Here is a 270,723-nt window from a genome sequence, read left to right on the forward strand (position 1 = left end):
TTGTTAATGTACATATTTGACATGTTGTAAATACGTTGATACTGAAAAAATGAGTAAAATGTTGAGAGACAACATGTTTGTTTTCCATAAAAATATCCAATCATGCAGTACAATGTCCACATGTAGTGACTAGGGTTAGGGTTAGGGTGCTGTACAGCATTATTAAACTCTTTTATGGTAATGTTTCGATTCTCATAGAACTTAGTTATAGTTAGTGAAAGCTCACAGTCTGGTTTTATATAGACAACAAGGTTATTTACATCTTTCCCTAAATTTAACCAGTGCTTTTGTTGCCTAAACCTATCCACACACAGGTTTACAGATGTGAATCTGGTCCCTGGTGTGATGGTCATTTGCACACTCACTGTCCACCCCAACCACCTCCAAGGGACCACACTGCTGGAGGCAATTAAATTTCTTACAAAATGTATTTGTTGTTGCAGTTTAGTTGAATAGAACAGTAATTTCTAGGAGACTAGACCCAGGTTGAATGGTTAATTCATGTAAGAACTGATTAGATATATGTTAAATGTTTTTTATAGAAACATAAAACCCTTTGAGAAAATATTTTAAGAGAGTTTAGGTCTAGAAAAGCTTAAATCTAAGGGCTCTGGTTACACAGGAAGTGACCTCATCACTCCAAAAGAGTGTTCAAGAAAAGTATATATAAGTACGAGGGGAGGAGTATCCTTATGTTGGCTCCAGACTCAACCCAAAACTAGCAGAAAATAAAATATACAAAGAAGGAAAAACTTTGCTCCCTCCCAGACCAGCGCTGAATATCTGTAGGGAACGAGGGTCTTAATCAGGGTCAAAACCAGCCTGATCCAAAGCTCCACAAAAGCCAGAATATCTCAGTGAGCCCACCTGTCGGCCGACCACACAGCAGACTCAAAGGTCCACTGATAGTTCAGGAGATTAAAGCCTGTCTATCTGTGTCTGGGGAGACTCTTAAGGGTGTGGGGGGGTCATCAGAAAAGGAAGGAGGAGGAGGCTTTCGAGGGTTGAAGGGTGAGCAAACCAGCAAGTGGGAGGTTAACCATCATGCTAGAGATGGGATGGATGGAGGCTCTGGGGGGAGGGAGGGAGGGAGGGTTGCAACTTCCACCCGGTGACTGGCTGACTGATGGAAAAAAAAAAAAAGAAAGTCCCCCATGACCCCCACTCTGTTGCCCCCCAGCCGAGGAGAGCCGGACGGGACTAAAGCCCCCCATTGTTGTCCCCTCACACAGGATCACCAAGGCCCCAGCAGTGAGAGAGGAACGGGGGGTTGGAGAAAGGATGGGGCTGGTGTGGGAGGGGGTGAGTATGGTGTGTGTGTGTGTGTGTGTGTGTGTGTGTGAGTGTGTGGGGTGGGGGTGGGGGGTCGGCCCGCCAGCTCAAACACAATCGTGTGATAGGACTTGGCCCTATCTAATCAAGGGCAGGAGGTCACTTCCGAACAACTGGGCAATAAAAGATTATTTCCAGCCACATAACAGAGGAGCCGTTGGAGGGGGGAGGGGGGAAGAAGGGGAGAGAGAGAGAGAAAGAGAAAGAGGGAGGGAGGGAGTGAGAGAGAGCAGAGGGGGGAAGGGTGGCTGTCTGTGAGGAGAGGAAGTGAATTGAAAAAAGCCAGCAGACGGGAACCATCTGTCTGGATGCATAGTCTAATCTCAAAAAAAGAGGGAATGAAGGGGGAGGAAAGGGAGGATAAAGAAAGAGCAAGCTTCCTCTTCATCCTTGCAAACAAGCACACACTCAAATCTACACTTAGCTGTCAGTTTATTAGGAACACCTAACTAAAACTGATGCAGTTTAATCCAACAGTCCTGCAATAAGCCCTCTATTCATGAAGGAAACTGTATTTCTTTATACAGAGTGGTGTTTATGTTGTTTAGCCTCACTGATTTGAATGGGGGTGGACTAAATAAGAGAAACGCCTGCCCGTAATACAGTGCAGTTCAACAACACCACAATCTGCGTCTTGCAAAATGATAACACAGTTAAATCTACACTTCTACACCGTTTGAACAAAAATGGAACATTATAACCTTCATGAAGGAGGATTTAATTGAGGACTGTTGTAGTAGACTGCATCAGTTTTAGCTAAGTGTGCCAAGTAAAATGAATGCATCTATCAATCCATCTATCTATATCTTTCTATCTATTTAAGGTACATGTGTGATGCTTTTTTGTCCTTGGTTGAGAAATCAAAGGGGAAAACAGGACAAAAGTGGTTGTAGGGGGCCTGGAATGCAGCAAACACACAAAACTGTCCCCTGGGGCCGTTAAAAGAGGAACAAGGACATGATCTTGTCAGAGTTAGGCTATGAGAGAAAAAGTTAAAGCAGCTCCAAGTTAACAGGAGACACTACTGTTTGTATCAGAGATATTCTTCTGGACTTTCCTTTTAACTTAAATAGGGGATAGGCTCTGGTTTTTGTCATGCTGAAATATACCCTACTACTGACTATAGTCTTTTGATATCTGTTGAACCACTCTGAGCATATTTGGAGATCAAATCTAACGACTCTTGACAACTGGCTGTTTCCAGCAACAGTCTCCAATAAGAGCAACACTGAGACAAACACCCCGCTGATTTAATTAGCGAGCAGAATACGAAATCACAAGCCGGCCTATTGGGGCCTGTGAGAGCTGGCAAAGGCTTTTGCACTAACTTTGCAGAAAGGAAGTGACACTTTGAATACTGATGAGTCAATCGTGCTGATGAAACAGGCGCCATTGATCAAGAGCAAATCTTGTCTGTAGTCGAAATAACGCCTGGCCATTAATTACAAAAGAGGCCCAATGAATGATTTCCAAGGGTCGTGTGTTGTATTGATCCGTCGGCCTCCTCCTCCTTATCATCATCATCGTCATCCCCTCCAACTGGTCTTTGTCCATAAAATGGCAGACAAAGACAAGAGACAGGAAGGGGGCTTGGAGAAGAATGTGGTATCAGATAGCTAGTAACACCGTAACACATAGCAGGTTAGGAGGAGGAGGGGGGGGTGTGAAAGTTTTACACTGAAGTTCCTGTTGGTGGGTGGGTGTGTGTACCCAGGAGCAAATGCTTAAGAGGCTCAAGCTCCAATGAAACACCTCCATCTTGAATAGCCCTCGACACCTGATAAAACACTGGGTCATCCCTGCAGGCCCTTTATGGCTCCTAAGGAGGAAAGAGGCCGCTAAATGACTGTCTGTCTCTTGACACGCGGCTCATCTGACAAACACAGCAGCGAGTGGCTTCTAAATGTTTTTTTCTCCAGCATCAGATACAAAAAGTACTGACAAAAGCATAAAATGCGTATATTCTCTCTTATCTGCCTTGTCAGGTGGGTTCTTTTGGTGGTTTTTTTGCCCAGGTTTTTGTTTCTGAGATCTCTGTGTCCATTTGTTTGTGCTTCTCATAGCACTGAAAATTACATTTAAATATTTAATAACAACTTGCACATTGAGAAACAATGTCTTGGTTTCTTTGGATAACCCACACAGCTCAGTGTCAACAGTTTTCACGGGCGAATAGTCCGCATGACAACTGTTGACAGTGAGGTGTACGGATTATGTATCATAACCGGGACATGGTTTCTGCAAGATGCTTGATGTTTTTTCAGTGTAATTTGTCAATGACACAAGCACCACAACATGAAATTCCTTTCACTCCCATTGTTTCAGAGTGGAGAAAGATATCTCAAACTTTGGCATCTACATGCCAGGTAGAATTAGAGATAAATAAGAAAATACCTTTCCTCATGTCTCAACCGATCCTTGAAATAATAAATAAAAATTTCCCCTGCTACTAAACTGCAGATTCATTTGTATTTGGAAGGAATCGGCTCATCTTTCAGGACATCCCTCCATGAGATCACCAAGATCTGCTGTCTACACAAACTAGCTTTGTAGCAGTGTAGGAGTCAGATGGGGGAACACTAGTTCGAATCGTGTTTACTTTCTTCAGTGGATGGCTATTTGGACCTCTCTGAGAGCCACAAAATCTGTTGGCCTTTTCTGTTGTCAAGCCAAAAACAGTCTTTATAATATCATCTCTGTTAGGTGAAAATATCACATCTCCGAGTTGAGGGGATTTTCATGTTTTAAGTTAAATTGAAGGATTACATGTTCCTCTGTGGGTTGAGAAAATTCTCCAAGCCAAACCCCTTTCAAAAACCTGTTATATAAACTCTGAGACGCTCGGTGGTTGAGGCAAACACAAGGCTGTTTACATGTTGGATGCACAAGGTTTTCACCAGACAACACAATATACTGTATTTTTCTGATATTTTAGACATAGTGAGTTATAACAGTGACTTTATCAGGACCTGAGGTGAAATGTTTTATGGCTGTCTAATATTTTTTTAATGTCATTTTAATCCTGTGGAGGCCAGTGTGGATGTTGGAATCGTTTCTTAACACATCAGCTCTCACATGTTGTTCCAGCACACCAAATCCAAATATCTGAGGAGATAACTTCCATAAACTTTGGTCATCGCGCTGAAGTCCAAAAAAGCCGCCTTCCTCTCCAAAATCCACCACCCCCACATTTCCACTGATTGCTAATTTCTATTTATATGCCATGAGGGGAAATAATGAAAACCAGATGAGGAGGCGGAGGAAAGCTGAAGCAGGCCTTTTGGTGATGAATGCTGTGGAGGAGGATGACTGTTTATAGAGTATCCTGCTCCACCACGGCCCTGCCGGCAGCAGTGCCCTGGCTAAGAAAAGGACTGCCCCGGTAGGATGTGTGGGTTGGAGGTTCCACCATGACTCACTTGGTAGTCATGCGTGTTTGCACTTGTATGGTCCCAAAAAACCCAAAGCTGCAGCAAAGGGACCCGCCAAGCCTGACAACTCCAAATAGCATTACGTGGGTGTGTGGAGGAGCTAAATTTACTCTGAAACAAGTGCAAAGAGGAAGAGGAGGGGGGAGGTTGTGACCATTTATACCATTGAATTACTTAATACTGACTCAGATTTCACTATTCTTTTTTTTTTTAACAGTGGAGTGGTAGTCCCGTGATGAGTAAAAAGTGACGCAGTTGCACAGCAGTTCACGTGGCAGGGTGAGTGAAAAGTGAAAGAAACTATTCAGAGGCCTTAAAATGATATTTTAGACACCTCTGCCGATTAGATCAGAGATTAAAGAGTCATGTTGAGGACTTTACAGAGCCAAGTTCTGGAAATGGTGGGAGTAGGATCTGTTTCCTTATTTGGCTTAGGCTGGAAAATACCAAGTAAACACTGTCTTCCTGTTCACCGGCTCCTGAATACAGTTTATATGTCTCCCCCCCCCCCCCCCCCCCCAACCCTCACCTCCCCTTCTATCCATACAGGGGAACTAAAGTGAAACCTGAAAAAAAGAGGCCTCCTATTGTTTGCTATCATCCAGGAGCCAGGAGCAAATGGGGCTCAAATTGCAGCTCTGAAAGGTAACAGGAAATTGACAAATCGCTAATCCACTCTTAACTATTCGGGGCAACAAAAGGTACATTCCACCAAAAAGAGAAAGAAAAGCACATTAAGTACAGAAAGCCCATTTGGAGGGATGGTTGATTTAATGCAAACTGCCAACAAACTGGATGCATGCTAGTCAGTCTCAGCTTAGCCTGGTCAGCTAAATGACAGAAGCAAAAAGATAGCTCCTTTATGCTCATGTTTACCATTAGCTCATTATCTGTGGAGCATTTATCTGTGACTCCTGAACACCGCTGCAGCTTCAACTGTGGGACTGTAGCTTATGGTTCATATTCCTGTTTAGCAAAACTCTGAATCCAAAGATCCCAGGCCTGTTGCACACAGCACCTGAGGGCACCACCGTCACATGCAGCTGATTATTGACACGGTTGTGTTGTTTTCTTGCCAACGCTGCAGCTTTCCAAACCTAAGCTGGAGTATATTTTTTCCTTTGTCCCACAGAATTTCCCGGTCACAGTTTGTGTTTCCCCAACTGTTGGCATTTCTGGCTGACCAACCAACGTTCAAAGTGATGATCTCATCCCCTGGGGGCCCAGAGGTGGAGGGGTGGTGGGGGTCAGCGGACTTCCCAAGTGATAAATTCACTGACAAAAAGAGGCGGCCAAACAGTGGGCCTGTGGGACCTGGTGGGGGCTGGATTTGCCCCATGTCGTTGCCTTTAGTGCAGGAACCACGCCATAAAAGCCCAGCATTGATAGCCCCAGTTTATTATCTTTGAACAGGTGGCCCCGGCTACTCGTAATGGTTGCTCTCATTTCTCAAGGCACACACTGTTGGGCTCTGCAATATGGAGACCATTTGGGAGTTTGGGAACATCCCGATCTAGCCGCGTTAAAGCCCAGGGAATAAACTATAGTGCATAGTTTTGTGATGACCTGTTGGCTGGTGAGTGGAGTCAGGGGGGGATTTAGAAGGAGAGTTACTTCCTGTGAGCATAACTCATGGAAACGTGGAGGCTCTGTTGATGCTAGCAGCTTTGGGGCTAATCGTGTCAATGACCTGTATTGTTTAGCTTTCAAGGTTACCGAGGAGAATCGCAGCAAAGAAGCCCTCCAAGAATGTAAACAGTCCCATTTCGAGCTACAAGCTGTTTCTACTCACTGCTGAAAATTTTTACCAGGAATTCCACACCCAGCATGGACACACACACACACACATGCATGCATGCAGCATACACACATGGAAAACCAGCGATTTGCTGTTCGCCAATGAACTCAAAACTCAAGAAAGCAAGACCTTCCCCAAAAGAATCAGCCATCAGTCACATCTTTCACTCCTCAGACCAGTTACTGTTCAACAGCGGCTCAATCAAGACACCAGACAGCGCTATGTTTTCATTAATTAATATATTTTCTGCATTAAAGTTAACATAGTTTTCTTTTGTGCCACCCTTTAATTTTTCAGTAAGTATTTGATATTTTGTTATATTCAGACATGAGTAAATTTAAGACTGTCTCTTGCAATAAATATCATAAAATAATAGAGCTTCACATAATAAATATTTTTTACAACAAAAAAATGTTTTAACAGACATTTTTCTTTTAAAAAATAGCCAGAATTCCTCTTATGGATTTTGAGCAATACAATTTACACAAAATGAAGAAAAAAAAAACAAAACAAAACATGGGAGAATGCCACAGAATGTGTATGAAGAGTTCAGATGGGTGGAGGGAGAGAAACATATCCAAGTGGGAGAGAATACTATGAGATGGATGTGCTTTCGTTAATGCAACATGAGCATAGGAACCACGGATTTAGTGTGGTAGCAACCAATAATTCAAACATACCTGCTCGCTATGAATATCAGGTAACAGCTACATAATTGCCCTATAGAAGATCGTCCTTCACAGATTTGGTGAGAGGCAGCTTCCCACTGGGCGCTCACACCCAGAGGAAGCTGCCTACCTAAAAACGGAAGAAAAACTTGTTTGTTTTTTTTTCATATATATATATATATATATATATATATATATATATATATATATATATATATATTGTTAATGAGGAGCTGAGGATAGACATAGAAACAGTTTAAGGCAAACACTGGTCTGTAAAAACATGGTCCTGATCCAGAGAAAATAAAAAATAAAAAATAATTGAGTGGTTTTCATTACTCCTTTGCTTAGCTCCTTAGGGTTCCGCAGTGAGGAGGGGAGGCGGGTGGGAGGTGCTTAGAGAATGTTTGATAAACATTAATTTGTGACTATCATCATCATTATCATTGTCATCATAAGATCCACATCAAGAGTCTCCCGCGCACACGCAGTCACAAACACACAGGGGTCGATCAGGAAGGTTTCTCCTGGCTCTGTGGGTCCCAGCTCTCCAGTTTGCAATAGACAGTGTTGGAGTTCTTGCAGCGACAGCCGGGCCTGTTGACCCGGTCGTAGCAGCTCTGGCACGCCTTCAGACACCCCTTGACAGGCGGGTAGCATAGCAGACAGGGGAAGAGTACCGACATTAATCCCATGCACAGGAAACGAGAGCAGCAGTGGGAACGGGACAGCGAGCAGGGGTGGTCAGCGCAGGAGTCCCCCTCATCGTCATTGGAGCAGTGGTAGAAGATGCCCTTAACCAGGCACATGCACGTACCGTGCTCCAGCGCGCTCTCGGCAGAGCACAGGCACTGGCCGTTACATGCCAGACATGAGGGCAGGCTCCTGGGAGCCGTGCAGTCACTGCACTTGCACTTCCCGCAGCGCTCACAGATGAACTGGTGCCCAGCAGCGGCCACCACCCCGTTGCCACTGCCAGAAAAGTCTGATTTCCCTTTGCCCTGGGGCTTGAGTGGAGCCTCTAGTGGAGGCTGGTGGAAGTGAGGTCCCTGCTGGGGCTGTAATAGGGCTTTGGGCTTGGGCTGAGTCCGTACGGGCCGCTCCGCCCGGTGGTGGTGCTGTAAGTTCATGCCGGGCCTGGTGGGGGGTGAGCGCGCCAAGAGTCCCTGCTCAGAGGAGGCGCTGCTGTTGCTCCCTGAGCTGGCAGCACTTCCTGTGCTGGTGGAGCGGCTGAGCCCCGGTGCCCGGGACCCGCCATACTGCTGTCCCCCAGCCACAACCACCACGCCGCCCCCAACATGATGGTGGTGGCCTGATGGCCGGTGTTCATAATTGTTGTTCACATTGACGAGGATGACCTCGTGAGTCCTCTCCTGCTTGTCCTGGGGCCTGGGGGCCATGCGGGGCGCAGGGGGCCTCCGTACCACTGAGGGCCCCTCGGTGTACTCGTTGCTGGAGCGGATGGCCTTGATTTGGTCCAGGGAGAGAATGGCAGCATGCTGGAGCTCCCGCTCGTAATCCGACCTCTGCCGGCTCTCCAGGGAAGGCTGCTGGATCACCACTAATGAACCGCCGGGGCCATGTTGACTTTGGAGCTCCATCTGGGGGGATCACCACTTCCGACATTCACCGTAGACTTGGCATGCATCGGAAAACCTGCCAGAGGGGGGAAGAGAGGCCGGGGAGAGACAAAGGAGAGGCGGGGAGGGAGGGGACATCATCAGAGAGAGCCAAAACATGGCATAACTGCCAAACACACACTGTCCTGATGGGAGAGGGGCGAACATGACTCCCAGGCAATTTCATTTCAAAACCAGTGAAACCCAAACACTATCACATCATCATCGTTATTTCTAAACCATAACATAATTATTTTGTAACAGCAAAATTGTCAACTTTCAACATGAATTATCGCTTTCAGTGAAATCATCACTCTCATACTTGAGCTGTATGTAAAGTTAATCCGGACTCCCTGTTTTCATCTTGTCAACATGACAATATGTCACTTTTGATCCGGTTAAGTGAGGCAACCCGGGAAAAAGTTGACTATTAACAAGACTTTTTGTACCTTCCTCCCCAATACGCACACATCTAAACTTCAGCAGGCCCTACAAATACTTCCCCTCCTCATTTACATTTGTATGACTAGTTAACATTTAAATGCACCGCGGCGACGAAATGAGGACACGATCCAAGGGAACTAAATGAGCTGCCTCACTTAGTATTCTATTACTACACCAAAAAGGATTTCAGGGAAATGGGGACAAAAGTAGAGCCAAAAAAAAAAAAAAAAAAAAAAAAAAACTAAGGTCAGACTAAGTTCCGACAAAATACAGACTTGTTGAGAAACCGAACAGAGCGCTTTAAAGTTATCGGAATAAAACTTCACCTCACAGCTCAGCAGCAAGATGCAGTTTTTTTTTTTCAAGTTTATTATTTGAAGCCAGTCATTTGTCTAATGAAGGCCTATGTGTTTATGCCGTAAACACCATCAGGAATTTAGGTTTGAGCCTTCGGGGATGTTATGAAGCAACGCCGACCTGCACGGAGCCAAAAACCTCCACAAGTCTGCAAAAACATAAAGCCCCCGCGAAACACACGTCAAAGCTCTCAGGGAGAAACACCACAGTCAGAGACAAGGCGATCGATTTTCTTTTTTTTTTTTTTTTTTTTTTGCAAACAAAACAAACTCTTCTTATTTGGAACAGCCTGAGCGTCAAAGGGCGCACCACAACTAGGATTATCCGCACGGAGCGCGTTCAAAGGGAGAGGACTTGGTGCGCAGTAATAAAAGTAGGATCCTGTAAAACCCACAGAGCCGGAGATCAAGAGACATTAGGAGACGCGTCCAAATAGACGGGGAAAAACTTATGAATGAAAACAACCGCCGTGGGGGGAGGGGTGTTTGTTACAGAGGAGCCGCAGAGGGACACAAGGCATTGGAAATCTATCAACTTCCATCAACTGATCGCGACGGATTTTTTTTTTTTTTTTTTCACAACCCGCTGCGGGTGCTTTCAGGTGCCAAACACGTAGAAAACGAGACGGAACGTCTTAGGTTTTGTGCACCAGCGTGACAGAAACATTTATTTCGCTACAGCGGCACGTACCCGGTCGCTGCGTACGCTACTATCGGACAACAAATGCCGCAAACGCAACATAAAATGCGTAAAACAAGTGTAAAATAGTGGAGAAGATGCGTACCTATATGCAACCATCCATAACGTCGAATCCATCAACCAGATAGCTACCAAATCTCCATCCAAAAGGAAGGGGCAATGTCCACACGTAGACTATGAGGTCTGATGCATAACATTCACAGCCTGTTAATCCAAGTGCGAGTGTATCCCTTTGCGTTATTCCCTTTTCTTGGTCGGTGTACAGAAAAGTTCAGCGTGGGTTACGCATGCATTCGTCCCAGGACAAAACACAGTAAATCCACGGTGTAGCTCTGATGGAGGAGGGAGGGAGGGAGGGAAGGCACCCGGAGAACTGCTGCGTACTTGGGAGGCCGATCTTTAGGCAAGACAACCCAGCTATGGAAGTCCCGTATGGATTGTTGTAAAATAAAAACAGAGCAAAAATAAAAGGAATAAAATCAAAGACGATTGAGCTTATATCCAAGAGTTTCTCCTCTTCGTGCTTCTGCAGAGGGCTGACTTTGAGTTGCGGCTGTTACTTATTGTTGCGGGGAATATGCGCTCTTGTGCAAAAAAAAAAAAAAGAAGCGTCGTCGGGTCGCAGGCGGCGGTGCGCTCTCTCCAGCTCTGCGGGCCTGTTCAGCACTGAATGAATGGGAACGCAGGGCTCAGTGTTTGCTCGACAAGCCAACTCCCATTGGCCATTCACTCCACTGAAAAAGGATACATCGCATCCGCTCCTGATTCATTGGGCAGATGTAGAAGGCCGGGCAATAGAGATGTGTGCACTAGTTAAGGTGGAACGGCTTTTTTCTTTTTTTATGTCGCGTTGGCTCGACGAGGGGGCCCAAGGAAGAAAAAACACTACTAGTTTCCGTTCTTGTGGGTTATGAATAATGATGTGAATAATGTTTAATGTGACTAAAAGTTACCTAATGTAATAATCACGCCATTTAGGCTATTTATATTCTTGCTCATTTATGGTAGAGAGACCACACATAGTTAGAAGAGAAAAATAAAAGCCCAGCTCACTTTAATTTTTTTTTTTTTTAATGTATTTTTTTCTCTGCTTGTGAAATAGAAACAGAGATGCCATATTGGTCCCTATGAAAAGCTATTATAAGCATTAAAAGCATATTTCTACAGAGACTTTGATCTTCTGTTGATCACAGAAACTATGATATATGTTTAATATGAAGGTTCACAAAGAAGTAGAAAGAAGTAGGTCATACCCAATAAAATGAAAAACTTGAGGCTTTGTGATGGGAAATGAAGGCTTCTAAACCTACATGCACTAAATATGCTTAAAGGAGGAATTCAGAGTATTAACGTCATTGAATCCCAGATGACAAAAGTTTTGTTGACAAAAGAAAAAAAAAAAATGTGACATTCACCTGAGATTGATTAAATGTGGTTTTCAAAAGAGACTTTAAAGAGACCTTAACAGGATCAGGTCTTTTGATACATGTTAATAATCTCTGTAGTTAGCGCTGAATAACTGACAGTCAAGAATGTTCACTTACTATTAAAATCTTTAAAGTTAACTTGGACTCTATTATAAGAGTCCCACTGGTGCTGAAGCCCCACGCTGGAACACAGTGTCCACACAGACAACCGTGATTTCAGACAATTCAGGGAAGAAACATCAACAGGATGTCTTCCCCCCCTCTGGAATGTTCCCATTACGCATTTACGCATGTCATCAGAGGAAATAAAATGTGTGGAGATGAGTCTGCAGCGTGCATAACTCTCTGATATGGACACTTTCTCATCATTGCATGATTTCATGGGTAGAATTTTTTGGATGGGGAGGGAGGTGGAGGTGGAGGTAGAGGAGGAGGATGGGGGTGGGGGGGTGTCCCAGACCACCTTAAGAAAAACGCAGCCCTGCAGCCAGGGGAAAGACTCCCCCCTCCTCACTCCTGCCACCCCCCACCCTCCCCTCCCCTCTGTTCCTGACTGTCTGGTTTGATTGGTGTCGCGGATGCGCTACATCCGGATCCATGAGAAAAGGAAGTTCAATACAAAGTCAATTTATCCTATTCAAATGGAAAAATCAATAGATGAATGACCCCCAGTGCCATTTCGGGTCAGCAAATGCTTCAAAAAGGATGCGAGAAAAGCCTCGGCAGAGTTAACGGACTGTTAAAGTGACTTTGTGGCGCAGTAACGATGAAGTTTTTTTTTTTTTTTTTTTTAAAGCTGGATGTTAAAACTCAGCTTCTTGGTGATAAAGCCAATCCTGGTAGACCGACAGATGGCCGCCTGGATCCCTGCTCTTAGTGGTCGGAAGTGCGGACGGAAATCTCACGATTACAGCAATTAGCTGATTTTCCATGGATGGATGTGATGAATATACCAGCCGCGGCTGTTTTTCTCCCCGTGGATATAGAGCAGCTCCCCAAACTAGGAGTTTAGTAACCATCACAGGTCCTTAAAGGGGGGTCGTCAGGTCCCCACTTACAAACCTAATTCCTCTATTTAATTCCATAGAAACATAATATTCTGATTGGGGGGTTCATTCTCGCCAAGTGCAGTATAATCAGTTGTAAAACTTTTTACAGACTTATGGTTTATTGCAATCTTTTCAAATATGATTCTGAAGTCCAATCTTTCTCTCTGAAAACATTTAAAAGCCTGGGATTTGATTGTGCAAAATCCCATATGGAGCATATGGAAGAGCCACAAATATTTTAACTTACAAAAATCACAAAGTGGCAGTGAAAACATGCAGAAAAGGTTTGATTCTGTTTGGATATGCAGGTGAAAACTGAGTTTAAACAGATGAATGCATGGGAAGAATTGAATTCCAGTCAAAAGCTGTTGCCAGCTGACTTCACTTTTGCACTGAAAAAAAAAAATGAATTACATGGTCGTGACGGAGATGTCTGTATTTTTCAGACTTTTGAATTCTGCTGTAAGCACAGTATCAGACATGTTTTAAATATCACAAGCGTTTATCAGCTTATTCATGACTTTTCTTTATGTTCTTTTGCAATGAAAAAGACAACCAAAGACAATGCGTTTCATACATTTTAATATTTTATATCATCAAACATGACACTTCACCTCCTTTCTCAAAACCAAAATAATTAAACATTAAACATTGTCATGCTGAGCTGCCAAGTATTTTGAAACTGCAGTTTCAAGAACAACTGCGATTCTAACAGGACTTTTTGGGAAACTAAATTCTTCTATTTGGCATGATAGTGTGTGGACTCAAAACCACATTTTTACCACATTTGTTTTCTAATAGCTATTAAAAAAAAACTTGAACAATTGTTGCATAACTTGGCACAGCAGCTACCAAAGAGAAATCCTTCCTTTTTGCCAAAATCAGCATCTACCATTATTCAGCTGGGCGCTGTGACAGTTTCTTATCATGTTGGAAACTTGTCCAGCAGACTGGGCCAGTTTAAAAAAACCTATATTTTCAAAATGATAATAAAATTACAAAGAAAAAAAGTTCCTTAGTTTTGGATGTGTCCATAGCAGTGTGGTCAGAAGAAGCACAGGCCGCTGTGCTGCTGCTGATAGCTGATATACGACTGGATGAGAGAGTCGGGGATCCGGGGCTTCACTGTGTTCAGGGCACTTTCAAAGTGTCTGGCCTCAATGTGCTGAGCTTTGATGTCCTCTTGTAGGGCCAGGAGGGCAGCCTCTCTGCATACTGCTGTTATCTGGGACAGGAAACAGACACAGATATTCAGCTGTCAGGCAGAGCGGTCCATCCAGCCAACACCACTGAGTCACGTGAGCGGCCGCAGTCAGAGGCTGATCGACTTCATGATAGACCGCTGAGGGCAGATGTGTTATGGCAATAAAGCAGTGCTTTGTTTATCTCAATCTGAGAAATATCTTTATCTTCCAAACATCAAAAGTCAGGCAAGGCAGAGAGACAAACACAAACCCAACTGTATAACTGTCCCAAAGAGACCAACAACTGTCTGTCCCACAGTTTCAGTGCAGAGGGAACAAGTCAGCACGTGATCCTCTCTGGAAGTGAAAACATTTTAAACGGAATCTGATTCTGATTAATCCCATGTACACTGCAGTGCAACTTAAATATTGAATATATTAAATCCCTTAGAAGCCTTCATTATATCCCTTTGGCCATGTAAAGATAGCAGACAGTGACACATGATTCAAAAGGTTTTGATGAATGGCAAGAGCAATTCAAAATGGATTGTAAGAGGAAGATATCAGAGGACTGCTGCATGCTTTGGAGAAGACAATCAGCTAAATGACTGATGTACAACATGTGATTATTGGAATTATACAAAAATGTCAAGTGCATCATATAAAAAATACACGCAACAAGAGATTAAGGAGGTCTTAAAAATGATAAGCACCATATAAAATGTAATAGTAAAATAATAGGCTGTTTACAAACTGGAAGGAAATAACTAACTCAACAATACTGGAGAAGATTTAGTTGGAATTTAGTTTTGTAAACATTTATCACAGGCTCTGGAGACTAAATATATAGTTTAGTTTAGAAAGTAATCAAACCAACAAAGGACTTACATAATTTAAACTGGGTACATTGTTACAAAATCAACTAACTGAATTACTGAGTGAGTTTTGGGATTCATAATGTTTGCCTCCTCCAACAATCTGCTATATAACACTATATATGCAGAATAACTGTGGTTCCCTGGCTGTGCCCTGTAAAATTTAACTTAACTAATAGGATTATTTCTGCCTCCAGAGCAGCAGCTCTTTTAATGAGAGATGTCTGTTTAACCAACATTTCTGATCTGCCATGTCTAAAGTGTAAATACAGTAGTCCTCCTGCAGCCTCTCTACTACAGGACTGATGGAATTATGCAACAGCTGACACGGAGGAGTGCTGCAGGTGACCTTCTGGGAGAGATTCTGCACACGCCAGAGGAGTGACTCACTTCCGAGTCGGTGGTGATGGCTGATGAAGGCCAGGCGCCTTTCCCAGCAGTGCCACCCTCCTCCCTTTCTAGAAGCACAGCTTTGTTCTGAGCCAGGGCAGCTTACACAACTGCCTCCAACAAGAGCTGCGCAGGAAACTATTCGCCTGTACAACCACTGATAACGTCTGGTGGGAGGTTAGTGGGACATGCAGTCATGTGATGCAGCAGGACTGTGGAATATTGCACAGTGAAAGTATGCAAATAGAGTAATGTGGGTCTGAGGAGATTGTTCACTGGCCCGAAGCGTTGATGGTCACCGCCCTTCCCTCTGCAGCTGCACAGTGTGGCATGCTGTGTGACATGCAAGCTGACACTAAATATTCACATGCACAGCATGCAGCAGAACAGTTTACAGCTATTGTGTATGTTACACTGTCCCTTTACACTGGTTGTGAGGTCCTGCTGTTTTGCTGTGAGACTAAATCACTGCTCCTTGTTAACAAAAGCATGAACAATGTTTCAATTACGTCAGGGCTAATTATTTTCCAGCATTTATTTGAAAGAAATAGAATTTCCATGGACCACCTTATTATGTTAAGAACAGGGTCTGCTTGACCTAGCTGTTGTTTTATTGTTTAAGAGTGTGACTTGCCATCTGGCTAATGTTAGCCTTAGATAATCTTCATCCTGCCCCCATCACAAGTCCACTATTTACTACTTTTTCTAAAGTTTTCTTACAAGGACAGACATTTAACTGAAATTTTGTTGCGATAATGTGAGGAAAACTTGGTGGGTTGGAAGGGGAGCAAGACTGTAACAGTATTTGCTAGCTAATTTAGCTATCTAGAAAATGTTAGCAAGCAAGCATAGCCAGGCTAATACATTACTGCTTCAAAAAATGAGATTAAAAAGTAGGTTTCGTGACAAAATTGACTTTGGATTTACGCTGAGGATTAAGTGTGATGGACAAGGAGTTAGTAGGTTTTGGTCATTAAGGCTCAGTATCAAAGTGTTCGCCCCTACAGCAACAACAGTGCAAAGCAATAAGAAGTGAAAGTACAGTGAAGCTATTAAGTTTCCTCACTGAGGTCAGCTGAAGGTGAGAAAAACACAAGGAACTCCACCGAGTTATTAAATATCTATATTGTCTAAATGTACTAATTGTGTAAGTGTTCATTAGTCAGTTTTCTTGACTTAAATTCAGAGGGTCAAAACTCTGTGAAGCTAAAAGTCTAGATGCAGAGTTTATCATTCAAAATATCCCCACATTTAAATGTAACTATCAACAACATGACATCATCCTAAGCAGACACACTGCATAGACTTTGTGGCGACAGGAAGGGCTACAGCAGAGGTTGTCAACTGTCAAAGCACATGACAGTCGTGGCTTTTCTCAAGACTGCAGAGTAAAATGAGGGGAGATGGCTGTTTGAATGTGCTCTGGCCCAACTAGCATGCACGACTTGGGACAGGTGCTTTGCAGATGTCAGGATGTGAGGCCTATCCCCCCTCCCCTCCTCCTTCTTCTTCTGTTTCAAGCCAGTGAGCAACATGATTTAGGCAGGGTAAACACATGGGGCCGGGTTAATTTTGTATAAGGGTTTCCCATCATTCAAGTCATTTAGGCCTGTCAGTAATAATGATGCAAAACAATGAGGCCATGGATCCCGGTTCCCTGTTTACAAACAGAGTTTGAGGGCGAGCAAGCAAGGAAAGGAGTTAGTGAGAGAGCGCGCGAGGGATGCCACATGTTGAACAATGTGATTTAGTGTTGTTTCCAAGCAACATCCATAAACAGGAACAGACAAACGCTACGGCACAATCAGACTGTAATTTCTTATTTACGTTGAAACTTGACTTACAGGATAGGTTAGCCTTCTTGTGCCTCAATCTCATGATTCAACGGTTAATAATTATATTGCTGTTTATTTCCACAACACCCCTTGGGTTTATTAAAAAAAAAAAAAAAAAAAGGAGGGGGGGGGTGGGGGGGGTGGGGGGTCCAGAACTGCTCTGAAGTACACAAACGACATACGCACACACACAGGCCCCCACATTCATGGTTGCTGAGTTTATGAGCTGGTCTGTGAAGGCGATCAACAAGCCAGTGTTTCCTGCTGTGTGTTTGCCCGTACAGGCCTTGAAAAAAAACATAAAGCCACAAAGGCAAACAGGGCGAGCGAAAGAGCCAGTTTGTTTGTTAACGTGAAGGCATTCCTAGACCGGAGCCAAAAGTCCAGCACTGACCCCCCTCCAGCACCACCTTGATACCCCTCAACAACCCCCCCTCAAAAAAAGAGACCTACAAGCCCTTAAATACGGGTGCTCCGCACTTCTGAGGAGGAAAAAAAAGGAGGCAGGCGATAGCTGCAAATGCCCAGAAATGCAATTTGTGTGTGTGGGGTGGGGGGTGGGGGGTGGGGGTCGGTGGCGAAAGAGTGCTGAATTGTGGCAGGCTAAATAAATTATAGATCTCTCTCCTTTTTTAATTTTATTGCAATGCAGACTTTATTTTTCATTCCCTTCATAAATTATGTCAGCAATCACTTAAATATATGGAGAGGGCTGTGCTGATGCATTGCAGTGGCTGCTCTCTGGTGATGTGGGCGAGCTCAGAGTTCCTGTAGGTGGCACGTAGCCAGTCGTAAAGGCAAAGCAAACGAGAGAAAAAAAACAACAAAAAAAAACAGCAATCATCAAGAACCTCTCAGTTTGGAGAGGGGCTAAAACTTGCTGACTCAAGATGACCCAAAAATCGGTCTGATACTGAGTCAAAGAGGGAGGTTTTGATGACAAAGCAAAAACTGTACAGTAAGCTCTTCCAGTGCAGCTGGTTCAGGTTAAACAGTAATGCCTGTGACAAACTTCTACAGCAGTCACTGAATCATGGTCTTCAGTCAGTTCATCTGCTCATTCAGCAGATGTTTGCTGATGATACAAACATTCTTGGTGACACCAAACTCCCAATATTGTAAATCTTCATGGGTCCACCCAGTTCCTAATATCTGATACAAAACCCGGGACCCGAGTCATGCCGGGTCTAAATTATACTCAGTCTAATCGGGTCTGATAGGATCCTGTGGGATGTGTTGTGTGTCCAAATGTCAACTATCAATAGATTCCGGTCAACGCTCGATCAGCTGCAGATCATGTGGTGCACTGTAAATGGTAAATGGACTTGCACTTACATAGCTCAAAGCACTTCACAATGGCAGCCACATATTAACCCATTCACGCACACATTCACTGTACCCATGACACATTGGACACAATTTGGGGTCCAGTAACAAAATGCGGACTGGACCTTCAGATTAGTGGATGACCCCTTCTACTTCCTGGTCCAAAGCCGTCCCAGTCATGGTTAGAGACAAATGTGGTTTTTGAGGTGAGACCAAGAGCGTCAACTGAAGGTCACGAAAAAAAGACATATTGTTACTCTTTTTGACAGCGGCTGTTTGTTATTGGTGGAGTATATGTGTCACTTTTCTCCCTCAAGGGTTCCTTTGGATTGGTTCCAAAATCTTGAACCCGTAAAACCTGTGATTCACACATTCGCAACTGAGAGTTCCCTCTTACAACCAGTCCTCTACTGGTGGGTACTGAGATGTTCTAATGGTGAAGCAGGGAGCATATGCTTTGCTCAAAGGCACACCAAAAAATAGGGTGGTGCTTGAAGCAAAGTAATATCAAAAAAGTTTATAGCTGTTCTTAATAGTCACGCTTATAGGCACAGTGAAAAGCTCTTGGAGAGAGGAGCAAGGTGCCATATTCATTGCTTCATCGACGCGCCTTTTCTTCCCACAGGACATTCATGATGTTGCACTCATATACACAAACAAAAGGTGAGAGGAGGTGTGAAAAGAATGGACTACAAAAAAAAAAGGAGAAACCCAAAGGAAGAGCAACAGAGGACACAGAGAATAGTAGAAAAGCAATATGGAGAAATGGATATATAATGTTGAGTAAATAAAACATATAAAGTATTGTTAAAATACAACGTGCACAAAGTTTAAGGTTCATTATATTTCCTTATGTCCAGCTTAAATCCCCTTTGTATACTCCACCGCCACCACCAGCAGAAATGCCGGGAATCTTTGTGTCAGTCATTCCACCTTAATAAAATGTCCATGGAGCCTCTTAAACCGCAGAGCTTTTAAATGGGTCGCTGGAAAAGTGATAGATACTCAATTGGAGCGCCCACCACATCCTTGTTTCCACATATTCCTCTAATGACAAGTTTCCCCTGGTGGTTCTCAAACCCCTCTGAAAACCAAGCCGCACATGCACGAACATACAAACACATACACATGTTCTTAAACACCAAAACGTACCCGAGGACATATATAAGTCTTGTTGAAAAAAGTTAATCATCACTCTGCTTACTTGCTGTCAATAAGAGTCTGAAGCAGTGGTGAGAGTGGTGAGGAAGAGGGGGGTCTGACTATCATAAAGACATGTTTGGTTGAGACTGGCACATTAACCTCTGCTGACTGTTAATCATTTCATACAGACAGGAAAAGTAATTTAGATCTCCAATCGATCTTCGAGTGCACTAAAGATTTACCTCTCCCAAAAGAAACAGCAAGAAAGTGATCCGAGGCCAACCGTCTTAGGAAAGTTTGATTTCATTGTGGAACTTGTTCAGAACTATTTAACACAAGGTTAAATTAATTTCCAACATCACCCTCAGGGGGTAAACACGTGCAGAGTCTAACTGTTTAGAGTCCTAGAAGACAACTGACAACAGAACCACATTAAAGTTTCTCTAGGGCTGTTTAAGTGTAAGAATGGAAACACAAGTAAAATAGCAAACCAAACGTTAAATTTATGCCACTGATATCAATGCTGAAGTGGGCAGCACTTTATAATAAGACAAGTGTCTGGAAGTTGTAACCACTGACTTTATTCACGGTAATAAATCACTTATTATTGCTTCATGTATTGTTATGAGCCATTGATAGGAACTTTTCAGTTGCAAGGTTTTGACCATTTACCTTCTGGAAAACAGCTGCAGGGCAACTTACTAACATTTACATCTGGACACTTAATGGATTATCTATTTTAAAATTCTTTATTAAAAACTTACTAATTCCTGTGATTTCATATTACCTATTAAGAGCTCATTAGAGAGTAAAAACTCATGATTATTAATGACTTCATAAACATTCTTAACCCTTTATTAAGGCTTTATAAATCTTACTAATGGGTATTTATTTGTGGATTATTAACAGCAGACTATCATTGTTAAAAAGGTTTTTACAAAGTTATAATAAATGAATTATTGCAAATTTTAAGCATTAGTAAAAATGATTTATTAACAATTAGTAAAGCCATTAGCTACAACTTATAAACCCTTTTTATAAACCTTCTAATTAACATGTTCTATTAGAAGGTGGTATCAGGCTTTGTATTAGTAACTGATTGAATTTAGATTTGAATTCTAGTTCTGTGACAGAGGAAGGCAAAGGATTTCAGTTGGTGCAGTCTTTTTAATGGGGTTATGACATGAGGACGGGCACGTGCAGGGCTCAGGGCTGCAGGCCCTCGCTCCCCCCTGGACTCACAGCAATTAGAGTGCCACAACATGAAACTCTGGATACAACAGTGGCCTTTATGCTCTATTGGTCACTGAACTGCACTTCCCAGCGTAGCTGCAGCTACACCCTATATCATGCCATTTTCAGTGCACACAGCTATATCATGTTGGATATACAGTAAATAGTGTATGTGGAGTGATATACTGCAGCATGTCCAGCGCTGTATGTGAGGTCCTGTTGTCCTTGTAAGATAAGACAATACGAAGCTTTTAATGACCCCAGAGAGGAAATTAGGCCGTTGTAGCAGCGAAATGGTAACAAGATACAGCAAAGAATAACAGAGTATAAATAAGAACATAGCTAAGTGGAGGCTGCATAAACACACCTGACACTTTTTAGCACCAGAACATGGCAAGTAAAAATATATGAGTGAAATAACAAGTCATGAGTATCAACATTTAGATGGAGATGCAAAATAGCGACACTAATAATGTCAAGCATTGTTGCAGTCATGGAAAAGAACTGGAACTGAAAATGAGCAGCATAAAAAGAGACTTATAATACCTGAGAAATCAAAGGTCAACAAAGTGATAACAAATATCGTATGTAGAATGTGAAAATATGTGCTTGTATTCAAACTAACAGGTCTACACAAGGTGTGTGTACAGGTGCATTGTAAACAAGAACACACAACTTGTGCCATGTGCCAAGTCGTCAAAAATAAATCGAAATTAAACAAAAAAATTCATGTTCATGTTCAGATATGAATGTAACAAACACATCTGAGCACACTGATTTACATGCCTCCCACATGTCTGTGGCTGAATAACTATGCAATTCCAGATTTTTCCCATCAGAATGTCCCTGGAGAAGGTGAGACAGGGCGCGTGCCATGAGACAACCTGTTCAGCGCGACGAAAATAAACCCTTCTGGAGAGGTGGAGGGGGTGAAAAAAAAAGCCAAAAAAAAAAAAAAAAAAAAAAAAGCTTGCGACTGCTGGCAGTACATACCAGCGTTCTCAGGTCAAATCTGTCTGGTGTACTTTTCGCTTCCTACTTCAACAAAGGCGCTCAGTGAGTGTATCAGACGCCCTTAATGAAGGGCTTGTTAGCTGGGCTACCGGCAGCAGATCCACTAGACCCGGACTGTGTGTTTACTATCAATCCACCCTTGTCTCTACAGCGGGCTACATCCAGTCCTCCCCACCTCCCTCCTGCCTCACCCCCTCCCTCACACACAAACGGCCACATTTACAGGAGCGAGCCCCAAATGCCCCCCCGCCCCCCCACAAAACCTCTCCTCTATCAATCCACAAGCCCTACACACATACTTTACAGTGCACACACACACACACACACACACACACACACACACACACACACACACACACACACACACACACACACACAGAGTCTCAACACACTGCACTTGCTCGTATAATATATAATACACTAAACAGGCATGTGCACACACACACACGCACACACACACACACACACACACACGTAACACGCTACACTCACAGTTACACACAAATATGGTGCACACACTCACAACATACAGTACATCTACGTGCAGGCTGCATGCAAACATGTCCAATCGGTCATGGTGAAGTCTTATACAAAGCAACATGTATGTCTGCTATATGAACAGTTAAACACAGTAACAGCTTCTCCTCTTTTTTATGATTTACTTATTAATCATAACTTCAAATAAGAGGATACAACGTGCCACAAGTGCAAATTATAACCAGTCAGTCCAGTCAAGAATGAACTGTTTATGGAAGTTATTGTATTATTGCTGAAAAATCTTGACACAAAAAAGAATTGTTGAGTGAAAAGTTGTGAATCAGGCCAGACCGCAATATCATTACTGATTAATCTACAACTGTTTTCTCGATTAATCAAGAATTAATTATTCAACTTGATTAAGTCATGAATGAAAGATCAGAATGTTCATCAGCGTCCCAGAGTGAGGTTTTCAAGGTTAAAGCAACTAAATTCTTTAATTTCTGTCTGAGCAACAGACTTTCAGTTTACAATGATGTAAAACAGAGAAAAACTGTAAATCCTCATAATATCAAACCATAAACAATATTAACTGGTTATCAAAATAGTTGCAGAATGATTTTATTGGCTCCACTGTGCAGAAAAAGGAAAGAAGTATAAAAACAATAGATCGCATGTAGTTGAACCTGATGCTTTGACAAACATATAACAACAGGTTTTCAGGTGGAAACTAATGGACATACGGTATAAAACAAAATTACAACAGTAACATTTTAGATTCCACAAGTTTGACTGAATATACAGATGCAGACACATACACTGTTGGACAGCTGATGTCTAATGTCAGAGATATTGGCTCTGAGTGGAGTGCTCTTATGCAAATGGAAAATATTAATTCCCTCCTCAAAAATTGCCCCCAACCACACCACAGTATCACCACCGCTACCCTAACCCCGTCACTGGAAGAAAAAAGAAAAAAAAAAAAAAAGCCATGCTGCATCCAATTTTCAGAGAGGAAATTAAATAATATATAAATCAAACGACGTCGGGGGTGCAGAGCCCAAACACTCGACCAGAAATAAAATGTTTCATCCTCCAAAAAGGCAAAGAGGAAGTGTCTGCAGTGACATGCCTGCGCCAAGAGAAACAAGGCCTGACCACAGCTCCATGTGAAACCTATTTAAGATTACAAGGCGAGAGAGAGAGAGAGAGAGCAAGAGAGAGAGAGAGAGGGAGAGGGAGAGAGGGTTAAAGAGAGAGAGAGGTGAGGTTAAGCATGGAGAGAAGAGAGTCACGTGGGGAGAAAGGGGGTGAACGGAAATATGGCACATGATCATAAATAGAGTGGAGCATATGTGTGTGTGTGTGTGTGTGTGTGGCTGTGGATGAATGTGCTCTAAGCAGAGGCATTTAGACTCCATAGAAAACTCTGATGATGAAAGTGAGATCGCGTGGGCTTCTCCGCACCACATTACACCTGAGACAATACAGACTCGGGGAAGATGCTACACACGAGTATTCCAAATGATCTACACCTTTGCTTTATTATAATGTTGAGTCACAGTGCTGTCTATTTATTCCACCTCTTAGCCGAAATGAAATAAACCTCCCTCAAAGATGTTCACTCCCAGTAACCAGACAAGTTAGTTACGACAAAGAGTTAAGATATAATTTAAAAGGTACAACTGTAGGTGCACACAAGTGTGAGGTGTTAACTGCTGTCATAAGGTTGGAAAGACGGATTCATGTCCGAAAAGGAAATGTTTCTTTATAATTTACACAAGGAGTGCATCGCTGATCATCACTGAAAATGATTATCTTCACGATGAATCTATAATAACATATCTGGTATCTATATATAAAGAGATAAGATATCTGTCTAAAGGAAATGCTTTTATTGTAAGACAGATCTAATCTGTGAACCTGTGAAGTATGCAGGTTGCTGTGCACAGTCAAATGTTGTGACAGTAGAGGCTCAGTGTGAGGCATGTTTTCTCGCCACACAGGAAATGTTTGCTATGAACGTGGAGGATGCTCTGATGTTGCATGACTCACTGCTGGGCATAATGTAGGTAAAGTAAGTGATTTTCAGGATGGAAACCTCCCACAAGAGCTACCTAATAACTTCCATGGCACGTGATTTACTGTTATCGTCTTAGGCCCATTACCCACCTCATGTTTTGGAAAGACCTGTGTGGGATCGCACCTGTGTTGGGGCTACACAGTGTTAAGATTGTCTGTGTGTGTGTGTGTGTAGGGGAGTATAACTGGGCCTCGCCTTTAAGGGCATATTTGTCCTCGCCCCTTAATCAGACGAATGAAAGCTCCACATTCTCCCTGGACTTGGGAAGGCAGGGATGGCATATTTACCAAACACACCCACACCGAAGTGACCTGGAGACTCAGAATGTACGTGTGTGTGTATGTGTGTGTGCATAAGTGATGTATGTGCATTTAGTAATGTCAAGGTAGGTAAAACTCCACCTGTGTGATGTGCTCCACTGAAATGTTCTCTTTCCTGTTTCCTCCATCTTTCATAGAACACACAGTACCTGCATACATGCAGTGAATGTTCACGTGTTAGTGAAGCGAGTACAAACTCCATTAACAAACCCCAGTTACACTCTGCCGACCAACATCTGACATGTTGATGTCAGATGGTCAGAACTGAGACACTGGAGGTTGTAAGCTCAGGATTGCCTCCACCTACTGTGGACTCCAGATACACCAGACATTTTTACCGTCGTAGACTTTCAATGAAGAATGTTCATTTGACATTTCTTTATGATAAAACACCACAAAATGATCCAGGCTGAGCTGCACAGAGTTATATTCTTACTTTATGATGATTTTTAGAGCATTGCAAGCAAGAGCTGTAAGTTGCAAATGCCAAATGTGCATGACTTACTTCAAGTGAGACAAAGTTACTTTTGCTGAACAGCGGCCACTGTGGCCACAAGTGGTAATTACAAGGTCATTATGCAATAATTTGCCTTCATTACCCATGATTCTCTTGAGTCATATTTTTCTGTGACATGGAAAAATGTGGTGTAACAGGTGCACAAGTACAGAGGAGTCATAAAGTCAGTGAAGTTCAGAAATGTCAGTTACACCGCATCTACATTAGCCGCCATAAAGCACTGGTCATACTAGACCAAGTGAGGCTATAGCTACAAAACCCCTATGTATATTCACTGAAAAGCTGTATTTTATTTACTATATGAATTCATCTCTTTATTCATAAGAGAAAAATGTCATTAGTTCTTTCAAAAATTATACAGTGTGGGTTTTAAATGGTATATAATAATTTATTCTATAAACTTCACACACAGTCTCCGTCTAGCGTGAAAGAAAGTTTTTTTTACATTCGAGAGTCAAACTGTCGACATTTCAATTCAGCCTTTCATAAGTGTAGACGAAGAAATATATAATTGACACTGACTTAATGGAGTATCCTGTGTTTTTACTTCTTGGCTCCGCTGTCACTCTCCATTTTTATTAGCTACTTTCAGGTTGTTCTGCAGTTCTCTCTCTCTCTCTCTCTCTCTCTCCACAGTTTGATGTCTTTCTCTTCACCCCCTTTCTCTCTCTTACTCTGTCCCGTCCTACCTTTCAACTCTTCCTTTCTCGCTCCATTTCTTTCTTTTTTGGCTTTTCCGACCCACCTTCTGTCTTCTTGCACAGCCAAGGGAAACAGCACAGCTAGTGCGCTTGTGGACTCATATTTCCAAGGAAAAATTCAATTTGTGCTCACCATGTACTCGCACATAAACCACAGTGGAGGCTATATATTTATAAAAAGTTAAATTAGGGCAGATTGGAGCCATTTCCCTCTCGGCGATCACTGGCCTTTTGCGTGTCACCACAGCTCGCTGGCTGAAGCGGGAGAGGGAAATGATTTCTTTTTTAACCTTTATTTAACCTGCAGTGTCGACTAAGAACAACATATTCACAATGACAAGAGGCAAAAGGCTCGCTGGAGAGGAAGTGAGGCGAGGTGTTTCACAGTCACACAGCCTTACAGAGGCGTGAAAGGCTTTTTCCTCACAGCCTTTGTTCAGCTGTTTGACTATGTTTTCCATGTCGACTATGTTTTTCTGAGTGGCAGTGTGACCGCTTCTGTGGTCAGCCGCATAGAAAATAAATAAAAAAAACACACACATGCACATACAGACACACACACACACACACACACACACACACACAGAAGGCTAGGGGTTAAACCATATTTTGGAAAATCACTGCAAGCTTCAGACCTCATCAGACATACATTCCACCAAAGCTGACATGTTTATTCGATGATGATTACTGATCTTTTTTTTTTTTTCTTCTAGAGTCCTGGACTGATGGCGTACATCAGCGTTCATACATTGTGTAATGTCACTATTATTCAACCAGCAACACGTTTTGTTGATGCATTTTTTTGTGCCTGTGTCCTTGGTGATAAAAATCTATGCAACAACAAATACCAGGTCATAAATCAGACAGACGACACACAGAGCCAGAGGAGGAACAGCCACAACCACAACAGGTGTTAAGAGGAAACTATTTGTCTTCCTGTGAGGGTGGTTTTGCTCAGTGTGTGTGTGTGTGTGTGTGTGTGTGCGTCATGGTGGTGTGTGTGTGTGTCATTAAACAAAGCCTTATTTGTGATTGAACTCTTTTAATCGTCGAAAACAAGCTTCTGCAAATCCAGCATCTGCTCAGGCTTTTAAAATATGGGGTTTACTAAAAAGTAAAAAAAAAACAAAAAAAAAAAAAACTTAACATCTTTACAAAACAATCTTTAACTGATGCAAAAATGCACCACAGCTTTATCAAGTTACAACTCAACATGTTGACTTTGTTGACAGGCAGCTGCAGAGTGGCTCAGTAATCTAGGAAACAGGGGGAATATCAAGCATCACAGGCAGCACATTGACGTCAAGACGGACTGTTGATCTGATGATTTCTACGTCCTGCACTGGAACAGGCTTGCTCATGCCAGTGTGAAAAAGAAAAAAACAATTGCACCAGTGAGTTTGAATGGCTGTCAGCCAAGCGTCTCAGACACCTGGGCTCGGACCAAAAAATCTCTCCCCCTGTTGGAGGGAAAAGACCCACCACTACGGAGGTCGCTGTTGGTCAAAGGCATCTGTGACAGAACACAGAGATATTCTGATACAGTTGAAGGCTGCAGCTTCAAGTTTTATTAAAATGCCTCAACAACCACCCCTCGCCCCCTCCCCTTCTTCGGAGATGGATGTTACGACATTGTGAAATCTGGAGGGAGGGCACCCAGAAGGGTTGGCACTGCCTGTCAGTTGTCGTCACCTCTGCGTGCTCTGCATCTAAACAGCGACTTCCAGCTCTGTCTGTTCTGGGTTCATGCACAGAAAACCTGATTTGTCAACAACTTGTCAAGATCCGCCAAGTGCTCTTTGCTGTGGTGTTTTTATGCTGCACTTCCTGGAGGTCACCTGTCAATCAAACACCGCAGGGAGGTCTGTCACATCCACTATTGATGGAGCTTGAGTTTCTGGAAGTTGTGTGCTCAGTGATTGTCATTACTTGTTTGAATGACTCAGTTTCTTTCCTGTTCAACATATCAGGCCTGCATGTCTGATGATGTTTCCAGGGAAAGAAGACCTGACAGCTAACAAAAAAACGTTCTTCAATATCATTAAAACCAGATGGTAACAAAATAAAAATTAACTTTTAATTAACATATCCGATGATTACTTGTTCGTGAGGCATTTCTAAGCTCCTTGCGCATTTTAGTTTCTAAGTGCGAATGAAATCCAAATATTTGTCAAGGAGCCATTTTTCTGTTAGCCTGGTAATCAAACTGAATCACTGTTTTGCTTTATTTCATGATTCCAGTCCATGTTTGCTGTCTATTGTGCTGGGAGGGGCTTATTTTGCCCCAGTTGATCAGTAAGGACTGATGTAACCCTAACACTGATGCCATTTTCAGTCAACAGTGAAGTTGACTTAAAACGACCTGTAGATGTACAGAAGATAATGTCCTCATTTTTTTGTCATTAAAAACAACAAACAATTGTTGCTCCAGATGTCACAAGAAGACTAATGTGATCAACACAGGTGTGTGTGTGTGAATATAACTAGGAAAACATGGAGAAGAAAACATTGATTGCTGTTTTATTTTTGTTATCTGGGCCTAGGTTTTTGTTGTAGTTGAACAATAAAGCACTATTTGAAGTTTTGTGACATAACTTGTACATACAAGGTTTTGGGATACGGAAAGGCTTTCTGCAAGATCACGACTTTTGTATTTCTTTATTGGATTCCGCTGTTGTCTATACAGTTAAAGACTATTAAAAATAAGATTCACACTGACAGCAGGTTAAAAAGTCATAAGCTGTTTCCCAATTCAGGGGCCGCATCCTTTGGAGGCTGCATTTCAGGACTGATCGAATCACAGCGATGGGACGAGGCTGTCCCATTTCAAAGGCTCCTTCAAATGTGGCTGAGAAATGTGGCCATCTTTTCACATGGGTGGATCCTTCGTGGCCCCACCTATCCTAAGATCCATTGCACGCTAGAAAATACATAATATATATTGAAAATAATATGGCAGCAAACAACACTGACAGAAAAACGTCACATGTTGTCGAGGTTGCTCAGTGACAGGGGCCACGCTTTGCGACACAACGGTAAGGACAGGCACAGCTGATGACACAAAGTGAAAATCCTCCACATACCAGACCATCTCATTTCAGTTCGACCTTCGCGGTCTAAGACGGCTACAAAGGGCCACACCTTTATAGAAGGATGCCGGTGGTTATTTTGTGCTCATTTTTAATATAAAAATTAATGTTAAAAACAGCATGAACCCTCGGGTTGGAATGAAATCTCTTGATATCTAAAATTAAAAAAAAGTGCTGTATTGAAACCTGAGAGGGCTTCAGCTTTTCAGCAAGGCTACAAACAAGGCCTGGAACTGACTCGATGCTTGTGACAGGCTGCAATAAATCCTCCAGGTCTTTTCCTGTCAGGGCTTGATCATATACAGAAAAAAAAGAAAGAAGTGCAGCAGCATCACACCTTCCTTCAGGTGCAAGTTAAGCCCATCTTCTTCGTGACAACACTGCGATTACAGTATCAAATGTTGCTTCTGTTTGGAGGAGTGATGGCAGAGGTGAGGAGGGAGAGCCGGCAGCAATTTTCTGGGAGTGTGAGGTGTGTGTGTGTGTGTGTGTGTGTGTGTGTGTTTGTGTGTTTGTGTGTGTGGGTGAAGGGTTTAGTTGGAAGGCGAGGGTTGGGAAACCAGATGTCACTCCGGGCAGGTAGGAAGACAGGTGATTTTAACAAGCTTCTCACTCCAAGCTGACAACAACTGTGTCCTCCTGTGTGACCCCCTCCTCCCCTCCATCTCCTCCTCCTCCTCCCCGACCCTGCCTCCTTCTCCTCTCAAACAAGTCTGAAATCCCAGGAATGTAATTAAAGTCAAAGCTTCAGGTAGTCAGACTGCCAAGGCTGAGGACCGAAACATTCTCAGTGTGCCTCCACAGCCATGTACAGTATCTGTAAACACCCAGGTAATCGACCCCTCTGTAACCAAAGAGGAAAAGAAATGGTAAGGTGTTAATGCTAACGTTGGCTATGTAGCAATAGTAAAACTTGCTCTTTTAAACATCTTTAAATGACACACAGTTCAGTTTGTCTCTTGTGCTATGTCTTTTGCCTGCTACATTCTGAGGGACTAGAGATGTGTGGCTTATGCCAGTAACTATTTGCAAATGCTGTGTCCCACCTACAGACCACAGGTTTTCATGCCTCCGCGGGTTGTCTGTCTGTTTGTCCCATTCTCATGGACACAGTATCTCAGTAACGCTATGACGGAACATCTTCAAATTTGGCACAAACATTCACTTGGACTTGGAATGATGAACTGATTAGGTTTTGGTGGTCAAAGGTGAAAGGTCAAGGCCACGGTGACCTCACAAAACACGATATTGGCCTTGTGAATGCATAGTTTTTGAGAACTCCTCAAGGAAATCCCTTCAAACTTGGCACAAAAGTCCACTTGGACTAAAAGACAAACTGATTAGACTTTGGTGGTCAAAGGTTGAAGGTGAAGGCCACTGTGACCTCACAAAACATGGTTTTGGCCTCTTGAATGTAACACCTTGAGGGAATTTCATCAAATTTGGTACAAACATTCACTTGGACTCAAAGATGAACTGATAAGATTTTGGTGGTCAAAGGTCAAGGTCATATTTGAACAAATTTTAGCCATTACTTAAGACTTCACACAGTGATTATGACAAAATTTCACACAAATGGTCATTATTTTAAGTGGCTCAGGATAAACAGGGATGTAATCTGAAACTCGTCTGAGTCGCGGAGGCATACAACCACAAGGCGGTAATTCTAGTTTAAAATTTCAAGAGGACGCTGTGGACCTACAAGTTACCGTGCAGCAACAGCAATGTTGTGGCAAAGTTACAGGCAAAGTTGCAGGTTTGTGATCACAAAGAAGCTTTTAGCTTTGATTGTTTAGCCAAACATTTCGAAATTTTTATCCTGCCTTGTTCATCATGCAGCAGACGGTCCTCGATCACCTGCAACTTGTCAACAAAGTCATGTGACCAGTTGCAGGCCATCAACCTGCACAAAAAATTCAGTCTGCTCTGGAGTATTACAGCACTGTCAGTCAGTCATTTCTTATCACACAATGAGCTTGATTAAAACTTTATACAGGGAAACAGGTCATGGTTGCATCTGATACAACTGGAGCACAGCAAGCACATGCTGGATTTGAACTGAGTCGGCTATGTATAAGGAGTTGAGGCTGCCCTGACCAAATGTGTTTAAGCTTCATGGTGACACCACCTGGAGTTGACGGAAAATTTGGCACGCAACTGCAAAGCCTCCTTACGACCAGGCAACAGGTACAGAGAAGATGGGGGATGCAATCTAAGGAAGTGCGAACAGTAAGGGAGCAAGTCAGTGACAGTGCACTGTATATGATATGAAAACTGAAACTGCACACTGCATAGTGGCCTCCAGCTTCAATAAGCATCTTGCTGTTGATTTACGAGCCCTCCTCGCCCTCCCCCCCTTCATCCAGCATGCTCCCTGGAAGCGTGGGCCTGACGCACGGCTGACCAATGTTCGTCGGCTGTGGCTCACCCAGCTGCCTACTGCATTACCAGTTAGCACGCCAAGTCAAATATCATGGCTCAGTGCTCTGTCACACAGACAGAGAGGTCCAGCTACTCTCAATGTCCACACCAAGGCAAAGGCAATACCACTCATTCCTCCCAGTTATATAAGCTCTTAACTCTGCCAGAGGATGTGTGGTACAGTAGCTCATGATACTGACTGCAAAATCTAAAAATATACACTGTATATCTCTAATATACAGATATATGATTGTGTAATTCTACCTGCCTGTCTGTCATTGCCTTGGTATCAAAATTTGCATAAAAAGCATCAAAATCTGCCAGTAACATTTATGTGTCAAACCTAAAATCAAGACATTTGGTCAAACATGTTTCTGCTCCACAACTGGTGTCTGACCATAAGTTACTGGGAACAAAAAGGCAATAATAACTTTCTATAAGTGATATTCCCACCTTCATATCTATTATCATCATAGTGTACATTGTACCTTAACAGTCCATTTATGATTTTGAATAATCTTTTGGGATTTTATTGTTTTGTTATATTGTTGATTTATACAGCAGATTTTTACATATACAGGACATGTGCATACTCAGTGGTGGGCCTATTGTTTTATGCATATGTTTTTTTTTAAATCTCATCTGAAAATGAATTGTCTTTTGTTTAACAAATGGGTGAAAATCTGATTTAAAAGTTGATAATTTGGAAAATCTCGGTGAAAAGATTGAAAAAAAAACTTAATTTCCACCACAACCCGCTGAGGACTAGTGGCAGATTGTCTAATTTCTTTTTACTCTCTATTGCAGGAAAGATTTTCTCAATGGTCAACAAGATGATCTTGTTGTCTGTAAACTGTGGTGATCGGTGGCTTCCTGCTACAGGAAACACAAACACTTTTGGATTTGTGCAGCAATAACAACTAGGTGAAAAAAAGGGATCTGGGTATTTTTTCAATAAAAATTGGTTAAAAAAGAAAAGAAAAAAGAAAATGATGAGCCTTTCAACTTCAACTCTGTATCTTCTTGTACCTCGATATTAAAACCTTTCGGCGAAGAGCAAGTTAAAGAAGAGCAGGTCAGGATATGACCAGTCAGCAGTCATATGCAGTGTGTTTGGACATTCATATGTTTATTTACTTGTTGATTTGCTGCATTTGTCCCTTGGTGCTCTTCTCTTGTAAACACAGCATTATCTTCAGTACTGTGCTGCTCTCTTATCTGTATCCTGTTTTCCCTCAAACTTCCCCTCAGCGATCAGGGGAGTTTAAGGTTTCATCTAATCTAATTTGATCTATAGCGTTGGTATGTAAAATATAATACGCACACAGGTGAGACTCGGCTTTTTTCCCCCCTATGAGCTCTTATCAGCATGACTGTGGCATGTCTTTGAATTTTTGTGGGGTTTCAAGAACTCAATGGCAAGTGACTGCAAACCTCCATTCCACAGATGAGACACTACACCAGAAACCCCGATGTCAAATACAACACCTGATAGCGGGGGGATTGGTTTCTCTCTGCATACCTCCTCCAGGTGTACGCCTGCTTTAGGCTGCTTTTTGGGTGGGGGCTGCCTAGTCAGGAATCAAGGAGAGAGCGTGTACTTTCAGGATATGAACAGGCCCTATAGATAACCTCAACCTGCCCTCGAGAAGATGATAATGTCAAAAGAAAAGATGGAAACAGCTCAACACCTTGCTGTCCGGAGCAGACTCTGATTTAAGAACTGATAAACAGCTTTCAGAGATCGCTGAAAGAATGGTTGGGTGTGTGCATCTGCAAGTATGTTTAGAAATGTTAAAGGACCTGAAGACTTGGTATGTCTCTACAGGATTAAATGTTTGTGAATAAATGTGGTATAATCAATGTGTAAGTAAAAAAAAAAAAAAACAGGTTGGATTGACAGTAGTACGTCTCAGGCAACACAAACAGTCTGAGGATGGAACTAACAAATAGCTTCCTGATCATTTAATTGGTGCTTTGCTGATTAACAGATTAATTGTTAAATCTACACAGAATAGGAACAAAATGACCATCACAACTTTCCAGATCGCTAGGTCTTCATCTCATGTCTCTCTTCATCTCTTACCCCAACCGAGGTCACAAGGAACTTGGGTGTCAGGTTTGATGACAAGCTATCCTTCTCTGACCATGTTGCATCTGTGTCCCAGTTGTGCCGCTTTGCACTATACAACATCCAAAAAAAATCAGGCCTTAACTGACTCAATACACCACCCAGCTCTTGGTCCAGGCCATGGTTGTCTCTCGCCTTGACACTATACCCTTGCAATACCCTTCTGGTGGGCCTCCCTTACAGTCTAACATTAGTTGTTTACTTCTGGTGATTGTATTTATGCTTCAAAAATCATAAAGTGGTGTTCAGTTGGGAAGATTATCGTGCTGAGCAAAAAATGTAAGTATCATAAACTTTTGTTTGTCACAGCCAGTGGAAAAAACCCATTGGCTTTTTGTCGAGGGAACTGTGGCGATGCAAAAAGTTGTTTTTGACATAGAACAAAGAGTGTGTACAGTGAAGTGCAGGAGAAAATGACCTGACTTGCCGCTCATTTTAATTATGGCTGCTTGTTAGTTGGTGGGGCATCATGCTGCTGCCAGAGTTGGTCTTATTATCCTGGAGTCTCAACCGACTGGGTCTGACTAAAAACCTCATCTATGCATGTCCGGTTCAGGCAGGTCTTGCGCAAGTGTGTTTTGGATCACTAACACTTACCCACAAATCCAAACTCGTAAGAACAATCAGACAAAAATCTAAGAAATCTCTCATGTGAAAAGATCCAGTATTGTTCCATCTTTTCCAGATAATAGTGGTTTCACGTAAGAGCCCATTGTTTATAGTGAGAGACAAATTTAAAAAGTCAGTTTTTGGGTCCTTTGAGGAAGTTTCTGCATCTAGAACAAAACAACCTTGGTTCCTGCGTCGTCTCACATGACAACACATGACATACTCATGTGTACACAGCAGGACTGACAAACATGTCACACAAAAAGCATGACTGGGACAACAATAAAATCTGTGTTTTCATAGCCCGCCAAGGCACGTTTGCATCTGAATCGTTTGTAAATGGCTGTTTTCTGAGCCTGTCAGAAGACCACAATGACATTTCTATCATGCTCATAATCCTCAAAGTCTAAATATACCGTGGAGATTTACATTCAAGGGAAAAAGATACAGTACGCATCTTATGGGAATGTTTTTTTCTTTCTGTCGAATGGTGTATGAACTATGAGTCGCATTGAAGGTCACAGACAAACAAGATTTCTCTGACATAGACAAGACAGAGATAGAGAGAGCCAGACCCAGTACAGAAAATTCTTATACTCTGCAGGGTAACACAGTAAATATTAGAAAAATCTAAACCCTCCCCAACATAAAGTGGGTAGATGAGTTTGTGTGACCAAAAGTTGGAGTATTCCTTTCAAACCTGTGGACTATTTCTTAGAATTTCTTAGTCATTTGTGTCTTGCAGGATAGTAGCAGTTTCTCTGCTCAAGACAATGTGAATCACACGGCAGACGATTGCAGTGAGACAAATCTGTCACACAAAGAAGTGTTTGTGCGATTCCTCCCAGTCCACTGGGAGATCACGAGGGCGCTCTGTGACACAGCACAGACACGACACAGACATCATGGAAAAGCACAGTAACATTTCTCAGCAATGCAGGGATACAGTCACAGGTTCATTTTATTTGGAGGGGGGTCAGTTGTAGTCAGAAGGTAAAGGTGTAGGCTTGTGAATGCAGGGTTGACAATTTGAACCCTTGGTCTACACACTTTTTGCATTGGACATTCCCAGATAAGAAAGTCTGAAGAGTTGACTGCATGGTTGTCAAACTAATATCCCTAAATCTGCTGTGAGGAAACAAAATGTATTTTCAACGATCAGGCCAAAGCTTAAAACTTTGCCAAATAAAAATAGCACTGCAAATATCTTCTCATAAAAACACTGATTATAGTTGCAATCAAGTTGGACGTGGGGCTGAGCGCCGCACAAGTATCAAGAGAAATTACACTTGGCTGAAGAAACATCTTATCTTTACTTTGTGTGTTGCGTTTACAAGTTTGTTGGTTTGCAGTGGCCCATTGTCATGCTACTTTCAATAAATCTTTTGCTTATCCCAGTGAAAAAGCAAAAGCAAAACCAAGTGTTTACACTCAGTACTAATGTGGACCTGATGATAAAACAGGCAGAGCCCTTCGCTGTTGATTTCTGGCAGCTACACTGAGTGAAACTTGAATTTTGAATGAAGATCTTAGTTCATTCTTTTTATGAGTGAGACTAGTTCCAGAAAGAGGTCACATACTCATCTTTAATGTCATTAATCTCTCTGTCATTCTAGGGAAACAAGTATCTGACTTGCATATTTTATGGCTCTGTGACAGTCACAACTGATTCCATGTTATAAATTACTCAAATAAAACCGTAACCCACCTCAGCTCCAGAATATTTATTCGTCTGAGTCACGAGGTCATCGAGAGACACATTTTGGGCTACAGGCATGTTACGGAACTGCAGGGAAAATATTTCCCAACGGGTTGGAGCATCTGGAAGAGGCACGTAGACGATTCGGTCGAGGCGACCTGGACGCATCAGAGCCTGTGGGATGGAAAGAAGTTTGATTTACTATCATATTTCACAAACTGTCACACACACAAGTCTGTGAAGTTAAGCCTCAACACATCAATACAGATCATCAGTGAAATGTTCTTTGACTCGCTGTGGGTAACACATCCAAAATTCAATGGAGTTATAATTCCTTGTACATTTTTTTGCACATGGTCACTTTGGTCACAAAAATACTGTCGGGACACCATGACTCTGACCTTTGACCTCCTCACTGCTTGCTCGTTATGGTGAAGATTTAGGAACCAATGCTTACTCCACGCCAGCACTGAGTGTATTCCTCTTCAGACAGAACTGTGAACCAAATGCCTTAAATGCAAACTGTGAAATTTTAGTTTTCCACTTCTTGCAGTCAGTGTGGAGACAATGTTGACATTATCTGATAAACCCTCCACTTCCTACAGATCACATCTCCATGACCCCAAAACAAGTCCTTGAGTACCCAAAGCTGCCGCTGTCTCGCTTGTCAGACGTCATTAAGTGGCAGGCGCCTCTCAACGCAGACAAGCAGACGGACAGACAAATATGCCCCGTCTCCATTTGCTTTCCTCAGCCAGGCCTGTGACTAGCTGGGTTATGGTACAGTGTTGTTTGGTTTGGGTTGCGTATCTGTTCGACCAGCCAGCTGGTTGAAGAACAGCGGGATTTGAAAATAGCGAAATGCATTTCACTTTATGTGAATTAGCCTTTTCCTTGTTGTTTATCTTCCCAGACTCAGTGAGGCCTGGTTGTAAAGACAGTGGAGTCCCTGGCTTTGGGCCAGACAGGCCACAGCGGGGCTAAACCCTGGACAGCGGAGACGAGGCAGGAGACACACGCAGACGCAAGCCATGCAGGAGGTCACGTCAGGAGAGATCAGTGAAGGTTGGAGGGACTGGACTAGCAGCCTTTGAACTCTTACACGGTCATCACACTGCTATTCCTGCTACTCTACATTCACAACGTAGCCTTCAAGCCTGACAGCCTCCTCATGTCATTTTTAACATAGACTGCACATAGACTGAGAACATTTGCAGTACGTGTTCCTGTTTGCTTGATGGGGAGAACAGGACAGTTTGCAGAGGGTAGTTTGGATAAATGATGCGCTGAAACAGCCTGAGTTCTTGGGTTACATTTTTATAATGTTGATCATTTTGATTTTAAAGTTATTTATCAAGCAGAAATGTCAGAAAATGTGCTGCTCTGTTTAATACCTTAGTTAATGTGAATCTCTTTGGATCGTTAGTCAGACAAAAGCAATTTAATGATGTGAACTTGGGCTCCTGAAAATATTGATAGTGATGACATTTTCTACTGTTTTATGGCGTTTTATTGACCAAATCATTAACTGAATGATGTGGAAAAAAATGATCAACACTGGAAAAGCGGTTGCCAAGGATAAGAATGAACTCTAAATGTCAACCTTTAAGCCAACATGGATGAAAAGTCTTTTTAAAAAAAAAAATCGGAACATCTACAATTCAATGACAATTGAGCAACAACCAAGTGATGTAATCAAGAGCTCCAGCCACTAAATGGACCTTGATGGGGTTATATGTCAACTGCTGCCTCCAAGGTCAAGAATGAACTTTGAAACCAAAACCATGATGAAAAAATTTTTTAGTTGCATTCCTACAACAAGTGTGCTATGACAGAAACCATCAAACTGCCTTTGCCATGTTACAATTTAAGTCCATCTGCTTGCAAAGTGTGCCGGATGCAGTTTTAAGAGTTTAGTTTTATGGTTTTCTTCATTTTCCCTCTGCATAACTAATTCCCATTTACTGAGACGATGGACAGTTTTCCTGCCTTTTATCTGTTGCTTTTTTGTGTTCCTGTGTATGTGTATGGAATATTAGAGGATGGAAACTGGAGACAAACATTAGTAGCTACCCTTAGGTAACCACAACAGAGCCATGGCTGACAAAGGAGCAATGGATCATGAGAGGAAATGTTCTTGTTTTTCAGGTCTCTGGATTCTTCCACTCATTTGAGGAGAGGGTCTGGCTGTGGGTGACAAACCGTCGGCATAAAATGGATAGAAAGGAATAACGTCACTGAGATTCAATGCAAGGAAATGATGGCTTTTGGGGAGCCCTGCTGGGAGATGGATGGATCAGAGATTTGAGGACTCCAGCATTAAATTAAAGTCATAAGGGCTTCAGAGTTGGGAAACTTGATAAGATGCGTCTGGCAAAACAACTATAAAACCACACGTGGGAGTTTGTTGTCACGAGTCTTCCCACAGGTTAGTGGGTAATGTAGGTTTGTGTGTGTGCAGGGAGTGAGACGGGTGCAGTGGGGATTGCAGTCTGTGGTTGTTTGTCACAACAGGTTGAGCCAGTCGCGGCAGTGCGTATTGCACTATGCAGAGGACGTGCCAGGGACACTTCCTGAGTTGCTCTCCCTGGAAGTATCTGGCGGCTGTGTGCCAACACAAACCTGCTGACCCCTAGCTACATAACTCGCACACACAGACACTCCCATGCACGCTGACAAACAAACACAAGTACAGGAGCATGCACGTGAGCACACACTAAAGCACGATTCCGGTAAACACTCTTTTAATTTGAGATCAATTTTTTTTCTAGTGCAAAGAGGCCGCCTGCTACTTTATCAGCCGTTAATTCTCTCTGCACGCATAATGGAGAAGTGCTCGTGGCTTCCAGGCGCTCAGGCTCCAAGGGTTCCAAGGCGCTCCCAAAAAGCAGAGCGGACCCTCAGCTTTGAGACTGCTAAACTCATCTGACTGCCCTGGAGGGAAAGAAAGGCTTTTTTTTCTTTCCTCTCAGCAAGAGCAGGGGGCCCATCCATCACTTAACAAGATACACTTCCTGTTCTCAAGGATCCGGGAGTGGGGGTAGGAGAGTAGGAGCAGGAGGAGGAGGAGGAGGAGGAGGAGGAGGGGGAAGGAGAGGAGGAGGAGGAGGAGGAGGTGAGGGGGCACCCCGAAAGACAAATACTTGGCTTGGCATGTTGGGCAAGCGTTGACGGGCTCTTTTCGTAACGGCATCATTCCACCTGAAGTCTTGGCTCAACTGGCAGAAGGCAAGAGAAGAAAGAGGGAGGGAAGGAGAAAATAGAGGAAAGAAGGAAAAACCACCAGGCTGAGGGGACCCAGACAAGCCACTTGAAAAGACTACAGGACCAAAACCCTACAAACAAACACAGATAAGTGGTGCGGGAGACAGCAAACTGCCATTGACATAGAGCAGTTGGATAAATTCTGTTGTTCTAACACGAGTCTGCATGACGGATCACATCCACCTTGTTGAACCACTGACATGATAGGCATCATTACACATGAGCCATTAGTAATTAGAAATGCCCCCAGGTAAGAAATACCAACTAGCTTTAAGTCAACATTGAAGCATTTATACACCACTGAAGTTGGGTCAATGTGCAACGTGGGCTACAATGGAAAGCAGAAATCCGGCACGGTGCGACAGTGAGAGTTTTGAAAAAGAAACAGGGCCTACACTGGATCAGTCAAGCTGATCAAAACACACACAGAGAAAACAGAGAGAAAGACAAGAAAAAAAAAAACCTCATCCGCTCTCTGTGCGCCAAGTTTCACTGCCGATAACAACAGTAATCATTCCAGGCATTGCAATCCTCCTCAAGAAGTGATTACCCCCTAATGACAGACGACTTCCTATCTGTGAAGGCCGGTACCTCTCCCTAACCAGTGAGGAATGCTGGGAATCTTCTCCTTGGAGCGTTTGTTGCTGAGCACATTCTTGGCCAGCTTCAATCTGACCTGCTCTGAGCTACGTCTACAAACTGTTTACAAACGGACGCCCCCGCAATTCAGGTGTCTTATTCTTAGATGCCAGCTCAGACATGGCGTGGCTTAAAATCAAGATCAGATCAGCTTCGCTGCTCATGCTCCCTTCAGATCAAACGAAAAATTAAAGGAAACACTGAGTTCATGATACTGAACATGATGACTAAGTTCCTCCCTGCACATCTGGTGAAATCTCTTTCTTCAGAAACCAACATTTTTTTATTTTTGTTGGTGCTTTTTCCAATGTGCAGGATGATAGCAAGCTTGTCTGGGTGAGTAAGTGGCTTGCCTGAGGAGACATGAGTTGACTTTGTTCCGTGCCCGAAGGCATTCGCTGTATGTGGTTTCCTAACCTGTCAGTCTGCAATCCTCAGAGGCCTTGGTGAGTCATACTGACTCGGAGATGGGCCACCCTGGATTTATGCCGAACACACACCAAACAAAAAAATGTGGAGAGCCTGATGGGAACCAAAGGCTCACAGAGAGGTCAGAGAGGTCTCATGCTGAAGTTCAGATGTGGGGAAATCAAAACTGGGTACTGAATAAATGCTGGTGAGTGTTGGCTATTGTCAGGTTAAGGGCAATCTTTAAGGTCTCACAGTTCCACTGAAAGACTAGTTTGCTGGTAAATCAGTGAAAGTAGGTGCTAGAATTTGGGATGTGGCCACCAATGGGCGACAAGGTTGTACCCTGAAACATAGTCCATCTTCTTTATGGTTAAGCTCAGTTTCAAAGTTGAAAGTCCAGCTGTTTTCAGACTTGGTCTATCAGGACTCAGGTTTGTTTCTTCCCTGGTTTGGGAGAGAGTTTCTGAACCTTACATGGATTGAGCAACATGCATCTATGGCAAGGCTGAGTGGCATCTATGCCATTTTAGTTTTTGCAATGATTAATCTTATTCAAGTGTTTTTTTTTTTTTATTACTGATTCACAGTGCTGTACTGGTACATGAAGCTATTGGCTCCAGAAGCATTTTGGAGGCAAAACCTTGCACCATTACTTTGAGTAAACTGCAGCCTGGATTTGACATCAGCCTCACACCAAACTCTTGGAGAGAAAGGCCCTGTTTTAGAATAAGCTCTCAAACTGTGTGAAAACCCCCTTGAGTTTGATTTTACCCCTCTGCTGTATGTCAAAGTACAAAAAAGGTTATCAGCTCTGTTCTGTTTTTCAGCTCCTTCAAATCCCACGTATTGACTTGTAAGGAAAGCAGATTTATTCTATCTCCCGAAGAGTTCTGCACACCACATCTTTCTAAAAAGATGACATAATTTTGGACGAGGCTGCGCTGTCTTCAGAGGGACATCTGACCTGCTTTATATCAGTCCTGATTTTGATGTCGGAGAGGATCAGAAGAGGAACAGAGTGGGGAGAAAGTAAAGTAAATCAGAGAGAGAGGGGAGGGGACAGGAGAGCTGAGAGAGAGGGATAAGAATGACAGGGGAGGGAGAGAGTGAGCGAGCAAGAGAACAACAGAAAGCGAGAGAGCGAGCAGAATTGGCAACCAGTCAAAAACATGTGAGGCTTTCACTCTGGATTTTGCCCTTGAGTCAAACTTGCATCCGGCAGGCGAGGCCACCGTGTCCAAGAACCAAAGAACTCTGGCGCTGTTAACCCCCTACTGTCCCACATACTCTGCACAGCCAGGAGTAGGTCAAGATTTGTAGTTTCAAAATGAGGTATAAACCACTTCAGCAGGTAATGTTTTCCTGTAGAAATGACTTTTTTGGCATTGTTAAGCAACCCATTTGGGAAAAAAAAGAAACCATTGCAAATTATTTATTAAGTGTTTTCCCACGCATATGAGGAATACAATGCTGAATTTCTCTTTTAACAAATACATGTAGCTTTGTAGCTTTGGACAAACATCTTCAAACTGATTTTAATCTTTTGTTTATACTTTGGTTTAATCTTTTACATAAACTAAAGGGCTTTATTGCAAAATGTACTGAATGCACCCCACTAAACACAGTAGGAATGCCTTTACAAGAGGGTAATTCGGCTTTATTATGACATTTATTTCAAACCTGAATAGTGTTTCTCTCCTTTTCACGCTTTTTTGTGATACTGCTCTGTTCCTAGATCTTAGCAATTACTTAGTGAGTATAAAAGGTAAATGGACTGCACTTTGCGCTTCTCTTGTCTTATTGACCACCTAATGAGCTTTACAATGGAAGTCACATTCACCCATTCACACGGTGCTTTCTTCTACACATATAGCACTTGTACCATACACACACACACTCATACACTGATGGAACAACCATCAGCGGCAGTTTGGGGTTCAGTATCTTGCCCAACGACACTCTGACACGTGGATCAAACCACCGACCTTCTGGATGACCTGCTCCACCTCTGGAACCACAGCAGTATAATGTCCTCATAACTTATAGGAATGGTTGTTGAAAATAAGGCCTAAGTTGTAATAAAGCAGAATTTTCCTTTAACGTATAACCGCTGTAAATTTACACATTTTATTTTTTAGTATGTGTTGCCCCTGCAGGAGTCAGACTCCAAAACTGGAAAGACCACAGGTGTGTGTGTGTGTGTGCGAGAGAGAGAGAGAGAGAGAGAGAGAGGGTATATGTGCATGGTGTTGCTGAACATAGGGTCATTACAGAATTACATGTCACACCTCTTTTACCTTTTATGGTGTGTGTGTGAGGGTCAAGATCATATGGAGACCAGGTGAAGGGGCTGAGTCGAGGGGAGGTAGGAGGGAGAAGAAGTAGCAGCAGCTGTGTTGCTCTCCTTTTGGGTCTGAGGTGGAGGGTGAAGTGGGGGGGGGGGGGGGGGGGGGGGGGGGGGTTGCTCACAGCCCACAGCTGCCTTGGGGGCCACAATAAAGTCCCTGAATCTGTCAAAACAACCCCAACTGGCTGGCGCTCACACCTCCATGAAAATAAAAATGGCCACTGCCAAAAAAACAGTTGTATTTTGATAGGAATAGGTGGGCAAAGTGTGTGTGTGTGTGTGTGTGTGTGTGTGTGTGTGTGTGTGTGTGTGTATGTGTGGGAAGGGTCGCCCACTAGGAAAAAGAAAAAAAAAAAAAGGTGAAGAAAAGCAGAGGAAATTAGACCGAGGCCATGTTGAAATGTCGACTCATTGGAGCCCAAAATAAAAAAGCACTAAAGCGGCTGCCATAAAATACATGTATGTTTGCTTTACAAAGAGGCGTTTCCTGTGAGCTGTCCGCAGTTCGCAGTTTAATTCTACGGGGCCTTGCGTTCGGTGTAAACTCACCAGGTCTGGTTTCCATAATCTGCCCCAGAGCCTGTGGGCACCCTCCCTCCAAACTCCCAGATCGAGTCGCTGCTTTGGACAAAAATCAGCAGAAACGGACCAGTGACCGATGTTTTCCCTGCAACAGTCCTGATTTTTTTTTCTCTGTCTCTCCCCACACTCAGAGCTTTCAGTGCCACTATCACCCTCATTACTGTACTTTAACAGGGCCAGCAAGCACAGTCCAATGACAACAAGCAAATCTAATCTGTCTGTGTATGTGTGTGTGTGTGTGTGTGTGTGTGTGTGTGTGTGTGTGAGAGAGAGAGAGAGTGAGTGTGTGGACCTCACAGGAAATGAAAAGTGACTTCACTGCTGCGTATGCTGACAGATTATTATTTGCTATCAGAGCAGGGGCGTCCCTCTTAATCTCGAAGAATCTCTTAAAGACTCATCTCTTCTGAGAGCGCCTGCTCCTCTCCTCACACCTCTAACAACCCAACAAGCACTTACTATGTACTTTCGGTGCACTTCTTTACCTGATCTCCTTGCACTCATCAAATAGAGGTAGTACTCAGCACTGACACCAAGGCCTCCTATGGCACTGAAGCTTTAGTGATGTCCCTCACTTGTAAGTTGCTTTAGATAAAAGCGTCTGTCAAATGAGGCCTTAAGGACAGTAAATATTGTCTGTCTCAGCAAGTGATTATCACACAGCGCTGACTGGTTCAATTCTTGACAGTGGAGAGTGACTTCCTAAATGCCCCCCCCCCCCCCCCCCCCCCACCACCCCCACCACCCCCCTCACCACCAAAATACATGTATGTAAAAATTGATATGCGTGCATACACATAGTCTCTGTTGAAACACACACACACACACACACACACACACACACACACACACACACACACGCACACGCACACGCACACACACGCGCACACACACACACACACACACACACACACACACACACCCCCGAGACAGACTGCAGGTGCCAGGCCCACCTCGGGGTCCCTGCCGGGCTCTCGTTAGGCCTGGTGCCATTCAGGCGGCTCCTAACACGCAACCCTGAGTGCTTTGTGTTTCTCTGACAGCCCTTGTCGTCCTCTTCATGTAGCAGTGGAATAAAAAAAAAAAGGGAGAAAAGGAGAAAAGAGGAGGACTTCAGGGATTATTGCTCAGAAGAATTTGACAGAGCCACAAGGCTGAGATTCACCTCACACTTTTTCAAGGACTATAACCACTGCTTTTGCATATTTTAGCCCTTTTGCTACAAATTATATAACATTATTCATAACAATACTGCTGAACACTCACCAAGGCTCAAGACAGCCTTTGGCTTTCATTCATTTCAAAATAAAATCCCCTTGTAGAGACTCAAAACATGCTGGAGACAAGAGAGTACATCACAATGAAAATCGTGACAGTTCAAGACTCCTTAATTTAATGTTCCACTGTTGTTAATTAACTTGAAAAGAATGGAAACTCATGTGTTTACACAGAGTTGGATAAAATATCAACCATTTGTATGAATTTTTGTCATAATTGCTGTACGAAGTCTTGAGTAATGACTAAAAAGCATCACCGTGACCTTGACCTTTGACCTATGACCACCAAAGTCGAATTAGTTCATCCTTGAGTCCAGGGGCCAGGTGCATAAATGATGCGTACACACAAAAACTATGCATACGCCATTTCCTGCATATGAACTGGTATTCATAAACGCAGAATGTTTGGTGAAACTGCGCATCTCGAGCATTCTTTTGACCATGTGCACATATGGTTTTTTACAGCAAGCCAAGTTAGACACAGTGAAGTGAAAATGTAGAATAAAGAGGAGACACAGAGTTTAACATAAAACAAAAGAGACAACTTCGTGGAGCTCGAATTCACTATTATCATTGAAAGTTTTATAAGAATTTGACGATTCAGAAATGAAAATATTTGTGTTTGTGTGCTCAATATTTCCTTTAGCATTGTTTAATGCTACATTATTTATTGTAAGGCCTACTGTAAACTGTTCATACTATTTTAATATTTAATCACAATTCGAGACTGTAATCAAACAATCGGTGAAATTGAAATCGGTCTTTCTTTTCTGTGCCATGCCTGACAACTTGTGGTTCAGACAGTGCTTTTGTCTGCAAATTGATGGATTAAGGGAGTGTCTTCATCCATTTATGGCTTATTGTGGTAGTGGAAATATGACTTGTGCATGTGCACCCAATTTCTCATTTAATGAGATTTATAAAACGGAATCATGCCTTTATACTTCTGACGAAAAGAATCTGTATGCATATTTATGCTTTTGTGTGTACACATAGATTTCATCATGAATCTACACAGAGTTTTATACATCTGGCCCGAGGTGAACGTAACATTTGAAGAAATTCCCTCAAGGCGTTACGGAGATATTGCGTTCACAAGGCCTAAACTGTGTTTTGTGAGGTCACCATGACCTTACCTTTTGACCTTTGACCACCAAAATCTAATCAGTTCATCCTTGAGTCCAACCGAATGTTTGTGCCAAATTTGAAGAAGTTACATCAAGGCATTTCTGAGATATACTGAGTGTCCATGACAATGGGATGTATGTATATACGTACGTACAGCCTTAACCCTAACCTGAAAACAATATGCCTTTGACCTGGAGGCATAGAAATGGTTGGTAGTAATGTTGTGCAATTTGCCTAGGGGCAAAAACAAGTAAAAGAAAGATCTTTAAACTGTGCAGTGTTGTCAAAAAAAAAAAGTAAGTGAAGGATCCATCCCTCACTTCTCACTTCTGGATGCACAGGAATTAACAATGCTCATTAACATGCTCACATTTTCATATGGTGACCTTCAGGAGATGTAAGTGAAGGAATGATACACTTCTCTACCCAACCAGTATCTTAATGTGTTCACAGGAATTCACCTTTGTGTATTTTTTTTTTTTTTGCCATTCAAGAAACATCTGTGCCACATGTGACAGTGTGGAGGGCCAGATGGCCAAATATGTTTTGTCTCCTGTAAACAACAAACTCCTTGCTGCTGAGTGATCAAAGATAACGTACTCCTTTTTGAATACAAAACACACACACACACACACACACACACACACATACTTGCATGTCTATCTTTGTGAGGACACTAATTGACATAATGCATTCCCTAGACTCTAACCCTAGCCATCGCAACTGAATGCTTACTTCTAACCCTAACCCCCTCTTAACTCTCAAACAGCCCTTTGAAGGTATGTCAGAAAGTGAGGATGGGCCAAAATGTCCTCACTCTGCTCGGGAAACACTTTTTTTGGTTCTCACTATGTAGCATTTTCAAGTACACCCAGATGCTGCTGCCCCTCTTCCAAATGTTTTGAGGACAGCGCCTTCGCTCAATTTTGCAGAATATGTTCAAAGACTCCTTTCAAAGCTTTGTTGACATTTGTTAGCAATGCTTTTCTGTTGAAAAAAGAATCTGTTTAAATGTTATTTCTCAGGGCATCTTTGCATCACATGTTCTGAAAGACTGATCCAACTTTGAGTTATGTGAGGCCTAAATATCAAAGTTCAAATACAGATCGTGTCTCTCATCATGGCAGGGCGCCATCAAACTCAACACCAGCTTCACCTTCACCACCATCACCGTTATCACCGACTCCATCACCATCATCATCATCATCATCATCATCATCACAAGGCCCAGGTCAATGTTGGTCTTTTCAACCTGTTTGCAACTCCCCCATGCTTATACCAAAGGTATGCCATCTTTCTCCTTCTCTCTCACACACACACACACACACACACACACACACACGCTGCCACTCACAGATACTCACCAGAGAGACAAACATAAACAGGCGCGTTGCTGAGTGACAGAGCCGACTCGGCCGGATCAGTTTCCACTTCCGTGAAATCTAAACATTAGCTTGTTTACCCTCATCCTGAGCTGCGACTGAGCCTGGGTGAGAGAGGAGAGTGTGTGTCTCAACATGTAGGTGTGTGGGTGTGTGTGTGTCCAGAGAGACAGAAAATAGGGGACATGTTAGTAGAGTGAGACAATACCCCGACAGAGACAGGACAGGACAGACGGTGCTCTGCTTCCTCTCCCTCTCACCTGCCTAATCCCACCATCGTGATGTCAGACATGACATCTTTCGCACAGCTGTCAGCAGAGTCCTGCTGTATAGTATAGTGCTGAAAGTATCTGGTGATTGATTAGCTGATCAACAGGAAATTGCCAACAATTTTGATAATTGATTATCAAAAAACATTTGGAGTGTAGAGTTTTTTTTTTTTTTTTTTTAATGTGACGATTAAGTGCATTTCTATCTTATATTTCAGCTGGGCAGAAAAAGCAAGGTGAACACATTGAGCTCTGGGAAATCGTGTTGTGTGTTTTCCTCTATTTTTAACATTTTACAGGCTAAATGATTAATTGGCAATCGAATTAAAAGATAGAGACATTAAATGAGGATGAAATAATCTTCAGTTACAGCCTTACAAGTAAGAATTAATAACTTGGCATCGTGGTTAGGCTGCTGCAAGTAGCTGGTGGCTCCAGTCAGGATCCATTTTATTTGCAAAGTACCAAAACTTTGGTGGAAAGTGCTTACATTCGTAGAAACTATAAAATATGACACAGGAAGTCCATTTTTAGTAATAGATCCATCCATCTTTAAGGCTTATTAGACGCCAAAACACTGAACAGCGGTTTATAATGTTATGAGGAAGGATTTTGCAACTTGGAAAAGTTATTATGGAAGCAATAATTTGATCTTTTGATTGGCCAGCACAGAGCACTGCTGGAAGTTCTAGCAAAAGTTGATCCAGGTTAAATTTGATGCCCTTTGCATCAGTACCACGACTACATTAATGTTGCTGTTTTGTTTGAGGCAATACTTCAGTAGACCAACACAAAAGGATTAGATGTAGCTACTGAGAAACTCATGACAGACTGAAAAGCTTCTATATGGACCTAGATATGTACGGTTTCAGTCCAGTGAGCTTTATTCAGTTGCACAATGTTTACATACATGAAGCCTCACTGTGGCCCGAACATGAAATTCCAAGAGTGTTTCATGACTTTAGGCGTGTATGACCTCATCTTTGTCTCACTGAAAACAACAATGCTAAAATGACTTTCTTCCGTTCGACTCTTTAAGCGTTAAACTGTGCCAGGGAAAGTTAGAAATGTTCAAACTTGGAAAACTAGGGTAATAACTACACTCTAAAGCTTGGTCAACAAAATCGGTAAAGAGACGTCTTTACATAAGAGTTGTAGCAGCTAAATGAAGTTACTGTGTTAAAATAACAGCTTTTGATCATTGCTCTGATTTGAATTTATTCATAATTGATTTATTTATATTTTCTCTGGCCTTCTAACTTGTCAAGCTCTTCTCTGAGCTCTAAATTTTACTCCTACAGGGAAGATAAATGTTTGATTTAGCTCAGCTTCTACTACATTTGGGCTGTTTGGAGAAAAAAACAGCTGGAAACCTGCACCTAATATAAAAATAAATTCTAGTATATTTTTGTGAGGCGACTAAATTGTAAAATTCCCAAAACTTCAGTGGCTTTCCCAAAATGTCTGACTCTAGAAACCTTGAATACAGCTCAGCCATATCTGCCTTTTTGTCCTACTGCACAGCACTGCACACGTACAACGTGAGCTGCATGCTAAATGTAATCTACAACATCAGAGCAATTAGCCACCTACTGCAGGAGATAACAAGACAGGGAAAGAGGGGGGTTGGGAGGAAGAGGGGGGGAAAAAAAAAAATCCCCCACCCAGCATGTGAAAACCTGTGTCAGATTTCGCCACAGACAAGGTCACCCTCTCTTGGTCTCGCCTCAATGCCCTGGCTTGGTAACCGGATCCAGCGCGGGACGGTGACAAACCTGTTTTTGTCACAGCGGAGGTGCCCACTTGGTTTACATGCCCATTGTGTTTACAACACCTCCACATATTTATTTATTTTCCATTGTTTTCTTTTCCTGTGAACCTTTAATTTACCTGTGGAAGGATTCAGCGGGTTGTGTGTAAGTACGCGCAGCTGTGAACACCAAAAAAAAAAAAAAAAAAAAAAAAAAAAAGGCTTGTCCCAATTCCAGAGGCAAAGCATCATCATTGATGTTATGCTGCACAGCCAAGTTAACACTTGGTATGTTTGTAATTGTGCTGCCTATGAAACTGCACTGTAATCCCTTCCAGCTGCCTCCCTCACTCACCCATCCACCCTCCTCTTCCTCCTCCTCTCTCCCCTTTCAGAGAAACTGTAGCTGCAGCTCTGAGTATGTTTTCCATGGGCCCTGGTGGATTCATCCTGTTGACAGTGCCAAGCCTTTTATGCATTGAAAACACAGTATTCCCTTTCAGGTGGAGAGACGATGGAAGGGAGAAGGGGAGCTGGGTTGTGTGAGGTGGAGGTGGTGGAGGGGGAAGAGCTAAGGACGGTCCCCACAACAGACTTCAAACTTCAAAATCTTGGTCCTCATCTCTTCACAGAAAAAAAAAAAAGAGAGTGAGAGACAGACAGTGAGAAGGGAGGGGATCAAGAAAAGAAGGAGGGGAGGCAGGAGTGGAGAGGGGAGGAGGGAAGAAGAAAAAACAACAACGGCACAAAGGAGTGCGTAATTAAGACAGGAAATGGGAGAAGAGAGGAGGGCTCTGGGGGCTTTCAGAAAGAGGCTGGCTGGGGTCGCTTTTCCAGAGAGCAGAGGAGTGGGGCTGATACCCGAGCTGTCTGAATGGAAATCAGATAATCTGTTAACACAAGGCATGGCCCAGATCCTGCCTGCAGACTGACATGGATAGGCCAGTTCCTGTTCCAATCCGCTGCGGTGGCACAAAGTGTTGCCAAGGCAACCAGCTGTTCCAGCCAAACTTTGCCTCTTTCTCTGAGCCGGCGGCAAAAAAACGACAGGTGGGGCTGCGAGGTGGGCAGAAGCAGCATGGAGGCGCTTGTGAAAACACAAAGCTACCTCGGTGCTGACACGACACAGGGGTAGGAACCTAACACCGGCCGCCGTGCAAACAAAACGCTGCTGAACTCTGGCTGTGACCAATGAGATGGTCTCATGTTTTAAAAGGTTCTTCTAGTAAACTAAAAAAGTTAATGAGCATACCCTTATTAGACAATTTTCCCACTTACCTCTAGTGGTATATTATATGCATGGTTGCATATTTGTTTTTAATATTTCCACTGTCAGCCCAACACATTAGAGGAGAATTAAATTTAGTTTGCATCGCGCACAGCACTTAAAACAACAGTGTCCAGAAACAGTGAGTACTGTGGAATTTTTAAATATCATTTTTGAAATTATAATATGTAACTCTTCCACATTAAAACATCTAAAAACAACTAGACCTATGATATATATCTTTTTGAGTTGCATACTCACATTATCCTGAATGTTTCCAGCAATTCTAAAACCGAGAGAAATTTATGATTTTAATCATAGTAATGGTCCATTTCATTTGGTCGCCTGACAATGACATCATATCCCCTATGCATATGTCAGCGTTGTGGTTGCCTGCCAGAAGTGTCAAAATTGACTTTTTATCCAGTTTTAAGCCACATTTTTAAGATACACTTTTTACACCTTGGTCGTTTTCAACTATGAAGCATTTCTGTCATCGGAGGTCTGGATATTAAGTTATCAGAGTAAAAAGCCAATAAAATGTGAGACAGCTCAGGTCCCAGGCACTCAGAGACGTCCTGTGTTTGCCAAAGAGCATTGGGAAATCACAGATTTTTAATGCAAAACTGCTTTATTCAGTGTTTCTACCGGTTTTAATCCCCTGGTCTGTTTGTTATGGAGGGGAGGAGACCTCTGTGGATGATTCGGCTGATGGTAAAAACCTCCTGAACGTCTGGTTCGTAATTTATCAGGGAAACAATTGGTTAGCAGCAGTCTGAGCTCTCAAATCTTCCCTGATGTCTCATGTCTGCAGTACAGCGTCGGTCAAACACTGACTTTCAAAGTGAAACTGCTTTATTCAGAGTTCTTAATGGTAATAATCACCAGGTCTGTTTGTTTTGGAGAGGAGAAGACCTCTGCGGATAATTTGGCTCCCAGTAAAAACCTCCTGAACAACTGACAGTGAAGGAATCCAAACTGGGAGAATGTTACGGCAATGGTGGTGAAGACAACAACTCCCATGATCCCACGCTATTTCATGATGTCACTCAATGCTGTTACTGTTTTGATTGACAGACCCCTAGTGGCGGATGTCACATATTGTGCATCAAATGGTTTGAGCACCTCAGATAGAAACATAATTTCTTTTCAGCTCCACTGTATTGTGTTGTGAAGCAGGAGTCTTGCACATGAATATTTTGAAACCTAGTAAATTTGGGTGCAGCTGACTCTTTAACTAGCGATTCGGTGTTGGTGCCAGTAATAGATTTATTACGTGGATCAGGCATTGGTCATAACGTGACTGGTCCACATAAACACAATATGCAGATTATAAAAATTAATTGTTTCTGCTACCACTTACATCTCTTTAGTCAAGGCACGCAGCCAGCTCAGATTTTAGTTCCACAGCAGCACTTGACCTCATGTTAACTTACATAAAAAATATTTTTAATGAGCAATTCACAGTGAATATGCAAAGTTTTGAATGTAGAAAAAAAGACATCACTGGCATAAGGTAGGTTGTCAGTATCAGTAAACCGAGTTGAGGTATTAAATCAGTATCAGGGGAAGAGTAGGCTTGGTGCGTTCCTGTCTTTGACCACTAAACCAATGGAAAACAAGTTGGCTTTCTGCCGTGCAAAATGATCAACTGCTGCCCTGATCAATGCAAGCTGCTACTGTTGCTAACTAGCCATATTATCACATCTGGCTAAGTGATCACATTTTTAGCACGTCTTCTATAATTTAACTCACACCCGTTCTACATTTACACAGCCTGAAACACTAAAAACTCCCTCAGCCAAACTCAACAATCTCCCTTTTCCATGCTTCCCCAAATAGTAGATTTTACAACTATATGCTCATTTACATTTTTGTGTGCTTTGTCACAGTATCATTTGCTGCAGCTCTAAAGAAAAAGGGCCAAAGCCGACTAATCTACCTAACAGTGGTGTTGGTCCCAATGAGGTGTTAGGATCAAACTCTCCCCACAGTACCATAAAAGTGTTATTTACAATGGCCTGAACAACTTTATAGATTCCCCTGGAGGTGAACAGGAGGCCACAGCCTTAAATCAAGGCTGGTTAAAGGTAGCTATTTCAAACCCTTTTTCAATTTAAGCTGCGTTCGTATTTTAAGAGTGGCGATATAACAACAAGAAGGAACAAATCTCTGGCAATAAAGCCCCCGCTACTTGACCCATGTTGTTTCCCAGCCTCCTCTCTGATTATCAAATAGCTGAACTGGAGAACATGAAGGAAAAAATTTAAATGAAAAAAAAAAAAAAAAAATCTCATACAGGACCTCCACCTCTGCTCCCACTTCAAGAGCAAGGCGGTGCAACATGCAGCGGCGTACCGCAGCTCAAACTTCCCCTTCCTCTTGAGGGGAAGCCATTTTATTGTGTTCCACTGAGATAATTGCCAATCCTTTAAATGAAAGGGTTTTCTCAGTGCTCTGGTAATTACTAGATACGCAGCAAGGGTCTGGTGAAGGGAGGGGGGTGAGGGGGGGGGTTGCAGAGAGAAAAAAAAGAGAAGAAAACATGACAGGCAGGTATTAAAATTCAATGGGTGGGGCAGGAAGGAAGTCGAGAGAGGGATGTGTTGAAACAGAGAGAAGGAGGGAGGGCTGTAAGGAGGGAGGGAGGGAGGCATGCTGTGCTGCTGTAGCCTCCGTTTGGGGTTGAGGAAGGACATGTTTATGGTCTGAGGGTTGGGCCTTTTTTTTTTTTTTTTTTGATCCGGTACAGCAATCCTGTGCCAAGCACCAAGGACACATCTGCTCCTGGGCAATCCTTTGCCTTGGAAAGGTGATTTATGTGGTGATCACTAACCTCTTTCCCTAAATCACTGATCTTTTTTTAGGAACTTCCCATCAGATATGGGGCAGCTGAGCCCAAGCTGAATAATTCTTTCAGACAGCGCAAATTACACACTGTGCTTCCTACTCTGGTGCGTTGAGGAATGTCTCTCAGTGATGATGGAGAGATTGAAAACCAAAGCAAACTGTAACTACACATGCAGTTATACACCTCAAAAGGCTTCTGGAGACACTGGCACAGTTTCACAGCACAGCCCTATGAATCACCTCAGGTAAACACACAGGCCAGCGGAATAATTGCGGGTTGCTGTTGTTAGGATCACACACTTATTAACTATTGCTGCTTCACATCTTGCTGGAAATAGATAAAGCCAGGCTTTGGTGTCTGGGTTCACATGGCAGCGCAGATCAACAACAAACATTGATTAAAAAATGTTGAGTATACAGCAATCTGAAAAAGACCAAAGAAAAAAAAAACAAAAAAAAACAAAACAAAAAAAAAAAAAAGACAATGCATCCATTAGCACGTTTTTCCTGCTAAGGCCTGTTTTCCAATGTGATGCACTGCATGTTATAATGCTATAAAAAGAGGTATGACAAGTATCAGAACAGGTGAAAAAAACTGTAGGAAAATGCAATCAGACAACTGATAGCCCAACTCAACCAAACAATCCTCACATTTATCTATAAAAAAGGGTTTGTGCACTTGTCTTGAAGATCTTTGCATCTTTAATTAGATTATTCTAGCTATTCTAGCTGCATCCAAATTGTTACACTTTTTTTTCTCACATTTCAAATGGTTATGTACTCCTTCTCAAAAGCTTGATGGAGTCAACAGACTACTGGTCAATTCTGCAAAACCCTAGTTTTGATCCAAAGCCAAAGTTTTTTAAATGATTAATTTCCATAACATCTGCACATAGGAACTATGGTACGGTGAAGATTTGGTTATTTTGTAATGATAAGCACTACCAAACACAACAGAAACAAGTTGAGCTATGCATGAAATGACCTTCACCAAATTAATACATTCCACATCTGACTAAATATCACTATAATCAATGTTGGAAAACTGCCCTTGGGCCCCATAACACCAGGGGTTCCAAAAAATAGGGAGACCATTAACATGGTCATGGCTGGTCCTGCATTATTAGCTCATGTTGTGGCCGTGTCTCGTAGAGACGAGGTCATCTCTAAAATGCACATCAGCCATTGTGCAGTTCGTACCGTTGTTCAAGTTAATGTAGCTCCTATAGCATAGTGCAGTTGTCCTGTAGTGTTGACAGGTATGTCTGTCTATCTGGGATCTTTTTACATGCCATCGGGTATCATTTACTTTCCCCTGTGGTCCCTGACCCTGGAGAATGGCCCTTCAGATGCCCAAAGAGGCCCTGGGCTTGTCAAAGGATTGCCTGTTGAGGTCCTGCTGGCCTGCTGGAAAAAGGTGTGCTTTTAGCTTGTTATGTGACACGGAGAGGAGACAGGCCACAGGAAGGTGCGGGGAGGAGTGTGGGGTGGGTGAGGGGGGTTAAGGCGCACAACAATGGACCTTCTCAAGTCGGGAGGGCCCATCAGTTAAGTGTGTTTTCCTGCAATTTGAGAAAGTGGAATCTGGTCAAATTGGTGTCCTCTTGAGTTCCGATTGCATGAGTTATGTGACTGCGGGAGGGAGGGAGGGAGAGCGGGGCAGGAGGAGGTGAGATTGGGGGTGTGTTCGAGGGGGCTGGTACTGCCTTAATTGATACTTTTGGAAAGAGGAGCGAAACCCTCAGAAGTGCTGAACAGCGGCATTCCAGGTCAGACTGGCTGTCTCCATGGCGACGGTCGGGGTGGGGGGACCACGAGCTACACCATTCGCGCCTGAGATTGGATGCTGGAAATGGATACAGAGTGACAGGTCAGCGCCACGAGCCACATAACACACTGCAACCACAAGGTCACCGGACTGAAGCAGCTAAAGCATCCTACACTCGGGCAAGGAGATTCGATTGGGAGGGGGGGGGGGGTGTATTCACAGGGTCAAGGGCCAACACAGCATCACGGCCATGGATATACCGCATATACTGAAAGCCAACACGGTGAACAGTTATAGTTAATCAATGCGACAGTGCTTGCAGTTGGCTCAGACAACTGATAGTCCAACTCAATCAAACATTCCTCACAATTATCTAAGGAAAAAGTGCTCGTGCACTTGTCTGCAAGGTCTTGCATCTTTAATGGGATTATTCTAGCTATAAACAATATTGGTTGAATGTGTATTGCAGTTTTTTTCCCCTCACATTTCAAAAAAGCTATGTTCTATAATCTTTATGAAAAGCTTGATGGAGTCAAAAAAGAAAAAAAAATGAAGGTATGAAGTTTGAAAGCATTCAGATTCAATTCGTATATACCATTGATACTGAATCCAGATTTAAAGTGCTAACCCTAGCCCCCTTCACAGTTGTTCACCTGCAGCGAAAACGCTGGAATCCAGTGTAACAGACAAACACAAATCCAATGACCCCAAGGCCCTGGATTCAGTGACATTTAAGCATCACATATTGTGATATTGCCATGTGCCAACTTTAGACTATATTTCATAAAATTATTGTGCAGCTGTGTGAGTTTAGACATGTAACAGACATGTAACACTTGAGAAGTTTGTTGTTGATATTCTTATTGCAAAAATGTTGTATTGGTATTGGTACCAAAACCAAGTGATGGTATCATGGCTAGAATATATATATAAAAAAAAAGAACAATACCAGGCACTGGTACCAAGTAAGACCTTAAATATGAACACAGCCAATATTTCATGTCCTGCAGTCTAATACAATGGAACAAGATAACACTTGTTCAAGCTGGGAACTACAACACTGTACAATGAGTAGCACCAGAGCCTGTTGAGGACTATTGCAACATGATGTATGAACGTTTTGTAGGCTTATGTGGGCTGGGCACCTCCAGCATATGATGCCGACATAAAATCAATCAATCAAACAGAGCTGACCATTGACAGCAGGCATTTAGAGATGTCAAGGTAATAACTGCATTATCCGCAGTCCTATCTATTCAGTCAAGTCAGCAACGCCCTGTTTGCAGAGACATATATCCTTCCTTTTACAAGGGGATATTATTTTACAGTCTCCTGACCTTGGGTACATGGAGTGAAACACAACACTGCCCACCAGTCTATTTCTGTATTTGTCTTACAGTAAGCCGCTGGTAATTGAATCATGCTATCCAGGACTGCTAGACATGAACGGTGCTGCCGACGCATTCAGACTTAGTCACAGTGGTTAAGAGCAAAGCATAATCTTGCGGCTACCGTGTTTAGGTCGTGTGACTCCAATTATGTTTGTTTTTCCTTCACTTTGTTTTTATTACTTGAACTGTGAGGCTTTATGTGTTGAGTTAAGCTCTCCGACACTGGAAATCAGGTGATCCGTATTGAAACTTTGTTCTTAGATGTTTTTGCATCTCATTCATAAAAAAAAGCTCTTTGAGTTTGGCTCTTTATACTCATAATCCAAAAGGATAAACTATTTATAGACCTTTAATAGCAACACAAGTGAATTGCGCCTTTAAAAAATACCACAGAAATGACACAGAGAAAGTCTATTTTAGCAAGTGCTTTTAGAATCAAGGTAAATTTTTCATGCGTTTAGTGCGTAGTGTCTTTCAACATTTTGCACTCAAGAGGTACGACGTTGAACAGTGTAAGATGACACATTGTGAATATTCATGTGTCTAAAACAAAAGAAATGACAATGACTTTCACCTGTTCTGTTGTTTTCATTCATGGCCAGGGTGTTGAAGTTGTCCAAACATCTGACCCAAACTCTGATGCGGTTTGTGGAAAGGCCCACCAACATATGTACTTTTACCAGAAGCCAAGAAGTTTTAATTGTTGACACCTCTTTTATGATAATGTTTTACTCTTGTTTTTTGTTTGTTCTTTTTTAACCTTTTTCATTTATCTGTGGGTTTGGGTCGCTTACCCTGAAGAACAGATAAAGGGTTGGAATGTATGCTGAGATTGTGCAGGACTACTCTTGAGGAATTCTCGGTATTGTATGGAGCTAGCGTCATGAAAAAGGCCCAGTTAGTCCTGGCTGACCGTGGTCACCACCTGTTCAGTGAACTTGCTCCCACCTGAGATATATTATGTTTGGATGGACGACTAGACTCACAGACTCAAAAACATTTGTCCCCGCTACCATTGGTTTTTTGAACAGTCTTATGGAACTCTTTGAGTTTTGCATAAATAGTTTGAGTGTAGGTTGGTGTGTGTGATTATTGTATTTACTGTTATATATAAATATATATATATATATATTTATACTATTTATTTATGGCTGGCTTTGCAAAAAAAATTGCCCCTGAGGGATAATAAAGATTACCTTGAACCTTGAACCTACCAACTGAGAGGAGCAATGTTTTTCAGTTCATCTGTGCATCGAGCTGATGCAAAACAAGTTGGTGAATAAAGCAAAGCTCGTCTATCTTGACTTCTGTCATGTTGGTAAGAAACTAACCACACCTCTGTTGTGTAACAACTCCGGATCTAGGTGATTCCCTTTGGCAAGAAAACAACAACCCTCAGTTTCTAAAGATAGATAAACTGGTCTTTTCGCATGCTGTCAACTGCTTAATCTCAAAACTAACAAACCACAAACTGAAAGTCACTGGCTTTCCAACAACAAGCCTCTGCTCCTCCACCTAAGGTCAGGTTTAGTGCTACTAATTCACCTAAGTGTGTTTTCAAAACAGTTTAATGATCAGCCCAACTGTTCTGCATAGAAAATGAAAGTGTTCATTCAGGAGGAACGATAATATGTTAATGGCAAATGAAATTAGACGGAGGAAGATATGTTATGTCTTCTCTTTGTTTGTCTGCTTGCTGGTTAGCAGTTTTCCTCAAGAACCTACACAAAAATTCCCATTTAAATTTGTTTGGGGGTAAACAACCAACTGGATGCAGATTTGGTAGGTGCCATTTTGGAGGCCACATGAGAACTCCCAAGATGGACAATACCATTCACCTATTACTCCAATTACCCAGCATTACTGCTACAATTCTACTTAAGACTGGTGAGAATGGTGCTGCAGCAGTGCATCAATCACAAAAAAGTAGAACTTCATTGCTGGCTACCATCTGCTTGCAATTTTGTGTAAAATCCTTTCTAAGAGCAAAAGTCTTGTGAGATAAGCATCTTTTGGGCAAAACTTTCTCAGATGAGGGTCCCCGGTCTAATTTAAGTCCATTATCTATATTTATGTCCTCTGTAGTGTAGTTAAGCAGTTTGTGAAAGACCTGTTTGGTAATAGCATTTACAGTAATACATAAACTTTGAGCTGACTTGACTTGGGGGGTCCTCAGGATGTGAAGGACTGAAAAGCCGGCACTATCACTCAGTCGGTGTGCGTTCAGGTTTAGCAGGCTGTTGCAGTCCGGGTTGTGATTAGGGCTTTGATAAGGCATTGTTGATGGGCTGTGGAAAAGCGTTTTATCACTGGAGCATAATAGCGTGCATAAAAGCCATGAACCTGCGCTGAATAAATATGAGGCTGCACACACCCATTCAAAGACAAATGTGCATGCACACATGCACACACACACACACACACACACACACACACACACACCTCATGTTTCGCAGCACCTTTCCTGAAGATTATCTCTGTGAAAGAATGGCGGGATCTAGGGGCTTTTTCCCCTCCCTGCCTCTCTGTCTTTCTCTCTCTCTGTCTTTCTGTGTGTGTGTGTGTGTGTGTTGTGTATGCATGCCCCCCCCCTTCCTATCTCTTTCCACCTTTCTCTTGGCATACTCCTTCCTCTGTGTCTCTCTGTTTCGCCCTCCATGCCTGAGTGCAAGGTGAGGATCACAAAAGGAACACCTGGCAAACATGGATGTGGTCCTTCTCGTCTTATTGTCACACACCACCACCCCGCCACCCCCCACCCTACCTTCCTCCCCACTCCTCCTCCTTCCTCCCCCTGTTGACTCCCTTTTCAGAGAGGCGCTTGCAAGAATGGCAAACAAGGCTTTCAGCGGAGCGGAGGAAGAGGAGGTGCGCCCCCACCACCTCCCTCCGCCACTCACTCCCTCCATCCCTCCCCCCCTCTCTAGCTTGCCTTTCACACGCCAGGAAGTGCTATTCAGACCAGGAGCTGCATGTACATGTCCCTCTCAACCAGTAACACCTCACTTCTATCTCCTTCTCTCTCTGTGGGTGAGAGCACGTATATATATGTGTATACGTGTGTGTGCGTGCGTGTTTGTGTGGGTGTGTTTGTGTGACTGCGTGTATGTAAAGGATAAGAGAAAAAAACAGAGGAATGGGAAAGGCAGAAGCAAAAAAAAGGGAAGTGAGTATGGAAATACTAACTGAAGATTGTAGTTTCAACCATCCAGATAAAAAAAAAACAAAACAAAGGAATTCAGAACCATGTGGCCTGTGTGGACCTTTCCCAATGTTCAACTTTAAACTATTTTGGAAATTTACAAGAATACATTTCATGTCCTTTGGGGTCACAACTTGCTCAGCACAAGCAGAGGCAAGAAAACTTTCCATTGAGATAAATTCAATTTAAAAACAACACAAAAGATTGAATTATGAGGCTTTCACTTCTATCTCTGTTCTGGCCTGACAGTTTAATGGCTTAACAAACAGAGGAACCTTCACCTTGAATTAACTGTATACAGCCACTGGCTGTATGTTGAGGCTGAGACTCCACATATCTTATTATGACTGTCATATATCTGATAACAAAAAAACTTGAAAACCCCACACAAGGATCAACTTTACCCTTTACATTTTTTAAATACTGGTGGTGTTTAGACTGGGGTGCACATAACCTTGGGATTTATCACACTCTGTACAGGGTCATGCAAAATTTGGATTAAATAAACTAATAAGAAACAGAAGATCTCGCTTCCATCCTGCGCTTGCCCTGATACTGTGGACGTTTTAACCTTCATGGAAAGCCTTCATGGTTTCAGCAATTGGTTAAGACATCAGTTTAGTCAGGCCTACATCTTGTTATGGCTTTCAGTCACAACAGTGATAAAACATGAGAGGCACTTTGGCCCATGTACAAGGTCCTTATTGTTTGATTTTAAAACAAGTCCTAATCAAGCATTCGGGTGCACTCACAGATTTGGGTTCTTGGTCTGCTGTTGGGTCTTTTAAAATAAATGCTGGTGAAGCGAACATGTGACTTTTTGCAAAATACTGGTAACTCAGTGATGATGCAGTAACTCAACGTGACGTTCGCTTGGCTGCTCATGTTTTCACATAGGAAATATTTTTGCCTGACGTTACCAAAACATGCAGACATTAATTTTTAGCAGGCCTGGAAACATTTTGTTTTTAGTTTGTACATCTTAAAAATTCACAAGACACTTATGCTTTTAATCTAAAAACATTTTTTAAACCAAAACCATTAACTACCTGAGGCTGGATGTGACTGTGACTTGACTGCTGTAATCAAAGATTTCTCAGTTGTCTGGCTGTAATTTTTCAGCCATAATGAAACAGGAATTAAATGATTTGTTTGAAGACAGATTTGTCTTTTTAATCTGTTTTCTGTAAACAACAGTCTGAACATTCAACAAGAAACCAGATGTGGTGACTAAGCGTGAAGTGGGAACACAGAGGTTAAGACTGGGGTACACTCAAAACGAACTAGTTTTGAAGTGTCATCCGATTACACTTAAAGACAAAGGCATTTATAGCTTTTCCGAATGGCCAAACTCAAAGGGGGGGCTGAAAACCTCCCGCAAGAACAGCAAGACGCAACAAATCAAACAGACGGGGATAATGGGTCAAACTAGGTATTCATGATGTTGCACTAGGTTATACACATGAAAAATTACAGGAGTAGAGCTTGTGAGAAAACTTCAGATCCTGTCTTCTTTCCTACCTTAATCCACCTGGCCAGTCACTGGGTCAAGTGGGCATGCTTGTCAGATTGTCAGGTTTGGAAAGTTATAAAAATGTTGGGCACAATCTGGTAATTGATAAAATATCGTGTATTAGTGAATAATTTTGGGTTTAAAAAAAGCAATTTTCAGATATTGTCATGGGCTTCTGGGAAATTTGTCATTTTATAAAACAGTTGATAAATCGTTAATGAAAATAAGCATTAGATACAGGCTTATAACATCGTACCCCACTGTCACCTCACTGTGCTTGATCTTTTCAAAGAATTCATACATTTTGAGTGGAATGCTGACATTATTTACTCAGTGTGTTAGTTTAACTGATTAAAAATTTCAAAGCCGCGATGACAAACTACAGCTGAGACAGGGTGATAAGCCATCAAGAGGGCAGCCCCTCGTCTGACTCTTTCTCCTGTCCTACCACCTCCTGTAAAAACCTATTAATAAAAGAAAAAAAAAACATGACAAAACACTTGAGTAAAGTGTCCTTTGTTCTAGAGCTTTCAAAGAGAAAGGAATCAGGGCCTGAACATCATCAGCACAGTGAGCAGTGCTCGAAATGATTAAGCTCCTTTCACACTTCAGTACAGGTACCGGTATGTTATGGGTTTCATTAAAAAAAAAAGACCTTTCCATTCTCCCGAGAGTCTTTGTTCGGGTCAGGATGTTGTCGTAAGTCCATTCCCCTCTCTAACCAGAGATATTAAAGCTATCACAGTGATGCATCAGCAGCAGACAACCTGCATGAGCCGAGGACAGGGCCATGCAGGCCAACTGTGTGTGAGTGTGTCAGGCAAGGGGAGTGGTTTCTGTATTATGATGGATAGTGCATGTATGTGTGGGTCCATATATCTTCTCACTGAAGTGCACACATGTACCTGGCAGAGACGTAAGGAGGTTCGACTGCTTTCAGACACAACAGTGGTGAATTTTACTTTGGTGGTTTTTAGTCTGTCTTTCGCCCACAGACGAGAAATGGCTTTCCCCCACGCTGTGTTGGACTTTATTCTTGTCATATTTTGCATCTAAGTTTTAGCTTGTACTCATTAGTATGTAGATGGATGACACATTAACCTGGAACTTAATGAATAAGTGGAAAAACAACAACATTCATACAGGCAAAGAGGGGTCACTGAACAGTCTGATGAGTGTGAAAATGATGTGAAACATATGTTGTGGCCTTCGCAGTCAGCAGATCTCCACTCAGCTGAACATCTATGGGAAATTTTGGAGTGGAGTGTTCGACAGTCCTCTTCATCACCATCAGAGGAACAGGATTCATTCCACCAGTAGAGTTACATAGATTTAGAGAGTCTATGACAAGGAGCCCTGAGACTGCCTGCTGGTGGCTCTACATCTTACAGGGACACTGAAGTTTTTTGTTTTTTTTAAACTTCAGTTTGTTGTCACACATCTCTATAAGTGTAATATGTTGGCTTATTGAGCTATTTCAGGTGAAAGATGAAGCTGAATATCATATGAGAATATATTGCAAATGATCATGTGGTTTATATTGAAAGGATTCACTTGTGTGTGTTGTGCAGTCATGTCAATGAAGGAAAAGTTTTTGTATTTGAGCCAAGCTGTGCGCCTTGAATTGTTGTCGACAGTCTTGTATCGTCAACAGTACTGACCCAGTACTGATGCATCAGAGTCTGGTTTGTGCTTTATCACTGTCAGATCCAATCAGCGATGTCCTCTGTTCTCTTTCATTATTCAGTTCATGTTTTTATTTACATTTACATTGGTGTAAAAACGTATGCGAGAAAAATATCTTGAAAAAACAAAAGTCAAGAAGGTTGAGTCTTTATATCATATCTGTACATTTCAACCCTGAGGCGCAATAAAGACAGAACTTCTACTGTACTACTGTTTTTTAATGGCATAGTGGTAATAATTTCACAAGTGCATCAACATTCATCATATAAAACCACAAGCTGGCTGCATGATTAAAGGAAAATTACAGTATTGTGTCCATTCTGACTATGGGTGATGCTACATTTTACACTCACTATCTCTGTTGTTGAGATTCAGTAAACACTACTCCAGTAAAACCGTGTCGATCAGGGTAATAAAAAATCTTAAATCTACAAAATTTAAGGAAATTGTTTATTTGTGAAGCTTTAGAAAAGTTTTGCTGCTCATCCTGGTTCCTGTTTTTGCACCTAAGTCAGCGTTTCTTGATTTTTTACAGCACAAATGGTGAGTGCAAAGTTAGTGTTACCCATAGTCAGAATGGAAACAGTTATGAGAAGAAGACCGAAGCAGAAAAATAACAGAATTATTCGTTTGATCCCTAATCCCCATTGTGACTGTGTCTGGTTTTCTGCTCTCAGTCTGTTCACTCAGGGACCTGTCAGTGTCACTGCTTTGGTTTCCAACAGAGGCTGATAAAAGTCAGGAGTAACTTAATTTGATTTAACTGCAAATATCTGATTCCACTATAAAATTCATGTCAACCCATAGCATGCACGCACACACGCACACACACACACACACACACACACACACACACACACGAACAGACCAAACACAATAATGCCTGCGACACAGTGTGACAACTAGAGCCGCCCAGGCGTCCCCTCGGCAATCCAACTTCCTGTTTACACAGGAAGTAAACTGCTGCTTGGAAAGTCAAGCAAATAGGGAGAGAGACAAAGAGCAGGAGGCTGAGCCTGAAGATGGGCTGTGTGTGTGTGTGTGTGTGTATAATATGTGAGCATTCATATGTGAGTGCATGCTTGCTTCAGGAAGACTGTGACAGTTTTACTGCGCTGTCAAGTATTTATAACCTACAACCTTTTCAGAGCCCCTAACTCAGGACCTAGGCCTGCCTCTCTCTGTCTGAGGCCCTCACCACAGCGGGCCCCCGCTGCACTGTAACTCCACAGCACTTCAAGCCCTGTAAATCTCTCAGTAAGAGGACTACGATCTATGTGTATGTGTGTATGAGTTTCCAACTCCTGCTATGACAACAGACGAACCATCACAGTCTTAAGAGCGGCTATTTGCCTGTCAGACTTAATCTTGGCTCGCAGTTCGACTGGAGGTGGCTTTTACTGTCTGTCAAGAAGAGAGAAAGAAAAAAAAAAGAAAAAAGGACCGGAGTAGATATTTCAAGGGTGGAAAGTGGTGCATACCATAAATAGCTTGACGTTCACAGCTAGGAATCCCATTTTCAGTGGGAGGCATGATTTTTTTTTTTTTTTCTTTTTCTTTTTTCCTTTTTGGTTTGTGTGCGGAAATGACTATTTATGTACCAAACACTGTAATGTGTAATTTGGGAGATTTTGTTTCAAGCCTTGCGTTCTTGCAATTGAGATAATATAATACTTACTGTGTTATATCCTGTGGGTTGTCTAGTTTCACTGACACCCTAAAACACACCATCTCCCTCTTTTTTAACCCTCTCTCCTTCCTTCCCCGAAGACCACAATGTGCTGAAAGTGCCTCTGTTATCATCATCTAACAAATCACTAGCTCTCATGAAAGCATTTCTGCTCTGTAGTTTCACCAAAGTGAACATATTTCCTGCGACAGTCTGTCACCTCAAAGTGCCTGTTCGATTTTAATATCTCCATTTACACTGACTGCGCAATTTCAACTCTTGCTGTGCATGGAGGAAACTGTATTTCTCCAGCAGAATATCCTGACTAAGAGGATTTCATTAAAATGACTACTATGTGCTGTTTAAGACATTTTCTCCTGTATCTATGTAGCAGACTTGAAGTTGACATATCCCCTGTATCGCCCCCGTCCACACGCAGGTCCCTGAGCAAAATAACTTATTGCTTTTTTTTTGTCGTTCTATGGCAAAAAAAGCTCTCCGTCAAAGGTGTGCGCTGTGTAAAGAGGAGCACGCAAACTGCTTTTCCACTTATCTTCTGGATCTCGGTGCTTCTCAGAGGGACTGCACACAGTAATTCATCCACATTGACAGCCATATGGTATACTGCTCTGCTCCACAAACACTCTTAAAACGCCGAGTTACCAACCAGGGAAAAAGAGCAAAAAGAAAACACATATCCTGACAGGGCCTCTTTCCTGCTATCTCAATAAGAATGCAAACATATTCAGACATGCTGGCAACAAAACACACATCAATATTAAATCTCTGACTGAAATACGGCCTCTCAAATGTTTCCCCCCCGAAAAACTGAAAGTGGTCCATGCATCTATAATTTGACCATACATCTATAATTTGTACCTATCGCGTAACATTTGTTTATCTAACCATTGGTTCCAACTGTGTTTGGGCATATAGGGACGGTAATTGCACCGTTGGTTAAGTGACTGTTTCAGGGAAATGGAGCGGCATGTGCCGCCACTGACGGCGGCGGAATGCAGAGTACATATTTGCCAGTTGAAATAACTGTAATATAGTAAAGGGGGGGTCAGCTAAGTCAGTCAATCAAATTACTGAGTTTAGTCAGAGAGAGGACAGACAAGAGAAGTACGGCTTTAGTTCAATCTGGATGGCATGCAGTCTTAGCGGTTTGTATGGCGAATTGCACTGTGTGATTCTGGACGGCTTGTGCAGAGAGGACCACGTTTCACTGAGGAACTATCAAATATACAGAGCTTTAGCCTGCACTGAAATCTTTTAAAACCAGTAAATCTTTCTGTCAACGATCTAGCCACATTAAGGCTGATTTTCAATCTTCCTTTGTCTGTACTGAGAAAAGCTCTCCTTATGAAATCATTATTGTCTCACCTATAACTGAGTCCTAAAAACCTGTTTTCTTAAAAGAAAAGTGGCAAAATCTGCCAGTGAGTAATGATGCTTACACTCACACTATAAGTGAAGTAAATAAGTAAAAGAAATCTTTTACTATAAAGCAGGATAGGAAAGACGGAAGTTATTATATACTGCAAAAAAAAAAAAGTCCTTCAAATCTCAAAAACATCAGTGCAGCAAGAATATTCCTTTCTAATGTAAAACAACTTATTTCATGTAGTTTCTAAAAACAAGTTTTTCTCCTTTTTATATTATGATACTCATTCAAAAAAAATACTGCACCGTTATTTTAATAAAGTGATGTATTTATGATTTAATTATGTGATTAAGAAATGGCTTAATACGGAGATTGTAAGCAGTGTAGAATATGGGATGTATGGCAGGTTAACAAGTTTCATCTGAGTTTCATATAAGGTTTTATTGGCCAGTGTATAACATACTATAAGTTAATGTGCTGCACAGTTCTGTTAGTTGTAACAATGTCAACAAGTGATTTCTGCACATTTACATTTCCTGGCACTCTGAGCGATTCTGAGTTGACTTCTGCAACCAGAGTTTTCACATGCCTGGCAGATTCAATGGTTTTTACCTCGGGGTCATGGGAGTGTCATATGTCAAACTAAGTGCTTCCTGAGGTTAGCCATGTGCACACACCAAGTCAGTGTCACCTGTAAATCACACTTGACTAAATGCCAAAATGCATTCCACTGCAATCTGAGGGGAGGAGATGGGAATACAGACCCATGACATTATATTACTGTATATTTCACTCATATACCTGAGTCTCTTCAGTCCCAGGATCGCACACTTCACAATCAACCGGGAGATTTGGTTCCACAGAGATGTGACAAGAGAAGCAACAACCACTTTTTTCCATCTTCATGGTGAAAATGTAGTTGGAAAAACGTCTGAAACACAAAGATTGTTCACACTCGTGGAACATCTCGATAAAAGGAAACTACCATAGCCAAACCTGTCAGGAAATTAACTATAACATATGTGGTTAGAGTTGATCATAAACATGCCTAATTAAGAGTGCTACTTGCAGATCAGGATTTCCTGTCCTGAGGCTACGGCGTTGACAGTCTGCACTAGTCAACCTATAGTTTGAACCACAAATACGTGCACCACGTCACAAGAAGCAAATCCAACCAATAATGGCATACTCAAAACGGCAAGGCTAAATCAGTCATGGATATCCACTTTGGGAAAAAAGAAACAAAAAAATAAAACTTCACATCATTTTTTCAACATATTTTGGCACATTTGATTTAGTCATTGTCACCAAAAAGTAACAGGGATGCATTTAAAATGTAAGCATGTCAAATGCTTTAGGTTTTAAGTTCTTCCATTTGCAGTCTGAAGTAGTAAAACTACATTAATTTTTTTTGTTATAACTTTAAATGGACTTACAGTATGTGTCCAAAGTGAGCTCTGAGATCTTACAGGATGTTAATAATTGCATTAGTGTATATTCATTCATTCATTACCCATACTGCCTATCCTTGTAGGCCTGTGGAGGGGGCTGGGCGAGGGCGGGTACATCCTGGAAAGGTTATTAGTGTATGAAGATTTGATGAATCAAAACTGACTAGGGATCGAAATACACCCCTGAATGTTACAAAAAAGCACATCAAAAGTTGATTTATTTCACATAAATGGAAGTATCCTTAGAGATACATGACCCAAAACACTGTTCAGGACAACTTTTTTTTCTAAACAATAACATATTTAATGCACCTCAAATCAATAGATTATATTTTTTACTTAGTGTAAAAGTTTAAACGAATGCCTTTAACTTTTTTCTGCTTTTTGCATCCAGTGAGCATCAGTTCCTCAAATGCTCCAATGAACTACCTTGACCGTAAAAAATCCCGCCTCAATTTGTAGGAAGTGTCAAATCAAGCGTACATCTCTTAATAGGTCTGGACCGATTTTGTCAGTAGAAACAAATTGGAGTGACTTTCACAGAGCCAGCCGAGCGTTGTGCGCATCATCATTTTCATTGTGCTAGGGAATTTTAATTATTCATTTATTTGTTGGTCCTCCACTTGCATCCCCCATCTCTATACCCCCCATTTTTATAACACCCCCCAAGCCCCCAATCACAGATATGCAGCTCTTTTGCTGGCAGTGCACTGGCATGGACACGGGGGACAGGAATTGCTGTGCAGTTGCAGGGCCCGATCCCCGAGCCCACAGAGTCCTAATTGGTGCCCCCACCCACCACCAGCACTACCCCCCAAAAAACCCCAACCCCCTCCTCCCCATCTCCACCATGGTGTTTATCCACTAATTGGGCCACTTCCTGAGACAGAGGCCAAACAGGGAAGGGAGGAATGCATGGCAAAAGGCCACTCAGACAAGCTAGCGTCAGGGTTGGGGGGTGAGGGTGTGGGGTGTACAGAGATAGACAGGGGCACAAGATAGAAAATAAAACAGAGAGACAGATGCTTTCTTTATCTCTTTTTTCTTTTCGGGGGGGGGGGGGGGCCCTGTTCATGAAATAACATTGCATATTCCACAAGAGCACTTCCCGGTACAGATGAGCAGCTCATGCAGCTTGTGACGTGCGTGAGTGGCGCGCACAATAAAGTGTAATGCATGCAAGCCTTTGCATTTTGACCGCCACCCCTGCGCTCCCTCGACAAATTGCCGGTTTTAATGCGGAGAAAACGCGTATAAGTCATTGGACTGACAAATGGGAGGGTTCATGCTCGTTTTTATCCTGGCTGACCATCTATGCGCTCGGTTCCGTTTGATGTGTTGGCCCTTTGAAGTCAGTCTTCAGGGTCTATTGGTGTTTTCCTGGGGTTAGAAGTTGAGCCCCCACAGCATTTAGGACTTTTCAGGCCAGTTAAGGGATGCCAGACGAGTATCCCACAGTCCCATGACACTAGTGCATTTGTTTGTGTACTATATATGGGAGAGTGTGTGCCAGAGTCACCGCAGTGGACTCCGTTTTCCAGAATAGAAAGAAAAGAAGAAATAATTTCCCTGAGATAAAAAAAAAAAAACTGTGGAAAACTTTGTCTAAGATGACATGAGATATGAGGTGTAGGTTCATCTACACGAGTAAAGGTTGAAAAAATATTCAATTACACAGACTTGATTAATACAATACTTTACATGAACTCAAGTATAGGGTGAGTTGGAATCCCGCCTCTTGCAAAAGCCTTCTTTCATAAGACCTGCAAGCCACAGTTCTACCATAAAATCCGATAATATTGCATGCACTGTATAGTACACATAGAAAAAGATTTTGATAGGAAAAACTGTGATCACACAGTTCTCAGCAGAGAAATAGCCTTCCTGATAGTGCTTAGCCCGGAAAAAGGTCACATGGTGGCCATTTGGACAGGGAAGACTAAAATGCAGCTGGACTGGTGAGAATGACTCTGAATAAACAGACCAGGCCAAACGGGGGTGGGGAGTAGGGGGTTTGTCGAGACAGACACAAACCCTTTCCTGTTGTCCTAAATAGCAACAACCAAGGGAGCGCTATCTCCACCAAACTTCCTGCCCTATCAGCTCCTGTGGAGTCTGAGAACAGGGGCAGCTGGGCTGGTCAGAGAGAGAAGACTGTGCTCGGGCATTGAAGATCACTGACAAGCTGTTGCATAGTGATGGAGGGATGCTTACTTTGGTGACACGGATATGAGGCTTGAATTAGGACAATTTCTTTACAGCATATTATCACTTGAATTCCATCAAACTCATGAACGAGACACGTGCAACGAATTTCTCACAGCATAAAGTACGGAACATGGTATGGCAGATGTATCAGCTCAAGCCCTGTCTTTCATGCACACTCTCTTTTTAAGGACTAATTCCTCTACCAATTTCAAAGACACATTCCTTCAAAATGATATAATATTCATCTAAGAAAGTGAGTCTAAGATTAGAGGGGGGGGGGGGGGGGGGGGGGGCACAGACAGGATTCCATTTTTGGGTTGTTTTCAAGCTCATACTTTACTTCAAGTAAGAAGTGAAATCTTGATGTGGTGATTTAAAAAAAAAAAATAGATTGTGTAGATAGTGAAACAAAGAGAAGCCATTATTAGCCAAACTGCAGGAGGTGTGTGACGTTCGGCTGCTGTCCCCAGTCTATTGGCAGATGTGATCCTACAGTCTGCAGGTGGCGTGCAACAGCCCGGGTCCTGGCCAATGGCACTCCAAAACAGGATGTCTGAAACTCCCCAGGCTTGGGACTTCCTCTCCCGGAGCGCCACGGCCCAGAGTTCAGCCAGCTCCCAGCCCGGAGGAACGCATTACAGATCTGGCACGTGAAACAGTCTGCTGCTCACAACTGAACACCACCCCCCCTCCTTTTCTCTGGCCCTATCCCCTCTTTAACAATTTAAAACTACAGAAATAGTCCCCCTGGTGCTTTTCCAGAGGAAAGAGCTCTTTTTCTACTTGCTCGGTTTTGCGTCAGTGAGGGCATCGAAAGTGCACCCTCCACGCTGTTAATGAAACTGGGTCCTGGCAGCCAACGTGCCAAATTAAATCCAGTGTGCCTTTCCAAAATAGCGGAAAAAAAAAAAAAAAAAAAAGAGCGATCCAACCTTGACATGAACCACAAATGACTGTAAAGTTAACAAAGAGGATGTGTGTATCTTTTATTGCTGAACAGAACAGACAGAGCTCCCCAAACACAAACCCACTGATGATTCACATTTATCTACATCACAAAGTGTTCTGGGTCACAAGAAGATACAGTGCACATTGGGTTTTATGATCAAACCATGTGGTCACAACTTCCTGTTTGTTAAAAAGATAGGCCATACCTTGCAATATCACTGGGCTTGTAAACTGCAAATATTTGGCACAGGTTTGAAAGACATAAATACCCCTCCCCCTCCTAAAGTTCTGATAGCACTTCTCTGAAGCGGTTTAAGACCTTGCAGCTGTGGAGGCTGTGTTCACTAGCATGAGCTGTGTTAATACCATCAGCAAAGATAGATGAAAGATAAATTTGCCTTTGAAGGAGTGGATGAAGCCGGTAGGGGGGGATTCAAGAATAAAAGTGGCCACATTAGAGCGAAGCAGCATTCTGCTGGGGGCTAAAGGGCAGGCTGGGAGGGTTAGCAGTATCCTCTGGCCCTTTCCAGGCAGGGAAAGCTTCTCGAATTATCCCCCTCCGTACCACCCACCCACCAATTTGGATCACAGTGACTTCATTAAGATGGCGCGCTGTTTTGCCAATGTGGTTCCAATCGGGCCCAAACTGTACATAAACCCCGCAGGAAATGCAGCTGGGTGACAGACTGTCCAAAAATAAAGAGAGAGGCAGAGCAATGAGGAGTTACGGGTGTGTATGTGGGGTGAGGGGCTGAGGAAAATAAAACACATGTGAGGCGATGCTCAAGGGGTGGGGGGCATGATTAACGATGCCGACACTTTGAAGACAGGAAGACACCTGGCGACCATCTTGTCTCTGTGGGCCCTGGGCAGACGGTAATGCTTTAGTGTGTAGGAATTAGGCCCTATGCATCTCCCAGCTTTAGCACGGAACCGCTGGCCAGATGGGGACAAAGGCATGGGGGGAGGACTCAAGGAATGAGACATGACTGCTGGCTCTACCCATTGCAGTGGGGTCCCCGTTGACTTGGCAGCATGCTTAGAGAATGATGGATAGAACGCTAGTCTGTGAGCTAGTTCACTTCCCTTATTGACTATGATTGTGTTAAATCCCTCCCATACGGCTGCGCTTGGGAAGACTAATGAAGTGACTGAGCTATGTGTATTTTCCAGAAAGGATACTGTACACTTCCTGCCTTTGCCAATCCACAAACAGCCATTGTTTTATAGTGCCTTGCAAACAATAAACATCAGGCGCCTAAAAAGTCTCCTGTCTGCATGACCTTAAATATACAAGCGTAAAAACCCCCCACTGGTGCATGACATGCTGACAGCTAGTATGAGTTTTCTGGTAAACATCCTTAACAGCCCTATCGCTTCAGGAAAACATAAATAGGATGTTTAAGTATCATTAACGGAACTATTTCCCATCTGTGAACTAGTGCCTTCCCCTGAGCTTTCGAGTTCAAACTTTACAGGATACATACAATGATTTCCTCCCATTTTTCCCATGAAACTGAAAAAAAAAGACCCCCGAAAACTATATTTGTCAAATCCCCCCTACCAATAAACACATTGTAAAATGTCAGCTTCCCAAGCCAAAGATGGCAATAACAAAGCTTTGACAGGAAAAGTGGCGACACAAGGGTACATTTGGAGCTGAGAATGTCCTGGGGGCTTCAGCCAGCAGTCGATCACGGTTTAGGTTAGAGCTATTAGACCAAACAGGCGAGTGGATGTGGGGGTGGGGGGGGGGTTGTTCCTGTGGCAGCAGCGTCGAGTGTCTCTTCCTAAGGTCGGCTTTGTAAGTAATTGGTCTGGTAGTTAGCCACAGTTAAGCATCTCCTCAGCGGACCCTGAGGGAAAAACCACGAGCAACGTTGTCATTACCAGACTCCCTTTGAAGAAGCCAAAGATTGAGTTTGACCATTTGTTACGCTCTTTATGATGTTTCTGGAGAAGCCCAGTATTGCTGCTGGTGACAAACCCCTAATAATGAGTGCTCTGGCCTGTTTGATGGATGCCTGGGGTGTCGGACTTTGACATGGAGCTGTTTTGCAGAGCATGTGTCTCTTTGGCCTGATTACAATTACCTCATATCACTTGAAACACATCTTATATATAATCTACCAAAACAGTGATCAGAAAACATATATGAGCCTTCACAAAAACCCTAACAAATTACATGAGCTCCACGTAACAGTAACATCATGGAAAAAAGAAAGATAAAACCCTTCAAAAACTTGCTTGGAAACTGACTGACTGGTATATAAAGGCCGACTTTATGTGACTCAGGAAGGCTAAAGCAAATGTCCCTCTTAATTAAACAGGACAAACGGAACTCAGAGATAAACTCAGTGGGGAAAAAAAAACCTTCCAATATGTTAAACTGTACAGCTCAAGTTACATGAGATCCTTCAAAATTATAGCTTTTGAAATTAGCTTGAATGATTATTTTATTCCTTCCTGGCATTCAGTGGGAATTCTACAGTATTCTATGTTCTTCTAAATTCTTCAGTATCTATGTTCTTAAATAATGATACACCTGCATAAAACATCATACATTTAGCTTTAAGGCATAAGACTGGTTATATGATTGAAAGGATGCACTGGTATTGGTGAACTGGTTCGAACAGAGCTGCTGTCTACCTATTCAGGGACTGCAGTAAGTATAAGTAAGTAAAGTATCTACTAGCCAAATCTGCTACAAAGAACCTCCTCTCATTGCTTGAGATTTACACAGGATTTTTGTGTAGGGGCTCTGACTAATTCATTTTAAACCAATAAAGCTTCAACACCCTGAAAATGAATTATGCTACAATAAAATGTCTACACACATGCTTACATAAACATTAACATTGGCAAGTGGCTGCCTCATGTCCTTAAGAAAGAACAAGTAGTCCATGTACATGTGTCATGACCCGGTCTCTATAAATATACACATGGTGGGCCAATGCCCACAAAACATGCCACAAGAAAGAATGGTCCTTTGCAGCGGGTGCAGCGGAGAAGGCAGCAGGCCTGAAGCTCTGCTTCAAGCAGGTCTCAAATCAGCGCTTGTGGAGAGCAAAACATATGTTAGCTATGTTATGGTTAGAATTAGCATCCCTGGTTTTCAACGGATGTGGGTTTGATCCCGTTGGCCTCCAGGCTCAATCAAGTCAATCTAAAATTAGTGAGCTGCCTCTTTTTTTCCGGAAGACAGATAATTCCCTCTTGATTGTGAAGAAGGAAAAACATTGGAGAAAGCAAACATGGTGAGGAACTTGGAGAGAGTGGGCGAGTCCAGAGTATGGATAGAACACAGCTATGGTGTCACTGAAAATAGTGACAGGTGCAGTGGCCAGCAGTTGCCAATAAACACATTCATGCTAAAAATACACTGAGGACAAGAATGGGAAAGCTTTGTGTCAGCTTTTAAAGCTGGAAGTATATGTAGTCATAAACATAGCTATGGCCACAGTTTGTATTATGTGACTGAGTTGTGTTGTCCTTTGTTAGACAAAATCAAGTTAATAAACATTTTGGGGAGGAGTGGCTGCTAATACCAACAGCAAAATAAAAAAATAAAAAATTGAAGTTTTCAATTAAAAATCCACACCTCAAAAACATGGTAGGAATGAACTACCAGCAGTGTTGGTTCCATTAGGATAAGGCTGTGCTGCAGGGAGACAGCTGCCAAAAACTGATGTTGAACTGGGCAACTCGTCAATGGGCTACTGTGACTATGACCAAGGGAAAAGGACATAGTCACCTCTGCATCTACAGCCTTAAACAGTACCCCTGCATGAACAATGTGGCAAAACCCACACTGGCCTGAAAAGACACATAAGGCTTTCTGCCCACTAATTACAGAAAGGCTCAGAGACCATTGGCTGTGACTGTTTCGACATGCAAATCACATCAGACTTAAGGACAGTTGGCTCCCTTTGACACAACTGTAATATGTGGCCCGTTCGCTTGCTTGTTAAGGCTGAGACAAATTTTCAAAGACAAATCAATAAAATAAAATACAAACAAAAATAAATACAAACCATAAACTTATGAGTAAGCAAAGATTTTGTGTTTTACAGGTTAAAAAGATTTAAAGTTGTTTTCAATGTACAGGTTGCATATAACTGCTGCTTCAACAGCATTTCAATGACTATATTTCAACGTGTAGTTTGAACCTGCTTAGTAATTGAAGCAGTCAGTGAGTAAAGTTTGGATATTGCTGAACAATCATATTATGAAGAGCTAGAATTAGATCTGAATATCACGCAGACAAGGAAAACAAAAAAGGAAAAACACTGCAGCCTTGGCTGCTGATGTCACCGGATTCTCAAGTGCTTTTTTCTCTCTCTCAAAAAAAAAAGGAAAACTGACACAAGAAATATGTTTTGCTGTGTTATCCTGTTTTGTACATTTCCTGAAATCCAAGGTGTAGGGTACAGGAAAAATCCAGTTCGAGAGGGAAGGTCAGACTTCAGCGTTCGAGGTCTGGAAAAACCATTAGGCGGAATGGAAGGGAAGAGACAAGGTCTAAGTTATTTCCTCTCTTTTTTCTCTTCTCTCCATCATTTGAGAAAAGGGTCGGGGTGGAGGGGGCCTTTATCCACCTTGGAGTGTCGCAGCGGTCACTGCTGGGAAGGAAGCAATGACAAGAGGATTCAGGACACATGTGTGTATTGCCACAGAGCGAGGTAACTGCTCATGCATCTGGTGCCCCAGGGTCACAGGGTCACGCATAAAGTGTCTGTCTGTCGGTGTGTTTTGGTGTTTCCTTGCTTTAACTTCTTGTGCCTCCCAAAAACAACACATTTCAAACATTGGAATAAAGCCAGCTAACAAAATTAATACAACTAGAGGAAATGCAATTAACTCCCAAAATAGATCTTTTCAAGTGTGTGTGTGTGTGTGTGTGGCTATCGTGAGTGTTCGTGTACAGTGGTTACACAACATCTTGAGGTGAAAAGTTGCCAAGAGGTGTTAGGTAATCACCTGTAAAACAATGAGCAAGAAATAGAATCAGGAAGTTGAGATTTATATAAAACAGGCAAGGGCCTGCTTCTTTTTCAAAGTCTCTCCTGATAAGATTTCATGGCACACTGACTTTATTTTTTCTCTGCGGAATAAATACTAAAACCTTTCAGTATCTTCATGAGGGAAACAATGTCCACAGAGTTGCTTTAATCACATAGCAAAATTGCCAGAGAAATATTTGAATACTTTTGTGATTCTTTGGGTCACTTTGTTATCCATTTCTGGGAGGGCTGCCCGGCCACAAAAAAAAAAAAAAAAAAAAAATGCGCGTCGTGTATTCTCATTTTACAATAAGTGCACTAAGATAAGTGCTCTGAAGTCACATGAACACCATTACTTTGGAAGCGTTTGGCGTATACAGGTCCCCGGCCTTTTGTGAGCCCACTGTTCAGAGCAACCCTGTGGCTTTCCTCAGGTGCTCAACGTTTCCCTGCAGCTTTCCAAAGCAAGCGTATTGGTTAACCACCCAAACCACTCGAGCATAATGCAATCTCCGATTCACAACACACAAAATGTATTGGCAGCAATCCACGGAACCTAATCCAGGAAGGGGAAACATTTCTGCAAACAGACTCTTGTTGAAAACGTCTAATGAATGGTTTCTCGTCTATTCTGAATGATGTGGACTCTCCAGGAGTTTTCCAAATTTCCCCCGGTTTTGCTTTTTTGTTTTCCTCATTCCAAACTACCAACATGGGAGAGGAGCAGACACACAGTGCTGCCTCTGTGCACAAGCGCTTTCCAAACACAGAAGGCAGCTGTCCTGGAATGTGCACTGGCATAAGAGCTGCTCTGAAATTATGGCCCTGGCCATTGCTAAAGAAAATAAAATTGATGCAATCTGTAGAGCATGCAGCTTTTAATTAGTGGCTTCCGTCTTCCTAATTGGTTTCTCTCCGTTTCCCTCCGCCTTAATTCGGGATTGGACCAATTGGCCATGCTGCATTTAGTGTGCTTTGTTTGTCTTGAGAGAAACCGTACACCGTAATCAAGGCACGAAATGAACGTTTTCAAGGGCAGCAAAGGCAAATCAGTGCACAGAACAGTCAACCTCAATCTTTTTTTAGTGTTCCCGTTGTGTTTTTTAATTTAAAGGAAATAAATGTGTGCAGATTGTGGTATCAATCAGAGGAAAAGCCTTGTGATGTGTTGTAAACACGAGTTGTTCCGAGAATGTGGAAGAATGAGGACACAATTTGGGTTCAGGGCTTGAACTCTGTACTTACATTCTTTGTGTTTGGCATATCGTTTTCACAAGAGTATGATGGCAGAACATGCTTAAATTCCTTGATTTCCAACATTACTAGCAGCCACAGTACTAAGGTCAAAGGTCAGACCCATAGACACTAAAGGTCCCATATTTTACACATTTCTGGTGTTTTATTTGAAGTTTGGATATCCATGAGAAAATATATTTGTTGTTTTAAGGACCAAAAACCATCTCAATGTAGTTTTATATCTCCTCTCTCAGGCTTCTCTCTTGAGCTCTAGTAACATTAGGTCCGTGAGCTAATCAGAACAGAGGCTCTGACCCTCTCTTCTGATTGGCTGACTGTTCTCTGAGTGAGAACAGTAACAATATAGCAGATTTTCAAGTAAATGCTCAGAGAAACCAAATCCAAGGTTGGATGGTGGGTCAAGGTGGGCTGAGCTTTGGGCATGGCTGAGAACTGTGACTGCTTTGTTGTGACATCACAAAGTTACAGAAAACCTGACGGCTCGATTTAAGGCTCAGTTACTGAATACAAGCTGTATGCATTTCTCTGTGGACTGAGCGCTTTGATACTTTCATTGTATTAATATAGAACCTAAACCTGCTTTATAATCAAAAAGTCATGGACATCTCACTTTATACAGTATGGCACCTTTAAAAATACTGGTTTTTAAGTGATCATGTAGAAAGCTTATACCTCTATCATGTCCTTAAACAACTTTGTGCATATGCAGCACATGTGTTTAACACCACTGAGAAAATAAATAAAGCCCCATTCATGAGCAAGTCTGGATTTTGCCTATGCAATAAGAGTTCTTCATAATGGCCTGTGGAAAGTGCATTATCTGAACGCAAATGTTTACCCATGACCTAACAACAGAGTCATGTTTATTGCACGCAACAAAAGCTAACTGTGAGTGAAAACACACAGGAGATCACAAAGCTAAAGCTTACTGTGGTATGTTTATAGCCGGGTATGTGGTCTGTTAGTGGTTTTGTGTCAGAGCGCTGACGAGTAAACACTCCCATTTAGCTTTTCATTCAAGGTGTGTGAGCATGGTATAGGATGCAGGTAAGCCAACGACAGGCATCTGTCAGCTGTCGTATGTGTTAACTTGTCTTTGAGTAAAAAAAAAAACATAGCAACGAAAGCGCTGGAAAGCAGCTCAAAAATAGTTGAAACAGACAAGAGAGGTTGCAAAACATGCTTGGTTTGATAACACCAATGAAATCTTTTCCCAAATAACTACTGCTGGACTTTGAGTATGCTGGAGAGATAAGTGTGGGAAAGGAAAAGAAAAAAAATACAGCATCAGAAAGCAAGGACAGAGGAAAAAGAGATAAAAGCAGGGAAAAGAGAGCAACTGGTCGGCTGCTGACGGCTTACAGCACAAGCTTTCAGGAGCAATCATTCGAGGTCAGGGACAGGTCTGGTTGCCTGGCACTACTGGATTCTCACTCACACACACAAACAAACACACACACACACACACACACATTCCCAGTGTCATCCTCTCTCATGTTTACAGCCAATAAACACATTTCCTTGTTACTGGGGCAACTTGGAGAAATTCACTCCTGCATAGAAATCACATTCTCCACACAGCGGTGCAGAGGCCAGGCCTGAACTGCAAGGAGTGGTAAAACTTAGGCTGATGCACTACATCAAATTACTGAAATGGCTGGATGGTAACATATTGGTTTTGGACTTCTGGCATTTTAAAAGGAACTTTACTTAACAGACCTATTTTAAGCCTCAAGGGACACTGTTGCCCGTATTGTGTGGCTAGAATATTCCTTTTCTGCATTATATATGAATAATGTAGGTTGCTGGAAATGTCAACATAATCAACTGTTGCACTGACTTTTGCAAATACTCTAACATACTAACCTTACTCTATCTTACTTTTTCACCTGTGCCGACTGGCTGCCATTTGCATGCAGTGTAATCAATGTATGCTTTGACTTAAAGTAACATCAGCCTGGAACCTAAAACTTAAGCAAGGTTTGTTAAAAATATTGTTATGACGAAATTCAGGTCTTAACAGATGAATGCAACGCCTCCTGTACTCATTTGTCCAGTAACACTGACCGGAAGGATCCAAATTCTTATTTGACTGATGGTTTAGGAAATCTGTGTTTGTTTCATTGTGTGATTGTGTGCACGGATCTCCCCAGAGCTGGAACAGACAACAAACATGTGACTCCATTTCTGGAGAGCAAAACAACATAGCAAGCGTGTAGCTGGGCTCTATTAAGTATTTGAGGGCGTAACATAATTCCATGCAACATTTAATGGTGAAACAAGACACAGATCACCCATGGATGTAAGTTGTGCCTGAATTATGAGGGGCAGAAAATAAGAGAGGCGGAGAAGGAGGAAAGATTGTGGGGGGGGGGTCAGCCGGATAAGTAATAAAGACGATGGAGATATGAGAAATGAGAAATAGGAACAGGAGGAGGGAGATATGATGAAAAAGGAGTCCAAGAAAGAGCAGACAGAGTTGAGAGTTCCTTCATCCTGCTTTCTGTCTGTGACCAGTAGGTTTAATGCTCAAATGTCCCTCTCTCTCTCTCTCTCTCTCTCTCTGTCTGTTTACAATTACCGTGCCGCGAATGAATCTTCCACGAATGACCGCTCAACTGGCAGCCCTGACTAGTCAGGAACAAGGGAGCTATTAGTGGAGGAACTGAGGAAGGAAGGAAGAGGGGAAAGCCAAAGGGAAGGCAGTCCAGCTCAGAGGCCCACGGAGGGAGAGGAGGGGAAGGGAAGGAGGGAGGGAGCAAGAGGGAAGGCTTAGAGGAGAAGAGAGGGAGGGAGGTTGGGGAGCAGTGCAGAGAGATCAGTGGAGTTATACAGCAAAGAGCAGGAGGGCTCAGTCACATCTCCCTGAGGCGATCTGTTCAGCAGAAGCAAAGATCCTAGAGGAGGAGGAAGAGGAGGAGGAGGTGGAAGAGACTGCAGCATCCCCTCATTCCACCCCCCCCTCCCCACCCCCCACCAGCAAGAAGAGGAGATGAAAGAGATTAGTTCTGGGGTCTGGCCCAGCGGACAGTGGACCAGGCAACCTCTGAAATTCCTTCATTTCTCAGGCAACAGGATTTAGGATGGGACCTCCCCATGGCCCTTTGACACAAGAAATACATGAGAGCATTTTGTGGGTGTGACACACTCTCAACCCCCTCCATCCCCCATCTGACCCAAGTCAAGGTTTTTTCAGGCATGAGAGCGCTTCTGGGGACATCCTGACAGCCATAAATTACTTTAACTTCAGAGATGACAAGCTAAAAAAAAAAAAAAAAAGAAGTGTTGGTGCCCCTTTTTTTGCAACACCTTCACACACACAAACCCGAACACAGTCCCAACCCTCCAAACCAGCCGCCTTTCACACGGTCATTCATCAAGCAGAGCCTGCGAAAGAGGAAATGAAGTGACACTGCGCCGTCATCCTCTTTCCAAGGCATTTGCCAAGTCCTTGCAACAGGGCCACAGGGCCTCGAAGACCTCAGACAGTTTCTGTCTCTCTTTATTTTTTGCATCTCTACCTGACTGCAGGGTTTGTGCTGTAACTATCAACTGATTAAATTCAAGTTGTCAATGGAGACAGGCCAGTCCAAACATCTATGAGTACAAATGGATTAGTTAATGATATTTTTTTATTTGATTTGTACTCAAATCAACAGATAAGAGGTCAGCAACAACACAGCTGTAGACTTCCATTCAAATACAAACAGGCCTCTTTGTATTGTTTCAAAAAAGAATCATTTAAAATTGGGCAACGCTGCATATCCTCGCACAACCTCTATGCAAAACAAGACTATTTTGTCATGTGCACTTGCCATGAATACAGTCCCCATGGTCACAATGTTAGGGTTGCACGCGGATGTCTGCATGGGAGTCTGCACGAATGTGGGCGGATGGCGACACACTGACCAAAGAGAACACTCAAGGACATGGAAAGCAGGAATTGGCCTTTAGACCTACAACAATCACATCGCAATCACAACCTAGCAACGTGCTGAAATGATCTGACAACTACAAGATTAACAAGAACGTCAATCATCTTTATAATTGGTTAAAAGTAAGCCATTGAGCAAAATGCCAAACATTAATTATCTTCTTCCAGGTTCTGGACTGTTGACCAAACAAAGCAAGCAATTTGAGGATGTCACCTTTGGGGATATTCTGAGGAATATATGAGGGGAGAAATTGGGAAAATTATCAAAAGATTAGTCAATAATCATTAATTGCAGCCCTAATCCTAATGTTGACTATTCCTCTTCAACCAAAAGCAGAGGAAGATCTTATAAGGAATCCACTTAACCACAAGCTTAACCAACAGTGATATACTGTATACATACAGCTCGGGTACATGGAAACTCAACTCCTGCTCTGACAGGCAAATGGTCCTCTTCACAGAAGGGCCTGGTGGGATTGATTTCATTTCAGCTACAATGGGTAACTTAAATCTTGATGAAGATGACAGAAACCGGCAGAGGATGTACATTGGGATAGCGTTACTCCCCCGGCCTGACCAGTGCGTCTCTGAAATGACTGCAGAAAATAATAGCCCATTTGTTTAGCCATTCTCCAAACATAGCACTGGACCTCGGTGAGGTGAACAAAAAAGGGAGCACAAACCTGCTTTTTATCACAGGAAAAAAAAGGAGACACACTGTCGCTCCTTTTGCAACATTAACTGAACCCCCTCCTCCCTTCAACTCCCATTTCAAATCCCCCCAAAACTTACACCTTATCCACTTGTAAGCAGCTCTTAATGTGGTGTTGGGATCCCCGGAGCAGAGAGCCGGGCTCAGGGGGCTTCAGCAGGGGATATTTGGAACATACAAAGGGAGTATTATTTGTTGTATCCCCCCCAGTTGGCCCCCTACCAGCTTCTATTCTGAATGTGGGTCTGACTGTATCCTGATGGTGGCGAATGATGACTCCTTCCTACCCTCTGGTTTTTAAACAGCCTGGAAAAAGACCAGGCAGGCTGGCTAATGTCCTGTCATGTGGCACATACAGTTTATTTACCTATTCAGCCTGTTAACTAACATCTAAATTTAATACCTGTGGTGAAAATGAATTTCAAAGATGAAATCACACGGATGTCAGCATTTTCTATAACAGCATTAGGTTTTAGGTACTGGTGAGACATGAAGGCCGGTTTGAGCAATAGGTCCATGAGTTTCAAGGCCTATCAGACGTTAAGCTAACGTTAAGCTTTAAGTTAAACAGTGAGATGAGAGACTGTGTCAATACAAGACAGTTAATGACGATGAGTCGATCATGTTTTCTGAATCATGTCGATGGATAGAACCAAACAGCTACTTAGCTAGTGGGCTAGCTAGCTAATTAGCATTGACGCACAATACTGTTTTGCTATATTTAACTGCTAGCTACAGCGTCTGACATTGTTCAGGTTAACTGAGGGTCTTACCAAAAAAAACTTTGTGTAGAGGTTGTAGCAGTGACACAACACAGACACTACTATGTCACTGTGACACATCTGTTGTCAGAAGTTTTTAGTTTCACTTGTCTGCAGTGACATCCAGTCTTTTTCAGGGAGGCACGCTGTACCTCCATGTACCAAAGTTGTACTGGTTTAAATGTGCAGGCTAGTTTGATTGGGGATGACTGTGCACGTATTGTGCTCATTAGGGGTGAATATGCGTAAAAATCCGCAGTCATGCTGAATGTAGTCTTTGTTACATTTATGCTCATGAATTGGTAACAATGCTCACCATCATTTAGTGTAACCACCTCCATTAATACAGCAAAAACATTGACTGAGACACAAAAAAAGGACAAAAAATAAACAAAAAATACAGAAAAAGACAATTAAGAAACAACCAAGACACGAAGAGATACAAAAAAGAGGAAAATATTCCTGCTCTCCAGCGCTATTGCAGGAGGGGGGTTAGGAGCAGCATTTATGAGAATAAACGAGATTTCCTGAACTGAGAGCATTCCAAGGGCGCCGGTGGTCTCGGCTTGCCAAGAGGCAAGACGACACATGCTGGAGATGTCTGCCAGGTAGCAGAGCACAAAGAGCCCTCATTTCCTCCCTATCCCTCCCTCACTCCATCCACCCCAACACACGCACCCACACACACACGCACACACACCTTCCTCCACCATCCTCATGTCTTTCTCTCTCTTGCTCACCAAAACACAGGAGTAGCTGACAGAAGTACAGAGTGTCTATTGATTTATAAATGGCAAGTCTTACGCTTCTTCTGGTCACCTCAACATAAAGAGCAGTTTGTCAGGAAAGGGGAAAAAAGTACATGTAGCTTGACAACAAGCTGTTGTAACATTAAAAACACAAGCAGTTTCTTCCTATCAGAATAGACATTTCTTTAATGTTAGAGAAAGCTCTTCTTTAACTTTCTTCCACCGAGTTAAATCTTTTTAAGTCTAGATAACCACAGTTAGTCTGATCGTGCAGGTTTTTTTTGTTGGCGTCCGGTCGGATTGGAGGCTTTTTGCGGTGTATTCTGGGATGTGCACATGTGTAAGCTGATACTAATACAGCCCTTGAAGTTTGATACTTGCCTGGGGATCCTGCTCCCCCAATGCTCACAAACACATACGCAAAAGCACACAGCTTTCCAGAGCTCATCCATCCCTAGGTGGTATCCCATTACGCGCTTGCAAAGACACACACATACACACACACACTTTTTGTTTTCTCTTGCCACTGTAGCTTCACTAAGCCACAAGCCAAAACTCTCACTCAGCCTTCTCATTACTGCATCTTAGAAAGATAACCAGGACAGGAAATACTTTGAGTAGTCCCAAAACAGGACGGTGAGCGAAGAGAATAATACCAAAACAAGCTATTGGCTAGTATTGAAAGCTCAATTTAGAACAGCGTGCTCTGGATGAAAACTGTTATGACGTTAAATTTAGCAAGAAGAACAAGAACACAGCATTGAAGCAGAGAGACACCAATAACGTTGGGGGTAATATCAGCGGCTCAGCTCGGCTTCAGCAGGACGCCCTGTACTGTGGCAGCGGGGCCCTATTCAGAACTGTGCAGTCAGGAAAAAACAGTGAATAAGCTCTAATCCTTTAAGACAGCACCAATAGAGATTCCATCATGCTTGGCTCGTCACGAGAGGAGAGCAAAGCTTGGGAGATGATAACGTCAGGCCAGCACAAAATAAAATATGGCCTGTTTTGACTGGCTGGCTTATAGCTGCTCTTTTAGCTAAGGGTTGTTTCCTGTTGAGTGGAGGCACAGCTCAGGTGGAGGTTTCTGCCAAAGAAAAGGCAAAACAAAAGGTGTTCACGGAGTGAAACTCTGAGGATCCGCTGATGCCCTCGTGTGAGGCCACATGACAAAGACTGAAATATTTGGAGTGTTTAATGGAGGCTTTCCTGGTCTAAGTCATAATGTACAGTCTTTATGGAAGAAGGATTTAAGAGGTGTTCATATGAGCAAACACACACAAACACAGGAACAGTGAACATTAGATGCACGCGTTTTTTTTTTTTGCTTTAGGTTACCGTGGAGTCATATAGTGTTAGCACTGGTGTTTTCAATTAGCTGATTAATCAATGAGTTGACCTACAGAAAAATTATTCCGCGAGAATTTTTTTAATGCATGAAAAGTTTTTGAATTACACATTAGAGTTAAACAGCTGCAATTCCATGACAACTGAGTAACCTTGACCTGCTGAAGAAGATATGCTGGATATGCTTGAAAGCTATAGCACAGCTGCTGAATGGGGGTCAAGGTGAGATTGTTTTGTCAACCAGTGTTTTCAATGTCAATAATAAACTTTGAAATTCAAGATTTATCATTCATATCAATAACTTATCAAGCCAAAGTGAAAAACATCTCTTGATTCCAGCTTCTCAAATGTGAGGATTTGCAGCGGTTTCTGTTTCATATGTTTGTAAATTGAATATCTTTTGGTTTTGGACTGTTTCTCTGACAAAACAAGCAATTTGAAGACTTCACTCGGAAACTTGGAAACTTGCAATTGGCATTTTTCACTGATTTCTGACATTTAATAAACCAAGAGAATAAACAGAGAGATTAAATAACCTTGAAAATAACGACTACCACATCAAATGTTGCAGTGAATTTCAATCAAATCAAAGTGTATCAAATTTGATTTAATTGTCTTTAAAATGATTAATGACTTCGACACTTTCTCAGTAGTCATGAGACGGGAAACCCCACCATTCTGGTTCAGCAGGCAGGTGATAACAAAAGCATAAATCATTTGCAAAACACCACTGATTAAGATCTGGGATACCAGCATGCAAGCATAGTCACATATACACACACACACACACACATACACACACACACACACACACACACACACACAGGCGCACACACACATGGAGGCACTGATGTGAGCTGTGAATGCAAAAGAGAGAGAAGGGAGAAAAAAAAAAAGAAAATCAAAGCCACTCTTAGCTAATGCCCGAATATTTACCAAGTGCCCACTAATTACAGTCTGGAGGAATTCAAGTGTGATTACAATTAGCAACGTCCAGACTGGCTAGGAAAACACTGGCAGATGTTCAGGCTGCTCAAACCGGCCTGATGTCAGGTATTTACTTTGTATCAGTCCTGCTAAAGCCCAGTAGGCCACAGAGGGACTTCATGAATTAATTCACCTTTCATTAACATGTACTCCATGTCCATGTTAGTGAGAACGACATGGGGCCAGATGTGCTGCAGTCGTGTGCGCGGAAGTGGATGTAGTAGTTTTGATCCACTTGGAAGATATACATGGAGAATTTTGTTGATCCACTGACTCTGCAAAAACAAAGCATGGCCCACACTTCTGAACAGTGACTGTAAAAAAAAAAAAAAGTCACATGTTGCACAATTACAACGCTAGTTTGTGTTACTGGAAGCATGTTAGGACACAAGACCACAAGACTGCGAGGGCTCATAAAATAAGAGCTCACAAGACCTCGTGCTTATCCTCAAGTGTCAGTGTCATTCATCATGCTGCACAGCTACATCTCAGTGTATGACTAAAACACTGGAGAGAACAAGCAAATTACTGCTAAATTGAGTCAACATGAAAATGTGGAGCTGCTATACAGTACAAGCAGCACAAAGTATCAGAATCCAGTAGCACAGACGATTAAATAATACAACATGTACAGTTCCTCGGGACATAACTCAGCTTTTCAGCCTGTTTTTATGTGGTAAAACTTTATTTAGTGTGACAAATTTCCTGCTGTTGCCAACCACAAAAATGGCTACATCAGTGATTTAGCCCTAACTTCTCTCTAAATTCCTTTTATCACTATGAATGCAAACATGTCCTCAGTAGGAACTGAACCTTTTATGGCAGTTTCTTACTTTTTCCACTAAACAACATAGAGGGAGGTTTGTACATTTTTTTTAATAAGAACTTGTTAAATTTCCAATCTGTCAGTACTGCATATGATCATCAGAGGAACTGACCCATGTCAAGTTTGGCACCATCTCCTGTTCAGAAGCCACACTACAGTGCAAGAGGCTGATTTTCAGAGGGCACAGCCTGTACACATGAAAAAGGGAGAAAAGGCTGATACACAACATCAGAGTGTGGAGGAGATAAGACATTGTAGATGGTAGAGTCACACTGTTGGAAGATGGGACAAAAAAAAAATTAAAAAAAAAACTTAATGGTAACATTTATTTACATCCTTAAAATCATGTCGAGATAGTAAATAAAAACCATGTTGACGTTCTGACCCAGGAGTACAAAGTCGTCATTTCTGCATTATTACATAGGTAATCAGTGCTCATGGGTCGGCCCACACCCATCCTCAAACTCTTCATTCTGATCTCAACTACACATCTGTTAAGTTTTGTGACTGTACCTTACACGGTGGTGACGCTATCGTAGACAAAATCTGTTGACAGACAGACAGATGGTCATACAGACAGACGGACAGAGAAACACCTGGCAAATTACTCAAAACTGCATCTGTGGGAGTCACAGTTCCTGCTACAGTAAGTGTCTCCAGGACCCAGTTTTGCTGTGTTGACACACACACACACACACACACACAAACAAAGGTCTTCAGATATGTTTTGCAGTTTTGTGCCCAGATTTGGAAATAATTAGACCAAAGCTAACTTCAGTCTTTTCTGGCAGACAGTCGCACCAGGAAGGAAGGTGTTACAACCATTTATTTGTTGTCATTCTTCCAGCGTGGTAACATGCCCGCGGAGCTGTTAGCTGACTCAAACAGCACTCTGGCACAATTTCACCCACAACAAGGTGAGTAAAACAGGCAGATAAGATTTGGAAGTGGGTGGGCCACTGTGCTTAGACCTGTCGGGGCAGTGATAGTTCAATAACATTTATATTTATAAAATACCAATATTAAAAGCACTGAGGTGCTGAAGGAGACATGATCTTGTGTTCACAAACATATGTGAATCCCAAGGGAAAATCGTCCATAACTCTCAATGCAATGCATGGTTTACTGATTTAGTTGTTGAGAACAATTGATGTGACTTCTGCTGTAGCATCAAGCACCAATGAAAATAAGCAGTGATGAAACGATCCATTGTTTCGCAGATTAGTGAATTAACAGAAAAGAAACTGACAACAATTTGCTGATAATCCTAAACATTTCACTATTTTCTGATATTTTAGACAAAATGATCAATCAAAAAAGATTAATTGCTACCCTTCACTCATCTTTTCTCCTTGGAATTACATATCAGATGTTATACATGACATGATGTGTCCAAAGTGGTGGAGAAAATACTTTATTGTCACTGCCTTATGCACAATGGAGCCAGGTAACTGCTCCTAAGTCTCTTGCAGACATCCAGTCTTTTCTACCAGTTCTAATTCTTCTGCCTCTGTTTTGTTTAGGCCCCTTGATCTAATAAGAGCCCAGTTGGCAATTTCTGATCCCAAACAAAGACCCATCTGCTACCAATCTTCTCCACTGTAAGAAGCCCTGCCTCCTGATAGTATGCATGAAGCTCGGTGCACATTAGGGTAAAGGAATAGATCATTCTGTGAATCAACAAACCAGCGCTAACTTTCCTGTGGAACAAGCCACCTAGGGATTCACAATAACAAACTGGAAAAGGGAAAAAAAAAAAGTTCAAAATGTGACTTTAGACAAACTGCAAACGGTAAAACGCATGCCGTGTTTGAGCGAGTGTGAGTGTTTGAGTGTACAATCAAATAGATGGACAGCTGCTCGACAAACAGAGTGACAGGGGGTACTTCCTACTGAACAGGCTGGATAAATATTCCTGGTGGTGCTAATCAATCACCACAGCCAGGTCATGGCAGGTCAGAGGTGTGCCTGGGTGATTGGTGCAATACAAAGGAAAGAGGAAGTGTAAGAAGTTCTTTTTTTTTTTTTTAAAGGTGGAGGGGCTCAGTAGGAGGTGTGTGTGTGTGTGTGTGTGTGTGGTGGTGGTGGTGGGGGGTGGGGGTTTGGTCACATGTCATCATGCAGAGGAATGAGCTGACCTACTTACACTGGTCACTGCCCCTTTGACATCAGTTGCATTAGAACTGGAAATCGCGAGTATTTGTTTGTGTCATTACATTTATCACTTGTGATACAAAGGCGAGAGGACGTACTTCATGTGCTTTGTGTGAAAACTAAGCCTGTTATCTTTTGTTATCCATTTGTTTCGATATGATTCAGCTGCATTAGTCGCATTGTGTGTGTATATGTTGTTGCAGACCTGGCCATGTTAGTCAGCGATGTAACTCAAAGGAAGTTAGAGGAGTTGTGTGTGCGTGCAAAAAGACAGGACGTCTTAGTTCTAAAAGTTCAGGATTACTACAAATTACTTTATACGCTGGAAAAAAACATTCCCAGAATTGTGTATTACACATTCATTTACACATAAAGAAACTAGTGTATTTTTAGTTACATAAAAAATAAATGTTATTAAATGTGCTATAATTGAGCAAAATTCCATATCACAATATTAATACTTTGTGATATATATATATATATATATATATATATATATATATATATATATATATGGCCTATATTATCTGCAATGCAGAAACATATTCTGTTTTTCAACTGTTAAGCTTTATACTTATTTTTCACATTTTTTCAAGAATGTTTTAATATTATATACAGTATTTATGGGAAAAATAATATAGGCTGTTATACATATAGCTATCATTTTTTCTAAACTACGAAAATATCAATACAAGCCAAAAAAACCTAGCGTCAGTCTGTATTATTCATTACATCAGATGAAACTCTTCATACATACAAAACAAATATCTAAATATCCAAGGGCTACAATCTGAATACATATTAATTTCATTCAACCATATCATTTATACTTTATTGAATTTTACTTCTTTAAGTTTTTTAAATGAAACTCACTCTGAGAAAGGTTCCCCGTGGAAAACTATTTGCCAACCCAAAACAACCCTTAGAGCCTTGGAGAAACAACTTGATAAAAAAAACTGAAATCTACACTATCCTGCAGCAGCAGTTGAAAGATGGACAGCAGGCCTGCTCCTTTCAAACTAAAGTTAATGCCACTTTCTCCCCTCTCTCCATCCCTCCCACTCTGTCCGTCAAACAGCTGAGGCCCCCAGAAGCCTCCTCTGCTCCATCAAGAGCCGACAATGACTTCATTGACACCCAAGCATCCCATTAATCTTCATTTGTCCCATCATATCCTGCTATTGGTATGGAAATGCCCGCCCATCTCCGGTGTGAGCTGACAGTCAATGTTGGTGGTGGCGAAGGGGCAGTAAAGGCGGGTATGAGTGGCTGGTGTGTCTGTGTGTGTGTGTGTGTGTGTGTGTGTTTGTTTCGGGTTGTTTAGTAAGGTTCAAGTCATTTGAATGAAGAACCTATGAGCTACATTGGGAACGGAAGCTGCCAAATGGACAGATCCCCCCCCCCCCCACACACACACACACACACACACACACAGTAGGGGTTATGGGCAGGACGAGGTAATCTGATTTCTCAGCTGCCCGGGAGACCACTTCCTGAGAGGGAGGCCAGCTTGTGGAAGGACGCCTGGGGTTTCCCATCTGTCCACCAAGGGGCTTGACCCCCTGCTTGCTGTTAATAGAGCTTCTTTCCCTCCCTCTTATTCTCTTGATGTATCTTTTTCCCTTTCAGATTTACACACACATACAAACCCACACTCAGGCTGTTTCTTAGCCACCATACTCCCAATAGAGGTTGAAATGAAACGACAACCAGTTGCAGAGGTGGAGGAAGATGCTGTCATTCCCACACCACTGTGATGGATCAATTCTCACCAAGCAGGATAGAAATGGGGCAGGGGGTGGAGTGCTTGGGGAGGTGGGCAAACATTTTTATGTGGAGGATTTCTCTGAGGAGTATCTCTAAGTGCTGATGGATTTGCAGTGAGCAGTTACCAGTTCACATAAAACAGTCGTGCTGACTCTTTCGTGCTCTTTTTTTAGTTGAAGGAAGAACAGACAATGACGTTTGGATGGAATAGCTGAAAGAGACGGGGTACAGCAAATGTAGGGAGCTGAATACATGAGGAAAATATGTAAATATCACCAAGAGAAAAACTAAAGTTGACAAATTTTCTTAACAATTTGACCTCATGTCAGCAATCACTCCATAAGTTTGCGTGTTGTTTTTATTCTATTTGAATGATGGATATGCTGTTTTAGAATGAAACACTTCCTTACAGCATTAGTAGTAGGTATTTTTGAGTGACTGAGTTGAGGAGGCGACCCAACCAAAAAAAAAACAAAAAAAAAAAAAAACAAATTGGAAGAAAGACAGAGACAGACTGCGGCCTGAGCAGGAGCTTAACGAGTGCGACGACGTTCTCCTTTCCTGTGTCCTTTCTGACAAGGCACAGGCTCCGTCTTTGATCAGCACTCAGGAAATTTCATTAGAACGGAGATGGGAGGATAAGAGACCAAAGAAAGCTTTTGTGGATGGGAAGAGGAAGAGAGGGAGATAAAAGGGGTAGAAAAATAGAAAATAAAGGGGCACAGAGGAGTAAAGAGACTGATAATAAGAGCTCCCTTTTCTCAAATTGTCATGGAGGGGAAGAGGAAAGGAAGAAGAGTCAAATGTTTTATTTCCACCTACAGTGTGTTTTCAGTTGATTGTTACTCTGTTGTAGGTGGGGATTGGTGTGACTTGAGCCTTATTAATGCTCACAACCTGTAGCTTGGACCGGAAAAGGAGATGAAGAGCAGCACTGAATAACAGGTATTCTTACTTTTATTCTTCATAAGCTACTTGCTCCCAATACCAGAGGCCCCTGATACTGATTATTAAATTGATAAGTTTAAAATATTGATATGATATGAATGAAAGTTCAACTGAATTTTACATGGCAAAAGCAAAACTCAATGCCAGCTAAAAACAACTACTACTACTAATGCTCCCTGAATGTTCTGTGCATTGCTCTTTGCTAATAAACTAGCCAAAGAGACTAAAGCCATGATAACCACTCTGTGACATTTTAATTTCACACAGCAGCACTTTGAGCTAAATGCTAATGACCACACGATAACTTGCTCAAAATGGTTTAAATGGCATTGCTAATATGATGATGCTAACACTGCCATGTTCACCAACCTTTGCTCATAGACACTCAACACAAAGTACAGGGGGATGTCATTAGTTTTGAAAGGTAACAGGTCATAAACCATAGTACTGAGCAATTTGAAATTTTACCAAATGACGGAATTGCAGAAAAAGTCAGTAGAATAAATCACCTAGGAGGCATGAAAATCTATACAAAATGTTGTGCCACTATATCAAGTAGATGTTGATAGGATTCACTGGATGAGTGACAACTTTGACATGGTGGTGGGTCTTTATGAGAAGTCATCAAAAATCATAAGGGTTCATTGTCTGAGCACCAATAGTATCTGTGCTAAAGTTCTCAAGTCCACCCAATAGCCGACATGATGTTAGTTCTTCAGAGTCATTTCTTTTTCAGCCATGATGAATCACACATTTGAACAGTAAGTTATTTTGCACTATTTAGCCAAACAAACAAAAAAAACTGAATAAACGTTTCAGGGTAGACTAAATCACTCCAAGCTGGTTTCTTACCGAAAGCCTAAGATGGTTTAAAAATTCCTCTAGCATCAAATTCAGCTGCAGTAAAACAACAGAGTGACAGCGTCCAAACAGACAGGAGAGAGTCCGAGAAGATAGACCGGAGCAAGTGACCTTTAACCTTATCAATCATGTACAACAGAGGAAGGGAGGGAGAGGAGGAGACAAGGGAGACACACACACAACATCTCCCCACCCTTATCAATCACGGACCAAAGAGGAGGAAGGAGAGATAAAGACAAACAGCCGGCGTCTGTTTACCTTATCGATCATGTCCGGCCGGTTGGTGGCGGCCAGCACAGTGACGTCCCGGAGCTGCTCGATGCCGTCCATCTCTGTCAGGAGCTGAGCCAGGACCCGGTCGCCTACACCGCCGGAGCCCGAGGAGCTGAAGGGGTGAAAGAGAGCATAAGATAGATGAAATGAGAGGATGGAAAGAGAGAGAAACAGGGATGAGATTGATGTGTGGAACGGATGATTGAATCTAAGGATGGATGATGGAGAGGGAAAGGAGTATATCTGAATTAGACAGACTGGGAGAAAAGAAAATTACGGATGGTGAAAAGTGATGAATTACGGACAGATAATGGACAGATGGGAGGAAGGACATTGTGCACCGGAGGAAAAAGGTGGAGAATGAAGAAATACGTACAGAAAAGAAAACAAATGGAAATATGTATATAATGGAGATGAATATATGATGGATGAATGAGTGGGTGAATCATACAGATATATAGCAGCTTGCAACCTGCTGCTCTCAGGAGTCCAATACAACACATGGCTCAACACCTTTCTCATTCGTCAACGATATTTGCAGTATTACATAATGATGAACACTGTCCAGTTCTCAAATACCTGTAAGGAACTTTTGCATAGTTTCAGTGACACTGTGTTAGCAGGTTCTTTCATTAGCCCAATTCTTCCTCTTCTTAAGAAAAAAGCCTTGGCAGCAAAAGTTGAGCTTTCCTGCCAATGAACATCCTTCTGAACAGAACTCAAAACAAGACAGCAGAAAACAGGACATCGATATCTAATAAAGAAGTCCTTCTTCAGAGATTAACAAACGCCACCTTGTTTGAAATGTAGTGCCTCTGTTTTGCCAATCTGGCAGAGTTTGGAAATGTTAGTTCATCTCTCCCAGATTTCATCAAATTCATCATTTCACATGATGTGGAACAGTTGATCAGGAGTTCAGTATTAGAAGTTTCAAACAAAAATCTTCTGTAGTCTTTGTTAAAGGGGATACTTTTACGTCTTTTACCATCCACCCGTCCCAGCAAGAAATGTGGTTTCTTGCTGGGACGGGTGGATGGGTGATTGTCGCTTGACAAGAGCTTCTGCCATCGTTGCGTTAACAAGAGGTTATAACGCTCTGAGCAGTGCTACGTCCTCAGGGCAGACTGGAGGCTACAATGAGTGGCTATCGGAAAGCGACGAGATGGGCTGGGAGAGCTGGTTAGCATGCTAACTTCAGCAGAGTAGAAAGAAAACACGTGATAGAGACAAGAGTTAACGTTGGTGTTGCTTTCCACCGCTGGAGACAGTTCTTGGCGAGTTTGATGCTGAAATCGCAACATTTCCTCTAGACTGGTACGTAGAGTACGTTTCACCTTGTTGCAGTGTATTCCAGGTGCAACACAGCTAATTCAATCTCTGACCACTCCCAGTAGTGATCCTGCGTGTGGTAAGAGGTCAAATAGGCTTGAAATCTTCCACCAGAAGGGGCAGCAAAACACTCTATTTACACAAAATGTACACACTATTTAGCCTTTTGGTGTTAAGTGTAACCCTAACCTCTATAAAATGCGTTTGTCATTATAAACAGTAACTACTTGTGTTGCCAAATCAGCTAGGACTGGCAGCATTCCCATCAATCCCATTTACTTTATAATGATATATATTTTTTTTTTTAATGAGACATCCCTAATTAGTGTGTGAGAGGTGAGACAACAAATAAAATTGAGACATCCCCATTTGCCAAATCATGGTCCACTGTTGTTGCTATAACAGCAGACAGAAACAAGAACACAGGAGACAAAACAATTTAAGTTACATCAGAGGTAATATGGAAATAAATGCCATAATCATGTGCTCGGGTACAGCTGGCATTATTCAATATCTTTGCTATTGTTACCAATCCCATGAAAAGACATAAAAGCCAGTCACAAAGTTAAAGCATCATTATGAAGCGTCACTGAGCACTGACGAGCACTGTAGTTGTCAGCAAACGTAACGCAAACAAGAGAAATGGAGCTTTTGTTGATGACTACTTTGAGACATGCGTAAATACACATTTGATGTTCTCGTGTTTATTTGCTGCAGCAGGATATTATATGAGAGACTGACTCCAACTATAGGTTCATGGTAATGAAAGGACATGTCACACAGTGCAACAGTGCGGCTCAATGATGTGCTTTTAATAGTTTTTGGAAACAACTGCGCTCCACGACACAGAAGACTAAGATGTAACAGGCCTTGACTACACCAGGGACACTTTTTGCAGGATTTGTTGACAAGAAGAAAAATCTAATATGGAATATCACCAGCTCAGTCCTTTAAGAAACTCATCACTGTGTTAGACACTGCACTACAAGGTGGTTATTTTCCATAGCGCAGTGCAGACAGCCACCCTTCCCAGCTCGTACACACACACAGTCTCTGTTGACAGGGCCAGCGGAAGTGCCAGACGTCATTAGCAGAGACAAGGCTGCAGAGGAACACAAAGGAGCTCTGTCACTGAGATATGAAGGGAGAGGAGGAGGAGAGGGGTGGATAGAGAGATAGAGAGAGAGAGAGAGAGAGAGAGAGAGAGAGAGAGAGAGAAAGTTTGGGTAAGGAGAGATAGTGGAGAGAAATGGAAGGAGGGAAGAGGACAAAGTGGTGAAGGGGCATGAGAGGGAGAATATTAGGTGAGGAAGAATGAAGGGGTGAGAAAAAGTGTGGATGAAAGGAGATGAAAGGAGGGAGGATGTGAGGAAAGAAAGAGGCGGATAAGGGTGAGAGAAAAGGAGAGGAGTGACAGAGACAATGAGCAAGGGAGGAGATGTATAAAGAAATGCAGAGAGAAAGTATTTCTTCCTTTCATTAAACATTTCACTCTTTCATTTATTGTTCTTTTCAAATCTAATTATCCTTCTGTTTTTCCACTTATTGTTACGATCTTTTCCTTGCCAGGTTCTCTGTCAGGGCCTCAGTCAATCCTGAACAGGGCAGAAATTCTTCCTCTGATCAGAAAACAATTCCTTTTCTCTCTTCTCATCAATCAGTCTCTGCCTCTGTCTCAAGTTCTTGTTTGTGTTCGTCTCCCCTGCTCTCCAGCTCGTCCTGACTTCTTTCTGTCTTCTCCATTTCATTCCACCAGTCTGGACTCATGGCAGGTAGGCTGACAGATTTACAGGTGCTTCTCATCTCCTGCCTCGGGAGGAAAAAACACACTCATACACTGCACAGCCGAGGCCGTCTGCTTGTGTCAACAGTTTTGAATTCTTGCTGGTATGAGTGAGCCACTTCATTGATTAAACATGGCAGGAAGTGAAGACCAATAAATATCCTTTATAGATCAGCGCTAAGTGCATTTATTTTTTTAAATGGCGAGTGGCCTCGAGGCACAGGTCCAGCCCCGCGTTCATCACAGCGAGCTGACAAACTCTCATGCTGGGTGGGGAATCGGAGCTCAGAGTGCATTCGCAAAATTGAACATCAAGAAATAAGGGGGGGCTCAATCATACTGTAAAAGTAGAGGGATGTTGACAGTTTTACTGATTGATGAAGACAAGTTGAAATACAGTTGTATTCTGTTCTTGATGGAAATGAGTCGAGACTGCACTGAACACCCAAGTCCAGTTTCTCTGGGAAATGCATACTCTAAACTGCTGTCAGCTGAATGGCCTGGCTTATACAGCTTGGTAGCTTGGAGGAGTGAAGTAAATGAGACATAAAAGTAGAAAAACAGTGACAAAATAAAGATGGTGGAAAAGAGAAGCTGTGCTCATTTCCAGTTACAAAACATCCCATCTTTGAAAAGACGCTGGAACTGAGACTAAGAACTGGAAAGTTGGTACATGACGCATAAACTTACCAGCAATTCAATTTAATTCTAAAAATATGCAATCCATTTAAATCGATTATTATTTTTCTTTCTCAATATAATTTGATTCTGGAAACATGATTTCATTACTATTAGCTGATGCCAAGTACTCATTACAGAAACTATTGTAAACTTATTCTCCTACAAGTGAAAAATGATATACAGTACAGGTCAAAAGTTTCGCTTTCGTCTGCGTCCAAACTTTTGACTGGTACTGTATTTGTATTGGGGCTGAACATTAATTGAAATATTATATATATTGCGGCCAAGTGCAATATCCAAATCACAGGAGCTGCAATTTTTTTAAATAAAGGTAAAATGTGTCACAACAGACCCTTAAATTAAGCATTGTGGTGTAACTGAAATGCCCTGGCCTTCAAATCATAATCTCCACACGCAAAGGAACAGGCTTGATTGGTACAAGACCCAACAAAAATCACATCATCATAGTTTCTATTTTTTTTTTTTCAGTGAAAATAAAATACAAAAATGGCCACTCCAACTGAAATCGCGACTGATATCATCATTGCAATATGATTTTTTTTTGCATATTGTTCTGCCCTAATATATATTATATATTGGATATACTGGATACTGAGGGATTCACAATGTCTTTGTTACTTGGAGGAGAAACCAAATATTTTCAGATTTAATGGATGTTGGTGATTCTAGTGAGAAAAGATGAAGTGGAGTAGTAGGGATAAGTTAATAATTTATATATCCAGTACTTTTTTGTAAAACACAAACTGTTTTGCAGGGTCAGAGGCACTTTAACAAAAACAGAGACGTCTAAATATGCTGTGTAGCGATTCAGGATTCTGACTGAGGGCCCACACAGAAAAGATATAAAGACGGGCCACTGGCCTTTCTGTGCTCCTTCCTACAACATTTAGTTTCATCAACTGGTTTACCAGGAAGCAAGCTGCATATTTGGCCTTCCCCATCTGCCGTGGAAGGGCACAATGAAGTGTTTGTGTGCCTCCGATCTGTGTCCTCTGTCCGCCCCCCCGTCCTCTTTCCTTTAAGCCACAGATGTTCCCAGTGCCATCCCACTGAAGCGCCTGCAGACAAGACTGAGTTCTGTGTTCTCCGGCAGTGAAAAGCCGCAAAAGTCCAAGAGGACACCATAGGAACCGAGTGGCAGGCTTTGATAGTGCAGTCATGCAGACTTTCTGGGATGTTTGCTCCGTTCATTCATAAGTGAATCTTTGTGAGACGTGTGGGGACGGCCGGTAAATTAAAGCAGACCGCAGCGATGACTGTGCATTTGTCATCGCTGGACAATGAATGACCACAGCGCTGAAAATAGTAAACACTGGACAGTAGCAGCGGTGAACAGTAAACAATTACCCAAGGAACTATGAGGGAGGAAATGCATGTTTATCACGTGGGAAGGGACTTATCTTCGACATTTTCTTTTTTTTTCATAATTCCAGGCCTGTTTCTATGGCATAAAGGTAAAAAAAAGAACATGGCGTACCTTCCTCTTTCACTGGCAAGAGCATCGATCTCATCAAAGAAGACGATGGAGGGAGCGACGGCCCTCGCCTTCCGAAACACCTGCAGGCAGCGTCAGCAACAATAGAGGAGAGGAAAACAGGACAAATCTTTAACAGGACCAATGAATCATTCTCAGCCAAAAGTGCACACAAACATACACAGGAAATACAGCATTCATTTATGTCATACACTGCATCTCAGGTCATCCGTTCATTATGTCAACAACTAAAAATATTCAGGGCACTACAATTTTAACTCGGCAGTTTGGCGAGAATAAAGTCACCACGAAAGAATGTCACTTTGCAGAACTGTCTGTTAACATGAGAACGGTTTTAACAGACTATTGTGAACCATGTTATTGTGATAATCACGGTAAGGGAAGTTTAATGCACCCACCTCTCTCACGGCTCTTTCAGACTCTCCAACATATTTGCTCAGTAATTCTGGCCCCTGGAAGAAAAGTTTGAAAAGTATTAAAGTGTTAACATTTGGGTTATAATTTCACATGCTGACAAAATGTTTAGCTACTGCATTATAGTTCAGATGCACAACGCTATGTTTTGTCTCACCGCAGAACCAATCGGTGATGTAAAGAAAAAAAGTACACTCAATTTATCAGATCCATAGAGGTCGAGTTTAAAGTATTTGATTTTGATCATCGATAACAATCTCCATCATCGTCAGGGCTCTCATGACTTATCATGGTCCTGATTTGTGAAGTATCACCTTTGTAAATGGTTTAAACTGTGAACTAACAACGTGAGAGAGGAAGAAGAAGCAACTGCTGCTGCTCTGAACCGGTGATAACGCAGTGTGAGAATGTCAAGGAGGACCGCAGGATGTGTGTGTGTGTGCGTGTGTGTGTGTGTGTTGTGTAATTGCACAGTAGTGCTTCAGTGTTCACTGTAAATTGTGCACTGGTCTATGTTTGCGTGTAACATCTGTGGTTCACCTTGGACATTGAGACATTTCCCACAGTGTGACTGTATGATCACAACATCACCATGATTGCTACTACTGCTGTCCCCAACAACACTACCAGTGCCGCTACTACCACTGCTGTTAGAGTCTAAGTACTGCTGCTATTTCTACACTGCAAACTATATTTCATCTTTGGTCTATTCTCAGAAGCAAAGTGCCAGGTTTAATGAAAACTAAGCATGGGATTAAGTTTTTTTTTTTTTTGTTTGTTTGTTTTTTTGTTTTTTTTAAACTTCTCAAGGTTTCTGCAAAGTCTTGTTACCCAAACAACCCAAAACACTCTGTCCCATGTAAATGTCCACAAGTGATTTACTGTATTTCCACTTTTCAGAGTTTTATCCCCAGCTCACAAACTCCTCCAGCCTAAGTAGAACTGGACTGCAATTCAACAGTGTTTGCAAACAAATCACATTTTATCTTATTGGGAGAATAACACCAGTCCTACTACTATTACTACATCTTATACCACTGACATAACTTTTACTGTTACTGCTACAAACTCAATGTCCATCCTGAGCTACTTAAATTTGAAAACACATCCAAAAAAATATTTTGCTTTTTGAAAATGGTTTCCAGAATCAATCAAATCAAAAAGGATTTCCACTCAGTGTGGACAATAAAAACCAAGCTCTTCATAATGATCACATCTATTGAACAGATGTGATCAGGTGCTGTGTAGTAGTAAAGTTAAGAGGACAACTTTCTGTCACTGTCATCACTGATTTTTAAATGACATTCGAGCTGATCATACAACACAGGTGTAGTTATTAATTGTTTGTGAGCATAATGGGGGATTTATTGTTCAACGGTTATTAGGTAGCTTTTATAAGTCTCGATCAAATCATTATTTTATGTGTCTGATAGTAGAAATTTTAACTGTCATTGACATAAACCGTGAGTTCAGCTGTAAAATGAGTTGTGATTGTGCTGTTTTCTGACCATAAGGAGAGGAAGAAGGGATTGAGCCATTTTCCAGTTGTTTAGACATTTCAGTGTGGACAGGAAACTTTTCAAAAGCGCCATGAAGACACTGTGCTGTGCGTTGTCTTCATGGGCAAACTGCATCTTTCAGATTTAGCCCGTGTCTACTATTTGCACTACTACCATCGCTAACTTTACTCCTATTACTGCTATTACTACTAACTGAAGCTCCTATATACTCTTCTTCTTTTAACTTCTTAATCTTTCTCTCCTTCTTCTCTCCCTCGCTCAGAAACAGATAAACATCCACTCAACCCTCAGAAGAACTTCCTCCCCAGCAATCCACCCTTTCAACACGTCCGGGCTGACGGAGGAGACGACACTTAACTCGCAGCCCTTTTGTCTCCTGCAGTAAGTGTGGAGCTTGACTCATTAATCCCAGGTTCCTTCTCTCTGCGGCAGAGTCAAAGGTTGGACATGGTGAGCTTGAAAACCATTGACACTGTAGAGATACGAGCCGTGTGTGTGTGTGTGTGTGTGTGTGTGTGTGTGCATATCCATCTGCGGATGTAAGTGTGTTTCAGTGGCTGCAGTGGGAGGAAACTGAAATTGACAAGATGATAATAGGGCTTTTTCACACAGAGGAAACAGGCTGAGCTTTAAAGTATCCACATTTAAATCTGGATAACATATCTATGTCAAAGCAACCGCCGCACTGGAAAAACCTGATACTGTTATTGCAGATGCTGGAGAGTGGCTTTCAGCCGGAGGGACAGGATGTTTTGTACCCTTTTCATAGAGCAGATACTCTTCCTGATGATTGCAAACCTGCTGCTCAAGATCGCCGTACAACTCTTTTCTATCACCTTTGTATCAAACACAATACATAATTCAACAACACTAACGTGAATGTGGAAACAATTTCAGCTACTGTACATTTGTGAAATATAAAGTAAGAGGATGCTATTGAAGGGGGTTATGTAGTAAACAATGTAATTTGATCAAAACAAGTTAATTTGATTGTGAACCCCTCTGAGATCTAATATCAAATTCTCTAATGTTCAAGTATTTATCCAAAAATATGTGAGGTTTTTTCATCATATTAACAGAAATGCTCAGTAAATTTGTATTAACTGGAAAATGAAATTACAGTTGCACAGTCTGAAGCGGTTATGGAATACAGTAAAGTCTCGAAGAGTTAAGTCATCAAAGTTGAAGAAAATAAGTCTGTTAGCCATTTACGACAACATGAGCTACTTTGTTGTTTTTAGCAGTAAGATGTTGCTGTTTGCAAGGTGACAAAGCTAAATTCAAAAACAGGTATTTGCTGATGGCTTAATGCCCTTGGTTGAGAGCTTCTGTCGAAGCCTACGACTCACATGGCAACTGTTTTTTTCAAAATATCCACTGATCAACAATTCAACAAGCTGATCAATCAATCTCCGTCAACCGGGCCTTGATGGGTGGGTGCGAGGGCGACAGTGGGGGTGGCGGAGAGAATTGGGGTGATGAATGAGAGGGGACAAACACAGGGTCGAAGGTCAGACAAAGAAGCTCTCTGCAGAGGAAGCTGGGCAGTCAGACCGCCTTCAGGTCATCAAGGAAACATCTTTCAACCCAGTCCGGTATCCTAGGAATCGCGTTCCTCATGGACGAATCGAATCCAGTGGCAACGTTCAGAGGCAAGGCAGGAAGTGGTGAGCATGAAATGTAGCAAGGCAGAAAGTGAGGGTGTGAAGGTCAGGGCGGCGGATTGGCATGGAACGAGTCCAGTTTTTAATTCACCATAGCCAGAATCTTTCCATAACATAGAAAGTAATCTGAGCATTTCGTCTTCTACTGTCCTTATAGGAAGAAATATGTCCTTAATCAAAACAACTTTTTGGCTACAGGTTATTAGTAAGAAAAAAAATGGCAGTTCAAATTGCACAACTGGAGGACTTGACTCTAAGATGATACTGAATCAACACATCATCAATCATCAGACTAATGGCATCGCTTCTAAAATCTTGCTCAAAACATCTTGGCTATCAGTAAATCTGCAATAACTTTTGAGCAAGTTCTTGGATAAGCTCCATTCTCTTATTCTGGTTTTTGTTCACTGAGTCATATGCAGTGCGTTTTGCCAGATCATTCAACCCAGAATATGATATGAAGAGCTACACCTGCAGCACATTATTTGTTCATATTTACGTATAAAGGTTGAGGAAAAACAACACCCTGTTCCCTTTTACCCTCTTTGATTTGAACTCATCATCCACTGATGCAAAGATCCAAATAATTACTCAAATTCTTGTCTAGACAAAGAAAACAAACCATACCACTCTGATGAAATGGAATTATGACTCAATGATGAAAACTCACTTTAATAGCTAGAAAGTTGAGCCCACTTTCATTAGCCAGGGCCTTGGCTATCATGGTCTTGGAGCAGCCTGGGGGACCATAGAGCAGGACTCCTCTAGGTGGTTGGATGCCCATGCGTGTGAAGGCCTCAGGGTGCCTCAGAGGCCACTCCACGGCCTGCTTCAGTTTCAGCTTCACCTCCTCCATCCCACCGACATCCGACCAGCGGACCTGGAAAGAGAAGAAAAGGTAAAATCAGGGAATTTTGGTTTCTTAATAAGTTGGGAGGACAGCTGTTTTTTTTTTTATTTACATTTATATTGCTGTACTGTGGTAAGCTAAAGGATGCATGTAAAATACACAAGATGAAATTTTTTCCAAATACTCAGACAAATCACATCAAACATCTCATAAACCTTGGCAGTTTTATATAAACGCAGCATAAGGCTTTGGCATGTAGTATTCAGAGTTTTAACCTAAGGGGCTTTTTAAGGCTGATTTTACATACATGTGTTTGACTCAAGCTGCAGAACACAAGTTGTTTTTAAGCAAACACAGAAAATGGCAAGTATTTCTGTAAGGCATTTATTATGCTTTGAGAAAGCAATTTGACCAGAGAGTTCAGAGAAATAATAACAAATAATAGTTATTTGAGTTAGTAGTTAGTAGTAGGAGTAGCACCAGAAGAAGGAGAAGAGGAAGAGCCAAAGAAAGTAGTGATAGAACAGAAGAAGTGGTAAAACAAGTAGAAGTGGTGTCGGAAAAAGAAGCAGCAGTGGATTAAGTAAAAGACGACACAGAAGAAGAAGAAAAAGAACATATTATTAGTAGAAGATTTAGAAGAAGAAGAAGAATCATTTTAAGGTTGCAGGGGGGCTGGAGCCAATCCCAGCTGACATTGGGCGAGGGCGGGGTACACCCTGGACACGATGTCTATCACAGGGCTGGTATAGAGACAAAAAACCATTCACACTCACATTCACACCTCTTCTCTACCCAGAAGAGAACATGCAACTCCAGAAGGACAGGCCAGCAAGTCTGAACCCAGAACCTTCTTTCTTTGAGGTGACAGTGCTAACCCCTGCACCACTGTGCTGCCCAGTCAGATTAAATGAACTGCATCAGGTTCAGTGGTATTAATCAATCCCACAATAACTTGTGATGAAACAAAAGGCATCATATATATTATACAAGCTGGTAATAAGGAGTGTCTGCTCCAAGTCACTCCTGTTCTTCTGAAACATCATACAGTTGTAATCTGGGACATCTTAAACATGAACACATCGCCAACAATAAATGCAACAGGCCAAACAAACTCTGATTGCACACTGATGTCACTGATGTTCGGGTAAATTGCAGAGAACTGCAAGTTCTTCCAGACTGATGACGAAGGGTCGGGGTGGGAGAGGAGAGGAGTGAAATATAAAAGCATATTTGGAAGGAGATGGAGGAAGTGGGGGCTCGGGTTGAATCAGGGAGACTCTGGGCGGAGGGAGCAACAACAGAGGGAGTCAGCCAATAGCTATCTGTCTGACAGATGGAAGGAGGGAGGAAGGGAAGGAGGGGGGGTGGTCGGGCAGTGAACAACCGGAGGAGATAAAGCAGATAAGGAGGGGAAACTCTCATCCAAATCCCTCTTACTCATCCTTCCTGTCTCCTTCTTTGTTACCCAGCCTCTCCTCCCTCCCATCCTCACTTCTTCAGTTCTGATCCTTCCATACCTCTTTTCATCATCCTCTATAACTAACTTTATCTACCCTTATTCCTTCTCTTTCTCCCCATCTTTACTGTCTTACCTCAGTCTAATGCACCCCTGTTCTTTCTTCCCGCACTTGGCTCTATCTCTCTGATTACATTTACATGCACAAGAAACCAGGTTACCAGAGAAATGAGGTTATGCAGGAAGTTGTACCATATAGTCGCATGGTTACTGTAAAGTGTGTGTACATGCAGCAGGTCAATAATCAGATTTCTCTTCTCTCCTTCTAATCTCTTATTTTATTTTTCGGAACCTTATTACTTAATTACTTTAAACAAAACTCCACTAGTTTTTCCTGTTTACTGGCCCTGGGGAATAGGACATAGTTAAATAAAGTATTTTGTGTTTCCAGAAGGAGGTGCACAAAGTCTGATAAATTGCCTCAAGTGATGTCACTTGAGTCAGCACTGGCTGGGGCTGAAGTTGGAAAAGGAATAGAAATCTGAGGAGTTTGAAACATGTGAGTTTACTAGATTTCCGTAGCCCGCTCCTCATCTCTCCTTGAGGCAAGCAGCTCGACGCTACAATGGGCGCTAATAGCAAAGCCTGAATTTTCAACCAAACTGTCAGTGACTGAATTGCTTTGTGGGTAATGTAGGCATCACATTTTGCTTTTTGTTTTTAGTGATGTCTCAAGTCCTTGTCATGTACACATCATATCAGAGCTCATCATGTGCATACAACCAGGAAAAATGTCGCTGAAAACCAGGTTTCTCTAATGCCCAGATCAATTAAACCAGGTTTAGTGAATACAGGTTTTAATGCTGAAATGATTTGGTCATTAATTGATTGTTTGATCAAAGGAAAATAAATCACCATTAATATTGTTGATTGTTTAACTGTATAAGTTGTTTATTGAGTAAAAATGTGTAACGTCCTGGTTCCAGGTTATGAAATGTGAGGATTTGCTGGTTTGCTGTATCATTATAAACTGAATGTCTTTGGGTCCTGGACTGTTGATTGGATAAAAACAAAGCCATCTGAAGATGTCACTGTGAGCTCTGGGAACTTGTGATGCACACTCATGCTCATCATTTCCTGGCATTTTATAGGTTAAATTATCACTCTAGAAATAATCAACAGATCAATCAAATTAAACCTTAGTTGCAGCCCTATTCAGGGTACTTCAGAAACCAGGTTTCTTACAATAAGTGCATAAATGCACACTTCATCTTCATCCTACCCTCCATTTCCCCCATTTCTCTGTTTCTTATCTGTCTTATCTCCACCACACTCCCTTTTCTTTCTTTCCTCTCTCATTTGACCCTTTGACTATCATTCCATCTCTCGCTCTCTCCCTTAAACACTGCTGCTTACCTCTCTCTTCCCCTCTTTTTGACTTCCTTCTCTTGCTCTTTCTCCCTTTCACAAGCTCACCCTCCCCCACACCCTCCCTCCGCTCTCCATCCAGAGGTAACACATCCCAGGCCACCGGCGCCGTCTCCGGGGTACGAAGCACCTAATGGAAACCTGGCGTCTGGCCACATACTGTAAATACCGAACAATTTATGGACAGCGCCGAGCCAGAGAGAGGAAAGGACAGATGGAGGGGAGGGGAGGGGAGGAGAGGAAGAGAGAGAAAGAAAGAAGAGTGTTGCAGAGATGAGGAGATAGGCTGGAAGCAAACGAGCGGACCAGAACGCTCATTTGAAGGCCCAGAGAGGAATGAAATGAAATAAAGAGTGGAGTGAGATAAAAGCAACTGTAAAACAGGCTTATAGACGGAGAAATGGAGGAAACAGGTGAACAAGGGAAGATGGGTGAAGAGATAAATGAAGACACGTGGAAAAGCGAGTGGAATAGAGACAGAAGAGACACTGGACAAAAGGAGGTTTTGTGCCTGAACCCACGGAAGCAAGGATTTTATGGATAGTGACATTGACAAGTCATGGCCCACTCACTAGGAACTTTAAACCATACCACACGGTCTTCACCAAAAGAGTGACACCTCAGGACAATTGTCATGAGACTATAGATATGACATGAAGTAACTTACTGGATCTTCAGCTGAGATGACCTTGCCAATGGCTATATACATACTTAGGACAGGTTGAGCAGACTGTTTCCAAAAATGTATAATTAGTAATATTCAGATTTAACTTATACTTGAATTTCCATTCAGTTCCATGTGGCTGGTGCATTCAACAACACTCAACTAGTTGGCCACTGTAAGCTGTACAGTAGTTGGCTACTAATAGCTCAATGGGGCACTTCTGAACCACTGAACCCAAATGAAATATTGGAGCGCATGATTCCCTTTAGCAGCTTAATAGTCACCACTAATGTTTTGATGTGTACTGCGTCTTCTTCAGAGTCAGAAAGTGGTCGGCTATTGTTGTACTTTATGTTGCAAACATGGCCGGCATCCATGTAATTTCTATGTTTAAAACAGTTGCTGCTCAGCAGTGAACAATTCAGTCTCTGAAGGGAATCTGTTTAAGAACTTATAAGCTTTGGAAAATGTCCATCATTATGCAAACTTTACATTGTCTGTAATCAAATGGGTAAATGGGTGTAACAGGCTGTCACATGCTATGTATCAGGTCTACCACACTTCAATAAACATTTCTATGATTTGTGACATGACATTTTGTGTTTATGTGGTAGACGACGTAGCAGACAAATTCCTATCATTTCATGGTGTATCCCATCATATAGGCCAGTCAACAAACCCTACCCCTCAGGCATACAATGCTTAGAATGACATACAATCTAACCCTGCTATCTGAACCACATTTAGTGGATTAGGGGATTTAAAGGCCTCCAGCCTCTGAGTTTACTGACAACATCCTCCGACTTACCAGTCATCTGAATACAAATCAATCACTTCTTTCCATCAAGAAAGCAGATGTGCAATACAACACTGTAAACTCTTATCCCCCCCCCCCCATCTTTTTTTTTGCATTCTTTGTTCAAGTCTCTGTAGACTTAATGGAGTCATTGTAAGAAGTAACAATACAAAGCATCATTAATTGAAAGGTGCTTTTTTTGTCGCGAACGAAGCGTCTGTGGAATTAGAAGGCAATGTTTTGACTCACACTTCTCTGCACTGTGTTTTTCCCCCCTTATTGCCTCCCTTCCTTTTTGTACGAGACCCAGTTATTATCTTTTACTGTTGTTTTCTGAACTTTACAAGGGGCCTCTCAGGCTCTGGCCCTTTGATGGGGTTGAGAGGAGGGTGTGGGGGACTTCTCAGACAAAAAAAAAAAAAGAAACTCAAGGAAGACAAGGAGTAGGTTTAAAGGGAGGAATAAATGGGCTTGTTATACAGCTGCCAAATGATAATATTAAAGCCAGACTGAGTGGTGGAAGATGATTATTTAAAAAAAAAACAAAAAAAAAAAAACGCTAGCTTAAACGAGAAAGATGTCAAAAAGAGGATGAATCTCTTGTCACAAAACAAACAAAGGATTAAGAATGAATTCTGAATTTATTTACATGTAAATATAATGTAAATCGAGAGGCATGATCTGTAAAACTCAAATCTCTAGATACGTGATCTGAGAACGTTTCTGAGGAACTCGAGGCGTGTATTCATCCGGCACCACTGGAAGTTTCTTATATAAAATGGATTAGAAACAAATGTTTGCACTCATGTGGATATAATCAAGTCCGGGGCTCTGCGGCTGGCCTTTCAGCTGAGCTGTGCTAGGGGGATAAAAAAAAAAAATTCCAAACTCAAACTCACTCCTCTCTCTTGTTTCCAGGAACCGGCCACAAGGACTGAACATCTCTGGGTGAGCTCAGTGCGGAGTGTTGCAGAGAGGAAAGGGATGGTGGGGCAGGCGAGGCGGGCGGGGGTGAGGGGATAGGAAGGACGTTTCTTCTTCTTCTTCTCCTCCTTTTTCTCTTTTTTTGGTTGCTGGCAGGAACCGTCAGCGACCCGATCTGCTTTCAATTACCGGTGGAGGATGATGTTAGCCCTCTTCCTGTCCGTTATGTCTTGCACATGCAAACTCCAAAACATCCTGGAGTCTCACCACTGTCCTCTCACCCCCCACCCCCCACCCTCCTCGCTCCCTCCGTCTCCCTCAGTTTGCTGAGAGCAGAGTGATTCATCTTCATTGCAGCAGAGGGTAAAATGGCCACGGGGTCATTTCCACTCTTCCTCAGCCTGACCCCATCTTTTAAGAGCTGGTGATTTGGTGGTCATTGGTCCAAAGAGTAGTTAAGGGATTTTCTGAACATGCATTAAAAGGGGGAAAGGGGGAGGCATGGCTGCTGTAAATGAGCTTTTAGTTTGTCTTGTGGTGATAAGTGATGATAGTGTTTGGGTTATAAATTTGTTTTGTGCATTAAATGAAGCAAAGACTGTGTGATGTAAACCAGTCTGCTTCCTCTCAGGGCAATTGCAAGGTTGAATGCAGCTGAGACAAAACTAATGCTGGTTATAAACACAGGATCCAATACAGATTGTGTCATTAAAGATGATGCTATAAACCAGGCAGGCATGTGAGGGGAGGGTCTCGACAGTCCATGTGTCTCTTAATGATTTTTTTTTCCCCCTTGCATGAATTTTTTTTTCCCTGAGTGGTCTATGACATGTAGCTCTGAGCTCCAGTTGTAACCAAACCAAATGTTCTTACTTTTTTTTTCTTTTTTTATCTTTGATATCTTTTTCCTGTTTTCCTACAGCCTGGGGACCACTTCCAAACTGAAGCCCACTTGCTTTCCCAGGACATCTCTGTATTGGTCATTTGATGCTGGTCTTATTTGTGGTCCAGAATGCTGTTGCAAGAATCCTGAAAAAAGGCTTATGTAACACAAACCGTGATTTCTTAACATGGTCTTCCCATTAAATTCAGACATTTTATTAGTTTTTGCAGCTTTATATCACCAGTAGGTCTCTGAGGTCTTCTGATCACGGCCTGTACTTTGCTCCTCAAAACTTAAAAGTCAGCCTGTGTTTTTGGCTCTTGGAGTTCATTCTCTTTTATTGTAATTTCTTTATACTTTTCTGAGTTTCATTTCTTACGCTTTTTTCGTCTGTAAGTTTCTAATCTGTTGTCTTGTCCTGATGTTTCGTCTGGACCCCAGGAAGAGTAGCTGCTGTTCTGCATTGGCTAATGGGGATCCTAATGAAATCATAATGAACCCTAAATCATAATCTTTTATTGTGATCCTCTTAATGATGTCTCCTCTTGAAAGGTGTTAATAAACTTTTCTTGTTAACTTACTTCTTTTGACCAGCTGCATTTCTTTAACTCCTCTTGGCTGACTTAATAAAAAACACAGACAAACTTTGGCAAGACTGAGGAACTTTATCTGTCATTTTTCCAATTTTATGTCTTTCCTTTTGCTCCTTGAACACTAACTGCAGACAGCCCTTCATTCACATTTACGGCCTGTTTCCACTGCAGGAACCATTTCAGGAACTCAGGGAACCTTACCAGCATTTCAACCAGAGGAACCAGGACTAGATGTAGTTATTCTGACAGTTCCTGGTGCCAAATGCTTTGTCCTGGAGGTAGGACTGTATAATGGCCCTGGAACTATAGGGGCAGAGTTTGCAGTGCGGAACAACTCTGATTTTTCAAACAAACTTGCATGCTACCACGTGTGTACAGCTCCATTCATGTAATAAGAAAGCACAGAGGTTCCAACAATGTTAAACCAAGGAAAATGCATTTTGTAATGTTTACTGAGTTTAAAAACAAAGCTACGTAGCTGGCTTTCTGACTAGAATAGTAATAAAGAGTTTCCAATACCTTGGGAACATCGATAGCAACCTCCCTCATGGCGCTGGGCTTCACAACAGACATGGCCCACTGGAGGTCCGGCAGAGTGACCGTCACTGTCCCCACCAGCTGCTCGTCTGTTGGATGGTGGGAACCTCCTAGTGCTCGCCTTAGTGCATGCAAACCTGTAGAAACAGGGTTTACTCATGTTAGATCTCTCAGTGGATCAGAAGAAGAAAAAAATTACAAGGTTATGGCATACAAAGAAAAAAATTCTATATATACATATATCAATGAGCCATCAGACTTCACACAGGCTGGAACAAAGGTTCAGAAAGTGAATTACAAAAAAAAAAAAAAAAAAAACAACAGAACATGCCATGGTTTAAAAGAGATGGCAAGACATCATCAGTCTTAACCAAGTTTATAAAAACCAGGTTTCAGCTGTTCCATAAAAGAGATTCAGGCTCAGATGCTACAACAGAAAAGGTGAATCATATAGAAAACAAAAGACAGTGAGTTGAGCCATAATAAAGGATATAAAAGTGGTGTTTGTTTGCCTAAAGACGCTGGTGTCATTGTGGCTTGAGGGTTTTCATTCCAAACCCACATGCACTCAGTCCAACTTTGTACTCAAAACATTCAGGCTTGTACACGCTGTGATGATACACGCCCAGCGAATGCAAATCTCAAAATGAACACTAATTCCCCTTTTGACGGTGAAAATAATTGGGCCTGCATTATTCTGGAGAAAAGAGAGTAGGCCGAAGGGAAGGGAAGTGTAATTGAAGCGCTTAGAGTTTGAATACCTTCAGCTCTAGAGACTTCTACATTTGAACCAAAAGAAGACAGCAAAACAAACACTGACGTGTCAATATCAAGAATGAGCCTTTGTTGAGCCTTGCAAAAAGACTACACTGCAGACTGATCCGAAGGAGACACAGTCTGGGCAAAGGTGGTGAGGTGATGAATGAGTACGGAAATACAGTGCAACACACACATCTCAAGCAGAAGGCACAAAAAAGGTTTCATTGATTTACAGGAAAGGTTGTCAAACATGCAAGCTCTAAAAAGTTACAGAGTGTGAGAACTTGTACACCTTGGGTGGACGATAATCTCTGAATCATCTGAATCATCAGAGATGAGCATATTTGCTGGAGAAGCTGGAGCTAAAGGTCACACTTTGCAGAAACATGCGACATGTTACATTAGTTTGCTCTCGGATTCTGGGTCCATTTTGAGTGAATTCTGCAACTACAGCTGTGCTGCTTTCCCCATTAACAATGTAACAGTGTTACGACTGATGTATCCACCATAGTGTTGGTGGCAACATGTTCTTTCAGGAACCAGTGAGACATAATACAATCCAGGATGACTGGTCCTCACAGATTACATAAATTAGAAGGCTTATTAAAAATATTGCGGAGTCCTTCATAATATTACAAAGAGGGAATTTATAATACTCAAATAATTTGTCACAGCGGCGATAACTGGGTTTTGTCTCTTATTGATTGTGAAGCTAGTGGTAGAAATACACAGGTCATTTTTTTACACAGTAAAAAAGTAAGCCTTAATCATTATTCATCTTTGCTGTTTTTTCCCCACAGTGTGAAAGTGGATCTGAACACAGTCTAAGGCTCTACAACAGTGGGAGAAAAAACTGTGGCCTCTGGGCCAAATCCGACCTGTCCAACAAAAATATTCGGCCCCACAGTGATAATGTGCATCAAAACTTTTACATAAATCTACTGTAATAATGTATACAGAGGGCTTGTAAAAATCCCAATGTGGAAGTAGTCCAGACCTTGTAATAGCAAATAATAGTCAATAATTTGCATCTCAAGCAGGTGGCCGTCTAACACCAATAGCCTGCTAATAATAGGTAACAATAACATTAACAACAGAACTTCTATTCAACAATAAATGAAGAAGGCCACTGTCATTTCTGAGTAATTTTTTGTGAAATGGGTATTACATAAGCTGTAGCTCTGTTAGGCTTTATTTACTAATGGAATAATTACATCTGCACTCAAATGCAATCCTGCGTGAGTGAAATAACGCTAAAAACCAACATACAGTAGATGCCTTAATCACCACAGATATTGGAAAACTGTGTTGCACCCCCTTTAAAAATGGCTCAGGGTTGAACCTAATTGCTGACCACAGCTTGTTTCTCAGAACCAGCAGTAAGATCTGAATATTCTGATCATCACACAAATCTGTAAACATGACTCAGAGCATCAGTCCAGTGCGCAGGGAAACTGCTTTTCTGTTTGTAATTTCCCCCACACATTACTGAATATCTGAAAATCTTACAGGTAGGTCTGGTTGCAATATTGCCTGCAATCGTCACTAAATAGGCTGGGTAGAATGAGTGAGAAAGGAAAAAGAAAATGGAGCTGCAACACCTCAGAAAACGCCATGTGTACATCAGCTTACATCCAGCTGTGCAGATTTAACCCCTGCAGGTGGGAAGACAGGTCTTCTCTGAGTGAATTACATGCTAAATGTGGGCAATGATTAGTAGTTACAAAACCAGCCCACAACCACGTTTCCAAGCCTGGAGTTGGGTAACAGTACATTAGACATAAAACCAGTCCTGATGCACATGTGCACACACCACACAGACGCACACACATAAACTATTGGCTTCCTCTTCTGAGCTAAAGGAGGCGGAGATGTCGGGCGGGAGTTGGGGTGGCGAGGGCTGGAGGGGAACGGACGTGGTCCAGGGCTGGGGGCCAGGGAGCAGACGAGAGGGGATTTACAATCAGACAAGACTGCATCCTGTTTATATTTTCCAGGACCCGTCCGATTAGGCAAGGGACAGACAGACAAAGAGGAAAAGAAGAGGAGGAGAAGGAGAAACACAATTAATGCAAGCAGGTTCGCTTTCTGTGAGCACGCCAAGCTGAGGTCAATGTGTTCCCCAGTCCCGGCTCCCCGGTGTATGATGTCTTTCTTTCGCTCTTTCACTCTCTATCCCCATCCACCCACCCTCCTTCTCACTCTCGATCCCCAGAGGTCTAAACATCCCATCGTTCCACCTGGCTGCCGCTTCAACTCTTCATCTGCGTTAATGCTTCAGACCGGAGCTGCTTAGGCTGCACAAAAACATCTGGTCCGAGTGGAAGGGACGAGGCAAGACAGGACAGGATGTGGAAGGAAGCTGGGGTGAGGAGGGAGATGAGAAGCACCAGCCACAACGCCATCTGCACTAACCCCAAACCATCAGCTGCCTGCCCTATGAAGGTGGAGGCCGCAACCTCCTTCACTGCTGAGAATACGGTGGGAGAGGGAGGAAAACCTGAGAAAGATCCCCAAGTGTAGCTTGTTGGACTAAAAAGGGTAAAAACCTAAAACCACTTGCTCAAAAATACATGCAATTCAACAAAAAAAAAGGTTTTGCATGTTTAAGTATTGTAGGTCTTCTGCAAGATTTAGGTATGGTGCTTTTTTCAACATAAAACCTTTGCTTTTTTTGCTTTTTCCATAACAATTTTGTCAGAGACAATACATTTCTGCTAAAGTTTTATTTCAAGATTTTAATTCTCAGTCCAGCACCAAAAGTAAGATGATAGTTTATTGGAGTAAGCATAGACAGACAGTTTAAAGAGTCTGGTCAACAGTAAGGCTGAAAAATGCAGCTGACAAATGTTTAATAAATGTTTCACCACGAATCATCTGAATCTGTCTGAAGTGAATCTAGCACTCTGCCAGCAGTAATGAAAAGCCTTGCAGAGAAACGGCCTGACCAGGGGGGAAACGGGGTTCAGAAGCCGCAGAACTCTGAGTCCAGCCTGGACACCCAGAGGGCAGTGGAAACTTGATTCAACGATGTGACTTTAACATTTTGCCTTGGGGATTCTCTCTCTCCTGACTGCTCTTGGCTGACTCCAAGCACACATTTGGTTTAGTTATGAAAACATCCGATGGGAAGGGAGGAGGAAAAAAAAAAAAAAAAAAAAAAGAGGCAACACAACACAATTTAATCTGAACCTTATGTGGACTCATTTTCCTCTTTCTTTCTCTTTTTTGCACTTCGTCTTTGCAGAATGCTTCGAATTCACCAGAGATCTAGAGGGAATTGAGGGCCCCCTAAATGTACAAGAATGCACATTTGCAAAACATCACTCTAGTACCCAAACTAGGTATGGAAGAAGGGGAAGAGCTAATTTCACAGAGCTGAAGCTGACCAGGGAGAAGGGAGGAGATAGGTTATTTGTGGTTTTTCAACAGGGATGGTCTTAATTATGTGGGTCCACAACAGACCTTCCCCAAAATCAAGGCCTTCTCTTCAGGGGTCACCTCCGCTGACCCTGGATCCTTCTACTAAAGAATCAAACCTCTACATACAAAACATTATTCTCTAAGTTAGTTCAACTTACAGTGACACCACAAGTAATTTCTCTCAGCTTCTCTTTGAAGTGCTGGAGACAACAGGTCTGTGAGTCCGACTGTTTTCTGAGTGACAAATAAAAATAAAGCAGATTTCAGGTAAACGCTCAGAGAAACCAAATCTTGCAAGGTTGGATGGCGGGTCCAGGTGGGCAGGGCTTGGGGCACGGCTGAGAACGGTGACTGCTTTGTTGTGACATCACAATGTTACAGAAGTCCTGACGGCTTGTTTTAAGGTTTCAACAGTTTCTGAATACAGGCTGTGTGCATTTCTCTGTGGACTGAGCGCTTTGATACTTTCACAGTATTAATATAGAACCTAGACCTGCTTTATAATCAAAGAGACTGACATGGAAATCTCACTTTGTACAATATGGGACCTTTAACTTCCAGTGATGAGGTGAAAAAAAATAAGGGAGGAAGTGGGGGTTAAGTTCTGGTAGAAGACTTCAAAAGGTAAAACTCACAGAGCTCCACTGTCAAGACTCAGCAGCTCATCAGCCACAGATTCCAGGAAGGTGTGTCAAAAGAAGTCCATCAGCACCTTCACCTTTCAACATGGAGGAATCAGGACTGTGTTTTGTGCTATGTTGCACTGTGTAGCGCTGCATCAAACTCCCGTGAGCTCGAGCTGCAGCTCTCCAGCGGTGCTGTCCTCAGATGAATTGTGAAATGCTTCGCGCATTACACCATCACAAAACCACAGGAACGTTTTCATTACTCGCCGGGGCTTCCGGAACGCTCTTTGCACCTGTATTTACAATACCCAACATCTGTTCCCGGAGCTGAAACACCGCAATAATATGTGCTCTTAAAGTGCGCGCACACAAACACACAGAGATGACAAAGACAAATACACGTGCTCACACACTCCAAACATGCGGAAAATGTGTGCAGGCATACACACATACACATTCAGTACATGCTAGAGAACACATACACACACACAAAGGCACACACAGCTGTCACTGGGTAAAGGTAAATGCCGGGGTTAAGGAGTACAAGCAGCACATTTCCGGATTTTATAAACAGAGGCCTCAAATAAACTTCACATGCTGATCCGACTGATATTTATGTGACCCGTCCTGAAATTCCTGAAGTGTCTTTAAAAGGACAGATGAGTTGGGAAAAGCACTTTATAAGGCAAGGCTGCCGCTGTAAACATCAGTGAGCATTTAGCAGTGTTTGGCCCATTTAGTCTTGCACAGCACAATTTATGTCAAACACACAAAACACAGCTCATTTTTGCTGCCGTTTTTCCTCCTTGTTTCTACACAGCAGAGTAACCTCTAGTGCTTGTTTCCTGCGTCTGTCGGCCAGGAAGATCAATGGTTTGGGTTAAAAACCCTCAAGTACTGAGAATTTAGGTTTGGGGGATTTTCACTAAGCGTGTTCGCCAAATCACTTTGCACATTTTAGCAAGTAAATCATTTAGGCCGTTTAGTCTAAGTTGTAGAAGTGGATCCTGAATATCGAGCCTGATCTTTCTCAGTCAAATAACAGGCTAACCAAAAAGCTTTCAGCAGACACGATGCAGACTTGTGTGTTTATTATTCTACATAATCAATTTTACTGGCTCTTTTTGTTCCAGTGGGCTTCCCCTGTTTAGAGAGGCTTGTAAACAGTGTGTCCGGATGTGGCACAAACCAAACATGCACGCATCCGCGTACAAACTCGAACAAACATGAGCACTCACACACACAATTTGCACTGTTTAGACTGTGGAAATGAGTCATCTGCTAGCACCAGGATCAGTTTAACGCCAACAGGACGACAGAGAGACGCCCAGAGTCCGCGAGGCTCCACGAGACCACATGATAGCTTCCAATGCCACACAAAAACACCTAGAGGGATTCATTATGGAAAGCGGTTTTGTATAATCAGCGGTGAGCTGGGAGCACGGTCAACACAACGCTTGGAGAAATAAGATCAGAGGAAATCAGTGCCTACACTTCCATATACAGTACACAACATAGATCCACAGGCTCTGCTTTGTCTTTCTATGTTTTACACTGATATTACTCTGCAAATTCCAGCATAATTTAGCTTGTGACTGCAAAAGGAAACCTTGTCAACCTAACATTGTCCACTATTACTGCAGTGTGACTCTTCCCTTTCCCAGCATATTTTCATGTAAATGATTTTTAGAAGCCTGGAGAGGTAAAATTATCTTGTGTTTCATGAGAAAAAAAGTTTTATTAGTGGGCAATCAGACAGAATCATTTGTGAGCTGTTTTTCCTTCTGTCTTATCCTTTTAGACATCACATGACCCCTCAGATTTATATTGGGACCTCCTGAAGGGTCCCAGACCCCAGGCTGGGAACCGGTGGAACCACAGAGCCAACACAGATCTCTAGTGTTTCAAACTGCTATAGCTTTTTTTTTTCATTTATTCTTCTTTCTTATTATATTACTGTATTTTTGTGCTGGGATTTCTTTGTTTGTCGACAGTTTGATTTATTGTACAGACAAGCTGACTGGTAAAAGTTACCAGGGCACACGTTCTGTGAGGGGTTTATAAAATCAGCAAACCTAAACGTCCGGTCTTTCAACTCTTATACCAATTTTGAGTCCATTACACCCTATATTTATCACCAAATATCAAATGTTAAGTATAATAATGATTGAGTATTGTTTTTGTATATTGAACTGCTCTGTGCTATCTAACTCATATGTGGAGTCACAGTGCTGCAGTTCTGCACCTAACAAGCAATAAAACATGAGCCTTCTACAATGACTCTGTCCATGTCAGCCTATCTAGTAACAGTGTTCGAGCTGACACACATGTGACATAAAACCCAGGCAGAATGATGTGACGAGGAGCTACATCAGATACAACAGAAACGCTGCTGCTGGCGTGCAGGCTGCGCATTTCTGTGCTGCGACTAACACAGTCCAGTAGATGGTCTTAGTGTGTACATAAATCTGTCAGCCTGCAAGAAACGATGATGAAAGCCATGTCCACTTCAGGCACAGTGACTGAGACGGGAGACGTTGAGCGGAAAGGGGAGGAGTGAGTTTGATTGAAGGCCAGTATCCGCAACCGCAAAGAGACTGAAGGAGGGATGTGGTTGAACTGTTGTGAGCTGTTTGTGTGCTAAACTTGTAAAAGCCTACATCGGTCCAGCGACCAGCTTTGATACATTTTTACTTTGCTGTTAAAATTCATATCATTGAACCTGAATGTGAGTCAATTTCTCCACCCTCGCTGCTGACATTACCCTCACTGTTTACCTCCTCAGCAATATAACACTTGCCCACTAGAGGTCACCATTGAGGGTTACTGCAGTTCAGTGTTGAGCTGACCTTTCCTCCTGCAGCATGGAAACAGTGACAGTGGATGACATTAATGTGCTTTGTGCAGTGTAGAATTATGAGATACTACAAACAGCATACTTTTTTTACTTTTACTACTACCTGAGAAACTACTAACGACGAAAACATTTTTCCTATAAAATTAGGACAATTTTTATGATTTTTCTTAGATCTTGCAAAATACTGCAAAATTAAACAACTTCAGAACATTAAAAAGTATCAAAATGAAGCCGTTTTAAGATGGAAACATCAACTGCTCAAAGCACAAAGATACAGTTGTGTGACTGTGTGACATTCAACCACAAGCAGACATCACTGCTGCTGAGGATCACAAGCCAAACAGCGTGGAAACCACTGATCTATAGTAATCTACAGAATAAACAGAACAACCATTGTTATTCAAGTAGTTTGAGTCTGTGTGTTCCTGGCCTTCCTGTTAAGACATGTTAGACTGTGATTTGAAATACATTAAATTAATCATAAAACTATGAGCCATTATTTTGAATGTGAATGCAGGAAAATTACACAAATGTAAATGAGTGGAGAACTGAATGAAAGTGCATGCACAGGACACAGTGTGTCACTGGAATATTTGATGAGAATGAAAAAGTGTGAATCACATGCTGTGACCTTCTCAGTCACCAGACATCAACCCAGTGTAACACCTACAGAACGGGAGGTTTTAGTGTGAGAGTGGAGATTTACAGGAACAATGAATAATAAATACACTACAAACTACAAAGAGGTACACGCAGGTTAACACCAGCATCACTGTTGTCGTCAGCACTGGTCGCTAAAACCACCTAAAGCAACAAGTTAATGCTGAAAAGCAGGATTTAGCCACGTCCCATTCACAGCTGGTAAAAGGCCAAATTTAAGTGTGTTTAAAAAGCCAAAAGCTGAAGGAATAGAAGGCTTCAAATATCTGTTAGTGTCACCTGTAGGCAGGTAAAACAGCTGCACTGATGGAAGACAATTAAACGCAAAGTGTAGAGGGTGCTGGGACTCCAGTACATAGACCTCAGCAGCTCCACATGTCTCTAACTTGCAGGGCAAAAAGAGTTTCAGAGGCTTAGAGAGTCTGTGCTGTTCTGGGGGTTCATGGTGACCTAACATCTTATTAGAACATTTCATGATGTTTTTTTTCCCCCTTTAGTTTGGCACAGATCTAGGGAATAGACCAACCTATGGACAACAAACTCTGATTTTTATCATTTTATACTGGAGCCAGGGTTTTCTGACAGCTTATACCATGTTAATTAGGCTTTTTTTTTTTTTTTTTTTTTAACTTTGCACAAAGATATTTTGCAGGAGACAGTGCATACGTAAAGAATGTGTGTAATTCTATCTAAAATAGTCAGGCAAACATCACAGTGCCTTCTTAATACTCGGACTCATTCCTGTTTTCTCTCTCCAGGTTTAAAAATCCTTCCTTTCATTAAGGGATCACCGCGTTCAACCTGGATTCCCTCGGTCAGTGCGTATGATGTAAAGCGCAGATTTTCTAAATAATTTGGGTGCTCAGTGGAGGCTTAAAAGGGATTTGAGGTGACCTCGATGAAACAGATTCTAAGAGATCTGGTATGAGTGCGCTCTTGCATTACATTACATTCGAAGCTGGCCCGATCTGTGATCAAGTGTAATTAAGTGCTGATTATATAACACATCTGTCGTCAAGAAGTTGTTTCTGGGGCTCGGTGCAACTCAGACTGGACAAACAAAAACTTCCCTAATGACATCAAGATTTCCATCCATTCTTATGTGCACACAAACAGGGTCACAAAAAAAAGAAATGCACAGCCACTTGGCCTCGTCATCCTCCCCTCTGCCCCTCTCCAGAGATGAAGAATTGATTTAAATACTCTCTGATCTATAAGCAGGTTGGTATTGTACTAACAGGACAGGATGTGAAACTCCCACCACAATGTGCGTCTTGTGCATGCTGCCTCGTGTGTATGCGTGCATGTGTCTCTGCAGCTGTGCAAGGTGGGGAGCTTGAGCATGACCCTAGTGTGTTGCAGCCGTCGCAATACCGTCCCCCACATTTTTATTTTTCAGGAAGCGGTGCGTCGGAGCGTACGCTCCCGCAGCAGCTCATTGTTACCTGAGCAGCAGAAGGAAACAACTGCAGTTCCTACTCGATGTGTTTTTGTGCCTCTTCGGCTTTTGTTCCATTCAATGAAAGCAAAGGAGGAAAAAACACAGATCAACTTGTGGGTACATGTGTGAGTTGTGTGACTGCATGGGTCTGTTTGTGTGTACTCAAGCTACGTGTGGTGGTATGGGGGGGCCTGGTGAGGGTGGATCATGACCCGTAACGAAACGCTCACACACACACACACACAGGCAGGGAGTCAGCAACACACAGTCAGACTTCTATTTACATCTATTCATCTTTGCTTTACACCTTCTCTCAACAAAGGATCAAATGATTACGTGTATGTGAAACGGTGCCTGTAATGTCACAATTATCACCCGACGCTGCAGAGCTATGAAGCATTTCAAAGTCCCTCAGCTCATTATTTTGGCTTTAATGTTGTATTTCACTCTCACTGCTCTCATCAGTGATGCTTTCAGGAAAAACTCGACCGTGCAGACACAGACACAGTTAGCGACGAGCTGGTAAACATCATGGACACAAGCACACGATGCTGACTGTCTCAGTCCCAGGTGTAACAATTCATTATGTTTAAACTCTAATAAAACGGAAAGGCTGAGACTGTTTTTCATTTTCTGAAGTGATTTTACGCTGATCAACGAGTCAAATATGCTAATACATGCATTTCATTATTAATTCATTATAAAAAAGTAAACCAGAAGTGGAAGGGGGGATGGTTTTTATGGGGGCTTGGGGGGAGGGGTTGTTGTGAAACAGAATGCAGCATATGGGCACGATAATCATTTTACCTTGATTATCTTGTTTTCATAATTGCTGGAAGCCAACATCATAATAGAAAATAAAAGTAGATTACTCACCCAGCCCCACGACAGACTGTAATGATACATGTGGACGCCAGTAGATTTGACCCACACATTCTGAGCCTTTACAGCTGTGTTTGTGTTCTATTTCACTTCAGTTTGCATTTTATTTTCACTTTATTTCAAAGATTTTTCAGAAGCAAAGACAGAGCGAAGTCTGCCTTTGTAGCCTGTATTTATCTAGTGATTTGGGTTTGGAGATTTTTTTTTTTTTTTGGGGGGGGGGGGGGGGGAGTCAAACGGGGTTGGGGAGGTTGTTGTCTCCCTCTGGGGCGTGAGGAGGTTTCTCAGAAAACACTGCCAGTCACGTCTGGCCCTCTGCGGACAGTAAATCACGCTCTTCGCCAGAGTGCTTCCGCACAGCAGCCCTAGATCCCTCCTCAGCTGGAAATGCAATACGCCACGTACCCCAGGCGCTGGGACCACCCAAGAGGCACATGGGGTCACACACACACACACACACACAGACACCCAGAAAAACAAATGTGCATGTGCTCATACAATCACACACACACCCACAATCAAGTAGATGCAGATACACACATACATCAGCCAATATGTTAGTCCTCAGGATGTGAGGTGGATTGGTTTGAGGCAATAGGGGTGAGGGGGCAGAGGAATTTCACAACAAGTGGTGGTTTCTGTGGTTTCTCTCACTGGGATCCGAATACCACAGAAACTCCCAACTTCCTCTTTGGCAAATATCAAAGGATTGTTGACCCTGCGTGTTCAGAGGGGCTGCAGGAACGACGGACTCCAAGAAAACATCGAAAATAATTATTAAAAAGTAATTTAGGAAGAAATAAGGCAATAGGAATTGTGGTTTGGGCAAAGTCCTAGAGGCAGAGGTGAGGTCAAAGACAAAGAGGGAAAATAATATGAGGCCTAAAATGCTAATGCTCAATAACAAACTGTTATTCGTATGCCATTTGTTTGTTGGTTGAATGCCTGAGCCCGTGAGGCAAACCAAACTACTAAAAGATGGTGAGTGAACATTTTTCGGCAGGCTGCCATGTGCAACTTTATTTTCCCAAATGATGCTGGTTTCGGGGAAGTGCAGAGAGGCAGTGGATGCAAAGAGCAGCAGTGATGTTTCACAACTGCTCTGTGGAGTCGTGGATGTTTTTCTTGGTTTCAGTGGCGTTTTTTGTGACACAGATTTTTATGGCTTTATCACAACCTATAGCTGTGTTTCTCATAAAAATATTTGTCACAGTGATTAAATCCATTGCTGAAGACATGATGTATTCAGGGCACTTGTTACCGTTCCTTCAGAGGATATTGAGAAATGATGTAGGATGCAATATTTGATGCTCAAAATTCATGAAACTTAAAGTAATTTCTATAATAATCCACGTCATTGTATGTGATGGAGCCCAGAAGAGAGGGAAAATGAAGGAGAAGTTACGGTATGTGAAAAACACTGCAGACCATATTTAAACCCAGACCGCATGGTACCCACCCTCATCAATTTCAGATATCATCGGGTTTTTGTTTTTTTTTTTAATCCCGAGGCCTTTTGACAGTAGGACAGTGTTTACTCGCCTGCCTCTTTGCAAACAGCTGCGAGGTCTGCTCCTACGTATCCATGAGCGGCATCCGCCAGCTGCATCAGCTCCTCGCTGGTGGCGCTGCACGGCACCAAACTCAGCTGCTTCTGCAAAATGTCTGCACGCTCCGCTGCACCAGGAACTCCCACCTGCCAAAATGAAAACAGCAGAACACAATGTTTTATTTACAGGTCCAGTGACCGAGGTGGAACCGACACAGTGGCGTATGTCACAACTTGGTGTAGTGGGATCATTGTTCTCAATGATCGTAAACAGGAAATATATTAAAACATTTACATTTTTCACCACCGAGCTACCAACTGTTTCCACGCTGACTCACAGTCAACCAGCCGGAGTGAGCTGAATGAAAACTAGTGAGTGGGTTGTGAAAGGAGAATAACCGTTAACCTCTATGGTAGAAGACTGTCTTTCTAAGTATTTGGCCGTTTGCCATCCAATTCTGCTCACAGTGCCTGGTAGTACACACCTCCAGCTCCTTGTCAAAGCGTCCCGGTCGGCGCAGGGCGGGGTCGAGGGCATGGGGCCGGTTTGTGGCCCCCAGGACCAACAGCTGACCTGAGTGACCCTCCTGGAAGCAAAGGAAAGACGGCTGATTAGTTTAGTCCTGGTGAGTCTAGTTTGATGTAGCTTTGTGTTATTGTGCTGCTTTAATACAGATTCTGAAGTAACACAGTATTTAGAATAATATATATTAACCCTTTTCCTTTTTCTTACAGTTTTGCAGCTCATGAAACAAAGTATCTATCAGAGTGTCCATTAGATGAGAGGCTTTACCACAATGAACTTCCCATTCTTAATAACTGTTTGTCTTTTAATGGTAACTATTGGAGTTGAGTTGCTTGCCCAATGACACAGCTGTTGCAGCTCACCACTGTAAAAATAACAGATGAGTGATACGGACCGGTACAACCAGCGCTGCCAAATCTGCTGCACCAGGAATTACACGACATTAAAAAGTCTTGTATTAAATGTAAATTTATGGACATAGACTCGTGACTCTAGTGTTTCAAGTGCTTAAGAAGTTTGGTTATTTTTCAAAGGCTCAGAGAATTTTTGACCTGCATCAGATTCTACACTCGACTTGTTTCCTGTGGTGGTCCGCCTGCAAGACGAGAAATATTTTTTTCCACCTTTCAGGCAGAACTGAAACACAAATAAATTACAGTGCAAGTAAGAATGCTGTGGAGCAGGAAGCGCTTTCTCCACATTCCACAAACCAATCAGTGCTGATGACCTTGAATCCTCTGGTCTGGAGAACAGACAGGAGCAGGGTGCAGGCAGGGAGTTGGTGTATCTGTGTAATATCACCAAGCGAAATGAGAGCTTGCTGCCTGGGGACATGGAGTTGAACTTTGCTGATAAAGTTATAGCAAATTGGCAGGTCATGGCAACCTTAAGTGATTTCTTTCCCAGGCTCCCACTGGGCGCGTGAGTGTGGGGGGAAATCGTCTTTTTTCTCATCAGGCGCTCAAAGAGCGCTCGGTGGACGAACGAGACCCCGGAGATGCAGCCCACGGTGTGTGAAGGGCATCCAGCATGCAGAGATGGTTTCTGCATGACAGTCTGTGTTTCCAGTGAGGACACTTCTCGACAGAGCCTCGTTCTGCTGCAGTGAGACTCATTCTTAAGTCATGTGTGCCCTGAACAAGCAGCTGTCAGCCAGAGTAACACAGAGACAATCATTCTGATGCAAAAAACACTGCCGGTGATGAAGACGTGTAAGTGCTGTTTTAAAGCTGTGAGCTGAGGAGGAGACACTGAAGTGGCCATGGTCCCTTAGTACAGACTTTTAAAGATAATTTCAAACAGACCAGAGAACATGCAGGTTTAGATGGAGTAATAGGAAAACTTATACAAACATGGAGGAGAGATCAGATTACACAAAGAGGAGGGGGTTATATAGAGCAGCATATTAGGGAACAGTATCCATTGATAGTATTGTACATTAATTTACTAACTCAAAAGTAGACAGAGGGGTTTTGTGGGTTCAATCTAGGGCTGTTACAATATCAGATTTTCACTACATGAATACAGTGGCCAAAAGAAATCACGATAACGATATTATTGTGATAGAAATAAAATATCTTGGGAAAAAATAAATAAATAAATAACAATAATGTTATCAATCAAATTCATCTTAACTTTGCATTGTGTCTCTTTTTTGGCAAGGGAGAGGCTCAGAGCTTCTCTTCTGATTGGCTCACTGTCCTGTTGTTGCTATAGCTCCAGAGAGAAGCCCGGGAGAGGAGATGTCAAACTGCACTGAGGTGGTTTTCTTTAAACCACAAATATATCTTCTTATGGATTTCAGCACTTCAAATAAAACACTGGAGAAGTGTAGAATATGGGACCTTTGAAAGGTTATTGAAAAGGTAACCTGATTAACTGATAAACAAAACTAATGTCTGCGATATTATAATATGTGTATTATCAACATGATATCAGTATTGCATTTTTTAAATACCATGGTTATTGTAACTGGTGTATCGCAATAGAAAAATAAAAGTTTGTTTTGCAGTACCACTTGGAATAGAACTGAAGTACAGCAACACCTAATAGATTATATAAGGTGAGGGTGCAGGATTTCTGTCAGTGGAAACTTACTGAGCCGATCCCGTCCATCAGAGTGAGGAGAGACGCAACGACTCGTTTCTCCACCTCATTCTGCGCTCCCTCTCGCTTTGGACACAAAGCATCCAGCTCGTCAATAAAGATAATCGCAGGTTGCCTATCAAACCAAGACAGAATGTAAGACATGTTAAGCACAGTATTTGTCAAGGGGCCTCAATGAGAAATCAAATTTCATAAGTTCTGTCCTACTAAATGTGCTTGATGCTTGTATTTATTCAGTCACAGAGGACTGTAATATTTGAGTGACATTAGGATAGTGACATGATGCTAATCTATGTTTACGGTCAGCTGGATGAACTACAAAGTTTACCTCTGAGATGCTTCGGTAAATATTTGCCTCAGCCTCGCCTCCGTTTCACCATAGAATCTGCAGAACATGTAAAAAAAATTACATCGAATGAACCAAGTCTTCTGTTGATTCTGTGCGTGGTGCGAAGCACTGACTTACAGTTATCCATACAGAATAAAATTCAACCAAATATTTTCCACTGGGGCAGAAAAGTGATGCAAAGTTTACGAGCCGCACAGTATGATCGTACTTGCTCATGATCTCTGGGCCATTGATCACCGTCATGTGAGCGCAAACCTCATTGGCTATGGCTCGTCCAATCATAGTTTTCCCTGTGCCCGGGGGACCGTACAGAAGAACTCCTCGGGGGGGTTGTATCCCTGCATTGAAAACAGCTCACTATTAGATCTTTGAATGTTAAATTGAGTGCTAGCTCATCACCTTGAGACCATCATGGGCCTCTGGAAGCCAAATGGTGCTGTTCTAATGTCTGATGTGGAACGGCACTGAGCTACCTGACCCACCATAGTTAGAGAACAGCTCAGGGTGTTTCAGAGGCAGCTCAATGGTCTCTCTGATGACATCCAGCTGGCTGCTGAGCCCACCGATCATGCTGTACGTGACCTTTGACCTTTTTGCCTCTGCATCTGGATCCTGCTGTCCTGCTCTATCTCTGAAATTGACTGTAGTGGAACAGGCGAGGCAGTAGAAGGTGTCAGTACTCAGTGCACCACCAGGGGGAGGTGTAGGGATTTTCTCTGTCTGCTCTGATTTGAGTGGGCTCTCCAGACTGACAGCATCCTCCGCTGACCCTGCAGGAGGATCCTGGGAGTTGTAGGAGAGACTGCAGGGAGAAGGGGGCAAGGAGAGGGAAGCGAACTGGATCGGTCGATGTGGGGTACTAGCCGCAGGACCAGGCTCTCCAGGCGTGCCTGGTGTCCCGTCAACATTGCTGTCATCCACTGCGAGCATGCTGAGCTGCAGGGAGAGGTCGGCTGACGTGGAGTCCAGCACAGAGTTGATCACAGAGGACTCCTCAGTGTCAGGAACTAGTCCTGGGGGAGGAGCTGGTCTCTGGAGGGTGACACCATCCTCCCCTCTTATGGCTTCAACCCGGAGACTGCAAGACCGGCCAAAGTAGGTCAGGGAGAGGACATTTCCTGGCAGGACGATGTTCCCAACTGGCATAGGAGAAACCAAGAGTTATTCCAGCACAGGAAACGGGGCAGTTTGTTTAACAATAAAACAGTAAATGCAAAACAGTTCAAAACCAAATCGCAGTATTCCTCTCTTCCTTTGTACGGTAGAGTAGATGTACAGGTTGCCTACAAGTCTAAGTTGCATTAATAATAGTTAAACTGAAGAGAAAACAGACTCACATTTGCTGCAAGAAACAATGTAAACAAAGCAGCAGCTATAAAACATCATCAAACTGACTCACCCAAAGATCTCAAAAGGAAGTTCTTGAACTCATCCGTCTCTAGCGTGTCGTCTTTTGACCTGAATGAAAGTTGTATGTATGTCAGAATAAACTACACACATTTTGTATGATCTCTTCTATAGGACTGTCCTGCCTAAAACAGCAGCACCTCACAGAACAAAACACAGGTTACAATAATAATTAATATAATATGGGCTTATGATGACTTAGACGATGGTCAAGCATCACAAAATACAGACGATCAAATGGGCAGAGCAAAATAAACATCCCCTAACATGTGAAATAAAACAGATTCACAGTAGATTAAATGATCCATTAAATGGATGAATGAAATATACACATTACTTATTGACTATTGACATTTGAACTGTAGCTGCCACGTACAGCCAGCAGATGGCAGCATTAACTTGAAATACAAAATAAATTAGCCACGACCTCTGAGCCACTGTGTCTCAAGGTTTTTTAAAGGATGTCAATTTAAAAATAGTTTAATTGCTTTAACAAGATATGTTGGCTGTGTGAAATTACAAGAAAAGTTTGTGATTTAACAAAAAAAAGTGACAAATTATTCCAACAACAGTTTCTCGCAAAAAAACTGTAAAGAAAAACAATGTAATGTGACTGTAATGTGACCTATTATGTATGATATAGAGTGTGGGCTTTCAGTCAGTAAGAACCAGATGATCTTTACCTGTTGCTTAAAACCACCTCTTCAGCCTGAAGCACAGGACCTGTTATCGGCTGCAGCATCACCTCGTCCCCTGACTTCACTCTCAGGTTGGTCTGGACATGTTTCTGAAGACCAACTTTTCCACCGGGAAAGGGGGAGACGGGCCATCCCAGACACACCTGTCAGAAGAAGAAGACAAATAATTATTAAAAAGCTTCAGCTGGAAATGATTTACAGGCATCTAAAAGGTCAGGAAAGTAACACATTGAGCACAGAAACCAGTCGTGAACTAAAGGTTTATGACACAAAACATTACTCGTTTAATATGTTAGACAGCGTAGCTTTAAAATGACAATACAACTGTTAATAACATGTGTGATATCCAAAGAGGAGAGGAGAGGAGAGGAGAGGAGAGGAGAGGAGAGGAGACCTCTTGTCCTGTGGGACTCGTCAGTAGGACCGGTCTCCCGATGCACACACTGGCTGACTTCATTGAATTGAGACTCAGTTGGGCTAAAGTTGATCTGCAGGTTTTGGGTGTTTTGTCATCAGCTGTGAGGAAAACAAACAAAAACACGATGTGAAATTAGGATATCAAGAAAGTGTTTTAGTCCTTGACTCAAGTAAAAGTGTTCAAATGACTCCAGTAAGTCCCATATTCAGATGCCACTTAAATGTACATAAGGATTAGGTGAAGAATGTACTTAGGTATCCAAAATTAAAGTACTTCTTCTGAGGAAAGATGATTTCTAAACTTGTAAAACTTGAAAAGTCCAGGTGGTATTCACCCAGGTCAAGCTATAGCAGCGCATCTCATTTTATGATCTTATCGTGTCTTTTGAATGAATTTTGGATTTTATTTTCTGTCCACCTGCCAAAACAAGACTATCTGCTCTCCCAGTTTTACAAACTAACCAGATTACAACAGTTCAAGGTTATCAAACCACTGTTCTGATGTTGGTAGAGAGAATCAAAAGCATTACAAGCCTCTGATTAGTGGTTGGTGTTAATCTTCCATACTGGAAAGGCTGACTAGTCAGCTACTGGATGTACTGGTTCATTACAGCGCCGTCTGTAAACAGTGGGAATATGACACGTGTCCATGATTTTGAGCTGAAGTTAAAGTGCTGACGTACAGCTTTGTTGACAAGTTTTCAAGTAATTAAAGAGCAGCCCGGTGGCCATATGAGCACTGACTAGTGGTTTGTTTGGTGTAATCATTCATCATGTTCATACCGGCCATTATGGAGATCACTTCCTAACATGCTTACAGTCCTCATTCTGTCCATGTTAAAGTACTAATTCCCTGTTTCAGTAGTCTGAGTTAGCAAAATAAAGCAGATATCTTCCAAAGTTACAGCCAGTGATGGAAATAGTGCACTTAAGTACAATTCTGAAGTATTTGCACTTTAAGTATTTACTCTGAGTATTTCTGAATATTACCAAACGGTCTGACTTTTGACAGCTCATGTAAAAAGATGTGTCCAGCTGAGGCCCCTTACCACATTTCAGTTTTCTATGAGCGGTCAACAGTTGCACCAAAGAGACATTTTGCCCTCTAACACTGGCAGATGGTTTCATTTAAATAAGCCTTTGGTACCCAAAGGTAAAATTAACCAAAGTTTCACAGAGATTCAAAGATTAGAGAAAACTCCAAAGTCTGACCCTTTTTTGACCCCAGAATTGGAACCACTGGACTAAACTAGCAGTGGTGTCGAACCAGCAGAAGTGCAGTAAAAGTATTTATCCTGCAGTAAAAAGTCCCATGTGATCTGACTCTATCTGACATCATCACATTGTTATTACTGATGCATCAGTGTGTAAGCAGTGTTTTACTGCTGCAGCTGCTTGAGGCAGAGCTGGGGTGTTTTTTACATGGTGGTATTGGCTCTCTGACTAAAGTAAAGAATCTGAATACTTCCTCCAACCAGTTATAGTATGTTGGGTATATTTCCTTACTGAGCTGCAGCGGGAAAAAAGAGGGAATTTCTTACTAAAAGGACTGTCACAGTCACTTTTAGCCTCAGTGTTTCATGTTTAATCCAATCTGCTTGTGTCCAGAGATAAAACAGCATCAGAGCATCCAAAAAAATTGCTGAGTGCAACAAGGACAGATCTTCCATATCCAAGCACATCCATAAGAGGCAAATGACTAGTATGTAAAGTCTTACCTTTCTCTATGAAATCAGTGACAGTGAATGAGCTGCTGTTTGAACTTCTGTTGCTCCCTCCGTCGTGTTGCAGGTTGGAGGAGTCATTTGAGCCCTCCTTCAGTACGGCCGAACCATCCCCGTCACTCGCTTTTTTCGATTTGCTTTTATTTTTCTTTGAAGACATTTTAATCGTGCAAATATTCTCCACGTGAAATTGCAAACATGTGTAAACACGGAGCAGTGTTGTAAACTTCCGGGTTGCAGTTTGGCCCCGCCTCCCTTTACCGTAAATCTCTGTCTGAAAGTTTACTGCAGGTGGTGACAATTTTGTATTAATTGCACTTTAAAAATTCCTGTGGTAGTTATTCAAGAAGATTTGATGACTGACAGTAAAAAAAAAAAAGATTCGTAAAATGTTAACTAAAAAAGCACGGAACAAATCTTTCTCTTAATTCTCTCGAAAAACAATACACAAAACTCCATTAAAAAATCATATCATTTTAAGTTTTCTTTGATACCGTGATGTTAAAACACATAATTAATTAAGATTTAAGGTATGGGAAATATTTTTAAGACGCAGTCTTTGATTCGGCATTCACGTAATACGCTTTTTCAGTGGTGGTCAATGGTTTATTTGGATTATTGGTCAGCGTTACTTCTGCCAGATGACATATTGAGGAAATCCAGAGCGAACAGTATTAATCTATTGTAAACGTTATTTGTAGCTGGTTATAATGGTTATTTGGTAGATTTTTTTCAGCCGAATTTAACAAAAGACCTTGGTGATACTTTTAAAGCTGAAGTTAGCCTGGCAAGTTACCGCGGCAGCAGTAACTAATTAAATTTTCAGATTTGTGAACGGAGTTTGTCACGGCATCACAGCAGACTTTACTTCTTATGGCTAGCCAATCCTCCATGAGCTATTTTACCGGATCATTACGGTATTTATGCAACTTCCAGGGCGGACTTTTACGTAACTGTTCTCCACTGTACGCACATGCCGGTTGGAAACTGGTCAAACTCTCCCTTTGAAACGGTTTTTAAAAAATATATATTTTAGCGTCGTAACATGGCTGGCCGCGGCTTTGTCTCCAGACTTTTACCGCTGGTGAGAGGAGGCTTCCGCAGCACAGCTGTCCGTGCGTTCTCATGCACAGCAGGTCGTTCCCAGTTACACAGCGTGGAGGGGACCGGTGGTGCCCTGACAGGGAAAGTGGACCGATTCGGTGGGGTCACAGTGAACCTGGCTGACATCGGTTTACCTGCGGACATCAGCGAAAGTTTATTTAGCAGATTACTGCAAGGTTTGCTGTTCTGGAGTCTGCTGTGTGTGGGGCAGGAGAGAAACAATGCATATGTCATTTACTCCCAACTCAACCAATCATTAACCTGCCCCTGTCACTGACCACAAGCAAAGATTTAGTGTGTGTGTGTGCATATGAGATTTCCCCTATAAGAGGCTCTGTCTCTCATAGACTAATAGATGCAGGGGTGCATTCATGGGAGTATGGCATGCATTGTTTCTCACTGTGTGGTATTGTGTGAATCTGCCTTAAATAGTTTGTGGTCTCTGCAGATGTCTAGAAAACGAAAATGGTTCATTCATTTAGTTAGATAATATTTGCAATAACAGGTTATGAATGCACAAATTAAGTGTCTTTTAAAATGACCAACAGTATATTATTTTGATGTAATACTGTCAACTGACCCCTCAAGCCAACGCCCTGGGAGCCAATCAGTGCAGAGAAACCCAGCACTCAGTGTCTGTGTCTCTAACATCAAGGCTACTTCCTCCAAACTGTGTCTGTTGTTTGTCATTCTCTCTCATGTTTGTAAATGTCCCATCATTGTAGAATCCAGTTAGGCAGAAATGTGATTTAAAACTATCTGTTGCTATTCATAATGTCACATCTTCCACATATTCCCTGTCTGTTTCTGTAGTTTACTGTTTAACAGAAGCGACTGCATCATGAAAACTTCACTTTTAAACATCTGACTCCACAGAGTCTTTGGTCCGGTGGAAGGCTGAGGGGAAGGTAGCAGTGTGGCTTCGAGTGCCCATCTCTCTGAGTCGATGTGCTGCCGCAGCTTCTACTCACGGCTTCACCTTCCACCACGCCAAGCACGACCATGCGGTCCTGGCCCTCTGGCTGGGGGAAGGGGAAAGCAGACTGCCGGGGTTTGCAACTCACCAAGTTGGAGTGGCAGGTAGAGATTTTCTAGCCTGAAAGTTCAGTTTTGACTTTGGAAATAATAGTTTGACAAAATGATCTTAACTTAATACCTTAATGGAGTTTCCACAGTTGTCACGGAGCTAACGAAGACTGTGAAATAGAGTTAAAAGCTCCAGAAAAAGGCTAGTAAATGGTTCTTCAGTTAAGATTATGTTGTCAAACCTATACAATTTCAATTCAGGATGTTGTAATATGTGCCGCACAGGTGTCTGCTCAAACATAACTGACTGCTTGTTGTTACTTCAATCCAAAATTTGTTGTAATAAGCAACAACCATTTAGATGTTTATTGGCTTTGTCAGCAGTCATGTTGTAACTGTTGAGAATTGCTTATTGTCCGAATCCTTCATATTAAAGAAGATGCAGTATAAACCACAAATCTTTACACTACATAAATTACATAATACTTTAAACTAGAATGGCACTCAGAAGAGCACATACCTCCACCAAGGCCAAACAATCCTACACATGTCCTTTAAATCCAGATTATAATTTGAATCTGCACCAAATTACACAAAGTCATCGATCTCAACAACATAAATATGTCTGGTTCTTTACATCAAGATCCAAACATGATTTATTTATTTAGTGTAAAAAAAAATGTCCTATCTCATAATGTGAAAAAAAAAAAAAAAAAAAAATCCTGGATCTGTCGCTTTAACTGGGTCTGCACCAAAATATAATGAGTTCTTTCCATGTCGCATTCCCTCCACTAAGTTTGGTGCAAAACAGTTCAGTACTTTTTGCGTCACCCTGCTGGCAATCAAACAAACAAACAAACAAAGAAGAAAATGTAACCTCTTTGGCGGAGGTAAGAATCCGCACCTATTGAGAAAATATCACAGTTTGAGCAAATACAGTGCGATTACATCAAAACCAAAAATATGAAAAATTAAACAACATTTAACAGTCAGTCATCAACAACAATAGAGCTGAAACAACTATTGGATTGATCTGTTGTTCAATGGATAACGGAGAACATTTATTAGCAAATATTTTGATAATTGCTTAAAGAGTCATTTCCATCAAAAACTGGTGTCATTCTCGCCCATGTGAGGATTTGCTGCTTTATTCTGTTTTATATTATTGTGAACTGAGTGTCTCCGGGGTTTGGACTATTGTTCGGACAAATCCAGACATGTGAAGACATCACTGTGGGCTCTGGGAAACTGGTGTTTTTCACTAAGTTAGATTTTTATTCATTGAGAAAATAATCGTCACATGAATCTATAATGAAAATAACGGTTAGTTATAGCCCTGAAAAACCTCTCGGTTCACTGCCATGTGAATATGTAGTTGCATCTGTCAGTGTCTAGAACATATAGGCTACTGTACTATGCTTAGTCTTATTTAAAATATTGAGTAACAGATCATATTACTTTATGTCCTGACTCCAGTGTGTATGCACAGTGATTTGAGCTGACTGGAGGCATTTATCAAGCCTTCCCTTCACCGTAGAGTCTCCAGGCTGAGTTTGGCAGAGCTTCATCTGGTCTGATTTAACTTCTGAATAACCGAGCTGACCACAAGCTCCCAAAAACACAAAATCACTACTGATATGGATGCAAAGTTTGCTTTCTCCCGGCAGTGATGAAAACAGGCGTCAGACTGCACCAGAGAGGGACTGCAATTATATATATATATATATATATATATATGTATATATGTAACAGAAGCTATAGGGGTGTTTTAGAAGATACAGATGTGTGTGTGTGTGTGTGTGTGTGTGTGTGTGTGTGTGTGTGTGTGTTTTAAGATAACATCTGTTGCCTATTTTAAATCATTTATAAGTGGTGATAAAATTAAAACCAAATTAAACTCTGACCTACATTATGTCAGTTCAAAAAAACAAAACAAAAAAAAATTGGCTTATTTTTCTTTCCTGTAAGTGTCAGGGGTTGTTTGTCTGTTGGGTTGTTATGTTCTGGTCCATTTCACTTGCGTAAATGGAAATTCACTCATCAGGATTGTGAATCTGGGGAGAGAGGCAACAAAAGGAGGAGCCGCTGCTTGCCTCCTGTGCTGTGTTCCTGGCTGTCCAGCAGAGGGCAGAGTGCTGTTTGTGCCTTTTTACCAAAGAGTGGATGCACTTGAAGCATGTCAGAACATGTCCAGAGCATCCTTCTGTGAGGAATGGGGACCAGAATTTCTCCTGCCAGAATGTTTCCCTCAACAGGGGAAACAATGATGAAACTAAGCCTAGGAATCTGAAATACGCAGCTGTTTAGATACTTGTTGTCCTTGGTTCTTCATGGTTTTGATAAGGATGGGAACAGCACCCACAGTCAGGGGACATAAGTGCAACTCAGTTAATTGGCCGTCAGATTTTCGTCGGATGACCTGCCGGATATTAACCTTTACTCCAGTAAAGTTCAGTTTAATCACTCATTGTTATAGTTTGGGTCAAAACACCAATAACTGAACTTAGTATGATATTCAACACATCATCACAGATACACAGCTATTCACTGCTAGAGATAAATTTATAATTGTGTACTGTTAGGCAAAGGAAATATGAGCTTGTGAGGCTTTTAAACTTTCTAACTTGAATCCAAATCATGTCAAAGGCAGAGTTCAAAATAATCTTAATTAACTGTTACATAAGTTACAGGTACGGTGTGTTTACAGTGGGATGTGAGACATAATTGAAAAACCAAACAAAACAAAAAGAATTCATGTAGTCTGTTTTCAATGACGCACAGAATCTTTTTCCTTGCTGTTGTTGAGAGGATCTGCTTCAAGCTTGTATTTCTTTGTCCCTTCCATACGTCATTTTAAGGCACCTCTACAATGATGGGGGTCATGACATATATGGAGACTTGTTCTGGAAGAATGCATCATTCTGGTACAACAAATGAGTATTAGATTCTCACGGCCATGACGCAACTGAGCGACAGTAAATTCAGTTTCTTTGTCCACGTCATTATAAAATTTCACAGTTTGCACTGCCAGTTATTCAGTCATGACAGGCCTTGGAATGGTTTTAGTGTTTACTGCAATCCCTGCCCTCATGTTAGCTAACACAACAATGATGCCACAAGTTACAATGACTATACCGGTTTTAATTTTGAGGAACACTGGTATTGGATCAGTTCTCACAATCAGCAGATACCCTGAGCTGAGGTATCAGAATCGGTATCTGGAGGGAGAAGGCTGGACTGTGTAGGGGGCAAGGCAATAACATAGGTAACAAAGTAACATGGAGGTCACAATGACTGTTCTTCATGCAGATAAACTGGGCTCAAGTCACCCATAGATGTAAACATCTGTCCTGCTGAAGTGTCCTCGAGTGTGATGCTGAAATCCTTCCCATCACCTGACCTTTGACCTCTCAGTAAAAGATTAATAATATAGAGGTCAAAGTAGTCATGAGAAATTATGAAAAAAATTGCTGTGTTGTCAGGAAAATATTACATGTTATCATTAGTTATTATTAGTTCCATTAATTCATACATAATATTTTGAAAACTGGGAATGTCGGCGCACCTTAGGTTGACAGAGTAATATCCAAGTAAATACACCGTGTCCACCCAACTACAGGCCGAATAAGCTGCACGTCACAAGAAATAAAGCCATGACAAGAAATAAAGAAAAGGAAATATGCTTTGGCTGATAAATACACAAATTAGCATCATTAGTGTGAATCACAAGAGTGTTTCATGGATCAATGCATCACATAGTGACTCATGGAAACTTTAATAATTGTGTTTTGGACTATGTTCAGTCTTCTCAGTAATGTCTCCCCACGTTACAGTACTGTGTGTAAAAACTAATCCAGCATCTTAGTCTTGTGCATTAACAGTCATTGATCATTATCCTGGATGTTACAATACAGCTCGAATTCATATTTTGTAAATAAATTTATAAAAAGAAGAAACATCAAACCTTTTTTCGTGGCCCAGAAGTCAACTGTAACCTGAGGCAATAACAGTTTTTTTTTTTTATTATTATAATTACAAAAACCACTCTGATGATTGTTCCTGGGCTTTTTGTCTCATAATTCCTATTCCCGTCTTTTCCCCTGCTCCTGTTGAGCATTTTGTTTCCTGGACTGAAGGCTACATAATGATAGCCTCCCTTAGCAGCAACCAGGCCTCCTCCTGGGAAGCGCCATATGGCACGGGGATTGGGGATGACATCAATTTCCACTTGGAAGTCCAAGTCAGGCTTTTAAGACAACCCATCCCTCTTTACACATCTGTGACATTCATTTAAGGAGGCCCGTCTCGCTCGGTCAGACGGAGCAACCGGAAAAGAAAGTGGCCCGTATTCCCTCCTCTTCGTCCTCCTCCTGAGCTGTTAACAGCAGCACATAGCTGCCTCTCTTAGTCACTACCTGCTGAAAAAAAAAACCCCACTAAAACAGGAGAGAAAAATGTTAAATGGTGGAGTGGGATGTCGACATCATTCACAAGCACAGTTGAGTCACTCAGAGTCTGTTTAGACTCAAGAAAGTAAAGAATTTTGCCATAACCTGACATGCCAGACATTGACGCATTTTGTTCTTGTGAACTCAGTTGATGTTTGTACGAGTCGATACATTACAATGCTGCGTTTTACAAACTGTTCAATATTTAGTCCCGATTGTGTTTTTGAAAAAGTAACAAGCTTGTCTGTATTTATTCTATATGTAGTGCTGACATTAAAGCGTCCATTATCAACATTTTTATATTATCCATGGATCACATGACTACCTGTCGGTGAAAAGTGTTTATCAAACCCACAGAATTATCACACAGATCTGCAGTCGCAGTCAGATCTAAGGACCCTTATACCGTCTTTCAGCTCATTGTTTTGGTAGTCCGGCCCACAACTTAACTGCTCTGGTCTTCCTCACTGCTCAAAACTAGCATTTAGCAAGTAAACATATGTGGAGCATTAAGCAGCTAAGGAGCCAGATATATTCCTCATGAATTGATGGTGAACAAAACAGAGCTTCAAGGAGAGTGAATATTGGACTTGCATTCATTGGGTGTTTAGAAGCACAATTCCAGATGGACTCTGATGTTGCTCTGTGTATGTCGGATGTGTAAATAGGCAATCTATTGCCTATGAGCTTATAGGTGATATTAGTGTTGTATATATGGCTTCATTTTACTGCCCCTAAGTGGCCAGAAAATCAGATGTTGCAGGTTTTAGGTGAAGTCTTTAGAATGCTTCAATCAAAATGCTTCTCAGATTGTCTAATAGCATCTGAAATTACAACAGCAGAACTGGAAACCTTCTGAAACAGATGTGCAGAGGTGTACTCGATGACTGTTTTTTTTTTTTTAATCCTTCACCCAAATACTTTTGTTACTTTACTTACACTATTAATGGCTTTGGGAGAGACTGTCCGACAGTGGGCACCAATATTCCCATTTGTACAAAGTATCCTCTGTCTGCTCCCTTTTTTCATGACAGGAGAATCAATTTTGTACAAAACAACTGAGGTCTTAAGTTTTATTTTTGGTATTTTTGGCTGTCACTCTCAAGTATAGCCACTTCTAACAGTTCAAGAAGAGGAATAAAGTTACATTTTATTTTAATTTTTCTTAATTTTAAGCAACAAGCTTAGCATGTCATTTAGTCATCAGATTTGTCTGCAGACTTGGTTAATCTTCAACATCAGAGACGTGTTAGAAAATATAAAATGGACTGGGCAGCTAAACAGGCTAAACTCCAGGGTTTTTCCTCAACACTGTGCAAGTTTTAAGTTGTGTCCAACCTAATAATTAACTCTGAACTACTCTGCCAACAGGTTTCCCTTTAAATTGTTCTCACAGTAACTCCTTCAGTGCAGAATGTAGATCAGATTACTTTATATAGTTGGGGAAAGTGCTTGCATAATATTTAAAGTGACCATTAGATTTTTTTGTTCTCCTCCTCTAGGTGCAGTAGTTGACGAGTCCAATGGAAAAGTTCTTGTTGTCCAAGACCGAAACAAGGTATGTGTCACACACTGATGCACAATGCACTCCAGTACATTCATTAAATATAATGGACTGTTTATGCCCTATAGAACAACTAAATGAAGCAAATACAAGATATTCGTATTTTCTTTGTGTTTTACTTTAGATTGATGCATAGTGTTGGTCATAACAGAATTGCTACTTGACCTCAGATAACCGTACGAAATTTCCAACAACCTGAACAACCATTCTGGTCGTTTGCTCCAACCCTCTGATACGGCCCATAGCAATGTCTCCTGATATAGTGCCCCTACTGCAGCAGTTGTACCAGACCTTGGTTGTCATCGTTACAATAATAAATGCACAAATTGTACCAAGAATGACGTACCTACCATCTTTGCCATAGTTACTGTAATAACAGACATGGCATGGTTAGGTTTAGGTAAAGATGGTGATTTGCGTTAAAATAAGTACTTCCTCAAGATTAGAAGTTCTTTGTTGTCGTGGTTACAATAATAACAATGTGGTTAGCTTTGTCAGAAGGTCATGGATAATAGAAACGACCTGAACTGCTACTTCAAACATCGCTCTCCTGTGTCATATTCCTGTGTTTTGTTTTGCTGTAAATACTACATCGCCACATTTTTCCCTCTGCTCCTGTCATAATTACTACGGCCATTACTACGGATGGGTCAAAATAACCTGCTAAACAAACAACCTATTACAGGACAGTCTCGAAATTTCAGAAATGATTGAATGAAAATTAAGGTATTATTTTTCAATCAGAACTTTAGCATATGAAAAAAGTAAGCAATAAGCACAGACCAGTGATTATGTGTACTGGCAGAACAACACGTTTCTAAAAAAAAAACAGGTAGTCCACCATTTGTCGTTAGGTGAACCGGAGAGCTGCTTCCTCCAGCCTCAGTTATGATGCTGCACTTGCTAAAAATGTCAGATTAGTTTTGTTTGTTTAGTGAGTTTTATGTTGCCTCTGTTGATCCAAACGTGGGTGGAAATCCTCTCAGCCCTTCAGCCCCCTCTCACATTTAGCATAGCTCCACACAACATTATGTGACCTCAAGCAAACATGGTGTTTACATGAGCTGAATGCACTCAAACAACTTTGTGAGTGTCTGTTTTTGTCGGCCCTCACAGAGCCTCGCTGTAGTACTTGAGTTGTTATTGGGTTCACTTACAACAGGCCTCTTTTAAAACCTTTCCACACAGATTTGTTTGTATTCTCAGTTGGCCAAAATGAGATTGAGACCAATTTGAAAAATGTGATTGCACAATGATGCAGCAATTTGGGAACCAATTATGTTTTTAGAAATACTAGCTAACTCAACTTGATATAAATGAGGCAGTAAGTAATGGCCCTGTCACATCAGCTGCTACAACATGACTTTGAACAGTATGCCCATTTACACACCATCACCGCCAACACAATACTGCAAAAGTAGCCAAAAGATAGTCGAATTGGCCGAACTGTAAAATCAGCTCCAAACAACAACGTTGTGAAAGACTGCATGAAAAGCATGTTAAAATGTAATCTTCCCCATTGTGAACTGAATATCTGTTGACTGAACAAAACAATTACTCTGAAGATGTAATTCTCAGGTTTTATAAATTGAACAATAACCAGAAAATGCTAAAGCTTAAATAAATCATCTCAATAATCAAATACCAAAGAGCCTGTTTGTTTAACGCAACACATGTGCCATCGTTCATTGTCAAAGAATCATAAACTGGTGCAAGACTGAAAACTCCAGAGGGGGAAAACATTTCAGAGTTCAAATATCTGCTAAGAGAAGAAATAATCTCTGCCTCAATAACAACAGAAACTATTATGAGCATTTTTGAACATTTCAAAACTTTCACAAAAAAAGCAAAACTATCTGCAGATACTGTTAGGGGCACATGAGAATATTTGGGGTAAATCAACCTCCAAAAAAGACTCAAATGTCACAAAAAAAATTGTATATAGTTGCATGAAGTGGTTTTTCAGACTATTCGACAAAACAATATTTTACGAAATCTTAATAGAAACACTTTTCAGCAGAGGATGTATTTCCTGAGGCAATTGAAGAAGTTCAACCTGCCAAGGACTATGATGGTGAACTTCTACACCTCCATCATTGAGTCCATCCTCACCTCCTCCATCACCATCTGGTACGCTGCTGCCACGGAGAGGGACAATAACAGACTGCAGCGTATCATCCACTCTGCTGAGAAGGTGATTGGCTGCAATCTTCCGTCCCTCCAGGACCTGTATGCCTCAAGGACTCTGAGGCGTGCAGGGAAGATTGTAGCTGACTCCTCCCACCCTGGACACAAACTCTTTGAGACACTCCCCTCTGGCAGGAGGCTGCGGTCCTTCAGGACCAAAACCTCTCGCCACAAAAATAGCTTCTTCCCATCTGCTATTAGCCTCATCAACAAGGCTAGAGAGCCCCACTGTTGCTGATCAATTGCACCAATCACCAGAAAAAATTCCTTGTATGTGAAAGCATACTTGGCAATAAAACTGATTCTGATTCTGATTCTGATTCTGATTTTTTGCATTCAAGTCGTGGCGCCTGCCTTATCAGGCCCCACGAAGCAGACTGCTGGAAATCCGTCGTCACATTTAACTGGAATGATATTTCATGAAGAGAAAACCCAGCTTTATTTGCATAACATAACTCAGTGGAAACACAGACCATTCACAGTTGTGTTTTGTCGACTTTTCTTAAAAGTCACTTCTATTTGCGCAAAACTGCAATGGAAACCTGGTAATAGTCTTCGCTCTCATTTTTCCAGTGGAAATAGCCCGAGTAGGGACACATGGTTACTGTACAATCTGGATCAGATGACAAATGTAGTTTACACTGTAATTGACAGAATTCAAGTGGACCTCTTTACTGGACATTCATTTTACACAACATGTAACTTGTCCCAGCCAGGAATCTGGAGAGCGTATAATGTATCTTGATGGCAGAGGGAAGCAGTTAGTGGCCTGGAAGTGTGGGGAGTGCTTTATCTCTTCCTATCCTCCTGCTCCTCCTCCTCCTCCTCCTCCTCCCCATCGAGCTGTTTACTGGAAATGGGCTTTATAACAGCCTGGCCCTTGGCAGTAGTGTGTCTCTGGCAGACTAAGCCAGTTCAGAGCTCACGAAGGGTTACGAACTTCCTGACAGGAAACCAGGACATTATCGCTCTCACATCAGTACAAAAGACAGCAAACACATCCCTGGTGGACTGAAGGTAATTTCATCCATCAGAGATGAATGATGTCATGGGTAAGAGTGTTTAATTTAATCATTGTCCGATGACATTTTCACATCTTCTCTCAGTGGATTTGGTGTGAACTGTTTGCGTAGGGAAGGCATGCTTCCACCAAGTTTGAGAGATTATTATTTTCACATTCAGCTCTGAAAGCTCCTGTGAGAATGAGACCTTTTACTCTGAAAAACCACACTGATTAGACTGATTAGAGTTACACAAAATCTCTTTATTTCTTCCTTCCTACCAGCACATTATAGAAACAGCTTCCAAAAATATAGCATTTTGTCAACAATACATGAAAATAAATGCTGTAGTGCATTTGTGTTCCCCGCAAAGAGAGGATTTGCAAAATTAGGAAAATCTAAGATGAAATGGCGTTTCAGAGAAAAGAGCGTAGCGTACAAAATTCGTTAAGTAACTACAAAAATATATATACAACACTGACTTCATAATTTAACGAGCAGCATACTGTTATTAAATATCAAGGATAAGTGGTGAAACAGTTTTTGGAAGACACACACTTCACCGCATCAAAAGTCTCCAGAGTGAGGCACTAAATATAAAACATAAAATGAAAGGATGCTCAGATCAGAACATTAAACAGCTCTCTGTGTGTATAATTATTAGTTCAGATACATAAGACAGTCCCTTTGTACACATGATCTACTACTGACTACTGAAAAACTACGGCCTTTAAGATATTGCCACTACGTTCATGAAACAAGTGACTTTAGAATGTTATACTGACATTTTCTGTGTGTTCATGTTGATATTACACTAAAACATTTACAGCAGTGCCATCTATCACTATATTGATGTTAAGTTTTAACTTTGCTCTTGAATTCAGACAAAGAATGCTTGGAAGTTCCCCGGTGGTTTGTCTGATCCAGGAGAAAATATCGGTGAGTGTCAAGCTCAACAGAGCAAAAAACTAATACAGTACATCTATAGTTAAATTCTCCTTCAGTTTTACTATTTTGATTAAAGATGATACAATTACATTCATTTGAACTTTACAAAATAAGGCACATGATATATACGCAAAGAGTCTCTCCCTATTCACCTTCTTTAACATTTTAAAAGCAGCTTTAGTATTATATACATGACCCAACCCAAAAAGCAGCGTCAAATGTTTGTCTTTACAAAAAATATATGTATTTTCCCTTCCCCACATCTAGACATCAGACTGCAAGGTGATTCTGACAAGGGAACTTCAGTGTGTTCCGTCTTGTTAGGATCTTCTAAATGCCTCCACATATTCTGTGTAAGTGTGTGTGTGTGTATATATACACATACCCACACATTTTAATCAATCTTTCTCAGGTGTCACTGCCGTACGTGAAGTCTTCGAGGAAACCGGCGTTCGCTCTGAGTTCAGATCTCTGCTCAGCATCCGGCAGCAGCACAACCACCCCGGTGCCTTCGGCATGTCGGACATGTACATCATCTGCCGACTCGGCCCGCTCACCTACGACATCAACTTCTGCACTCAGGAGTGCCTGCGCTGTGAGTGGCTGGACCTCGCCGAGCTGGCCAAGACAAACCACACCACGCCAATAACGTCTCGCGTAGCCAGGCTCCTGCTTCGCGGCCTTGAGCAGGGCTTCGACAAGATCGACCTCACCATGGAGGAGCTTCCTGCTGTCTACTCGGGGATGTTTTACCAGCTGTACCACAGACAGCTTCCACCAACACCAAAATCCTAGCGAGCCATCATCAAACTGATGGGGTTATAGTGTATCATGGCTAGCTATGTTGACACGTGGTCAGCCTTACTCATATTTAAAGTGTATTTATGACTGGAGTTAATATTTGCAGTGTTGTTTCACACACTGACTGTTACTGTTGAAGAAATATGGTGCAATAGGCTGTGAACTGAAGCACATTCACTTTGTGTTTTTTAAAGGGAACTATACAACTGTGGTACCTGGAGGACTGCACAGTCTTACAGTTTATTTAACACTTGTTGGAAGTCCACAGCTGATTTCATTTTTTAAAGGTACAGTTCTGAAATCAGCTGTCTTTTTGACTGGATAAAAATAATTTCACAATCAATGCTGAGATTGGCAAATTTTAGCTTGTTACCTAGTTTCATTAATTAATGCAATATAAATACTGGCAGCATTGCTAAATTAGCCTGCTGGCTAGTTTAAGAAAAAAAAAAAAAGAGGAAAGTATCATCTTCAAGGGATCTACCTTTCATCGATTTATCATCATTCACCAAAATTAGCTTGTATTTATACACTATGCTCCTGTGCAATGCAACGTTAAGACATTTTGCACAAATCTCAAATTATACAAGAACAATAGGGAAACATTTTATCAGAAAATGAAGAGAAGCATGGAAAACCTACCATAAAAGTGTGTCAAGATGTTAACTAGTGTAAAAAAAAAAGTAGAAAAAGATTGTCTGGGTTTTGATTTTAGTCTGTTCATTGTGTTTAGTTTTGTCAACCAAAATTTTGTGTTACAAGATCAAAAATTCTAAAATTGAGTTATTTTGTTCTGTTATTTTGTTTTGTATCACTTCTCTTATGTTCAGGTCACAATATCTTAGGATTTGACTTCATCTTCTTAATCCTACTTATTTGGGAGACGTCTTCGACAAAATACTCAGACTTACAAAGTCATTAAGTGAAGGGTAGGAAGCAGACCTGTGACCAGAAGGTTGCTGCTACGACTCCCTCAGTCAGAGAGGGAAGATCTTTGTGGATCAAATGAACAAATAATGCTGTGCTGCCATTCTGTTGAGGTGCACTTGAGCAAGGCACCTGGCTACAGTTGCGCTAGTGTAGCAGTTGGTTGGTTTTACTGGGAAGCAGCCAGATGTGAATGTGTGCCACGGTAGTAAAGCTGAATAAGAGTAGACATGCTCAAGATATAAAAAAAAAACTGTTAGGATGTAACAGTTGGAAAGGATCACAGCTATTTTCGGCAACACTCTGTCTTCATTGCCATCACATCTTCGTCTTTGTCGTTGCCTCTAAGACTTGATTCCCACATTAGCACTTGGCGGACATTGGAAGAAAGAGGATGGCCTTCTGACCCGGTCCAGTTTTGTTTCCAGACTTGTACTGGCCTGTCCGCTTCAGCGCCACATACATGTTTGGGTACTTCCTGGAGCGATAGGTGTTGTAGTTGTTGCTCTCGAGCCGCTCCAGGAAATGGCATTCATCTGTAGCCCGTCTCTGGAGAGAAAGACACAGAGGAATAACACATAAGTAAAGTTTAATCGGATATTCAGTGTACTGAATTTAATTCGGGTGTTCAGAAAACTGTAAAACTACTCTGTAATATGGGGTATGGCAGCACTGCTCCTTATTTGCAGTACTCCAACAAATGGAAACTGAGATTTTGTCAGTAAGTCTGTAAATGAAACATAGACCTTGTAGTGTTTTGTTCCAAAATGCTCATAATTCTCTGCTCATGTATCAGGGACATCTGGTTACTTGAAGTAGCCATTTCATCAAATTACTTTGTTTGGATGACATTTGATTTAATTTGTTTAATATATGTTGTTGGAAGAGGAGAAGCTGTAATTTTGACATTTTATGACATTAAATTACCACATAAATCACCCCAGAACTAAATGCCGCCTTTATTTTGAAAGAGACAGTTGATTTAGAAGAATTTCTGCTCAGTGTTTCACACTCATACAGTAAAGACTTTTTTTTTTTTTTATAAAGAAAATCATGTCAGACTGAGGTCATTATTACAGCTCTGGTCAGTTTTTGTCTTGGTTCAGCTTCCTTGAATCTTGATCAACCCAGAGAGTAATGAACTAAAACTTGATAAATCTGATGACATGAAACGACCAGACAACAGGTCAGAGAAATCAACAAATCAAGATGTGTAAATGAAATGATTTGGCTTTCGTGTCATTGACCACATCTTTTTTAGTGCTTACACAAGCTCCTCTCTTAATATTATCCTGTTGTAGAAAACGAAGAACGAAGAAAACATTAATTACATGTCTGGCCAAAATCTCACTGTCTCGCTGGGCGTTAACTGCCCTACACCCTGTTCCACAAGAGCCTTTTGTTTTAGTTTCTCCTTTTAGTCAAATGCGACTAGGAGGCTGTTTAGTCAGAAGACATTTTCTTCTAGTTTGCTATAAACACCCTGGGCTACTTTATTTAATTCACTATCCAAAAGCAGTAGCTTTCAAGAAACAATAATCCTACCTCAGTACTGAAAATATGCTACAGTAAGGATATCAGCAGTGGAGGTCAACTGAGCCTAAATAGAGCAGTAAATGGACTGCACTTGTATAGCACTTTTCTAGTCTCGACCACTCAAAGCACTTTACAGTACCTGTCACGTTCACCCATTCACTCACACATTCATATGTCTATAGAGCATCTTCGATTTTTTATTTTTTATTTTAAATGCCATATTTTACTTTTTTTACTTTTTCTGTGTTTTGTTTGTTTTGATATCCATATGAAGATATATTCATGAACCAAAACCATCTCAATGTAGTTTTGCATCTCTCTTGGGCTTGTCCCTGGACAACAGGTCAGTGAGCCAATCGGAAGAGAAGATTGCCAATAAAAATATAGCAGCTTGGGGCATGGCTGAGAGAGGTGACTGCTTTGTTGTGACATCACAAAGTTACAGAAGTCCTGATGGCTCATGTTAAGGCTCAGTTTCTGTATACAGGCTGTGTGCATTTCTCTGTTGACTGAGTGCTTTGATACTTTCACAATATTAATATAAAACCTAGACCTGCTTTATAATAAAAAATGATGTGGAAATCTCACTTAATACAATATATGACCTTTAAAAAAGGTATCAAAGGTACTGGGAAAGTATATTTTAAGTGCATTTTAAAGTGTTATTTTGTTAAAGGCTTAGGTCAGAATAAATACTGAAAATAAGTTTAAACTTGTTCAGATCTTATCGGTGGAACAGAAGTCTAAATCAACTCTTATGTGATTACATCAGTTTTATTAATAAAAATATCTCAATCAGATCTAATACATAACAGATGACTTCTGCCTCAGAATAATCCAGACTACAGACACATGCATTGAAGGTGCTATATTAGGGGAAATTATTTTTTTATTTATTTGGCAACAACAAATGCCATTCTTCATATCTAATAATATTCAACTTCTCTTTTTTTGACACTACACATGGTAATAAGAAGAGAGTGGGTGTGTCTTGTGGATTTTTTACATAACTTTCCACATACGAGTAACGAGCAACGCCTTGGGTGGCACCTCGCTGCTGTAGCTTCTCATGAGGAGGAAATGCTTCTTGCAAATTACATGGACTGTGGCCAAATCTTCACAACCACCAAACCACATCAGTTGCCAACACCTCACACTTCCACTGTTCCACTGTAGGCAACAACACTGTGGCAACAGGCCAGCGCTGGCACCCAGCTAGTGTTGGCTATCTCTCATTAACATTCAGGACTTTTGTTTTCCCTTTATTGGCCAATTATGTTCTTACACTCACAATCTGAATTTGACCTCTGTATTTCTCCACATTCATTCGATCAAACCTACAACTTTTCTGGCCGTAAGGTGCTATGGATGCCCTGGACAGCTGTCATGGCTGTCAATAGTACATACTGTAAAAAGTACTTCTTTCTTCGAAACCCAAGTTCATACACATTATGTCCATCAAAGTGTCTTTAACTTTGGTTGTCTCAGTTTTGAATTTTTCTTATGGTTCAACTAAACATTGAACAACTATAAACAGCAGCCAACATAAAGTCACTTTGTCTGCAGGTCGGTCAGATAATCTGTCATTTCCTGAAAACTTCCAAAGCTCTTAAAACCTTCTATAAATGTCCTGCTGCTGGACAGAAAGACACAATACATATTATCAGTAAAACCTTCCAACAGACAGGGTGCACTTTGCAGAACAGCAGATGCTGTGGGTCTCAATAATGAATTTTCTCTACCTTTTATTCTCTTACTGAGTACTTTCTGTCTCCTGCTGAAATCTTCATTCAGAAATGTCAAGCCTCTCCATTATTTCTGTTTTCTCCTGCTCTCAATACTCATTCACAAATTACCACATCTGGGCAAAAGATATTCATGCATTTCACAATCCAGTCTATAGTTGGATGCAGCTCCTTAAATATCTTTGTGATTCTCTTTTTGTCTCTCAGACCTAGTACTGCACAATTGTCTACTTTCCCCATCACCACCATGACAGGAGATTAAAAAAAAAAAAAAGTCACAATAAAAGCCTGCAAGTACTACAAGTCCCATCATTCACCCACTCACTTTTCTCCTCCTAAGGTCTCTGGACTGAAGGAATTGTTTTCACAAAGTCACATGTTCTTACACATATTTGTGTCTATGCCAGTCCAGACTGTAGGGGCATGTGGTCCAAAATCAAGGGTTAGGGTTAAGTCATGTAACATATTGTGATTTGGATATTCATCACTTAAAGCAAGACTTGTCAATATTGCCATGATGAGTATCACAATGTTGTTGTCTGCAGCAGCTTGGCCGAGCCAGCATTAACGCAGAAGACAAGACTTTAGGATGGAAAGAAAGACAAATGGTCGAACTGATTAGGTTTGGGAGAGACGCCTCAGTTGGAGCCAAACTCTGTTCAAAACAAATAGAAGTGTAGATACAAAATAGTTTTGTCTCTCTGAATCTCATGCATACTGAATATATCTACAATAACCTAAGCGTCAACCTAATTCTTTCCCTGCGAGGGAGGATTTCTTGTCAGGTGGCTGATAAATATTTAGTTTCCAAAACACAGCAGCCTGAACGTTGCATGTGACAGAGCGCTGAGACTTCTGCCAACTGGAAGACATTTAGGTGTGCAACACAGATTTGTAAGAAGCCCTGCTGGTTACAAAAAAACACTTTCAGGAAATGATATTGTATAATTTTACAGGAATGCCTTTAAATTAATCTCAACACCCAGTGCAGAACAGAAACTATGTAGGTTTTGTTAATTGAAACATGAGAATCCAGCTCACTCACCGCTCCAAACAGTCGTCCGTCTCTGTTCATTGCCAGATAGCGGTTAGCACAAACCCCTTTGATCACCACCTCCCCCACTGAGGTCGCTTGGAGTTGAAGTTTTACTGAGGAAAAAGAAAACAAATTTACTTGAAATGAGCAAAAAGACACAAAGCATCTGAAGGTTGATCGTGGGAAAAGATTAAGTAGTGTGCTTAATACATCTATTATAAAAAAAGTAGGCATAAAAATCTCAGTCTCTGGATTTCTACACTAAATCACAATAAAATAATAATAATCTTTTAAAAGTTAATGTATCTTATAATTGTAGGTTTTGTTGTAAGTGATCTAAGACAGCACAGTAACAAGCGAGCCCATCGAGGCGAAGAAGAAAGAGGGGGCTGCTCAGTGGGAAGCATGGCCACGAAAACAAGCTCTATACCGTCACTGGCTTATAAAATTGTCAGGCTTAAGTGTTGGCAAGAAAATTGCTCACTTAGCCTACACGTCCTGCAGACATGCAGTGCACAGTGGCTTCATCAGAGCTGTTGTAGCTGCCTGCTGCGACTGGAAACGAGGCTGATGAAAGCAGACAACCAAACAGTAACTGTGTCGTAAATGAAAATGAGCTAAAAGAGACTTAAAAGCTCCAGGAAGCTACAGAGTCTTTGCCAGTTATCTGTTTTATTACATTTGATTCAGTGTTAATATCAAATATAATGATTAATGCAGCTTTATACATGCCCACAGCTGATGTTTAAAAACATGTCAAAATAATATAACTAGAATAATAACTGTAAGCCTAAGTTGACAATGTCCTCTTGTAACAATAAACACTGATTTATTGCATGAGGAAGTAATCTAGGTGAAAAACTGTGAATCTGAAAGCTAGTAAAAGAATAAAACTTATGAGCTTTATTATGCTGCACAAATGTAAATTTATTGTTCCTTTTGTGTGACCAGACAAACATCAGCATCGATGGTTAACTGCATGTTTTGGTCAACATTGGCTGACACCCCATCTGCAGTTATGAATGAAACACCACTGATGCCAGTGGTAACATGAAGCTAACTCACATCAGCCACCAAACAGTAGCATTGCAGTGCACACAGTGCACTCCTCTCATCTTCATATTTATTGTTTGTTTTTTTTTTGTTTGTTTTTTTTTTTTTGTAGAGACAACACAGTTTGCCAACACAACATACTTCACATGAAGCAAAACCACCAAAAATGAAGCCGAGGCCCCACAAGTTAAATCCAGAATTAATCCACATTAAGACTTTGGATAGACACACATCTGTCTACAGTTAAGCCCAGTGCCTGGGTGATTCATATCAAAGATCAAAGAGGTGCTTTTCCTCGAAAAAGAATGTATAATTAGTCTCAGAGTGCTGAGATGAGGCGTATTATACCCCACAGCTATGGTGAATACAAGCGAACTTTCTCTTGACTGTTTTCGTCTCTGTACAGGTTGGTTCTATCTGTAATTGTCGTGGGTCGCTGATGTAAGGCCAGCAATTTGTAGCAGTCTCTGTGGGCAATATTGTCCTTAATCCTAACCCATATGTGATGGAGTAGTGTCCTGTCTACATCAGCACAAAATTCTTCCTGAGGATCCCTGGATATATTGGGTAACATTTCCAACTCTAACTGGCAGGTATGTTGTGTTGTCTAAAAAGTTGGCAGGTCTGTCACAGCTTTAACAAAAGAACCATTGATGAAGCACAGCTAGGGTCACATTGACTGTAAGAAAACAGCTAAATGATTAATACTGATTCCCGTTTTATGACTCATTATGAATATATTTCTTTCAGTACCCATAATAGGCTACTTAACTAAAAGGAAGATTTTTTCTAAAAGCAAACTAAAACTAAAACTACAACTGCAGGTTCATTTCTCACCAATAGGTCTTACTAAATGTAATTGAATTAAAAGGTAACTGAATTATTCTAAAGAAAATAGCTAACCCCCACTCCTTGAAGTGGTTCCATATCAGGCATCTGTTTTGAGCGCACCTGCTTGAAATGTCATGCTGGATCTGGGGGAAATACACTTCCAAACATGTGTTTTCCAAGGAAGAAACCCAACTTTCATATTCCCCCTTCTCCCCTCCCACTTACTGATGCAACTTAGGACACATACTAAAAAGTAATCAGTGATACAGAGGCACCAAGGGGTATCACAGTTGTCCAGGCCAAACAACCGCATTGATGTTTCCGCCTTTAATAGTTGATAACCTAAAAACCCTAAAACTTTCTGAATAAATATTGACTGACTGGTGGTACAGATGATCTGATAATTTCTAACAATAGTATTGTTTTTAAATATACTAGTGGCTTAAGTTCATTGACCTGAAACACTGACAAGAACCTCTAAACCAGGCTTTCACTCATGCTGGTTTTTAACTCCATGTTGTGCCTTCTTGTGTGACGTAAACCACACAGTGAACAGTGTGAATGGCTGTGACTCAGCATGGTGAACAACGTTTACTAAAAACACAACTGACATATTCCATCAAAGTTCCAAATGATTGAGAATATTTGAGGTGTACTTTTCTACAGTTATTATACTTTCCAGAGGTAGACCTACACTCATTTTGACATGGAGACTGTACCTCAGTAAGCTGGAAAATTTACATCTTTCCTCCATGATTTTTTTTTTTTTCTCTTTTGCTTCACCCTTACTTCCCTGTTGCATATTAAAAACATAAAGAAGCTTTGTGTGCTGTGCAAAGCAAGAAGAAGGGGACTGGCAGTACTTACTGTGGGGGTCGTTCTTCTCCCGGATTCCATCCACTCCCCCATCAGACTTTATCCTCAAGAAGAAGCCCCCGTTTTTACAATACAGCCTTTTGGGATCCTTGAAGCTCCCAGGAGGAAAGCCGCCACTGCCGCCGTCTTCAGGTGTGGAGGGAAGTGTTGTGATTTCTCCCGTGGCCATCTCCTCCTCTTTCCCCCGCTTCCCGGCGACTGCCTCGTCTCCTTCTTGAGCAGTGCAGGAGCCCCACCGTGGCCTCCCACCTCCCACTAACTGTTGCCTGTTCCCTCCTCCCCTCCTCCACAGAGCTTCACACAAACTGATTCTACTTAACCTCAGAGGTCAGTTTGCTTGAACACCCCCCCCCCTCTCAGGGCAGCAAGTGCCCTCTGAGTCCTGAGAATCTGAAGCAGAAGGACTCCTACACCGGCCTTTACCTAACAGCACGGCTCTAAATCTACCATTTGTGGCTGCTCGTCTGCTGTTTGTAGAGCTGGCAGCTGCTTTGCCAGTGTACTTTGAGCACACTGGTGGGGGGGGGGATGCACGCGGGTTCCCCCTCTCTTCCACTCTTCTTGCAGTGAAGTGTTTAAAGCAGGGCAGCTGGCTTAGATCTGTGTAGAAGACTTTCCCCTTTGGGCCTCAGTTCGCATGCGCCTTAGAAGCACCAACACACACTCACAAGTTCACGCCCACCAATGCTCACTGATTTAACCAAGCAAACCAGCAGAAGTCGAGAAATGAGAGGAGGGCACGGAGGTTTGGGTAGGGTGGGGGTGGGCGGGGGGGTGCAACTTGATGTCAGTGAGACCCTCCGGAGAGCCAAGAGCGGCAGCAAACATGTGAACAGAACCAGTGTTTTCATTCATCCCGTCTGTACAAGAGCAAGAAAAGAGGGACGTAAAAAGAGAGGCAGCACAGCCAGCTTCTCAGTGATTCACTCAGTGCTATTCATAGGTAAAAAAAACAACAATGTGCAGCAGACTTGCCAGCAGGCTTAGATGAAAAAGCCTACATCATGAATGAGTGATTTTAATTGCTATTCTCAACTCCCTCAGAGCCAGCTGAATGGAGGATCAGTGATGGGAATTATTCATGCAGGATTTGTTTCCTTTTTGATTTTAGAACCAACAGGGTCATGCATTTGTCAGAATAAGCACTCACTGGTCGAGGCTTCTGGGTAACTGTTACCACATCAGAAACTAGTGCTGGATCAGTAGAAAGTCAGCTGTGTTCTCGGTTGACGTCATGTTGGTGTCCCCCCCGAAACTGGTCAGTGAAAAATCTGACATCCAACCACTCCATTATGAGTGACTAAAGCCAGAGACTTGAATAGTTGTAAGACTTGTAGTCAAAATGGGGAGTCAGCTCGTGGAAGGATTCAGCTGGTTTTGGACGTCTTTGAGATGGATTTCCTCAGACTGCCTCAATCCACAACTCTGCAAAAAGAAAGTACAGTTTTATCCATCATTTACATGGACCGCATTTGCTGCACATTTTCATTTCAGGCAAGTCCTGAGGAGTGTCCCAAAATATACCATTTCTGACACACATTTACACCTGAGCAGTAGGCTCTTACAATACAAATGCAAGACTCCCACTATTAGAGGGCACTCTAACAGAAAACCGATTATCAATTTTTTGGTTTTGGTTTTTTTTTTCAATCTCATTTTCAAATCACTGCATAATTTATTTATTCCTGATTATTTGTAATGTTCATACAGTATTTCTAGCTCATGATCAGATAAAATATTTAGGACAATGTAAGGAAAGAGGCCACAGCTTACCTGTTTGTGTTAAAATTCAACCAACCAGATGTAAATGCTCCAAATGCTGCATTACCCAGTGCAGCATTACTAATGTTCCTACTGTAGAAAATTCAAATGCAGCATCTCAGACAGAAGATTCAAAAATAATCATCATAAACATTGATCACTGCTACATTTTTACAAAATAAGTGAAAGTTGACTCACATGTCTGATGTGATTCTCAATCTCAATTTTTCATTAATTATTTTTTTTAAAAAAAGGTTGTCAACGACATGGACGTATAGCTGTAAATGTAGCTCCATCAGCAATATTTACTGAATGTCATACCCTGGCCAAAAGACCAACAGTATATACAGTGAAATGTATATTGCTATACTTGGTAGCCATAATCAGATCAGCAGTTGTAGCATACATACACGTACAAGATTTATGGCTTGCCACTGGTTGTTTCTGTCTAAAAATAAACTCCTGTGACGCATTCTGCTCAAGTCTGGCACCTGTTTCCACTCCGATAACTTTATTTATACACCTGACAGAAGGTGACAGCTACCTGTGCGTTCTGCAGGCATCCTGGTTCAGTAAAAACTTGACGCAAATGCAAATAAAAATATAAATAACCTCAATATGTAAACTGGTTATAGGATCAAATGAGATTTAATGTAATGAATCTCAATCCTAAAGCAGAACTTGTGGTGCTGTTGCCAAAATGAAATCAACAGTCCATGCTGACAGCTAACAATTAGGAAATAAAACTTGATCATCTCACTCAACTCTTTTTAGGGCAATCTATAAACGTGTGCGTGCATCAGTTTAAGGGTTATTCTGATGTATGGGGCAGAAAGGAAAATGTGGACTCAGATGTGTCACCAACTTTGCCACTCTAATTTCCCTCTTAATCTTGTGTTTGTTATGTTATGTTATACCCCACCCTCTCATGGCCACAACACCGTTGAGTGACAGCTGCGTCAAGGTTGTTATGGCCTCGCACCGTAAAGCCTTTGTAACGTTTTAATTTCTTTAAACTATTTTTAGAACCTGACAAGAAGCTCTCTCTCTCTCTGATGTGAGAGGAAATGGAAGATCTCACATGTCGTTGCAACTGACACCTCTGACATATAATACACAGCATAGGAAAAATGTCTTAAGATAACTAAGAGCGCGCTTTACTTTCGTGTGAACCATGGTTGTTTTCAAGTTGTTTTTGATTTTTCCAAGTAGTAGACACTTCTCGTTGGAGTAACATTCATCAACTGATATAACTAATATTTTGACACTTGTAAAATAACTGTCAAGCCTTATTTCTAGGATGAACCAGCGTGTCTAGTATTAAGGCATGCAGATATTTTTTAGGGTCAAACATTTAAGAATGAAGGAATGTGATAAATATATGTAACCTCCTTTTCCATTAGTGCTTTTTTTAATATTCCTGTGACCTTTGAATGATCATGTAGGAGGGGAAATATTAAAAACTAAAATAACTTCTGGACGTACTAAGACTTAACCAAAAACTTTTACTCTGTCTGGAGGCGTTCCTTCCCCATCAATTATTCCCATTATGACAGAGCAGGTCATAAAACCACAGCGGTTGGCATGTAAGCAGAGTTAGCATTTAGTTTGAACAGTACACAGCAAGCTGTAGACACATAATGAAGCGTAGGCAAATATCATTAAGGAAGTTTACCAAGACTAAAACACATACTGGCACAATATTTCCTCCCATGGTCCATGAGAGGGAAATTTAATTGTGGTTTTGGACATGTAGTCTTTGTGTTCCTTGGCTGAAGTGACAACAAGGTGTTTACAAGATCATGTACAACTAGAGTCAGGTGAGTCAGGCTTGGTTACTAATAGATATAAAGTGAATTTTAGGGTATTTCCCAATAAAAATGTAAGAATATATGATTACTACTGACCTTCGTGTATGTTTAATGTGCTCATTTGTCATGGCTTTCCAATATCTATAGATAAGGTTTAAGGGGTAGTCAGATAAATATCGCTTCAAATTTTGAAAATAAATTAATCCTTTAACTTGCATCCTAGTTTCATTCAGTTGGCATGTTTAAAACCAATGTACACCTTTTATTGGCAATGTTAGAATTTAGGCCGATTCATTTGTCATATTTACAGACATCAATTAAGACTACAACATCATATAATCCTTTGTCACCCCCATGTGGTAGAAAATAAAATGCCTCACTACAATGATCTTTCGAAATACTGTATTGTCCTCCAGCTATTCAAGACAAAAAGTTGTCAAATAAAAACATACCAATCATTACAAAAACCTTTTTAGACTAAATAAACTTTTGGTAACAATAAAAAAATTCAGTAAGTTGTGTACTGACAAATAATTCCCCAAGATGCTGTATGAAGGTCATAACAGCATCAGATTTTCCTTTGTGCCATCAGTTCTTTGGTCTAAGCCTGTGATGACTTCTGCATCAGTCTGTAAGATCAGGAAAACCAGGTCTAAGGCTTTCCTCCATGCTTCCTGCTTCACACTCAGATTATCATAGATTTTCAATGCTGTGGCTCCGTCAGATTTCATAGCTGGGAAAAATGCACTGTCCTCTGTTTCACCCTCCAAAAAAAGTTGTGAGAACTTTGCAGCAATGCCTAGATATCCATTACAGTCCTGCAGTTGTTGGCTCACCACAGTCCTGGCTTTGACTTTTGTGAACCTTCCAGTGTTAACCATTACAGTGGATATGTAATCAATTAAACCATCTGCCATGAGGTGTAACACTACACCCCTGTAAGGGTTAGCTGCTCCACCAGTCCTCTCTGTGCAGTGCCCTGCTTGCTTTTGAAGGTGATGAACACAAAGCATTTCTGTCACTCCAGCACCAGGCAGGAGGACTTTGTCTTTCAGCGCATGGTGTAAACGATGAGCACAGGCCCAAAACTGATCCTCCAGGGCCTGCAGCTTGCCATGTACACAGCTCGTGAGGATCACTGTGACCAACCCGCTGTTCGCACCAGAGGAAATATTCACAGCTGTTGAAGACTTCCTCCCTGGGCTGCTGAGGTCCCTCCATATCACAACCTTCACCCCAGTGCCAACACATTGTTTTTTTAACTGCGTGGTGTAAGTCACTGGAACACCTCCTGTTTCGTTAGCGAACGCCTGTAAAACAGAAGCCTTCACTTTTTCCACCACAAGTATATGATGGTGGCAACAGAGTTGAATCACTTTCTCACCAGCAAGGCCATTGACTAGTACCAGATTCACTTCAAGATTCAGCAAAATTGCCGCAAGCTTTACCATCCACTTCTCCTCTTTGTTTGAACTTAACAAAGCTGACTGGTCACTTACATGCCGCATTCCTGCTGGCCGACTAAAGCCAAGATGGCGGAAGGTATCTGACAAATCTCCGTTAATAAGAGCAACCTTCAAGTGCTGTTCTTTTAAGCTATGTGCAACTGAGGCCTGTTCAGCAGATAAGAGAACAATGCAGCCTGGTAAAACGCATGCATGCCCCTCAGGTAAACCAGGTAGAACACAAGTCACAATTTTAGATATGTCAAATGTGGGACAGCTAATATCTTGTTCATTATTTTTTGATTGCATCTGGCTAGCTTCCACCACTAAATTCATCACATCGACACATCCGTGGCTCAATCCCTCAGCAATGTGTGCAACGTTAGGGTGCTTAGGCTGATGAGGTTGTGGTGCTGTGGAGAGATTTTTAGACTTGGCCTCACAAAAATGTCTGCTGAGCTTTATTTTCCTTCGTCCACTGGTGTTTAGAATCTTGTGATCTGCATTTGCTGTCCCTTGCAGGTGGCTCAATGCCTGTGAAGCCTCCACGATGGGTGTCTTTGATAGTTGAAGTCCTAAACCATGAGATGTCTCAGCGCAGCCCTCTGACTGCGCCACACCCATACCCTCAGTTGAGATGTTGCATTTCCTGAAAACATCTATGCACATATCTATCCCCTCAGACATGGCTGAGATGATGTGTGATACTGAAATTCCTCTCTGAAGGCACTCCAAGGCAGCACGGCTCCATGCTCCGGCAAGAAACAGCAGGCATCCTGATCCTGTCTTATAGACCTTCTGGTGGGCTTGAATAGTCTCATAAACCAGCTGACCCACAGCGCAGGTCAGCTCCAGGTTCTCAAAGATGCGAAAACACGAGCACACAAGAGCTGACTCCCCACTTGTGTCATCTTGGATAAACTTGTACTTTTTATTTGGGCCCAAAAAGGAATGTGTGATTCCTGCCAACCCTGAGAGCTTCTGCAGTCCATAATGTTGTCGATGGTTTATAATTGTACTTCCCAGCATTACTGGAGGTGCCTAAAGTGTAAAAGGACGAGAAAGGTTTTAATTTGTTCACCTTTTACCAAATAACAACCCCACGAATATTCTCTTTTCACATGGTTTCTGGTAATTATTAGTCACAATAACAATTAGTCACGATTAGTTTTTTGATTAATCTATTAGTCATTGGGTCTTTCACAATGAAAAAACTGTGAAAAATGCCCACCATGTCCAAGATGATTTTATCTTTCATTTACCCAACAGTCAAAAACCTAAGGATGTTCAGGTTACTGAACATATATACATTATCAAGCTATATATATATATATATATATATATATATATATATACGTAGTGAGAGAGAGAGAGAGAGAGAGAGAGAGAGAGAGGCAGCAAATCCTGTCATTTCAGAAGCTGGAACCTGAGAAATATTGCATTTTTTTTCCCACTGTTTTTACTTCATAAATAACTGAAAAGCTTCGACGAATCATTTCTGCTATGGTACTTTAAATTCCTACTTCTAACACCACCATATCACACGAAGCAAGTGAAAGGCTCTGTTCGGGGAACGTCTACTCGCCCGGGCGAGTGAGCGAGTGGACAAGCAGACACCCCGGACACAGTAAGAGATACGGCTCAACAGACGTTATCAAGCTAACAGGCTAATGTCTTCAGAAAATGCGCGTCCTTTACTTCTGAATTCAACCTGTCTATAACATGGCTAAATTGAAGTGAACCACAAGATAATTTCCAAAAGTTATTACTGCAATTAAATAATTAATAGATCCGTAAAGAATGATGTTACCTTCGCTCACTAATGTATAATGGCTGTATCTGTTCCCAGTGCCCAGCTGCCCCGGCTCCAACAATTAAGCACTGCGCACGCGTTGTTTCCCGGTTGCTGGGAGACAAGGAAACTTACTCAGCCATTGGCGGACACTGTTAATACCCTCCCATCCCGATTTACAATTGGCTAATATGCATGCGTCACGGGCTCTTACGGTTTCTATTGGACACCTCCCATGTCATTCGACAGAAAAAAAATACAGCCGTTGGTGCCTGTTTTTGTTGACATCCGACCACAAAATACAACATTGAAGAGTTCCGCGTTGAATCATCCATTTAAATGGTATACTTTTTTATAAATGTTTAGTATTAAGTGTACGCTAAGTTAACTTGTAGGGTTTGACGTGATAAGCCGTTTATTTTAGCCTGAAAACATGTTTCTGTTTGAACTGGTGGTGCAGCATGGAAGCTAATGTTAGCTAGCATGATTGTAACAATTGACTAAAAACATCAACCGTGTGTCTCTCTACTGCATCTGTTTTCTTTTTCAGGCTTCAAACTACCGAAAATCAGTTCCCTCGACTGTCCCGAGGAAAAAGACAGGTCCCAAAATCGAACTAACTGAAGAGCAAAAGCAAGAAATTAAGGAGGCTTTTGATCTCTTTGACACAGATTGCACTGGAACAATAGACGTGAAGGAGCTTAAGGTTAGTTGCTGCGTCCATGTACCATGCATCAAATGTTCTGAATTGTACGAGCAGGTGGACATTTATCGCGAAAACAGTGTCACAGCAGCATCGCATTTGTTGTGCACTTGCCCCACAGGTTGCCATGAGAGCCCTTGGGTTTGAGCCAAAGAAGGAAGAAATCAAGAAGATGATTGCAGACATTGATAAAGAGGGCTCAGGAACAATTGATTTCAGTGACTTTCTCAGTATGATGACACTGAAAATGGTAAGTGTTATATGATATTGTATAGAACAAGAGAACTAGGAAACTTCTCAGACGTTGATAATTAGGATTTCCACATATAATGCTTAACAACTCATGAGTTGCACAGTTGTGTTTTTTAAGTACTCACATTTGACTGCATGTCTCATGTAAATAATTTTTAGTTGTTGAAAAGTCAAAGGAAATGCATTTGGGTTTTACTTGCAAAATAAGTGAAACCCAAAAGCATTTTGGGTTTTTTATATGTATATACTTTGGTGTGAATTACACCTTGAAGTGGAAAAAAAACAAGCAGTCATACCCAGCAATCACAGTAACATGCACAAGAAGGATTTTCTACAGATCAAAAGTAAAATCAGACAAAATTTATACCACACCCATACTTCCCTAATGTGCTTCACATTTCCAGTTCCTCATCACTGTTCCATAAATTAAATTCATAATGCAGGATATTTGGTTGTGGTTCTTGCTATCAGTTGCTAATTAATGATATTTTTTATTTTTTTTAACAAGGAGAAGCCATTTGTTTTTGTACATTTGTTTGTTCAAATCAGTGTGTTTGTCATGCCTTGTCTCATTGTTTTCAGAGCGAAAAGGACTCCAAAGAGGAAATAATGAAGGCTTTTCGGCTTTTTGATGATGACTGCACAGGAAAAATCTCATTCAAAAATCTCAAGAGAGTTGCCAAGGAGCTGGGTGAAAATCTCACTGATGAAGAGTTACAGGTATTGTGGCAGTCTTTCACATCTACTATATACAAGTTATTTTTTAGTGGTCCGCACACATACTTTTTCCTCCTCCTAAAAAGATTTTTGTATTTATAATTTTTTACTTTGGATTGATTGGTGCACTGGAGTGCAATCATCGACTTGTAAATCTCATTATAATGGCTCTTCATGTTCTGTTTATAAATGTGTTTGTTGCTCTGTACCCCTCCTGCCCCGACCAGCCTTGAGGTTGACAACTTAAAATAAATTCTCAATCTGTATTCTACCATATTTGTTTGTTTTATTTTAGAGGGAAAATGTTTTTAGTTTGATGATAATAATAATGAGCTCCTGGTGTTGCAGTTACATGTGAGTTTTAGATATTGGACACTTGGGTGTGCATACTAGGTACACCTGATGAAGTATGCAGTAAATCTCCTTCTAAATGGAAATATGGTCACACAGACTTTTCAGAATTAATTTTAGCACAAAAAGCAGATCACCTGGCAAAGTGGCTGCTGCAGGCAAACTGCACCACTCTGTGACACTGTGCAACCATTCGGAAACTAACTGAACTAACCAACTGTAGCAGAATACCTCAATCTGACCAAACTGTAACCGTCTGTAAGTAGAAGCTAAAATGTGCTCTATTCTCCACCGCCTTCATTTAATCATTTAATCTTGCACTTTAATTGGATATAATCTATTTTATAATCTGTGTTCCAGACAGTTTTTATACTCTTTTCTTATCATGCTTTTTACTTCTATTTTTATGCTAATTTCTCATCACCAAATAAGACTGATTCACCCGTTTCTTTTTACTCATCCCCTAGTTCCCATAATGCTGTTATATTCATACATATGATTAAAATATGAATTACATTGTGGGTTATTTCTGAGAAACTTTCACACTGACATAACCTGTATGACACATGTTGTCAGCTCAAGTGAGTTTTTCTGGTCTATCATATGTAACATTTTAGTGCTGGATTCATATTTAGCTTTTTCTATTTGAGCATAATGCCTCACACCATGTTTCTAATCCTTTAAGGAAATGATTGACGAAGCAGACCGAGATGGAGATGGTGAAGTCAATGAGCAGGAGTTCTTGAGGATAATGAAGAAGACCAATCTTTACTGAACTTGAGTGTTACAGTCTTGTTCCTGGGACCCTTTTAAAACTTGCGCTGATTTTATCTACAGTAGCTTTTTCTGAGACTTGGTTTGTAAATAAATATTTTAACATATTGTATCTTTGCACAGAACTTTCTACAATGCAAGACAAATAAATATATTTCATCGTAGTTGATTTGTCTCCTCTTACTTTTACATTAACCTCACACTCTCTTTCGGGATTGGATTTAAATTGCATGTGAACATGCAGTGTCAAATTGCAAGGGTTTAATGTTTCATTGGGTCTGATGTGTATATAACAAATGTTCCCCCTAGATTCACAGTTTCTTTGTCTCTGTTCAAACCCAGGGCAGCTGATCTGTAGAAACAGAAAGAATACAGTTTTGGAAATCTCAGTGAAGTTATTTGCAGTACACTGTATGCTGCAGTGCATCCTGCAAGGCACAACAAGCCAATAATGAACAGATGTTGAACAGACAGTGAAAGTTATGTGAGTAAGTCGATGTCGACTAACCAGAATTAAGCTACTGTAAACAGAAATGAAAAGCGTGAACCTGAGATGAGTAACTCAGTAAAAGTCACTCTCACTTCATGCTTTGACTTACTGAACCAAGTCATCGTCTGGAGAAGATAAAGCACAGCGTCGCCTTACCTACATGTTCTGATCATCTTATAGGAAAGATGCTCCTGCTGATTAATTGCACTATACAGCGGAAGTCTGGTTTTGGCCAAAACACCATACCTTGTTAAAATAAACAGGATATTGTAGTGACGTGTTTTTCCGAGCCGTCAGACGGCCGCCTATTATTTTGAGGATGCTTGCCACTGATTCTGAAAGTTCTGATAACCTGTTCTAGACAGCGAGGGAACATCAGGTGGAAAATATGAAATAGTTTTGTCCCAAGATGAGAGGTCCATTTTTGGTAAAATATTCCATAGAAATTGCTTGATGGTATAAAAGACATATCAACACATTCAAAGTATTGTTGATTTCCAAAATCACAACTTTTATGTTATCATGATGTTAATGGTACTTAATCATTCGAGAGGTTTTTGTTTTTGAACGTAATGTGAGACCACTTTCTATTCAAGTGACTTGTGGACCCCAATGATAGGCCTCATAAACTAACTAATATTTTCTGAAACCTACGATCAGTTTATAGGTGTGGCTGCATGCCCTTCGCCTTATTTAAGACACTTATCTTAACTTTGCACCAAATTAAAGTGCCAAAACATGGAATTCCTACGGATTTCTTTCATTTTGTTATAGATGATATAGATGGTTATATAAATCAAAAGGCCAGTATTTCAAAGATTCCCTTAATGTCACCCCCTATGACTCAAATCCATCCACCTTTCTCAGAGTTCAAAGTACACCACACAGCAGGTGAGAGCTGAAATATCATATTGAAGTTTGCTTTGAGTGGACACAGACAACTAGAAACTGGCACCTCAATGAATTATGTCCTGGTAGCTTGGGAGAACAACTTCATCTAAAAGCCCTGGCTCATTGTGCCAGCTCCTCGGGACTTCAGAAAAGTGTTGAAAGTTTTTTAAAGTTATACGCTATAATGCAACATGTATGTCTCAGCTGCTGTGAAGTGTGAACACCCCAACAGCTGAAACCCTTTCTTCAAAACTCCACTCTGAGAAGATGTTTCTGAATTCACATGTATTAAAACCTTACACAAAAAAGGGTATTAACTCAACTCATGACTTTGATAGCAGCATAAAAAGGAGAGGGTGCTTTACTTGCATGGAGCAGTCATTTTTGAAGAGTAGGTGTTGTTCAAACTGTGGATGTTTGATTTTAGAACAAAACTTTCCAATTGGAGTTGAATGTTTTTGTACAATGTCAGTTTCGTGGCCTTTAATATGTTCACAGCCCCTCAGCTGAGTGTTATTCCCCTACTGTTGTGGTTAAAGAGCATTCACATCACACAGTCTGTTATATACTCCCACTGCTCCGCTGCTCTTTTTTCTTTTCCCATAAAATGATCAATTTCCAAAACAACTGAGCGCTGTAAGTCTGGCCGTTGCTGGTAAAAGATGATTATATTATTAACTCTTAAAAGGTCAAGAATGTGTCACCGTTCTGCAGACAACCTATTTTCACAAGCCCCCTTTGAGTAAGACAAGTTAAAGACAAACTAATAACTGTCATTGTGCCTAGAAGAAGCAAGAGTGAGAGTAACTGCATCAGTGGTATGTTTGCTTTTCAACTTCAGTCATATTAGTGAAATAACCTTTATATATAATTTCATGTTTATTAGACATCTAGGGATAGCTGTTTGAATGTTATTAACACTGTGGTGAGGTCCTATTTTTTAATCTTTTGCAGTGTGATGTGGAAGCCAGTGTTTCTGAATTTCCCATTTGAAGTCATTAGTATTGTAGTATCAGTGTATACTACAGTATAATCTAATAATCACAGTTTTTCATGTATTTTGTACAACGGCTCCTGAAGATACGTTTGACCCTGTTTATTTGGCCACACAAACCAGTTAGCATGCTTTGTTAGCATCGTCTTTTTATTCCAATCTGTAAAAATAACGTAGAGGAAACTTGCTATACAAGCCTTTGTAACCACAGTGTTAAAATCCATTATGACTTTGAAAATGATGCTGTTCATATCTTTTCTTATCCTAGTCATCATGTTTTGTTTTTTTTCTTTGGTGAGTTACTGGTGTACCTTAGACATGTATGTCTCACATGTTGATGATGGGAAATCTGTTTCCACCCCTTAACCAATCACCTTTGAAGATTTAACTAGATCAGGTGTGTTAAACTATGGAAAGGAAAAAAAAAAAGCTTGGTTGATCGGTATCGTTTTGCATCAGCTCCGTACCTGAGGTCAAGAACATCCTCTCAGCTTTTATTTCTACAATCCAAATTAGATATGATGTGTGCGGAAAGCGGGAAAATATCAATATAAAAGTTTTTGAACAACTATGTATATTTTAGCAGCATGATTTAAAAAAAATCTTGCCTTGCATATTTTACAGTTCTATCATGCATGGTGTCAGAAGGAGGGAGAAGACGCTTGGAGCTGAGTGGGACTATAGTTCAGCTGTTATACGTTGTTATAGGTTTAACTCAGGACCTTCCTCATAGCTAATGAAAATACTTTTACAGTACATTTTGATATAAAAGCTCATATTCATAATGTCTCCAAAAATAAGCTGCAAAATAAGTCAAACAGCTCTGTGTCTTTTTTCCTAAGTTACATAGGTTCCGTTTTCTGGTTTATCTTAAATGAGATTATTCCTGTTGAGCTGGATTTCCACTATTTAATTCATCCGATTTGAGCAGGTGAGAACAATTTAAATGAGCGAGACCCGGTTCAAGAAAATTCAGAAAATTACTGTACAGTGTGGTTCAACGGGACTGAAATCAGTCAGCAATTACAGCTGTAGCTGAAAACTATTTTCACTCTAGTTAATCTATAAAGAATATTTTTAATTATATAATTTGGTCACTAAAATAACAAATGGCTATTACAGTTTACCACAGGCCATAATTGGATGTTCAGACAGATTTCTTACTTAGTGAGGAAAAATCATTGCAAAATCTAATGAACCAAAGACATGAATGCAAAATGAATCACTTCAGCACTAATTTTAACAAGGATTTTTGAGTCATATTTCAAGTTTTTATCATATTTTTGATAAAAACTTGTACATAATGACCTGGTTGCAAGTTCAAGTGACTTGAATATTCAAGGCGGCAAACTTTTACTCTCTTGTTTAGATAAAGAAAAGAAACTGTGGGTGTGATCACACATTCAGAGGAGAAACTAAACACGTACCTTATTTTTCGGAGAGATTTTATCGATGGTTGATAAGCCACTGAAAAATAACGTCCATCAGTTCAGCACTTTTTAGTGTCATGAGGTACCTATGTTATTTAATTTGGAAAAATGAAGTCATGAATCTGGCAGGACAAAAAAGTCAGGCCTGTTATGATCAAAACGTTGTCTTATATAAAATTAAAAAAAAACTAAAAGTAGTAAAACTGGCTGACAGTACACTACAATGTGTCGTGAACTCTACTGTATTGCAATCTAACACATTGATGTCCCTATCATTATTGTTCAATTTATTTTAGTTTGGTTATGATTTACTCAATATCAAAAAGAGATAAATCTTTGTTTTTATTTTAAACATAACTGAACTGGCAGGGTTATTGAATTCAGTAATGATGACTGTGAAAAATTAATCAATCATTATAAACGAGCTGTGTCATCCCTGTTGTGGTACGGGCAAAGAGGACCAAAACAGGCGATCCCCCACCCACACGCTCGTTTGTACTCTTCCTGTACACTTACGGTAATATCGTGCACGCTCGCTTTTCTCATCCACTGCAAATAACCTTAATTTATCTTTGCTGTTTCAATAAATGGTTGTAAAATAACACAAGATTTCAAATTTATGTTCACAGAGTAAATGCTTGTTTTAAAAATAAGCAGCATTCTGCAATATTCTAGTGTGTGTATGAGTTGCATGCAAACTTTCAACCTTGCGCCCACTCGCCACGCACCCCGGAAATGCGAACTGATCACTAAGGGAAGACCGCAGTGTAGGAAATCACACTACTGCAAGTGGGAGTAGGAAGTGAACTACATAATTAAGATGGAGTAAATACATTTACCTGACAGTGTTATAGTTTTAAATACTTACACTTAAGTGACTGGACTACATGATGGTGGCTTTTTAACCTCATGTATGTAACTTTCACCAAAGCCTGAACAAAAATAAAAGAAAGGTGACTTATATTTCTTTGAAGTCACCCACACCCATAACATAATTGCACAAACTTCACAGCAACAGTGCACATGACCATTTATTTATTTACATGTACATTTTATTTGCTTTTGTACAGTGGAGAGGCAAAGTAAACATGCAGTGAAAAAACAAAACAAAAATGACATCATTACAGTATGACCAAGTCACAACATCAAGTCAAAACAAAACAAACAAAATTATGATATGGATGAGCAACAACTGCGGCTGAGAACTCTGCACTGATAGCAGAGGTTACGTAATAGTGAAATACAGTAGGGTGGAAAACCAAACAACACTCGCATCACATTAAATACAACATGACATTGTCCAGATAGAGAATAAATATTGCTCTTTAATAGGCCTGGTCCTGTCCAGGTGTTCTGATGTCATGATCGATATTTGCTCAATATGTGTTTTTAGATAGACAAGATTAGATAACTCTCACCAATACTGTCCTTTTATTAAAATGTCTCTGTCATTTATCATGAACTGATGTGCTCCTAACTGTAAGCACAGAAATAAATACGTCTATTACATTTCATTTTTTGCTCCTTTTTCATTGGCAGGAATGTAATCCCACACTTTATTTACAGAATGCCCTTACTGAAACGTTGTTTGAAAATTTAAGCTTTTATGTGTCGTAGTAAAAAACAAAACTTCAAAACTGTTAATCACAATACAAACTAGACAGAGATAGGTATAGAGCTGATAGAACCCCACAGACACACAGACACACACACACACACACACAGGAAAACTAAGTTTACTTCATAAAGAAAAGGACAAGTACATAATATTGTATGTAAACTTGTATTAAGACAAAATAAACCGAGTAAATACGCTATGTGTCAGTTTATTAGGAACACCGAGGTAAACCTGATGCAGTCAAAAAAAACAACAGTCCTGCAATAAATCCTCCTCCATTAAGATTATAATGTTAACTGTGTTGAAACTGTGTTGAAGAGGTGTTGAGTGAACTGTATGATCATTCTGGCGCCTGCAATAAGTGGTAAAAAATATCATAAACTTCATGAAGGAGGATTCATTGCAAGACTGTTGTGTTAGATTGCATTAGTTTAGCTAAGTGTACCTAATAAACTGACAACTGAATGTAAAATATATAGTCTGCAAAAGGTCTCCTATTCCCTCTGAGCTAACAGTTCCAACACAGAAAGGAAATTGTTTTATTTAAAAATACCAAACATCAAACTCTAGATCTGGTATGTTTTAAACTACAGGAACTCTTCAGATCCTGTATAACTCCAAACAAGATAAATCTGAAGTTGTTTATTTCTGCTGTGGTTTCTGCAACTCTGTTTTTTACTAAAGTGCCTCTAATCCTGCACATTTAACAGAAAGACAAGGAATACTCTAAAACTAAAATAAATACATAAAAAAAAGTTCAGTTCACAATTTTCATGTCTAAGTTTGTAGGCTGGTTTGCAGGTTTTCAGAAAAACAGTCATACTCTTCCACTGACCTCCATCTGTCAGTTTTCTCCCGTGAGCAGCTTCACTTCAAATCACACCTTTTACACTGCGTTTAACACTCTGGCTGACCACAAACTGCAACTCGCTGTGTGACATGTCTCCAACCCTGACCGAGAGCTTTAGTCATCACCAAAAATATTTCTCAGTACTGCAACGTTTCACAAAATTTGATGGAAAAAGCTTGAGCTCTCAAATGCAGATGAGACATATGTGACGATTACATTTCTCCACCAAAGACCTTTTTTTTTTTTTTTTTTTTTTTTTTGCATGCGAGTACAGCAACTAATGAAGGACAGGGTTGATAAGATATCTGGTTCCACTTTCTATTAAGCCAGTGTTTTCTAAAGGGTTTATAAATCATAACAAATGGCATTAGTAATGTTTGGTAAAAATAGGGCCTTCCTGATAAACCAAAGAGCTAAAAAGACAAAGCAAGTGTCATGCAGGAGGTGGCTCAGATACATTTTTCTCCACTTGGAAACCCAGACATTGTTTTTGTTAAAGACTTTAAACTGTTCTATAATGCAAATGCAAAGTCATGAGATTCTTGATAGTGTTTCCTCAGTTCATGTTATTGTTGTCTCAATTTTTATTGTTTTTATTAGTTAGTGCTCTGTGTGTAAATGGGGCTGACTGTGTGTGTGTGTGTGTTTGTGTTCCTATTCTGTAAAGCACTTTGTGTTACATTGTTTGTATGATTGATAGACTACAATGTATTTGTAAATTATAGTTTAACCATGAATAAAGACATTTGTTCCCACTCACAAATCCTTTATAAAGGGTGCCTTGTTAGAAAGTGGCACAGACACACTCAAATAAAAAACAATCACACACACACTTTGTTGCAGGATTCGGGAGTAGGTACAAAGGGCTGTGACAGCTATAAAGATAATGGCTAAATGTTGACACCTATTCATCTCCATACCTTTACCTTCCACTGTACTGTCAATGCCAAGCTGCTGTGTTTTTCTTTATGCATCTTCTGTGGCTTCATGTGGTCGAGAAGGCTATGTTTCTCACTGTGCAAGAATTTTCATTTTGAGACAGTGTGCTCATTATGACAAAGCTGCTTAGTAAGACTTTTCTGCTGACACACACACACACACACACACACTCACACATCACAGGTGGGTTAGAAGGGGTTCCTTAATGGCTACCAGTGGAGGAAAATTCTTCTGAATTTTAAATCTACCTGAGGACGCATTTTCCCTTCCCTACGTGCATCACAAAAAAAGGGACTCCTGATAAGACAGGAGAGTCTGAGGGTGATGCACCTCTCAGACCAGTCGAAGCCCCCACCCACCTTTTCCCTTACGCTGACAAAGAGAGAGAACAGACGAGAGGGGTTTTCTCTTTCAGTCTCACTCTCACTTCCTCCTCTCTGGTTGCAGAAAACTGATGTAAAGATTGTGCGTGGAGAAAACACTGACATTACAGACAGACGGAGCTAGTTGGACACACTGACTAACATATGATGCCTCCTGAATTTCCAAAATGTGTAATGCTAATGCACACTGGAGTAGATGACCATCACTCTTGAAAATATTCAGTGATGTTTCCTTTCTAATTTCCATGTAGTAATTCTCTTTAATTGGAAAACATAGTAGTGATTAAACCTCAGGTCACGAAAGCCGTCCTATGTGCCGCTCTTCTGAAAACCTCAGAACACATGCACTGTGTAAACGTGTGTGTGTGTGTGTGTGTGTGTGTGTGTGTGTGTGTGTGTGTGTGTGTGTGTGTGTGTGTGTTCATAAAAGTGCTCTGCGAACAGAGACTTAAGAAGCACTGAACTTAAACACATGCTGATTTTTCAATGACTTTTTTTGTTTCTCCTAACGTGGAATGGCCACTGCACAAATCTGCAAACTCATATGAAGCCCGAACTTTAAGTGTTGAACTATCAGTGGCTGCAGAACGAGTGCCATTTCATTACTTGACACAACATGGAGGAAGCAGACAAGATATGATTGCCTCTGCTAGCTGCAAGAAGCAATGGACATCAAAACTGCCGTGCATCAAAGACAGAGCTGTGCAACAAGAACACATTTTTTAAAATGTATGTCTGGGTGATGCTTTGACTTGTGGTCTGCAACATGTGTCAAACACAAACATCTGCAATACAGTAAGAGAGATAATTTTAGACCCATCTCCAAGCTGTCCTTTTTAATCAAAGATCTTAGAAAAAAATTATCTCTCAATCTGATTTGCCTTCTCCACACAGAACTGCCCTAGTCAGTGTCACCAATGACCTACTGCTTTTAGCTGACACTGGCCTGGCCTCTACTCAGCATTTTCATATAGAGAACCATAATATTTTAATCAGCCATCTCAAGAATACGGAGCTCATAAAGTCTCGAAAGATGATAAGTTGAATTTTTGATTTAGTTTTTTTAGTTTGTTCATTTCTACGTATGTTAGAAACATGCTCTGTTTGGACAGTCAATTTGCTATTTTATTGTCTATTTTTGTTTTTTGGGTGAGCTGGTTGAAGTTAGCTTTCTATTCCCCTATTTTACTGGTGTTCATGTCCATGGAAACTGAACACGTTTCTACAAAATAGCCCCCAATAACTTTTGGCTCACTGCTGGTTTTGTAGGCATTCAGCTAAATTATTTTCCTCGAGAAGCAGTGGTTGTACCCACTAACGCACACACCAAAAGGTTTTCACTTGTCATATGAATCGGTAATTGGGTCTCCCGTGAAGTCCCTCTTGCTGTCTGCTTGGCATAAACATTCATCTATACCCATGCTTCTTCCACGGACCTTGTAATTGTTCCTGTGTGAACTTAATGACACGACCTAAATCTGCACAGTCCTTCTGTCAGCTGAGCAGGTTGTTCTTCAAGGTGCACACTAAATGGTTCCTGCTGATGACAATCCCTGTCTACCTGTCCCTGTCTACCTGCAAGAGCAGCAAGCATTTCAATGTTTCACATTTCAAGATTAAAATAAAACTTGATTAGCTGAATTCTCTCCATTATGGTGGTTGTGTGCCTCTTTGGTTGTCAGAGATGCATATGCATTTGTCAGTTACTTATCTTGTCTTGACAACATAATAACTTGTACACACAAGATAAATTACTTGTTTGCACAAGATAATAACTTGTATTACATTTCAGGACTTAAGGGTTAAGGTTAGGAACCAATTTGGCATCAGTGATGTGGCTCTGGATTGGTTTCTCTCTTATCTGTCAAACAGGTCCTATTTTGTGGGGTCCCCCAAAAGTCTATTCTTTCTAAATATTATATATAAAATGTATTTATACGATATAATATATTTATATATACTGTATATAAACAATGGCATGAGGATATGAATTACAAATAACTGCAGTTCTTTCTTACTGTGGTGGACCAATGTGCAACATATACTGATTACGTTGCGACACTTACCGTATTTTCAGGACTATAAGGCGCACTTAAAAGCCTTTAATTTTCTCAAAAAACGACAGTGCGCCTTATAATCCGGAGCGCCTTATATATGGATTAATTCTTGTTGTGCTTACTGACCTCGAAGCGATTTTGTGTGGTACATGGCGCTCACAGCGCTCTGTCAAAATGTTTTAGTATGACTTTGGTAAACTACAAAGCCGCACCGCTTGCAGCATTACGGCTATCGTAGTCAGGAGCGTCGCGGAGTAATACATACTGTGCTTCACCATAATATTACAGTGTGTGTGTATAAGGACCTATAAGGAGTTATTGTGAATATGCTAACGTTTGATTTAGCGGTATCAGACTGTGTTTTTTTTTACGTGTTACAACTGAACAAGGTTGGGAGTTATTGTGAACGCGTTTAATTAAGTTTGACTTATCTGACCGTCTTGTTTCGCTTAATGCGCCTTATAGTCCGGTGCGCCTTATATATGAAAAAAGTTCGAAAATAGACCATTCATTGACAGTGCGCCTTATAATCCAGTGCGCCCTATAGTGCGGAAAATACGGTAATTCAATGAGGCCAAATGACAAAAATTGTGCACACCGAACATGTCAAATAAAAGTTGAAAATTTCCTACTTACATAAATAAATAAAGAAAGAAAGAAAGAATTCGCTGGCGCTCTAGTGGCTGGATGGTTATGGAGCATGCCACATAACTGCAACATCCATGGTTTGTATCTAGCCATGGAACTTGTTGCATGTCAAATGACACTGCATGTTAGTTTCATGAATGCCTGATGTAAAAATAAATCTCCGAGTCATTATTAGCAAATCTACTTGGTAACCAAAAAGAAACGTCCTTCACGACTCTCATGTGACCACAGTTCCAGGGAATTTCCAGGCTTGTATGAAACTTGACACACTTTTCCTTGTCCTTGCAAATGGACAGAAAGACTTTCTCAGGTTAATGAACAATAGTGAGATGACAGGAGGAAGCGGCAGCCTTAAGGCCCATTTAGAAGCTATTAGGTCATATTCCTTAATATGGTTAGAATTTCTCCACTGCTGAGGAGTGGTGGACTTCCTCCTACACAGAGAAAACATGCCATCTCCACACTTCTCCTTTTGGCTCAACATTAATACTTAAAAAAGGGTTTCCTGTTGTTGTAGCAGGCTCTTTATGTTTGTGTAGGTGGCCGTCATGCGGTTAATATATTCAGGTTGTCAATACCACACCTACGAAGACTACCTATGACACGGTATAGCTGTGGCTCCATGATTCAAAGTGAAAATGGGAAGTGCCGTCTTCCTGTAGTTTCCTGTCGCTGCACTCAAACAAGTTTACGTTCACACACTCTATAGGCCCCACGCACGCGCGGCTTGACGACACTCTCGTATCACGTAGTGGTGATTGCCAGTGGAAAAGAAAATTTCATTACTCACACACACCAGTTTCTGCAGCTTTCCAACTCTCTACAAGTGGTTTTCCTGTGTCCTCAGGGATACATATAAAAAGGTAAGCGACACAACCATCTACATTTCCAGTAAATCTTTCGAATAGCGACTTCTGGTGATCTGGTGCCTGCTGCTGACACTGAGAATATGAAGCTGGTTGTACTTTGCCTTTTTGCAGTCTGCTGCTATTCTTTGGCCAACACAACAACAGCAAATGGGCCAAACGAAATAATCCTGAGGAGAAAATTAGAAGAAGTTCTGAGGCAGTTAAATGAAGTGAGAGAAAACCTGCAGGTGGGTTCATCTACATTGACTTTTTCACAACTTTGCCCATGTACAGTCATGGTTATCGTTACTAAATACATTGTTCTCGGTTTGTGTAATTGCAGCACGAGGAGAAGATGCTGAATACTCCACCAGAGAATATCGAGGTAAGCAAATCTAACTTGCATTCAATATAATGTTGACAGTATGGTCACCGCCACACTTAATATTTGTGGTTGCTTAGTCATTGTTGTACTTACTGTAGTTACTAATTGTCATGTGCTGGCTACTGTAGGAGTACATCAAATGATGTGTGAAATCACAAAATGCATATGTAATCAGGGGCACATCAAATGGTGCCATTCATGTTGACAGCTGCACATGGTCCCTTTTAAATAAAAGAAATCACAGCTTACCTTGCCCGCTTAAAAACTGATCCTTTAAAATATATTTTGATTTCTTTATTTCATCTTCTGCAAGGTAACCTCATTGAAATACTGCATATTGTAAAGCAGAGGCAACAATTAGACCTTCATAAGCAATGCAAAGCCAACAAAGCTAAATCTAACAAATCTGGACAGTTTATAGAGTAAACTGAAATGTGAGCATATACCATTTTTAAATGAAGTAATTTCTGTATGTGAAACAGTAAACACAAAATCTAAAAATAACTAAGTACTGGAAATGATTCGTAACAGTACAGATCTAATTAATGATTTAAAGTTTCATTAAAAAAAATGCAGTTTTACACTATTATAGAGAACAAACAAACATCATAAAAACTATGCACACACTAGCCACCATATGTTGTTTGTAAGAATTACTCAGCCAGTCATGTCAGAATTTTCTTTACCCTTGAAAAACCTGCAGTCTATCGGATTCACTTAAATATTAGAAATCACCAAAACTCTTATTTTCTTGACAGGAATTAAATTTAGCTTTAGTGCCGTATTGAACATGCAATTTTAGTATAAGTAGACCTTGTAGAAAGACAAACTTTTATTTTGCAATATTATGCAATGCCAAAACAATCCCACATAGCAATGTGATTATCTGCACTTACTTCAAATGAAAGCCTATTGAGATCAACTGCATTACTTGTAAATTCAGACCAGCCTTCTTTCTTGTCAGGCTCAGAGTGACTCAACTCAAGAGCTTGCTCAGTGTATTTTCTCATAGCTTCCGTTGCACTCTCAGGTGAAATGTGATGAGTAATCAAGCAGATAGCAGACAAAACCATGACACTTCCTCACAGCACCTCGCAAACTCAGAATGTTTTCTTCCATGCTAGAGAACATCTGACTCAATTGTTTGTTTAAAAACTGCCAAATTACTGCTTATCCTAATGACAACGATTCCTGAGTGGGTGTGAAGTTGCTGTTTTGTAAAACAAAGCTTAAAATTGAGAACAAAAATCTCGACACTGCTGAGAAATACTCTAATCTGTTTCTTCAAGGAGACATACTATGATCTGACCCAGGCTAGTTGGGAGGGGGTCACACATTACAGTCCGAGTATCTAAACAGAAACTGTTTCACATGGGAAAAAACATGTCATATCATCCACTTTTTCACAACAACTTCTAGGGGGGAAACAATTCAAAAACATCCAAAGCATTTTGGGAACAGAAACTTAACTTTAAAATAGTGGAAACTTTAGTTAGGTTTCACTTTAGGTAAAAGTGTTATGCATATATCTGTTTGGAAAGTCTACTGCGATGTTGAAGTCATGACATGAAACAAGAAACAACTGTTTTCTTGGAAATCTTTTGATGGCAGTGATGGGAGGATTTTTTTTCCTCTAATTCTAAATCTAAATATCTGAAACAGATCACATAGATATATGTTGCATTAAGTCGTTGTGTAAATGGTTTATTCACAAACATTTTTTTCCTTTTTTTCTTGTTCATTTTATAACAGGACTGCTGCTGTGTGTCAGCCTTGCGATGCTTTCGGGATAACCTGAAAGTACATTTCAACGATACAGAAAGAAAACAAAGAAAACTTTTCAAGAGCCTTCAGAGTCCCCTAACTGTAAGTAAACTGCTGGGAATGGCGTAGTTTATTAAACAATACATCTAAAAGTGTATCTCAAGTACAATGTCAAATTTGTAGTGCAGTGCATTTCTAAAAAAACAACTGACTTCTTTGATCCATTTCAGGAGAGAGGTCTGGCCTTTTGTGAATCAGGAAATAATACGGTAAGAGAACATTTTGTCAATGTTTTTCCTAATTTTTCACTGTTGATATTTCAGTGACATAAAAACTCAGTGTGGCATGTGTGTCAGTCATAGCTAATGGCCACTGGTTAATGTCCCCTAGGTTTCCCAGTCCTCATGCCAAGGCTGTGAGTCACATCCTAAAGCAAAAGTCCAGGACTTTTTCAACCGACTGGAGTCTCTTATTCAGCGGGTACGTTTGTTTTTTTGTTTTGTTTTTTAAATCGTCATCATCATAATTATTATTTAACACAAACTAGTACAACATTTTGTTTTTGTTGTAGCATTAGGAAAAGGTGGTTTAACATCAAGCGCTACATATTATTAACATGATGAAGTGAGTCTATGCAACAAGTAAAAATTAAATCCATTATTTACATTTTTTTCCCTCTTTAGGGCATAACCAAACTGAGCATGAAGTGAGAAGAAAGGAAGATAGTTGTGACCAAGGATTGAATGTAAAGAAGACACTACGCTGAAAAGATGCTAATCATGGAAAAGTCTATATTTCTAGCCTTCTAAATATTTAACTTATTTAATATTTATTTAAGAAGTGGAGGTAAGCCCACTCAAGCTATGAAGAATGTATTTTCAGGAAAGCTGCTTTGCCGCCACCCAGTGGACTGGACTTGGCAGTTTTCTTTTTTTTTCTCTTTTTCACTGAAAGTGAAAGTTAATTTATACATTGTAGTTCTTAAAGAATATCAAGTATGTAAAGAGATGTATACCATGTATGATGTGCCTTAGTACAGCTATTCTTTTATTGAAATAATTGTACCATTTGAAAATATTAAATAGATTACAGCACAGAAGTTTTGGTTTGCTTGGTTTATTTGTCAGATAACATTTTAAAAAACCTCCAACAGAAGTAGATACACTCTGTGAAAGGCAGCGGTTCATCATATTTTATTTTCAAAACTACAATTTGTAATCTGCAGTATGGATACACTCTAACTCCAGAACCCCTGCTGCCTCCCAGCTTTAATTTTCGTTTTAACTTTTTTCACTGGGGGTAAACTTGTGTGGTAACATGACTTGCACCAATAACAAGTGTCAATGTGTTTATTTTCCTTTCCATGAGCATGTGACAGTTAAAGCAAACATTTACATGAATTGAGACTGAAACTAGATATTTAGCCACATACTCTGTAGACTAGAGCTTGCGCAGGACACCAGAGACAAAAAGGTTGACTGAGGTGATTTGTAGATTAAAAGATTAAAATTTGAAGATAAAAATTGTGGAACATTAACCATTCTCCATTTTAGGCAAAAGGTGGCAGTGTGCATCCTTCCAGCTGATAATTAGCACACATGAGAGCATATTTATATTAATATTCAGGTTCAAGTTTTATTGTATTTTCAAAATTTAAAACTACCGCTGGGCTTTGCCATTAAGATATATGCTGAGCACAAGTAAATACTTGTATAATCACACTATTGTAGATGATTGTAATTGTTTTACTCTGTGTGAAATGAAATCTTGCAATATGGTAGAAATGAAGTGACCAAAACTTCACACCAGGGGATGCCAGGTCCAAATATAAAGAGTTAGATGGGCTATTATTTTAAAAAATACATCACATCCAATACAGCCCTGATGAAAAATGAGTTTGCATTGTATGTACAAACTAAATTACCTTTACTCACCACCAGAGGGCACCATGTTGGAGGCAAATTTTATGCAGTGCCATGTGTAATCTATGTGGACAAGCTTGGGACTGGGACAAATGTGCCATTATAATTCAAAAATATGTTCTTTTTGACATTGTTGTGTTATATTGTGAAATATTCTCAGATTCTTATGGATTGTTAAATAAAAACAAACAAAAAACAAAAACAACAACAACAACAACAACAACAACAACAACTCAGGCCTGTGACACCGGAGGGGAAGAAAATGTATTTGGGCAAAGTTACCACCAAACACTCAATATTCACATCACATGGTCCTTATACATTCAAACAGCAGGTGGCCTTACTGTGGGTGCACACATGGTTAAATTCTGTGGTAAGAAAATTACCACACAGAACACGTCAACAAACAAGCGTACAACAACAGGACAATCCAAAAGCCACCAACAACTCTCACAATGACAGGTGCACGTATGTTTTTAAGCAGGTGTCCTCACGACAAACACCACTACTGCGGACTTCCCAGGTGAGAAAGGGGATTTCAGCAACAAAACCAAACTCCTCAAATCTTACCAAGACGTATTTCACACATGTGAACAAAGATTCTTACATCACTGAATCATATGTTGACTTAAACCACAAAGCAAACTTTTCTGTATGCTTTAGTCAAGCAAAGAAAATCACTGTGCCACAGCTGAAGAGAAAAATGGCATTTTCTCTTTGTCCTCCAAGATATCCATCCACTTGTAGAAACCAAGCTTGTTTCTTGCACTCTCTTCTTCCCAACTGTTATTTCACCACACACACAAACACATTGCTAAGGAGAAATGTAGCTGAAGTACATGTTTTGCAATGTGACTTAGCATTTCAGCAGGACAGGGGAGCATTGTTGACCTTTGTGATAAACAGTGATAAACCACAGTATTAAGTGTATTCAAGCCTTAAGTTTTCTTTTAGTCAGTAACAACTCCTTACTCTCTGAATGGGGCCTGACTCTTCCATCATATGAGATCTCAGAGGACATGCAAGAATGTACCAAGAAGCAGTGGTTCTCAAAGTGGGGTCCTTGAGTGGGTTCCTGGGGGTCCCCTGCAAAAATGGGAATCATTTATTTTTGCTATAGTTCCATCCATAAGTAAAACAATGAGGAGGGTCTGTGGTTTTATTTGTGTCACTTTAGTCTTTGAAGTGAAAAAGTTTGGGAACCACCGCTTTTAAGGACGCTGATAATGCTTTCTTGAAAGGGCTTCCTAAGCTCCAGGAGTGGTATTTTATCAAACCCATAGTTGGGGCAAGACAGGTCAATGTCACCCAAGGTGTTGTCACTACTCTGGCAAAGAAGAAAAACATGGTATGTGTTCTCTTTTCAGGAAATGCAGAACACCTATGGTGATAAGAGTGCACTTCAGATGTGTGACAAACCCCAAAAAAGTGGTGTTGCTGGGCCACTCTGAGCTTTTTTAACTCTCCTGGAGGAAAACCAATCTTTTAAAAGTCATTCCCGTCTTTGTTGTTTTAATAAATGGTGTTGGATCGCACTGTCCAACACATGTTAAGTTGGTTTGAGATTTGATAAATGTGAAGGTCTCATTATGTAATTAACATAATGCTCATACTCAAAATCTATGTGGAAGAAAATCTGCATTTGTTTTGTGTCCAATCATTTATTCAGATTTCCCCTTTAATTTATCACCTCAAGTGTGTTCAGGCCATTAAAGTGGTCAAATTCACAGTGTAGAATTATAACACAACTGATTTCGCCTATATTGCATTTGCATGAAGTACATGCATGACAACCTTTCAAAATATCCAATGCCAATTATCCTAACCTGTGCTGTTTGCGACATTTGTATCCCAAATGGAGGAGGTGAGATGATGTGTTGAAACTAACAGCCTTGTCGGATTCAATTATGTCTTTATCAAAATGAATTTTAGTGACATAGACAGTTTTTGGCTTCAAGTGGGTTTTTTTTTAATATTTTAAACATGAACTATTCAGTTATGTAAAGCAGTTAAAAGAGCAATGTGATAAAAGCCTATGTTGAAGCTCGAAGCTTTGAGCATGTACACACAGAAAGCGTTTTGGCTGTGTTTTCAGTTATCCGTAGATGGGGCTCAGACTACTTGTGCTTTAGGTTTTACTTGTGTACTTGAAGTGAATTTTTGTGCTGAGTCTGTTAATAATATACAGTGATTGTGTATTGGTTTCTGAGCACTTCCATAGATTCAAATAACAAACTAACACTAATACCATCGGTCAGTTGATCTGACTCGAATAACCTGTTGATATTTAATTTAGCACCTTCTGTTTCTTGTCCTCACATGTATAGTTGTTGACTATGTGATTTTATGACATGATGTTATCTCCTTGATGTTTAACTGACCTCTGGCTCTGGATTAAAGCTTTGCACTGAAACATATCATCAGAACTCACACCAGACTACCAACAGGCACATATTTTTCATTACATATTCACTATATACTATCCATTACTAACGGTATGATGACTTTTTTTCTTTTTTTTTTTAAACCTAATTTCATTTTGTAAAATAATTTGAATGAAATCATATTTTTGAGGCAAATCAGAGAGTTGAAATTCAGGTTAGCTTCAAGATTTTTTATTTATCTATTCATAATGTGACCTTAAGCAGGAAACTGCTTTTTCTTACTTTGTTTTGCTACTTTTTGTTTATGCCATGTTTGCATTTTCCTATTTCTCAACAGTTCCAGGATTTGAAAACCTGAAACAGCTTATTTGTGTTACCAAACAAAGCGTTAATATCTTTAAAGGACTGTGAAGAAAATCTGAGTTAAAGCAAAGCACACTGTATGTTGATTCACTTCAAAACAAGTTTTTCTTTGATCACGTTCAGAAAAAAAGAAAGAAGGTTCAATGCTCTAGCAAAATTTTGCACTGCAGTGTGGAATTGCCTTCTTTTTACAGCTGAAACCACAGTGTGCTGAGTCCCACCAAACAAAGCAGCTGTGTTGCACAGATGAGTATGAGGGCACAGCTGTGTGTCAAGCAAACATCTTCTTGGGCAGACCAAGTCTCTTCTTTGTGAATCCCTCATTCTTTGTGTGATAGTGCACAGTCAGGTAAAGGGTTTTTCCACAAAATGTGTTAATATAATGTGTAAACTGAATTCAAGAAATGCAGGTCTGCAAAAGGTCACAGGAGGTTGCTCATCCCTGCTTCACCCTTTCATCCAAATTTGGACATTTTGGCTCTAGCAACTGTCACGATGGAAGAAATTTGTGTGTGACATCACAGAAACAATATTCGTGTTTTTTTTCCCACACATATAACAAGACTGATTAAACAGATTGAGTGGCCTTTTATGTGGACTAATGACTAGTTATTCCCTCTGATACAGGCAGAGAATGTGAATGTATGTCTGAGCTCTGCTGTCTCTTGGTTTTTAGCAACTTGGAGTATTCAAGTTGATCTTGTGAAGTGACATTCTTTGATATTTGCAGTAATCATAATTACAAGCCATCCAAACAAAGACATCATTTCATACTAAAAGATTTACTTCAGAAGATACCCACTTGTTCTCCCTATTTCAGAATGCTGAAGCCTCATACAGTCCAGAACATTAACATTTAGACTGTTTCATGTTTTTGTTCTTCAGGCTTTGTGCTTCAGCAGCCTCTTAATTTGAGTACAACTATGTGCGAGATTTAGCTCTGTATATATTGTGCCTAAATGTAGAAGTTCAAAAGTAACTGGTCTCCACTTCCTGGAGACCAGAGTAAAGGCAGAGAGACCCCGCAACAAGCAAGAGCCAAGAGCTGACGTTGGCTCCAGTGAAGGCCTGGGACAGCATCACCAGGGAAGACATAAACCATCTGGTATGGGTCAAAGACTTGAGGAAGTCATTGATGCAAAGAATTTTTCCACAAAATACTAAACATGATGTTTTTGTTTGACTGTAGTTTCTTTTTAACTCCCATGTGGATGTATTAGAAGGTCTTTATCTCCCAAACAGTTCTTTCTATATTGATGTTAAACTACTCAAATTAAAGCTTGAAGCTTTAATGCAGTATCCATTGTTTCATTTCAAACTAGTATGCAGCACAAAACCTCAAGAACAAAAACTGTAACTGTCCAAATACTTAAGTCTGGTCTGGACTGGACTCCATTACCTTTGCAATACATTTTTACACAGGATGAGGACTCTGGATTTTGTCACCCATCAACTCCATTAAAACTGCTCCAGGAAGGTACCTCATTATGGCTGATATGAACACAAAGAATGGTTATAAAACTCTTTCAATATGCATATGGCCATGAGGACTGTATTAAGACTGTCTTGAAAAAAACTGTCCTATCCTTTAGAACAATAGGAAGTGACTTGATTGGAAGGGAAATGATTAAAATCATTAAGCCCCCAACACTGTATAATTTTATCTATTCTACACCAACTGACCTAGACTGTAATGGATTTCGTCCAATTTCTCCCAAACACATAATCATAACAACTAACTCTACAACTGAAATTGAAATTAAATTATTAGAGATGCACCGATTGCAATTTTCTTGGCCGATTTCGATTTTTTTGTTAAAGTCTGGTCTGCCAATCCTGATTTTAGCGGATTCTGAATTGAAAGTGACACAAACATTTTGTAACTTTTCTTTCAAGCACATAATAAAACACTGAGTATAAACTATTAAATAACTAGGTAAAGGGCTCTCTCTCTCTCTCTCTCTCTCTCTCTCTCTCTAAACATGGATAAACAAAACATGACTGCTTTCTGGTTACAACTCTACAGTATTTGGGCTGCTCATCAATGTTGGAGGATTATTATTATTGATTGTCATTATCCAAGGCACAGCAGTATCAGTTCAGCAAGGTAGCTGTCATGCACAGGTGAGATAAGCAGTGTGGCACTAGTTTTAGCCTCTTCGCCTTTGCTAGCTTCTAGAAACTGGACCTGTTCAGTGGGGTGATGGTGTTTTACATGCCTGATTAGGTGTGCTGCTGCAAATGTTATCGTGGTTGTTCCTCCATGGCTTACTTTGAAGAATACATAAAGCTTGCAATTTGTAAAACCAGTAAGCCCACTCATGTTGAAGAATTTCCATACCAACCCTGCTCCAAGAAATCATGAAGACTTCATTTGCACAACAGAACTACAATTTGTGAATGCTAGAAAATATATTATGTAAACTTTTGAATAGGAAAAGAAGTGCATTCTTTCCTTTAATGAAGGAAGCGTGTGGGTCCCATGCAGTGAAAAAAAAAAAAAAAAAAAAAAAAAGACGGATTAGTATTTTTGATAATCTACATATACCGCCGACTCAAATGCAACATGGTACCTCTGCAAAGCCACTACCTGACTATGATACTATGCTGTGGTGGCCTGTGGTAAGAAAACCTCCACCGTCTCCAGTGACATCATTACTATCACGGAAACAAGGGCTTTTATTTCCCTTTCATTTTTTCTGAGTAGTGAAATAAGGTGAGAACTGTGACATTTATATTAGGGTCTGGTCAGTGCATAATTTAAATGACACCAACCCCACACCAAGCCTTATAAGTAGTAAAACATAGATTTATGCAAATACTTCATTTTAATGGGGCATATCATTTTATCCACTGCATTTCTCTACAGATAGAAAAAATAAAAAAATTTAAAAAGTTAATAATTACATAAAACCTTGAACAGGTTTTGTCGAACTGAAATAAAATAAAACCAATAAAATGCTTCAGATACAGGGGAAAAAAAGAACTTTATTGGATGATAGGCCTTAAATATCACACACCATATTGTGTTTTTTTAATTTTCCACCATTCCACTAATTTTAAGAAACAGGAAAATGTTTAAAATCTATGTGGTTACCCGTTATAAACCTCAGTTACATAGAGCTGAGAAAAAAATTCTGCAGATTAATCAATAAATAATCACTTACAAAGTTTGTCATATTTTATGACATTATAAGTGATATTAAAGCCACCTTACATATCAGTGAAACTGACCTATATAAGTTATATTTTATACAGGACAAAATAAAGCAATCTTTGGAAATCTGTAGCTTTCACTTAGACAAATACAGAATAACTAATGGAAATGTGCAGAAGGAAGTTCCCAAACATGGACAGCATGATTTACATGCCCTGCACAGTAGGTGTTTGAGTGCTTGTGGCAAAGATGACTCAGTACTTTCTCAGGGTTCTTGGGCATGCACCAAGAATGTTAAACACATTGTGACGTGTCACAAAGCAGTGCATGTGATGTGTGTTTAGGTCATCCCTTATCTCAGCTATCCCACAGTTGCCAAAAATGTGGTGGGCGTCTGTAGATAACTGTGTTTTACGTTATGTTTCTTGAGTTACTGCAACACTAAGAAGATTAAAAATCAGAGAGAGTTGTTAGGAAAGTAAGATTGCTTGTAGGATGGTGAAGACTTTATGAGCAATTTAAAGGCTGAATTACATCTAATAAAGGACAAAACACAATGTCCAGAAATACTAGAAATAAAAATAAAATCAGCAATGGTAATAAAATAAAATTAAAATAAGTAATAAGTAATAACAGTGGTACTAAGAATGGCAAAATATAAGCAATGGTATTTCACAATATGGGAGCAAACAAGCTGCATCTTCAGTTTTCTTCAGATTGTGGTTCTAAACATCAAACAAATCTATATACACAGAATTTCACTAAAAGTAAAGGCACACAAAAACAGGAAATGATCAAGGAGTCCAATCTGAGTTTAACCCATGGTTTGCATCTGCAACAATATACAACAAAGTCCATCTTACTTTGGTTCATGATAGTCTTTGCTTACCTATGAAAGGTAAAAATTACACACATGTTGGACGTAAATGAAACTTTACTTTTCTGCCTGGCCAAATAATAGGTTAAAAGGGTAGACACCCTAATATCAAAAGCTCATCTTTAGTGTAGGCAAGGACTTCATAGTAACACATGGAAACAGCAGGGATGCCCCTACATAGCGACAAATTCCATGGATAGAAATTTCCCCACCCTCTGCACTCACGTCAAAATCCTGTCACATTTATTATTTTTTGTGACTCCTGAAGAAACCTCAAAACTGAAACCTAACCCGGTGAACCACTCTACACTGAGCAGTAGAAAGTGACAATGTCCAAGGTGACGAATGCTCTGATAGCACTTCTACTCATGTTACCTGGGATTGTTATGGGGAATCCCCACAAGAGTGTAGGTGTAAGGAGAAACCCTTCATTCATTTCTGTTGAGTGTGTGACGTTACACACTCAGAATACACCTATACTTGCAGTCACTTGTGCTCCAGTCTATTCGCTTACTGCTCCATTAATTAACCCACTATTGTTACTGGGATACAAAAAAAGCACACAAAAAATGTGAATGCAAAAACAAATAAATTAATCTTCCCTCCTTATTGCTATTACTCCAATTCCTAAAAACATACAACACACTACAACTACTTTAGCATTTTTATACCAGTGACATTTGTCTCTGTCTTCTAACTAAAATGCCTGTGTCATTTTTTGGGGTTTTTGTTTTTGCAGTTTTTTATGTACCCCCAATCACTTTGTAATGCATTCCTTATGGGACTGATTTTTTTAAATGTAATTTTATGTCAGTTTGAAATCAGCTGCTGCAGCAGCTTAAGACAAAAGCCAAAGTATAAAGACTTGAATGTTGCAGACAAATTTGTGGTCATGCAAACCACTCTTCATGTTGAGCGGAAAGAAATACCAACAACAATCTCTGAAGAGAGGAAAAGTCTCTTAGTATGTTCAACTTGTCACTGATAAAAGATCTGTAAAGTACAAGTCATTTGAGTAAACATCAATAAAACAAATTTGCTAAAGTACTGTATTAGCAGTGTTTTGCTTTTATTTGTCATAGAACTATTGATGAGTGGCAATAAACAGAAAAATCAGTTTAAAAGCCTGTAAAATTTTACTATCAGAAAGGGCGTTGCCTGTGCCCACCTGATCTTTTAACTGGGGTTTTAACTGGGGTTTCACCATGAAGTTGATTTGGGGAAAATGCAACATGATTAATAGGAAAAAATAAGAAGTTCCTACATAAACACACCTTTACCTGCCCACTCATTTTGACTGCTACACATATAAATTGGCCAGCTGCATAACAGGACACCACAAGCCACTGATAAACAGACCTGTTGAGCATTTTCACAAGAAACTTCAGTCAAGCTTTACTATGGAGCAGTGTTTCAGAATTGTCCTCTGGATGTTTTGCCTTGTAGGTCTTCAAGCAATACCTCTCAAGTCTCAGCAAGAAATATGTTACAAAATCAACGTGGATGACCTCAACCTCAACTTGACTAAAGACAATGTCTCATGCGTAAGTTATTTCATGATAAAAGGAATGTACAATAGTCCTACAAACATTTTAGACCATTAAAAACTGCATAGGAACTAATTGGGAAAACTGACTATGATAAGTTGTTTCAATAAAAGGAGAGATTTATGTTGAAAGTGAATTGTAAAACTAAATGTCTTTTTTTCCTGTGATTTGTTGCAGAAAAATATGACTTTCACTTCTCCAACAAACGTGCAGGTAAGAGATCATTGCTGATCAAGTTTAAGTACACATTCAGGATGTTGATGATGTTTTAGGTTTTTAGAATATGTTCACAACTATGTTTACATTGCCACACTTTTCTTCTTTTGAGAGACTGCCCTCTCATGTAAGCTTTTGTTACCAGGTGCAAACCAGTAGGGGAAGCTTTTGTTACCAGGTGTAAACCAGTAGGGGAAGCTTTTGTTACCAAGTACCAACCACTGGGGGAAAGGATTTGTCAAAATTTGCTAAAAAAGAAGTGTTTGCATGCTATTAAGCTAAATGAATCCTCACTAACTTAAATTAGCACTGGTAAATAACAAGAGGCTGCTGTAGATGTTCATCTAGCTGACAGTAAATCATAATCTGATTCAACTTTTCACTCAAGTTCACAATTTTGTTGATTGTTATCATTGGACAAAGTGTGACCATAAGGAATGCTGTGTCTTTGTTAGAGTGAATGCTATGGTGATGCGATGACTGCGTTCATGAAAGAGCTGAAACTGGCCAGTAACACGTGCATCGATCAGTTCGAACGAATTCACGACATTACAGACAGTTTGACTCCCATTGCCGAAAAAACCAACAGCTCGCAACCTGTAAGTATTAACAGTGTGATGTTACCTTATAAACTACGCATGTTCAAGTTCCTCTCTTAAAATACATGACCCAATACTAAACTAGCCTCCTCTCCTCATGCACAGGCCAGCTCTGCGTGCCAGTGGGGAAACAAGCAGTTTGGAGACTTTGTGGAGGACCTCAGAATTTTTCTTGAGAAACTCAACAGCAACAATCCTGGCAAATGTTAATCCACACTGACCCTACAGATGTTTTCTCTACTTTATCATTATTTATTAACACACTGCACTAAAATGTGATGTTGTCTTTCTAAGTAACAGTTGAAAAACACTGCAAGAAGTTCTCAAGTTATTTATAAATTTATTTATTTAATATGCAATTGATGTACCACAACCACATGTTATGTGAAAATTTAATAAAATGTTAACAATTACAATTGTCACTCCTGATTTATTCTTCAAGTACGAAGGCATTTACTGCTCATGTGAAATGGTAACTCCTCTCTAAAAATACAGGACATGACTGGTATCTACAGAGTGTCAAACATTACAGCCAGGAAGTGTTCTCTAGTATCTGCAAGAAAAATGTTCTTTTACATGTGGACAGAATAGATTATGAAAAAATAGCAGACAATGCTATAATCACTTCACTAAATTTGAGACAAAAATAAGGGTGACATGCTAATGTGTGACTACTGTTGAGATGATCTGAAGAGCAATAAAAGAGCATTTAACTCTGGCGAGCATCAAAAGATATAATTCCAAAAATTGTTTTAAAATAAAATTAACTTAAAACCAGAAAGACTAAAAGACACACATATGTCATTAATGATATGACATTTCTCATCTCATCTCGAGCCTTGAACTTCTTAAGTTGCATACTGACTAAATTCTAACCGCTCTGGTTTAAGGAGACTGCCCTGTCTACAAAAAAAAAAAAGATTGTTTGTATGTTCAAACACTTTCAAACAACAAATGTTTACATTCATTAATAAGACAGTAAGTGACGTGATGTTCCTTCAGTGCAGTAAAAAGTCCAACATATGGGTATACAAACTGTTTGACCTCCACACCGGAAGCTAGTTGTAAAAGCCTAAACTAAACCATATCTTCAGTATAGGGGCAGCTGATTAGAAATGCTGTCATTTGAAGTGTCATACTTTGCCAATAACAATACTGGGTCAAAACCTAGTATGGCTGGACATCATAGGCTACTTGCATTCTGACTAGAGGCAGCCTGTTCCAATCCTTTATCTGTTTGCTTCTCTCCTACTCTCTGTCCTCACATATACAGTATTTTAATACAGCCAAATTCTCAATAAAGCTGTTCTCATTCACATGTTTTTCTATTTCCGTAGTCAAACAATGGAAGTAAGTATGAAGACTACATGCTAATCAGCAGTCATTTTCTAGCCATTTCTGCTCCGTAGTGCTAAAATCCTGGTTTTATACCCTCGATATTGTCTGACAAAAATCACCAAACGCATAAAGTTAAAGACAAGAGCCATGCTGTGATATTGGCTTCATTTACTTGTAAAATAGAGACACAAAGTTAGAAGCTCATTCACATCAGCTGCCATGCAGGATTGGGAGGTGTGCCTGAGGAGGGAAAGCCCGACCTCACGTTCATGGGGCAATTCTGGCAACACTGATATGTAGAATCACACATGTAGGGAAGATGAATAATTAATTTCTCCTATGCCACAATAACTGTACTGCTTGTGCAAGGCACACATTCATATATCATCTGCACTGAAGACCATAAGGTGCCACAAGGCTGCGTCCTTTCACATGTTATACCAACGACTGTGTGAGTCATCACTGTAAGTTTGTTGACTGATGCAATTCAAAGATGACACAGATTTGGTGGGCCTTTTAACTGATGATGGTGAGAAATCTCTGAAGGTTATCTGTCTGTACTTAAGACTAAAATAACCAATGAGTATGACTAGTACAAGAACTTGGGTATTCTTTTCAATAATTCAGCCCAACCAATGCAACAGCAGACTTGAAAAGCCACAATCAAACTTACAACATTTAATGTTAGTGTCTTATTCAGAGTGTAGTGAGCTGTGTTCAGTGACAGCGGGGGCAGCCGGTGTACGGGACACAAAGCAGAGGTGGTGGGAATACGAAGACACAAGAGGAAGCGGACCGTGTGGAAAGACTGACTGGAAAGACAACTAGTAGCAATGACTCATGGTTGCACAACTAAATCAGAAAGGTAATAGAGAATCCATCACACCCTCTTTGAATATGTACTTTAACCAATCAGGAGGGAGGTGCAATACTAACATCCAAACGAGAGCTTTTAATATCAACACCGGTATATCTGTGTGTCAATAAATGATAAGATAGATGATTCACTTAATATTTTTTCATGATAATCTAGGCTTGATATTTAGTGTTTTTATAATAATATGTCTGTGGTGTACTAACATTTTCAGCAGTTGGACTGTTCACTGTTTTGATCAGTGTCATTGTGAAAATTCCCCTATGGGCACTAAAAGGTTTTCATGCCTACATGTTGAGGCAGCTGTTGTGAATATCATCCACCGATCATATCCTGGTGAACTACCTATAGGTTAGATTTGGTTAAGGAGGGAGCGAGAGTGTGTGTGTGTGTGTGTGTGTGGTCTTTTTCCATCTTTCTCTTTTCCTCTTCTAAATATTATTTTGAAAATTGCTATATACATAGAGGTGGCTTGCTTGATTGATAAAACGTTTAAAAAGTAATGAAATCACAGTCAGAAAATAACAAACTGCAAATAAACTAAAAACACCAAGGGGCAACATCTTGAATCAAACTCATGCGGTGCAAGGGTTTTTTAAATTTTTTTTTAATTATTATTTTCTTCAATGAGCTTGGCCTTGTCTAATTGTGAATTGCAGTGAAACAGATATTCAAGATGTTGTGCTGTTTTACATCTATTTTCATGTGTTCAAAAAAGTATTAAAAAAAAAAAGTTATCTCATCTAATCTTTCCCCAACACATGCACAGGGCAGGCAACAGAAAAAGAAAAACCCTTTTGCACCTAACTAAGGACAGCCAACCTACTTTCAGAAGAGCTTGAACTTGAATTGTGTGCTACTATAGGCCACTTGAGGGATTTTACCATGTTGTAGTAGCATCATGCAAAAAAAAATTCCAAGAGTCATCTAAGGGAAAAAACAATGGTGTATGCATTAGGTGATACATAACTTATTCAGCCCACCCTTTCCACCCCACAGCTACAGTATATAAAAGCAATCCAGCACAGAGGACAAGTAAAGCAATACTACACCTCCACTAAACAACTTGCTTATCGCACTGACAGGACTTCAAGCTGATTATGGACCGATTTATTAATGTTGCCTTTTGGACTGTTACTCTCTTTAGTTGTCTTCAAGCAAACCCATTACCCCAAGAGGACTCGAATATCTACTATATGAAGACAAATGTCATATGTGTAAGTCAATTTAAGCAGAATATTTTTCTACTCTCAGTTTGCTAAGATTTTGCCAGTTACTAATAGTCTAATGTTTTCATTTTCTTCATACAGCCATCAGATTCAATGTTCTACGCTCCAACAAATGTGAAGGTAAGGGTATATTTCATATTGTTTTAAATTTAAACTTCTTTAAAACATAGTGATGCATTACCATAAAAGTAATTCACAAGTAACAATCAAACAAGGTATATGTATGTGCTGTACCAAATACCAGATGCTGGGTACTCCCCAGCATCAAAGAAGCTCAAGCTTTTAGGGTTTAGTTTAGTTTTTATAAACCACATGTAAAGGTTCTCTAGTACAGGAAATGAGCTTGACAGGTGTTGATACTTCTCACAGCTGTGACAGCTACTGTTTGCTGACTTCTGTGCACGTAGCCACATGTTTGCCTCAGTCAGTGCATTAATAGGAAGCTAAAACATCTTTCTCTCTCAAACACAGGAAGAATGCATTGTCACAGCACTGGACTGCGTTAAAAAAGAACTTCAGGGACCAGTATCATTTGAATGTCGCGACACCAAAGAATACATACAGGCGCATGTCGAATACTTGCATCAACTGATCCTAAGCAAAAATGGTGGCCATGTGAGTATTTCCCCACATTGTGTTGCCAAATCAAGTGACAATGAGTGATTACAACATGAAATTTTCTCAAATGGACTAAACTGACTTGTTGTCTTCTCCCTAGGCACCAACAAACCCCAGTGAATGTGACTGTCATAAATGGCCTCAAACTCCCTTCAAAGTGTTTCTGGAAAAAATGGAAAATTTACTTCAGCTTTATAATGTTGCCAAATCACTCAAGACCAAGGCAACATCTGCATCGCAGCCTCTCCATCAGCGGTGATGAGAAACGCTGCAGGTCAGAAGTCTAACAGAGCAAACGTGTGTTGCAAACACTTAAAACTTCACCTGGCCTGAGATGATGTGTTCAACCTTCATTCTCAAGTGTTTTAAGGATTGTATGTAATCAAGCAACATCTACTCATGTTGAATAGGGGGTTCTCAGGTATATCTTTGATTTTAGTGATGCTATGACTGTGAACACTGCTCTACAATATTTGGATTTATAACCATGTCACTGCAATATGGAGATAAGGCAACTAATGATATTGAATGTTTTGTTTTATTTTTACTACATATAAACATGATCTTATATCTCAACTATTCTTTATATTATATATTTAATCGTTTCTGCAAGAAACTGCTGTGAAGTGTATTTAAAAGTTCTCAATTTCAAGCAATGGGAATGTATTCAATGTAAGCTCTTGTATAGCTCTGAATTTCTATTTATATATTTATTGTTTATTTAATATGCTGTATGCTGGTGCTATAAAACCTGAAGGTATAACTTAATAAATGTTATCTGAAAGAGTTTGTGTATTGCCATTAAGAAAAATTTACAAATTGAGGAAAATGCGGAAAGTTTTAAAATAATGTCCTTAGAAGATTACAAATTCCTGTCCAAAAAGTATATCAGTTTAGCTCTCATGTGTTGTTTTGTAAAGCCTTCATGAAGTCAGAATGCATATCTGGATCATGTTATGGATTAACCTACCCAATAAGATACATAAGGCAACACAAATTATGGCTCACAGCAAGATTTTCCCTCTTAACTTTTGCAGTAATGAAATTAATGTGGGAGAGGAATAGGCGTGTTGCCTCTGTGGGAGGGTGAATTTCCTCAATGTTGAGGGCAAATAAACTAGTCAAGCTGTCCACAAGAAGTTTGACTATGGAAAATCATGTCATAGTGAAGTCATTGTCAAGTCATTTTAGGAACAAAAATAGATTCTGTACAGTCCCACGGTGCTTTGCTATTTGTGCCAAAAGGAAGGTTCTTGCCTGTGACGACAGGATCGTTTTGTTTTCATGTCATGACATAGAAGCACAATAGCAAAAACATTTAAACGTTAGCTTAACTTTAAAGTTGTCAGGCCCATTTATTTCAATTTTAATAATTTAATTGTACTTTAAATGATGAATTAGCTAATATCAGGACTCATTAGCAGTGTAATCATAGGTATACAGACTTTAATCATCTGGAATACTTTTTGACAATGATGTAATTTGATGATTATGAGGCGAGATCTGAGAACAGTATAAATGTGAAGCTTTAGAGGCATGTTTTAGTCAAATTTGCAACAATTCCTCTTACCTCCACCAAATACATGGACTGTCACTGCCTTCCAATGATAATATATTTATGAGCTTTTTCTGAGCTGGAGAACATATTGCTGGGATACTGCTGTTTACTAGCAACCCATATGATCAATATGTCTTCTATAACTATTTAGTTAAGGTTAGGGCATAGTATAGTCAGCAAAATCTCATACATTTGATAACTTTCTGACTGGCTGCATCTCACAGGGGCTCACAGGTACTTGTAGTATTAAGATAAAATATGATTTCTCTGAAACGGGGTTGAAATCATTAAAAGTGGTGGTCATAACATATCCATGAGAGTCCTGCATTTCTATGTTATGTAATATCATTAACAGAAAAATTTGGAATATGACTACTAGTTTATGCCGTGGGTAATTACAACTGCTTTTTTCATTTTAATCGGATATTTCCATATTTGAAAGGTTTTTCTTGCGCGTCATCGATATCGTGGAAGAAGCTATTTCGTGCTCTCTTACGTCACTTTCTTTTAGTCATGGGTACTCTGGTGTAATTAGTTTTAACTTTTTATTTAAGTATTTCACTCTGTAGATTTCACAGACAAAACAGCAGATATAAAAAGCCACTCGGGCCAATGGGGTTTTTAATCCAACCATGATTTACAAGAATGCAGTACATATTTCACATCCTCCTGCACAGCACCACAGTATAGGTGCTACAGCTTCTAAGAGCTCAGGGCTCAAATGTTTTCACTGTTTAACCACATCAAGAGAGTTGCATATCCTGTTTATCTCTAAACCTACTAGTATCACCTCAGTGAGTGAGGCATAAAAGAAAGAAAAAAAATGTTGGGCTCATATATTTTATACTGCATGAATCTGCCTCTGTTTGGGAGATCTGGACTCGTAACCTGAATATCCTTCAGTTTTAGATGACCTTACTCAACACAAGGCCACGATTCACCTATGTAAAACCTACATAAAAACTAAATATTACTCATAATAACATTAATAACAATAGTTTAGAGTATAGAATAAAGAAAATGCAAAGGCAGCATTTAAATACACACACAACATTCAGAATTAGCCAAGATGACAATACCAGATATCCTGGGTTGGTGCCATTTTGCAAAAAACTTCAATGAGCTGGCTGCCTGATGTCAGACACATACACAAAACGTGGCATTAACGAAATAGACAAGTGGAAGTGAGTATCTCTTTACAGGGCAGATGACAATTACTAATCCTGATAATCTAAATTTTCTCTGCTCACTGAAAAATCAACCAATGGAAATTTACAACGTAAAATATTTACACAAAGGACCGGCTGCAGCAGGAAGGAGCGCAATTTACATGCAGCACCTTACCAACCTGGTATTCTAGTGTAACATGACAACAAGACAACATGGTTTTGTCTATGTGCAGCCTTAAACATTTTCCCAATGCATCATCACTTAAAGAAAGTTGCGAGATGAATATGTCTCCTCAATACAATCAAAAACAAAGACATCAGCATCAGACATCAACTGTGGGGGCGAACATAACCATGTTAACTGTAACCATACCAAAAAATAACCTGCATTTAAATCTTGTAATACATTGCCATACTGACATAAAATTATAAACAGTATGAGATGCTATCAGGTTTTTGTGCAATGCATTACACTTTGAGGTCCCGCTCTGCATTGCATATTGTGTAAAAGCAGTAACGTATTAAGTATGAAACCTGGAGCTGTACGTACAACTGAAAGGCTTGATCCTTGGACACGAGTTCCTTGAATGCAATGGAAATTCCTTCTATTGTGCAAACCAGTAGAAAGTAGAAACACCACTCCATTCACAAGACTGCTCAACACTTAGGAGTAAATGATCATGCTGCAACGCATACACAGGAAACCAATGCATTTCCTGTATGTGTACTTGTAATAACAGAGTGAGGGCAAATCAACAGTCTGCATCAGCATGGGGTCGTCAAGGTGTTTGAATCAAATTAAAGCAGCCAGGCCCTCAAATAATACAGAGTTTGTTTCAACAATGGAAATTAATGGTCAGGCACCATCGTACCTTGGAGAGCTTATAGTTCCCTATTTTCCCAATAGGACACTTCGCTCTCTAAATGCAGGTCTACTTGTGGTTCCCAGAGTTTGTAAGCGTAGAATGTGGGGCAGAGCCTTCAGCTATCAGGCTCCTCTCCTGTGGAACCAGCTCCCAGTGTGGGTTCAGGAGGCAGACACCCTCTCTACCTTTAAGATCAGGCTTAAAACTGTCCTGTTTAGTAAAGCTTATAGTTAGGGCCGGCTCGCATATGTCCTGACCCATCCCTTAGTTATGCTGCTATAGAGCTAGACTGCTGGGGGATTCCCATGATTCACTGGGCGCTCTCTCTCTATTTCCGTCTCTCTCCCTCTCTCTCTCTCTCGATTACTTTATGCCATTAACTTTGTATTTTTTTCTCTCCCGTAGTTTGTGCTTCTCCTCTCTCTCCCTCTCTCTGTCCTCATTCTGCAGGTATCTATGTTTCTGGAGCATCAAGATCCAGATCTACCACTACTCATAATTACTATTAACCACTGCTATCTGTCATTATTATTGATAACACCATTAACTATACAGCTGTTCCTGGTCTCTCTCTCTCTCTCTCTCTCTTTTCTCCTCTCTCCTCCTCCCACCCCCCCTTTTTCTCCTCCTAAACTCAACCGGTCGAGGCAGACGGCCACCCACCCTGAGCCTGGTTCTGGTGGAGGTTTCTTCCTGTTAAGAGGGAGTTTTTCCTCCCCCTGTCGCCAAGCGCTTGCTCTTTGTGGGAACTGTTGGGTTTTTCTCTATAACAAAGTAAGGTCCCAGCCTTACCCTGTAAAGTGCCTCGAGATAATGTACATTATGATTTGGCGTTATACAAATAAAATTGAATTGAATTGAATTATTGTTTTCATGGCAGATAGATGGTATAGACTAATGTCAGTAGAGTCAGGGGAAATCAAAGGTACACTATGCAGAAATTCTCAGTCACCGTTTATGAATACAACATTCAAACTTGGCCCTTCCTCCCCGGCACAATGCCTGCAGGAGTGCACACACCCAGCTCCTGACTGTTGTTGCCAGAATGCACACACCCCAGTGTGCCACCTCTAACATCACACTGTGGGACGTTACATTTGTTGTAATGGAAAAAACGTTACTTTAGGAAGCTAACTAAGCTAGCTGCTGGTCCCTTCCTGTACAACAAAACAGGCCAACTCTGTGCTGCCCTACATCTTAATCACCTCCTTTAGTGCTTGCCAGTGGGTGAAAGTCAACCCCTGATTCACTCCTTTTAAAACAAACTCTGTGGGCTTAATGTTTTGCCTCACTATATTTGCGTTTTTTCTGCGCTATTGACCATTTTCATAGGTACTCGTGGTTTGGTAGTACAAACCTACTGCCCAAAGACTGGAGCCCAGAAATGTCCCAAACAAAACAAAATAAGAAAAAAATCGGGGAAAAAAAGTGGGATTACTTTTGAATGAGTATAAACATTGCTTTTAGGAACAACCTGCACAGTAAACCTTTAAACAATGTGGAAAAACTAACTAGTTGCAATATAGCAGTTAAGGTATTTTTGAGACTCAATGGCTGCAGCCCAGAAATATCTCTGCTTTCTACTTTGAATCTGATCCCACTGATAGTCTTGCTTTGATTGTCCTATTTTACTTTTCATTGTGATTAACGATGTATATGCAGTCCTGTTATCAAAATCTCATTTTCTGTAGTTGTAGGTGGATGGTGGGATATAATGACATGTACTGTACTCCAGGTTTTTAAGCTTGCATTGATTTACTTTTTATACAAATGGTGCAATATTAAGGGATGAATCAAACTGCTGAATATGGACAAAGAATACAAACAGTAACTTTAACACGACAAAACTCAGGTCTTTTATGTAACAACCAACATAACTTACTAGTCATACCTCAGAGGCTCTCTATGACCATGAAGCTGCGGTTCAAAAGCAGGATGGTCATGATAATTTTCATTACACACAGCAGTACAAAATACTATTGTTAAACAGTAAAACAATTCAAATAACGCATGTTGAGTACATACACAAGTATATACTCTTTTATAATAGTCTAGTACAGTATATGCACTAATATAAACTTAACATAAATATGTCAACTAAATGAAGCAGAACTAGTAACCTGATACCCTGAACACAAGTTGTTTGCTTCAGTGGCTATTTTTAACAAATTAATAACTGCTCTTTAAACATGCCTGGGGATTGATTTTAAGTACTTTTGAAACCACAGTCAAAACTTCTTATTCCCATAGCGAAACAAAGTATTTCTTGCAAACAAAACTTATCTTTAAAATATTTAATTACTGTACGTAGCTTTTTGTTTCGGTGCTAATGTGGTTTCTTTCACATGCTGAAGTTATCACTAACCGAAAGCTTGACCAGCCAGGAACCAAAGCCCTGTTGCAACAGGTACGCCCTCAGCACATTCTTAGCCTCCTGGTACGGCTTCGCCATCCTCTTCAGTGACAAAATAATGATAGAGGTACTATAATTAACATCAATCCTTTAAGAGTTTTAAACTAAATATATGGCTGCCTTAAAGTAGTAAAATTTATTTTAATTGTTAACTAGCACAGCAAAAATGTGCCGCAGTTCACCTATGATACCATGAGTTACATACAGACTGAATAGCCAGGCCACACAATAAGTAGGTTTTAATAAATTCTCTTTGAGGAGCAAGGACTACTAAATGAAAAACTTAACTGATCGGTATGATTGGAACAGACACACCAAAATTATTTATCAAGTGAACTGAAAACTGGGAATTACGCTTAATTCTACTTTCAGGTGTGTTGATTCATTTCTAAACACACTGCCTCTTTTTGATGAACAAATAAATTGAATGTCAGTGGATTAATGTTGAAACCTATGTTAATACTGTAATGCAAGTGTTACGTTGGTAAACATTACACAAAAAGTGTAGGGAGGAGCTATTGAGGTTACCTTAGCCTCTCTGTAGGAGCTTGTGGCCAGCAGGTCCTGCCGCTGGGCTTCTTTGGCCACCAACTTGAAGCGGTGCAACATTGCTGCTTTGCATAGACGGCTTGCCAGAGCAGGGCCACTCTTAAAGGGAGAGCTACAACAAAAAAATCAGTGTAAAGACAAAGCTGTAATGTAATCACAGACAAATCTAGCAAGACAGCAGAAAGGTAACCAAGTAGATCCCCACAGAGCTGACAGATTAGGGAATTTATTAAACTAAGGATCTAACTAAGAAACTGGGATCCCATCTGCATCACTTTTTGGTTCCGGCCATTCAAGCCAGTAGGTCTCATGAAGGAATGAATGGTGATATGCTGGTGATGCCACAGGTTTCAGAAGGGCAGAAGTCAATATTGGGTCAGCACTGATGTGTCACCATGTATGAGAGGTTCACTGCCCATTATTGAAGAAGAAAATTACAGGAAAAGACCATCACATCCAACAGACAGACAACTCCTGACACACTCCCAGTGGACATTAAAACTGTGGCACAGATGTGACAGAGCCTGAACATACCCGGAACACAACGGACCCTTTATCTCTGTACATCAGGTGTAAGAAATATATTTGGCAAACTTCTCAGTTTGCCAAATATATTTCCAGGCTGTCTTTTGACCGACAGAATAGCTTCATGCAAAATTTGATGGTTACATATGACACCCTACTACCAACTTCCTCTACGGTCACACTTACTCCTCTATGGTCTTGCCCTCCAGGCCATCCACAACCTCGACGGAGCTGTCTCCTTCACTCCAGTTGATACCATAGGTCAACTGGCCACTGTCGGTGCCGTTAGTAGCCACAGAAGGCACCAGGCCGATGTGGGGCCTCATCATGCAGTAGAACATGGGCAGCTGAGAGGTGATCCCCTCCACACGCTGACTCACGGAGATCTCCATGCCACGGACATCACTGCTGCAAGAGTCACCTGTAAGATTTCATCAAAAGTTGCTATATTTCAGCAAATACCTATGTATAGTTACACCTGATTACTTTCATTACTTTTTTTCTTTCTACAAGCTGGAGGTTGTTGGAATATGGACTGTAAATAGTGGCATTACTTCTGATCCATCCCATTTTTAGTTTAATTTTCCCAGAATCGGCTTTTACCATCTAATAGAAGAGAACAGAGTAAAGCTTGTTGTACCTGCACCTGAGATCATTTTGGAAGTGAAAAAAAAGGATTCTCTGAAGGAAAAGGTACTGTTAGGTTAGTTAGGAAATGAAACAGGAGACGTGTGTGTGTGTGTGTGTGTGTGTGTGTGTGTGTGTGTGTGTGCGCGCGCGCGCGCATTTTTGAAAATGATGACGAGAAAATTTAGTTAATAACCGACATGTCATCTAATACTGTATTGCCTACACTACCAATTTAATTCAATCATGTAAGCTGCATCACGCTCATTAACACTAATTGGTCAAATTATTTTTTATTTAAGTTTTTTGAACAACGATATTCTAGATGTTATCACAGATCCAACACAACTAATTTTGGAGTTTCCCTCTCTCATAGATTGGGCAAATGTGGGTCATATAGTCATTATGATTATGAGAAGAGGCCAGAGTCAGATGGAAAATCAAACATAACACTACTGTTTTACGTAAAAACCTGCTTGGAAACTTGAGTAGGATATTTTCACACCTGTTACAATGATCTTAATTTTTTTTTTGTTTTTTTTGTTTTTTTTTATGCTAGGGAATTTTGTTGGCTAGAGGTGTGCCTTCTCTGCATGAGCAACCATCCTAAAAGCTGGCAGCTGACTTCATGCAGTACTACCTCAGTGCCTATTTTAGTGTGGTAGAAATGACTGAAATGTTTATGTACATTATCAATCATGTTGTAAAAAGTATAACCTTTGCAATAGCTGACACAAGATACAGTTCACACTGTCCACGCTGTTATGCAACCCAAAGTAGATCTTTTTTTGTTGAAGTCTGATATACACCAAAGCACTAGAAAAATAGGACCACCAATTTAACACAGTCCCACATTAATGGTATCCGACCCTTGCTAAAGCAGAAAGCAGGTACTGAGCTAAGGCCAGCATGCACAAACAATTTAATTTCAAGTTAATTACCGCCTGATTGACTTCCTATCCCTGAAATAAATGCTACCTTCATGAAGCCTTCTCTCACCGAGAGAGTGTCAGAGAGGCTGATGTTTGTATTGTGTTGGTAGAAGTCCAAAACTATCTCCTACAAGTTATTTGATAGAGATCACAGGTTCATCAGGTTGTAGTTTCCTCCGTGCATACTATAAAAAGAGCTCAAAATAAGAAGCAGTCTGATGGTAAAATGGATTAGTACTTTGGCTAGTTATTGTTTATCAAATCCTGTATGTTGAATTTTTTTCCCACATTCAAAATACAACATTTTGAAATTTTGATTAAAGAAAACACCACTGAAGTGAAATTCTTCAGTGAAGTAGGAAACACAATTGAACCACAACAAATTTAGAAATTTAGGAAGTCTATTTTTCTGCTGCATTGCCTGACCTATCTATACTGTTCCCCCTAACACGCGCCCCGAGTGATTCTGCTTTTGCATCTCAGATTTTGGAAAAGGTGCAACAGAATTTCAGTAGGATGGACATCTCTTATGTCCCCAGTGCAGAACCCTGATAATCCTAGTGGTGACTTGTCTTGTTCACTTGCCTATGAGGATGCTTTGGACATAAATGGGCTCGATGAAGTGGCTGAGCAAGGCTCCCTGGTATCCTAGCACCTGCCACTGAGTGATCTTGTCTGTGGTGGACATGCTGACCACCTTGGAGGCAGAGTGATCAAAGCCTGACGAGAACACTGAGAACACCTAGAAAAGAAACAAATCCAATTGTAATTATGCAGCCATGGTGCAGATGACAGTTGCACAAGCCACTATGAAAATCCCATAGATGGGAGAATGTAACAGCACAATACCTTGCCCTCCACTGACAGGTGTAGGCTGATCTCATTGTTGGCTTGCCATGCCGAAATGGAGAGTGGGTTCAGGCGCCTGAGAATAAAACGCAGGGCTGAGGATTTGAAATCTATTCTAGAATATTAATCATGCAACCTTTCTCAGACTTGGCATTTTATGGCTGCTATAAAAAACCTAACCAGCAGCAGCATAATTCTGAGTGCAAAAATAACCACAGAGCAAACTTGAGGAAGGATTGTTATTCCAGAGCCTATGTAACTTTGTCATTATTAATATCAGGTGTTTGAGGTTCAAGTTAAGTGTTTCACTCACTGATATTTAAAATCTATAAATTATCCCAATATTACTCCCAGAATTTGGTTGCCATGACTCTTCCCTTACTCAAGACCTAAAAACTTGATCTTCAGTGCCTCATGAGTAAACAGCAGCGAGAACCTCCAAAGGATGACGCTGATAATCAAACACTCACAGCTTAGATGGGATCTGAGCAGCACCTTTTGGCAGTTGATTAACATAAAGGTGAAGGGTGATGTTGCTCTTCAGGCTGAGGAGGCCGCTGCTGCTGTTCTGCTGGAAGATTGACTTCTCCGTCAGATTGGCCGTTTTGCTGAAGAACATCAGCAGGTGCCTATACAGAAACCTAACAACACAGTATGAGAATGGCTCATTATGATGTTACATCTGAAATATGTGTATTTGTGGCGTAACAGTGTTGATGAATAATTCAGGAAAACAATTTGTACCTTAGCTGAAGAGGAGTCATTTGTGTGTAAGATTCTTTCAAAATAGCAAAATTCATACATTCTGAAATGATAAATTATTCTGCCTTAATTATCAAGCTACTGTACCAAATTAAAAAGTTTAAACCAATATTTTCTTCTATAAACACATAGTTGTGGTGTGACACTAGCGCTAAATAAAAACCTTTTTTATTCAGTAGGATGATACATGCATCAGTAATCCAATCTTCTTTGTAAAATCATTTCACGTTTTGTTAAATCATATTAGTGGATAATTGTGATATAGTATTTGTGACGTGTAAAACTAAAGGCATTCTTAAAAGTGGCTGTATTCAGTTTTTTTGTTGTTTATACAGAATGAAACTACATATGACCAAAGAGGCTTTACATTTTTACATTACCTCTTCCTCCTTAGAGACAAGGCCACATGGAAAAAACATTTCCTATTAGAATAATATCAGTGGTCCAAGGATAGAAGGTTTTGTATACTGTATAGATTGTGAAACCCCCTGACGCAAACCTGTGATTTGTGACACAGAGAGAAATTTGACTTAAATAATATAAGGTGTGCAACTGACAACAAGGCAATAGGGTAACTCCACCAGGCTTGGTTGTAAATTTCAAAGGTCTGACAAGGAAACTGCATCACAATTGTGATCTCAGAGCATCAGGGGACTGTTTGATGAAACAACAGGAAATGCACCCACTTTCAGAGTCATTCTCAGAGAAATTTGTAGGCTACTGTGGTCTATGAAAGTGTTTGTGCAGACTTACTTACCCATCTGGCAAAAGGCATGCATACAACAAACGTGTCATCTGTGTGACCACATTTTACAAACTTCTCAGTTTGAAGGTGTTAGAAGTGGTGTTTAATGGTGGTGCTTGGAGCCTTGTGTGAACTCATGATATACAGCATTTTTCATTACTTCCGAGATTGTCTACAGAAATCACATTGCTAATCTTGATTTTAGGAATGGATTTTGTAACATCTGTGCTTTAAATAATAAAGTTCTTTCACTTTACACGGGAAATCATTTCCTGCACTGTTCAGTGCATTAACATTTGCATTACAGGATAATGTGAAGGAAATAATCTGTTTGGAGGTGTTGCAAGACACACAAAAATCTAATAGGGTTATGTTTGCAGCTTACCTCATTAGAGATCTCCTTGCAGTTACAACACCATGTGAATCGTGCACAATCCGTCCACTTGATGAGGCACTCTCTTTGGTATTGAAGTTCCCAGTGCCGAGAGCAACCACCTCACATCCGCTGGCTGGGGGGAGGGAAGAGAGTGAGGACAGAGGTTAATAAAGCGTACTTAGGTAGTGGCCACACAACTGTTTTACAGCCTGCATCAACTCAAGTTTATTTGTGTGTATTTCTATTTTTGTTCTTTTAGTAATGTCAAGAAAATTTATTTTCTGAGCAGACCTTATGGAGCAAGAAAAATAGTTTTGCTCTTATCATACAGTATGCAGTATTTTGTATAATATATAGTACATAATGCAGTTCACCAAGTAACATAAACAGCCATAGAAACGCTGCAGGGACAATGTGAGAGGTGTTGATTTAACTGTGGTGTAATGTTTGAGGCCATATAGTCAATTGTGGTGCATGCACTGCAATTTTAGGCTTTCCTGTCAATTTGTCAGCAACAGCAACTGATTTGTTAACACCGACTCATAATTACATAATCTTTCAACTTTTTTTCCTTTAGTGTCATTTGCCTTTGGAACTAAGAAATGCCAAGAAATTTCCACCGACAGAAAATTGATCATGACCAACCTTTGGAGCATATCATGGCCTCAGAGCTCACTTACAAGTCTGAATGATGAATGCTGCGGTGGTGCCTGCGCAGGCAGAGAACTCTAGGTGGCTGTTCATCAGTTTAGCAAGCTGATCCCTGACAGCGTGGGGAATCTGGAGGTTGACAGAACTCTTCCTTTCTGAACAGCAAAAAGATGATTAAGAAAACAAAGAATCAAAATGGCCTTGATCTCATTACAGACACCCTGAATGAGAAAGGCAAGTAGAGAGATATACATATTATACTGTGGCATGTGTTTGTACAGGATTCCCAGCAATCCCCTTTTTGCTTCTTATGGATTCCAATGGATGACGTCTGTTTATCCTTTTGTCATGTGTCTCAGTGTGAACTGTCAGACACTGTGAAATGCAACATGCCCCTGTATTACTAATTGAAATTCCTATTGTTACTGTACTGCCATCTTGCAAATGGAGCGGCATGAGAGAACCACGTAGAAATCCAGAGTTACCATGAATGGCTCTAGAAGGATAGATGTCAGAGATGGAGGGCTCCTCTTTCACTGGTAGGGGCGGAGGAACACCTAAGGAAAGACAGGCATGGAAAAGAATGAAATTAAGTGCCTCCCTATAAAGATACTCTTCTGACTGCTTAAATTGAGCATGTATTACATTTATTTTGTAATATCCTGTTATGTCCACCACTCTTTATTTCTCATTTTGAATCTTAACAGGGCGTTGCTGTACAAGAGCACTGTATGTTCAGCCAACCTAACCTGCATAAACAAATGTTACACAAATGAGTATTGTTTTCCATAACTAGTGTCTTTCCAGTATTTCCTCTCAGTAGTCCTTTTGAGACAACAGTGCTTTTTCAAAGCTGTTGAAAGGCACCCTTTCATTTGCCTCTCAGCTAATTTCCTTTTTTTCCATTAAGTCATTGTTAACAATGTCTACGCATAGCAAGAAACCTTCTTCAAGGATGATGTTATTACATATTCCTGAAATTTTCTTTGTCAGAAACCAATATCATGGATAGCATTTCAAGAAATCTTCTGTGCATGAGTTTTAAGTGTTATTTTGGCTAACCACGTAATTATTGACATGAACTATAAATGTACAAGGGAAGCAAAAAGAGGCTTAGCTTAACTAGAATTAAAGTAATCATCTAAGTCTGCTACAGAAACACAAACTTTAATCAGCTCTAGATCCACACCTGAAGCATCAGGAAGGACAGATGTCATACTATCCAGGGTGGGCAGCAGGTCCTGCAGCGCAAGCTGTGCTGCTTTGAGCCGGGCATCCTTTTTTGTTATTCCCATCCCAGTCTTGTATTCAACCCCATCAATAACCACACAAAAGGCAAAATAGAGCCCTGGTATGTTCCCTGGGAAAACATGAATCAGAAGAATGGTTTGAATTCAAATCATCAGTTCTGACCCGACGTGTGTTTACTATCAACCATGCAGAAAATGTGTAACCAGTTTTCTATATTAGAAAATGTCCGTGGCGGCTCTGTTAATACTGTAGTTATCCAGTATTCTGGTTGTCAGACACGGTAATGCTAAAATTATAATTTGCACAAACAGTTCTTTGAATAATTGATCCACAGAAAATTAATCAACAGGTGATTTGACAAGCAAAAATGCCAAACAATCTAGTTCTTGCTTCTCACTTCGGAGGATTTGCCACTTTTTTATCCTTTATGATAGTAAACTGAATGTTTTTGGGTTTTGAAATGTGATCTGGACAAGGGAAAAAATATGAAAATATCTTTCTGGGCTTTAAGAACTCTGTATTGTGAGGTGCATTTCAGTATATCATGACATTTTATGGACACAATTATTGGTTGATTAATCAAGAAAGTAAGAGACGAATTCATCAAAAAATGTATTCTAAACAAACAAATCTGAATTACTATAATAATGAATCACTTTACTTATGACAGAAGTCATCAGGAATAACAGGACCAAAATCAGAATTTGAACACGGGATACATATAAATGTTTTGCATAAATTGCCAAATATAAGTAATAAACAGTCTTTCGCAGGACAATATCAAGAGTATTTATCTCTGAACTGAATTTAAATGCACACAGAAATGATGGGAAACTTTACCTGTGGTCACCGTCTCCTTCATTTCCAGGTGGAATTGCATAATGCGAGCAAGCTGATGGAGCAAACTCACAGCGTGCGTTTCGCCTCGCATGTATTTGTCAATCAGTGTTTTAGTTGGGACTTTTGGCTTGACAGCAGGTGCTTAGTTGGGGAAAGAAGGAAAAGTGGAGAAAGAGCAGATTCAAATTGTTCAGCCATATAAATTTGGGCATAGCAATAACTAAATTTTAACTGCCCTGTAGCATAAACCCAAAGGGGATGCACACAGTGTGAAAGTTATCAATGTTGCTGATAGGGTCCTGTCGGATTCAAGCAAATCACCTTCTGAAACTCACCAGGTTTGACGGTATTTTTCCCTTGTTGGTGAAAGACATCCTTGCTAGGTTCATTCAAGGTTGACGGAGTAGACAGAGGTTCGTATCGTTCAGTCAAACCAGCACAGGACGTCACAGGCAAATTCTTCATGAGGATTTGGGCAAAACAGGCTCCTCTGGAACCTCGGAATGATCCACCAGCAGGAAACATCCTGAAAGCTTGAATGATTACTGAAAACAGAGAATGTGCACAAATTTATTGACATTTTTTAATCACACATTTGTCAGTACTTCCCAACAGTATATGACAATGACAAGGCTTTTTATATATTTAAACACCTGGATAAGCATCATTAACAAATTAAAAAACAATAACTAATTGATTCACGTATTCTATTAAAAGGTCAGAGGACTGGAGCAACAGTACTGGGAATTTTTGCTAAAATGACAGAAAAATATTTATTAACTAATGTTACTGCCTATCAGGGTTTTTAAAGGCTTTTCAAGACCTGCAGAAACTGTGTATTGGGTTCCCAAAGTAAGTAAGTGAGTAATGTTAATTACTTGTATATAAATAATTGTATAGCACCTTTCCTGGATAAAATAAAAAACCCCAAAGTGCTTAACATAAAACGTACAAAATTTCAAGAAATAGGACAATAAAAGCAATACAATATATAACTATAGCAGGTTCGAGGGACAGCCAGTGATTTTTGTTCAGTAAACCTAAGAACCCAATAATGGAGGAGGAGGTCAGTGATATACTGGATACGTAATTCGACTGGGAGCCAGTGGAGGGAGGACAAAATTAATGTGATGTGTGACTGCTTGTTACGTCAGGTTAAAGCTGAGCAGCTGATTTTGGACAGTTTGGTGATGGTTCAAAGATGTTTGATTCAGACAGGTAAAAAGAGCATTACAATAATTCAAACGAGAAGAAATAAAAGTATGAATAATCATTTCCATCTCAACCTTGGTCACCATAGATCCAATCAAATAAACAACAGCATGTAAACCAGCTAACAAGTTCAACAAGTGACAGAGACTGGTTGAAAATGACCCCTGCATTTCTGTAATTATGCTGAACGTAACCACCCATATCCTGCTTGATATTTAGGGTTACATTTTCAGGAGCAACTATAAGAGCTTCTGTCTTATTTGCGTCTTTATCCAAGTCTTAATAGCATCCAAACATTCATTTAAAATAAAAACAGTAATCTCTGTAGATTTTCACGGCTCCTTGGAAGGGTTCAATGGCATCCAGACCAGTGAGTGACATAAAGTTTAGTTTGGTTGGTACACCTCCCCAGAGGTGTTTCTAAAAGTTAGCCTTCCCTCGTTGGTATAAATGGGTTGGACAAATAAGACAAACACCTTCAAAATGACCATTAAGTTGAATAAACACCTCCCTAAAGCAGTTTCAACACAGACTGAACATTATAACCTTCATGGTGGGAGGATTTAATGCAGGACTGCTGTAGTAGACCACATCAGGTTTAGCTAGGTGTCCCAAACTATCCGCCAGCCGAGTAGCAATTATATTCAACAACAGTGGTGGTTATCTTAGCGTTACTATTACAGGCCGGGACTTCATAGTAATAATATAATAAATTAAGTTTGCAGTTCCTTTACATTTAAATTTGTTTCCGCTTGACATGTTATGCACTTCTAACATAACTACTTTACCTTTACTTCAGGAGATAATTTGAAGGGAATATGCTGTTATCTCGGGAAAACAGACCTTATCTCATTCTGTAAGCAACTCATTTAGCCTACAACAAGTATTTGACAAAAAATAAATAAATAAATAATTAAGTTAATGTTAATGTTTTATCGTATTTAAGGTTGTTTTTCACTCACCGGGGAGAAGTTTCGGGAATGTGGGCGTGTCCAACGCAGGTGCCCGGGCTGTTGCCTTTTGATTGACTGCCAGCAGAGATATTTTGTAAAACACGAAGACTTACACTGTTTGGAAAACAGTGAACGGTGTGTTGGGCGGCTTTTTTCATTTTTCATAGAGCATCACTTTAACTGTCACAATAGTACATATTTATTTCGTGTTTTTTTTGTTGGAGACTCCTAATTGGTTGTTGCTTTTTCAAAATGATTTGGGGCAAATAAGAAGTGTTGCCAAATTGGTGCTTTTGTTGCCAGATTAACTGTGTTTGCAGACCCCTTAAGATACTTTTTTTTTTTTTAAAAAGCGACTTTTTGGACAAAGCAGAAGAGAGTTGCTAGTATTTACTGCACATCTGGTTTATGCCTGCACACCTCTCACTGATCAATGGGCAGCTGATGTGAATTAGCTTACTTTGCCTTTACCTCTGAGTTTTATTAGTAAATCACAGCTGAAATCAGAGCAGAGCAGCATCTTGCAAATTTCTTGGAGGTGACTGCTGGTTTCATCATACTGCATGAGGTCAAATTTTCAAAGTCCTCATTTGGCTTATGATGAATGCTGTATTCAAACCCTTTAAACAGGGTGGGAGAAAAACCATATTTAAGCCAGCGCCTTTTTTTAAGAATAAGATATCGAGAATGTTTGATCAACCTGGTATCTTTTCAACATTGTAATATTTACATATGGTAGTTTTTAAAGTGACTGTTTTTAAGATAATAGAGCACAGCTGTAACATTGGCTGTTTCAAGATGTCGTGGAAGATTTGTAGTTTATTTGCCTCCCATTTACACTCAGCTTTTCTACATTCTCTGAGAGCAGAGAGAGCAGGTGATTCTTCTGCTTGAGAGGGGCAATGGAGTCAAGAGCAGCAAAACAGGTTTTGTGGAAGTGACTGACTAACTTATCAGTATTGCAGTATGATTTCATAAATGGAGAGTCAATTTGAGCTGTCAAGAAAGCGTCTGAGAATTTAGATGCAGAGGTCGGGTTAAAGACACGGGAGCAAAATGGAGAGGGAGGCTTTAAGGTAGATGGAAGTAGCTGAGCATCAAATACAATTGCCTTCTGATCTGACACACGCAAATCTATAGCCTCGAGATTATAGAGAGGCAGACTGCGAGATAATACAAGATCAAGAGTATGTCCTGGGGATTTCCTGGAAAGTTGTGTCTTTTAATATCAAACAGAAGCTATTACTTAGGTTATGAGTGTCAGCGTTAACTAGTTAGCACTTTTGACCTAAATCAAGTCATTTTTAGGTGCATGCACATGTTTGCCCTAGGTTTGTTCCAGTGAAACTCAGTGTAAGTTGTGAAAAATCTAAGTGGGAGGTAATTGAAAACGGGCTTCCTCTCTCACCACCCACCCTCCTGGTGACATGATGACACTTGTGATGTATCAGTATCACCCTCCTACTCTTGCTGTTTGCAAACTTTTATACATCCTTCACCAAGTAAAAGCAAATTGACCCTGCAAGTGTCCTGGTTGAGTAAAATAGGAATTTCCCTTCATCCAGATCACTTCAAGAGGTGTGTTCGCTGGCATTATTGTCAACTCATACTGATAGTTTCTAGGGGTTTTTTGTTTATTTTTTGCACCTTGTCACCTTATTATTTATAGAAAATGCATGACCTTAGATGATGACAAAACAGTAAAAGAGATCACTTGACACCTTGCGTTGTATTTTCACCATAGCAACAGCAAACACTATATCCTTCTTGTAAAAATTATATTTTGTTTTGTTGACATCAATTAGATGCAATTCCATCCACCCATTCATTAGCTTTGAGGGTCAGGATTTGGGGGGCTTTCGGCTGACATCAGATGAGAAGCAGGATACACCATGGACAAGTTGCCAGTCTATCACAGGGCGGACACGTAGAAACAAACAACCAGACACGCTCACTTTCACACCTGGGCATTTTAGAGTTGTCAGAGGAAACCCACACAGGCGCGGGGAGAACAAACTTCACACAGAAATTCATTCATATTTGTGTTCCTGCCAATAAAGGAAAAAAGAAAAAGAGAAAATCGGTCACATTTTCCCATTTTTCTTTCATTTCCTTCAGCATCACAGGCTGGTGAGAGCAAATGTGTTGGTAGGACCTTGTTTCTTTCCTGTACCTACTATTTCATTGTATTACTATTACCTAGTATTAGTAAAGTTTACTAATTAACATGATAAAACTTGTTTGTTTAATCCATACAAAGAAATCCAACCAACTAATCTCAGTATAATGTTGTCAGGAAACCAGCTCCAGTTCCTGTGTCCATGCAAGAAATATAAGCCCCTGATAAATGTCTGTTCTGAACAGTTTAACAAACAAGACACATTAAGTGTTGTTTAATGAACTTCAGAGATGTTTGTGAGTGGGTTTTGTTACATTTGGCCAGTCAGGCCTGCTCCTTACCCCTGTTTCCAGTATTTACGCTAATCTTAGCTAGGTGGCTACAGCTTCATATTTATCATACCAATATTGTTGATCTTCTTTTTTCTTAACTCTCAGCAGGAAAGCAAATAAGCATATTTCAAAAAATGTCAAACTGTTCTTATGCCCCATTAAGATAGCTGTAGCTGGTATTAGTGGAGCTAGATACTCAGTTGTATGCGTTTCCCACCCTAATTGCTGTCTACATCTAGTATAGCAGAGCAGGCAGTGGATGTGAGGGGGTGGCTGCCTGTGGTTAGGGGCTAGATGTTGCTTGTGTACAGGCAACTGCCCCAGTCGAAACTCTTTTTCGATGTTAATAAAAGGTCATTATATGAAGGGCTACTTGCTTCAGTGTTTTCATTTCCCCCCTTAAACCACAAAGTATCCTCCCTGGTGACGATGATTAGCAATTACGAGAGCTAAAAAGTAAAATGGAACAAGCAGCCCACAGCAGTAAGAAGTGAAGGTCACCACAGGAACAAATATAACACCCCCACAGACTGTAGAGACAAAGTTTGAATTTACTTCTCTAATCAGTCACACTTGAAAAGGGAAAGGACGTGGTCTGAAATGAGTTGGTACGCTCCCTCCTCCTGTTAATCTTCCCATAAGCAGTGAAGATGGAGGAAAAAGATGAGTCACTTGACTGCGCGTGTGGCCACAACCACAACCCGGTTTTCCAATTATTGAAGCTGGAAGAGAAGAAGTTTATTATTTCATGGAAATTTCTTTCAGCTTACATTTTTACAGAAACAAGTTTTTTCATAATTATTTAAAAAAAGAAATCCTATTTAGGCATTAACCTGGTATTATGGACCTGGACTTATAATAGAATAAAAAAAAGGTGGCAGTGTAAATGCCTGAATTCCTGTATAAGCAGCTGAGAAAATAATATAAAGAGATGACAAGGGTCAGGAAATAGACAAAATAAATATTAATATTTCCACAGTATAATCCTCGTGCGGTTGACATGTACGTCAATGATGAAGGCGTAATTGCTCAAGACAAAAGGCTGAACATTTTATCAATCTATTGTGGGATTGTTTGTTCAACACGGAAAAATCACAACAGCGTTGATCGGAAATGAAACCCTCATCAATGGAAATATTTGCTGTTATTAATAGCCCCATGCACGTCTGCACCCTCTCACCAGTTTGGAAAAGCTAAACCCCGACAGAAAGCCATTAAAGGCAGTGGAATTTCCCCCACCGAGTGAGATTTTCAGGACACCATCACAAGTTGTTTTTTTTTTAAACTACTTTAGGATACATAGGCACCAGACTAGAGCATGGCACTAGTATGCAAGAGGTCACAACACACAGGATCTGGTGTAATTTACTTACATATGCATGGTGAACATGCAAATTTGAGTCTTATTTTTGCCTCCGCCCACAACAATAATCACGTGTGTTAAATGTATGTGTGTTAAATCACCCTTTAGCTCACATTAAACTATGATCGTTTAACACAGTTTGATTTTTTTTTAAGTTGACCAAAGCTATTTTACATATGAACATTACTGAAATACAACATGGCTCCTACTGTGCTGAGATTCTGAAATATATGCAGTTAGAGGTTATTTGCATGCATTCATCTGCCACTGGTATTTTCTCTTCTGTAACAGCAGGGGGCAGTGTAAGAGTGGAGATAAAACTCAAGTCTGTCGCCCGAGTTGAAGGTTACACACTTCTCAGGAGGAAGTTTTCAGTGCAAAATACTCATGGCGTGGGATGATATTGACAGGCCTCAGTGATAAGTTAATGAGTACTCATAGTCGAGTACGACTACCACATACTGCGATAGTTAAAGTGTGTGTTTTCAATTTCCTTTCAGTTATGTTTTTTGTAATTGTATAAAATCTGGAAAAAATAAAGTTGGCTTGATTTGCATAGAAACAAATATTCTGTGACAAAAATAAAGATATGGAAGAGCTGACACTATTTAAATGTATTTTTAAATGTATCATATATATTATAAAAGGACAATGTTGCACATTTTTAATGTCATTCACGGTGTTTTGTCAATACCCAGCTCTATGGGCAGCACTCTGGCTGTGAAGTGAACATTATAGACTTACAGGTTTATGATTTCTGATAAGAAATGAAATACACAGCTCTCAGGGCTAAAACACATGATATATGCATAAGAACTTCTTTACAAGTGTGATATACACATAATGGGCTGTAGAGAGCTCCACTAAACGCTTTACTGCACAGAGTGCCCCTAGACCATCAGAAACCAGAACCCAGTGCCCCATGGCTAACGCATGTGTGCTCTGACAGCCTTCACCATTGATAAATAACAGCAGCTCTTCTTTAGCCTGCTGGTGCAGTCGCTTTCAGCTGCAGCTCTCCAATGCGTCTCCACAGCCAAGATTGAATCTTCCCCATTCATTAGACTAAGTGGATGAGGCTCTCTAATAGGGGCTCTCTTCCCCTCAATAATTGCCGTTGATTGGCGTAAATTAGACCCTAGTTGCCAGACGAGTGATTCTCGACGACGATAATCCGATTCCCAACTCAAACTAATAGGATTTTAACTCTGGCTTTGGCCTAATGTCCGTCTGCAAACCCTGGCTATGGCCCTATGCCCCATCTAGCCGACGTCCTCTGGATCATATCTGGGCCAGGCCAAGCTGAAGCTGCAGTGGTGTATGGATCCGGCAGGGTTAGGGGGTCGGGTCATCGCTGTCCTTCGCCCCATGCTCTCAGTGACTCATCCTGTGCATGACATTCTTGGCATCAATTGGTCATTCATGCGTGTCACTGACATCATCAAGGGAACATGCGTGTGAATGAGACTGGAGTCTGGTGGAGAGCAGAGCAGATGTAAAATGTCTTCAGTTGACATGTAGCTCCAGTTTAGGCCTGGATACTGAATGATAAGACCTTTGAGAGCTCTGATTTTTGAGAGACAGTCTGGACATAAATCAAACTTGGCAAACAGACGTTTCAATCCCAGAAGCACATGTTCTGTTCCAGAGGCAGTGATCTCCTGTGGCTGGATACACAGTCGACATCAATGATGGTGACTACTTCGGCTCAACTCTGTGTTGACATAATAAAAAGCTGTCTTACATCACATTACCAGTAATATAATGTTACTAAATGTCTGGGAAAAAGTCTATCAAATATGTATGTTCCAAACCACTTGCAGCATTCTTAGTTAGAAACATACAGTATATGAACAGATTTATGAATTGCACAAGCCCAGTTAGTGTTTCAGTGAAAAATGAGAAATGTGAAATGTTGCACTACTTGCATATGATGTTAAATACTATGTTTTCAAGTCTTTTACCATTTAAATACTGACGAATTGTTCCACTGTCCCATTTTTGGTGCTTCGTTGCTTGATGTGATATAGGATTGAAAAGATTTAGCAATACCACCCAATCTCAATATCCATCCTCAGTTACCAGTCCGCCACCTCTCTATTGCCTTTTCCCAACAACATAAAGGGGAGTGCACTGAATGTTCTTTTGTCATTCAGTTGATAAGGGGACGATGCTACTACTAAGGCCTGAGGACTAATGAATCTCCACTCCATTACTGCTGAATCGGACAGATTGCTCTCCGGGAGAAATGAATTGAGTTTTTTGTATTTGTGAGATCATTCTCCCTCCATTAACTGCTCTTTATCCCGTCTCTTCATCACAGGCAAATCAGGTTAGGCAGCCATGATTAGCTGGGGTGGCCTCCCTTTTTAAAAGGTAATTGGGTTTGGCGGCTCAGCTGATAGTGCCATTAGGACCAATAAAGGCTGGGCTTGGCTCATCGAGTGAAACAGATTCTTCAGCAGCAGATGGCAGACGGAGGGAGAGGGCTCTGATGCATTGAGGCTGAAAACAAAGTTTGTGTAACCAAAGTAGTTTGGGGGCATCCTCTCTGTATCCCAAACCCCCATCCCCCCACCCCATCACCTAACCAGCTTAATATTTTTGTCTTTTCAAGTGGTGTTGGTGACATTTTCATAGGGAGGAAGTAATGGCTTTTAATATACCAAGCACTGATTACAAACTGATTTGGCCATTAGAATGTGGTATTCTTATTTGGATAATTAATCATTCACACAGAAATGTCTTGATGGTGTACTCAGGGTTATGATGTCACCAAGGACTGCTGTAGGGTAAGGACTAATGCTTTCTGGGAAATCAGTTTTCCCCACACCAATGTTGTGTAATGCCTTTGTGTTGCTATTCATTGGAACATTGAAATGATAATTTTTCTGATTTCTCCCGAGATTCCCCACAGCTTTAAAATTCAGGGTCAATGTCCAAACCTGTTGGATTGTAAAAAGATTTATCAGTGGTTGAAGAAGATCGAAGATGTCGAATGAGGATGCACAGTGCGACCAGCAATTGATCCCCCCCCCCCCAACTGTATCATCTCCTGTCATCTGGACTAAAGGAAAGGTGAACTTGCCAATTCCGAGAAGTCCCGCAAAGCCCCAGATAACCTTACTGCATCTGGGGCTTTGTCCTATAGGAAAAGGTGCATTAGTGGTGACAGGAGGGCCGGTGGGGACTGGTGCTGATGGGAGATTTAGACGGCTGAGGTGGGCTTGTGTATTATGTGGCTGGCCATTGCTGTGACTGTCTCCCTCTTATCTCTTCCACTGAGGGGGTCCGATCCCCACCGCTCCTCTTATCTGCAGGCGAGACTTAGTCTCTCCCCCCTTTTCCTTCCCGGAATCGTCCCTGTGTAGTAAACTGTGGCATTGGCGATGTGAAAGGTGACTCTGTAGGCTTTTTTTTTTTTTTTTTTTTTCATTTCAACCAACTGCTAAGTTCATGTAAAGAAGCCATCTTTTGGTATCATCTTTAAATCATTTGTGGGATTTGATTTCAAGACATGGTACATTCATAATATGATCAAATGGGTTTCTGCTGACCTTATCAACCTTGAGGATGGTTATAATTTGCTGCAAAATGAAACAAACCCGGTCAATGAAAGGCCACTGCCTATTTTACTGTGGTGATTATTTTCAGAGTCTTTTGTCAGTAAGGTATTTTGACACAGGAGAAGAAGAAAACAGGTAAATATAATGGAAATGCAATGATCTTTTTTGCTTCTGTAGGTCTGTGTCTGTGCCTGCACACAAAAAGGATTGTATTACTTAAGTATAACCAGAGGGTTGCGGTAGATTTTCACCTGAGAGCTGCACATTTCCAGCCCTCCTAAATAAAACATTGTGTCGTCAGGCGCCGGTAAGTGTCCCTCAAAGAGCAGAGGGAGGAAGGGAGAGGGTAAAAAGCGTCCAGGTTAAGTTGTTTGAAAGGCCCCGGGTATTAAGAGGCATTTTACACTTAAGAAGTTGGTTTCGCTGGGTTTTCTGTTTCCCCTCTTATTGATTGATGCTCAACTATCAATGCATAATAGAAAAGCACTCAGAGCAAATGCAGGGTTATGGCCTTGGGAGGGAGTCGGCAGACGAGACTGCAGCACCCCCCCACTTCAATGCCATTATTGGCCCATAAAGGATCCCTCGGGAAGGCCACGGTGTTCGGATCAGCACACACCAAATACCCAATTAAAAAAGGCTTTAAATTCCCTCCTCTTTCCTGGACAAAAATCAATCTGAATTCAATCTATTCGGCTAGGATTCCGACAGAGCAGGTAATTGCCCATAATCGGTCAGCTAGGTGACAACAGCTTAAAGGGGAGACACTAATACAATCAGGTATTTGCTTTCAACGCCCGTCCTGGGTCCAGGCCTTGGCTGTCGAAAAACAGGTAGAGTGCAGTTTATGTAGCCATCAGACAAAGGCGTATATAAAGTTACACAAGTCTTCTATTGTGGGGCGCTCGACAGCTGATAAAGAGATTCTGTAAAGCACTGGAGGGATGATACTTCCTAAATGACTCATCATAAAGCCGCAATAAATGTATTCAGCAATCATCTTTGAAAATAGCTTGTCAAGGAACTGGAAATGAAATAGTGCTCTTATTCTTCTATAAGAGGTTCACATTGTCAACACACATTATTAGCATAATCTGCGCACAATACTTGCAATCATGTCAGGATTATTTCACTGAAATTCTATGCTCCTGCTAAAGACACGGCATACTTAATGGTAGCATTAGATAAGTAGTATTTAATGGAGGTATATTACTGTACATGACCCCACCCCATCCCATCCCACCCCACCCCACCTGGCTGGATGTTTTTCCATTGCCTAATGCATGTGCTCACATGCTGCCTTAATGTTTTTTGCTCTCAACAGCTCTCTGAAAAAGGATTCGTCATCTTCCAGACAGCTGATACCTTCTTTATATTAATTAAAACAGACATGGACACGACACAAAGCTGCTACTGAGCAGAAATAAACCAAATTGCAATTAGTAAGTAAACAATTTTGAGCATGTTGACGTTTTCCTGACATTTTGGATGTCAAGGCATGTTTAAAAAAAAAAACACTGTAGAGAAGAAGTCTTTCCTGCCTTTTCTTCTTTAAGTGTCATGGTGTGAGACAACACACACAACATAGTTTATTTTTAATTAATTGCCATTTTTATGCTTGGTGAAGTGTCATGGCCAACAGACCCTTATGACTTAGTCAAGTATCAAGGGAAAAAAACATTATTGAAATTAGTGCAGAGAAGTTGGGCAAATCTAAACCAAAAGACACAAACCACTGGGCTGAAAATTGTTATTTGTTTTTCAGGGAGCAGAATCTGTCCTGCTGGCTTTAAGTCCAGTTTGCCTGCTTGGTAACATGATGTCCAGGGGTCAGTAGGGGTCAAAGGGTCAGCGGCAGAAGGCTACGATTAATGGATCTCTCAATAAAACGGGAGCTAATATTACCAAGTCTCTTTTTCCTCAGCCTGACTTCGCCAAAGTGGGGAGGGAATTCCTCATAGCACACAGTGCAGGGCAAACAGCTTGGCTCTTGAAATTATTTGCTGTAATGGGCCCAGGCTTCGAAAGTGGAGGCGCACTTTTAATTGACCAATCAAAAGGAAACAAAGCAGCCGATCTTCAGACACGAAGCAGAAAGCCAATCGAATTTCTTTCATTTCCTGCTAGATCCATGGCCATTTAAGACTGTTACACAGTACATCAGTGCAGTTGATTATGAATATATATCAAATAGCCAGCTGCATTGAGAGCTTTTGACTTTGCTGCATTAATAAGCACACTGAAAATCAATTTCTATCTTTTATAGTATAGAATTATACCTTTGTTAAAGAATAAAAAATGTGGAACTAAATTATTAAAACCTAATTTAGCGATACCTCTGGTCATGTATTTCATTTAGATTTTCTGTCTGAAAAGAAAAAGCTTGTAGCTTCTGCCAAAAAAAAAAGAAAACACATACTGTAACTATAGCTTCTACAGTCCAGATATTCACTCACAAGGTATGTATTTATACATGTCATCTGTGACAATTATTAAGACCAGGAATGTGGTGTAACCATTCATATTAAAGTATCCACTGAGAGAACTTGGCTGAAATGAAAGAAGCAAACATGTCTCAAGCTGCAAAAAGGCTCATACTGTGAGAAAAAAAAGCTCCATTCATTCTTAAGCAGTCACTGGTTACCATCAGTCATCATGATCCTGTACAGCTGCTCTCAGTGAACCGAGTGACTGTGAGTGGCATCGCTGAATGTGCTCAGCATCATTTGTCCATAAGGTGGCGTATAACACTCTCAGTTGCTGAAGCAAACTGACATTATTATTATAACTAACAGAGGTTTCAGCTGTGAGGACGCTAGACAGCATGAATGACACGTACTTTATATTGTGTCCGAAAAAAAAAAAACATTTGGTGGACAGAATTATCCTGGTGGAAGAATTATTTGGGTTACTTGAGTTAGAGTGGTAACAACAATCTCATAGTTGTTAAAATAGTCCATTACAACTTAATACTGTAGCTCTGCATTTAAATTTTACTTTAAGTGAAGGTGCAGAAGTGCTGTCAGCTAAATATACTCAAGCACCAAAAATAAGCAACACTTTAATGGTGCAGGTGAAGTAATGGTGAAGCAGCAGTTACATATAATTTCATAGTTACCCTGTTGCAATACATGAAACTTAAGGCGCAGATAATGTCATTCACATCTATGTGCACATATGAGCTGCTTGCACAACTTCTTACAAATAACATTACAATATACACAAAGAACTTCTGCACTTCCACTCTTTATATAATCATTAATTTAAAAAACTAGTAATAAATTAAGGACATCTTACAAAAAAGCATAGCCCTTAAATAATCATATAATGAATAATAATTCATGTATTTTACCTTTAATGTCATCCAAATAACATAATAAAAAAAAGTCCATATAGTTGCATACGGTGGAAAATATCATGGCATAGGTGACAGCAGCATAAATGGGAAATAAGTTAAATACAAATAAAACAAAACATTTGTTCACAGTTTGTTTGTGTGTTTGTGATGTTGTGCTGCATATGGGAAGGAACAGAATTGTGACTATGTCTTCAACGTGGATATAATATGCCCCTGTGTTTCTCTGGTGTATGGCATAGCCTTCCCTTCTGATGCTGTCTGGCCTGTTGGTCTGTTTTATATTTTTTTAATGTGTGAAAAAGTCCAAGATATTATCCAAAAAAAAAAAGTGCTTAGTTACTTTCCACCACTGCAAATATTTTACAGCAGCATGAATTCCATACATTTTTCGTTAGCATGGGAGAGAATCTGCTGAGCCAGAGCATATCAGTACCAAGCTGTACCAGTTCAATACAGGGCCACGCTGTGAGAGGTAATGGTGGCACATGAGTGGAGGTTAGTTTATTTTAATTTATAGGTGTATTTGGCTGAAACTTCATTCTGCTCACACACTAGATGCACCTGTGCACTTATTCAAAACACTAGTGATGTATAATCTTTGAAAACAAATCAAAGAGGCATTTCGGAGGCTTTAAAGCACATTTCCGCAGCGTACAGCGACTTTGAAGCTGCGAGTGACTCAATCTGTTGCTTTCACAAGGCCCGGCACTGCGAGCAGCTTGTATTTGATTTCACAGAGAGGTGGTAAACATGCCGGTCTTTTCCACATCTCTGTTGTTCTGACACGCTCAGCTGAGACAGAGCAGCTCTAAAGTGTCAGCTTGAGGATGTGGGCACTGCAGGTCAGCTTTCGCACACACAAACTTACACTTCTCATGTTTCGGCCCACAATATGGGTGGATGTTACTGAGATTGTCCCCTTGCCCGGCTCTGGATTAAATGCTGATGTATAAAGTTGGACTTGCTTCTTAACAAAGTGGTGCTGTAATGTTATTACAATTCATGATTTAGCTATAAATTTAGACATTCGCTAAAAAAAGATTTGATTTCAAGGCAATAGTTTACATGTGTATTCCTTGTTTTGAGCCATTTTGATGACATAAACGTAATTTTCAGTCTGATTTGTGGCCATTTCCACACATTACCAAAATATTTCTTTCTTTTTTTTTGTCTTTTCACCTCATCTTGTGTCCATTGTAACTTTATGTGATGTTATTGGTGATGGGACAATAAGTATATGCACTCTCCTAGGACTTATCATTCAAAGAGATGTTTCCTTTGTCTGGTGAAATAATATAGGGCCATCAGAGTCGATGAATCCCAGGAGATGGCTTTTATTAACTCCATCTCATGTTGATATGTGTGATGGCACCAGTGTTGTCAGAGCAGGACACTGCAGTGGCTGAGGCACCGGGGGTTTTTAGGTTCCCACACTGGGAGCTAAACCCAAGGCCCTGAGGATGTGAATGGGACAGAGTCCCCATCTTCCCCTGTCCTCCCCCCACTCACCGTCTTTCTTTCATATAGCCCTGTCAAGCCTGAAGGCCATCCTGTTGTCACAAAGTAAATCAATGTTCCCGCCCCAGTCTGACGTCCCCTCACCGCTTGCCCATCAAGAGAAGTTGTCCACACATTGATATTCCCCCTCCTTGTCCTCTTTATTATTTTAACTAATCAGGATTGCTGCACCTGTCTGTCAATTCTGCGGGTCGCCATTCCATTCAAAAGGAAAAGTAATTAAAGTAGCTGGCAAAGCATGCTGGGGTTTTGGTTTGGGGCAGAGAAGGCGGTGCAGCGTTGACAAGATGAATCGGATATAGAGCTTTCATTAAATCCACTCCTCCCCTCTCTCTCTCTTTCTCTCTCTCTTTCGCTTTCTCAACACCTGAAGCCCTCTTTGTGCTCACTCGAGAGTGGCCAGGTAAGGAAGGAGTTAATAAAGCAGCGGCTGTGTTGTTTCTAATTGTGTGGAAGAATAAATGATTGCTGGAGGACAGCGTGAACACTCATGTGATGGAGACCCAGATAATTGTATCCTCAAAAATATCTGATATCTTGCAGATAGCTAATACCATCCAGAAACATTCAGACTTCAGACGCTTCAGAACTCTGCAAATCAAGTCTTACTTCTGGGTTTCATATAGTTCAATAACATATCTAAGTGTTACAACCACTTTCACTTAATATATCATATTGCTATCGTCTTTTGAAAAAGGGGCACGTACAAACAGTCTGGGCACTTTGGACAAACTCCAAAATTGTAGTCAAAGCTACTTATTTAGACACCTGAACAGTTGATGTTTTAGACTTTTGGTTTCCACCCCTTGGTGACACTGTGCAAATTTTTGGTTACATGAATTTGTAGTTTTCTGTACAGATCGCAGCACAAATCCTATTGCTGGTTTAAGGCTTTGAGCTCATTATTTTATAGACAAATCTGGATCAACTTGAACTGAAAAACCATGCGACCAAACCATGAGTTCAGTTTTCACCAAGTCTAAAAAGATGACTGCAAGAGTAAAAGAATTTGATTAAAGTGCTAAGTTTGATTTTTCTCCCACTGAAAAAAAAATGCTGAAAGTAATGTTCAAATGTGATTTTATGAGGATTTCAACTTTGAAGATATTTGGGGTAAGAAGTTTTGCAAGTGTTGCCAGATATAAAGTCTGTGCAGGAGCCCTTCTTCAACATCAAACTAAATATGTAATATATGTATTTTTTTTAAGTAATTCAAATAGGTCTGGAAATGTGCCTAATGATGGCTGTTAGTAAAACAATTTACCAATCAGAGCTTAGGTGAAATTGAGATCAAGAACCTTCCTACATATCTAGCTAGCTACTGAGCTACATTCATGAGAAATAGCAACAGTAGAAGTTTTTGTAGGTCAGCTTACAGAAGTGACAGCTCTTACACTGACTTTATTTCCGTGATCAATGTGAAAAATGTTGAGTCTGATCGTTGGGTTAAAGTAATGCTGCCTTCAAGTTAAACATGGAAAATCAAGCAGGGATTGTGTTCAGTTTTCAAATGGTTTAAGAGCACTTCTGCTGCCTGACAACAAAAACAGACATTTCTTCCCATTCTGAAAATGATGTTTTTAGCATTTTAATATGATGACCAGGACCAACAGATGTACAGATGACAACAAAAACCAAAATATTTTAAGAAGTAACTTTTAAATGTCAACAGACTTGACCAACCACTGGCACATCTTACCACATCAGTGAGTCATTCAAAATCTCTCCTCGCAAAAAAAAACCTGAAAGTCTTATGGAGGAAAAAAAAAAATCATTAAGGTGGAAAAAGTCAATAACTAATGATCCCAGACAAACTCAGATCAAGACTGAGAAAAGTCCAACACATAAGAAAAGTGTTCTCAAAGCCAGTCAAATCTAAGTCTGTCCTGCTGCTGAGCGCCGACGCTCCAATCAGCTCACCCCTACTGTCTGCATCAGTCGGGAGCCTCATAAGGCCTTTGCCTCCCTCCCTGCTTTGCAGCCCCTTGTTCTCCTTTTGAAATCATTGCCTATGACTTGATTGCACTCATGCATCGGTCACCTGGTGCAATCACATCTTAAGTCATATCTCTGTTAGCTTTATGGCTCCGTGTTTCAATAACCTCCAGCTTGTAAGCACCTTCAGGTTGACACAGAGGAAAAGAAACGTCTTTGTCGTGTGTATTAACACCGCCTTGTGGGGGCAACTTAGTGTCAATAAACCCTGCTTCTGGCAAGGCGACGGCGGGCAGGAATGGACAATCAGAGCGTCTGCAGGGGATCTGCAGGGATACATAACACGGCGGGGGCTCTGGGAGGCTCCGCATCTAAGTGGGGACTTGGGGTCTTCCACAGCATTCTGGGTAATGATCTGCATTATGAAGCATGAGAGCACTTTATGAGGGTCCCTGAGAGGGTGGTGGTGGTGGTGGTGGTGGTGGTGGGGGGGAGTTCTCCAGATCAGTCAAATGAGACGTGACGCCACGTAACCTGCAGACTGGGCCCACAGCTAAGGCTTTCCATTTGGAACCCATAGCCAAAGCCTCCTGCCCCCCCACCCCATCCCCTCTTTCCTTCCCCTCCCTCACTCATAGTCAGTGTCATCTTCACTAAAACGGGAGCAAAGTGCTTTAAAAGGGGAGATGGGAATAGACCAGGGGGAGGGTTCGGGGAAAATGTGATTATCATCAGAAAAATGCAATGAGACCAAGAGTGTTTAATGCACAAATGCACAAAAAGTGATATTTTATTACAGCTTGGAGGCTTTCAAAAATTACTGGAAAAGGCAGGAAAATGTGTCTGAGATGGAGACTCTGAAATGCCTGTTTAACAGGACGTAATCGGTTTAACCCTGATGTGTCCTGTCCTTTTCACACGAAGATATGTTTCTCTGACCCCTGATTTGATTAAGTAAAACTTCATTTTGGGGAGAAAAACCACTTTGTTGCTATTACTGGTGCATTTTCAAGATTGATGAATGTGGAAAAAAAAGTGAGCAGCACTAGACGTCATTTTTTGATGTCGCTCTTACTTGACTGACGGTCTATACTGTGTGTGTGTGTGTGTGTATGTGTGTATGTGTGTATGTCTCATTTTAAAGGAGTCTCACATTCCCATAAAACATAATGCTGCAAAATGAGATAAAAGTGTTTAGGATAACCATGAATTACATTGACCACAACTGAGGAACATTTCCTGATTTCGTTTTACTCTTAAATGTAACAGTTAACAACATCCGGTTTAAAATTAGGTTTAAAAAAAAAAAAAAAAATGCCTTCTGTGCCATTTACCGTTCATTATTATTAACTTGAACCATTTCCTTTCTTGAGACTTAATTTTATTGCAATTTAGTAAATTATTATCGTAAGAACCAAGAACCTTTTTTTTGCACTGTCAACAAAAAATTCTACCTTTATACATTTTTAAAATATTTTGCTAATATCCTTGAAATATTCTTTGATGAAGCACTGATACAGCCTTTTCCAAAAGTAATGCATTTAAAATGGGTCAAGCCTTAGTCATAAGGGCACCAAATCCATGTTTAAAAAATATAATAAAAAAAAAAAAAAAAGAAAAAAGAAAAAAAAAGGAAGCTATGTTCAGCTGAACTTCCCTTCCAGTGTTGCATAACCAATGCCAAGTATAGGGCGTACCATCGTTAAAGGAAAGGATGTTGAATATCAGCCATTTTAGTGTGAAATAAGAATGAATTTCCAGTAGGTCGACCTCTTCCTGTCAACTGCCTGAAGGCCTTTGTGGACGAGGGTAAAGGATTTCCGTCTTATTCTCTTTCTTTCTCTTTCTTTTCATGTGTAAACGTTTTGTGATCTCAACATAAACAGCTGGAAAAATCATTTTCTACATCAAGAACATCATAACATTTTGATGTTGTGAAGGAAACACAAAATCACATTCATGTCTGCCATATGGCTCAATTCTTGACAAATATATGTAAAAATGAACAAATGAATGAATGAAAAAGTGAAAAATCTACCACCTCCTTTTGTCTGATTTCTTTTCCTTGTAAAAAGCACAAGCACATTTAGTCACTGTGATTGTGAATGTTTCAGCCAAACTTCAGTGTTCAGATTCTTAAACGAAATAAACAATTTAAAATCTGAAAAATGTGTTGTCAAGCATTTATGTTGCATATATGATAGAATAAAGAGACATTCCCAAGATTAATAAAGGTGCAGCTTATATCATTTTATAAATTCAACATATAAAAATTACGTGAACAGTGATTTGTGAATGATTTCGATTTGTGACGGTTTGGTACCTGCTTGCAGTTGTGCAGTTGTGTACCTGTGGTGTACATGTGGTTTCTCACAGCCCCTATAAGAGCACAAAGCTACATCATGCAGGCACATGGATGAAGACAAACAGAGAAGAGTTTCTCTGTTTAGGTTAGTTTCACTTTTAAGGATTTGTGAATGATACCATAAATGTGACAGACTCATAGTACCGCTGGAACAAAATATAAAAAAAGCCTCAAGCAAATGCTGTTAAAGGTCAGAAATAGATTCATCTCAGCAAATGTTTTGGGTTATCAATAATCAAACTCAGTCTGAATTGAAACATCCACCATTTATGATCATGACAAATTCAGCTTAGTTTACAGAATGAGTGCTGCTTTCAGACGCAATCCCACTGTGGAATATCCCGACAAAGTTAATCGTCTTTGCTCTGAGGCCTTTCTTTACAAAACAACAACATGTCAGAGGGTGTAATCAAATTGTAATTTGAAAAGCTCCTTGAACCTCACTGAGCAACACTTCGACTCCAAAATGGATCCACGTCATTTCGCTATGAAACCCCTTCACACTCTGATCCATCTGACAAATCTCCATCTCCCCTTTCCCTTTTGTAGCTCTAATAGGTAACATTATCCCATATTAATGGTGCCGGCGGCTGTATGCTGCAACTAGCCAAGCGAACGGGTGACTACAGATCAGCGGGGTGAGGCGGGCAGATCATTAACCATAATTACCTCCAGCTAATCCACTTCCAAGCGGTACAAAATAAACAGCCAGGCCCATTAGAGGAGCTGACTGTCAGCCTGCAAGTGGCCTGTGGCTCCTTTGGCAATGATCTGAACCCACAGGGGGATAAGAGAAGGGGGGGGGGGGGCATGAGTGATGGCGATCCCTTCTACTCCTCTTCCACCTGATTGTGTGTGTGTGTGTGTAAGAGAGGGAGTTGGGTGGGTGGGGGTGGGTGGGGGGGTGTTATAACATGGAGGGTGGCAGTGTTGTTGCGTTGCTGGCTACATGCTGGCAGCGTTGGTGCTTTTGTTTTGTTTCACCCCCCCCCCCCCCCCCCCCCCCCCCCACCCCCACCTCCCACCCGCCTCCCTTTCATGTACCCAGATGGTGTTCATTTTGACCTGCTCTGTGTTTGCCCCCCACCCTCCCCATTTCCACATCCCATTCATTCTCTGCCTGCAGGCGATTTCCCTCTCTCTTTCTCTCTCTCTCTCTCTCTCACACACACACACACACACACACACACACACACTCTGTGTTCACCCATATAATTGTGTCATGGCACACAATTAAGCTCATTTCAGGTCTTTCACTTTTGTGTGCTGATGATTTATTTGCACAGCCATTATTATCTGTTCTGAATGTCAGAAGTACACTTTGTATGTTCTTGTGATTATTCAGCCAGGTATTCCCCACCTATAGTCTCTGACACACAAACCAAACATTTAAATTACTGCAGCCTTATTAAAACTTTATTTAATCAAAATTAAGCAAACCTCAGAGGTGTACAAAGACAAGCATTTTAATTATTTTTAATTTGAAAAATGCTCATGACTGCTATGAAAACATCTAACACTGAATATTTTTTAAGTGAATCATCTCTTTGACTCTTTCATGTCCCAAACAATCACTGGCTCCTTTTAAATCCTGACGTTCTTTACAGCGCAATTAAAAGACACTTTGCAAAAGACACATAAAGTAAAAAGAGGAGAACTTACATTCATTTTACATCAAGTAAATGGCATTATATTATATATATTACATTCACTACTGAATGAAGCCCAGAGAGAGTGAAGGTTTGCACCAGAGGTGTTAGGCAGCAGGGACTGTTTCTGAGGTAAATCCTGACACAGAAGAGGATTTTCATTTCCGCACAGGCACTTTAAAATGCACAGTTTGACAAGTTTCACATTTTTTATATTTATTTAAACATGCATATTATATGACTATGTGAAATCATAAACCTTAAAGGTGCTATATTTAAGTTTTTGCTATGAGAGTTAGCATTAACAGTTGTGTGGTTGTTAGTCTGGAAGATATGTTGCATCAAACTTCATTCCTCTACACACTGAGAGCTGTCTCCAGTAGTGGAAGGCAAAACCAATTCTAACTATTTCTATTACTTCTTTACTTTTACTGAAATCAGCATGCTAATCAGCGAGGCAGTTATACTACTTTGCAATATGTATTCTAACCTCTTGTCTTGTAAACGCAACAATGTCTAAAACTTTTTTAGCTCATTAAAGGTGCTTCCTGTAAGTTTTCTCTGCCAGCAAATGCAGTTTCTTGCCAGGAGCAGTTGGTGGTGGTAATTTATTTTTTTTTTTTGGCTTACCTGACGTCATTGCAATTGTCCTGACATGCCAAACAATACACATTTAAAATCCCTGCAGGTTACCGCGGCTACTGCCAACTATTTATGAGCAAGATTTGCCTGTGGTTTCCACTCATCCTCTGCTTTTGCTGCTAATTTGTCTGAAACAGAAATTTTAACTTCATTCTCTTTTACCTTTTGCACGTGGTAAACATTTGGTTAACACATTCTGTATTGACAGGTCACCCACATATTTCAACAACCTTTGTTAAGCGTTTATATATTTCTCAGTTGCTTCAAGTGGATTTGAGCAAGTGTCACTGAAAGCGACGAAGCAGTTGTTCTGGAAAAGCTCCACGTCCATAGGACTTCAGTCTTGGCTCTCTCTCAGGTGCTTATTGCCGTTCTCCTTCATGCTCTTGATGTCTGTGCATCTGATGAAATGGGGGCACTCATCCAAGGAGCAGCTTTCAGGCAGAGAGATGAGGGAAGACTCATCCCTGTGTCTCTTTGATGTTCGTGAACCTGAAGCAGCTTTCATCATCCACCGGCTGACGGGTCACCAGCTACAGAATGACACATTAATCTTGTGTTTGATACAAGCTGATTGTATTATTCCTGTTGTGGTTTTGGTTAACATGAGATGATTGGCTTTTAAAATGATACAAAGCATCAAACTGAAACAAACCTCACCACATCATCGGCGGCAGCCAAGTAACTCATAGAGAGAGAAAGCAATGGAAATTTAATTTCCTCGCAATTAGAACCTCTCCCTCATAATGAAATCTGAAAGGGGATTCTTTGGGCGTTGTTCATTATTTTCTTTGAAATCGCAGGCTTTTGACACAGGAAATTCAATTCATCAGGCGCTGGGTAGACTTCATTTTGAATCAACGGGAAGTGAGAACAGCCCTGCCAAAGGCTTTTTAATTCACTGGGAGCTGATACACTCGGGAGAATAAAAAAAGAGATGGAAAAATTCAAAATGCTAACCAGTTGTACGGGACTAACAGCCAGTGGCCTAAATGGAAGAAATTAAAGTCTTATTGTTCAGACACAGAGAAATAAAAATCCTTTTTCTATTCTCACTGAAAACAACCACAAAACAACAGAGAAAGCCTCAAAACCATTAATGAACTCAGACTGTACAGAGGTCCCTGTCAGTGCAGTTTGTATTACAACCCATATATATTGTTGGGCATGTCTCTTCCCGACAACTCTTTATTAAGTATTTCCAACACACCTAAGACCAAACAGCATTTGCAAACTGTACTTCATGTTTATTCACATAATTTAAATTGCATACCAGATGGGTGAAGGCTGCCACAAATAGCCATACAAAACAGTATCATCAATCATTGTGTTTGACTGAAAACGTATTTGACACTGTCTGAACTGTCCATCTTAGAGTCAAAATTAACGTTTTTAATGCCACGAGTCGCAGGAGGTGCTGTTGTCAGTGATGATGCCTTGTATTTGCTGCCTTTAATCTCTACATTAACCTCTAAATTCACTTAGAAATGATTTTTCTAACAATTATTGATCATGTCGTTACCTTATAGTTATCGTCCCTTAATTTTCTCAACACAAGTACAGAAATATGCAGAGGGAAGGAGGTGATTTGTCTTGTCCAAGTCATTTTTCGTCAAAAACATCCTTTTTGGAGAAAGTTACAGTGTCTTAAATAAGATGTTGTCTGTTACTTGTGATAGAATTTGATGAAACTGTACATGGGGTGTGGGCGAAGTTACCCATTAATAACATAAAAAGTTTAATAAAAAGTTTAATACATCATAGAGGACATCTCTATCAGCTTAACTGTCCTTTTTGGGATCAAAACAAAACTATTAAACCTACTTTTGACCAAACCTTATTGCCCAGCAGTTTATGGGGCAGCTTAAGAAAAGCCAAGTGTGTCTAGCCAAACCTAGCAATCAACCCCTACAAATAAATCACCTGACCGGACGAGCGAAGACGGATACACTACAAATCAGCGATCAGGTTCACTCGACTTGAAACAGCAAACTTATTGGGTTTCACCAACAGGTGCATTTGACTTTGATTTCCAAAGTGTTTCCTTTTATTTTGAACAACACCTGCTCTTACTCTTGCAAACTTTTTTTCTCTCTCCAGATCAAGTGACTCTGTTTCCAGCAGCAACCCAGAGCAACACTAAAAGCCACCCAACCCAAGAACAACCGGGAAACATTAACCGGCCGCTCCGCTACCCACTAATGGATCGGACCCATTTCATCAGCAATCTGACATCTAATGAATATATATTTTATCTTCCCATGCCAGTTATCGGAATGTCCTCCCCGTTCCGAGAAATGGTCGCCCTGGGACTCTTTTGAACGGACCTTTTTTCCTTCGACTGGCACCTGTACGCCAATCACACTCGCTGCAACCAGCCCACAATCCTCCCTTGTTTTTTCCTCCTCTCTCTGTCTTCAATATGGTACATGTATTAATAATTCATGGCCAGTTATTAGGGCCAGTTCAATAGGAGATCTGCTGATGGAGGGTCGGTGCTCGCCTAGCGTGCCCGGAGGGATGCTGCGTGTTGTTGTGTCAGCCCCCATCTGCCAGAATGCAATAAGGCAAACAATGGAGGCCTTGATTTCCACCAGCAGGCCCATAATCTTTAAATGGCTATTAGCTGAAGAGTGCAACCAGTCAATAACCGACAAAATCCTTTTAAAAGCTTCTCTCTCTCTCTCTCTCTCTCTCTCTCCCTCTCTCACTCCTCACTCCTCTTTCTCCATTCCTCTTAGTCTCTCTCTCTCTCTCTCCCTCTCTGTCTCTTTCTCTTTTCTTGTTTCTGGTCAAATTGGGACACAGTTGCTACGATAAAACGCTTATCAAGGCAGCAGTGGCGGGAGGAGCCATTATCAATGGCGGTGGCCAAAATGAGAACAGCTGAGGTCAACATCCATTTCCTTATCATCTCAGGAGTCATTATACTCCATCGAACCACATGTTGATGGTATGTGACCTCACGCACCTCACTTGAGCTCTAGGTTCTCTCAAAAATACAAACCTTAACATTTTGCATTGTGCTGTCATCTTAAATTTTTCTCAGTGCCAGAACTGAAGAAAAATGCTCATCTTTCCAACGATGTTTCAGCTGTCAATAGTAACCTCCAGCAGAAAGGCAGAGTGTCCTGAAATAAGACAGTTGTCTCCCTGTGACATCGTATGGATGACATACTTCTGCTTTTGCCATCAATCACATGAGATGCAGCTTGAAAGAGATTGAATTACTGTTTACAAGGATGAGATTAAATTGTTTTTAATATACAATGTTATGAAAGCAATAACCTTTTTGATGGCCGCAATCATATCCTAATAAAACTGATATTCATTAGTGTCAGAGAATATTCCCTGCTTCCAATCTCCGCGTGCTAATACGCTACCTGAATCACCACGGCTGGTACACAAACAAATCCTGTTGTCCTTCACCGGCTGACAAGGTAAACAACACATGCCCCGGGTAAACGACAGATCTCTTACCGCGCAGTCTTCAACAGTCAGGAACAGGCAGGTCTGTGATTTGATCTGAAACAACATGCAGGCAGGTAAAAGGTCAGATTTCTAATGTTCCATATCATAAATGCTCATCTTCGTATCTTTAGGGGATTTATGGTTATTGATCAAGTACACAGTGAGTACTTGTTGATTTCTCACTTTCCGAACTCGAGTTTGATGTCCATTACAACCCTGGTGACCTCCACTCTGTTATGGAACAAAAGCTTTGCATCCACGAGGGTCCATGACGACACCGCCTCAGTGATGGAGGATGGTGCAAAAGCTTTAAAAGCTTTGTTCTCAAGCCAAACAATACAACTTTCCATTTGGTGTCATTATTTAAGTGTATTCCAGTGTGACACAGTACTTCTTCAGTGGATGTGCCATTTGGATTTCTGCTTTCAGAAGCCTGCTCACTCGCATGCATTATGAAATTTCATTGTGTGAATTTTACACTATGCCTCAGAGAGAAGTAATAGGTAGGTGGGTGGTGGTAGAGGTGTGCGAACAACTTGTTAACATTGTTGCAATTCCGTCATATCAATAGGAAGTGAATAGGAGTCAACAGAGGTCAAAGTGTAGATTACTTCAATCCTGTTTACCCCAAATAATTTAAGTACCAAGCTCTTACTCACATGTTGAAAGGTGGCTGTGAAACATTTGCACCGTCCTGCTGTTGCAGTGTACTCTAGTAGTGTGTTTCCATGGTGCAAAGAAAACATGATCCGCCCTCCACTTTCCATCCGTGTGTTCCCAACATTCACAGTTATTCATTCAGTGTATTTTAAAGGTACACGCTATACAGATAAACAATTGATGCGTTCGTATGTTCCAACACTCACATTTATGCCAATATATGGCAATATACTCATCATTAATGATGGTTCTTACAGAATCAATCATTGTTTTTTTCCTGACTGTCAAATGCTGCATAAAAATGTACTAATGCAGAAAACAATAAACACACCAAAAATGTGAGCTGACAGTCTCATAAATCACATGACAAAATTATGCATTATAAATGCTTCAGACCCTTCCAAAATCTTCGGCAGTTGCATTATGCATTTCCATGTTTCCCATTACCACAGAGGCAAACACCCTTGCTGATGTTGTAGCAGAGTACTGCACTGATGCCGGTTCACTTCTTCAGTGGTTCTCAGTCTGCTAAAAACAGATCAAGTCACGGAAGGAGTGAGGGAGCCAGTGAGTCAAGAACATCACCTCAAACAGATTGACATGTAGGTTAACACATTGTCACACATCAGTGCTGGTGTTTTGACAAGCCGGCGTGACCTCTGTGTTGCACAATCGCATGATCACAAATGGTCAGTTCAAAGGTCAACGCTAATGGATGGCAGAGCAAGGGAAGCAGCTTTATGTCAGGGTGTATGTGTGTGTGTGTACGAGTATATGTATGTTTGTGTTTGTGCTGCAGCTTGAAAGCCATATTCTCATATGGCAGGACTGAGGTAGTTTCCTGTTATGTGGCAGTTGCAAGTAGCCTGATGTGCAGCAACATATAAGAAATGACACTGCAGACTTTTAAAGTCTGTAGTGTGTTTAAAGTTTGTAGTATTGTAAGTTGTTTGAATTTACCTGACTCAGGTATATAAAATTATGGACAACATGGTCAATAAGCCTGTTTCCAAAATTACATTTTGACACATTAGTCATGATGGTTTCATAATGACTCTTTTATATGCTGAATAACTAACAAACACACTAAAAGAAGATTTTGAATTGTCACAAAATACTATTGAATACGTTACTTTTCCACTGTTAGACATATACACATATGAAATTCATGTTTTTACATGTAAAAGTTGATATTTCACAGGTGAAATGTCTGAAAAAACAACATATACCTCTGTGTGACTTCACCACATGTGAATTGCTGTTTTATAAAAATACATACATTATCCTTAAACAAAAAAAAAAAAACAAACAAAAAAACTGCTGACAGTTGATGTGTTTTTGGTGCCCGGTGTGTAGGGAGACTATCAAAATAAAAGTTCCCATTCTTTGGTTTTGGTCCAAGGCCAATGCGCCTACACAGGAAACAGCATATTAAAGGCTCGGTCTACATAGGAAACGCCTCAACATGTGCCCCAACCTCCTCCATCTTTTTATCTCCTGTCTCTCTCCTTGTGTCTCCCCACCTCCTTCCCTCTCCCATTAGTCCTTCCTTTCTCCTCTTTTTTCAGTCTTTATCTTTTCCTTTTTCCTTGCTACCTCCCTTTCTCCACCTCTGTTTGTTCTCTTTCTCCCTTCTTTGCATCACGCCCCCCCCCCGCTCCCCATCTCTCCCTCTCCTCCTCTGCATCCCTCAGTATCCACCCGACAGAGAGTCATCCATCTTCATTGGGGAGACACATGTGCTGTTTTGACAGTAAGGGCTCTGACGGAGCGAGAGGAAGGAAAGCAGCAACCCCATGACAGCAAAGACACATTATCGGTGGGAAAACACATCCGACCATCAATTACTGAAGCCCATCCAACTCCACCAACACTTTGGGTATTAGCTATTGTCACTGCCGCCCGGCTCAATGATCTGCCATCACTGGAGACGTGTTAAATCAATCTACTCAGTTAATTCTCTATTAGGCAACACTGTGTGTTTGATATGGTTTGATATGAAAAGTACAGCAGCTCCCAAGACCACTGATGCTATTGTTGCTGTGGCTAACTACCATGTTTTTCTTCTATTTATTCCAAATAAACCTCTAATGCTGCTTTTGGAAATGTAAAATGCATCACTTTCAATGTGGTGGAAGAGTTTTTGGAACAAAAAACAAAATCTGTCAAGATGAAAATCATCATTTATCCTTTTGAAAATCTTGTGAATTATTACTTCACTGTCTGACCATTCATCACGTTAACATCTTTTTTACAAATGGCAGCTTGATTGATAAAAGACAATCAATCTGATATGGGAGACACGAGCAGTGTAACTGATGTGGAGCTGGATTCGTTTGTAATTGCTGTCAGAGGTGATATTAGTCAGTGTCCTGCCATTTGGAGCGGTATTACTTTGACCTAAAGATGACAGTTAAATTAAATATAGTGTCTTCAGGCTGAGAGGATGTGACAGGCACGTCCATGACAGTTGCCACAAGGACATTAATGACATCGCTGCCAGTCAAACTGTCGCTTGTCTCTCCTCTGTTGCTTTTTGTTGTCATGGAATTAAGTTAAAAAAAAAAAGAGAAAACCTTTGAGGGAGAGTCAATCAATCAATATGCCTGTAGTCATAATTCTGATTTAAGGAAACAAGAGGAAAAGTGGTCTAGTTTCAGTTCTGATTTTAGACAGTGACACATTTTCCATTGTTTTCGCTCTGTACTCAACCCTGTCTCCTAAATATTATAGACAAATAAACTGCAACAGCAAATATGTTTTGTATTTGCTTGATGGATTATGTTTAGAGTCAATGTTTTTTATTAAAGGCAGCTTAGTTCCTGGGAGGGTAGGCAAAATGCTCAACAACCACACACAAGAGACCAGGATTCACATCTAGAGTCCTGTCTGTGGATACATTTAGACAACAGAAGCACTTTGGTGAAAGTTAGGGAAAGCTCGTGGTTTAGTGATGTGTCTTATGGGTTAGGGTCAATGTGATCTTAATTCTGCATGAAACTAGATCGCTTTTCCTAACCTTTAACCAAGTGCTGTGAGAGTCTAAGCTGAACTACAGCACACTGAATGCCACTGGATTTACATGTTTGAGCCCATTTAGGCTATGGCTCACCATTTTGCAAACTATGTGGCTGTGTTTTAGAAAGATGAATGTACTTTTTCACTTATTCTAATCAAGTATTAGTTTCTATTCATTCTTGTTTCATGCCATGCTGGCATGAAAGTCTTTTAAGTGACCATTAAAGCTGGCTTCACTCGCACGATCCATCACAGTGAATATCACGTCAGCCTTGATTTTTGTCAAAGTTACATTATCAGTATGAGGTGATGCAGTGCAGATGTTTCAAATCAAATCAATCTGCTCTTAAACCTGATTACCACACAATGATAATGTAACACTGACAAAATGAATGCAGACTTCATGTTCACTATGATAGACTATAAAGCTCAGGCAAGTTTAAAGAGTCTACTGATTTTAATTTTTAGAGAAACAAATAGAAAAAAAATCCAATGGCTGCTTGAATGGTATGCATTTAGAATGGCAATCATATAAGAATATATATACAGCAATTAGCAACACACCCTGGTGTCACTGTTCTCTCTTAGTTTAGTTTAAAATAGAGAATAAAAAGACCACTCATTCAAATTTTACTATGAAAGAAATTCAGAAATCCACCCAAAACCTGCATAACATACAGCATACAGTATAAACTTTCCTACATCAAAGCTGAAAATTTCCCTCACTTTTTTTTCTTTTGCTGCTGTTTCATTATAAATCCAAAGTGCCAGAGTGGATAGCTTATGCAGCAAACAACTGTGAATTGTATAAAAATAAATAAAAATGGACGAATGGATGAATGAATGAATGAATGAATGATAACCTCTTAAATCAAGATAGCTGGTCCCTGAGGACCTTGGCTGACAAAATATTAACACACTTTCTTACTAAATGAAGAACTTGATTAGAAATAAAGGCTTCACGTGAAGACTATAACCGCTCTAGGTCACCTCAACGCCTCCTCATCCAACATTCTCATTGCTATCAGGTTGTAAATGCTGATGCACTTATGTGTTCTGCTAATAAATTTACTCCATCTTCATCTCCATACACTGAATGTATTTCATAAAAATGCTTCCTGGCCATGCTGACATCACGTGGATCACAGTAATCAGTCTTCGATTTACTACCAAAATGATCCTCTGTGATTCTATTTGTGCCTAATGCTGTTTTTAAAGTTGTGACATAAATCAAGTCGAATCACGAGGAGGAAGAGGTGATTCTCCCTTCCTCCCCTGTGCATTAGCTCATCCTCCTCTTGCAGACACTCTCCCCGCCTGGCACTCATGTCCCGTCTGTAGGCGCTTATGCCGGGACGCCGCTCGCTCAGCGCTTCCTCTTGACGACCCTCTGAGGTACATTTGATGTCAGCGTGAACAGCTTGTTTTCCTCTTCTCCCTCAGATTCCCTCTCTTGCTCCCTCTCCCTCTCATGCTTCTTATTTCTTCTTTAGTCTGAAGTGCCGTCGCGTTATTGGATGCAGGTTTGAGAGGTTGCGGTACCGGATTGATGGCCGCCGGGGAGCGTGTCCGTGACATACAGGCCTGAGAAGAACCACAGAAGGAGCTCCTCTCTGCCCCCATCCATCATTCCTGAGCTCTAATCACCCAGTGATGGAGAACGTACAGGATGGAAGAGGAGAGAGTTCTGGATGACAGACGTGTGTGTGCTGCACAACAAAAGCAATTCTGTCCACTGCCAGCCACTTTCTTCTCAAGCTTTATTTAACCAGGGGAGGTTTGTGGAGCCAAGATGATCTGTCTCAGCATCAGTTAAACCCTCATCTCACAGGAATAATATCATCTCAGGATGTGACGTGATTTGTAATAATTGTAAAGGTCATCAGTGATTCCTTCTATCTTCAGGTAAATACTGAGCAAAGCAATCACAAACTGCTGACAGTGTATGAGAGTATTTTTGCAGTTTGCAGTGTGACAGTGTAAAGACTTTTTCAAACACTGTGCTTTGTGTGGTAAACTGTGACTTGCAGGTCAGCCAAAGCCAGTGAGGAGAGCTGACCGAAGTAGGAACCCAAGCAGCAACCTTGGGGGCTGAAAAATGAAGCCCACATGACAAGTGCTAAAACCTGCAGTTCTTCCAATGACCACTTGAGGTTGACTCCAAAAGCGAGTCAATCCTCATAGACTCCCATGTTAACATGTCCAACTTTACAGCAGAAATAAACATGTTTACAACCTGGTACAAAAAATGGTTTGTCTCTATAGAGAATTTCCCTCCCTGTGGCAAGTGTATGGGGGTGAATTCTTTTTTTCTATATATATAACTCGCCCGTCTAAACTTTATTAATGCTTAAAGTTATGCATAACAGTGGGGCGCGTCGTTTTGAGTGACAGGTGGGTCAGCATATCCACAAACTGCCACGCCCCCTACCTCTTTCCCCATTTTTGGATTTGCTGGGAGTTGGGTGAAGTCAGGCACCATCAAGATAGTGACTCTTGAGCACCCGAAACGTATGGGTAACGTCACAGAGGCTACGTCCATCTTTAAGTACAGTCTATACAGGAAACTGATTCTTGAAATCAGCCATATGCGCTTTATTTGAAGTTATAGTAAAGTGATTCTGCCTTCCTGTAGTGGAATCCACCACAGTGTTGGATAGTTTGGAAAATGTAATCAGTTACTCATTATCTATAAAACAGGAAGGACATTACTGTACTTATTACTCAGCAAAATAGATAATTAGTGACATTACTTGTGACATTACTTGCCATAATTCAGCCATCAGCTCCACAAAAGGTACCTTCCAACAGCACATCCACATGTGCAACTTAGGAGTTTAACTCACGATGAATTAGATACAAGACGGTGTAGTTTTATGAGCGGACACAGTGAAGGTGACCATTAACAGGTAGCTTGGCCCTGATGATCTGCATGCAGCACTCCACAAGGTGCGTCTTGGAGGTTCTCTTCTTAATTGTATTGTTTAGGAACACGTCAGCAGTGGATGATCTCCAAACTACCAAATGTGTGGTTAAACGCATACTGTATCCTATATGTTATAATTTGATATATGATGTGATGAAATGACATGAACCAAGAAACAAGTACTAAAGCATTAAATTTTCACATAAAAATTCACATTGTGTTACCCATCTTATCATGACAGGATGTCAGTCTTTTGTCAGGCTGGCTCACCTGCATTATCTTCCACGTAGCTGAAATAATTTTGATCCCATGAGTAATCCTTTGATTGCATGAAAGTATCAAACCATATTAAAAATAATCTCACCTGATTATCAGTGGTTAAAACGGAAATAAGTGAGCAGTTTTCTTTGGAAATATATTGCATCTGATTCACCTCCGTGACACGAGGAATCAGCTGAGCTTCTTCAAACCTTTGAACCCCACTTTTGCTGTCAAAATGTGTGTCAGGAACATGTCAGGAAAGGCCCTGCAGACAGATTCCAAAGAGAGAATGGAAAACAACACAAACTAATAAGGATTTCAGTCTTTAAATTTTGATAATGGGCTTTAACTTTAATAAACCAATTACACTGTCAAAGCTTATGTCACATTTTTCAAATGGTGTGTCTGCAAAAAGGAGGTGAAACAACTTACACACATACACACACACGCACACACATGCACACACGCACACACATGCACTGTCTTTAAAAGTGCCTCATCAGCAATAAGACAACAAAAAGTCTTTCCTGCAGAGCATTAATCAAACCCAAGTCTCTTCCCACGTCTCGCCTTTATTTTGTTATTTGTCACCAAAATGATTAATAGTCACTTAGCGTATTATTGCACGGCATGCTGCCGCAGCTCCTGCAATTACACAATACTTAGCTTCTCATCTGTCAGTGATCCGTGCAGGGAAGAGGATACTGCAGGTTCACGTGGCGGAGGAGCAGAAGCAGAGGTTAATACACTCGCAGAGAGGACGTGTCACTTTCGGCACATCTGTTTTTCCGACACAGTGTCCATTTGAATCACTCTCTCTCTTTCACAGTATAGAGTGTGTCATTAACACCAAATATTAGCCCAAATTACTGAAATGCACACTCACAGAATTGCAGATCACTAGAAATGATAAATTACATATAATAACAGCAGAAAACATAATTCTTATTGATGAATTTTCAGTTGAAAAGCAACACAGATGTCAGCTGTCAGATGAAAAATGAGTCCCCCTCTGCAAGCATTCATCACGGTTTGAATATTTAAATGTATTGACTACAGTATCAGATTTATAATTTAAAATCTTCTGACCTACTGTCAATTTGAAGACAGTGGATTTCAGCCTTACACAGATGACAAAAATATGTGGTTGCCTCTTTATTGTGTTGCATGTCTATGAAAAAAATAAAGCCTTGCAGCTGAGTGCTGTATGAGAATAATGATGAAAAAAATAATATAAGGAAAACATGACCTCATTCAGTCCAGCCATTATCACTGGAGAAATGCATAAGCTGTTATTCCAGGTAGGACTGCGCCTCATTTGTCAGTGTCAGATGAAAGGTTTTGCAAGACAAAGACCCATTAAGAGCTCAGACTAAGTGTTTCTTCTTTCAGAATATTATATGATAGCCATTCGTTTTCACTGTGTCACGTAGTAAAGCTATGATTGACTCTCATCTCGGGAGGTAAAAGGTTTATTTCCGAGCCCGGACTGAACTGCCAGCATCAGTTGTTAATGTAATGACCCATGAAGGCACGCCAATCGCTTCATCAAGAAACACACAACATACTGGTATTATTAAAAGGTTATTCATTCTGTAAAAGTAAATGTTTTTTTAAAGTTCCCCAAGACATTTAATTTTCTACACCAGAAGTCTCTAAAAGTCTGATTATCTATAAAGCGTCATCTAGTATTATAGGAATTAAATTAGATTTAAGCACAATGAAACTCATGTAACTGTTTGATTTCTTATCCCATAAGTCACTTCCAAAGGAAATCCCCACCCTGAGACTATAAGTGATTTATTCAGCTGCAGTACTCTGTTTTACATCTGTAACATCTTAGGGTGTAAAAGAGGCCTTGCAGGAATTGTCCTGAAGCTTCTGATACTGGATGAACTGGTCACAGCTGTGGTTGCTGGTGGTCACAGCAAGTGTGGTTTAATACTACAGCAAACCCTTTTAGAGCACCTACTCTGTCAGAAATACAGTGGAGGAACAAAAACTGGTATCTGTTTACAGTGCAGCCAAACAAACTCACTGTGATTAAGAGTTTGTTCAGTATTTTATCCGTTCCCATCATCTGATTTCATGTCACACACTGCACGACAGCAGAGCAGCTGGTTACATTGCTGAGGAGTTGGAGGTATGCAGTCTGTCACCTGTAGCTCCTCATCTAACAGCTCACCGTGGCTGCAGTCTCCTGTTTGATCACCCTCTGCAATATGTAAAACTGGTCTGCTGACAATGATCATTGCCTTCTTTTCTAGATGCATTTTTGACCAATGATCGTGCTAATTTACAGCTTCACATCAAAAGCCCTGCTAGTGTTTTGCCACTAAGTTGTTTTAATATGAAGCTGAAGCTGCAGGAAATGGTTGGTTTGCATTAACAACAACTACATATACATATATGGCTGTAGGAGGGGGTTATCAGTGAAATTAAATTACAAACAGTGACACTGGAATACTTGCATACATCTGTAAATTCCTCATGTGAAAGTAATTTGAGGCCTGTATGTGATTGACAGACTCCACCAATGACAGTGAAAACTAATAAAGAATGTAAATAACTTGAAGGGATATTGCAAAAAAAAAAAAAAAAAAAAAAATGCAGACCATGCATAGTATCAAATAATGCAACACATAAATGTGACATATTCACAACTTGCAGTTGTGTTAAAATTCTACTTAGCAGAACATTTAAACGTCTTTACAGTGAAACAGCAGAGCATTATGTCTTATGTCATGATAAATTGTGCTTATTTTTCAACCTGTCAGTGGCCCTTTAACAGAGAGAAAAAACAACATCTATTTCAACCTGGACGCACAAAAGGACACATGTCCTACCTGGGAAAACTGATTAAGATTCATATCAAATTCTCACGTTTACTGGCCTCCAGAACTGAAAGAACAACATGGAAATCCCCTCTTTAAGATTTCGTGTTCCTCCTTCTTTCCACCCCCTCTCTGCTGGCATCGCCCATTAAAGCACTCATGCTGTTCACTTTATCATTCTTATGACCCCCATCTTCGGCATTGGTACCGAGGCTTTCCTCCCCCTCTGTCTCTAATTCATCATCCTTTATAGAGACTAATAGGCTAGAGGTGACACCAGGGAGAGCCGCCGATGACTCCTGGCTGCTCAGATCCACTCAGAGTGAAGGGTTTTCATTTGCCTCCAAGACACGGTGGTATTCATTTGTTGCAATGGCACCCAATTTTCTCCTGGCTTGGAGCACAGAACTCTGTGAATCTTTACAAGGCCTTTTAAACTGAGATGTACAACCTGAGTTTTACAAGTGCTGTATGATGGTATTTCCCTTCTGGTTGCATCTTACTGTTAAAAATACTTGTTTCATACTAAATGGCATGTATTTTATTTTGTAACTGCAGGATACAGTGGGATATAAGCAACGATGAACTTATACCTTCTCTTAATGCAGACTTTAAGAAGCAAGATTGACTTTGAGACAGCAAGTGTGATACTGAGGAATGAATTCTCAGTAGAAAAAGGGTTGATCATTTGTTGACAATCCTTAATAAATGTTCACAAACCAACTTTAGGGAGGCAAACGTACCTGGAAGTCAAACGAACCTCACAGGATCTGTGGTGAGTTATAAACCAACAGGACAGGCAGGCCAAAGGCGATATTTGTTTTCCCAGGATGGCAAAGCAGAATCATGACCCGCCCTTCTTACCCTGATATTCTTACTCCAACCACTCATGACTCCTAATGCCTAAACCTAACCAACCCCACCAAGTATTAGCCAATGATAGAAAGAGTAGGCCAGGTCATACCTTCGCTATCAGAGGGGCTTTAGAAGTTGGTATTTGCAATGGTGACTGAAAATAAGTGGGTATGTGCCTTATATCTGCGTACAACCTGCACAACACCAGCGGTAGCAGTGACTCACGACCACAGCCTAAATTAGCTGCAGGCTAATCTATCCAAATGATATCAGCCAGAACTTTAAGAGTATTATTAATCATACTTTCTGAGGTGACTCTTCAAGCTGAAGTACTGTAGTCGTGCTTTGAAGTGGAAACCAAAACACACAGTGTGTGTACTCTGGCTGTTGATTATGTTGCGCAAGCAAATGCAAGTAGCTACAACTACACTTAGTCTGTTTGTGCAGTGACGTGAGCTTGTGAGCAGACCTAACCTAAAAAAATAAAAAATAAAAAAAAATAAAAAATCACTGAATTTTACAAAAAATGGCAGCTGCAGCTTCAGTTTTAAAAAATATATATAGTCTGCATAGCTAGTCTGCCTGTGCACACCGTTGCAATCAAAACCAAAAAAGGTTCTTATTCATACTAACATACATACATAAAGACTGTTTATACTCCATTAATACATGGACCACATTTAATACTCCCCTCTGAGCCCCTACATGGTCACAGCCCAAATCTGGCTCAGGTTTACATAAAGATGGTGGCTGAAACACTAAAACTGATGCAATAGGACCATGGGCTAAGCAGAGTTAAAGTCAAACCTTTACAGCATTTCAAGTTCCGTACGCTCATCAGTTACGTGTAGTTTGCAGGAGACAGGGGTTAGCTACATATTTATGCCTCTCCCTATTGTTATGCAGCTTTCCTCCTCTACTGTCTATGAATTTGCGTCTGATATCTCATCTTGGCTTCTTGTCATTCATGTTCTGCAGTTGTATTCAAATGTAACTGCAAACATCAGACTGTGGCACAGGGGAGTCAGAGTAAGTGCAGCTGGAGGGGGAGTGAGTCAGCCTTACCTTTGTTTGGTAAGGGTGGAGACACATAAATCTTCAGCAACCCAGTTCACTGAAAAACAGCTAAAAGGAAAAAACACAAACAAATTAATATTTAAATTTTTATATATGAGTTTGTTTATCATGTCCAAGTTGCTGAGGAGACATGAAATACTGCAGGCTGCTTAACAAAACTAAAAAACAAAAAGCTTATGGAGTATTGTATTTCCAAAAGTGTTATTTGTTTAATCCACAGGTAGACAATTAGCTGAGTGAGCTGAGTTATAGATCTCATCATCTAAATAAATGAGAAATTATTAGGTGAATTAACAAGGCGATGATAACATCATTTACCCTTCCCAATTTTAGACAACGTGGGAAGAAGATGCTAAATTACTCCACTCAGAAACCACTCATCCGTTAATAGTATTTCCAATAAAGGGTAATAACGTTTGATTAACCAGGACATGCCTCCTTCAGGGAGAAAAATATTAGGTTGAGAAATGTGTTTATTCTTAAACTGAATAACGAGGGATATTTATCCAGGCTGGAATGCCTGAGAAAGTAAAAAAAAAAAAAAATCTACCAGCCTTTCTTCTGAGTACCAAGCCATTGCCTGTAAATACAGGCATTAATACAGTGAAAGTATACACCGCCTGGACTAAAATGTGATGCCTTAAATGCCAACCATTTGAATTATAAATGCGCCATAAAGTAGAGTTAAAAATAACCCGTGTAACTGTATCTAGTGTGTTTCAAATGATGTGAAACATTTAACTGCAGTCTTTGGAGTCTGGCATTACTTATGTGCTTCTATTTGTCCTCTTTGTCTTTCTGAGCTAAAGTCTGCATGGATATTCTGAAGAGGTTTGTTATAGGTGCATAATGTGCTTTCTTTAAAACAGCCCTGTGGCACATCTAGTGTTATCTGGACTGCATTTGCATTTTGACAGCCTCAAGTAGAGAAGATTTTAGGCAGAAATGTTCAGGTCTTCTGAGACTTTGTTAACGTGAGTCAACATGACAATCTGTGACAGAATATGACTTGATCATTTAAAAAAATCACAACTTTCTGCTCAGGAATTGAGTGCTCAATGAAAGACAGGCATACTCCAGCAATTCTTGATGCAGCTCATTTTATCACTCCCACTCCTCATCACTAAGTAGAGCAAATGTAGGTTTGACGACTGTTCTAATAAGTGGTGCCACATTGCACATTTTAGTGAGTTGAACCACTTTGTCAGATGCACCAACAACTAAACTCCACACCCTTATTTTATCTCCCTAAATAAAGGGTCCACCACTTCCTGCTCTGGCAAGGAACGCTGGCAATGGATGTAAATTGTGTGCTGCAGAATTATCTGTTATGAACATAAGTCATCGGACTGGGATGAAGTTTTGTTTTTTCACCATGAGGTTGTCTCAGTTAAGTGAAATCTCAGAACTCGCAGACTCAGTAACTCAGACATGAAAACATGAAGACAAACTGTGGCCCCTGTGAAAGGGGTCGGATCTCAAATCTCATGCAGATGATCTCAAAGCAAAACTTCCCATCTGCTGTGCTACCCTGCAGTCCCAAGAGAGTGCTTAAACAGACTGTCCTGAAATTAGGAGTGCAACCAGAACTTGCTCATTGGAAAGGAGAAAGTTGTCTTACTGTCTGAGGGCAGTTTTTCAGCTGATGCCATGATGGGAAACAGGTCTTGTGGAGCATACTTGCAAAAAGAGTGTACTCTCTTAGGTTTAGCAGTCAACCGGGTGCTTTAATCAATGAGAACTAAATGTGAAAAGTAATCATGCAACACTAACTGCTGAGTAAAGGGATGACTTTTACACCTAGTTATATTTTCTACTGTGTCATGCCACCACATGCACTTAAAATACTTTTGCAGTGGTGAAACGTCAGAAGTGTCACTTCTACAGGTTCTGTTCCATGTTGAGTTCCAGTGCAGAAAGTAAGAATGGGGTGATGGATGGGCGTGTACATGTGATAATCATTCATCTGAAGTATCGGAGATTCACAGAAAGTTCGCCTTTTTATCAACCATAAGCCCAAACTTTTCCTAACCTAGTTTTTCAGCTGCCTAGGCTTAACGTTACTGTACCTTAACCAAAGAATATTCGTCATAATCATGATAGAATGAATTGGAAAGCTGCTCTCATTTCTGTGCTCTGTCCATCCCCATCAAGAGCTTCTGAGTCTACTGATTGATAACGAGGTGTTTTCTGTTCCTAACAACATGAAAGTGGCAACGACGCAAGTTATCCATACGACCTCCTTATCTGTCCCTTTAAACATCCACCCCGATACCTATGACACCATATTTCCTGTAATCCACACCTTGTCCAAAACTCTGCCAACCCCATTTTCAAAGTTCGGATCATTGATCTGTAACTTTGACGCCTAGCCTCTGGCCCCCAGCCAGAAATGATAACTGTTCATAAGGGACGATGGAGCTAAGTGCGAAATCAATGGGGCCAGCCTCTCTGATGTGGATATAGCGTTACTGAGTAAGCCAGTGGCCCGAGGTGGGGAAGATGTTTCCCTGGGGAAGACTTTTGGAGACACACCACCGCCGCCAGCCAAAACTCCAGTCCAGGGGTTCATCATTCACACGATCAATTACAGCACCTTAGCAAAGTGCTCATTTTGGAGGAGTCACGGTTTGTCTATCAATATCCTCTCATGTGGTTTAATTGATGTGACAGTGATTTATATCACAGACGGTGCTGGTTGACATTCATCTTTGTTTTGGTTGTGTATGTCATCACTGTGCGCCAAGTTGTGCAATCACAGGATGTAGGGTTTTCATGTGGTAGTGCACACGTGTGAATGACTGAAAGTGAAAGTCAGACAAAGAGACGGAGAAAGAAAAGAAAGCACAACCCTGTGATTTTGATTTGTCGTTGCTCCACAGCTGCAAGGTGTCTTATTAACATCAGGACACTCATTTCCTGTCAGGGCTGACATGTAACCACAGGGAAAGGTCATTTTCCAGCTTTGGTTTCAGATTAATCCCCGCTTTTGCAGCCGTGCCTGCTTTGCGACTGGACTACAGCTTGATTGTGATAAGGGCCGACTTTGGCGGCTTGGCAATCATTAGGGCCATACGGTGTTGTTCTCGGGCACGGTAAATTAGCTCACCCGTCCCAAATGGACATTACGCATGCACACAACGCCAAACCACGCTGTCGGGGAGGAGTCTGGGCGATGTAGCTGCCACATTAAGTTGTTTCCATCATTAGGCTCGCTTTTGCTTATTTCCCTTGTGACTCATGTGTTTTTGTTTTGAAGGATGTGTCTATCAAGGTTGGATGTGAGGCTCAACTGTACAGTTACTGGTTATGTGTCAACGATTATGTGTCCCACTGTATTTTTTTTTTTGTTTGTTTTCTTTTGTCTCTTTAAATTAAAAAACAAATCCCCTGAAACGCATCGATGAAAATGAGGATTTAGGTTACAGACAACATAAGCATTTGCCAAATGAGCAATTTCTCAAATAGCACCACAGTATTTGTAATCAGCCCCGCTGCCAGGGTCTGTGTCTCTTACTGTGATAATGGTAGTTGATATGGTGGCTTCAAATTAGCCTTAGCATCTATTCTTCCCATTGTCTTGATTGTAATTGTGGTTGAAACAGGATGTCAGGGCAGGACACAATGTGGGGCTTCATCTAAAACATTCAAACCTTCAGCAGTAGTTTACACAAACAGAATACACTCCATTCATCTTAATTAATCTATTGATCTTAATAGGAGGGAAGCGTAATGGAGAAAAAATTTCATGAGTTTATATCATTTTAGGGATGTTAATGAAACTGTCTATGAGACTTGCCAACAAATGACTCAACAACAAATGCAAGCAGAAGTGTCCAACACGCCTAGCCTGAATGATGTGGCGTAATGTAGCATGGAGCTATTTCTGAATCAACTTTGGGGTTTTTATTCTCTGAAGGATTAGCGTTAACCTGCTACCCCAGGAGCCCCCTCCAATGAGCAGCTCTGGGAACATAAGAGGGCTCTAAAGATGGGGCAGACTGAGCAGTTGTGCCTGGAAACCTGATAGAGCGCCCCTCACCCAAAACCTAAAATACCAGCAGAGATCAATAGCTGCAGCATGTTAGCTATTGTCCAGCAGAGAGTATTGCAGGTCCCAATGTTTCAGCCAGATAGATACCCAACTCATCAGCAACAGATCAGCACTACATCTCTAACAGCAGTCTGATGGACACAGTAAGCATGGTCTTCATCTAAGAGTGTTAAAGCAAATAAATATGGACTACAGAAAATAGTGTTATTGAAAATAACTATTGATAGTTATTGCCAAAAACGTGCTTCATGTTCAGACTGAACACGTCTTCAGATTTTCTTTTTGTAGGTTGGCAAAAGTAACTCGGGTGGATTGAGTCGTGCTGGAGGGATTTGGATTTTACTGGAAATGTGAAAACTGGGTGGTGCTGGAAGATCACAGTCATTAGGATTCATCCTCCAGGAACTATGAATGTCTGTACAAAATTTAATGGCAGTCCATCAAAGGTGGAACCTCAAAGTGACACCACTTTTGTGTCGGTTGGGACTGAAAAGTTTGAAAATGAAAATAAATCTAAGGGTGTTGAGTTAGAAATAAGTGACCTCTGTAGCCTGCTCCTCATCTCAAGAGGCTGCTATTTGCATAACACACTTGGCTCTGCTGTACCCAGCAGTGAGGGTGGATACTGTCATCTAGGTGCCAGCTTTTGAGAGGAAGAAAACAATATCTGTGGTTCTGCTGCATCAACAACAGAACCATTCATTTTTTCTCAATCATGTCTGACGATGTTAAGTGTGCAATGCTTAATTGGTGGAGCACTCTTTTAAAAGACTGACAGACACAAATGTCAGTATCTATTATTTCTGAGAAGATATTTCATGATACATGGTTTCCTCTCTTTGGAACTAGAAAATGAATGTTTGCTCAAACTTTCATCAAACTTCACGAGGGCAAAACACAATAAGAGAAATGCATTTCAACCCTCATTGTTTCATCAACATAAGTAATAAAAAGAATTGTATATTAATGTTTATATAAAAAACTACTGCCCCACAGATCCCTCAGAGGAGAAAGAAATGCAAATATTTCTTCATTTAATGAGTATCCTGTCATCTGCGCCTTTTCTAAAACAATATTGAAGATGCAATGAATTATTTTCCTGTTTCAAATAAAGAAAAAGAAAACATTTCCCTGTATAATTAAAAGCTGGTCTGTAGCCTCTGGGCGTCTCAGACATCGGCTCAAACTGTGAGAAAAGATGAAAAACAGATCCTGCATAATCAACAGTGCCTTCTGTGAGTCAGTGAAAGTGCACCTTACTCAGACGCCTGTGTGGAATGCATTCTGGGTAACATGCTGTCTAGCCCTCATGTCCGTCATCTTAAATAGCAGCAAAGACAGAGCACTTGTGGAGCTCTCTGGCAGATTTATGGGCTGTTAATGTCTTCCCCCTTCACCCGCTGTATTCCTGCTGCTTTTGTTTTGACGGTGCTGAATGCAGGTTATGATTCTCCAGGCTGACTCACGTCCAGGCCTGTGTTTTCTGGATGGTCCGGCGAGCAGGATCTGGCAGCAGAGGTCAGCCAACCCCTCGGGGTGGCGGGGTCAAGTTTAGGGAGACTTTTTAGCAGATGGTGTTTAGAGTTCAGTGTGTCACTCAGGAAGAACAGAGAAAGAGGAGAAAAGACACTTTATGGCATTAATTGACTTGTGTGTGTCTCAATATTGACCCGGCTTCCCCCCAAAACGATCTTCTCCTCATCTCCAAAATGAGACACTTAAGGTCAAAACGTCAGCAAAACAGTCCTTAAATACCACTTATTCACCACTCGCTTAAATATTGATGATTACGTGAGTGGCTCAGCCCAGGTCTCATTCAACTGGAAATCAATTCTTTTACCTTCTTTTGCAAACAACTCAGAAGTAAGCTACTCATTAATTCTTTTTGTTTTTTCATGAAATGAAACTTTCCACATAATATTACCTTAAGGTTTTATCAAACTTTTTGTCAAATTTTTTAAACTATATTTCAACAAGACATTAACACTTTTATTTTAATTTAATTTTATTCTATTTAAAATTTTATCTTTATATCTATTCTTTTATTATGGCCTCAACATTTTTAAACTAAAAGCTTATATCAACAAAACAAACTGTGTAAATATAAATTTCTACCTGCAAAGCAGGTGTGTGGAACATAACCAGGAGAACCAATCAAGTTCTGCCTCTTCACATCAGTGAATGGAAGTTTGTATTAATTCTTGAAATTCTGTCCAACTTTGTGCTAAATTTGGATGGAAACCTGACCTATTTGAATTAGCTACCATGCTAATTAGCTACTACAGCTGCTGTCTGGCTAATGGTAGCTAAACAATTCATGCTTGTCTTTGTTAGCAAGAATGAACAATAATTTAAAATTACTATGACTACTTTAGAGATGACAGCAGTAAAGACCAAACCTTTAATATGTATGAATCTAAAATAAATTGAAGTGTCTAGTTGCTGAACGTTTTACTCATTTGATGAGTTTATGTTTGTTTACAGCTTGTGCATTGCAGCAGACACACAATAATGGCAGTGAGCTAAGGCACGTAGGTTTTCATTAACCTGGTTAATACACAATTTTAAATTGCTAACTTAAAAACAGATAGAAACAAGTGAATTTCGGAAAAAAATAATGTTGTGAAAAAAACAAACAAACAAAAAAAAAAAACATTTAGTGGAAACACAGATCATTCACAGTTGTGTTTTGTCGACTTTTCTAAAAAATCGCTCCTATTTTGCACAGAACTGCATTGGAAACCTGGCTATTGAGTGATGTCTCTGGCTTGTTAATGTAAAAAACTGATCTGAGACCTGAGGAGTACAGAAGAGAACAACAGACAGAGGGAATGTAGCACATTTGTGAAGCTTGCACTGGGTTGCTTCACACAGAAGAAAACCAGCTTCTGCTTTGCTCGCTTTAGCACTACAGACATTTTTTCAGTCTCAATCAATCACCTGTTTTGTTGGTGGGGGAGCCATCTTTGTATCTTGATGTTAATCAAATAAATGGTACATGTTTTACACTGGTTTGCCATCCCACATTCATCGCAGCATGCTTGTATTATAATGGCATAATTATTCTAATGCTGATCAAGTCACTTGGGTAATTAGCATCTTTGATTGCGATTGCATTCACAGGTGAATTGAAGGGAGGGAAAAAATAACAGACAGCCCAAACAACATTTAGACATGTTACAGTTGCTTAGAGCAGCCTCAGAAATTAGTAAAAAAAAAAAAATCAAATTTGTAAACTTTAATACTCTAAACCCACTTTTAAACAAAATGTCTTTATTTATTTAAAGTTAAGCTTTAAATCTACACCAGAAGAGCAGGTACGACAGTGCAGCTGAGGGAAGCCGCAGTCTTTAAGTGTGAGGGATCAGATTCCTGCAGCGAGATAGCTTGGTGAACTGAGCCGTGACTTAAGGCACCCCTCTTAGTGTACCTTTTTTTTGCTTTGGGAAAACATGTCTGTTGAAACAGTCAACAGAGTGCACCAACACACGGTGGCCTTACCCTGCATTTACTCAGATTACCCCATATGGACGCCTCGCCACATGGTTCCCTCGGCCCTCCAGCAGCAACCACAGCTCGCTGCCCTTGAGAGGGACAGAGGATATGTTGAGAAGACACTGTGTGTGTGTGTGTGTTTGGGTTTGTGTGTGCCATGTGTATATGTATGTGGGCTTGGATTTGTGTGCCTGGGTTTGCGTGTTTAATTGGTCTCTTTTACCTCTCAGGTTATGCTAACACTGCAGGCTGTCATGCTAAAGTGCAATGGAAATGTTAAATGAAGATGGTTAAACCCACATCCACGGATTTTTTGGCCACTTGAGGATGATGCAACAAGTTGCAAACACAACACTGACACTTTATCACATTACAAAGTTAATATGGTGATGTGTAACAGTTACCCTATTTACACATCCTGTGGTTACAGAGCAATTATTTAGAACATTTACTTAGAATCGTGTTTCTGGCCAATGTTTGATCAATAGTTACTCTACTTTTAGCTCTGTTTCAGTCTCCACCAACTCCTGCAAATATTTGTCTCTTCAGCTGCTAAATACTCCACCGGCTTGTCGGTGACTGTCTGCTGTTTTGTGCCAGGCAGTCAGTGTGCAAACAGCTGGCTGCAGTTACTGTAATGTAACGTGATCTCAGGAGCGTATTTCATCCTTCTAGGAATCTTTGTCAAAATTAATTCTTGACCACCTCAAGGTCCACTTACCAGCTTTTTCTGGAGCTTGCTGACTTGTCATGGATGCTCTGATGTTTCAAGCATTACAGTATAGATTGACAATTCAGAGCCTCCTTGTTTAAGCACAGGCTTATTATCATAATGTTGCAGATAATACCATTTGCCCTCCTGCATGAAATAGTTTTTTTTGTCATGAAGGAAATAAAAAATGAATGACCACATGTTTCGACATCAGATGCACCGAGGTTTCTAGATATTTCAAGGCCTTGCAAAGATCATGTATGATACACTTTTAAAATGAGTAAGAAAACATTTAAAATTTGCAGTTACATGGTGATTCTGGGAAGGAGGAGACACAGTTGAAGGGTGCTGGATGCTGGGGGTTGGTGCTGATAGTTGTGGGGGTATGATGAGCTGCAGTGCTCATCCATCAAGACCACTTACACGCCATAGGATCTGCTCTATAGCTGAGGGGGGAAATTAAGTTATAGACCCACATCTGCTGATACCCGCTGGTTCATTAGAGGATCCGCCTGCTTAGGCAGCAACTGTATGGCATTGAACACACTGCAAAAAATGAGGTGTATGCTACAAATATGTAACCTATCCTTTGAAGAGAAAATACCTGAAGATTTATTTTCAATTTCTGTGAAAATAATGGAGACACAGTCCAACAAGATGTAACCTTGTGTCCTTTGACTTATGTGGAATCAACCAATGCTTTATTCTATGATGTCATCCGTTTTTTTTTTCAATATACCTTCATTATAAGAACATAATTTATTTGCCAGTAAATAAACTTTCCAATATCCTATGTAACGATTACCCTTCTTTAAACATTAATAATCTTGTAAGAAGGAAATGGCTTGTTGAGAGACATTTCTTGCAGCACATCTCTTGAGTAGCAGAGCTCTTCAGTTAAGGAAGGAGGAGAGTGGATTCGAAAAGGAGGAAGGGCAGAGATTCAGAGTTCATTTTAGATGAGAGGCCACTATCAAGTTGAGTCCGCCACCACAGCCCAGTGCGAATTAAATTGGATGCAATTGGTTTGCTGCTAATGTTGCTGACATTGACAAAAAAGTTAGTTGGCTGTTGTTTCAATTAGTGGAGGTGGGGTGCTGAGCGCTGGGAATGGAGAGTCAACTGAGGGAGGGAGACAGCAGCTTTTACTTATCTTGTTATGAGAATTTGGTTGTATTGAAGATAACCATGTATCATACAATTTGAGTGAACTTTACTCATTGCTGCTGCTTGGCAAATAATAGGACATGAATGCTTGTTTTCACAGTAAAACAATGTATTAAAAAAACCCTGTATATCCAAGCACGCGTTTCTATGCTATTTCTGTGCTTTCCGAACATTTATAAAGCAGCAATGTTAACATTATTTGCCTCTTCAGAAATGTCAATGTGCTGCCTGCAAGTTGTTGTCTCAGCTGTTTTGCTGCTGCTTCCTGTTTCATGCCTCTAGTTATTGCATCACAGTCTCAAGTCAAGTCGTGTCCAAGAAGATTAAATTTTATCTACTGGCTTCGTGTACCTAGACGTGAATTGTCCGTGTTATTCATGACACTAAATGGAAGCGTATGCTTTGAATGAATGAAGTGCTACATTCATTGACAGCTGCAAAGTTGACTGGGAAGCAGGTTGGGGTGGATGGCAGGCATAGAAAGCACACAGCTATCACACCAGAGACCAGGGTTCAAATCCAGAGCTCAGTTTATGGTTAGGTTTAGGCAATAAATCCGTTTTAGTTAAGGTTAGGGAACAATAGTGGCTCTGGTTCACAACCTTTACCTAACCTTAACCGAGTGTTGTCAGTGCCTAAATATCACCATTAAAAAGTTTAATAATGCTGGAATCATTTTTGTACAGCAATCATTAGAAATGAAATTTCTGTACTGTTTCACAAACTAAAAGACATGCTTATGATCATGAAACAAATTGACAATTCATGTCCATGTACATGAAATCCATAGATTGCATTACTGATAGAGACAAAATGTCACTGTATGCAAAATGCAAATGCAGTGCAAAATGTAGTGGAACAGGCCAAGCGGTTAAACTGATGAACAAGATAATGTTTTGAGCAGTAGAGGATACAGTTTTACTGTTCAGAGGCTAATCTACAGTGTATGATTCTGCAGATCATACAGGGCGATGAGACCAAAAACAATCAATAGTTCATGAGTAAATTTGTTAACTAAAAACTTAATTCATTTGTCATAGTAGTTCTTGTTTTAAACAGTTGCTATAAGGTTTTTCAACAACATTTTCATTGACAAAATCAACACTCATTAACTTAAAGAACCCTGTGGCTCCATCCTCACATTGCTCCAGACTGTGGAGCATTTATCAATTAAGCATTTCATTTCTGACAGTTGAAGCAAAGCCACTGAGGCCTGAAATGTATGAATGATGGCACTTAGTGAGAAACTACCGTCCACACACCATTAACCACCATCATTCATGCAGTAGATTGCCGGATTAGGGCCAGTCATACGTCAAATGTGCAATTCAACATGCCTTTCTCTGGCCCCTATCTCCCCTCAGTTCTTAGATCTGCAGCGGCTGGAGATGTGAGAGCCAGAGGATGCTGGCTACTTGGCTTGAACATCCCATAAGGGTACTTCCTTCCTAAGTATTGCTTTTCTCCTTATCTAGATTCTCAGGATTAGCCAAACTGGAGCATAACCAACTGTTAACAGGGGAGACCATTAATCAAAAGCAGACTAAACTGATTTATGTAAATGTACTTTAACTGCCAATTTGTTAAACAAAACATCAAAAATATGCATTGACTCATTTAAACTCAACAGACTCTCAAAACAATAATTTAAAAAAAAGATTGGCTCATCACGACCTATGGTGTATTGCTAGGTGACCTCTAGCAGTCCACATTAGGAGGTTGAGGTGGGTAGAGGGGTTGGCAAAATACAGAGTTCCCACACAGGAGACTGCTGTTTATTTCCCATGCGAAATGGATCAACATTATTTATTTTATCCAAGACTGTTCCACAATCTACATGCTAGTTATTGTAACCATGATGACGAAGCACTTCTAACCGTAAGGAAATACTTACTTTAACCTAAACCACAATCATTTCCTGAACCTTGCCAAGAAGTTTGTGTCCCTAAACCTAAAAAAACTGTGACTGTTATACAACCTTAACCACATGATTACTGTTGCAACCATGACGACAAAGCTCCTATTATTCCTATCAAAGGGTAGGGACAAATGATCATCATGATCATTCAAATTGGAGGACCTGCTGATCCAAACTGTCTGGCACCTACATTATCCTTATTTTGAAAACCACTTACATCTAACAAAAAATTATCAGGACAATCATTTATATATATATATATATATATATATATATATATATATATATATATATATATATATATTTATATATAAATTAAGACATTTTAAGGCAATTAAGACAACATGCAGATCGTTACCGCCACACTACTGAGAAATGTAGTTAAAGTATCCACAATGCAACTTGTAACTACTACTACTACCCAACACTGTTTTGATCTGACTGAGCCAGCTTCTAACGTCTCAGGATGTGGTTGCCCTATTTAGATGCTCATGCACTGTTCCCTCCCCCCATTCCGGCGCACCTCACAGTCAGTTACATCTATAACTATGTTCAGCAATTTAGCTAGCTTCACGAAAATGTTCTGATAACATCCTTGATGAGTTGTTGTTCATGAAATTAAAACTGACACAGCAATAGATGACATGAATTTTCCAATGTGAAAATAATTGGGTGCTAACTTATTCTTACTTCACGTCATTTTGTGTGTCACAGCTCTGATTTGAACAAAGCAGCGTTAAAAATGTAGCATTAGCAAAGGTAGTTAGCTGCAACCACGAGCAATGAAACTGAGTAGAAATAGCAACTATGAGAGATGTCTATTGACACTCAACCATGCTCATGGCAAAAGTAAAAAAACAACTACCAGCTAGCTAATCTTTCCACCCAGTGAACATGTTAGTCACTGTTTGTGCTGCTGTTTCATAATCCATCACAGTTTTGTGAGGCTGTTAAAAAAACATAATTGACCACTTCCTTCGTTATATAGTACAGCTGGTATATTATCAGTCACAAGAAAAGCTGGAGCAACCGCCCTCTGCCTTATCAAGACAGATCAAAGGTTTAATCAGTATTACCATCTTTACTGTTAATGGCTATTAGCCTGATCTCCCCTTAGCATCTGTCAAGGTGAGGGCAAAGCAACTCAAGCAGAAGATCAGAGATAGGCTGATGAATGAATGAATCTGGACCGGCTTTATTGAAAGTAGAGCCATGGTGGTAGTATTTGTGTTTCTCCAAACACTCTCAGCTTTGTCCCAGGATTATTATGGGCTGACATCAATGGTTTGAACTCCATATATCACCTGTTCAGCGATGGTGGCTGAGGGCGTTCTCACACGCTGTGAAGGAGACATCCTGAGAAAACCATGAGATCTGTATCAAGGCTCTATAAAAGTAACAACACTGGAATGGGTCAAACTTATTTCCCTGTTGATCAAGGCGAATGTTAATGACTGCAAATCGTGTCCTGGTCATGATGTTTTGAATATACTCTTATGAAATTCTTGAGTTTATGTTTGACCCCTGTAGGTTTACATGCTGTGTGATGATCGAGTGAGAGCTTAAACAGATATTTTTTGTAGTTGTAATTGTTCTTCTTTTATATGTTGTGTTTTCACTGAGGAACCATGGCAAAGACAATTTACTGTCACCTGCAGAGAGACAGACATTAAATTTTTGCTTATTCTATTTCTAATTATTCCTACATGGAACATTTGGAATAAGACTGCCTTGTAATGCAGTTTCTTCATTACTAAAGTTTTGCACCAAGGTAAATTTCGCTGTTGTAGTACTTTAACTAGGCAATATTTTTCTGTAAAATTACACCCAGCTGGGTGTCCTGCTTCGTTGGCCTTATCACGAGATCACATGACAGCGCTGCACTCATGTCAGCCCGGATCACAAAGTGGGGCTACAGCAGAGAAATGCTCCCCATTCTTACTAATTGAAATACTGTAAACCCTATTGCCCAAATGTAATTATAGCATCAAGGATGGGCACTTGAGAAAACAGCAAGAAACAAATTGAAATTTAAGAGTGAAATACAAACTGTCTCCAGCAGTGCAGAAGTGCTCATAGTGCCCTCAAGACCTGGCCTGGAAAGTCTGGTGTATGTAAAAAAACATCATGGGAGGTTTTTATAAGCCAAGGATTGAAGAAAAAAAAAAAGTAATATTACACATTTAATATTATTTTGGATATCGCTATCCAAAACAAATCACCTGAAGAATAACATAAGATTAGTACATTTTGCAGACTGATTGTTATAACACAATTGTATGAGGCTTATCTTTTTGACCATGTCTTTGTTGTTTCTCATAGAGACTGTTCCCTGATCTCTGTGGTAAACAGTGGGTCACTCTCACTTGATGTTTCAGACAATATGTGCCACACTGCACTGCTACATTTGGTAATTTACATGTATAAGAAAGGCAAAGCACTGCATTGTGGAATTTTTATCACAATGTCCATGGACACTACGTTTTGTTTTATTGTAAGTTTTATTTTCATGTTAGAAAAGATTTAAATAAAAATACAGAAGCATTATCAGTGAAATGTACTTATGTTGAAATGATGCAGATATAAAATGCCAACTCTGTTGTATTATTGTATCACATTACTGGATTGTTAACACTTTACTTCTGGAGTTGACTGAGGTGGAGCTAATCCTAACAACTTCTTCATTAAAACTGTAAGGTCCTGACTTTACCCTGTTAGGTGCCTTGAGATAATGTATGTTATCATTTGGCACTATACAAATAAATTCTAATTTAATTGAATTAAATCTACAATTGGTTAAATTAATCTATAACATGAAATCATGTTTTAAAAGCTAATTATATGTTTTGTATGTAAAACATTATTCTGTGGCAACAGAATAATGTTGCCACTGTCAGATAACTGTAGCGGAGTAAATAAATACAATATTTGCCTCTGAAATTTAATGCAGAATTTGCTGTAGATTTTTAGAAAAACTATAAAATAGAAAAATGAAAGTTAATTAAAAAAATAAAGTCCAAGTGCAACAAAATTGTGGCACTTGGGAGTGAAATTTTACATTTTATAAAAACTTGTTTTACTTTTGACTTTCCAATAAAAATACATAAATGAAATACACTAGTTAGAAAGGAGTTGTTGCAGAGCTTCAGACTTTATTATTTCTGGTGATTAAGCCTTTAATTCCTTGACATCTGGGCCCTTAGCTTCGACTATCATTGATATTCTACTAAAACTCTGTGCCCTTCTGTAACCTGCAGAAAGATTAGTTCCCACGAAGGTTGGTTTTTAATTGTATAACAATAATGAGCACTCCATCAGCGGAGGAACATAATGACAGCTAAATACAATATGTAGGCTATATCAATACACTTCTCCCCCGGCGCTGGTGTTGTGACTCCCCTCACGTTCAGGAGCTGTCAGCGGGTCGGCCGCAGGGAGCTCAGAGTGCAGATGACAGGTGGAAGAGCAGAGCGGCTGCACTGGAATGAAAATGGCACAGCCCGGACAGCATGGCGACAAAACGTTTCAAGAGGCTGGATGGTTCAGAGGATCTAGGCAAGAGAGATGCTATCCAGACGCCTCTGTCCTGCCTCAGCTGAAGTGCTCATTCCATGAGTCAGTGTGTCGATCACTGGTTGGGAGCGGGGGAGAGGGAGGGAGGGAGATGTGCGGTTGCTGTTTTTCTCTCAAGCTGTGATCTCTCGGCTTCTGCCTGGAGAAGGCAGTAGCAGATGTGAATGCATCAATACTGGCTGAGGCCCTCTGCGTGCTCGGACACGACGTGCAAAGTTCAACAATGTCACACTCTGTCTCTGACTCTGCTGCTGTGTCATGTTTGTGCACAGTTTCCTTCTCTGAACCTCAAGTAGCTCTTGTGAAAACTTGTGCCGACATGTTGTCGCATTTGTTTTGTTAAAAAAAATCCCCAAGGTTTGATCCAATAAAACATAATTACTTTGACTGATATTGAGTTTATAAGCTTTGGAAATTAAAACATTTTGATTCAACCTTGAGAGTCAGTTGTTGTGCTGAGTTTAAAACCACACAACACCTGCTTCATCATTAACATAAGAAGCAGCAACAGGCTTATTTTAAGCTCTGACATAAATTAACTCGTGTCCTTCTTAATAAAAGCAGCATATCTGGTTTCCAGAGGACGACGACCTGTTGGGACTAATGTGTTTTCCTCCTGCTGGAAGGCCGTGCTGCAGACGACGGAAACGTTTCACACGAGCTGTTGAAAATGGCAGCCGCTTCACTCATTCTTAATCCAGATATTTCAGTCTTGACACTTTTATGGGTGGACAGTCAAAGGAGAGGAGAAGTTGCGCTGCCATGGAACAAAACAATCCCCTTAGTTACAGTAGCAAGGAATTTGGCCCCGGTCGAACAACACAGATGTGGAAGATCACATTTCAGATGAGTGCTAATGCACCAATAGCCCCAACAAGCCTCTGCAACAGCTCTGTGCTGAGGTATGTGCTACACTTTCCACGGGCGACCGAGTTTTTGATGACACATTAATAAATTTCATCTTCTTCTAGGGAGCCTCCCCTAAAAAAACGGATCTTTAAATTGGGAGACACGGCGAGACAGCTGAAATCTTGAAATAGCTGCTCTGGCTGCATGTTTTCATCCACCTATGGCGCCCTCACCACTAAAATCTAGTCACCACAAGTGGATTGACCTCGCTTTGTAACTGGAGACGTAGTTGTACTTTGGAATTCACAAACTTTCATCTCTGCAGTCAAAACCTTTCATCGCAAGTGGCTCAGCATCTTGATCTGCCGTCAGTTATCTGCCAGGAAAAGTCAACACCAAACAAAAGGCCCCACACTTAAAGAAATATAGGGTAACAGAGACACTGAGAAACATTTTAATTATTGGAAGCTTGTAGACACTCAAGAGATCCTCAGCTATGACCCATGAGCAGATACATACAATGGTGGAAAAGTGCTCATATCCTTTAAAGGTCCCATCTCCTTTAAAGTGAGATTTCCATGTAGTTTTTTTTTGATTACAAAGCAGGTCTAGGTTCTATATTAATACTGTGAAAGTATCAAAGCGCTCAGTCCACAGAGAAATGCACACAACCTGTATTCAGAAACTGAGCCTTAAAACGAGCCATCAGAACTTCTGTAACTTTGTGATGTCACAACAAAGCAGTCACCGCTCTCAGCCATGCCCCAAGCCAGGCCCACCTGGACCCACTGTCCAACCTCGCAGGATTTGGTTTGTTTTTTTTGAGTGTTTACCTGAAATCTGCTATTGTTTTATTCAGTCACACCGAATATAGTCAGCCAATCAGAAGAGAGGCTCAGAGCCTCTCTTCTTCTCCGGTTGTTACTAGAGCTCCAGAGAGAAGCCTGAGAGGAGATGTAAAACTACACTAAGATGGTTTTTGGCACTTAAAACAAATATAAATCTTCTTATGGATATCAATAAGAAGATCAATAAGAAGAAAACACTCAATATACACATTTAACATAACATTTAATATAAAGAATAACTAATGTTCAACGCTTTGAACTGTGTACAAATGTTACATAACACATGACACATTTGTTTTGTAAAATTATAGGATGATACAATCATATCATCAGAATATGATTCCAATGAAAGTTCACGGTGATATTAAATTAGCCCCCAGGTTTTATACAGGTTAGCACCTTTAACTTTCTATGGTAAATGGACTGCACTTATATAGCGCTTTTGCAGACTTATCAACCACTCAAAGTGCTGTACAATGGAAGCTACATTCACCCATCCTCTCACACATTCATACTGCACTTTTTCCCACACATAGCGCTCTTCTACTACACACACTTGGGGGCAATTTAGGGGTCAGTATCTTGCCCAAGAACACTTCGAAATGCAGACTGGAGGAGCCAGCAACCGAACCACCGACCTTCCAATTAGTGTACGACCCACTCTCCCTTCTGAGCCACGGTTTTTATGATAAATGTTGTGGATTACAAATAAATATGGATTATTATTACTGTTATATTTTATGTGTAAACAGAATTTTAATGAAGCTGGTCGAGGTGGAGATAATTAAAGGACTTTATAAATCGTCAGCTAGTTGAATGTTTGAAGGCATTATTTCATAAGGTGATCACAAATGCTGCAGCTCATGTTGGAAGGCGCTGACAAACAGTCGTGTCAGTGTATCTACATTTCCACTTCCACAGACACACAGATGCATGCTCGTCATCTGATCTTAGTTTTACACGGTCTTGAATGAGGCACAGTCACATGCACATGTGCATGCACACACACAAGCGTCCTCATTTGTTTTCAGCTTATTTCAACCAACCTTGTTTTGAGCGCTGCATACAAGCAGCTCGCCGCCTTAAGATTCCTTCTCTTCCCTCTCCCTGTAAAAGAGCAATCATTTCTTCATTAGCCTTTTATTTGTTTCTAACTGTTCCACTTCAGGGGTAACACACACAGTTTATTTGGGTACTCTTAATTACAAAAGGGAGATTGTGTGCCCTCCTCACTAAAATGAATGTCTCTCTCAGCCTCCCAGAGGGCAACAGCAGCTTAGAGTTGCACTATATCTGATTGCATTTTCCAGGATTGATGAAGTTATCGAAATACTGACCAGACTGACTTGGACCTTATCTTGCTTGTATACGGCTGTGAAGTCTTTAACCTGTGTCTTTCACCCTTGAGGTGAGGAGGATTAAGAGGAGAAATGCCTTTATTTCCTATTTGTTCGTTTTTGAGATTTTTTCTCTTTGGAAAGAGAGGCCCAGGGGCTGTGAGCTCAGTCACGATAAATTACATTGCAGTGCTTTCTCTCTCCAGATAGCCGTTCAGGAGGTATAGCTACCTTCAGGATCTTTTCATTTTTCGTGCTGTTATTAAACACAGTGATAGAATTGGCTTCCCCTAGTTGATTCAGAAATGTCAGGGCTGACAACAGAGGAAGAAATATGGTTTGCTGTCTGCACTTTACTGTTGGCTTCAACATCAGGTCTAAGAAGAAAACACTTTTGCGGGTGCAAGTCAACAACCCCACATGCATGCACGTGGAAACCAAACTCAAAAGAACATTTGCAGCAAATCGTCATAAAGTACAGACGAAAAAAGAGAGCTTAACTTCTGTAAACTTCTGTAGATGCATTATCCTTTTGACCACTAGCTCGCAGAAGAAAACCAAAGCAAATCTGTGGACACATCCCTGGCATTTGATTGCTTTATAAAAGTTGCTGTGGCTAACATGTTAGCATGTTAGCATGTTAGCCACACGGCAGACACAGATCAACATTATCAACCCACTAAAGTCTTGTTTCTGGCCACCTGATGACTTTAAAGGAGATATTTGGAGGTTTCGTTATTGCTATGTAGCCACTGTTAGCATTAGCTGTAAACTTCCTTTACCCGCCCAGAGCTGTCTCCCGCAGTGGAAAGCAACGCCAATGACAACTCTTGTTTTGCTTCTATTTCTGTCACTTGATGCTAACAAGCTAGCTCCGGCCCGCTCGGCCCATCTAGTCCATTTCTTATACAGAGAAATGTCTTGTGAATACAACACCGGCTGAAGTAAACAGCCTGTAATGCTAACATTGGCTATGTAACAATATCAAAACTTACAAGTAAGTCAAATTCTTCTGCTGATTAGCGGCTAGATGTTCTATTCTTTTTCTGCCAGCTAGTCATGAACTTATTCTGTTTGCAGGTTGAAACTGCAGGTGCACATTACATACAGATACATTAGATACATTTGGTTTATCAGAGCTTTATTTGTGAATACGGCCGCCTGCTGTGGCTAGAAACAATTTTGATGGGAGACACTGATTGAAGCATGTTATGTTTTGGAAATACATGTGCATGCCACTTTGAAATCAAATACCTTAATCTTTTTAGGTATTTAGTATATATTGTATCAACATTACGAACATTTTCAATATATTTTTGGTATGAACATATCTTTAGAATTGTTAGAATCCTTGCAGATATATGTAATATGATTCTCTTGTTGATATGTTAATTAAAAAAGGCATCTGTGCAGCTTGATGCTTCACCCCAAATTGTGTTTAACCAATCCAAAAAAGTATAATCAACTACCTCTTTTCTTAGGAGAAACTGTTTCACATCCCCACACTGATGCATGCACTGTGCATATAAACACTTACAGTGATTTCCTGGATGGCATCGTTCTTGATATCCATCCAAAATCTTGGAGAGTGAGGCTAAAAGGCCTTAAATCTCATCCACAATTGATTATGGGCATCGAACTCAGTGTACATTAATTCAGTTTACGGCCATTAAAAGAAGAAGAATGCTTGGGCTTGCAAATGGCAAACTACGACTGTCAACGGCATGATGTATGGTAGCTTATTATATTCCCCTCATTATGATTAATAACATAGGAAGGGATCCTCCATTCTTGTTGAGATGGAAAATGTAATTAGCCGCCTTGGCTGGCGTTGCAGCCAGGCCTCCTCTTGGCTGCTCACTTCCCCAAGATAAAACACCCAGTTTACAGCAGGAGATTCAGCATCTAGTGTGTGAAAACCTGCAGCATGTGCATCCCTTTCTCTTCATTTTCTCAACATAGTTTCCTCCAATGTTGTATATCTTTTTATTTCATTAGGTTTTTATTATAGGATAAAACCTGTGCAATCGATTATTAGGTTGTTATTATGACCTAATTGGATTTACCCACCATTTTAAGCTGACATGAGCCTTCATGATTTAAGTTCTTTCACAATAAAACTTACACGAGAAAATGACTTTTGAGGGAGTAAAAAGCATGAAATAAGATCTTTTCTCAATAACTAATGGTGATGTGTCAGTAATGATGATCACACGGAGGTCATCATTTCCCCACATTTGTGTTTACCACGAGGCAGAGGTGTGTGAGGGGTGGGCGGAGGTTTAGAGAGGATGGTGGTGTCGGTGGAAGTGATGGTGAAGAGCAGAGGGAGGGCATTCTCATCAATTCAGCTGCAGCACCTGCGATCAGCACCTCTGAGACTGATCGAGCTAAACATCAATTAATGCAACAATATCCTCGTGGAGACCCGGCTCACTCTCACCTGGACTCACAGCAGCAGCTTCCTGATTACAGTAATGACTCTGATGGACCAAGAGACGCTGATGGAAGATGGTGTTTCAGGGCTGTGCTTTAATCTCCTTGCATTTAGCTTTTGCTTTGGATTGTAACCGCAGATTTCATTTACTCCGTATCTTGATGAAAATGTGCCATCATAATGAGGTAGAAAGAAATCTCGTCTCTGGTGTGTCGTGTGTATTTGTTCAAACTGAGAGAATTCAAGCAGTAAACAGGACAATTTGGTATTTATGTTTTTTATATTTATTATTGAAGACAGCTGATATTGGTCACATGTAATATGCAAGTTTATGAAAAAAAGGAGTGATACTTGAAATTAAATGAACAATACAGGAATCTGACCATGGGAAAAAAAAACAGTCATGACATTACAGGCTGAAAAAAAGACAGAAACAAACATGCAAAAACATCATTTCAGTCAACTTATTATCAAACAAACCAAAATGAGATATTCTACAGTTTGTCTGACTAAAGATGAAAATAAAAGTTATCTTGAGTCCTTGAACTGTTAAAACTCATATTTAAGGGGCATTATGGGAAATTAAAGGTCATTAAAGGTTTTGATTTGTGGTCTCTAAAATACATCATTTTTGAATGAATCAATGTGGCTGATAACAGTGGTCGAATTACTTAATGTACTCACTAAATCATCTGGACTCTTAACCAGCGCTGAAGATGAAGCAGTCCAATGGAAAATGAGTATAATCGAATTACATGTTTGAGCCGTGAATCCAAATGGTTTAACTGGATGATTACGGTTTCAAGCAGGTATTCATTACTAGATCATATACTGACAGGAACAACACAGATCTTTCTCATCAGCTTGGGCCGTAAGAGAAGAGACGGTCCTGTATCCGAAAAGGTCACAGGTTTGATTTCATGAGAGAGTGTCCTTGGTATTGGTCATTCATTCATACTGGAAACCACCAATGTTGATATGCCTCCTGACAAGTGATTTCTTGCAGTCAAGCAAATAATGAGTGTGCTGTTGCTCTAATAGAGCAAAACGTCCACAGGAAAAAGGTCAGGGTGGACATTTTAAGCATGTAAGGGCTGCTGCTGCTGCTGCTGCTGCATCCCATCTCCTCCTCACATTGGTTCCTTTTAACCATAAACACTCTTCCTAACCTTGACCAACTACTTCCACTTGCCTAATGTTTGCCACGCCTCAGCCATAGTGGTGACACATCACAATATGAACAGCTTTTCATATTGGTCATATCTTCTTGGTATGGACTTGTTGGGCATGTCATCCTGCCAGCTGTGGCGTCCATATGGGTTGCTTTGAAAGCAACTCAATCGCTAAACAAGAGCATTGATACTGGATGATTCTGCAAAAAAAGTGCGAAAGGTTTTAAAATTGTTGCTTTCTAAGACATTTGCAGTATGCATGGGAACTACTGTGTGGTTATTGTAATGTGGAAAAGATCATGGTTGTGGCCAATACATGACAGGTGAGGTAGTGTAGGGCGACTAAAACAGAAAGACTGTGGTTTTGGTGAATGAAAAAGAGGCAGATTCAAGTCTCCTGCAAGTGTAATATGCTAACATGCTAACATGCTACATCCCCCTCCACCACCTTCACCTCCATGCCCTCATGTTCCACCTAGATACCTTGCTTCATACAGTGAATGTAGGCACTGGGTGTACATCGTGAGGTGCGATTAGCCGCGCTGTTTGGAAGGTAATGTTGTTATTTAGGTAGAATGACTTTTGCCCAGTCAGAGTGAACCTCTTTTGGATAAAAGATTCAATTGTGCCGAGTTTATGCTGAAATATGTGATAGATGCTGCAACTGAAAGCGTTTGGTTCTCTCAGTGAGACACAGATCAGATGACCTGTAATTGAAGTGAACAGTAAAAAGCTGCATAGAGTCATTCCTATGTTAGATAATAGTCAATAGATTTACAAATAACCTCATGTAGCATGGAGCAATGTTATTCTTATGTATTATTCTTATTTAATCAAATCTTTCACCGAAAACATTCAGAACTTCTGCAGCACTTCAGTTGAGTGTTCAAGTGAAACACAACAATGCAGGAACACTCAAATAGGTTTAGATTTACACTAATTGGTATTTAGTCACACAGGATCAAATTGTCAGTATAAGTGAAATGCGTTTGATACAAGAACAAATGTGACAGTTTTTTCTTCCTCTGCTTGTGGTGTTCTGCTATTGCTGTTGGCTCGCACTGGATTTGGAGACAGATCACACGTTCTAGAATAGATGTGAGCTGTGAACACACAACAAAATAAAAATAAAATCTGACACAAGCAGCAATAAGAAAGTGAACATGAAGTCCTGCAGTGTGAACATAACTGCAGTTAACACCTTACTGGCTCTGCAATCACATCTGCCCTTATTGGCCTGGGTTCAGCTCCCATCAGCCCCCTCTGCACTGTCTCTCCCTCTCAGCCTTCCTGCTGCCTCAATAAAGAAAATATAAGGTGTGTGTGTGTGTGTGTGTGTGCGCGCGTGTGTGTGTGTGTGCGCGCGTGTGTTGACTGACCAACTCCTCCTATTGGAAGAAGGGAAGAGAAACACCAACAGCAATCGACTAACAGCAACTTGAGATGGCGGGCTCTCATCCATCACTCTGCATGTTCACGGACGCCATATGAAAACACAAACAAGCAATCAATTGTTTTGCGCACAGCTTGGGGCCTCCTAATAGAGCACATTTATCTGACGCCGCGGTGGTAGCCCCAGCAATACTTTAATTTGTGAGACATTATGTTGAGTTAATGCCTACCAGGTTGCCGTTCAACCGGGGGGACTTGGCACATTTGGCGGCGTTGTAAAAGCCGGCTTCGTGCTGTATTGTACTGGGACACGGTGATGTAAATGATCTCACCCGCTGTATCTTTAATGGATTGTGAAATGAATTTATGTGGGAATATTTGCAGAGGAATATTGCATTGTATCATGGCGTAATGAGAGAGCAGGAACTGTGTTCCCCTGCAAGGAGGCTGCTGTACAACGGCCGGCGCTCTGTTTGTCCTTCGACCGCCTCTGTGATTGGATGGAGAGAGCCTGGTAGAGAGAGAGAGAGAGAGAGAGAGAGAGAGAGAGGGATGGAGGGAGGGAAGCCAGGCTCTCTAATAATGATGCACCCTCAGGCCTAATGTGCCAGCTCTTTCTCTCTCTTTCTTTCTCTCTGCTGGTCTAGTAAACACACACATACACAAACACACTCACACACACACACACACACATACATGCAGCACAGCACACGCTTCATTCTTCCTCAGATGTGTATGATGCCAATAAAGAATTCATTTACAAAAGCCTGTTTTTTTTCTTCATCGTTGGAAATAAATTCATCCGTAAACTCCTGATTTGATTTCTGGAACATAGACAAGGATCCACTCTACAAAAGGGTTTTAATTTTTTCAACTAAAGAATTGATTGACCTCAAATCCAGCAGTATCTTTCTGTGATGTTGAGTAGAGCCATTTCTAATTTCTGTCATATCCAGAGCTGTAGCCTGGTGGAGGATAAACACAGATTGATCCTTTTTTTTTTTTTTTTTTTACTGAAAACTGAATGAAGTTTCTTGTGATATAGGTCACACTGTACCACCTTGACGTCATTGCCCTGCTGCGTGCCCTGTTTATGGTTCCCTTTGGATCAAGCAAGGTGCCACCCAGCCTGATGACTGACTCTAGTTGTGTTTCCTAAAGAATAAATGATCCACTATTAATGGGCTGTTATCCCTGTTTTCTCTTTAGCAGGCTTCAAGCTGCAAAGGCTGCTGTTGTTCTCTCTTTGTCTTACTGCATCAGAAGATTTCCAGATTAGCCAGCTCTCTCTGATCCCTCTGAATTTCCTCAATTATATTACAGTGAGGTTTTTTTTTTTTTTTTTTTTTTTTTTGAAAAGACATGATCTGTGTTGATGAAAAGTAGCTGGTGATCCTTTAAAACAGAAACCTATAATCCTAAAGGCCCATATTTTCCATCATTTTAACCCAATATGTTTGAATGATCCTTCCGATGATGTGGCTCCATAAATATGATCAGTGTCACTGTGGATTTTGATTTTCAAGTTCTTATTTTAACCCTTAAAAGAGGGTTAAATATATATGACCTGCAGCACTGATCATCATAACAAACATTATTTAACAAAAATCACCTGAAGTGTCTCACAGAATTATTTATTTGTCTTTGTCTCCCCAAATGAAACTCGGTTAATCCCCAATGGTGAACTGAGATTGTTGCAGCAAGAAATTAGCTAACAGCATGCATCAAGTAAAATGCAAAACACGAAATAAAAATCAGTTTGCAAAAATAAGGAACAAAGACACTGGAAAGTGAAGGCAACAGTGAGTATTTATATAAATAAACAGAAAGTTGTGGCAGCATTCTGTTCATGATCTAAATGTAATGTTAAATGGAATAAAACTGAATACAGACATTACACAGGCTTCAAATGTGAATTGATATGAAAATACAAGAGCAGAATATATGTGAAACCAAACAAATATGAATTAAGAGGAAAAAAAATGCTATAACATAGGCTACCACTTTTCTTCACATTGAATGAATGGGTGATTGAATGAATGGATGAGTGATTAGCCTTCTTAGCCTGCTATTACTGTAATAAATACTCATGAATTATACATTTATGTCAGTTAAACCATAGGGACAGCAGTGGGTCTACCCTCCTCTACATCCCACTATATCATTCATATACACTTTTATCTGAAGGCAGATGTCTCCCCCCCACCCCACCCCCCCCCCCTCCCTCTCCAGAATCGCCCCGAGCCACTCTCCTGCCCGCTGCCCGGGGTTGGGGAGGCTGAGCTCGGCCTGACAGGCGGCTGGTGGCTCTTCAATGCGGCAGAGGAAATTGAATTACCGCTCCTGTTGCCCGCTTTGTAAACAAGACAAAAGCCAATGATACGGCCAATTACACTTGAATACGACGCATGTGTACAACAGGCTCTCAGAGCGGCCCGGTTTTAGACTGGAACCAGGGGTGGAGAGGAGGATAAACACACTGTGGAGCCACTTGTGTTCTCATTCATTATTATCTGTAAAGATTTGTCACAGTTTTATCTATTTATTTATTTATTTATTGTAAGTAATATTTTTTTTTTTTTTTTTTTTAGGAATTTTAAAGAAATTATTTGCATTAATATAAAAATATGCATGGAATAATATGCATTATTGGAATATACATAATATGAAATAGTAATTGGAAATTATTGGTGAGACTGAAAAAAAAACCATATACTATATATATATATATATATATATATATATATATATATATATATATATATATATATATATATATATATATAAAACCCTAAAGTCTCTTTGCAAAGCCAGAAGTAGCCGAGTCAGAGATTCCTGATTAACCCAAAAATAATGAACATTTCCCGCACAGTGGTGCGTCCTGCAGCAGGTGTGCAGCTCTGGACCAAAGTGCTGCTGTGAGTGCCTCCTGCAGACAAAAGAAGAATGCATATGAAAATCTATGAGTGTTTGCAGATGTTATTGACGTCTGCTAAAGAGTATTGATTGAGAAAATATGAATGGCTCTATTGCAGACATAACTGACTTAGCATCTGTTGCAAAATTATAGCTAGGTTTCAGAGGTCTACCTAGGAATTTTAGGGATTTAAAAATAAACAATAAACAGGCAAATAAATAAATAAGCAACAACTTCACATTGGCAGTGTAAGGGTCTACAAAAGAAGCTAAAGTTATGATCCCAGTCTCTCTTCCTACCAAAAATCTTCCACAAACTGCCCTCACAGTCTCGCAATAAACCCCCCGATGAAAATGGCGATCAGAGTAAATAAAATAGATGGTCTTTATCAAAGTAAATTAGATTCACCTAAATAGTTCACCGGAGGGGCAGAGCAGTTCCTGTAATTCACTTTAAGGTTCACCAACTTACTCAATAAAGCCCTGGCTAGGAATCTAACTGATGTCTAATCGATGGGTTTATCTGAGGCCAACAGCTGGGAAGAGCAAAATGAATCGGTTTGCATTTAAAAGGAAAAGAGGAAAAGATAAAGTTGAGAAATCTCACGTCCAGTAATGAAATGACGGGTTTTATTTTACCTCTCTGTGTCGATTTTCTTCCCCAAATACACTGACCTCTCAAGGAAAAAGTTATGCATGAAACAGATTTTAAACATACAGAAAATTAAATCTAAATACAACAACAACAACAACAACAACAACAATAATAATAATAATAATAATAATAATAATAATGATAATAATAGTCAACCTGTCAATATTTCTAGAAAATTACCTGTTTTCCTGCAGCCTGTGAGGCCTGTAACGCTCAGCAACATGACATCCTCCCAGTTACAAGCCTGCATTTCGGCGATTTCTCCTCTCTTTTTTCCACTGTTTTTACCTCCCCCCACCCCTCCTCCTCCCTTCAACCCCCCCCCCCCCCCTCCTCCTCCTCCTCCTCCTCTCCACTCCGTCCAGTTTCGAGTCGTCTGATCCGGGCAGGAGGCGCCAGGTTTTCCCCTGAGGCAGGCGAAGAGTCAAGGACTGAACCCTCCAAATGCAGAATAATGTAATTCCACACTCTCAGTAAAAAAGGGCTTCGCGGTGCAGGACGGTTCTTTATGGGGGTTTGTAGTGTGGAGCTCTACAATGGTGGCTCCACACTCTGAGCACAAAAGGTTCAACAGAGACGTGATGCTTCTTCCATCACAGAACCCCTGGTGGTTGTACACTCTCAAGAAAAGAGGGTTTTTACAGGCTGCAACACTGTGAATAAAGCAGAGACACGTTTAGTCTTTTAGTTCATAGTTCATGAGGAAAAGCAACCCAAACACTCAAATGATGAATCAGAGGGGTTGGAAATGAACCACCAAGCTTAATTATTTAGACAAGAAAATGAAAGTGAATGCTCCTGTAAAATCTCTTTGTCTGTAACAAAGAGCTATATCAATGTTGTTGAAGTACCTTTGCAATACCTACTAGACCTTTACAGTTTATTTTTTAATTTTATTGAGGGAATTATTTCAAAATCTAAATTTAAAGATTTTAAAGAGCTTGAATTGCCTCACAAACCACACATATGATCCCTTTCCCTACACATTTCTAAAAAAGCTTAATTTCTTCCTTGTCATTCTTTTTTTTGCTCACAGGAGTCCAAATTTCATGAGAGATTTGAACCGAAAAAAGAAAGAAGAAAATGCGCTTCTCAAAACCACTGAACAGTTTTTATACTTTCACAGGACCTGATTCAGATTCCGTAAATTTCCAGTTCAGCAAGTGCAAACAGCAGCAAACAGCAACAAACTTGTTGAGGCAGACGCCATGTTCAAGTCAACTTCTCTCACGTTTATTTCCTTGGTTTTTGGCTACTGTGCCCTCATCGGGGTTGTGAGACTGTCAGAAAATAAACATATGGGTATACAGGAAAACAATTGTGCAACATGAAATGTACTCATTTCTGTTTACAGAAGAAGACTATGTTTTTTTTTTGATTAAAAAAAAAACCCTTTTCATAAAAAAGTTGTGGCACAGAAAGGTTCCTGCACCGCAGCCAAATGCTGGATTTGCAAAAATGATTTGATCCTGTAGGACACTAATGCACTAGAACCATAGAGAACCCCACACTCAGCAACCCTTATTAAGCCTACAAGACCATAGCATTGCTCTTCAAGCTGCTGCAGCACTCAGTCTTAGAGATGTTTTCTAAGCCTGTAAATGTGGGGACTATGTGCATGTGCCACGTTACACACAAGGAGCTCGGTAGGTGACAGTAACTGAACATTGAGCTTGTGAGAACCTTGTGTTTATGTTTGATAAGAAAACTAAAAACTGCAGCAACACTTAAGGGTCATTTTACAACACAACAGTGCATCACTGAAATATTTGCTGCTTCTAAAGCATAAGTAAGAGGGTCTTTGCCATGCAGGACAATGCATAAGTAAATCTGATTATTCCTCACAACGTGGGTTCTTTTGGTTATTTCCAAAAGATTTGAGGATGTACAGTAGCCACACCGGAGATGAAGTCATGTCTTTAGCATTTTCTCTGGGAATCACGGGCAATTTTAGCAAACTAACTGGGTTACATTCTACACTAGTCAGTATTTTATAGGGTGAGTCCTCTATTTTTTTATTTTTTTTTTTTCCACTTGTAGGTCAACAAAACCAGAATTTTCTTTCTGGTAGTGTAGAGCAGACACTCAGACATTCATGTGGGGAAACAAATGTAGAGAAGATATAATTAAATTATTTTTGTGAGCAGTTAATGAATAAAATAAGAAAAAATAAACCTGCAGGTAAAACATTTGGGGTGTACTGACAAAGTGGAACCTAAAAAAATAAGAAATCCTGGCTACAGCCCTGAAAAGGCAGAAACAGTAGAAAAAAAAAAAAAACATTAATAATGAAGGATAAAAAGAAGTACTTCAGAACCATGTCAGCTTTCTTATTCAGCTGATCTTGGACTTTTAATCACAAAGAGGATTCCCTCATTATGCAAATCGAACAAGCTCCCGTTCCTCAGCCTGTGGACCCTGTTTTTTGTGGGTGTATCAACCTAACAGCAGCAGAGAGTCACAGTGAGCTGGGGAGGGATGACAGGCTTCGTCACACTAATCTTCGACATCCTTGATTGCAGAGGCAGTTTTCTCTCTCCCCAGGTCCGGGATCATTTCAGCTGTCAATTTAAATGCGTCCGTTATCGGACAACTTAGCGGCCGGACATCCATTATCGGACACCCCTGCCTTTTGCCAAATTTTCAAGAAAAATGTGCACAGGACTCCATGTACAATGAGCTGACAGCATCTACGGGAGTTTAACCATGCGTGGCCGCTTTTGCTGATGCACATGTCACCGTATTGAAGCTGAATGTCATTTTCTTCCCCTGGTGTTTTCTCGTGTATCAGTGGGAAAATTCAGGCCAGATCCTTTGTCACCAAATAGTTCTTGACCTAAAGGTGAAGAATTAAAAGCAGTAACATTGACTGAATGTGTCTGATAATGGACGCAGGTATTTCTTGCATTAAGACCTGAATCATAACACGTCACATGACTACACATGTTGTAAGTGTTTTCCCCTCTCATCATTTCTCCCATGGAAACAGCTGCAATGATGAAATGTGGAAAAGCCCCAATGACCAATAAGAAACAGGCTTAACTCAAACTACTGACACAAAACAACATCTAACAATATGAACAGCATCAGCAACAACAGTAACGGGCCTCATCGTCTGTAACAGTAACACTGTGAGGCACTTGCCTGCTATGTCAGGCTACTTGAGTATTTCCATTTTACCCCACATTCCACAATATTGTGCTTTTGTTCACCTGTACCTACAATATATGAGAACCATAGAATACTTTGCTGAAAAAAATATTATCCATATAAAGCATATGATCATCTACACAACACCACACTAACACTGAATGACTGCTCACACATTGTTACATCAAGAATAATCATACGATTGGAGCATTTTACTTACGACACTTGAAGTTCATTTTGTTGACAATACTAAAGCCTACATCTGCTTAAGTTAAAAAAAAAAAAAAAAAAAAAAAAATAATAATAATAATAATAATAATAATAATGCAAGACTTGTAGGTTACTTGAAATAAAACAATTTAAACCCTGCTGTTTCTACTTTTGGGTCAATAATACCTCCACCGTCACTGCGCTAAGTTATGTGTAAAAAACGATCTATACACAAACGGTCCCTGTAAGTAATTTTCATACATTCTGTGGATGCGCCTCTTTTCATAGCTATTGCATTTTATCAATAACAATAAAACAATTTTAAAATACCTAACTCATATATACTACTATAAATATTCTGTAAGTACATATGGGCTTATATGATTTGTTGTGAATACTGGTATCCATGCTTAAATGTCTGATTACCTCTACAAACCCAATGCTTAAAAACAATTGACAGAATGAACAGTTCTGATTGGCCGAGACGCCTTCAAAACGTCTCACGCACCTGCGTAAAGGCGTGCGTACACACTGATTCGGACGCGTTTATGAACTTATTGAAAACGGCTTTTAGATGAGGATGCCTTCAAGAGAGGAAGAGCTGAGTGACGGTGGGTGGGGGCGCGGCGGTGGGATGCATTCGTGGTCCCAGTAGGAGGTCCACATCCTCCTCTGCAGACCCAACCTGCGCCGGCTCATGACCTCACTTCACACACGCGTACATTTCCCTGCGTCTGCTTCTTATCTTTTCTTCTCATTTTAACCCCCCCCCCCCAAAAAAAAAAGCCCACAACCCACCAAATGAAAGCTAAACCGGCCGGTAGGTCACTAATATATCGGGGAGGCAACTGTGACAAATTCCTTTTGTCTCCGCTTTGCTGGTACTTTATTACCCACACGAGTAGCATGGCCTGGAGATAACGATTCATCACGCACAGCCGGCAACCATAGACAACGCCTTTGGGCAAAGTCAGCAAGGGGCTTTCATATTGAGAGAGGGTGTGTGTGTGTGTGTGCGTGTGTGTGTGTGTGTGTGTGTGTGTGTGGGGGTGGGGGTGGGGGGGGGGGTATACTTTAATTGGCAATGGGGTTTTATTACATTAGTAAAATTGCTGATTACAATCCCGCACATCATCATGTCAGGTTTGCATTTGAAACCTATGGGTGGACCTGGTAGTGGCCTGTTTTAGAACTAGTTCTATAGTAGCGGCTCTCAGTAAGTCAGGGATCTGTATTTAAAAATAATAATAATTCCAATCCCCCTGTGCTTTGCAGCCATAGCTTATTAGATAAAATTTTAATGATCCTGGTGGGAGAACTGGGTCATTGCAGGAGCAGATTGAGGGATGTAAGATTGGAGGGGATAAAAGCTAATGAAGATACTTCAACAAGCAGTTAGAGAAAGTAGACGTGGAGCAAAAACAGTTCAAACAGAGTCTCATATGTAGATAAACTGTTTCTCTTTGCAGAATAATATATCAGAGGTAGATAAGAGATGGATTTGGTGTAAAAAGGTTTTAAATAATATTTTGACTGGATATTATGACACTAAAATGTCTTTTTGAGCTCTATATGGTGGTCAGAAGAAAAAAGGAACAGTTTGTTTTATGGTTTTGATTTCGAAATTATTAAGCAGAGGTATTTTTTCTGCTCAGAAATGGAAGGAACACCTGCACCTTATTCTTAACCACAATGTGTGCAAAAACACTAACACAGAAATGACATGATGAGAAGTTTTACCAAAGTGCACATTAAAAAATCAGATGACTTTAAAAAAAAATGTATTCTTTGACATTTCATTAAACTCTTGGGAGATAATCATTGTGAGCAGCCTGAACTGCTGAGATTAATGAAACAAGACACTTGGTGTCTCTTTGGGTAATCGCGGGTTGTCAGTCTCAATAAAGAGAACTCTGATGTTGCTCCTGATCATTAGAGGTTTACAGTTTTACCATTGTGCTCAACGTGTTGGCAAAGAGCCTCATTCATGCACATGCAGGGCCGTGCCTCATGTGAACGGGACACATCTCCTGGAAGGGTTTTGGCCTGGAATTTCCTGCTCCACGACCTGAGCTACAAGGATTGTTCAACATGGATCTTTCAGGAAAAATCAGATGTTGTCTAATGAAAATGTTTCCAATCCTGAGTATAGATCTGGAACATGTTTACTGTGGAAGTTTAGTGCAAAACTGTTACATTTCAGTGTGCAGGGTTTAAAATATCTGTGGACTCTGCAAGTTCTTCACGTGTCTAGGTTTGGTCAAATGTAATACATTACCTACAGCAAAGCAACACATTGATCTAAAATATTAGGCCAATAATAATAATAAAAAAAAAGTGGTTGGCAATGGTGTCAACTGGTGAGATCTCCCACACTGAAATGAGTTGGCGCAGGGATACAGTCTAATACTTTAACTGCTTTCACATTTAGAAATTAGCATCATAAACCAACACAATGTTCTCTCAGTGGTTATTAGAAGCTGAACCATGTGAATTTATTTCCACTGCTCTCACTGAGTAAATGCTGATGAATGTATGGGAATAAGTGTGACACCTTCCACCTCCATAACAATAATAAAAAGCCATGCAACTCCAAACTGGAACTGATGAGAAAAGTTCTCACCAGGACTTTGACTAGAGGCAGTTTATTATATATAAATACTGGACTTTGGACCTCATTGTTCTCAGATACACGTCACACCTGTATGTATTGCATGGGCAATAATTAAAGGAATAAAAACCGTGAGGTTTAAAATTATATGTAAGACATTATGTTTAAGATGTAAATGATAAAAAAATATGAAAAATCTAAACGTCTAAATATAAGTCAGAGTACTCTCAGACAAAAAAAAAAAAAGACAAAGATTGTTTTAATACTTAGACCACTGCATAGACAACAGTCTATGCATTTACTCATGAGGGTCCCTGACATAGCAAAGTTTAAGAACCCATGTCTTTATGCAAATACACAAACCGGACTGTGGCACTGAGGGTGATGCACAATCAGACATCTGAGCTGCTGACATCACCAACAGGGAGAGGTGTGTTTGGCCACCCCGAAGAGGCTCTCAAACATTATTTTCCGCCCTCCTGCCCATAGATCTTCCCGGTTTTGCATAAACGGCCAATTACCTTGTCAGTAAGCCGATCTGAGGCTCAGCGCATCCTCTCGTCCCTATTCATTTGGACGTAACGCG

The 270,723-nt window shown here is 40.6% G+C and overlaps 8 protein-coding genes and 1 long non-coding RNA gene across 13 annotated transcripts; 3 read left to right on the top strand and 6 right to left on the bottom strand.

Moving 5' to 3' along the window:
* Positions 1-6,781: 6,781 nt before the first annotated feature.
* Positions 6,782-11,080, bottom strand: spry1 (sprouty homolog 1, antagonist of FGF signaling (Drosophila)). Its single transcript, XM_071457802.1, has 2 exons — positions 10,434-11,080; positions 6,782-8,885 (listed from the first exon to the last, which is right to left on the bottom strand). Exon 2 carries the CDS (start codon positions 8,828-8,830, stop codon positions 7,742-7,744), a length of 1,089 nt encoding a protein of 362 aa, XP_071313903.1. The 5' UTR covers positions 8,831-8,885; positions 10,434-11,080; the 3' UTR covers positions 6,782-7,741.
* A 2,294-nt stretch (positions 11,081-13,374) lies between these two features.
* afg2a (AFG2 AAA ATPase homolog A) lies at positions 13,375-128,611 on the bottom strand. 2 transcript variants are annotated; one of them, XM_071458191.1, is made up of 17 exons: positions 128,299-128,611; positions 126,558-126,679; positions 126,149-126,306; positions 125,458-125,516; positions 124,541-125,197; positions 124,267-124,396; positions 124,038-124,094; positions 123,701-123,824; positions 121,563-121,664; positions 121,071-121,224; positions 108,863-109,017; positions 101,417-101,626; positions 97,547-97,600; positions 97,131-97,210; positions 91,825-91,951; positions 35,881-36,045; positions 13,375-14,049 (listed from the first exon to the last, which is right to left on the bottom strand). In XM_071458191.1, exons 1-17 carry the CDS (start codon positions 128,462-128,464, stop codon positions 13,870-13,872), a joined length of 2,700 nt encoding a protein of 899 aa, XP_071314292.1. In that variant the 5' UTR covers positions 128,465-128,611; the 3' UTR covers positions 13,375-13,869. The 2 variants fall into 2 exon arrangements, with proteins under 2 accessions (XP_071314292.1, XP_071314293.1); XM_071458192.1 differs by lacking the exon at positions 35,881-36,045.
* A 601-nt stretch (positions 128,612-129,212) lies between these two features.
* nudt6 (nudix (nucleoside diphosphate linked moiety X)-type motif 6) lies at positions 129,213-143,248 on the top strand. The gene is made up of 5 exons (XM_071458198.1): positions 129,213-129,584; positions 130,285-130,488; positions 136,385-136,440; positions 140,519-140,573; positions 140,995-143,248. Exons 1-5 carry the CDS (start codon positions 129,350-129,352, stop codon positions 141,375-141,377), a joined length of 933 nt encoding a protein of 310 aa, XP_071314299.1. The 5' UTR covers positions 129,213-129,349; the 3' UTR covers positions 141,378-143,248.
* fgf2 (fibroblast growth factor 2) lies at positions 139,877-149,955 on the bottom strand. The gene is made up of 3 exons (XM_071458200.1): positions 149,379-149,955; positions 146,637-146,740; positions 139,877-142,859 (listed from the first exon to the last, which is right to left on the bottom strand). Exons 1-3 carry the CDS (start codon positions 149,554-149,556, stop codon positions 142,674-142,676), a joined length of 468 nt encoding a protein of 155 aa, XP_071314301.1. The 5' UTR covers positions 149,557-149,955; the 3' UTR covers positions 139,877-142,673.
* Positions 149,956-150,142: 187 nt separating this feature from the next.
* On the bottom strand, positions 150,143-156,297 carry bbs12 (Bardet-Biedl syndrome 12). The gene is made up of 2 exons (XM_071458193.1): positions 156,215-156,297; positions 150,143-155,445 (listed from the first exon to the last, which is right to left on the bottom strand). The coding sequence occupies exon 2, from the start codon at positions 155,431-155,433 to the stop codon at positions 153,517-153,519; it is 1,917 nt and encodes a 638-aa protein (XP_071314294.1). The 5' UTR covers positions 155,434-155,445; positions 156,215-156,297; the 3' UTR covers positions 150,143-153,516.
* A 93-nt stretch (positions 156,298-156,390) lies between these two features.
* cetn4 (centrin 4) lies at positions 156,391-159,157 on the top strand. Its single transcript, XM_071458199.1, has 5 exons — positions 156,391-156,538; positions 156,747-156,902; positions 157,021-157,149; positions 157,734-157,871; positions 158,905-159,157. Exons 1-5 carry the CDS (start codon positions 156,536-156,538, stop codon positions 158,992-158,994), a joined length of 516 nt encoding a protein of 171 aa, XP_071314300.1. The 5' UTR covers positions 156,391-156,535; the 3' UTR covers positions 158,995-159,157.
* Positions 159,158-166,544: 7,387 nt separating this feature from the next.
* Positions 166,545-173,327, top strand: il21 (interleukin 21). The gene is made up of 6 exons (XM_071458201.1): positions 166,545-170,389; positions 170,485-170,526; positions 172,279-172,392; positions 172,521-172,559; positions 172,681-172,770; positions 172,974-173,327. Exons 1-6 carry the CDS (start codon positions 170,243-170,245, stop codon positions 172,998-173,000), a joined length of 459 nt encoding a protein of 152 aa, XP_071314302.1. The 5' UTR covers positions 166,545-170,242; the 3' UTR covers positions 173,001-173,327.
* A 6-nt stretch (positions 173,328-173,333) lies between these two features.
* adad1 (adenosine deaminase domain containing 1 (testis-specific)) lies at positions 173,334-203,829 on the bottom strand. Of its 4 annotated transcripts, none has more exons than XM_071458194.1 (13): positions 203,702-203,829; positions 201,863-202,072; positions 201,528-201,668; positions 200,626-200,796; positions 199,922-199,993; positions 199,466-199,591; positions 198,795-198,918; positions 197,373-197,543; positions 196,903-196,978; positions 196,639-196,795; positions 194,681-194,915; positions 193,949-194,081; positions 173,334-175,298 (listed from the first exon to the last, which is right to left on the bottom strand). In XM_071458194.1, exons 2-13 carry the CDS (start codon positions 202,050-202,052, stop codon positions 175,167-175,169), a joined length of 1,728 nt encoding a protein of 575 aa, XP_071314295.1. In that variant the 5' UTR covers positions 202,053-202,072; positions 203,702-203,829; the 3' UTR covers positions 173,334-175,166. The 4 variants fall into 4 exon arrangements, with proteins under 4 accessions (XP_071314295.1, XP_071314296.1, XP_071314298.1 ...); XM_071458195.1 differs by lacking the exon at positions 203,702-203,829 and adding an exon at positions 203,528-203,677; XM_071458197.1 differs by lacking the exon at positions 173,334-175,298 and adding an exon at positions 179,928-180,948.
* A 17,813-nt stretch (positions 203,830-221,642) lies between these two features.
* On the bottom strand, positions 221,643-226,264 carry LOC139605981 (uncharacterized). Its single transcript, XR_011684517.1, has 3 exons — positions 225,923-226,264; positions 225,547-225,670; positions 221,643-223,072 (listed from the first exon to the last, which is right to left on the bottom strand). It is a non-coding gene; the product is annotated as an uncharacterized lncRNA (long non-coding RNA).
* Between the last annotated feature and the right edge of the window lie 44,459 nt (positions 226,265-270,723).

This window comes from Trachinotus anak, unplaced genomic scaffold (genome assembly GCF_046630095.1).
Source record: "Trachinotus anak isolate AG129_WGS33_773 ecotype Australia unplaced genomic scaffold, CSIRO_AGI_Tana_v1 ptg000021l, whole genome shotgun sequence".
NCBI classification, from domain to species: Eukaryota; Metazoa; Chordata; class Actinopteri; order Carangiformes; family Carangidae; genus Trachinotus; species Trachinotus anak.

Bases quoted from the DNA above. Each gene is read 5' to 3' on its own strand.
- spry1 (XM_071457802.1), bottom strand. From the start codon at position 8,830: ATGGAGCTCCAAAGTCAACATGGCCCCGGCGGTTCATTAGTGGTGATC.
- afg2a (XM_071458191.1), bottom strand. From the start codon at position 128,464: ATGTCTTCAAAGAAAAATAAAAGCAAATCGAAAAAAGCGAGTGACGGG. The intron at 125,517-126,148 runs GTAAAGATCATC...ACTTTCATTCAG, and splicing joins GAGGTGGTTTTAAGCAACAG to GTCAAAAGACGACACGCTAG. The intron at 14,050-35,880 runs GTGGGTTACGGT...TTCCTGTCCCAG, and splicing joins ATAAATATTCTGGAGCTGAG to ATAACAGCAGTATGCAGAGA.
- nudt6 (XM_071458198.1), top strand. From the start codon at position 129,350: ATGGCTGGCCGCGGCTTTGTCTCCAGACTTTTACCGCTGGTGAGAGGA. The intron at 130,489-136,384 runs GTAGAGATTTTC...CTCCTCCTCTAG, and splicing joins TCACCAAGTTGGAGTGGCAG to GTGCAGTAGTTGACGAGTCC. The intron at 136,441-140,518 runs GTATGTGTCACA...TCTTGAATTCAG, and splicing joins TTGTCCAAGACCGAAACAAG to ACAAAGAATGCTTGGAAGTT.
- fgf2 (XM_071458200.1), bottom strand. From the start codon at position 149,556: ATGGCCACGGGAGAAATCACAACACTTCCCTCCACACCTGAAGACGGC. The intron at 146,741-149,378 runs GTAAGTACTGCC...CTTTTTCCTCAG, and splicing joins GGAGAAGAACGACCCCCACA to TAAAACTTCAACTCCAAGCG. The intron at 142,860-146,636 runs GTGAGTGAGCTG...CTTTCTCTCCAG, and splicing joins ACGGACGACTGTTTGGAGCG to AGACGGGCTACAGATGAATG.
- bbs12 (XM_071458193.1), bottom strand. From the start codon at position 155,433: ATGCTGGGAAGTACAATTATAAACCATCGACAACATTATGGACTGCAG.
- cetn4 (XM_071458199.1), top strand. The intron at 156,903-157,020 runs GTTAGTTGCTGC...CTTGCCCCACAG, and splicing joins TAGACGTGAAGGAGCTTAAG to GTTGCCATGAGAGCCCTTGG. The intron at 157,872-158,904 runs GTATTGTGGCAG...TAATCCTTTAAG, and splicing joins TCACTGATGAAGAGTTACAG to GAAATGATTGACGAAGCAGA.
- il21 (XM_071458201.1), top strand. From the start codon at position 170,243: ATGAAGCTGGTTGTACTTTGCCTTTTTGCAGTCTGCTGCTATTCTTTG. The intron at 170,390-170,484 runs GTGGGTTCATCT...GTGTAATTGCAG, and splicing joins AAGTGAGAGAAAACCTGCAG to CACGAGGAGAAGATGCTGAA. The intron at 172,771-172,973 runs GTACGTTTGTTT...TTCCCTCTTTAG, and splicing joins TGGAGTCTCTTATTCAGCGG to GGCATAACCAAACTGAGCAT.
- adad1 (XM_071458194.1), bottom strand. From the start codon at position 202,052: ATGTTTCCTGCTGGTGGATCATTCCGAGGTTCCAGAGGAGCCTGTTTT. The intron at 201,669-201,862 runs GTGAGTTTCAGA...TCCCCAACTAAG, and splicing joins GAAAAATACCGTCAAACCTG to CACCTGCTGTCAAGCCAAAA. The intron at 196,979-197,372 runs GTGAGTGTTTGA...TTTTATTCTCAG, and splicing joins GCTCAGATCCCATCTAAGCT to GCGCCTGAACCCACTCTCCA.